The 271,564-nt window shown below is 33.6% G+C and overlaps 1 protein-coding gene across 1 annotated transcript; it reads left to right on the top strand.

The window, feature by feature from the left end:
* Positions 1-30,641: 30,641 nt before the first annotated feature.
* LOC129218954 (galactose-3-O-sulfotransferase 4-like) lies at positions 30,642-157,294 on the top strand. The gene is made up of 3 exons (XM_054853273.1): positions 30,642-30,803; positions 144,032-144,413; positions 156,452-157,294. The coding sequence occupies exons 1-3, from the start codon at positions 30,679-30,681 to the stop codon at positions 157,292-157,294; spliced, it is 1,350 nt and encodes a 449-aa protein (XP_054709248.1). The 5' UTR covers positions 30,642-30,678.
* The last annotated feature ends 114,270 nt before the right edge of the window (positions 157,295-271,564 follow it).

Raw genomic sequence — 271,564 nt, 5'->3', positions numbered from 1 at the left:
TGAAAATTTTCAAAATTTCAAATTTTATTTACGAGGCTGTATGCATCCAAGGATTATAATAAAATATGTTATGAAACTATCATATAAGGGCTTTAGACTGCCATCTCTGTTTAGTAAAAAAAAACATTTTTTTCATGGAGAAAAAAATCATAAAATCGGTAAAAATGGCGTTTTTTCGCGGCAAAAATGAATTTTTTTTCTTTATCAAAAAACCTAACTAAACTTTCAAAAACGATGTCTAGAGGATATATGGGTCCTTATTTATTTTTAGAAAAAAGAATAGTTCAAGTAGGTTAAATACTTTTGAAATAGTGTCCATTTCAAATGGAGTGTTTTGCCGTTTTTTTCCAAAATGGCGGATTTTGTGCAGAATTTTAATAGGCTGTAACTGAAAAAAAAAATCTTGCAAAATCCTTTTGGGATATTTCATGTGTCCCTTAGTTGTAACTACTGTAATTTTTTTCAAAAAAAAATCGGTGATGGTCATGTTACAGACCCTTTCTGATCTGAAATGGAATGGCTCATACATAAATCTATATACAATACAGAGCGTGTCGCCAATGCACACATCTCCGGAGTTCGTTCCGATCTGCTCTGTTCAGAGATTGTTTTTCCCAGTGACGTCAGTGGCTTCTGACGTCACTACGATTATGATAGCGGAGTTTGATTAGTTCAATACACCACATATAGGGTTGAGTGAAACATAATATGCTCAACGTTTAAAACCAAAATTAAATCATAATGAAAACAAGAAGCTCCATCCAGAACTAAACGAGCCTACTTTCCAGTATACCAATATCGACTTTCTAGTTTCTGAAATAGCTGTTTTTCCCCTGTTGCCAAAAAATAATTAAAAAAAGAGTAAATGTACTTTTAACAGCAAATAAAAACCAATAAAATGTCAACTTAAAGAAATAATTTTCATTATAAAAAAAAAAAAAGTCTACGCATATCTTTATGTAGTAAAGGACTCCGAATTTCTCCGCCAAAAACTGAATGCATAAATTAAAACTTTAGACTGAAAATAAAAATAAATCATTCATATCCACAATAATTATTTCACAGTAAAGACTAGCAGTAGGAGTCGGAGTCAATCTCATTTTTGGGTTAAGGAGTCAGAGCCGGGAGTCGAAGATTTTTAATTCAAAGACGGGTCAGAATCAGTCATTTTCCTTTAAGGTCCGTAACTCTGCCAATGTTTGTGGAGTCGGAGTCGATCTTATTTCGGGAAAAAGGAGTCGGAGTCAGAGCCGATGACTTAACATTTACAAGAGTCGGAGCCCGTCATTTTCCATCCTTGTGAAAGTTTTTGCCAAAGCTACGGAGCCAAACTCATAGTCGGGGAGTCAGAGTCTGACTAATCTTCGTGTACAAAAGTTGGAGTCGGAGTCGACGGCCCTAAAATTCTAGGAGTCGAAGTCGGGAGTTGGTCATCAAGAGCTATTTTCAACAAAAAATTTTGGAAGCAAATCCGCCTTTAAGTTCGGGATCTATATTGACTTTTAGTTTTCTCGTAGGTGCTAATATTAAAAGATTTGAACTGTTCAAAATTGAACGGAAATTGTTCGAATCAAGGAGTAAAATATGGGAATGAGGTGTCCTCGCCGAGATCTTTTGAACAAAAAAAAAGTTTGTCCGAATCGGACTATTCATTCTTGGGACAGACAGACAGACATTTTCCCCCATCTCAATGCCCTAATTTCTAATTTTTAATTTTTCGATATTTATTTAATTATTTTATTTATTTTTGACTTTTTTTCCGCGTTTTTTTTTTTTTTTTAAATGATGCATTAAGCTTTCTTCCATGCGTTTTCCCTTTTCCTTCTTCTTCTTACTTTTACTTGGAAAGTACGGCTAAAAAGATTCAAGTTTCATCGTACATCTAAATAAAACTTTAATTTTCAAACCGCAAAAAAATTGGTTTTGCTTTGCATTATTTCTTTTCGTAGGAACTGATATTAACAACTTAATATTTTTATTCGGAACGGATGCAACATCTGGTACACATGATCAAGTAAAAACAATCCAAATGGTTTTACTTTTGCCCGAAAAAAAATGTACAAGTCGCCATCCTTATCAGTTACCATTTAAGTTTTAAGAGCATAAAAGTAGTTCTGTTGATGGCAAATTCTATCAGAAGAAAGTCTCCTTCAAGTATCTCACGATTTAGCTCTTCAAACCTAGAAGGTAGATTTTAGCACATGTCAGTATGGTCTGATAAAATATCAGATCCCACATTTAATTTTTCTACCTCATCAGTGGTCTCAAATAAGCCTGCATTTTTTTCATTTTGACTTTTATTTTTCTTTTCTCTAGTTTTTGTGGTTTCTTCTTCTAAAATTTGTTTTCTATGAGTATCACTTGCAATGATACTTTTACCCATTTGATGCTCTTTCTTCAGTACTCAACCTTTTCTCTCTTCAGTTTTTGAATATCCTCTGACACTCTAAGAACCGAAGAAAACATTCACTGCTTACACTAGAGCAAGTGGGCTCTTTTGTATCAGTTATATCAAAATTTACAGATTATTATGATCTACTTTTTCTGAAAGGCTACTTGGAATTAAAAGGTTAGTTACAAATGAATTTCTCATGGAATCGTCAGAAAATGCCCCTGCTTTCTCTTTACGTGGTTTAATTCAAGTTTTCTTGCCTGTAAAGTAAAAAACCAGCAACTTGAAAACCCTTAAATCATAAAATAAATTTTAAAAAAAACCATCCATTTCGAATCAAAATTCAGGATGGGGCACAGTGAGACAGTCTCACCCTGCCCCATCTACGACTGTCTCACTGCCTTTTTCTTTTAATTCAACATTTTAAGAAGTATTTTAAGGAGTAAGTTTTATTTATAAAAGAAAATGCTATAAATCGATCCATGTGAGAGAACAAAAAAAAAAAAAAACATTGCTTGCCCAAAACCAAAAAAACAGCGATCATTTGATTGCAAACACAAGCAACAGCTTCATATCCCAGAAGCCATCCGGCCAATTGCTGCAGATTCATGGGTACCTAGCAGGGTCATTCCATACTGACTAACGTAACATTCGCAGCTGCTTTTCTTACTTTTTACTTATACCGGGAGAAAAATAAAAATTTTTTTGGTTTAGTATGCATACTTTAAAATGTACAAGGTGACTATCTACCAAGAATTTGAAGCAAAATAAGCGCTGGCAGGTATTTTTTCACCAAAAAAGGCATTGTGACTAACGTAACATTTTTGCAACCCTGAGAAACTATGCTTATGTTACGAAGCAAATTTTTCTGAAAGTTACGCAGTCATTTAAAATTGACCGATACATTTGTAAGAGGTAAACTGTCTATTTAAAAAAATATATGCTACAGATTTATTACAGATGAATCTTTTTTATCCCTTAATGGTACTTTTACGAAAAACTGTGTGACTAACGTAACTATCGAATAACAAGCAATGAATGCACATAAAAAACTTCTTGTAGTTAATCTCTTGCTCTTAATTACAATTCTTTATTACTTATTACTTTTACACTTTTTAGGAACCTTTTTTAAATAGCATTTTGATTCTTTCTTTACTTTTTTTCTATATTAGTGTAAGAAATTGAATGTAAGGATTCAGTTCAATTAACTCAATTTGAATGTGCGAAAAAAAAACACATAAAAAACTGTTTTTACTAACTGACTAACATCATTTTTGGGCTAATTAAATCCTAAATATCTCTCTTTTAAAAAGTTAACTTTATACAATTTGATAGTTTCACCAAATTCTAGTATTCTACCGATATACTAGTTATCGTCATAAGAAACTCCGTAGTACTTTTCAAAGGCATATTATTTTTTAAGGTTTACTGATTCATCGAACGAATAGTGTAGTGCATCTTGAATTAAAATGTAATATTGAAAAAAAAATATTCGAACATTTTTTCAGAATACATTTTAATTCCAGATATCACCGCAAATGTTTAAATTTCTAAATGATCATTTATGCATTTTTGGAAATATGCGGCAGCAGCGCTTATTGTCACTGTATCATGTAACATCTTCAAATGTCTTATAACGAGCAGCTATTACTTCATTTTAATAATAGGTGGAGATGTATTTTCTAAAAAATAGAGACGTTCTCCTTTGTTAAGACTGTCTTTCTATTTTCTTAATTTTTTAGCTTGGATTCTTGTGTTGAATGCGCATTCAGCAAAGTACTCATTTTGCTTTACTCTTTTTTTTTTTTTTTATTAATAATAAATCTTTAAAGTGGAAGTATCTTTTTAAAGGCCTTTAAAAAAGTATTTTTCTAAGTAGGTAGAAGGTCAACAATGTAATATTACTGTTGTTTTTCACCCTAAATATTTTTAATCAATACAGAACGCCTACTTATTCAAAATTGTTCATGAAAATGTACATTACATTAAATAAGTTTTAAGTATCAGCAGTCATGTTTTGAATGTTACGTTAGTCACAGCTCAAGTGTTACGTTAGTCACACTAATTATTTTATCTCTACTGGTACTAAAATAAATATTTTGCACTTTTTAAGTAGATATGACACAGATGGAAGAAACTAACAGCCTTATTCACAATAACGGTTTGGCTGCGGAATAATTCACAGATTGATCTATGGTATGCTCTGGATCAAGCTTATTCACCAAACTCGAATAGATGAAGCGAGCGATTATTCTGACACAGATGTAAAAGCTTCTCTAATTGGCTGCGTTTGGTCACGTGACGTTGTTTACATTCCCACTATTCCCAGTCGCCTTCCCCCCCCCCTCGATGTTCACGTGTTTCGCATAAACGAAAAAATATGGCAGCTACGTTAGAAACAAAATCAAACTTTTCTGTACTTGTGCAGGAATTATTAATGACCTTAGTTGATAAATACAAGGGCATTTTTGAATGCAAAAAGGCAAATGCTGTGGCGAATAAGCAGAAAGATGACACATGAGAGAAAGTGGCACAAGAATATAATCAGTGGCGGATGGGACAGCATGAACCGCCCCTGGCATTTAGAGACCAGCCGGGTCCTTAAGAATTGCTACATAAAGAGGAGAGAGACCCCACTCTACTTCTTTCAAATTAATGTAAAAGAGAGAGCGAATCCAGTTTCTAGTTTCAGGAGAGAGTCGTCACTAAAGTTTGAGGACTCAAGTTAGGAGAATTTGCGTTTACAAATTTGGAGAAAAAGTATAAATAATACAAAGAGCAGTCAAAAGTGTAATATTCGTACATAATATGGAGGGTCCGGGGGCTCTCCCCCGGAAAATTTTCGAAATTATAGCTCCAAAAACTCATTGTTAGACTATTGTTACAAATTCTGTAAATAGTAATTATTGTAGTAACGTAACCTGTAAATAGTTTCCCGTAATGAATATACAACCCCTATACATTCGGCTAAAGTATTCGACCCCCCTATTTCTTTTTTTGTTCATTGATAAAATTTGATAACGGTCTACTATTTTCGAGAAGCGTTTGGAATCTTGTGGAATATTTGAGAGATTTCTTTCGATGTTTATAAAAGCGTCCCGCGTGATAAAAAGTTAGTTTCGATTGAGAATTTGTGCTGAGAGTGTATTAGCTCTGTTTATTGCGAGGCATTTCGCTGTGTCGTTTTTCGTATTTGGAAGTAAATACGTGTGTAACCGTTGAGTTTACGGTTTGTGTGATATTTGCTTAATTGCTGATGATTAATTTAGCAGTTGTTGACGATCTTCCCTGTACATAGTGTAAATACTTTTCCTGTATTCTTAATCAAGAACTGTGTCGTCCTTTCAAGAAAGTTGGAAGTCTTACCGGATCCGTTACAATTGGCGCCCAACGTGGGGCTTCTTCTGGACTTTCTTGGAGTAAGTGTGACTTTGGACATTTTTTTCATAAAGACTGTTTGAATTTATAGACTTTGTTTTTATGCTGATTACTCGCGCAATGGATGACCAATTAAAACAACTTCTGAAAGCAATTAATGCTGTAAAAAGTGACTTGACTGAACGTTTTACTGCAAATCAAGAACAATTGAAAAATGAATTAGCGACTAACCAAGAACTGTTAAATAGTGATTTAACTGCTAAAATTACTACAAGTCAAGATGAAATGAAACGTGACCTTACATCGATGAAAACCATGATGGAGAATCAACTAACCGCCATGGGAGATAAAGTCGATGCTCTCGAAGAAAAATTTGATACTGTGGAAGAGCGCATCGCCAATGTGGAAAATAAGTTGGAAGAAGAAGACAAGAAATTGACTTCATTTAAGGAAGAAATAATTAAGGACATGGAAAGGAGATTGGCGACCGCGGAAAGCAGCTCTGTACAGTTTGGCGCTCCCACATCGGTTGCTCGACCGTCCATTAAACTTGCCACATTTGATGGGAAAACTTCTTGGCAGGTTTACAAAACTCAATTCATGATAGTGGCGGAAGCGAACGGATGGGACTCTGCTACCAAGGCCTGTCATCTTGCAGCATCCCTGAGAGGTGACGCAGCGGACATTCTCCAGACCCTTCCAGACAGCCAGCGCCTGGATTTCGCCGCCCTCACATCTGCGTTGGAGCTTCGCTTCGGTGAGAAGTGCCGGAAAGATTTCAGCCGACTCCAGTTGAAGTCCCGTTTCCAGAAAACCGGGGAAACCCTGCAAGAGCTTGCGGCGGACATCGAGAGACTGCCTCATCTTGCTTTTTGTGACTGCCCTGCGGATGTTCGAGACAACTGGCACTCAACTACTACATCGACGGGGTTCGAGATCCGGAAATCCAGAAAGCTCTACGGATGGCAGATGTCAAAGACCTGAATTCTGCTGTTGTGTATGCGATGAAGTTGGAGGCCGCCCAGCAAGCAACCCGTGTGGATCGCCATCCCATCCGAACTCTGGAAGCTGATGAGTCTGTTTCCAGGTCGTCTCACCTAGAGTCCCTATATGAAAACGTAGTTTTCAGAGTTGCGACAACAGCTACGCTCGGAAAACGCAACCGGTTACAGTGGGAAGATAGGGTTGCCGCCGAGCTGCAAGATTGGCTCCTTGTTCGCTTTCGAGTTTCGTTACAAAAAATAGTCACAAGCGGGAGCGGGAAGAGTGGCTTAAACGGGTTCTAAAGGATGTAAAAGCACGCGGATTCGAAAATGCATGCAGTCAATAAATGAAACGCTCGATTTTGATTCAAACATTAAAAAAAGACAAAATGGCCCTGTGTTAGCAAAATTAAGAGCAGATTTTTTTTCTTAAACCTTATTCTCTTAATACGATCAATTTTAAATTAATCAAAAGATTCCGAGACAACGAAAATTATATTATAATTTTAATTGATTCAAAATGAATGAAAGAATAAAAACTGATTAAGAAAATTAAAATAAATAAGTAAGCAACAAATAACGAACATAAAAAATTGCTTGTTTTTGCTACATTAAATTAAGCTTTATAAAGATTTTTGAACATAGAAATATTTCTTGTATTGATATCAAAAGCATTACTTATTTTTTTTTTCGATAAAAGGAAAAATATACACTTTTCTGATTTAAATGGAACAAAGTTTAGCATTAGCTTAAAAATTCCGAAAGGAAATATATGCCTAGGATGCCCACCTATGGGGGGGGGGGGGCGGTGGGTGCTGTTAGGGATGTGGCACCCATGTATATGCAAAGGAAAGTTTGAAAGAGTAATAAAAGAAATATGTAGAAGCTTAAAACAAGGTATCCTATCCAGGCCAGGATCTATATATTTTAGGCCTCCCTGCAACAAAATCTGTATAGCCCCTCCCCAGAGGCCATCAGTGTATATTTGTAACGTTAAATAAGTCTTAGTGCTAGGTTTTTTCAATTTTTTTCTTTAATTTTAGAGGCCGTTGGACCCTTTAAGACGTGGGGCACCCCACACTGCAGGGATCCTATCTCTCCCCAACCCACTCGAAAAAAAAAAAAAAAAGAGATTAAGAACCTCTGAATATTTTAATGGTTTAGTGGGCACACCTAGTTAATAGAATAATTTGTAGGGTCTGGTGGGGTAAAGTGGTCATAAAATCGTAGGTTTCCAACTTAGGTGGATAATAAATGCAACAAATTCTTTAAACACTTCAACTTTTTTTGTTGTTATTTTACATTGCATTATTAAAGAACACGGTACATTGAATTTTAGGAAGAAAAGTATTGATTTTAGTAGTTTTATAGAACTTTCTTTTTCCTATGTTTTTATGACCACTTTACCCCATGGGGTGGGGGAAAGTGGTCATAGCATGGGGTAAAGTGGTCATAGTTAAAAATAGATGCAAAACCTTTATAAAGAACCCTAATACTTGTATATTTCAGTTGTTTTTATAGTTACAAGTATATTCACGAGTACATGCGTGTATACACGAATATATACGTGTCGTGTAACGAGTAACACGAGTAAACACATTCCTATATGAGTAGATACATGTATACATCGGATACATGCATGCACGTGCCTACTCAAGTATATACGTGTATATACGAGTATATAAGCATGTATACGTGATTACCTACAGGAGTGTATACGTGTCTACATGAGTACATACGTGTCACATGTATATACGTGTTACGTATATGTACGTGTCATGTGTTTATACGAGTATATACGCGTATAAACGAACATCATATGCGCGTCTGCACTTGTATCTCGAGAAAATACGTGCATACTTGAGTATATATGTGTATAGTAGACGTACATACGCATATATAAGTGTACATACGTACATATACGAGTATACACGAGTTAATTCGTGGATACATCCAGTGCGTCTTTGTACGTGTCTACTCACGTATATATAATATGGAAGCACGAGTACATACGCACGTACACGTGTAAACACGATTATATACCTGTATAGACGTATAGACGTACATTTACGTGTATACACCAGTACATGTATGTATACACGAGAATATACGCTTATATACATGTTGGCCTGCAGAGTGAATCGAAGCTCTTGGGCAAAATCAAACGGGTGTGAGAGGGGAGGATAAGAAGCAAAGAATCATTAGGACGTTATAATCACTGACGCGCTACATGCACACGAAGCCAGAAACTGATGGATGCAAAGCAGGGCACAAATTTGTTGCACAAAGATGATTTCACCTAACATTTTAGTTTTTAAGAAATATTTAAAGCAGTTGTTGAAAGTTACGGTCTGTAGTAGCTTTAATACACGTATCGCAACAAAGGCGCAGCGGCTGATGAAAGTTTTTCAAAAGTCTCGTTATTGCAACAGAGAGGGATCTGTGAATGCGACGCTTGTATTACAGCCGAAGGTCGCAAATTTCATCAATCGCTTTAAAACTTTCTTAAGTAATAAAATGTTGTGTAAAATTGTATTTGTGTTATATATATATATATATATATATATATATATATATATATATATATATATATATATATATATATATATATATATATATATATATATATATATATATATATATATATATATGTGACTTTTTTTGCATCCATCAATTTCTCACTTTGCGTGCATGTAGCGCGTCAGCATTGTGTTTGTGACCATATTTCCTTATTGATTCTTGCTTTTTATTCTCTCCTCTAACACCTTTTAATAATTTGCTCAAGAATATAAACTCACCCTGTACATCTTTATATTATATTGTATGTGTCTACTCGAGTACGTACGCGTATATGCGTGTCTACCTGAGTATATAAAAGTTCTTATATATACGAGTATAAGCGAGCATACACGTGTATAGTAGAATGTATAGCTATATGGATTAAAAATACTTACAGATACCTAAATACGTATTTATTGGCGCATTTATGTGAATACGTCTATGTACATGTCTACACGAGTATATATGCGTATATATACGCATATACTCGTATATTTAACCCCGTTTACTGTAAAAAAATACATATTAAGTAAAATTAATATGTATCTTCCTTATACCTAAAGATTAAGTGACATTAGAAGAACAATATTCGTTAAGCCTAATATTATGACCACTTTACCCCATCTTACTTAAATTGTTCTAAAAAATTATGTAAAATAGATTCAGCTAACTGCTAATGAGTAAGAGTTCTTGAGACATGTAGGAAGCTTCCTGTATAGTCAATCTGTTCCAAATTCTAACAAACAAAATTTCCCAAGAATGTTAAAATAGGTGTTTAGATTTTAAAATTTTTCATATTCACGCAAAATATTTTTTTTTACCGAATTAAATTTTGCCAGTTGTAAAATTTCGTATTCAAAATGTAGTTTCTAACTACCTTACTCTAAAGTAAAATTTTTACATTCATTCGAACATTTCTTTCCAAGCTATAGCCATTTATTTGACGTATGACCACTTTACCCCATTGACCACTTTCCCCCACCAGACCCTATAAAGTTGAAAACTGAAATTATATTAATCAGAGGTCATTTTTATTTGAAACTAGATGCAGATAGAAATATTCAGAAATAAATTGGGAAGTTGAGGAGGAGGGGGGAGGGGTGTATTTTGACATATTTTTTCAACATTCTTATATGCATAAGAAACAGATGTCTCCATTATTTTATACTTATTTCTTGAAAGTACACTATCTATTATTTAAAATTTTCAACAACATTTTTATACCAAAACAATACTAGAATGAAAGGTAGTTAGACAGTAGACATTTTTTTAATGAAACAAAATTAAAACAATTCAGAGCACCAAAAAAGGACTTGTACTTATTTTGAATTTTTATGACAAAGCAAAAACTAAAAATTGAAAACAATTTAGCATGAGGAAAACTCATTTATTTCATGCAAGTTTTCAGATCAATAGCATGATCTTATTGTTGTAATCTTGTTGTTGTTGTAAACAACATAGATCTCTGTTGTTCAATTTACTTTTTGGTGTTATTGTATCTATAAACTTTATTTAAAACACAAAATTTTCAGCATTTTCATTCGAAAAAGAAAACATTAGTTTAATTAAAAACTTCAGTCACTAATGGGCTAATTTTCAAAAAGTGCAAGTTTGCTGTCACATGCCTTTTAAAGTTAAAACAAAGGAATAATTTATTATTTTTTAATTTCAGCAAAAATATATCCATTTAAATCTGCCGACAGTTTTTTTTTTTGTAATAATTTTTATTTATTTATTTTTTTTTTTTTTGGTTCGCAGCATGTGAATTCTCACCTCTATGTGTTAGAATTTAATTGATTCGAAATAAATAAAGAGATAAAAAAAGGTAAGAAAATGAAAATAAATAAATGAACGACAGATAATGCACATTAGAAATTGCTTGTTTTTGTTTCGGAAAGGCAAACGTAGTAAAGAGTTTTAAACCTAAAAATATTTCCTGTAACCATCTAAAAAGCAATATCACTAATTAAAATGGTTTGCTATTAAAAAATGCTAATTAAAATTGCATGTTTAAGTTTACGCTGTACAATTTTCTGATTTAAATGTGATTAAGTTAAACATTAAATTAAAAATTTGAAAGAAAAATATGCAAAGGAAAATTTGAAAGTTCAATACTAGAAATAGGTAGATGGTCAAAACGAGGTAACAGCTCCCCCCCCCCCCCAAAATAAAGAAAGAATACCAAGAACCTCTAAATATTTTAGTGGTTCAGTAGGCACTCTTGGTTAAAATATTAATTTGAATAAAGTTGAAAATTATTACTTTAATTTGATGTAGATAGAAATATTCAGAAATAAATTGAGGAGTTAAGGGGTGTAATTTGAAACATGACTTATTTTCAACTCATATGAATAAGAAACAAATGTATCTATTGTTATTTATTTATTTCTCTGCATCACATCATGCATCTATTACTTACATTTTGAACAATATTTTCAAATCAAAACAATATTATAAAGAAAAGAAAGTAGACAGTTTCTTAATGAAACAAAGAAAAAAATCATTCCCAGCACCAGTAGAGGACTTGTACTGATTTTCAATGTTTGTGGAAAAGCAATGTTTACATTTAATTTTGACAGAGATTTTAAATACAACTTAGCATGAAGAAAACTCATTCATTCCATACTAACAGTTCAGGTCATTACCACATAAAGATTACAGCAAAAGTCTCTAATGTTCAGTTTATTTTTTGATGTGGTTACATCTGTAAACTTTATTACAAATATAGAATTTCTAACATTTTTACACACACACACACAAAAAAAAAGAGAAAACAAAGACATTTTTCTCAATGAGGCAATTAAAATCAAATTCAGGGTACCAAAACAGAATTTGTAGTTTTTATAGATTTTGGGGCAAACTATTATTGTCAATAACTGCTTAAGTAACAAAATAAGCAAAGATTAATCTTTGTGTTTTCTGAAATGCAACGTAACTTTAAAATATTCACATGTTCAAAATGTGGTTATTATTATCAAATTTTTAAAAATTCTTTACTCCAAAGTATCATTTCCTAAAACTAATAACTATGGACAAAACACAAGTTTAACCAAAAATTTCAGTCGTTTATAAGCATAGAAAAATAAAGAAAATAAAGTTTGTTATAGGCTTTACTCCCATCTACTCAATTAGGGAGTTTCGATTAGACAGGGCAAACTATACTGATGCTTGTAATTTATTTTCTTTTATACTATTTGTGAAGTGAATGTTTGTGAAAAAAAAACCCTTGATTGAAATAAATTGAATTTTTGTTCAGATTTTTTCATATAGATTGCAATTCCATTCATTACCCTGTATCATGGATGGATGAATATGACCTATATTCCAACATGCTGAAAAATGCTTCCAGAATTTAGTCAGAAACAGAGAAGGTGCATTGACAGTCGGAAGTGGACTAAGATAACAGTTGCTACCTATCCTTTCCAAAATTGGAGTTATTTGCAATTATTCAAATCCTGTCCTGTAGTTTAAGCGGGGAGAAAAATCTCTTCTTGAGGGGGGGGGGATTTCTGGATAACTACACAAAGAGAATAAGCATCAATGAACTGTTCATTTAATGCTGAAATAAACAAACCTAAATATATCTTTCATAATTTTATGTATACCTGGATTTTTTAGCCTTGCATTGAATACCGAAAAATTTATTAAAAATCTAAATTGAAAACAATATTTTTATATGACAAACAAGCATAAACCTTAACGCATTTGTTTTACAAAACAAATTCAAAACTCTAAATTTAGAGAATCAAAACAGAATTCCAGCTATTTCTCAATTTCTGTTGCAAAATTATTGTTTGTTTTACCTCTTTACATTTCAATATTATTATACAAATGAATGATAATAAATATGATAATAAGCGTGACAAATCAGAAATACAGCACTGTTTGTATGAAGAAGATCAACATTTCATTTAATTACACTATTTAGCATTTAAACACAGAATTTTTGTTGGTTTGCATGTCATTGCTGAAAGTCCAAAGACCATTTTAGCAACAAATTTCCTGAAGTCATCAGCATAATAAGAAGCATGACAAACATAAATATCATATTACGTATGGAAGTTTATTATTTTTTTTAAACAACTTCATTAGTTTTGATAAAGCTGTCATGCTAAGAAAACTTGGAAAATGATTTCTGGACATACTTGTAAACTAAATATTGGAGATCATTCTATTATACATGGGCGGATTTATGGGGGGTCAGAGGGGGGCAATGCCCCCCCCCCCCCCCCAGTTTTTGAGGACTTTATGTAGTAACAACACATCTTCCAAAAATTTAAAAAAAAATCATTATTTTTTCGTTTTTGAATAGTTTAGAAGAGCATGGGTGAATTTATCGGGCCGGGGGGGGGGGGGGCAAAGGGGACAATGCTCCCCAGTTTCGGGAGGAGTTTATATAGTAACAACTTATCTTCCAAAATCTTATAACAAAAAAAAAATCATGATTTTTTTCTTTTTTGAATAGGAAATTAAAGTTTATTTTTTCTTTTAAACTTAAAATAGCGGTTTCTTACAAAGTTTGAACAATACTGTACAAGTGTATAATCTATTACTCAATTTCAGAAGCTGGAAAGTGCAAATTATTGATAGGTTCTAAAATCCCTGAAAAGAATTGGCGCAGTATAACCTACAAGGGCTCTTGAACCAAAAACACAATCTAACCAACCAAACCTTGAAAATAATTAGACAAGTTTTTGAAAGCAAAGTGTGCTTCAATTTTATTTCTTATCAAGTGTATAAATTAAGAATTGTTCAAATGGGTAGTATGTTACTCTCTTGATACCTATTCTCTAAATTTGTGCACCATTTCTTTTAAAGTATTAACTTGCATCACAAAGCACTTTTAAAGCATAAAACTTAAAAAAAAAAAAATATTTGCCTATTATTTCCAATTAACCCTTATAAGACTTCAAAATGCAGAATTTTATATCCATTTTATATAATTTCCTCCGTGGGAGTAACCCCCTGGCCCCCTAAAACTGGTGATATTCTATATCCCACTTAAAAGGGAGCACTGCGTTACTCTCTTAATACCAGCCCCCTCTCCTTTGAGGTCAATTTAAAAAGGACAGCATGATTACACTCAGTAATGAAAACGACACATAAAAAAGTAAAAAATGGCCTTACGCATCACAGAAAACAGACAAAAATATGGGAGGGGGGGATGGCAATTAAAAATGTTGCTCCAAAAAAAAAAAAAAAAATCCTGCCCCCCCCCCCCCCCCCCCAGGAACTCAGTCCTAAATCCGCCTATGCTATTATACAATTCTTTAAGCGAACAGTACAATACTATCATGAGTTTTCTAGAACATCTGCATCAGGGCTATAGTTCAGCTAGTAGTTGAGCTTTCTTCAAGTTGCAGAATATCTGGAAGAAACTTAAAAAACATTAAGGGCAAATAAATTTAAAAGCAGAAGTAAAACTCTTCAAATGTGCTAAATCATCAATACAGCTGAACACAAATTGGCAGGAATGCTTTTTTAAACTAGTTCATAAAATTATAACTGGAAAATAAATAAATACACTTTAATTGAAATAGAGCTGTATTTCAACTACTTTGCATTAAGTGTGTTGTAAAATTTAATTTCAAATAACAGGGTGTGTTTTAAAAACACTTGAAAAAGAAAACACATATTACAGGGGAATATTTTACATAATTCATCAGTCTCTTTTGACTATCATAGATTGTTTTTCATTTAATTATGTATATAAAATTATGTACATATTTGTTACTGTGCATCATCTTTGCCTTTAAGAAGAGAAATCATCAGTTGATGATGACTAAAATAAGTAATGAACGTTCGTGATTCTAAATTTTTTAGGAAACGTGAGAAAACTTGCTTGTTTTTTCTGCACCTCACTTAGGAATATTCACAACAAAATTGTAGAGGGAGGTGGGGCACGTTGGACAAAGGGACATGTTGTACGGGTTCCAATTATTTGAATAATATTAATATTTTTTATTTTATTTTTTGATCAACAAATAGCTATGGTCCTACAAATCCTATAATGAAATCACATGGTACAGTTATATTGAACAAATTTTATTCCAGAAAGTGTTATTTCAGCAGTCCTGAGTACTTTTCAGAAAACTATGAATTAATTTTTTTAATGGTTTTAGTCAAGATTGCAGGAAAAAAAAATTGAACTCCTGGTCATAAACTTTTACTTGAATGCCACTACCTCATCAAAGCGCTTACTTGTGATTGTGATTGAAAAAATGTGAGTGCATACTAAAGAAACTAATTATAAACTGTTTTTGTTTGTTTTTAATATATAAATTTAAGTGAAGTAAAAATATAGAGAATGCAATATACTGATGCTTGAATTTAAATTCTTTAAAATAAAGCCACATTTTTTAGTAAATTCATTTATCTATACCTGATATTTCAGCTGGCCACATGAATCAGTTTTGAAAGTCACCACTGTTTTAAAGCATTTGAATTCCCCTTTATTTCAATGTTCTATTTCCTGACAAAAGTATTGATTTTCTAAAGACTTCAACAAATTAAGATAAGATATGATAAATTGAATATTTATTTATTTATATATTTATTTTTATGAGTGGTTGAAATGAACTCGGATGCAATTGAATTACTTTTTGAGTGGGTGAGGCAAAATAATGAACATGTAATAAATGAATATAAATAATGAAAGAAAAATTACTTTTAAAGTTGATGCATTATAATAATAATATAAGAAAATAAATAACTCTGATTTAAGGAAGCAGTTACTAAACACTTTATTTTGCATTGGTTAAAAACATCGGATAAATATCAAAATATCCAATATACAGTCGACTCCCGCTACAAAGCGATCCGACTTACGCGGAATGGCTATAACACGATTTTTTCAACAGTAAAGAATTTTTGAGCTAGCGCGAATTCCTCGCCCGCAACATGAAAATTTTTGGAAAGGAACGGCGGTGAGTAAGTTCTTTTCGTGAACGGACCTTCATTCCTTTAGAATCACTGAGAGCAGAAGTACCCACACTGTACCAGTCTTTTATCGCTTATATAAATAACTACTTCTCATTTTCCTTTTTTTTTTTCATCCTAAATGCGAAATTTAACGAAATATAACGACACCTAAGAGCGCTGCTTTATCTTAAGCTGGTGAAAATAGAAAGAAAAGAGAACGTTTCTGACAATTAAAGAAAAGGTAAAGCTTCTTGAAAAGCTGTAGCTGAACCAAAGAATGCTTCGAAGGGTAGCACAACAATTAGGTATGACGGTATGAGTGAATCTTCCATACGTACAATTAAAGGTCAAGAAAAGGAAATCCATAAAAGTTCACCGAGTAATAGTATCCAAGCAAAATGCAAAAATTATGAAAATGGAAGCTGTTTTTTATTGTAATTTAAAGAAACCAGGAAGAGGGGTAATGCCATAAATGGAAACTTTATAAAAGAACCAATGAAGCAACTGTATTTAAAAATATATTAGAATAATTGCAGCATAAATCATCATTTTCACTTTTTTTAAGTCACAAATATCATTACTGAATCAACTGTACGGTACAACAATAGGGCATTTGTTCTCCTTACTACATGCCATACGTACAGTACTGGTTTACTTTATGTCTTTCTTTCCCATTGATCATTGTTTTTGTGCATCATAGCAGTATTTTATGTTGAATAAAACGGCTTTTTTTTAAATACAAATAAAAATTTAGTTCTTTATGTAAGAAACAGTAAGGTATGGTTAAGTAAAGGTTTTTAACTGTTTAAGGTTGTGTTTACACGTGTCTAAAATGATTGGTTATATTTATAAAAGTTTTTACACATACCTTTTTCCACAGCGCGAAATTTCGACTTACGCGAGGGGTCTTGGAACGCATCCCTCGCGTAAGTCGGGACTCGACTGTATGTCAAAATATCGGATATTTTCGAACCCTGATCTTTACAGATAATCTCAAAACCCCACGATGAGTCTTTATTTTAAAATGCAATTATACACTAATTAAAATTTAACTCCACATTAATCGAGATAGGATTATTTAAAAATCATTTTCCCACCAAATATCGAAATTTTTACGAACTTGATGTGGGGTGAGAGCTTCATGTACTTTATTTTTCTGCCGATCTAGAAGAGTAGAATTCTTCTAAAGTTTGATTCCAGGAAACAGGTTGTGTCATAATGACACACGATAGACGTGAAACATTTTAACTATTCGTCAAACACTTTTGAACAGATTGTGTTTTTTAATCATATTTTTACATAAAATGATATACATGTGTCCACTGATAATGATCATCTTCTTCCTTCTTAAGAAGAGAAATGATCTGTTTACGATAACTAAAGTAAATAATTACAAATGTACATATTGATCTCCGCGCTGCCTGAACGCAGTACATGCAACCATACAAAATGAGAAAGGAAGCGAGAAGAGTGTAATGCCTCACTTTTCTCCAATACCTGAAGGCAAGCAAGCCACTGCTTTCCTTCTAACCGACATTGCTTATCCCCACCACTTTTCGTCACACAAAAAGGTCTGATCATAACTTCAAAGCCCTTGCATAAAAAGTTTCACTTAAAAAGTCTTTGATTCAGCATTTTATCATAAAAGTATTGATATTTCAACCCGCAAAACTTTAAATGTACCTAATTTCTGACTAACAAGAGCTGTGGCTGGGAGGACTTTTACAATCTCAAAAACCCATGATAACGGTCCTGATCTCAAAGGTAATTCAACACTTGTTAAAACTTAATTATGTATCAATCATGGCCATAATTTTTTTAAAATCATTTTCTCAATAAAAATAGAAATTTTTACTAACCTGAAGCGGGGTGATAGCATGCACTTTATTCTTCAGGTGATAAAGAAAGAGTAGCATGTAAAGGAAATAACTAGGCAACCTAAAACTTAGTAAACCCTAATTAGAGCATAATAAAAAGTACCAACACACTACTTGAAACGAACTTAGAACATCTCAGTTTTCTGTTTATGATGGAACAATAAAATGCTTGTTGAATAAAAAAGAGTAAATTTCCAAAATAACCAAAACTGCCTACAATTCATTAAATTTTTAATAAAATATTACATTTTAAATTGGCTTGCTCAACCTAAAAAATCGATAAAAACTGCCGTGTGCCAAGCAAGTGTTCTACTTCATATCCACCTCAAACGCTTTGGCAATTTCATGTGGTGACATTAATTTCATAACCGAATTGACATTTTTTTTTACAATTTTTAAGTAATAAATATTTGGCAGAAAATCATAATAACAAATCGTTTTTCCTTAAATCTAAATGTTATTAAAAGATACTGCCAGCTAGCATTGAAAGTTCTATAATTTATAAGCATTTTATTTCCTCTGCATCTCCTTTCAAAAAACAAAAATTTGACACTGTAAATACTTACGTTGCATAAAGAGAAGATTTAACTTGGAGTTTTATAGCTTGAAGGAATATTAAAAACGATACATAAGTCAATTTTTGTCAATGATCAGGAAAAATAAAAGCCCTAACATTAAAACATAAGTTAAAATGGGTTTTAATATCAAGTCACATTTATTTAAAAAAAAAATTTCTGCAACATACAGCATTTATAATACAAATCACAAGTTAAGAGTTAAAACATCCTCACGTACATCACAAGTTTATGTTTTGTTTACTTCCACTCGTCGCCAAGCACGAAATTGATCGCGCCAAACTGAATACAGAGATCTATCATTAAAAAAATTTAATTTACACAATTTAAACTTTTGCCTTGTCTTAAAGTGTTGTTTTTCAATAACTTTGTGATTGGAATAATCGATTTAACAGGAAAACTAACTATAAAAGACCCAAATTAAGTGTCAGAAGGGAATTTTAGCACACCAGAACACATGTTCTTGATATAATTACGCGATACTTAAAGAAATAGGAATGGACTTACTCAAGTAAAGCTACACACGTATAATTTGAACATTGTAGAACAGTAATATGAGCCTTAAAATCTTGGACTCACCTTTAATTTTCTAGATTCTGGGTTTTTCCACAGCACTGTCATACACTCCATGTTAATCCTACGGGAGAAGAAGAAACACTGCCTCAGGCGGTCTTCGACCAATAGGAAAATGATGCCGCGTTGTCGCAACTCTGAAAACTACGTTTTCATATAGGGACTCTAGTCCCACCTCGCTGAACTTGAGAGACAACTCGGTGACTTGGCAAGACATCTGAACAGCATAACAGCCCAAAAGAAACAAGAGCAGAAGTGCTGGAAATGCGGTAGTGAAGGGCACCTGCGAAGGAGTTGTCCGGCTCGCCAAGCTACGCGAGGAAAGGAAATCACCTCCACCAGAGCTCTGCAGATTTCCTCTACTAGTAGTGGCAGTGATGGACTCTTCATTTACGCACATGTAAATGGGAATCCTTGCAAACTGATTGTCGACACTGGAGCCAATGTGACAATCGTTACGACAGATGTGGCTCGTGAATTTGGATTGAAACTGTTGTGGACATCGCCACGCCTAAGTCTCCAGACTGTGACAGGTGACAAAATTGAGATTGAGGGTAAAGTGGACTTGGAAATAGTGTTTGGGAATGCCACCTACCATCATACGGCATTCGTTGCTGATATCACGGACCCCTTCAGTCTCGGATTGGACTTTTTAAAGAAATACGACTTCACCCTTGACTTCAAGACTAATGAACTGCACTCGATGAGAGAATACATAGCCATCTTCAACGCTGAAAATGATGTAAAATCCGCTCATCAAATGATAGCCCAAACAGATTTATCGACTCCCTCAAGGTCAGAATCATTAATACTTGACTCCATTGAAGAAAGCAATAGTTTTCGATTTGGACTCATTGAATACCCTAACCTAAGCAATAGCCTGAAAGGAGTGCTGGTAGCATTTACGCTGGTGGACCTTTCTAAGGATGTAATTCCTGTGAGAGTCGCCAACGTGAGTGAAAGGCCAAGGAATATCCGGAAAGGTGAAGTGTTAGCATCTTGTACTCCAGTAAACTGCATCATTAGAAGAATCAATTCCCCCGAGACTGTGTCTTCTGAGTCCTTGACATCGAAGTTAATGGGAGTGCTCCATTATCGAAAGATCAAAGAACTGCTGCGGAACAATTGGTGGACGACTTCAAGCATCTGTTTTCATCTACATCGGAGGATGTTGGCCGTACGAATTTAACGCAGCATAGGATTTACACTGGAGAACACACCCCTATTAAACAGCATCCAAGACGACTACCGTTCGCCAAGAAGGAAGAGGTTGAGACCCTCCTGAAAGAGATGAAGGAGAATGATGTAATCGAACCTTCATCCAGTCCTTGGGTCTCTCCCATCGTCTTGGTCCGAAAGAAAGATGGCTCCACCAGATTTTGTGTCGATTACCGACTGCTGAATGAAATCACCAAGAAAGACAGTTACCCTCTTCCACGGATGTACGACACCTTGGACACTCTTTCCGGACACAAGTGGTTTTCGACCCTGGACTTGAAGAGCGGCTACTGGCAGGTTGAGATACACCCTGATGACCGAGAGAAGACAGCGTTTACAACTGGACAAGGCTTATGGCAGTTTAAAATTATGCCCTTCGGCCTCTGCAATGCACCAGCTACGTTCGAGCGTCTTATGGAGACAGTGTTAAGAGGACTTTCCTACGAATCCTGTCTGATCTATTTAGACGATATCATTATCGTGGGACGCAGTTTCGAAGAACATCTGGCAAATCTTAAGAAAGGTGCTGCAAAAGCTTAAGGAAGCCAATCTGAAGTTAAGCCCGTCCAAATGTAATTTGTTCCGCCGGGAAGTGAACTACCTTGGTCACATCATCTCTTCTGAAGATGTACAAACCGATCCAGAAAAGGTATCTGCGATCAAGAGTTGGAGTCGTCCGGAAAACATCCATCAGCTGCGAAGTTTCCTGTGGCTCTGCACGTACTACAGGAAGTTTGTGAAGGGTTTTTCCAACATTGCACGACCTTTGCATAAGCTGACGGAGAGCAAGCAAAAGTTTGAATGGTCCAAAGAATGCGAAGATGCATTTCTACTACTGAAGGAGGCTTTAACATCAACGCCTATCCTCGATTATCCTCAGCCTGAAAAATCCTTCATCCTGGAATTTCATCTCTGCTGTGTTTAAAGGCCTATGTCAAATTTTCTGAATTGAGAAAACTAGGACAACACCATTTCACCCACAATCGGACGGCATGGTGGAGAGATTTAACCGCACAATCCTGAATAATCTCTCGCTTATGGTATCCAGAAATCAACAGGATTGGGGCAAGAAGCTACCTTTGTTCCTGCTGGGCTACCGCAGTGCTGTCCACGAGACTACCGGTTTTGCCCCATCTCAGATGCTCTTCGGACGAGAGCTTCGGCTACCTTGTGATCTCGTCTTCGGTCGTCCTCCGGATGCGCCTTCATCGCCTGAGGAGTACATCCAGGATCTCCAGGCCCGGTTGGAAGACGTTCATAACTTCGCACGAGAGCGAATCAACATCGCGGCGGAGAAGATGAAGACCCGATACGACACAAGGTCTTCTGGACATGAATTCAACGAAGGCGACAAGGTTTGGTTATGGAATCCCATCCGACGGAAAGGTCTTTCACCCAAATTGCAGTCGCATTGGGATGGACCCTATAAAGTCCTTAACCGACTGAATGACGTCGTAGTGAGGATCCAAAAATCACCTAATGCAAAACCTAGGGTTGTACATTATGATCGGTTAGCCCCATACTATGGCCATAGTTCATGAGTATTACGTAAACAACCATGTTTGATAACATAAAAGTTGTAGATAATTTTTGCTTTTAATGTTTAGTAATATTTCTTGTTATTATTGTGTTTTCTGTATCTATTAGTTATTAATTAATGTGTATATCTGTAAACTTGTGATAGAAGTTTGGCACCCTTTCTGGGGATTGTACTGCCCGGGACGTGCAGTCCTTGGGAAGGGGGCAATGTTACAAATTCTGTAAATAGTAATTATTGTAGTAACGTAACCTGTAAATAGTTTCCCGTAATGAATATACAACCCCTATACATTCGGCTAATGTATACGATCCCCCTATTTCTTTTTTTGTTCATTGATAAAATTTGATAACGGTCTACTATTTTCGAGAAGCGTTTGGAATCTTGTGGAATATTTGAGAGATTTCTTTCGATGTTTATAAAAGCGTCCCGCGTGATAAAAAGTTAGTTTCGATTGAGAATATGTGCTGAGAGTGTATTAGCTCTGTTTATTGCGAGGCATTTCGCTGTGTCGTTTTTCGTATTTGGAAGTAAATACGTGTGTAACCGTTGAGTTTACGGTTTGTGTGATATTTGCTTAATTGCTGATGATTAATTAAGCAATTGTTGACGATCTTCTCTGTACATAGTGTAAATAAATTTCCTGTATTCTTAATCAAGAACTGTGTCGTCCTTTCAAGAAAGTTGGAAGTCTTACCGGATCCGTTACACTATTTTAAGATCTTCTACGATATTTGCGGGAGGGGGGATTTGAAGAATTTCCCAAAAAATTTTCATTACTAGAGTCTTAAATGCACCTTTGTAAGCTAAATTTAGAAACACTAGAAGAAGGGATGGTTAAGTGTTATAGGGAGAAGAGGTTTGGGGGCTCTCCCTGAGAAGTTTTGCGAAGTTGTAGGACCAAAACCGCAGCTTTAAAAGGTTTTTGGTGGTGGTAAGGAAAGGAGAGATTCAAAGTCTTTACATAAGTTAAGGGTGAATTGGGGGGGGGGGGAGGGGGGTCAGCCATTTTTCGAAATTGATACTTTAGAAGCGCTATTGTTAGATCACTAATCTCTAAAAACAATCTCTAAAATCAAACGATCACTAATCTCTGAAAACTAGTCTATTTTCGACAATGTTAATGAGAGCAAAAATCCGATGCCCCCCCTCCCTAGGGAGATTTTTAATTTGTTGTCTTAAAAATGCATTCTAGATGACCTTCGGTATTGTTAAAGAGTGAAAAGGTTCAGGGTTGCTCCCCATGACATTTTTCGAAATTGAAATCTAAAAATAGGATTGTTTTCCTTGATAACGTCAAAAAGACCGACAATTTTTCAAAACTGAAGTTTAAAAACCTTTATTTTAGTCGACTTTCAATGACGTGAAGTGGAGGAGTTTCCGGGAGATCTCCTCAGAAATTTTTTCGAAATTGAAACCCATAAAACAAAATTTTAAACAACCTTTGATGATGCTGGCGAGCATGTTGGGGACGCTCCAACGAAAATTCTTCAAATTTAGCTTTTAAAATGCAGTTTTCAAGCAATCTTTGGTAATGTTTAATAGTGCTTTGGTTTTTCCATAGTGGAATTTTCAATTTCCAGCCTAATGTTTGTACTTATTTGAATTTCAAGCGCTTTTGGATTCATTAAAATAATCTTTCAACATTTTGGACTGATTTGGTACTTTTCAGTGACAACGTAGGTCTTCTTTTCCCAACTTTATTTTACTTTAAATATCATTCTTGCAGAATCTCTGGATAAAGTTTTGGTTTACTTTCGTTTTGTACACTCAAAAACTTAGAACTACTGTTGTAATACATACTACATGCAATGGTATAGCAGGCAGCCTGGTGATCACGTTCAGAGACTGCATTTCCGTTCTTGTTAGAACTCATCAGCCTGGAATAGTGAATACCCGAGTAGGAGGCAGACGTCGTTTCATTAAAGCAGAGAGCCCCAACTAACTGATAGATAAGGTAAATTTATCTCACTAGCGAGTGTCCGCAGCATGTTGTGGTACAACTCGCAAATTGAAGCCAAAGCTTGTAAATGAAGGTTAGTTCAGTTATTCACCATTCCAGACTGGTGTGTTCTAACGAGAGCAAACAGCAGTCTCCGGATGTGATAACCGAGCTGTCTGGTACACTTCATTTTGTTTTGGCCTTAGATCTGGTTTAAGGTCGGTAATTTACTGCTAAACTGGTGTGACTATTCATTATAATACTTTAAATCTCCCTTACTGCATTTAAACTTTTTCCTATTTAAAACATTCTTCAGCGGCCCCTACGAATCTGATTATTATCTGCGATTATTTATCTATTCATTTCTTATTGTATTCAGCTGAAGTTTGTCATGGGTTTTTACTATGTACTGAATACTTATTTTCGTTAAAAAAAAATAGTTCGAATATGCATTTCACGGTCCTTCAGTTAAGTAAATTATAATAAAGCATGGTAGATGTTCCTAACTGATATTCAAAGGTTTAATTGCTTAGTATTCAACCGTCGCATTTTCTTCTAAAATAAAAAAATACTTTTGTCACTGAAACTCCACGCGAGTTATTTTTTAATACCGAGAACTCCCCCCCCCCCCACTTTGTTTATCACTAAATTAAAATTGGCAACCCCGGTTCGGCAGCCTCCCAGGCGACGAACCAATCTTGACGTGTTCATTGTCCCCTACGAACGAAAGGCAGCTGTTCCTTAGAAGGTCCTGGGCAGTTATGCGACAAAATTATCTTATGGGCCGATGAATTTACCGACATGCAGAAAAGTATCTTATTGCTCACAATATGAGTCTATAGAGTTTTTTTTTTCCCCCCAATTTGTAGCCATTAGTTTTCTTGCAGCGATTTTCTTGTAAGTCGTTGAGAAATGTACCGGAATATTATGATATTGCCATAGATATATAAATATTAAAAAAAAAAAAGAAGAAGAAAGAAAAGAAAAAAAAAGGAAGAAAGGTTTTTTTGTGATATTTAGTTGAAAAGTTCAATGCGGCCCAAACAGGAGCGGCCCACCGGGCAAATGCCCGGCCGCCCGCCGGTCCCATCCGCCCCTGAATATAATGCTGTTGGGCCTGTGCCGCACAGAAATGCAAAACAATTAAAAAACAAATTCAATAATTTGAAAGCTGTGGTCACGAAGCGGAAAGCCGAAGATAGTATGTAATCCTTTAAAACTGGGGGAGGACCAAAAAAAAAAAAAAAAAACGTGCACCGCGCCGATAGACGAGCGGGTGTAGCGATGATTTTGCGACATCATCAGCATTATTCTCAATCGCGAATAATTCTTCAATGTTGCCACTGTTGAAGATAAACCGAGGATTCGCACGAAATCGTTATTCACAATCGCAAATGGAAGATAATTCGAGCCTATCAGGCGCGGATTCTTTGTTATAGCCTCGAATCTGAGCCGCCAATTTGGCGACTTAATTCCGGGATTATACTCTCCACCGCACGTTTAAATGTAGGTAAATGTAAACAATATGGCGGATATGATGTCGCAAAATTATCCCTGCACCCGCTCGTCTATCGGCGTGGTGCACGCTTTTTTTTTGGTCCTCCCCCAGTTTTAAAGGATCCCATCCTATCTTCGGGTTTCCGCTTCGTGACCACAGCTTGCAAAGTCTTGAATTTGTTTTTTAATTGTTTTGCAGTTCTGTGCGGCACAGACCCAACAGCATTATAGTCTTGTGCCACTTTCTCCCATGTGTCATCTTTCTGCTTATTCGCCACAGCATTTGTCTTTTTGCATTCTAAAATGCCCTTGTATTTATCAACTAAGGGCATTAATAATTCATGCTCGAGAACAGAAAAGTTTGATTTTGTTTCTAACGTAGCTGCCATATTTTTTCGTTTCCGCGAAACACGTGAACATCAAGGGAGAAAAATGGCGACTGGGAATGGTGGGAATGTAAACAACGTCACGTGACTAAACGTAGCCAATTAGAGAAGCTTTTACATTTGTGTCAGAATAAATCGCTCGCTTTATCTATTCGAGGTTGGTAAATAAGAACAGCGGCTTGATCCGGAACAGACGATACATCAATCTCTGGCTTATTCCGCAGCCAAGCCGTGATCGTGAATAAGGTTGCATATCCCCCATATTGTTTATATTTACCTACATTTAAAGGTGCGGTGGAGAGTATAATCGCGGAATTAAGCCGCAAAATCGGCGGCTCAGATTCGAGGCTATATATAATCCGCACCTGGTAGGCTCGTATTCCATTTGCGAGTGTGAATAACGATTTCGTGCGAATCCTCGGATTATCTTCAACAGTGGCAACATTGAAGGATTATTCGCGATTGGGAACAAGGCTGTAAAAGTTTTGTTTGGTTCAATCATCTGGTTTAGTTTTTAAGCGGAAAATTGTACGTTTTCGTGACTAACGTAACGTGAATATTTTCAGTGAAATAACCAAATTAAAATACTTATATCTTATAAGGATGCATGTCAATTTTATTGGTCCAACGTCAAATTTTTTAGAATAAACATAGCTCTTTTAAAAATTTGAAAAAATGTTTACATTACACAAGAAAACTTAGACGCATGTTTTTTGCGTATGCTAAGCGTTTTCTACAACCTCGCACGCTTAGAGCCAGAAGAAAAACACCGAATGAAATTTTTGCCAACTGTTACTGGATTTATGTACTAGAAAGAATGCTGAATGAAATGATAGGTCAAAATTAGGGTTTTGTGCAAAAAAATTTTCCTGAGGTTGAGGTTGACATTTGTATGGAATGACCCAACATCAATTACCAAAAAAGTCCAAAATATAGCCTTGGCTCACTGTACCCCACGTCTCACTGTGCCGCACTCTCCCCTAATGCTAGGAGAAAGGTAGAAAGAAAAAAAAAACTTTCTTTATCTTTCCCTCATCTCGACTCGGGGCATAACGGCAATGTGTTCGTTCAAAACGAGATGGTCCTGTGTTCGAGTCCCGGCGTTGCAATCGTTGTTTGTAGAAGCGAGAAGGTGAAATGACAATTGAGGTGCATTGAAAAAACCGTCATCGAGTTCTGTCCGACCGCGTACTAATGACCTTTGTCATTCATTTGAGAAAACGAGTCCATTCCTTAAAATAGGTAGAGGGTCATTCCATAGAAATGTCAACCTCAACCTCAGAAATTTTTTTTCAGCAAAGCCCTAATTGTGACTTATCATTTCATTCAGCATACTTTCTAGCACATTAATCCAGTAACAGTTTGCAAAAATTTCATTCGGTATTTTTCTTCTGGCTCTAAACGTGCGAGGTTGTAGAAAAGGCTTAAAATACGCTAAAAACATGCGTCTAAGTTTTCTTGTGTAACGTAAAAGTTTTTGCAAATTTTTAAAAGAACTATTTTTATTCTAAAAGATTAGATGTTGGCCCAATAAAATTGACTGTTCTTTTTGCATACATTATAAGATAAGTATTTTAATTAGTTTGGCTATTTTACTGAAAATATTTACGTTACGTTAGTCACGAAAATGAACTTTTTTCTGCATAAAAACTAAACCAGATGATTAAACCAAACATCACTTTTTATTTTCTTACATCTATGTTATATCTACTTAAAAAGTGCAAAATATTTATTTTTGTATCAGTAGATATAAAATAATTAGTGTGACTAACGTAACATTTGAGATGTGACTAACGTAACATTTGAGATGTGACTAACGTAACAGTTTGCATGTGACTAACATAACATTTTAAAAATGACTGCTAATATTTAAAACTTATTTAATTTAATGTACATTTTCATGAACAATTTTGAATAAGAAGCCATTCTATATTGATAAAACATATAAAGGGTGAAAAATACCAGTAATATTACATTGTAGACCTTCTGTCTATTTAAAAAAATATTTTTTTAAAGGTCTTTAAAAATATACTTTCAATTTAAAGAATTATTATTAAAAAAAAAAGGGTGAGTAAAGCAAAATGAGTACTCTGCTGAATGTGCGTGCATTCAACGCAAGAATCCAAGCTAAATAATTAAGAAAATAGAAAGACAGTTTTAACAAAGAAGAACGTCTATTTTTAGAAAATACATCTCCACCTATTATTAAAATGAAGTAATGGCAGTTCATTGGAAAACATTTGAAGATGTTACATGATACAGTGAGAATAAGCACTGCTGCCATATATTTCAGAAAATGCAAGAATGATCATTTAGAAATTCAAACATTTGCGGTGATATCCAGAAATAAAATTCATTCTGCAAAAATGTTTGAATATTTTTTTTTCAATGTTACATTTTGATTCAGGATGCACAACACTATTCGTTCGATGAATTAGTAAACCTTGAAAAATAATATGCCATTGAAAAGTACTAGGAGTTTCTTATGACGATAATTAGTATATCTGCAGAACATTAGAATTCGGCGAAACTATCAACTTGAATAAAGTTATTTTTTTAAAAGAGAGATATATATATATAATATTTAATTAGCCCAAAATAATATTATTCAGTTTGTAAAAGCAGATTTTATTTATTTATTTATTTATTTTTCGCACATTCAAATTGAGTTAATTGAACTGAATCCTTCCATTTAATTTTTTACACTAATGTAGAAAAAAAGTAAAGAAAGAACCACAATGCAACGCAAAGGAAGTTCCTAAAAAGTGTAAAAGTAATATAAGAGCAAAAGATTAATTACAAAAAGTTTTTTATATGCATTCATTGCTTGTTATCCGATGGTTACGTTAGTCACGTTACGTTAGTCACACACAGTTTTTCGTAAACGCACCATTAAGGGCCAAAAAAGATTTATGTGTAATGAATCTGTAGTATATTTTTAAAAATAGACTGTTTGCCTCTTACAAATATATAGGCCAATGTTAAATGCCTGCGTAACTTTCAGAAAAATTTTCCTCGTAACATAAGCATTGTTTCTCAGGGTTGCAAAAATGTTACGTTAGTCACGATGCCTTTTTTGGCAAAAAAATACCTGCCAGCGCTTATTTTGCTTCAAATTCTTGGTAGAAATGAAAAATAGTCACTTTGTATATTTTAAATCTTCATATTAAAGCAAAAAACATTTATTTTTACTCCCGGTGTAGGTAAAAAGAGTAAGAAAATCAGCTGCGAATGTTACGTTAGTCACTATGGAATGACCCTAGAGAAGAAATAAAGGACGTTTGCCATATTTTGGAGTTTAGCAACATTTTGGCGACATGAAAAAAAAAATGTACTCATAGTATATTTTCGTTATGTAATTATTTTGACCTGAAAGGTTTAAGTTGCAGCAATAACTGCATTGATTTGGCGAAAAAGTAAAATTGACAAGCTTTGCATTCTTTATTGCAACCCTACTCCCGTCAATTTTCAATTGAAGTTATTTGTAGTAGGAGTTGTTATTTCTGACCAATGGCTAATGAAAGAAGTAAAATTAAGGCCCACTCACTTACGTAGGATGTGACCTGTCCAATGAGACATCTGCCTTGACCGCACAAAATTAAAATGTTCGATCTCTTTGGCAAATTTCTAAAATTCCAAGGTGACGTATTCAAGCTGTAGAACCAATGACGCACCTGCAAATTCCGTTCCAACTTTCCTCTCTTTTTCGCCCCTTCACGAAAATGGACATTTCTGAAACAATACGGAGCCAAGGGCCAACTTTTCGCGGTCAGACTCTAGCAAGACTGATTCCTCCCCCCTCCACCATTCCTTCGCTAATACTGGCTAAACGTTCCCTGGAGTTCCCCATTAACTGCGTCAGAGCCCGACAAAAAGTTCGGAAGCGGATATGGCAGTGGCGTAGCAAAAAGTTCCTCAAAGGGAGTGATCAGACTAAAAATAGCCATCCCTGATTTTTTAAAATGTAAATAAACAGTTATAAATTTACTTTGATTTTTCACAGACCTTGACATACATAAAATACACACATAAAAGCATAATTCGTTTACATACATAAAATTCATTGGGTGCTGAAAAACGTATTTTTAACAGAAGAAAATGACTTGAACTTTCATTATCGGAATTTAATTTTGAACTTCAAGGAAGGGGTCCAGACTCGGGTACCACCTCTTCTCCTACGCAACTAGTATATGGTTAAATTTGAATGGAATGGGTGATATCAGCCCTTTTCTATGGTCAAAAATGGAAAATTTCTGAGTTTTGGGAGGATGTACCCCCAAATCCCCCACTAGATACGCCCCTGCTATTCACAATAAACTTACTAAGGCGATGTCCAAAGTACATAACCCCATGCTGATCAAAAAAGCGTCTTCTAGGAAGGGGGGAGGGGAGAAATTTGAACTTTCAGGCAGTAGAGAGGCGTTTATTCGGGGACAAGCTCTAACAAGCGACAAACTTTTTCTTCTTTTTTTCATTACTAAAGAACTATTTTCAAAGAAAAAAGACCTCTGTGTGATTGTTCCATCACAAAAATTTTGATTGACCGCAGAGATGGCATATCTTCTAATTTTACCCTTATTAATTGTATTACTTTTTGTCATCAAAATTAATAGAGGAAGCGGGAATCCACATATCTATAACGTAGCAATAAATCTGTTTCTTACTTTCGTAGAGAAAAAAAAACGGTCTGAAATTCTATCTCCTCCCTAAATGATCCCACGCCCTCTAGTGGAGAGCGCAACTGGGTGAAATAAGCAGACGACAGATAGAAAGAGAAGCTAGCTGCTTGGATGCACGAAATTTGAAGTCGGAAACTACTGCCCAAGATGGTTACGCAAATATGGGTTTCTTGCCGAGTCAAATAGCACACAGAAATCTAATTATTGTGTATATAGTCTTGATTTGTTTTGTTGTGATATACATGTTTGGAATTCCGCCGAAGCGACAACTGATTGGAGTGATAGGGTAAGTTTTGTGTTTTTTTTTATTAATGTTATTAAACATAATGTTTAAACTCACAAAAAAATATTTTTCAAAATTTTTTTTTTTTTTTGTCTAAGCTCTATATGACCTAGAAAATTAACTGCACGAAACCCAAATACATGCAAAACCAATCACTGTGATAAAATATGACATTATCAGTATAAAAATGTATGGAAGCCATATCCATATTTCGGTTTAAGGGGGGGGGGACCCACTTCCCCCAACCGACCCTAAATATTGACATGAGAAACAATTTTGAAGTACCTTTTCACTTCTATTTAAAGTTATTTTTAATTTTTGTGGTACTAGCACATTTTGGTTCAGCTATCGAAAGATTAAGTTTTTGTCAATTATGTTCACACATTAAATATAATATCTTATAACAAATTTTCAAAAGATAACATGCTACGTTTTTAAGGGTGCTTTTTAAGAGCTTATGTCCACGTATGTTATTTTCTAAATCTTGTGAATTTACTTCGCCAATTGAATATTTTAAATAAAAAAACTAGTAGATTTTTTTTTTTAATTTAAAGCATTGAATATTTAAGCCATCAGTTTCCGAATCTAATCTTTGATTATTGTTTATGCTGCGATACGTTTTTAGATGCACAAACAGATGTGCAAAGAGTTGTTTCTCAATATCGCTTCATTAAGAATAAGTGAAATTAAATTGTTTTTGCTTTCGAAATGATTTAAGCAACCTATTCAAATCTTCATGAAAAAAAGTTGCAAAGTGCAGCATTTTACTTGAATCAATTTTTAAAAAGCTCCTGCAATGAATCGCCCATTTCTTTCACTTCATTTCTGTATGCTTTTCTTAATACATTATCCCATGCATAACTATGGTCTATTCTTACTTTGCTTGGATATAACGTTATCATTATTGTAAATTACTTATTTTGATTTAATATTCTACTTCTACAAATGTAATTTGTTCGTTAATAGCTTCATTTTTTATTGCTTTCTAATCCAAATTTCGTATTCTTTTGGCTTTTAGTAAGAAGCCGATATTGTAGCGTTACATTGGTATGAGTTATTTTATCATGCACTAGCGGCCCGCCCCGACATTGTTCGGGTTAAAAAAGAAAACTATCTTAAATAAATGTTACGCAGGTACTTTTCAGTTTAAAATTTAATAATAAGCAACATTTTTATTTTATGAGTTTTGAAACAAACTCATTTACCTCATTTCCTGATCAAGAGATACCAATATATAATACCCAGTAAACAATACAATCTTCCCGTATGTAACGTTGTACCACGTATCGAATAGTTATACGTTTAGCTTCAGATTTCATGATGGTGATGGCATAAGGAATTTTCATTGGAAATTAAGATCACTTAAATTGGAAAATTAATTATGCAGGGATGCAAGGAAAATGAGCAAAGTGATATGCTGTTGGTGATGTAAGAACAGTAATCTCAATCATATTAATCCGTAGTTATTTTAATCGGGGTCCAATTCCATTGCACATAGATTATGCAAATTAAAGTTGCGCCAGAAAAGCTCCAAACCTTTTTTACAATCATGGCTAAAGCAATGACAAAATTGAAAGCGAGTACCATGAATCTTATAATGATCTCAATTATTCTGGACTGACTGTAGTCGTACTGATTCCGATACACTTATTAAATACGTTCAATTAACCTTTATACTGGTAGCTCAAAATATTTTCACAACATTGTGAAGTATGCATTGGTACAACTTGTAAAAATTCAGGAAGCTTTTTGTTAAAGTCACTTGATTTTTCTCAGAAAGAGTATAAAATCCTGTGAAATCCCGAAACGTTCCAAGGAAAAAAATCAATAACGCTTCGGAATTTTTTTTTTCAGTGTGTCATTTCACATTGAACGACAATCATAGTATTTCTGCTGACGTTCTCCTTGCAATATGTCGTCACAGAGATATTTATGAAATGTTTGCCATACAGCAATAGGATTCAAAAGTTGACATAGTTATAAACAATTCTCTGAGTTTAGGAGCGAAGTACGAAAGTTACATGTATCAAATAAGGTTAGTTTCCGAGGTTTGTCATCCTCGATAAGACCGAGTTCTATACTTGCTGCTTGATAGGCTGGCAGGAGCTTTAAGTGTCAAAAAAGTTTGAAAATTTGTTGGACCAAGAAAATGATCCAAATGAATTCTTACTTGACAAAATTCCGATTGCCTAATAGGAGAAATATTGTAATTCGACTGAGAGTCTCAATCCCGGGATGCCTTTCAACCTCTTGTACTGGTTTTCTTCAGAAAACTTGCTTTCTTCACATGCCGCTACTTTTTTTTTCTTTTGGAATTTCTTCGGATATTATATTTGTGAGCAATATTCTTTAATAATATCGTTTTAAATGCCTAAATACGATCATGATGAATATTTCTCCAAATAATTTTATTTAATTTTCCTCTTCGTCAATTCATTTCCTATTGGATGTTTTTTGTTCTTCATCACTTGACTTTGAAAGTAGGGTAATTATGGGCACTTACTCTTTAAGGAATTTGCTAAACTACATGTACTTAAGTGAACTCATTAGCAGATGTTTTTTATTTCGATTTTTGTAGGAATAAAAAACCTTAAAGGATAGCCTGAAACGCGTGCGAAATTACAACCTTTATAAGTACGGATTAATATCGTCTGCCTGCACTACTTGAATTCAAAAACTAATTTGCTCGAAGCGAAACCCAGTTATAATTCGTTTGGATGAATTTTGAGGCATTAACATTCTGGGACTCTAATTGGTTTGCAACGTTCAAAGCTAAAAGTTTGCTATATACCTTATCGTCTGCAGCCTCAAATATATGTAAAGGTTTTTTGGTTCTCATAACAGGCGTCGCGATATTTAATTCTTTCATGTCTTCTCAAACCTCAGCATTCGGTTTGAAGAGAACCGTCAACCATTCTGCCATTACAGGTGCGGATTAATCGGAGTTGGTTTTTACGTATAATAAGAACAAAACAGTTGGAAACAAAAACTGGTAGCGAAGACAAACTATTGATTTAAAAAAATAGTATGAATGCATATATGCATAAATTATAGCCTATGTCACTCAGTAACAATGCTCCTTTTATGTAGTAAAAGAATTCGTTCAAATAGTTGAAGTGGTTCCGGAGAGTACCTCGAACATATAAACACACAGAAATCCGCTCTCTTTATAATATTAGTATAGATAATTAAAAAGTGTCAAAATCATAAAAGTGCGTTGCAATTTAATTATTTCGATCTTTACTGCTAAACCACTCAAAGTGATAGTTCATTACGATTTGAAAATGTTGCATCACCAACATCAGCAGTAAAAAGAAATACGTATCAGTCAGGCCCGTGTCTAGGATTTCAAAAAGGGAGGGGTTCAAACTTGTTTTGCTTAAAACTTAGATCTTCAAAGGAAAGTAATTAAGGATGTTGAATAAACCATTTTAGTTTGATAACCAGAACCCCCCCCCCTTTTTTTTTACCTTTTGTGTTTTTTAATAAAATCTTTTTTTTTTTTTTTTTACAGTTTAACAACCTGCGAAAGTGGAAAAAACAGCACACATAGTTTGGTGGCATAGTCTTTTATGCCACCAAATCCTAGTTACTTTCTTTTCTTTTTCCTTAAATAATATTAACAGAAATTTAATGAAAATATAAATTTGATACCAAACAACTGCTGTTTCGCATAGAAGCATTCTTCTGATATGTGAAACGACAAATTCATCCAGCAAAAACTAAAGGCGTATCCAAAGGGAAATATTTGAGGATATATCCTTCTCCGAAACCCAATAAGCTTTCCCTTTTTGACCATAAAAAAACCTAATAGTAAGCAAAGTAACCATTTCCCCTGCCCCTCTTTTTTTTTTTTTTTCTCTTCTTTTGGCTACATCATTGTCTGATACTCTCTTTAAATAAGTTTCCCCTGCATGCTCAGCATTGCCGGACTTTTCAGCCATTCCTTCATCGTTATTTTTTCAAATATTTAGCAATGAAGGTGCTTGGGAATCCTACAATTCAGGAAAATGTTTATTGTTAAAGATGAGTAAATATTAAAGAGGTTGAGCACTGTATCAGAGTATTAACTCTAAAATTGATTAAAACTAAAATACATTTTGAAAAATTATTTCATGATTCATTGTTTTGTTTTTCCTTATGGGAGGGGTTTAACCCCTAAAACCCTCCCCTTGGACACGGCTCTGGTATCAGTTATGGTTAAGCAGTATAATGCATATAAAAGTACTCGTTTTTACGGTCGCCTGTAATACAATCCGCCCTCGAATGTCACAGAGCATCCGCCCCAAATGAGATTAAAGACCCTACACAATGAATCCCTCCCCCCCTAAAAATTTCAACATGGTAGTCTGGGCCAGTTCTGTTGCGGTGGGAAGATAAAGCACAGTATCTGCAAGTTTTTCATTTTTATTTTCCTTTTTTTTCAATCTATTGTGCTTTGGTTTTATTGCAGAAGCATGCTTATTTGGTTTCCGCTGAAAATAAAGCACGAAATAACCCGTCAAATTGCAACATTTCACTATTGTTAATATGGAATCCGAAACGTGGTTCTTCAAATTTCTCAAACTTATTTCTGCAGATAGTGTGCTTTACCTTCCTGGGCTGTTTAGTTAATGTGAAATGAAAATAAGTTAAAAAATTATATATTGCTATTAAAATGGCTTTTAATTCAAACACATTTCACATGGACACACATCACGCTCTTTTGTCCCATTTATATAAGCATAAAGTACTAATTCTTTTAATTCCTTACAGGTAATGTATGAGCTTCAGAAAACTTATTACATGGAATATTTTCTTCATATGTGCCGACACATGTAAAAAAAAAAAAGAAAAAAAAAACACTGCTCATATCATTTTTAAAACTTTGCACGGAATTATAAAATAAAATTAGGGGCAGCTCATTGACGGATTTTCTAGTTCCTCAGAGAATTTCTAAAAACTAGTAGAATATATTTAGTAGTACATCGATAATATGTACTCCTAAAATTCACCACTTCTGCTAGGATGGTTCGATACACCTGTGTGAAACAATATAAAAAGAATATTGTCATAGTGTGACTCTGACAATGTTTACCTCTTCTAAGGGTAATAGGGAAGGGAGGGGGATAAAGAGAATAGGGAAAAGGCTGAGTTCAGTTACTTTACTAGCAGTTTTGCAAATTATTCTAACTAATCCACGCCAATAACACGTCTCTTTTTCATTGAACTCGTCAAACAGAAATAAACAGTGTCAAGGTCGTACCTCAACTTACCAGATAAAGCTTGACCGCGAAGAGAATGCGGCTGACCTTGAAGCAAACACATCATTTGTGTCGTTTGTAATAGGTTGATTGTTATTATTTTGTGATAGATAGGATCAGTAAGAACGACTCTCACTTTTAGGTGCTTTCTGGTTGATTCCACCTGTTACAAATGATACAAAATGAGGTTTCGCTTCAAGGTCACCCGTCTTCTCTTCGTGGTCAAGCTATATCTTTCTACCGAATTGTGATCAATATTGAGACTCTACACAATAGTTTTTTAGGTCTCCAGGAAATATAATAACGATGATTAGGAAAAGTGCCGAAACTGCAGAAATAAGTTTTTGAGATATTTGAAAGAACTGGGGGTGGGGGGGGGGATTCTATGTAACAATAGGGAAATGTTGGAATTTGACATTTTTACATGCTCTATTTTCAGCGGAAATCTAACCAAATAATCAAGCTTGTATAATATAGCTAAAGTACAATAAATGATTTTTTTAAAAGAAAGAAAAATTGTAAATACTGCCCTTTACCTTCCCGCGACAGTATAGGTGATGTAAACGTCATCAGAGAACTTGGTTTGCGTCGGATTATGATGCGAGGTCAAGGAATTCGACTCGACTACAAAAATTTACCATTCCAAATTTCAGTTTCTAAGTTTAGAAACTACCATAAGTTCATTGATTGGCGGAAGGAGGAGAAATCTGAGCCTCCACTTACAAAAGGAATTATAAAGCTTTGAAAAAAAATGGAGCTTGATGTCGAATCTACTGAATTGTCGAATTTCCAAAACTTCCAATGCAATGTACTCAAGAGGTGAAACGATGCGTAAAATTTAGCTAGATGAAAACGCTACGATTTGTGGTGCAACCGTGTTACTTAATTTTGACGCGATATTGGTCAACTCAAAAGGCATAAGTGGGAATTTAAAACTAGTATTAAAGTGATCGTGTACGGTGTGTAATCTACACAAAAAGCCTACTTTTATGTGATTTTGCAATTACATTTTGATTTTTGAGGAATTTCATATAACTTTTTCCAGTTTTGATGCAATAATGCGCAATTTCAAGGCGTGGACGGGACTTCAAGGTATTATTCGTTATTAAAATTCTTAGGCGCTACTGTACCAAACTTAGTTTGATTTTTGCTCGAAAGATACTGATCTCATACAAATACAATTTGAGGTTGATATTGAAATGATTGAAAACAACAGGATTATATACATTGCTTGAAATTAAATTTTGAAAGATAATCTTGTTTACAAAAAAAAAAAAAAATGCTTACTGAAAAATAATGATAATTCTGCAAGTTATGTCACTTTTCGCAACAAAATGATCTATTCATTAATGTGTAAACATTTATTTAATTCTGCTATTGGTTTAATATCCTTGGGATTTTTCATAAATTCTGTTAAAATTCGAATAAAAAAAGCTATGAATGAAATCAACACCTATATTTTGATTAATTTTTTACCTTTTTAATGTATTTTATTCCGCCTTATATATATATTTCTTTAATTTGTCAGATTTTATGTTTCTGATATAAATCAGTGAATGTAATCCTAACAAATACTTACACTTCAAATTTTTCGCTCTTTCAAAGTAATATGTTTTCCTCAGAAAAGAGTTTATCGACAAGAAAATGTAGAAAGAGGAGTAAATTTCTATAGTATTCATTTCGATTGCTTTTATGTCAAACAACAGCTGAACTAAACCTGACATGACAACTTAAGTAGATTTTTCGCTTCGTCTCTCTATGAAATAAGTGTTTCCAACTGCATCTGCACTACTTACCAGATGTGAAGACATTTATTTTATATAATTATTTGTTCTTACTTAATCCATTTGGTCGGATGTGACCTTTTCGCATTTAATTCCGGGGCTACTTTGGGATTTAATTTATACGCATTTGAATACAAGGAACAATTATGTATCATTATATAAAGTATCAACATTCTAAAAAAAATTGTATGTGAGAAAATGATTAGTGTATGTTACGGACGTGCCTATACAATCACACCCGTAACAAGCAAAAATCATTACTTTATAAGTACAATCAAGTGTTTTAGAAATTTAAAATTTTTATTATGATATCACATGGTGGCTACTAGCGCAGCCAGATCTTCTGATTTTTTATTTTTATTTTTTGATGAAAACAGTCTTTACTGTGAATTAACTTTTGTATTAGGATTAGAAATAATGTTAAAACCAAAACCTCAGGGGGGGGGGCAAGTTTTTATCTACCCCTTTTCGCTGCGCCACTGTCATAGATAATGGTTAATTATTACGAAATGTATAGAACCTAAAGTTTATAGTTCCAGAAATTAAGTGCAAATGTACAAGTAAAAATGTAACACCTGTGCAAATGGATTGAGCATTCAGTGTAAATATTTCAAATAGGCAGGGGAGTAGTGAGAGGGAGGGATCAACTTCCCTAAACACCTTGGTTTTTGCCAGGGGCGAATGCAGTCTAACGGAGGGGGGGGGGATCATGCTTAAGCATATGGTCTTAAGAATTTTCGGGAATGTTGCAGAAGTCAATAAAAAGTCTCCCGAATCAGCCAGAAATAAGATTTTCAGTAAAGTGTAAACGTATTTAACTAATTTAATTAATTAATTTCAAAAATTCGGTAATTTGAAAAATGTTTTTCGTTTAATTTTAAACATTTACTTTACAGAATAATTTTAAACACTTTAATCTTTTACATTTTATTCATTAAGTATTTGAACATACTGTATTAGTGTAGAGCCCTACCCACGAGAGGGGACTGCTGCGCAGACTGCTGCATTAAAATTTTTAAGGGGATTGTTTCAAGAGGTTCTAATCTTATTTTGAGGGTATCGTTCATGTTCCGTACATTTTCAGGGCGGTGCGCAATCGCTCTAGAAGGCAATGAGCATCCCTGATACGAGTTAATAAAACCCAAATTGAAAATGGTTGGATGTTCCATCAATCCGATTGGCTGTAGGAGGGTCTTCTTGTTTTTTGCAGTGAATTGAAAAATTTATAAATCTATACCTTTAGTGAAGGATTAAATAAGCATAAAACTCAGGATTAAACACCAACTAACTGAAGCAACAGTAAAAAAATAAACATTTTATGATGTATTTGCACTTAGTATTAGATTTCTCTAACTATAAATAAGAGAATACTTTGCAAAATATTCGGTATGTGAGCGTTTGTATATATATATATATAATACATACATACAGAGAGAGAGAAGGGGGGCAGACAATTCCCTAGAAAGGTGAAATTTCTTGTCCCAGTCTCATAGCAACCATAGAAACCGTTTTCCATTTTCTTTTTATTTTCACCATCTAAAGAACAAAATAACAGGCATTTAACAGTGTTAAACAATACGTATACATGTGTAGGATTAATGGTATATCGAAAATGTCATTATCATCCACTGTTCCTAGTCAGAAGTTGTCTTAAATTGTATGCTAAGACAGCATAAAAAAAAAGTTTTTAAAAAATATTTTTATAATGCTTCAAGTATCTTGATTTGAAATCAAGTGTCTTGTTTGCTTAATTGTATACAATAATGTGATAAACACCGTCATTCTTATGAAAAGAAAGCGAAAGTTTTATTAAGTGATGATAACATTCCGGTTTCCGTTACTGAGTCAAGGTTAAACTGCTAATAAACAAACCGATTGATTATTCATTACACGATATTTTCTTTTTTTAATATTTTGTCAAAATCAATTTTAATCAAAGGTTTTTTGATTTCGTTCAATTAAATGATTCTTCAGAGACTGAAAATTCTGTCGTTTATTCGTAATGAGATAGTGTTAAGAATTTTTTTTTTTCTCGATCCTCTAGAACGTAAGGATAAATAAACCTAAGAAAGAGAACAAGCAAAGCAAACGATTGAAAAGAAGACAGAAGCAGTTCGAACCTGAGCTGTGGATATAATATTTATATAGGTCATTCATGATCTATTCCGTCATTATCATGAACGAATGGTAATAGAGTCGAACTCGCTTATAACGAGAGCAAAGGGACCGCGATATTTGCTCGTTATACCCGAGTGCTCGTAAAAAACTTGTTCGTGAAAAAGTTCATCACAGTTGATTTCTTTCTCTTTTTAATCACTGTTCAGTCCCAAGTAAGTTGGTTACTTTGCTTTGAACTGTCTGAATGTCTCTTTCTTACGTCATTGTTTTTGAGGAATACACATATGCACACATATACAGGGTGTTCCATTTTAACCTGCAAGACCATTATTTTCGCATCCGTTAGTCCTAGATGTATGCTTCCAATTGCAAAAATGATCAAAATCATATGCAGAGTTAAAATATTGAAAGTTTGAAGCGAAAATAAAATTGAGTCAAAAAATACAAAATTTAACTTTTTATACGGGCCCCAGGTCCCTTAACCATTCTTTAGAGAAATAATCTCCATTGAAAACTATTAGTTATACAAAAAACTTGACATTTAGGCGACCCAAACTCAAGGAGATATTCCAGTTCAAAGTTTTAAGGGACCATACAAGACAGGGGTGCCCACAGGGGGGGATTATGGCGCAAGTTGCGCCATCAAAATTTTTGGGGGGGATTTTTTTTCCAGAACTTTTTTTTTCTTTAGGACATGAAATTTTTGAATTTTGGAAAGAAAAAATATTTAAACTTATTCAACAAGAAATAAATACATTAATAATACTTTTTTCACGTACTCTTCAGGGCCGTCGCCAAAAAGGGGGGGTGCTACACCCCTTAGTTTTTCAGAAGTGGGGCAGCCAATTCATTTTAGCGTTGAAAACGAACGAAGAGAAAGTGAAATTCTTTGTTGTTTTAAAAAATTAAAATAGTAATTATAAATGAACAATTGAAATAATAGAGACAAAAAGTATTTTTTTCTGTAAAATTTGAATAGAAAATGTAATCTTAAAATACAATTTGGGAACACCTATGATTCTCTTTTATTAAGAGTCGCGGAAATGTACGCTTCAAACATTTTTATTAACCAAAAGAAAGTATTCAGTACAGTACACTCTTCACTAGACCGCAGAATGGGTATGTCTGCCTAGTCGGAAACTATGGGCTCGGCTCAAATTAAAGTATTGTGCATAGAGTAAAATTAGCATAATGGAAGGAGGAAAGGCGACAAAACTAACATGGTGCACGCCTTGTCTCTCTGCGGCCCTGGTTATACAAAACTATGGTTCATGGTTCTTCAGTAAAAAAAAAAAAAAAAAAAAAAAAAAAAAACATAAATAAATAGGACAACTTCATTAGAACAGCTCATAGGATAAGATTCGCCGAAACATTCCTATATGTTTTTTTTTTTTTTTGATGAAAAATATTATCCTGGAAATCATTGCTAAGTGGAGAAAAATGTATGGGTCGCCGAACTAAATTTGAAATAGAGAGAAGAAAAAAATAACAGTCAAATGCAAAGAGAGATTCAATGTATTGTAATGAATACTCACACCAAAAGTTCTAAATTTTTGAATGTCAAAATCGTAAGTAAATCATAGCTTAATCAAGAGATGCAGGTGGCATATTTAAAATAAAATGAAGTGGAATAGAGACCTAAGGTATCGCAGAAACTTACAACATCTTTTCAAAATGTTAAAAATCCTTTTTCCAAGGCCGCAAACGTTTGTATTGCAAGAAAGCAAAAACATTAGGGGGGAAATTGAAAGTTTTATTATGGAAAATCCAAGCTAATAATCGTGTTTGGCGAAGGAAAATTGGAAGAAAATATTACCACAATATGTTTATGAGTAATTAAAATTGACAATGAAGATAGGAGGGACGTAGCCGAACTGAAAGGAAGAGTGGGGAACTTCAGACCCTTCTTTTTACGTCCCTAAAGCTGCCTGGAAGTGAGTTTTTAAAATTTAGGTTTTGAAAAAATCCCGAAGAAATGTTCTCATACCCCATCCTTTAGCCTAACGTCATTAAAGATGGCCTACACCTGAGTAGGAGCGCAATTTCGAAAAACCATGAGTGCTCCCAACGTAACCTCCGAGAAACGACCTCTCAATTAGTCATTCATCCTCATTCAAAGTCGAATAAATTTCGTCTTTTGGACTTTAATTTAAAAAAAGCTTCCTGAGTTGTCCCGAAACTGTCGTCTTCCAAATATTACCGAACATCCTCAAAAATTTCATTGTTAAGGCTACAATTTAGAAAATTTTTCGGGGGAGAGATCACCAAAACCCTCTACCCTCCTAACAGTATTAATAAATCGTCCACGATTGCTTTAATTGAATTTCAATTTTGAAAATTTGCCAAGGGAGGACCCCGAATCTCTCCACCCATTAACATTAACAAAAATCTTCTAAAGCTGCGGTATCTACGGATCGAGATGTTTTTCGAGAGAATGCCTCTCTCTCTCTCTCTCTCTCTCGCCAACATCATCGAAAAATGTCTTAAATCTCGCTTTTACTGCTTCAATTACAAAACATTTCTGGTCGCGAGCCCTTTCAAAACTCTTCCCCCCTCCTTTCATCGAAGATTGGCTTAAATTACGTTTTCGAAGCTCTGATTTCAAGAAACTGGCGGTGCACTAAATTTTAACAAAAAAGTCTACAATCGCGTTTTTAAGACTTCAAAATTTCAAAAAATTTCGATGGGGGGGGGGTCGCATCTCTCCTCCCCTTAATATCACCATAGATCGTCTAAAACTGCATTTTTCAATCTACAATTTTCAAAATTTTCCCGGGGGAGAGCCAACGGACCCCCCCCCCCCTCTTACGTGTCATAATCAGAAATAATTCACAATTACGTGCTTGAAGTTTGCATTAAAAAAAAATTGTAGAATGATGACCCCGAGTCTCTACCTTCCTTAACATTACCATAGATCGTCTAAAGCTGTGTTTTTCAAATAAAAAGTCTTGAAAATTCCCGAGGGAGAGCCCCTGAACCCCCTCTTCTGAACATAATTAAACATAACGTACGATTGTGTTGTTAACTTAAATTTGGAAAAATTATCGGGAGAGGCTATCCTGGAACTCCTCTCCCCTTCCTCCCAAACTTGAAATATAGTTTCAAACTGCGTTTTTAAGTCTTCAAATTGCGAAATAATGCAAGAAGGTAGCCCTTCAACACCCCCTAATTCTGATTAAATATTATCCTTATGATTATTTATATTACTAGTACTAAAGTCTAGTAATATGACTATCCCTGCTAAACCAGGTGCCAAATCTTCTCTCTCTCTCTGCACATTCGAACATTCATTTGAAAAAATTAAGGGGCTGCCAAAAGCGTCCTCCCCCCCCCCCGCCAGTTATTTGAAATAGCGACGGCCCTGGTACTCTTTCCAAAATTTAATGACCGTGTCTCTTTTTCAATGAAAGGAGCATCACAGACGGCATGGAGTTGGTGTCCATTTCAAAGCTGGATCAGAAGATTTGATTTCTTTTCAATATCTTATAAATTTTCTGGAAGTAGCACAATTCTGCATAATGAATACGTGTGACAGTGATGAGAGGGAGGGAAGTCAAAAATGTTTTATTGTTTGTAATAATTCTGACCAGAATGCTCTAGTCTTTCATTGATTCATTTGCACCTTGAGAATCGTTAAGAACTAGTTTTGAAGTCCCTCCAATCAACAATTAATCTTATTTTTCGCTGATGGAAGTAGAACAGTCTGTTTTTAAGGTGTCTAAATTATTTTTCGTAAATCATATTTACTTTCTTCCATATCTGATATGTATAGGAGGATAATTGATTCTTAAAAATTCTCGAGTTATGATTTTCGATGTGCGCAGAATAGCTGAACCCATTTTTGAGGATTTCCGAAAAATATTTGTCATGGTGTGTGAGATCCATCTTTTTTGGCTATGCGACTTCAATTTTAGAAAACTTCCAGTAGAGCGCCCCCACTGAAACGCCAGAATTACACCCTCTCTATCATCAAGAGTCATCTAAAACTGCGTTTCTAGTGATGCAATTTTGAAAAATTTATAGAAGAGAGTCCCTGATTCCCCCTCTTTCCTTAACACAATCAAAGACAAGCCTAGAATTGCGTTTTTGGAATATCAATTTCAAAAAAATGCAGGGGGAATGGCACCAAAATTCACCTTCCACTAACATTATCAAGATATATTACAACTGCTACAAGTTCGGAAATTTAAGTGAAGCACCCGTCTCCTTCCTCCCCACTCTCGCCAACATTATTAAAAAGACGTCTTAAATTTGGTTTTTAGGGCTTCAATATTGAGAAAATTCCGGGAGATTTTCCGAAAACTCTTTTTCTTAACGTCACAAAGGTCGGCTACAATTGAGATTTTAGAACTTCAATTTCAGAAAACTGCTTGTCCCCCAACCATAGATAACGTTTTTAGGACTTTAATTTTGAAAATTTTCCAGGGGCGAGCCCTAGGATCTCTTCTTTCCTTAACATTACCACAGATAGTCTAAAACTGCGTTTTTAGAACTATCATTTTAAAAACAAAGGAAAGCTCTCCTTAACACAATGGTAGACTATTTACAATTGCGCTTTTTAAGTTTCAATACTGAAAAATTACCGGGAAGGGGCCACCAAACCTTTTATTCTCCTAACAGCACCAGAGATCGTGTAGAACTGTGGTTTTAAAATTACAATTTCGAAAATTTTTCGGGGAAGAAACTCCCCGGACCCCCTATCTAATTGACAATAAATTTCCGTTTCACGATTCATGTTACATACACCTAGTAATGACTCCATGCCAAGCCAGAAAGTTGTCCCTGTAATTATTCATACGTTTGAAATATATATATATATATATATATATAAAAGGTGTAGCAAAATTCAGGGGTAGCAAAAATTGTTTACTCAAGGTCCACGATTTAAAATTACGGAAGGCAGGGCGGGTCAACAATCCAACAACATTTCAGTTCAAATGGTATTTGTTAGCGCTACCCCCCCCCCCCCTTTCCCGTGAATTTGACTGGAAATTACACACTCTAAAAACTTATGTTTAACGCAATTCGAAAGCGGAAAAATTTTTGGGGGGGAATTTGCGCCATTGAGCTTGGGGGGGATGGGCACCCCTGATACAAGAAGATGAGATTGGAACTTATCGCCCTTTCAGAAGAATGACAGGTCGTCAGAGTAAGGAAAACAAAGTATTTATATTTTTCATTGCTATTCAAAAGTAAAGGCAAATGTTATGCCGTGAATTTGAATAGCACATTCAGACACAACAAGGCAATAATTTTTCCTTATACGAGTAGATAGGCAGCAAGGAGGATTGCTTGTTTTAATGAGCAGTATAATTTCACCGCTACTTTTATGGAAAAATGAAAAGTTCAATCCCCCCTCATTTGGAGTATTTTTGATTGGTGAGCCCGGCGCCTTTTTGACCCTAGCGCCGTCGTGCTCAGCACGACCTTGCACATAGGGACGGTGCGGCCCTGAACGTAACATATATTAATGCAAGAACAAATAATTCTGTGTCAGAAATAGAAACATTTAAAAAGCACAATACTTAGTAAAAACTAATTCACTTTGTGGTTTATCATTTTGAGTGTTTAGTGCAATGGCATTTATTTATTTCTTGCATAAGATTATGGTTATTAAATTAAGCAATTTTACATCAAATGTTTTTGAATCACTCAATTTTGAGCAACACCGTATCATGTTTGAGAAAGCAAATTAAATTTAAGTTTGTCTGAAAATTAGTTACATAATATAAAGCATATTTCAAAATATTCAACTAATATGAATTGCATCAATAAATAAAATATTTTCCTGCAAAAAAAAGAAAAAGTTGAAGTTTAGGTAAATTAAGGCAAAATTATTTAGTAACTGAAAAATGAAGAAATAATTGGTGGTTTCCTGGAATACTTTAAAAATGTTTCCGGCTTACCTGATGTCGACCAAAAAATATTTGAAAGAAAAAAATATTCCGGTAAAACATTTCTCTGCTCATTTTTTTTTTCACTCAGTTTTAAGGATGGCAATGAGAAGTGAGAATTATAAGCAGGATTATGCACATTTTTGGAAATTACGGTAAGGGTTATTTTGGCTCTAAGTAAGGTTCTGTTTTGGCTCAAGGAATATCTATGGAAATTATGGTAAGGGTTTTATGTTATCATTATAAAAAAAATAGAGGAAAATTTTGAAAATGAACTGTGATAATACAAATAAAGAGAGAGAGAGAGACAGAAAAATATCTATTATTTTTTTCATTTATTTATTTGTTTTTAATTTTACTTATTTAATTTATTTACAAAAATATTGCGATTAAAATCGACTAGACATTTTTGAAAGTTAACAAATAAATATTTAAGAAAAGTCAAGGAAGCAGACGAAGAGCTATGATCGAGAAATAAAGTGTACCGTTGAAAAACATTTGAATAGCTTGTGTGTTATAAAAATGTTTAGTTTGAAGCTTATTTTGCACTTTGTAAGGTTCTATTTGATGTTATTCACGCGTATGTGATATTGTTCACTGATACGATCCTCTAACAAAGACACTATTTCCGGCTTAAACTCTCGAAAGTATTGAATAGCGATTCTTGCGTTTTATTTAGAAACAGCGAAGTGTTAAGTTCTATTCATTTATTCAGAAGCTAAATCTGATATCTGGAGTTGACAGTGACCACCTTTTTAATACAGCTTTCTATAAACTTCATTTTTATTCTGTTTTTTCGATTGCAAGCTGTCATGCATGCAATCGGATTCATGACAGCATGAAATTTTGAGATTATTTCATCTGTTAAAATGTTGATTTTTTTTTTTTTTGAAAGGGTTAAGAGATGTTTAGTCGTCCCTCCAGAGAAGTTTACAATATAAATCCTTCATTAAGAGCGTTGTGGAGCAGCTGCTCGAACAAATTCTGCTTATTGTAAAAAAGCAGTCAAAAACATTATACTATGGAATAAGTAAAACGACACAACGTGTATAAAGTACAAATAAAGTATTAAAATGGAGTTGCTGTTCGGGGCTATCAAATGCAAGCCTCTTCATCAGTACATAAAAGAACGAAAAGCCCACCAATGTAGACCACACAACGAATGAACGAAAAATGGAAGGAAGTTTAAGTAGAACAGCAACGACACCTATAGTGCGGAAAAACGTTACAAACAGAAAAAAGTTTTTAAAGATAAGATTTCCAAACACCAGGGAAAGAGGGCGTACTCGACAAATCATTAACTACTGAAGCAAAATTTTTCCAGATGTAATAGTCTAAGATCCGGCTGCAGAATTCTGCACTCATCGAATATGAAGTCAAAATAAATTTTTTATATTACATTATTAAAGGGGCAATGTGTTTTGGCTAGGTTGCCTAGCAAGAAGTGCCCGCAAGTATTTTTTATCAAATTAATATTGTTTGATATTTTGGGGTAAAAATGACGCATTTGTTATTGAAATAAACTATACTCAACTTCAAAGAAATATACCTAAAGAACTTGAAAAGCTGTGGTTGCCGTTGCGCAACTGGCCACTACCTATTCGCAGCCACATGTAAACGGGTACTATTGGGGCACATTTATGCACTCATAAAGTATAGTGATCATTTATACATCAAATTAAAGCTTAATTTTTTTCTGAACGTGATAAACTAAGGTTTCCTATGAAAAAATGGCCGCAAGTGGTGGTTGCCAGCTGTTAAAGATTGTTTAGAATGAAAGAGTTAGCGCTTTACAATATTCGTCCGACAGGGATGGCGATAGCCAGCTCTACGCATGGGCGTATCCAGAGAGGGTCAAGGTTGGACAGCTCCCCCCCCCCCCAACTTCAAAAATAAAAAATATTTAGAATTTAAAAAAATTAATTGACGGTTGTTTCAATTTCTAAATTTATCAAAGAGTTCAGATGTAGTAACTTGTTCCTGAGTTTGAAAGTGTATACATCTTCTTTGGGAGCTCATTGAAAAGGGAAAGTAATGGTGTTTAGTTAGGTTAATACCGCAGTCATTTTAGAATTTCATTGTTTCTAAAGTCTTGGAATAAAAAGGGTGGGGGGGGGAGGTGCTAAAAACCAGTCTCCTAACTGTCCAAATGATGGGCCTTTTCAAGTGCGCCCCGAACTTCAAATTGTATCAGGGTGGAAACGCTCAATGGCCCGAATAGAATTCCAAATTTCCCCGAATGATCACAATTCCCCTAATGGCACTCCAAATTTTGCCGAATGATATTTTTATCATATCGTGAAACAAACCTCTCCGAGTGGTGATATGTTTGCCATATCGGGAAACAAAATTTGCCAAATTCGCCCATCAGGTCTTCCCTACGGCTGCCTCCCCCCCCTCTCCTTTCATGGATGAACTGGATACGCCCTTGGTTGTACGAGTTTTTAAAGTAATAGCGCATGCGTCAATAGTTAGTGTTCTCAACCAACGGTGTAAACAGTAGTAGAAACAAATTTCAAATGCTCCAAAAGAAATAAAACTAATAAATTTTTGTTGGTTACATTTAAAATCCCTTATACATACAACATGTGTTCCTCAATATATATAAAAGGTAAAATGTCTTTCATTTATAAAATTAGAATAAAAGATTAATATTTATGAAAGAATATGACCCCAGTTATTTATGAAAAGACAATTATATTGTACAGAAATTATTTAAATATTTTTACAATACAAATTAATTTTACCTTTTATTGTGGAATACATGTTATATGTACATGGCATTTTAAATGTAACCACACAAAAATTTATTAATTTTATTTCTTTGGAGCATTTAAAATTTGTTTGTACTACTGTTTGCACCATTGGTTGAGATTACTAACAATTGACGAATGCGCGGTGCCTTTACTAAACTCGTACAACCAAGGAGGTATACAGCTCAACCATGAAAGGAGAGGGGGAGGGGGCAGCCGTAGGGAAGTACTGATGGGAGGTCACTGTGACCTCCCAAAAATTTTCTTATTCGGCAAATTTTGTTTGACGATATGGCAAAAATATCGTCATTCGGAAAGTTTTGTTTGGCGATATGATAAAAATATCATTCGGCTAAATTTGGAGAGTTCCATTAGGCGAATTATCATCATTCGAAGACATTTGGAGTTCCATTCGGTCCATTGAGAGTTCCCACCCTGATAAAATTTGAAGTTCGGGCGCACCTGAAAAGGCCCATCATTTGGTAAGTTAGAAGACTGGTTTTTAGCCCCCCCCCCACCTTTTTTATTTCAAGATTTTGGAAGCAATTAAATTCTGAAATGAGTGCGGTATTAACCCAACTAAACACCAATTACTTTCCCTTTTCAATGAGCTCCCAAAGAAGATGTATACACTTTCAAACTCAGGAACAAGTTACTACATCTGAACTCTTTGATAAATTTAGAAATTGAAACAACCGTCAATTAATTTTTTTTAAATTCTAAATATTTTTTATTTTTGAAGTTGGGAGGTGTGGGGGAGCTGCTCAACTTTGAACCCCTCTGGATACGTCCATGCGTAGAGCTGGCTATCGCCATCCTTGTCGGACGAATGCTGTGAAGCGCTAACTCTTTCATTCTAAACAATCTTTAACAGCTGGCAACCCCCCACTTGCGGCCATTTTTGCATAAGAAACCTTAGTTCATCACGTTCCGAAAAAAACTAGCTTTAATTTGATATATGAATGATGACTGTCCTTTATAAGTGCAAAAATGAGCACAAATAGTACCCGTTTACATGTGGCTGCGAATAGGTAGCGGCGGTTAGCTGCGCAACGGCACCCATAACTTTTCAAGTTCTTTAGGTATATTTCTTTGAAGTAGAATACAGTTTATTTTAATAACAAATGCGTCATTTTTTCCCCAAAATGTCAAACAATATTAATTTGATTAAAAAAAATACTTGTGGGCACTTCTTGCAAGTCAACCTAGCCAAAACACATTGCCCCTTTCATAATGTAATCTAAAAATTTGCTTTTGACTTCATACTCGATGAGTTCAGAATTCTGCAGCCAGATCTCGTACTATAATAGGATTCCCAAAAATCTAAATCATAAATCGAAGAACGCCCATGAATAACCTTGGCAGAAGAAAAATCGAAAATATGATTGAAAGACCAACAGTGTTGTGCAATAGAGGAACGTTTTAAATCTTGTTTCTTGACATTATTTTCATGTTCTTTAATACGGAATTTAAGAGAACGTCGGGTCTGTCCTATGTATGTCATTTGACATTGACAACAAATACTATAAATGCCCCATCTGTCAAGTTCCTGAACCGGGTGTTTTAGTTGTGGAAATTTAAGTTTGTTGATAGGGGAAAATGCAACCGAAAAATTAAACTTTTTAAAATCTTTGCGATTTGAAGACTGGTTCTTGGAAAAAAAAAGGGTAAAACACAACCAAATTAGTAGAATTCATCTGAGCAGCCAGTGCTTGATTTTTTTTAGTTGAAGTGATAAGCTTCCTGTGCATGGTGTCAATGATATCACTTGTAAACCCCCGATCCAATGCAACACTTTTTTAATAATTCAATTCTGAAACAAGTAAATTGGAATTAGAACACTGTTAAAACCCGGAAAACAAAAGTTCTGAATGCCGCTTTTTTTTTTTTTGAGGGGATGAACAGATAATATATGTAGGGGGAAGAGTGACCGCAAAGGGTTTATGAAAAACAGTAGTGATAAAAGTATTGTCTGAACGAGTGATGGAAACATCCAAGAAAGAGAGATGATTTTTAGATTCCATTTCAAGGGTGAATTAAATATGTTTATCAATATAGTTTAAAACCGACAAAAAACGATGATGGTCACGGAAAGACGAGTCCAAAAGAACAAAAATATCATCAAAGTACCTGACATAAAATTGAAACTAAAATTTTAAATAAATTCTGCTTAGTTCAGTGGTGTGAGAAATGAAATTATTTTTTTTATGTACCCTGTTTTTCCCCCGAGAAGAAAAAGTGATTCAACTAAGTTGCCTCGTGTGAACACAACGAAAAACGTCAATCAACTAGTTAACAGGCAACTTTTTCGAAAAGTTGATTTAGCTAACTACCTCGCGTACGTAAGACCTAAAAAATAACAAATAGAATTTATTAAACATGATGACAAACAATAGGAATGAATGAATTGATACGATTTTATTATGTACTCATCTGTTTTATCTTCAATTAAGTCGTACATTACTAAAGGTGTTTTAACTCTCTAAAAGATACATTTGAATTAATTTGGTATAGAAGAAACATTATATTTTGATACTCCCACAATCCTCTCCCTCTCAGTAATGATTTTCTTAGTATCTCACTGAGCTTCGTCGGGTCTTTTTAATAAGTAGATTTGTAAAAAAGTGGTTCAGTCTTTATTTTTTTTTTTTTTTCATTTGGAACATCTGTGCTTGAAGCAAAGGTAACTTTGACAGTATAGATCAGGGGTTCTCAAACTTTTCGATTCGCGGCGCCCTTTTGAAGAATTACAATTTTCTCACTGCACCCCAGCCTATCTCTATTGTTTATATGCATTGATATCTTGAACAGTTCGCGGCACCCCTCACCTTTCCCTGCGGCACGCAGTTTGAGAACTCCTGGTATATATAATTACAGTAAAATCCTAAAAACTGGACCTAAATCAAAAAGTGGCTAAGTTTGAAAATTATCGTGAATGCGCGTGCAACAGGTTCTTCGCACGGGATTTTTTCGCTCTACCAGGATGCGGCCGAAGCTTTAAGACTCTACAATACTAGAAACTGGAAGTACGTTTCCTTCATTTGGAAAGTTGTCCTGTTATTGAAGATTTCATACATTAAACAGATTCTCCTTGTCAGATCTTCAGATAATTGCTTGCGGTTAGATCATCCCTGAGTTATTACCCCTTAACTGGTGATTTATTTATTTCTTTATTTTTTTGTAACGTAAGAAGTGAGGTGGGGGGAGGGGGGGTATACATTATATTCTTCGGGGCATTGAAAGAGAATTATTTCCGATGATAATTGTATCATTAATTTATGGAAGCACAACTATAACAATACTAAGTCCACATTTACATAACATAAAAATATATATAAGACATATGCATAAAAGTCATAAACATTACAATCTGGATCGATCTGGTTTGATCTGGGAGTGTAAGACACATCATAAGTAAGTAGAGAGTTAAACCAACAGGATGTCGCACCGTGAAAGTCAAGATAATTTGTGGGGGTGTTTTTAAAGGCATCAAATAAGCAATAGAAAAATAAGTTTTAAGAGATAATTGTAAAGTAAATTGACAGTGGAAAAGTTTAAGACAAATAAAAAAAAAGTTTAGAGCTTCGTAATGCGAAATAGATTCTGTCTTTTGACTATACTGATGCATATTCAAGCATACGTGAGTACACGTGTTCAAAAGTAATTGAAATCCTTCCTAATCTACGTGATTCTGACGTTAAGTTTCAGCAGTATTTTGAGCTAAAAAGCAATGCTTTCCCTTCTTCACACTGACGAGTCTGAATTCAGTTAAAAAAGAATTTCTGTAGAAGGGGGGGGGGGCATGTGTGTGAGCTAATAACGTAAAAGAACTTATTTTCACGAGCCGTAGTTTTCGTGAAAATGAAAATATTGGTGATTTCGCTGGCTGAAAATTTCGTGAATTTTATGCAAAGTTGAAAAACTTTACGTGGCTTAAACTTTTGCAATTACGACGCGTTCTCGAAAATTAAAGCCTCCCGAAAATAAGTGCTTTTGCAGTATCCCATACGGGTAAATTTATTATAAAAGAGAGGGGAAATTGATTGTATTTGGAAGAAATTTACTGCAAGGTGCCCAGGGAGAGATGAGGGGTGCCGCGAAGTGTCCATAGCGTACCGATGTATCTAATAGAGATAAGGCTCATATTCAAAGGAGGGGGGATGTCAATTATGACCTGATTAATCTAAAGCGATTAAATATAGCGTAAAACGGCATTTTTTTCAACTTTTATTTCGAAAAAAATCTCCTTAGATCTTCCATTTACGCACGAAGATTTCACGTTGCCACCCCCCTCCCTCTTCCATCCTCTTCCATAAATGACCCCCTCTAGTATCTGAAACTGGATTCACCCTTGGATAGGCTAGGGTGCCATGGAAAATTTTCAAATCTTCAAAGGGTGCCGCCAGGGGCGGCATTTCAGCATTTCATTTGGGGGGTCGAGATTTTTAAACATGAATTTTCTCAATATGAAATAAAATACCAGTACATTTTTTTTAAGTAAGGTCATTAAAGAAATTCAAATTTTAATTTCCACGCTTTTAATTGATTTAATAATAAACTGTAACAGAAAAGATCTTGATACTGCCGTTTCTAAAGTAAATTTTTAATGTTCGATTTTTGGAATCCAGAAAAAAAGGAAATCTTGGTACTATATTCCGTCAATGTCCAGTGGCATGCTCTTGGCAGTATAGCTGAAGATGAAAGTCTTGCTTGTCCCTCATGCACCAAAAAAAAAAAAAAAAAAAAAAATCTCTAACCTGAGACACGAAAATGATCTTTCACAGTTGATTAGAATCGGCGAAAAATAATTGAAGCTACAAAGTTATGTTAGAAAATGCATCTTTAAAAATTTTCTCTTTAAAAAAACCACGCAAGTTTAAAATTTGTGCTCTAGTCTTCATTTTTCATCATTGAAGTACACTGGCTCTTCACAAAACAATTCTTTTTGCTTCGTTCAACAACTTTTACATGTAACGGAAATATTTTATTTATCTTGTTCAATAACCTGCACATATAATATTGCACTTAGATTTATCACTAAATCTTGTGTTAATTTCATTAGAAACTGAATGAATCTATTATTTGATACAAAATATTGAGCCAAACATAGGACTTTGCATCATCATGTGAATTTTTGTCACTTTTTTAAATATGTTTTTAAATGGGTCTAATAATTCCAAATTAACAAGAAACTCTTAATAGGAGCTCAATCAAGAGTTCTAGCTTTAACTTTTGAATACCATTTTGTACCTCTCAGTTAAAGAAATACAAAAGTAAACCCAACAAAAGTATTTGTTGATGCACGAATTTTTTTCAAAAATAGCGTGTCTTTTGTAAGAAGTTTCCATGAAAGTATACAATGTATTGAATTGCTCAAATATGCCTCTTAACAGAAGGAATCAATGTTCACTCACTAACTGAACGTACATTTAAAATATAAGCGCAACAATGAACTCAAAATACCACGGAACTTCTCGTAAAAATCGGGCCAGTCACACCTGTGCACTGCCCTTTCACATTAGAAGCAGAAGCATCATCTTAACTCTGAACTTAAAAGTATGAGGCATTTAACCCATATGAGGAAATTTCTTCTTCAGTTGAAACAAACTTATTCTCCATCTGTTTTTTATTCTGGAAGTTCTGAAAATGATTCAGGAATTTCTAAGTTATTACCCTAATAGCGAAAAACAGTTGCTTTTGTCTGGACAGGTCTCGAATTTCATCAACTTTTACTAAAGATTGTCTGCAGATTTTTTTTTTTTTTTAATTATTGCATATGATCACTGATTCGCGCGTTATGTGAATTGAATTTCCCGATTTCTTAATATTTTGCGCAAAATATTTGGGGGTGCAACCGCCCCCTCTTGCTCCCATTATTTGCCGCCCCTGGGTGTCGCTAATCCGAAAAGTTTGGGAACCCCTGATTTAGAGTGATTATGTTCGTATGAAAGTATATCATGAATCAAAATTGTTTCGATTCGAGTTGCTCAGGTGCCTGCTTTGTCCCGCAGACCAACTCATTTCTGGAGCAATTGCAAAACTGAAACTGCACTTGTTTATTTGAAGAATAATCATTTATTTGAAAAATATATACGTACTTGTCTAAGAGTATTTAGGCACAAAAAATGTTTGACTACGTGCAATGATCTTATGAATGTGTGTGTCTCTTAACATTAAAAGAGGGGAGTGAAATCGCTTTATCAAACCATGGGAAGGTAGACGGCAGTATCTTCAGAAATGAGTTATCGAGATATTTAAAGAAACGGGTTTTGGATTCAATACTTACAATAGGGAAATGTTGAAATGAGATGTTTTTTTTCGATCTTTTTTTAAGCGGAAACCAAATAAGCTGGCTTGTACAACAAAGCTAACGTACAACAGATGACAAAAATGCAAAAAAAAAAAAAGTTACCTCCCACGGCAGTATTGTTACTCGTACTTAAACAACATAGTAACAAGAAGATAAAACGATCTAATATGTTACCTCTATAACAGTATGTTTCACGACGAGCTCCATTTGAAAGGAGTTAAAAATCTGAAATCAACTGTAAACACACCTAAAATATTAAATAACAATAAAAAAATAAATGAGAATCCTGAAGCGGAGTCTATTTTTTCGTTCACAAATTTCTGCACATTTTAACGTAAATTTAAATCAGTCACAAAAAAAGGTAAAAATTTTAACAATATTTAAACATGAACTGGATAAAGTTTACTATTCACGCGAAATACGTTTGGCAATTAACTTCATTGAATTAATTGGTAATAATAGTAAAATAATTATTTCAAGTATTGTCTGATTAAGAGCAAAAGTTTTTAAAAAATATTTGTCCTGGGAAAGAGACTCAAGTTTTTCATTATTTGATTACATAATCAGTTCAGAAAGTAATGTAGAATACAAATATGAGTCATGTAGAAACAAAATATTCAGTAAGAAAATTTCTCTCAACCCATTTTTGCAGAAAAATCATAGTTCAACTGCTAATGCCGAAAAGGCTAACATTTTTGAAAAAAGAAATTTCCATCAAAAATCTGGACATTTATTTGTAAGGAAATATTTATTTTTATTTTGGATCATATCTGTTTCGCACATTCTTCATTTACCATTTGATCGATTTTTTTTTCGGGCATTTATTTAAGTTCAGAAACAGTAAACGAAAATTCTTTAATTTTGATCGACTAAACTAGAGTTGAAAATGTTTAGCCAAGAAAAAAAAAGAGAGAGAGAAACACGACTAAAACAAAAATAAAGCATTTTTGAAAGAATCCAGCGATTTCAAGGAAATATAAAGCGCTTTTTATCATAGTTGAAAAGAAAGTAAATAAGAAGAAAAAGAAAACGCGTGCGGGTGTGAAACCGAGTAATAAGATTTGGAACAAAAAAGAAGGGGATTGCGTCATCGCCGAAGTGTGGGAAAACCACAATTTTTTGTTTCACATAGAAAACCCAAAGATATAATATTAAAATAAGAAGAGACTTTTGCAGATTACTAATTATTCAGTCAGGCTGTGGGCAAGAGCCAGTTCTTCAAAAGCAAGATTTCAGGAATGCAAGAAAAGTTTGCTCTTATGAAGTTACTGCACATGACAGTGTCATAACTGTACATTCCGGATGACTGAAAATGAGGAACAGTTAAGTTAATTGCATTCTTCCGTAGTGTCATATGGAATGGGAAAAAAAGTATTCAGTAACTGAATGAATAGAGTAGCTCTGAACACGGGATGGAGACTATTATTATTATTATTTTTTCATAATTATATGTCGCTGCTGTTGACAGTATGCACCTTTTTGAAGAGCAGAATGTTGTTTATTTTTTCTAACTTAAGTAGCTACATCTAGAGAAAATATATTATATCTTTTTAGATCTGTCATTTAAGAAAATTAAATAAATGATTCAAATATTATAATAGCTTATCTCGACCAATTACTTATGTATTTAAACGAGTTTTCTTAATAGACGTTGTTATGTCTTTAAAACGTTGAAATCTTGATTATTTTTCTTTTTTTCCATTAACTTATTCCTAAATAACTGCGTCGCCCGGCGTTGCACGGGCTAACTCAAAAATGAAATAGAGGTCAAGAAGTGGCGCATGTTTAGAACACAGGCCTGTATAAAAGAGGAAGAATTTAGTGTACAATATGACATCAGGATATCGACACGCCCGTATTTTCCATGGGGATACTTCGAATATTTCGTCATTTGGGAGGGGGCAGTAGAGGATTTTAGAGGGGGCCCGTGCCCCCCCAAAGAGATGAACTAATTTAACTATTTTTAAAATTACTTTTTAATTTACTTCTCTATAGAATTTATTTTACAGTTATTCAAAAAGAACACAAAACACACACAGTATATTTTTAATAAAAGTATTTTTGTTTGCTAAAGCAGTAACACTGGAGTCAAAGGTCAGAGTAACAGAATACATTTAACTCGCTGGTTTCGAATTCAAGGGAACGTAATATCGCGATTCGTCCATTAATTCTTCAATGATGGAACCAATATAATTAACATTTTTATTAAAAATATTAATTATTGGTCAACTATGATTTTCTTTATCATATAATATTAAAATGTAAATTAATTAAAAAAAACTCAAATGAGGTATGGGATTATTTAATAACCTTGCCCTCGTGCTATAATCATAATGACAATGTTCCTAATTAAAACCGTTCATTGTATAGCATCCCGATAACATTATCAAGGGTTTAGTTTTTTATTGACTTGAAATGTTTAAGATGTTTTACGTCTACTTAAGAAAGTATATTCATTGGCCTGAAGGGATCCAAAAAAAAAAAATAAATAAATAAATAAAAAAATATAAATAAAGTCATGAAAATGTTCTTATGAAACATCGTACGTGGGAGGGGGCTATTCAGTTTCCCGGGCCCCCTCCAAAAGATTTTTCTGGATCCGTCCCTGGGGGGGGGGGGAGCTCATGCTACGGGTGACAAATGCTCACCACTCATACCAAAATAAAAGAGAAAATATTTGGAATAATGACAGCAATCCTTGAAAAACCCTGTCCGGCTTTGCACGGGCTAGGGAAAAAAAATGAATAAGGTCTTAAAAAATAAACATTCCTTTTAAAATCCAGATCAGATTGCAGCCCGCGCTGTAAGGGATATCTCGATTGTTGCATCGCTCCCTGGCGGTGAAAAGAACACAGATGGCACTATTGTTCCTCCTAAATAGAAATTCAGCTAAAGATGTCATTAAGGGCAACTGTTCCAAAAAAAGTACAACAATCCTTGAAAATTCCAATTATAATTACATTATTTGCCCTCCCCCCCCCCAAAAAAGCCTCATTTGTGTGAGGACAACAGTTCATAATGCTTTTCATCGTAAGGAGGACATATTTCCTAAAAAAAAGTTAACAGTCCCTTAATAATTCCCACTTGAATAAGAACGATAGTGCTCGAAATTGTATATAAGAAAAAATTAAAATTTTTCCTAAAATTCCACATTAGAATGAGGACATCGGCTTCTGAGAAGTCCCTAAAAATTATCATTAGAATGAGGAGAATACTCCCGAACCATCACTATTTAAAAGTTCGGAAATCCTATCCCCCCTTCGAATAAGGACATCAGTCCTTAAAAAAAAACTCCGTTAGAATTCGAGAAATATCTTCCAAATAACTTCATTGGTTCCTTTGAAAATATCCATCAAAAAAGAAAATAGTCCCGAAAAAACTTTTTTATTCAAGGAAAGCTTCCAAAATGACGTCAACAAATCCTCTAAAAACCGAGTAGAATAAGCTCCAGAAAATCCCCATTTGAATTAGCACAATGTTCCCGAAAAATCCCTATTCGCATAAGCATCAAGTTCTCCAAAAAAAATTCTATTATAATGAAAACAGCAGTCCGTTAGGAGTCTCACTATAACGCTAACAGTCTTTCTAAAAATCGAAATGAATCAATGGACCACGATCAGAGTAAAAGCAACCATTAAAAATAAAATGATCGCATATGCCTGCTGCGGAAAAAATATTAATTGAAGAAAAAAAGAACGAATGAAAAGAAAAAATGAAATAAATATCTTCGAGTAACATATTACAACGACACTTTTGAATTGTCTGCAAAATGAGATTCCAGATAATACGCAAAAAGAATTATATGTTATTAAAATCATTCGTATTTCTAGACTTCACGAAACAAAAAAAGGGTTAATTTTTTCTTTAAAGAATGAAAAGAATTTCCGAAATAAAATTAACAGATCCTCTAAAAAATAGCATCAGGATAGGGACTTTTGCTAACTATCGCATTTAGAGTACGGACATCTGTCTCTAAAAACTCCGGTAGAAAAAAAAATGTAGAAGTTTCAAACAAAGTCAACGGTCACTTTAAAATTCATCAAGATGCGGAAAATAGTCCCGAAAAAGGTTTTTTAGGAAAAAAAAAAACAAGTAAAAGAATGCCAGAACCTTTTGGAAATCATATCAGAATTAAAATCCCGTTTAAGTGAGGAAAATATTCCCTAAAAATCTTAATTCTTTGTAAGAAACGTTAAATAAAACCAGATATTTTTTCCAAAAAATGTCATTTTAAATAAAAGTAGCTGTCCCTAAAAAAAAAAAAATAATAATAATAACGATAGAATAAGAAGAATAATTTTCGAATCAAGTCACCGACCTCTTTAAAACTTCCGATTACGATCCGGAAAATAGTCCATAAAACCTTTTTCAGATTAGAAGGAGTTTTCAAATAACTTCAAAAGAACCTCTAAAAAATGCATCAGAATAAGGACGTTATCCCTTAAAAACATCTTCATTTCATTAAGAAAATTACTCTGCAAAATTCTTTATTTAAATAATAAAATCTCTTCTCAAAAAATCCTTTAACAGTAAAATTTGTAATAAATTCTAAATAAAATCCTTCTTTTATTGATCGTCTGCTTGCTACAGATAAAGGAAAGAAGAACCCAAAGTTTTGTTTTAAAATCGTGTAATACCGGCAAAGCCTATGAATATGAACAAAAAACAATGAATAGGTTTATATTTATTGGAAACAGATAATGATCCCGAAAATTGTTTTTAGGATTCAAAACAATTTTTGAAATAACGTCAAGAGAACGTTTGAAATTGTATCAGAACAGGGACAATATAGAACCGGAAGAATCCCATTTGTGTAAAGGGAAGAGTTCGCAAAAATTCTCTATCTTCATAATCAAACGAGGGCCGTGGTAACCCGATCGGTAGAGTGTCGGATTCGGGGCCGGAGGGTCCTGAGTTCGAACCTTGATGGTCGAAGATCCACCGTCGTCATTAAGGCTGTTCCGGTAGAAAAACATGCTAAACTTGACTCTTTGGGAACAGCGACAAAAAAATCTAATCGCCGGATTGCAATGAAACCTTTTACTATATCAGATGAATGTAAAAAACAACGTGCATGACGTAAATTGCTGCTGAGTTACCTACATTTATCACAAAATGATATCAAAAAGTACTTTTTGTCAAATATGAAATATTTCTCTTAAACACATTCATGAAAAATCATCTAAACACAGAGATTTCGAGATTTTTTTCTCTGAACCATAGAAACAATGTAGACGCATTGCAATTGAAATATTTTGTAAATATCATTAAAAAATTTTTCAATGCTCACGTGTTCTGAAACTTACTCGATTCTGTCCACTAATCTTATAGTTGCCTAAAGTGCCAATAGATGGCGTCAAAAACTCGAATAAGTAAGGATACGTGAAATTAAGGTCTATTTTATTAATAGTTCGGCTTTTTTCTCATTTTTATGCTAATAAATGATTCCATATGGACCATAAACTTTCTGTAACAAGTTTCATTCCTTCATATTCTTCATAAATCAGTCTAGATTTTTTTTTCTCTAAAACCAATTGTTCGTGATCGCGTGGGGATCCCGCCGGACAAATATCGCCATCAGTGAGTTTTGCAGATGAACTAGATTTTTGCGAAAAAGTGAGGCTTTCCATGCGTGTGCCTGAAGTGATGGCCAGTGGTATCGGATGTCAGTGCTTGTAGCTAAAGCCCTCGATCCGTCTCTTAAGTGGCGACACGCTCCAGCGTCCGCCATTTTGTGTCGTTCGGCAACTTACTCCCTATCTCAACAGTAGAAAAATGCAGAGTTTCGCTCGTTGAAAAGTATCTTTTTATCAACGAATGTTTACAGATTTTTAATCGTAACTTATGTAACTGATAATATACATACAAAAATGTTGAATTATACCTTAGTAAAACATTTTTTTATTATTAAACCGAATATTAGTAAAAAGGTGTTTTGAAGAAATTTTCGACTATGTTTAAGAGTAATTTCTTTTTTTCGCCATTGACCTTCTGACTTAAAAACTGCTTGAAGTGTTTTAAATATGCGTCTTATTATTAGAAAGTTGGTGTAGTAGAACCAGGGGCGGATACAGAAAAATCTCTCGGAGGGGACCCGGGAAATTGAATTCCTCTTTCCCCCTGCCACATACGGTGTTTCATAACAAAGTTTTCATTACTTTATTTTAAAATGTCTTTTTTTACATTTTTTTTAGGATCCCTTAAGCTAATATCCACTTCTAAGAACATATATATTATGTACCAATATACTTTGAATGTGGACGTAAAACATTTTTAACGTTTCAAGCCAATTAAATACTAAACCATAATAATGTTACCGAAATGCTATACAATTAGCGGTTTTAATTTTAGGAACAATGTCGTAATGATTATAACATGAGGGCGAGGTTATTCAATAAAAAAATATACTCATACCTCATTTGAGGTTTTAATATTATTTTATAGTATTTTACCTATAAAATATTATTTAATTAAGAAAATCATAGTTATTAAACATATAAGTTTTTCTGAAAAATTCAGGACAATTTCTGTGTGGATTTCGAAGCAGTTGCTGATTGTTCTTGAAGCCATGATACAGTTGAGATAACATATTCATATTACATACCGCCTCCATTAATATCATGGTTTTCTCAAGAAACTACGATATGATTTCTTTCATTATGCATTTTTTATAAGCTGAAAAAGAAAAAGCTATTATTTCGCAAATAGCTTCCTGGATCAAAATAATTCTTTTAGGCACGCCTGCACATTTTTTGAAGAATGTTAGATATAGATTCCATCAAAGAAAAATTAATGGACGAATCGCGATACTACGTTCCCTTGAATTCAAAACCACCGAGTTAAATGTATAAATGTATTCTGCCACTCTAGGACTTCAACATAACTTCTTTAGCAAATAAAAATGCTATTATTCAAAATATGCTCTATGTGTGTTTTGTGTTCTGCTTAATTAACTATATAAAAAAAATGCTATGGAGCAATCAATTAAAAAATAGTGAATAAAATAGTTAAACAAATTCATCCTTTTGGGGGGGCACGGGCCTCCTGCCCCCCCCCTTAAATCCACTACTGAGTAGAACAATAGTGAGCTAAATTAATTATGTAATAAATTATTTGTGGGAAACAGTTTGAACTTATTCATGGCAAGCAGTATCATTTATATTACTAATGTGTGTAGTTTTCTTATGAAAAATTATTCACTTCTAAAAAATTGCAAAATTTCTTTTTGTTTTAACTAATAAGGTTTTATTTTCAGCAGGACTCTTCCATGTTTTTTTATCAAAGTAAAAATTAAACGAAAACAGGTTTTTCCGGGGGAAAAAAAATCTTTACGTAATTATATAACTTGGCTTGAGTTACGTGTTACTATAATCTCAAAGAAGCTTAATTTTTTAATGAATAATTTCATACTTTTAATATCTTAATTTTTATGCGCAAAATAGATAAATAATTAACTTGGCAACACACTGAAACTCATGGCTATGACACAATTAAAAGCAAAACGACGTGTTCTTAAAGTACTTTTGTTACAGTTATTGAGACATTTTGAAACTAACTAAATAATAGAAAATTTACATTAAAAATAAATAAAATAATTAGTATATTTAAATTTTGACGGTTTTGTTATCTTAAACTCAGAAAAATCAGTTTTGAAAACAGGGCAAATATTTTACTACTGCTAGCAATTTATTAGGTGCCGTTACATAGTTGAGCTTTGCAATATTTGAAGGAACTATTTATGATGATTTTAGTGAATGTCCTTATTATCCCATGAAAATTAACAAACCATCAGACAGTTTCATGAAAAGTAAAAAATATTACAATTTCAACAAGAGTTTCATAAAGTACCTGAAATTGCGCAGTAGTATTGATGAAAACATTTAAAATACATAAATAATCTTTCAATGTACTTCGATATAATAATTTTGAACTGTTAGAACATCTTGATGCACTACACCAAGGCATCTTCACATTAAAGATAGCGTTTGATGAAAAATACGAATAGCAAAGAGAAAATATCTAGTATTCCGCACAATGAAATAACACAGGCAACGACACAAAATGGCGGACTGAACCCACGTGACTGCCCGCCTCCAATCGCAGTCGAAAGCGGCGCGCAGTGCATGGATCAAAGTGTGTCGCCACTTAAGAGAAGAATCCAGGGCTTTACTTGTAGCTTGTGCTCGAGGCGGCAGTGATTGTATTCGAGGAAAGAGAAAGGGGGGAGGGAGGACGTCCCCGTGTGTATTTTCCGTGTTGTTAGAAACAGGTGGGTGAACAAGGCCACAGAATCTTTCCTAATCCGCAATGAATATCTTTCTAAATTGACGCAACAGAGATCATTAAAATTTCGCGATATTTTATTTCAACAACGATTTTAACTATTTTTGAAGAAGTAATTAATATTTTCTAATGTTAACGAAGGACAAAGATGATCTGAAAATAGTTCTTATTTAATAAAAAAACCTTGCTCAATCCATTTGCGCAGGTGTGACATCTTTGTGCATATATTTGCCCTTTATAACAAAGAGCAAAGTATTATGTATGATAATATATGAACTTTCAAAAAAAAAAAAAGAAAAAAAAAATTGAACTTAACTTAATGAAGTAAAGATTGTGAAAAGTAAAGATTTTTACATATTGTGTGCGTACGCGTAATAGGCTCAAATCATTACCTTGTAGACACGAAACTTTTTTAGAAAGTAGGTACTTCGTATATTATGTAACGTTTAATGGTTTTTATATTTGAATGTATCAAAATTTTAAGACAAAGCTTAAAATTCTGGGAATAAATTGCAAATACAAGCATAAAAATGTCAAATTTGTGCAAATGGATTAAGTAAATCTTCATCTCAATTTTATACTTTAAAGTTTTAGACTTGGAAAAGTAACAGATTAAGTAAACATTATATTGATAAGCGTTTATTTAAATTGCACAGGAAGTATTATAGTGTGATCCGCGAGTTACTGACCATCAGCCAGTAAGTTGAACTAACTTGTAACAAAGGTTTTGATTTGACCATTATGAAGGTTACGTACGATATACTTACAGAGACATCTAGAAGTTTTCAAGGAAGTCACTTTTCTTACTGGTGCAAATTGTTATCAGATAAAATGTTGAATCACCTTTTTCTAGGTTAAATTTAATTTTACAGGTTCATTTACTGAGATATGCTGATCAATGCTTATTCTCAGTGAAGGAAAAAAAATGCATTTAATAACTATCCATTTATGCTGTTTGTTATTGAAGGTTGGTCGATTACATGCATTGATCTAAAATGCCTTCAACGCCAGTAATTGACAAACACGATCTACCTGTAGTAATGACATAGTTAAATGCTAGTTTTAAAGCTTTTTTCTTTATACCAAAGTAATTACAAACATTTTTATGCTAAAGATATGAATGTGTATAGTACAACTTTTATTGAGAAAAAAAATATTTTAACCATTAATTGACTAGCTTGGTTAATTACTAATGCTCCAGATCAGCGGTTCCAAACCAGCATGTTGTGACTTCCAAGGGAGTCGCGAAGAATTTCTTATAAGAGAACACATTCAAAAACATATCATTAAACAGTTTAAAAACTAAAATATGTAGAGGAAAAAAATCATTTTAGAGAAGCATCAATACTTGAGCGTAGTGGCGAATTTAAAGAGCCTGATGATCCCTCAGCATTATTACATTTTGGTTTACGGACTTGCATCCCTACAAATTGCCGCGAAAGAGTCGAAAAAAACCTCCCTATAACATTATCTAAAATTGTCTGAAAGTTCGTTTTTGGAACTTCAATATCGAATTTTTTTGTGAGACAGTTTCTTAACCCCAACCCTCATCCTGAAAGATGTCATGTAATTGCGTTTTCAGGACTTAATTTTGGAAATATTTCGAGAAGTTCCTAGAACCCTATCCCATTCCCTAAAAATAGCAAAGAAATGGATTTTTAAGCTTTCAATTTCGGAAAAATTTCACAGGAGTGCCTTCTATTCCTTTTGCATAATTAAAGACCGTACAAACATTCCTTTTCAGGATTTAAATTTAAAAAAAAATTCCGGGTGAGGGTCTCCGATCGTTTCGCCTTGCCATCAAAGATAATCTACTATTCTATTTCTGAAACTTAAATTTCCAAAGTTTCCTTCATATCACCCCCAATCATTTCTCCCCCCCCCCAATCACTAAAACTTGATTAAAATACGTTTTGGAGACTTCAATTCCGGAAAAATTCCGGAGGAGAGGCTACCTATCCAAACATTTGCCTAATATTTAAAGGAACAAACAAAAAATACGAACAAAAAGACTATTTTTTTAAAAAATATTTCTAAAATCCAGGGGGTTCCAATGGCCCCTCCTCACCCTGATTTCCCAAATGACGGACCTGAAATAAACTTTGAAACGAAATCCAGGAAGGATAGATCGTTTTATTGATTTTTAAAATATTTTTGGGGGAATACTCCATTGGATCTCCCTTTTTGCTACATATTTTCCTGGTTTTCACCTCTCTAGCCCTTCCGAAGAATGCTCGTAGTCATAGTATATATTTTATTCTCCTCCAAATAAAAATGATGACAATCAAATGACTACTCATCATCGAAGGGGGGGGGGGGAGTTCATTAATCTTGCTAACACAAAAGGAAAAAAAAACAGTATTTAGTTAAAATTTCATTACGTTTGGGAAGCAGAGAAGTGCTTGAACTAAATCCAATAAGTAACTTTTCTAACTTGGTTGTCCGTTTTCTGCTCAAGTCATTGTGGCAAAACAAGACGCATGTTTTATTCTGATCAACGTTTTGAATACAACCAACTTTAAACTATAATACTCAAAAATATACTGTCGTGAAATGTATGATAAATTTACATTTTCCCCAATCAAAATTGAACATTTATATCTCTCATATACAGTCGGCTTCCGCGCCAAAGCGATTCAACTTACGCCAAATGCCTATAACGCGAGTTTTTCTCGAGTAACGAATGTTAGAGCTAATGCTAATTTCTCACCCACAACACGAAAACTTTTGGAAAGGAATCGTGGCGCAAAATGACGGCTTCGCTATTTACTACTAAATATTAGTTTCGTGAATATACTTTCATCCTTTTAGCATCACTAACTGCTCTAGTTCCCACCCAGCGCTAGTCAAAACATCGCTTTGTTAGTGTGTATAAATAACAACTCCACAATTTTCTTTTAATATTTTAAATTCTAAATATGAAAGGTGATGAAATATTCTGCACCAAAGCACGCTGTTTCATGCTATGTTTGTGAAGATAGAAGGAAAAAGTGAAAATTTGTGACAAGATAACGAATTCTTGAACGCTTGAAACTCTAAAAAATGGTTCGAAGGCAGTGGCGGATTTACCAGGGGGGTGGTGGAGACGACCGCCCCCTCCGTAACTGTCATTTTCGAAAACCAATAATATAGAATTAAAGGAATTACTAGCTTTCGCTATTAATTTCAATCAAGTACATTCCACAAATTTGCTTTAAATTAAGTTGAGACAGTGTAGTCGAAGATGGACAGCATTACCCACTTTTTGATTTGAAACCGAAGCTCGCCCCTCCCCTCTTTTTTGAACATTAATAATTTTTATATTTCTATATGTATCTTCCAACCTTTTTCTTCCAAGGACTACACTATACTGGTATGATGATACATTTTGCTATGATTTAGAACAGTGGTTTCTAACCCTGGGGGTGATAGCCCCCAAAAGGGAGATTTAACTCTTGAGGGGGGCGATAAGTTTGTGAGGGGCGATAGGGGGTGATTAAAATTTAAAATACAGGCTAAAAGGGGGCAATTGATTCCCTCCCCCCTACATAGTGGGTTGAGGGGAGGAATATGGCTTTCACGTTTTTCAACCGCCACCCCCTTGAAAAGAATGTAAATCCGCCACTGATCGAAGATAGCACAGCAATACTGTATAGTACTATTACAGTGTAGTGCTTTATTATTACTGCATACTGTATATGTACCGTACTGTTTTTTTTTTTTTTTTTTTTTTTTCATGTCTCTCTCTCCCATTGATAATTGATATTGTGCATCGTTTGAATACTGCTGTTTTTTTAAAAATACGGTAAAAATTCAGCTGTTTATGCAAGAAACGGTAATATATTGTTAAGAAATGGTCTGGAACAGTTTAAAGGGTGTTTAAAAATGTCTTAAATAATTGGATAAGTTAATACAAAATTCGTATATTGTACACGTATATTTGTATATAACACACACACAAAATCAACTCCTTCAAAGTTTCAGTAAAGATACTAAAGTTAGTTGAAATCTATGATCTAATAAACTTTAATTTTAAAAGCACCAGCTTTAATACGGTGCTCCAAAACTTGAATTTGTTTATATATATATATATATGTATGTTTTTTTTTTTTAATTATAAAATGAGAAAAAGCTTACTGATGATCAATTGGGTGACGGAGAATTAAAAACAGCAACAATAGTGATAATAATAATGAACAGAAATATAAATTAACTTTAAATTTCTTTCTATTAGAATTATGTTGTCTGAAAATTAATTTTTTTTCTCTCTTTTTTCTTCAAGTCCTTATTCTATTATGCCCTTCTCAAATAGTTTCAATTATGCGTGCTCAGTCATTTAAAACGAGGGGCATCATGACCGGATAATTGGACAGTTCGGGCAATTAGAGTTTGGATAACTGGAATCCTACTTTGATATAACACAAATGTAATGTATCTTCAAATTCAGAAACCTGTAATTCTGTTATGGGGGAAAAATTCACTTCAGAGAACTCATAATTTAAAAATATTGATTTTATTTTTAAAAAACCATTTTTTGTGAAGTTATTTCTGAAATTAGATTTTTTTGGAGTTTTAAATAATAAAAAATGTAATAAACATCCATGGAATGACACAACCAATAATTAAAAAAATTATAATAACGAAAATTTAAAAAGAATCGCCGTACTTGGTTCTGGACCAAAAATGGCCGCCAGGGGGGGGGGGATTTTGGAATGCCTCCCCTTTGTAAAATTTTTGTTTATACAATGTCTACAAGCATGCCGAGTTTCATAATTTTATCACAATTTGCAGTTTCTTCCCCCGTAGCCCCCCGACTATTTCCAAGTTAGGCGAAAACTAAGATCGATCTCGGGGGGGGGGAGCTGTTCCTCCCCCTCTTTGCACGACTGGGCCCTGTTAAATGCCGTAAAAAACTATGTTTTCTTCTTCAAAATTTTAAAAGATTCGTACCACCAAGTTTTCTCTGTAATTCCATGGTAATTTTTGTGGACCTTTGTCATGAACAAAAGGTAAAATTCCTCGTAAAGATTAAAAAAATGTGACCTTTCAAAGACAATTTTCTTTTAAACTGTCCAAGTCTGATTTAACAAACTTTCCAGTCTTTTCTATTACTATTTAGCAATTTCTATAAATGCAGCATGAAGGAAACAAAGCTTCTAAAGATTAATATTTAAAAAAAAAAAAAAAACTACATTAGATTGACAACTTTTATTAGTAGATTTAATAGCCAAAAAGAAGACATTTCTAAAATATGTTGCGATAAATTTACCGAAGTTTCCGCGGTTAAAAAGATGAACCCTTGGTATAACGAAATCATTTCTGATCTAAACTTCAAATCGAAGTAAAAATGCTCTCATCTCATTTCTCTGCAGCGGTTTTGTTTGCTTTTCCGATTCCTTCGCGCTGTCAATGCCTGAAGGCACTTGAGGGGTGTGTTTCGAACAATGAAAGACATTCCTCACTGACTCCTCTGAAGAACAATATCTCCTCCACACAAATTCCGGTTTGTCCCCTTTTCTGGATGTCGCGTAAATCCTGTCAGTTGTAAAACTAGTTTGCGGCTAAAACGTACAACGAGCATGATGCTTTCGTCACAACCAGGGTGCAACATTTTGCGCCATCTATTGGGTAAAGGAAGTTTTTTTCATAAAATGGGACACTCTTAAAGGGGACTGGGCGACGTTAAATATGCTCGTGGTCTCAATGTCCTCCAAGTGAAACGATACCTCTGGGGGTGCTAGCACCAGGTAGCTATTAGCTCCTGGTCTAGTTCTAAGTTCTCATTAACTGTTCGATCCGGTGATGGTGCTGCCATCTATCGGTATAAAAAAATAATGGAGGCAAGGCACTTAGTATGCAGTCCTCGACATAAATACAGTTTTAGTCAGTTGTGACTCGGAATCGAATCGAATAATCTAATGAACTTTCTAAAAATCCCATAACAGTAAAATGTACAATAAAATTCTAAACAAGAATTTACTTTAGGCTTTGGATAGCAGCCAAAAAAAATCTCCACTAAATCAGTTTAAGGATTTCATCTAACACATTTTTTAAAAATGGCAACGGAAAGGAATAAAAATCATTGATTCACCTCACCATTTAATGGTAAAATCTAAAACTAGTGAAAAAATATTCCTAATATCTGAATTCACATCAAAAAAGGATTTAAATTGTATAAAATACCTGCTCGGACATTGAAAATGCAACACCAAGAAGGAGTGTTCAGAAATTTATGCAAATTTTAGAGTAGACGTACATAACTGTGTTATGTAAATGATGTGAAATGGCCAGCTCTCCAACGCACGTGAAGTAAGATATAAGGGAAGAAACTTGCAGAATGGGCAATATTCGTGTCGTTATTTCTGACTGGAGAATAATCGAAGAAATTTTGTTTTTTGTCTTGGAGGATACGTTTAACACGAGAGAATGCCAGGCCGCCATCAACGAAGGCACTTCCAGCAGATAGATGATTTTACGAGGGGTATGGTGATCGGACTGAGAAGGGGAGGTTGATCCGTACGTCAAATCGCAGCTGATACCCACATGGATGCGAGCACTGTGCATCGACTGTGCCGAAGATGGTTGGAACAACGAAATGTGGTAAGATTGAGGGGTGTAGAGGCAGCCAGAGTGACGTCAGAACGCGTGGATCGACGCATCTACCGATAAGTTGTAGCAGACCCACAAGTCACTTGTTCCTCGATTCTTCAGCAGGTGCAACATACCCTGAATGTTCCCGTGTCAACCGGAACCATTACCCGTCGTTTGGTCGTACGTGGAGCGCAAGCACGGCGTCCGCTAAGAAGACTGCCATTGACCCCACAACATAAATAGCCACGTGTAGTATGGTGCCGGATTAGAGCGACGTGGATGACAGAATGGCGAAATGTTGTGTTCTCAGATGAATCCCGCTTCTGTTTATCCAGTGATAGTCACCGAATACGTGTGTGGCGTCGACGTGGATACAGATATAATCCGGCAGTAACTGTGGAACGTCCCACCGCACGACAACGTGGCATAATGGTTTGGAGCGGAATTGCGTACAATTCCATATCACCTTTAATTCGTATTCAGTTCACTATGACGGCCCAACGATACTTGGATAATGTGCGGCAGCCGGTGGCAATTCCTTACCTTCAAGGGCTACCTAATGCAATTTTTCAGTAGGATAACGCCCGACCACACAGTGCTCGCATCTGCCAACATGCTCTCCAAGGCATACAGATGCCTCCCTGGCCACCATACTCTCCTGATCTGTCACCAATCGAACATGTGTGTGATGTGATTGGACGCCGTTTGCAGACTCTGTCCCTACCTCGTTCAGAAGACGAACTGTGGCAAATGGTTGAAAGGGAATGGAGAGCCATCCCTCTGGACGCCATCCTCACCCTTATTGACTCTATGCCTAGACGTGTTTCTTCGTGTATCGCTGTCCGCGGTGGTTCTACATCTTACTGAGACGGCGCCGTTCTCGCTATGTATTCTGCCTATCATTTTGAAAGTAAGATCATTTATTATTCCTTGCTGTCTCTGTCTTTTTTCCCAATTTCATCACTTTCTGACCACTCCTTCTTGGTGTTGCATTTTCATTGTCGAGCAGTGTATTTACTTTTTGATTTTTTTTTATAAGTGTTTGACAAAAATTGAGATTTTACCTTATACTAGGGGGACCGGAAAGTAATGTTTTTCAAACAAATATGTTTTTAACTTTTTCACTTCTCATCGACGATGTAATTACTCGCGTAATCAACAACCTTTTGCCGTATAATGCACAACTTTTCATTCCCGGATTTATAGAAATCAATTAGTTGTTGAGCAAAATATTTGGAGATGACATTTTGAACATCGGTCACATTTTCTTTTTTTTTTCCACACATAGGAAGAGAAATCATGTGGTGCAATGTCAGGAGAGTATGGTGGGTGAAGCAGACCATCGCAGCTCATTAATTGTTTTATGGGTTTGCCTTGAGCAGGCGTCTTGCATTATGTTTTATGATCCCTCCCTCTCTGCTGATAATAGTGGAAATACTATCGACACAAATTGCACCATATGATTTCTCTTTCTTCCGAACGTTTAAGCACGTCCATGCGACAAAAACTTGAAAATTTTGCTTGTATCTAAGATATCATCTCCAAACATTTTACTCAAAAATAAATTGATTTTTATCTATACGGGATTGAAATTTTAGTACTAGATGGATGTTGATAACGAGGGTAGTTATATCGTTGATTAAAAATAAAAACTTTTGGAAAATTTATTTGTTTGAAAAAAATAACATGACTTTCCAGTCCCCTAATATTTACAGATACACTACAATTAGTTCATCATGAATGTTGCTGTTCAGTAGTATATCAGTAACAGACGTATTATTTATAAAATAAGTGACACCCTCCGTAGTGAATTGCGTGTTAAAGTTACATATAATAATTAGTGATTGCAATACCGGGATACCGGTATGCCGAATACCGGTATTTCGAGCTATTTTACAGTTTCGTAATACCGGTATTTGTTGAGGTAAAATACCGGTATTTTCGGCATCAGCTGAAAATAATAAATAGCTTTTAATTGGCGAGTTTTTAACTCTTTTTTTAAAGCTACGCGCAATGCAAAATAAAAACAAACACACACGCACACACAAAGAATTTCTCCAAAGCCAACATGCCGAATTATTTAAAGATGAAAGATTTCGACGCAATTAGAGGAGGTGTATCGGGCACTATTAATGTTACCACCCACCTGCGTGAATTCAGATGTAGGATCTTCAACTGTAAGAAATTTGTTGCTAAAATAAGTTGCAGGCTTATTAGTGACAATTCAATAGATCTATTATGTTTCTTACTATTGCTGCTTTTTTTATGACATGTCTTCCTTTATTAATAATCGTTTTCGCTCACAATAAGTTTTCATAAATTATACACTTTTTGTACAAAAATAAGAAATATGGCATCGAAACAATAAGTTTTTAATAGGGTTTTGATACCGGTATTAATACCGGTAGTCCGGTATCACGTTTTAAAAATACCGAATACTGGTATTGCATTTTTGGTCCGGTATTGCAATCCCTAATAATGATAAACTGACAACAGACATGTTCCGGAAATCTTTTAACGACATTGTGAAACAATTTCCCCTAATGAAAATGACGAAGGTATTCATTAACATAAACGTCCGGAAACAGCATCAATTTATGCTGAGTTATTGATTTTTATGTGATAAATTGTAGTTGAAATTACAGCAACGTTTCTAAGATTTCTAAAACGGACACTAAATATTGTCGACTTGTTATTTTGTCAGAGGGAAAAACATATACAATTATTTGCACATAAGCGTGATGGAAAGTAGAATTAAAAATTTGGCTTTTTAATATAACGTTTATAAAAAATACGAAAAATAAATCGGCATTGATAAAGCTGAAATTATGATATAATTTTAAAAAAGTGTATTCTTAATCAAGGGGCCCCAAACTTACATTTTTAGGAATGCGGAAATTATCAATTTGCCGAATGGAACTCGAAATTTGGCGAATGATAAATTACAAACATGTGCAGGAACATTCGGATATTTAAAAATTGAAATTTTGAAATTATGCATCCAAATTTGAAGAATCATCAGTAGGGGGTGGAGTGAAAAAAATGAACTTGAGAAATATATAAAGCCTGTATGCGGAAAAGTTGCCTCTTACCAAGTCTATTTATCGTACAAAATTTCAGTTAAATCAAATAATATCTTTAGCTGCCTTGACTTTGAATTTTAAGAAATCAGACTGATTTTTCACCAAACTGGCGAAAATGGAATTACAAATATAATTACCTCTTGTTTGAAACTTTGAATGCTTGAAATGAAACTCTTGAAAAATTAATACTTTTTACATGTACAACTGAATTCCAGTCAGTTAAAGTCAAACAGTTGTCTGCATTGAAATTTACTGTAGGAATCTTGACTTCTTAAACATAGTTATTGAGTTTTGCTATTTTTTCCTTTTAACGCTGTTAAAGGCTCAGCTTCCTCCCACGTTTTATATTGTTGGTCAGCAATGACAATAGAATGTTTTCTTGGCATGACTGCATTATTTTATTATACTGTACGTTAGGGTGGCCCTTATTTTTCAACTTTCGAAAAAGTTAGCTCCCAACCCCCTATTTTGTTCCAATGGACAAAAAAATGATGTGTTCAAAATATTAGCTCAATCGGAAAAGTTTAAGGGGTGCCGCAACAAGCATGAAATTATCAAATTTTCTCCAAAAAAGGAATTTTTCAAATCTTTTCAAGTTAAAAAAAAAGCATCTCGCATATTTACATTTTTGACGTACCTATATCTTCTTACAGGTGTTATTTTGCTCTAACTGGTTTTTCAGAGACTTTCTATGTCTTTCCCCCTTTTTCCTCTGACGTCTTTTGTGGTATCAAAGCTTTTTGACCAAGACACCATTCACTACTCATGACGCGTTCTTGCTACTGCAATTGTTTCTACATCAATCTTATGAAAATTTCCCTGTCAACTTTTTAATTGAGTTATTTTTGTAGTCACACTTAATTTTATGAGTAATTTTTAAACTAATTAAAAATATAATTTGAGTATTATCATATATATCAGGATTAGGACCATGATAGTAAATATAATGTTTGTATTATTAATCAAATCCTATTTTTTTCCCAAATGATTGGATAAACTTAAATTAACTCTATTTTTATTATGTGCTTCGTTTGATTATTTTCTAACTAAGTATAACCTTGTCTTTGTTCATTACCATCATTACCATTCCATCGTTTATTATTCCAATACATGAAACAAATCAATTGTCGAGCCGAGAACATGTTTCATTTTTACGGTAGTTTGCTGCTTTGATATGATAAAGACTGCGGCTTTTTAATCCCAAGTTTTAAATAGAGTCACAATACATATGATCTACATCTATTTAGAAGAAAATTTGATGAATTGTACAAAATAAGAGTTCCAATTGAAACATCTTTTAGGCGAACATCCCCCTTCCGAAGAAGACCCCACATTTGGTCAGAGGTCAAAAGTCAAACGGGGGTGAGAGACGACCTTGGGTGAGCGTGGGAGCAGCTACCCACAATAGAGCCCCTAGGGGCCTTAGCCCCCAAGAGTGCTGCTGGTAACTTGCGCCTGACTTTCGTGTCATTATCAACTCTGACTTGCAAAATGGCATCAACGTCTTCCGGTAGCTCATTAAACAAGTTGAGAAAAGATTTCTACATTGATCTTGTTCGCAACATTTCTAATCAAATTGTTGGAGCAAAGCTACCATCGAATAGACAAGTCTTGAGCGTCTTTTTTTACAATATAAAAGTTGTAAATATGACAAAAAAAAGTGCAACATTAGTGATTCAAGAAGTATCTGTTTTTTGGCAAAAGGCAAGAATTCCCACTAAAAGAACGGATCACTTTCTTGACAAGTTAGTCAAACTCCATGATGAATGGAAACATTTGCAGAAAAGTTTTTCGAGAACTTCAGGGAAAGCAAAAATGAGAAGAGATTCTTTTGAAGAAATTATGGACGATCTCTTCGATATTGCTCATGCAAATGCTTTAGAAGACATCAAAATTGAAGAAGATAGGAAATTTCTAATTCTTCAGCGCCAAAAAGGAAGACCGGGCTCCATGGTTGGTGTTGACCTAAAATTAACACAAAAAGAAGAAAGGAAATCAAAGAAAAACAGAACAGAAGTTGCCCGAAAGAAACGAACTTATGAAGAAATGGAACGACAATTAGTCGACACATCTTATGATATAGTTTCAAGCAACCCAAGCAGTGACGGTTTTGACGACAGTAGCAGCCCTTCTTCTGTCATTGATAAACAATTACCAGAAACTGATATAGACACACTTGAGAGTACGGACAGTACGACTTACGCAGAAACTAGAGGTACATTGCATTTTTTTACTCCTCGTCTATCTGAAGTTTTTGATAGATGTAAAATCACAGATAGAAATGGAATTTACATACTGGTAGCTGCTGCAGAAGCATTTGGACTTGATACTAAAGACCTGATCATTAATCGAACTTCTCTTCAACGCCTCCGAAAGAAATTTAGAGAAGAAAGACATGCGGAAATTCAGAAAAAATTTAATTTAAATGATTGCCAAGAGCTTGTCTTACACTGGGATGGAAAATTGCTCCCAACACTTGCAGGAGTCGAAAAAACTGACAGACTGGCAATAATAGTAACTTTCCAAGGCAAGGAGCAAATGTTGGGAGTTCCTGAAATCCCATCCTCATCAGGAGAAGAACAAGCCATGGCTATTTATGAAGCAGTTGAAAAGTGGGGATTAAACGATAAAATTCAAGCACTTTGCTGTGATACAACAGCCAGCAACACAGGCCGAATAAATGGTGCCTTTATTAATCTAGAAAAATTGTTTGATCGTGATCTGCTGTACCTTCCTTGTCGTCATCACATTTTTGAGTTAGTTTTAAAGGGATGTTTTGACTCTCTAATGAGTGCAACTTCTGGTCCAGACATGCCACTTTTCAAAAGATTTAAAGAAACTTGGACAAAACTCGACAAAAAAAATTATACCACTGGTAGCAATGAAGTACCTCATGATATTCGTGCAACCATGCTCGAATTTCTTGATCAACACCTTTCAGCTCGGAAACAACAGCGCGATGATTACCGAGAACTGTTGGAATTAAGTATGATATTTCTTGGTGGGATTCCAAAGTGTGGAATATCATTTCGTAAGCCAGGAGCTGTAAGTCATGCTAGGTGGATGTCAAAGTCCATTTATGCACTCAAGATTTACTTATTTCAGGATCAGTTTCCCTTATCTGAAAGGGAGAAGAACTCTTTAAGAAGAATATGTATTTTTCTTGCTCGAGTCTACGTTCGATCTTGGTTTCTCTCCCCGGAAGCAGTTAAAGCTCCATATCACGATTTCCTATTTATGCGTCAACTGATCGATTACCAGGATATTGATACAGAAATCAGTATTGTTGCTCTCAAAAAATTTTCAAAACATCTCTGGTACTTAGCTCCTGAAACTATGGCTCTATCCTTATTTGATGATAATGTTCCAACCTCGGTTAAGAGAAACATGGCACAAATTATGTTGGAAGCAGATAAAGATGAAGAATCGCAAGAAGCAGAAAACCAACAAAAGAGATACATTCCACATCAAAACAATTTTTCTAAGTTTATTAACAACGAATTTTCATCTTTTGTGACACCTGTTACAAAACATTTCCTCACCCGATTTTCTGTAAGTTCTGATTTTCTCAACAAAGACCCTTCAACTTGGAAAGATGACCCTGGTTACACAAGTGGAAAGGAAAAACTTGATAAAATAATTGTTGTGAATGATGCTGCAGAAAGAGGGGTCAAACTAATTCAGGAATACAACAATATTCTTACAAAAGATGAAAATGAAAAACAATTTGTTTTACAAATTGTTGCTGAAGATCGCAAAAGATACCCTACTGCTACTAAATCCTCACTTAGGAAAAAATAATGTTGAACATTCGCTTGTTCCTGCTGTGTTTTGGTTCTGTAGAAATTGTTTGTCATAATAAAATGTATTTATCCTCTAAAAGCTGTTGTGTTAGTAAAGAAAAATTAAATATTGTTAAAAAAGCACGAGATTTCTAGGATTTGCTGAACTTCAAGTCGTTTGCGGCACCCCTAGAAATTGTCCAAATGAAGAGAAATTTTACACAGCCTGCTTTATTATTCATTGGAACAAGATAAGAGGTTGGGAGCAATAAAATTTTAACTTTCGAAAAATACCCTAAGGGCCACCCTACTGTACATTGTAAAAGTATTTACTTCCAATCCGACGTGATAATTTAGATTTAATATTATAGAACTCTAACAACATACTCTGTTAAAACTTTCACGTTTTCTGACGGACGTCTTCTCAAAATATGTAACCGAAAAGTTCTTCTGCATTGACTGTATTCTTTCGTAACAAGCAAAATGAAATATTTTCGTCTGAAATTACATTCCATATTTTGTAGACATACCATTGATCATTGATCCGTACTAAGTTTATCAGGCGCTACCTCTGCCGAAGATACATATACTTTTTAAAAGTTAACTACAGTTATATTTTCACAGGACTGTAGTTTCAAAACAGTATCCTTTTGGCCCACGGTTATGCAGTTATTTCCATTCAAATGTTTCAGTAGATGGGGTAATTGCAATTCAGTTGTATAAAATTCATAATAAACCATTGTGAAGAATGTCCAATAGAAATCTCAATTTTCCTTATGACTCCACTATCAAAACCATTGAGAAGGAATAGATGGAGAGAGTGCAACCCTACTATCCCGATACGGCAACAGTACCATGTGACCTGGGGAGCAATTTCGAGTTGACCGTAACCGCTGAAGAAGTTTTCATTAGCTGAAGCCATGCATGATAACAACCTTTAACTGTGGAAGGGAAAAAAATTAGATTTATAGTAATAGTGCAGTATTCTATCATTGTAAACTGTGAGGAAAAAGCCACACCAGGAGGTCCATTCACTTTTCCCTAGCATGTACGAATGTTTTTTACTTCTAAATAAAGAAAAAATAACATTTATATGCATTCAACGAGTACATATTCCACAGTTGAATATAATTTTTAAATTTTTGTACTTATTTTACCTATAAAAGTTATAAAACACTGTATATCTTGAGTGCAAATAACAGTTTAGTTCCATAAAAACACTTTTTACTTTACTAGTAATGATTTTAACGGCTCTTAATCATTTTGTGTACATTTGCTTTGTTGACGAGTATCTTCTCGCCAAGCTCCTGTGAACAGCAGATGCGCAAGAATAAAGATTTGCTATTTTCATGCTTCAATTTAAATACTAGTATGCGCCTGCGTATGAAATCATTTCAAAACATTGATTACAATACATATGAATCCATAAATTTTCAGTCAATAACAGAACACTTTAAACCATTTGTACATGCCCGTCATTTCAGGGAATAAACGTCAAAATACATGAAAAATGCAATTACATTATATTTTAAAATCCGGAAAGAAGTGGGGAGAGGGAGTTTGAATGATAGGCCTGTCTTTGTATCCGTTATTTATTTATTTATCTATTATTATGCGGTAAAGGAGTTGGAGCCAGAGTTGCTCTGATTTGTAGCCCCGACTTCATAATAAGCGCCGTCGCGTCGTCTGAAAAATATTTAATGCCAAAAGAGCGATTGCGTGCCAAAACGGCGACAACTTCCCAGCCAAACAAGTCACCTGACCTGGGAAACATTGGGTCCCAAGCTATTTCACTGAGACATTTGCTATGGCTCCCTCCATTAGTATTCCTTTTCAGTGATCAAAACCTGTATTGATCACTGTTTGCACGTAACCTACAGCGCTTAACTTAAAAACGTCACAATTTTTCTTTCAAAAAGTTAATATACTTATTTTAATATTGTGAGAGCTACCAGACATGGGAATGATAAGGATATCATTTTTGATTTATGTTCTGAGAGTAAAACAACTTGGTCTTCTGTTGTCTTTCTAGCTTTATTTTTTCGTTCATTAATTTGAATCAAAATATTGCTCCTTCGACTGTCAAAGTACAGCATATTCTTATGAAAAGTGTTGTTCCTCTTTTTTTTTTTTTTAAGGTCAATAAATATTTTTCTTTCTATCATTATGATTTTGCAACGATCAACTTCTTTGGGGCAATCTTCTTTAGGCAATTATTAAAATACAAATACGAATGTGACGACCAGAGGACTCTGGGCGCACCTAGACTGCTCCTGGGTCAGTTTATTAGGCTCCCAGGGAGCCATGGCACGCCAAAGAAGTACAGGGAGATATCCCGTATCTCATGGCGAGCAAGGCTCACACATTAAGGGGTAAACTCCCAGCTGGGCTGACGCCCAGCACGGGGACCCTCCCCGGCGCAATAAGCACCAAGACCGCCCGTGGCTTAGACGACTATCGACCGTAGGGTTAGACCATCTCCCGAAACAGGTTGTGGGGGGATGAAATTGGTGACGTAGCTCTGGAAGCACTCGCGGAGCACTTTAAGACGATTTCAATAGGAAATGGCATTGCTTCGCTCCTATTTTTGGACGTAAAAGCATAATTCGGAAAAAAAAATTAAGTCTTCGTGTCTTAATTTACCTTCTTTGATACTAGTGTCCTCACCCATATTTTACGAGAATTATTTTGAATTCGAATAAAATGGAGGAACAAAACTTGACCATGAGTGATGTCAAACGATAATTATTATGAAACTAAACCAAGTTTGAATACAACTTAAAATAATTTTATTTGAAGAAAATGGTAATCTATGAGAGTCATTAAATTCGTAAACTGCTACAAAAAATCTTTTCCTGATTTGGAAGAGAAATTACTGTTATTCATTTACTTTAAAGTTTATCTTCAAAAAATTGTAGAAGAGAGAAAGAAATCATTATTAATATTAATAATATAATAAATTAATATTAATTCTAAGAAGTAAAAAACGAATTTTTCAATGAATAATGATTGAATTTAATAATATATAGCAACTATATTAGTTCAAAATAGCTATATATTTACATTTATAAAATATATACAACAACATAGAGGGAAAAAATACAAATACTCACAAACTGATTACCACATGGTAATACTTCATTTATACGTCTTTTATGAAAGAAATTAAATACCTCATGAAGCATTTTTAAAGCAATTACTGTTATTACAAGCAGATATTTCCCAAGTACTGTTACTCGTGTATAATAAAAAGATTTTGTAACTACTATGTTGATTCAAAATGCAAATAGCTGTGTACATAAATGACTACAATAAATACATATATTAAATGTACGGAATATCAGAAGCTGGTTGGTACATAACGTTTCTTTAATAACCCCCCAAAAAAATTATCCTATGAAATATTTTTTAAGATCAAACCTTTACTTTAAACTGATATTTCCAAGAAACTATTGGCTGTGACTTTTCAAATGGGATACCACTGATGAACATTGAAAGTATGATCAACTATGTAATTACTGATGTTTATGATTCAAATAAATGAAATAAGCTATAATAAATACATATTACTGCAAAAAAATTTGCATTTGTAGAATATATGCGCAACTCTAGATGGAAAAATATGCGTTATACGAAACTGACACAACAGGTTGGCACATAACGTTTTATTAATAACCCCACAAAGGAATATTATTCAATTGAAACATTTTTTAAAACAACTACCTTTACTTTAAACAGATATTTCCAAGAACTATTGTTGTGACTTTTTAACTGGTTATCAATGATAAAAATTCAAATTATAATCAGCTACGTAATTACTGATGATTATGGAACAAATAAATGAAATAAACTATAATGAATACATGTACTGAAATGTTTGCATTTGTAGAATATATGTACAGCTCTAGATGATAAAAATATGTATTCTCCGAAAATGACACCACATAACGATTCGTTGAAGTTCATCATCCAATGATTTTTTGTTCGTTCGTTTGTTTTTTAACAGTTTAAGATGTTGCTAGAAATTAATCCATGAAATATTTAAATTTGCAAAATAGATTAAAACAACTAAAAATGGAAAAATATTGATTCTTTGACATTTAAAACGACTCATTGTTTCCAATATTTAACTGCTGTATTAAGAGATTTATTATCCTATTGAAACATTTTTGAGGAACTCATACTATATTTCAAAGAGATATTCAAACAGCACACTCCGAATTATTGAATGAATATCAATGATAAACAATTCAAAACATACGCTCAAAAAAATATGAAATAACTATAACGGGTACAGATAACGAAATGCCCTGCATTTGTAGATTTTATGAATATATGTACAACTAGAGAGGAAAAAACTATATATATTCTCCGAAATTGAAATATTAATAACCCTATTTTTATTAATAACCCTACTATTTCAGAAATTTTTTTACGCAATGAAACAATTTTTCATTCTTTTAAACAATTCATTAAAAAAAAAACATTATTCAAATACCATTGCTCGTAATTAAATCATGAAATATTACATTTACAAAATATATTAAACAACTATAGAATTAAAAATATTGATTCTTCCCAACAGATACCACATAGTGTTTCAATAATGATCTCACTATTGCCGAGATTTATTATCCTATAAAGCATTCTTGAAAACCAATGACTGTAATTTAAAACTGATATTCATGTTAAATGCTGCTCGTGAATTTTCGAATGAATATCAGAAATAGTTATTCAAAACACAAGCAACTGTATAAATAAATGAAATAACTATAATATGTACAGATAATGAAATATTTGCATTTTGTACAATATATGAATACATGTTAAGCTACAGAGGAAAAAATACGTACTCTCCGAAATTGACACAATATGACGTTCTAATAATTACCCCAATATTTCGTAAATTTATTATAATTTGAACAAATTTTCTTTCTTTTAAACAATTCATGAAAAAACTGACTACTATAGATAATTATAATACTATGAAACATTTTTGCAAACAATTACTGTAACTTCAAACAGATATTTCTGAAAACTATTGCTCAAGAATAGAATGAATATCAATGATAACATTCAAAATATCAGTCACTATACAAAAATAATGAAATAAATAAGTACAGATAATGGAATATTCACATATACGAATTCATGGTACAACTATAGAGAAAAAAAATACTGATTCGCCAAAAACTTACAACTAATTGCTGTTCATTAACTAACACATTCAATACTTACAGACACAGTTTTCACTTTTTAAAACATTTTTTTTTAAAAAATCCAATACTTTTATTTTAAGGTTTACTCGAAAGTATTAGTTTTAAAAGACTAAAATATGGAAAAAATGAAGCATTTTTTTTTCAAACTTTTACTAATTTTAATTTTGTATTCCAAATATTAATTAAACATACCGTTATCGTTTTTTGAGAATCAATCCATTTCTGCATTTTCTTTTCTGATTTTTTTCGATCTCTTTCAAATTTAGAATTTAGTCGCCGAATTCTTATGAATGTGCGAGCCCGGGAATAAATCTTAATGGCATCTTTACTTGTATCCGGAAACTTCTCCTCCAATATTTGAGCAAGGTCTTTTGTCACATTTTTTGAAGTCAAAATATTATTTTTCCATGAATTGCAATGAATATTTTTTCAAATTCGGTCACTTTTTCTAGCCAATTGTCATGTGGAACAGTTAAGCCTCCATGAGATAATGCGCTAATCCAAGGTGCTTTTTGAGGATTTTCTTCGTTTATGGAGAAAACGTCCTAATGTTGGGTCTTTATTACGCACTTTGAATGCGATGTATCCGGCAATATATTTCAATCCTTCATGCTCGGAATAAGTCATCAAACAATCCGATGTATTCTCTTCTGCTTTCCAAGACATGGGTATTTCATCTCGAAATAAGAGTGAGCAAACTTCATCTTGATTTAGAATGCTTTCAGGGGAGGGGATTGTGGATATTGCGTTTAATTCCTCAGAGTCAAATGCATTTTCAATGATGTCAGCTGTCAAGTAACAAGATATTTGTGATTTTTCCTCTTCGTGCTCATCGAGAATATTAGCTTTTGAAGAAATAGCGGGAAGTTTATTCGCCAAAAGTAATTTTTTCAACCTATAGGTCACTTCAATTGGTGATGGATGGTCATAAAAGTTTCCCGCTCCTCTAATTTGGCTGAATAAGCTCTCCAGCGCATCTTGGGTAAGACGAGACGTCAAAATGTATTTGAAATTTTTTTCTTTCAATGTTTGCCATAGTTCGAGAAGTGAAGCGATTGAGATAATAATCCCTTTCTGAAATGGCAGAAGGCTTTTTTTCCCGCAAACTCTCATACCAGTTATTGTTTTCTTCATTTCTTCTAACGTAGTTTTTTGAGCCTTAAAATAATTTTCTAAACCAAATGCTGCTTGCAATGGCTTGTTACTTTTGGGCTTGGTTTGTCTGCTGTTAAATATATCGAAAAATCTATCAACAAGTTCGAAAAATTCCGACGTTTTTTTATTTCCTGTTAATATCATTACAGCTTTCGCTGTAGTCTCGGAAAAAACAGCTTTAGCAGGAGCAACTTTTTGGCGCTCATTTCCTTTGACGGTCAGATGATGGGGTTTTAATTTAAAACACATCTTTATTTCTCCTCTATCTTTATTCAAAACTTCTTCCAAGACCTTTTTGTTTATCTCCGATCCATCCTCAAGCTTTAAACCACTATCCAAAAAATGGTTTCTGAGCAATTTCAAAAAATGTGGAGGGTCAGCAAATACACATATTCTTTCGTTTTTTAACGGGTGTTTAAAAGAATTTTTTGTCCACGCTAATTTGCAATTGGTTCCAAAGTGTATTTGATCCTCCTAAATCAGAAACAATTGCTTTTACTAGCATTCCACAATTTTCAGCTTTCGCAATTATATCAAACAACAAATCTTTAGTCATTGGGGTGTTGAAATTGTAGAAGATAGGTTGTTTCCACGGGGCTAATATGCCGCGTGCCATCACAAATTGCACTTTGGAAAATGATCCTAAAACCTGATCTTCGCTGCAATCATAACAGTATTTGCTGTCGATGTGCATCTCATCAAAACTTAAGATGCACATTCTCTCCCCTTCATTCATTGATTCAAATTTTTTTTCATAATGAAAAGAACTGCATTCAAAATGCCTGGCTTACAGTTAAATTTAGAGCACCATCTCTTCAGAGTGCTAGAGCTAGGTAGAGGGATTCCGACTTTATTTCTCAAATAATCGTAAGATTTTCCAGACAGAGCTCTAAGCACTAAACTTCTTGAAATGTCCTCTGCAGTCCAGTTTACATATTTCCTTTTCGTTACCAAAGCATTAAACTGCGTATTAGTAAGAACTTTCATCATTGATTTTTTAATATTGGACAAGTTCTTTACTTTATTCTCCAGTTGTTTTTTTTCAGCGACTAGTCGTTTTTTATGTTGTCGCACACCAGTAATCACTTTTTGCAAAATTTGATTCGATTTTAGGGCCTCGTCTCTTTCTTCTGACACCTTTTTCAGTTCTTGCTCTAAAAAAACTATCTTTCTCCTTAAATGTTCATTAGTTTCACTATTTTTGTCATAGTCGTTCATCGGTACAGAGCCGTCTTCCTCCAAAATCGTTTCAATAGCAGTCTCTGCTTCACATATTTTATTCATACTCGAAAAAGCCTCTTTCAAATAATTTCTTTTCTTGCATCTTTCCAAACGGTTACCCTTGTTAACGCTTTTGCTTGAATCTTCCTCGTTAAAGGCTAATCTGCAGCTTGGAACAGCATTTTCTTTGAGAATTTTTTTTTTTCTGGCAAGCCAAGTAGTCTATTTTTCAAATCCACAATGTAATCACTTGCTACAAAATGTTCACTGCAGATTCGAGCATTCTTGGGATTGACTTTGTCGTTCCTTTTACATTTAACCAACCAAATTTTCGCAATGGCCTCATTTTTAGGAAATTGATGATACGTGACGGAGCTTCCTTTTGTTTTTCGATTATAATTTTTGCAAGTCGCTACTGCACAATTGGGCATCTTGATTTATTGCATATTTAAAAATGAATGAAAAATAAGCTTTTAATGAAACAGTCTAACAGAATAGTGCTGAAAATCTGCAAACACCAAATTTTTTGAACGAACGCGATTTGAGAAAAAATGAGACTCTAAGCACTTGATGCAAATCGTACGGCAGAAATATTCCAATGAACTTCTTGAAAAAGTGGACACACACCTGGACAAAGTCAATAAGTCACCTGTTATCAGCGATGTCAGACAGGTTTTTTTCCACCCCTTTTTCCCACGCTTCTGAAAAGTCGAAACATCAAAGAGACGCACCGTCAACCCTTTCATGTTTTGGACTTGATGCTCAATTGAAGAAATTTCGAACTTATGTTAAGCAATTTTTGTTAAATGTTTTGCTTCTTGTGTACAGGTAAGTATGTTTCATAAAAAGATTTAAAATTCGAAAAAAATAAAGAATAACCACTCAGGTACACAACTATAAAACGGAAATAATTATGAAGCGATACGAATTAATACGAATTGAAATGAAAAGATGCACAAGTCATCAAATATATACATATTTTTTATTAATCTCCAATTAATTTACATTCTTAAATAATTTCATTCAATAAACATCATTGATTATGAAATAACAAAAAAGTGCCTATTATTTCGAATTCAAAGGTAATTTTTAAAAAACCACTCTGAAATCCATAACTATTCAGGGGCGGACAGGATTCCCCAAGATAGAACCAACCTTGACTCCCAAAGGTTTCAAAAAAAAAAAAAAGAAAAAAAAAAAACCCTCGAAAGTCCACAGGTTTAAGGGGGAGGGGGAACACCCCTAAAGCGCACAGGTTTTAGTCCGTAAAAAATTAAGTAAAATAAAATAAATAAACCGAAGGTACACAGGTTCAAGGGATGAAAGAAAAACTGAGTTTAGGTTTGAGGAAGCAAGGAAAAAAAAAAAAGAGGCTCAGGATTGAAGGGGTGCAAAAAATAAAAAAAAAAGAATGAATGAAAAAAAAAACGAAATCACACAAATTTGAGGGTGCAAAAAAGAAAATAATAATAACCAAGGTACACTGAGGGCGCATCGGCCGGCGGGCCCGTCCGCCCCTATCACTGTCTGACCCCTTTTTTTCCAATTATAAAAAAACCTATGTTGCAGCCAGGGTCTTTAGAAGAGGAGACTAGGGTTAGATCATCTCCCGAAACAGGTTGTGGGGGGATGAAATTGGTGACGTAGCTCTGGAAGCACTCGCGGAGCACTTTAAGACGATTTCAACGCGGACCCCCCGGACGGTGGAACCTAAGGCTTACAGCTAAGTGGTGGGGTGCGGTGGGGTGTGTGCGGAGAAAAGTTTATTAGGCTTCAATAAAGATCAAAGACCCTCTTAAAGCTATCTACCCCCTTACTCATTACAGCCGCTTCCGGTCAGCTGTTACAAGTGACCACAACTCTACTAAAGTAATAATTTTCCCTAATTTCCAGATTAGTCTGAGATCTGAATAGCTTAAAACAATGACTCCTTGTCCTGCTCTCTATACAAAAATTTAACCCATTAACATCTTTCACATTGATAAATTTAAGCAACTGAATCATGTCCCATTTGACTCTCCTTTGCAGCCTAGAAGTCTTTCTTTGAGCTCTTTACAATGAAGAAATAACTTTCTTCGGATAAGGAGACAAATTGAATAGCATACTAAAGATGAGGTCTTACTAAACTCGTTTATCTTACAAAGCATTATTGATAAGAATTGACGTTGATCTATTGGAGTCCATTCTATGCTTCATCTGGAATTTTAATTCTTATTTACGATATCGAAGAAAAACCTTAACTTATAATTGTTTATTTTTCCTTTCAAGTTGTTTATATGTAAAAACAGCGTCTTCCTTTACATTTGGAGTAATAATTTAATGCTTTGAAATAATTCAAACTAAATGAACTAATTTAAAAGAAAGGGACAACCAACTAGAACAAAAAACGCAGGTGATAGCAGTGATTGCAAAGAAAGTGCGCTGACAGAGCATTTGCGATTAGCTCGCTTAATGCACGTTTGAGAGCGATTTCGCCATATCCTAAGTCATTCAATTAACTATATATTAAGTATTTATTTATCAAAAGAGTTTAATTACAAAATTCAAAGTTTCAAATGAAACGTAATTATATTTTATCATTCCATTTTCGCCTGTTTGATGAAAAATCAGGCAAACTACTTAAAATTCAAAGTCAAATGGGCAGATATTATTTGATTTAGCTGAAATTTTGTATGATAAATAGACTTAGCAAGAGGCAATTTTTCCGCATACAGGCTTTACATATTTCTCAATTTCATTTTTTTCACTCCACCCTAATCATCAGGCAGAATTTGCCGAATAAATAAATTTTTTGGAGGTCTCAGTGACCTCTTGGTGCGTCTCTCTTCTTAAAAAATAAGCAATTACTTATATCACAAGTACATTAAATGCACATAGGTAAAAGTGATTAAATAAGAGGCATCACGTTTTGAAAAAATAAATAAATAAATAAATAAATAAAGGCTATTTTTACCTTTCCTCGAATGGAGGTAACCCTGTCAATTTCCTGCTTTGTTACAAATTAATTTTTAAATTGGAGAAGTTAAAAAAAAAAAAATATTTTTGAACCTTTTCCCTAAATTTCTTAGCGAATCCACTGTAATAAATTGACACTCTAGAATAGTAAGGATTTCTAAACTTTTGCTGGATTTTAAAATGCCAGTTAGGCATTTAAGAGCCATTATTTTGGTTTTTAAGTTCAGACAAGGTGTGGCAGTGACCATTTTTTATTTTTCTAATTTTTTTATATGTCAAAGTAGGTCATGAGAAGTGAACGTTCTGAAATTTTTAGCCTTCCAAAAAATTTTTTCGCTCGTTAAAAATTTCCTAAGTTTGAGGTTTTGCAGCGCTTTTTTAGAAAAATTCTGAAAGTCGCATTTCAGTGCGCTTTAGCTCTTTACAGAAACACCACCCCACGGTTATGTTTATAATTATTGGTTGTACTGTATCTAGTGATGATGGCTTCATAGTTATTTTGGTTGGGGGTTGTTGCTTTCTTCAGATTAGGGGTCGCAAAGTATGGATTTTATCCGTTTTCGCGCAAGTTTAACCTGCGTTATTTCCCCCCAAAAAGCCACCCCCCGAAAAAAATGTGTCATATACTGAAAGATTATACTATGAAGAGAGTAAATAGCACAAAATTTGTTTGAGGTTTAATATTTTTTAGGAGAAAAATGCCCTGATATTTTTCAAATTTTCAAAAATTGTGCTTTTTTGATCGCAATTAACTCAGAACAGCATCACTAGTAAAAAAAACCTTTTATATATTATGGTACCCTGGCTATGTGTAAAACATCATGAAAAAGAAAACAGCATAGGATCTTTTCTTGTTTTCTAGAAAATAATTTTTTTTTGTAGCTCATTTTATGCGTTTTCTCGTGCGTAAAACGTGTGTCCAGTATATATATATATATATATATATATATATATATATATATATATATATATATATATATATATATATATATATATATATATATATATATATATTATTGATTTATCGTATCAATCCCAAAATAATTCTTTTTTATTTATGCCCATAGCAGTGGAAGAAATTTCATGAATAATATCTGCTTCACTTTCCTCTAAATGTCTATTTTCTATGTCATCTTCAAATATCTGCTCAGAGTTCTGTTGCTTATGGTCTTGGTCAGGCATATACCAGTCAACAAGGAGAAAACAAAGAAGAAAACATTTCGTCAATCTCATGTGAGGGGTGGGCTCTCCCAGCTCGTAAAAGTAAAGCCCTGGATTCTTCTCTTAAGTGGCGACACACTTTGATCCATGCACTGCGCGCCGCTTTCGACTGCGATTGGAGGCGGGCAGTCACGTGGGTTCAGTCCGCCATTTTGTGTCGTTGCCTGTGTTATTTCATTGTGCGGAATACTAGATATTTTCTCTTTGCTATTCGTATTTTTCATCAAACGCTATCTTTAATGTGAAGATGCCTTGGTGTAGTGCATCAAGATGTTCTAACAGTTCAAAATTATTATATCGAAGTACATTGAAAGATTATTTATGTATTTTAAATGTTTTCATCAATACTACTGCGCAATTTCAGGTACTTTATGAAACTCTTGTTGAAATTGTAATATTTTTTACTTTTCATGAAACTGTCTGATGGTTTGTTAATTTTCATGGGATAATAAGGACATTCACTAAAATCATCATAAATAGTTCCTTCAAATATTGCAAAGCTCAACTATGTAACGGCACCTAATAAATTGCTAGCAGTAGTAAAATATTTGCCCTGTTTTCAAAACTGATTTTTCTGAGTTTAAGATAACAAAACCGTCAAAATTTAAATATACTAATTATTTTATTTATTTTTAATGTAAATTTTCTATTATTTAGTTAGTTTCAAAATGTCTCAATAACTGTAACAAAAGTACTTTAAGAACACGTCGTTTAGCTTTTAATTGTGTCATAGCCATGAGTTTCAGTGTGTTGCCAAGTTAATTATTTATCTATTTTGCGCATAAAAATTAAGATATTAAAAGTATGAAATTATTCATTAAAAAAATTAAGCTTCTTTGAGATTATAGTAACACGTAACTCAAGCCAAGTTATATAATTACGTAAAGATTTTTTTTTCCCCCGGAAAAATCTGTTTTCGTTTAATTTTTATTTTGATAAAAAAACATGGAAGAGTCCTGCTGAAAATAAAACCTTATTAGTTAAAACAAAAAGAAATTTTGCAATTTTTTAGAAGTGAATAATTTTTCATAAGAAAACTACACACATTAGTAATATAAATGATACTGCTTGCCATGAATAAGTTCAAACTGTTTCCCACAAATAATTTATTACATAATTAATTTAGCTCACTATTGTTCTACTCAGTAGTGGATTTAAGGGGGGGGGGCAGGAGGCCCGTGCCCCCCCCCAAAAGGATGAATTTGTTTAACTATTTTATTCACTATTTTTTAATTGACTGCTCCATAGCATTTTTTTATATAGTTAATTAAGCAGAACACAAAACACACATAGAGCATATTTTGAATAATAGCATTTTTATTTGCTAAAGAAGTTATGTTGAAGTCCTAGAGTGGCAGAATACATTTATACATTTAACTCGGTGGTTTTGAATTCAAGGGAACGTAGTATCGCGATTCGTCCATTAATTTTTCTTTGATGGAATCTATATCTAACATTCTTCAAAAAATGTGCAGGCGTGCCTAAAAGAATTATTTTGATCCAGGAAGCTATTTGCGAAATAATAGCTTTTTCTTTTTCAGCTTATAAAAAATGCATAATGAAAGAAATCATATCGTAGTTTCTTGAGAAAACCATGATATTAATGGAGGCGGTATGTAATATGAATATGTTATCTCAACTGTATCATGGCTTCAAGAACAATCAGCAACTGCTTCGAAATCCACACAGAAATTGTCCTGAATTTTTCAGAAAAACTTATATGTTTAATAACTATGATTTTCTTAATTAAATAATATTTTATAGGTAAAATACTATAAAATAATATTAAAACCTCAAATGAGGTATGAGTATATTTTTTTATTGAATAACCTCGCCCTCATGTTATAATCATTACGACATTGTTCCTAAAATTAAAACCGCTAATTGTATGGCATTTCGGTAACATTATTATGGTTTAGTATTTAATTGGCTTGAAACGTTAAAAATGTTTTACGTCCACATTCAAAGTATATTGGTACATAATATATATGTTCTTAGAAGTGGATATTAGCTTAAGGGATCCTAAAAAAATGTAAAAAAAGACATTTTAAAATAAAGTAATGAAAACTTTGTTATGAAACACCGTATGTGGCAGGGGGAAAGAGGAATTCAATTTCCCGGGTCCCCTCCGAGAGATTTTTCTGTATCCGCCCCTGGTTCTACTACACCAACTTTCTAATAATAAGACGCATATTTAAAACACTTCAAGTAGTTTTTAAGTCAGAAGGTCAATGGGGGAAAAAAGAAATTACTCTTAAACATAGTCGAAAATTTCTTCAAAACACCTTTTTACTAATATTCGGTTTAATAATAAAAAAATGTTTTACTAAGGTATAATTCAACATTTTTGTATGTATATTATCAGTTACATAAGTTACGATTAAAAATCTGTAAACATTCGTTGATAAAAAGATACTTTTCAACGAGCGAAACTCTGCATTTTTCTACTGTTGAGATAGGGAGTAAGTTGCCGAACGACACAAAATGGCGGACGCTGGAGCGTGTCGCCACTTAAGAGACGGATCGAGGGCTTTACGTAAAAGTACACGATTTTCAATGAAACAAAGAGAGTTTCTTTAAGAAAAGTTCCTTTATGGTGAGAAAACCGGGAGAAATCAGACGTCCGACCAAGTAGAACATGCAATGAGAACAGAGATGATTGAAGGCATAAAAATATTCCAACCGAACAATATCTCACAAAAGGTCAAATTCAAGCTGCTTTTAGCCGAAATACAAAGCAAAAAAAAAAAAAAGCAAATAATACTGATTTATCAAGAAACGACAGCCTTTGAAGATAACATAAAAAATAGACTTTTAGAGGAAAGGGAAGCAGATATTGTTCATGAAATTTCTTCCATTGCTATAAATCAATATATATATATATATATATATATATATATATATATATATATATATATTGATTTATCGTATCAATTCCAAAATAATTCTTTCTATATATATATAAAGAAACACTATCATATACTGTATTTATAATCTATTTATAATCTGGACAAGTCAACCAAAATGAACTTCACTACTCAGTTCAATAGGCGCCATAGGCTGCTCTATGATACTGGTAGACCCCTTGGGGATAGATAGTATCATAGAATCCCCCAAGGGTAGATGATACCCTTGGGGAGTACCCCATGATGAGGTTCAGGGTATTTTGTTCATTTTCATTTTTTCGTTCTTTTAAAAGAATTTCTCTTTCTTGTTCAATCCTTATATTGCTATCAAATATATATATATATATATATGATATCGATTTATCGTTTTCTGATTTACCTGCAATTAAAATACCATCAATTTGTAAAAATCAGAAAAATAAAGTAGTGCTAGTCTTTTTCTCTTTCTTTATACATACATATATACATTCTTACTACATCCTTTAAGTTTTAGCACATTTAATCTGCATACTGGACACACGTTTTATGCACGAGAAAACGCATAAAATGAGCTACAAAAAAAATTATTTTCTAGAAAACAAGAAGAGATCCCATGCTGTTTTCTTTTTCATGATGTTTTACACATAGCCAGGTACCATAATATATAAAATGTTTTTTTTCCTAGTGATGCTGTTTTGAGTTAATTGCGATCAAAAAAGCATAATTTTTGAAAATTTGAAAAACATCAGGGCATTTTTCTCCTAAAAAAAAAAAAAAAAAAATTAAACCTAAAACAAATTTTGTGCTATTTACTCTCTTCATAGTATAAACTTTCAGTATATGTCACATTTTTTTCGGGGGGTGGCTTTTTGGGGGGAAATAACGCAGGTTAAACTTGCACGAAAACGGATAAAATCCATACTTTGCGACCCCTTATCTGAAGAAAGCAACAATTCCCAACCAAAACAACTATTAAGTCATCATCACTAGATACAGTACAACCAATAAATATAAACATAACCGTAAGGTGGTGTTTCTGTAAAGAGCTATAGCGCACTGAAATGCGACTTATAGAATTTTTCTAAAAAAGCGCTGCAAAACCTCAAACTTTGGGAATTTTTAACGAGTGAAAGAAAATTTTTGGATGGCTAAAATTTTCAGAATGTTCACTTCTTATGACCTACTTTAACATATAAAAAACTTAGGAAAATCAAAAGTGGTCACTGCCAAAATTTCCGTTTTTTGTCTGAATTTCAAAATAATGGCTCTTAACTTATTTACGTTGCATATGAATCAATACTATTAAAATCTGTACGCGTCCGTCTGTCTGTCCGTCCATATGAATTTGGTGTTCTCTAGAATCGCTGCAAGTCGAGAGTCGAACGGCGTAACGATCAATTTGATATTTCGCGAGGAAAACATTAAGACTAATATCGTAATTCTACGACTTTAATTAGCGGAGATATTCATTGAAACATTTATAACATTACCTTACTCAGGAATTTTTATTTCTTTTCTGTTGCAATTTTGCATATGCTGGGTTAGCAAATAAAATTCTAATAGTTGTTTTAAGGGGAGTTTTTTGACTGCTATCCAAATCTTAAAACAACCTTAACGTCAATAATTTCATTTTAAATTTCTCCATTTCTCTTTTATTCTGATATATAATCCTAAAACTGCTTTTTGAAGCAATTTTTTTTATTTAGAATTGTATTTTAAACTAGTTTCGTTTCTCTCTTATTCTAAGCAGTCATTTTTATTTATTTCTATTACCATTTTACATATGTATTAACAGTAACATTTTAAACCGGATTAACCAGTTGTTCTATTTGAACATAACCTTTATTTATTTTCCGCCTTTTTTATTTTTTATAGCCAACGTTCTTAAATCTTTTCAGCATAGGAAAGTTAGTTTTTTAATTAAGTTTATTTTAAAAAGTGTTTTTTTCTGAATCTTTTTCGTCTGCATTATTTTTTACTTTATTGCCTGCGTTTATACATATTGGATATCAAAGTTATTCTTTTTCGTTCTGTTGCAAATAGTAAATTGAGGAGTTTACTTTTAAAACGGATTATATCCAGTTTTATATTTTTTTGGCAAAACGAAAAAAAGCGTTTTACGCATAAACACTAACTGTTGGAATTTCGAATTTTTTACTAGCTTTTGGTAGCATAACAAGTGACTATTTGCCTAAGTCTAGGAATGTTTCCTCAATTTTATCAGACCTAAATTGCCAATTTTATTTTGGATATAATACCGTTTGGTGTAAAACAGTGGATATCATCTCTTTTGCAAAAAACACTCATTTTCTAGATTACTTTCAAAACTGATTAGATCTAGTTTTATATTTTTTCGGCAAAACGAAAAACAAAACGTTTTACGCACAAACACTTGCTGTTAGAATTTCGAATTTTTCACAATGTTTGGTAGAACAACAAGTGACTATTGGCATAAGTCTAGGAATTTTTCCACAATTTTATCAGACCTAAATTGCCAATTAATTTTTTTTATATATTCCTTTTTGGTATAATACAGTGGAAATCATCACTTTTGCAAAAAAAAAAAAAAAAAAAAAAAAAAAACACGCATTTGCTTCAGAAATAAACTTTAAAAATTGAAACAAAGTATTCAAATTTTTTTTTTACTCTACTTTATTCCTTCGTACTTAATTCTTTTCACTGAACATTTCAAAAAAAAAAAAAAAAAAAGGGACCTTCGATCCAATTAAATATAAACATTGAAACCACCCAAGCTGATTCAAATAACAACGTTGCATATATAGGTATTAATAGATCACAATTTTTATCACAATTTTTCAATTAATCACAATTTAATCATTAATTACTCAGAATTTAATAGTAATACGATTGTTTGATATTAATTTAGTAAACACAGTTTGAGGTCGCGCTTGCCTAACTGATAACAGACTTGCACAAGGCGCAAGGTGCTGCGATCTCTTAATACGGACGGGTATCATGCTTGATTGGAAATGCTCAGCCAGAGCCTCGCTCCACACTATTTTATTTGTGAACTACTTTTGAATTAGAAGTGACCAATTCAAATTTGGATATGTGCCCTTTTGATATGAAAGTGGATGAGTGGGATACCAGCAAATAAGGAATAAGTTCAATTTTGCTGTAAAAGACCTGGCAAGAAATAAGGGGATAGATATACACCGTTTAGGTGGTAAAACCAATGTTTACGCATTTTTTGACAGTAGATATAAACCACTTCGAGAAGAAAGAAATTCCTTGGTCGATTAGGGCTCATACTAGAAAGTCTGAAAACGAAAAAAAAAGTTTTTTTTTTTTTTTTGAAAAGTGGATGTAATTTGTTTTGAAAGTAAACTCTTCAATTGCTAACCATTGTACGAATCTGCATTTTTTGAAAAAACTATATTTTTACGTTAAAAGCCTGTTGGTATTTAATAGGTCTTGATGCTTTAATTTCACGTAATCAACCAAGCAATATGTGTCATTTTATGTAAAAAGTAGATTTTTATTGTGCATAAATATTTTGGATATAAGTAATCTATAAAATGTAATTCAGTTTAACGTGAGTACAGATTATAGTTGATAATGCGTATATTTTGATTTTTTGTGCTAATTGAAAATACCCTTTAATTTTTTATCATTGACAGCTATTATTAACGCTATTGAGGTTTTTGACAAAAATATGTTTTACCGGTGTTTTGCAAACCTTGCATTACACACATTTGATTAATCCATAATGCGTTAGAAACTGAGGTCAGACTATTACAAAAAACATTAGCGAAAAACAACATTTTTTTTCCGTAGATATTTCATATCCTTGTCTGTGTAACTTCGATTGTTCAAAGTTTCAATTGGGTGAAAAAGGAAAACGACAAGGCTTAATTTGCACTGAAGCTCTAGGGCACTCAGCTTCTGTACTTCTTTTCAATTTTTACGCATTTATGGATTCGAACGAATCTCAGAATATTTACTTAGGAATAAACATTCTGAAGAATTGAGGCTTCCTTTAGTTGTAAGAATTTATGCCCTCGACAACGAGCTTTGGAGACAAGACAGACACTTATTTTACAGAAACCGTTAGTTCTGAAAGTTATTCAAATACTCGTTCGTAATATTGAAAACTTATTAATTTTTTAACTTGTTTTAATGATTTAAATATTATTGTTTCTTATTGTTTTCACAACAATTAATGCTTTAGTTTTAATATGAATTTTATAGACATTGAAAAGAATGGGGGGGGGGCATAATTCAGATGCATAGGAAAAAAACCTTTTTTATCTGGAGATAAGACAGCAACTGGAGTGTCTCCTAAAACTCAGTTACAGTTCTAACGCGATTAGCAGTTGCTGTCCTACAACAGTTTTTTTATGTCTTATGGGAAAAATAGAAGTTAATAGCTTAAAAATCAGATGTAAATATTTTATAAGCACAATATTCAACTACTAAAATATATTTTCCACTTCCTAAAATGAAGAAGATACGGAGAAAACGCTTTTTATTTTTATTTTTTGTGAGTTCTGCAAAAGAGTAGAACAAAAATGCCGCTTTTTAAGAAAATATGCCTCTTTTATATCTCTTTCTCCTACATATAAGGCAGCAAACAAAACGTGATCATTGTAGTTTGATGATGGAGGACAAATGAAAAAGAATTCAATGAATATTTAAGTGTATACTATGTTGCAATACAAAGACGTGGAATAAGTTATTTGTTGCTAAGTTTGATTGTTTGTAAGTAAGACTGTTGCTATTATTTGAAACTGTGTATTACAAACTTACAGGTATGAGTTTTAATGGTTGCAAAGCAATCGTCTTTAAATGCGTGCTTCATTGCTATGAAACAATTATAAATGTTTTTCCAATGACAATGAAAGTTTTTCAGGAGAAAAATTCTCGTTTGTGATTATTTTTTTACTGTAATACATCGCAGCAACAGATGCGTGACATTGGAATAAAGTGAGTTTTTTTGTTCCGCCGAAAACTGTTTCACTGTAGGTTTCGTGATAACATGACACGTAGTTGTTTTATTTTATACTCATTTGATTCTTCCGAAAATAGTAAAAGACGAGATTAAGCAGACTTCTGCAGTGCCTTAAAATTTGTTGCTTACTATGAAATATTGGATTTCACAAGTCTCATTTTCGTCACATATTTTAGTAATTCTCTAATACATATTTTATTAAGTTAATGCAAAAACTTTGAGGAAGTTTTTTCGTTTCGGCATTTACTATGCATGCCCTGTCAAAGACAGACGCCTTTGTGACTTTGACTTAATTCAAAAGATCAAGGAACCACGTGGCGGTCGCTTCTGAACTGTTTTAGAAATTCTCGCGGCACAATAGATCGCTCCATTCGCATTATCAGCAGAACAGGCGCTGCTACAGGCGTCCTACGACTTCTTAATTGTCAGGGGTGCCCACCCCCTAAGAGCAAGGTCGCACTCCCCCCCCTAAATATCGCGAAGAGCCCTCCAAAAGCAAGAGCCACTCCCCCCCCCCAGAAAAGAGAAAAATACCCCTCAGAACCCTCCTCCCTAAAAACTTCAATGGCGCAGTCTGCGCCATGACACCCCGCCCCCAGGTGGGTACCTCTGCCATCGTTGAAAACGAGTTGTACACAGTGCTAGTGACTATAATGAAGATTTAAAAATTAGTGGCATGTATCACTTGTGTGTTATTAAGTAGTTGCCACAATTCAATTACCAACACTATAAAAAATATACTGATTTAACCCTAATATTTATTAAATAGCTCACAAAAGAAAGCCGAAAATGGAAATCTTGATTGTAGTTGTGTAAAAAAGTTGCAAAGAGGGAAGATATTTTTTTTTTTTTTGTACTGAATAGTTTTTTACTCAAGGGTTTCTCAACGGAGGTCACATGGACCCCTTGAGGGCTAAAGAGCAAATCTGGGTGTCACAGGAGACAACATGATACAGGGAAGCCTTGAGAACAGAGGCACAGTTGAATTACTCCAAACTGAATTTTTTTTTAAACAAGTAAAATATTCCATTAGTGTTGGTCAAAATTATTACTTGTATAAATGACGAAAAAAAAAACTCATCTTACAAATTCGTTAATAAATAAAAATTAACACGAAGCACAAGACTTGCAAACGTGTTTTTCTCAAAGAGCATTTTTTAAACACATTTGGAAATAACAATGGCAAGTTGTCAAAATTATTTTATAATCACGATATAAATTTGTGGAGTAGACTCAAATTCGTCTACGCATATACAGTGCTGACATTTTTTTTAAATTGCAGTTAAATTCGGTTTAGGGTTAGTCCACGGTGACTGACGTTACAATTTGACTTTATTTTTAACTTATAAATTCAACACTGTCTTGAAATTAAATTTTGTTTGTTCTGAAATTGATCTAAAATATGATTATATGGTACATCACTGCCCCCACATCTGCTTTCAGATATGAAAAAAAAATATTGTTTGAAATTAAGGGGAATTAAAAAACGTGTGACTGATGTTACGCTGAAGAGACATTGAGAGAAAAGTGACTTACATAATATTTCTCTTCAAACTAATGACATGAAATCTAAAAAAAATTTCTTCCTCTTAAAATAGAGATTTTAGCCTTGATGAAAACACTTTGTTTTATTGAAAAAACTTAAAAACTGAAAGTATAGAAATCATTTAATACACGTGACTGACGTAACAAAGATTTTGTGACTCATGTTACATACGATAAAGTGCTGCAATTATAAACTTTTTCTTTAAAAATAAAATTAAGCATATGTTTTGTTTAAAATTGCAAAAATCTATGTAAATTACAAGAAAAGTACATTTATAAAGTTTTAAAAATTACATTTTTAATATACTTCATGAAATAAAAAGGCCTCTTGCATTTACTACATTAAGTGCGCTAAGTTTTTTATTACTTTATCATGTGAATAATCAATTTCATCCACATTGTCAGGCTATTTCCAATGTTTTCCTGCTTGAACCTTGACACTCAATAAATGCTCTTAGTTTTCAACGCCTCTTACTTCTCGTGATAGAATTGTTTGTCATTTTCTACAAGAACCCCTTCTCCAGTTGCAGCATTAATTTTGGAATATGTTATGCTGGAAGTGGGGGGATTCCCTCCTTTACGGTAAAAAGTGTTACTGCCAAACACCTACTACATCTTCTGAATTAGAAAAAAAATTTAGCTCTTTATAGCACAACTGCAAATCGGAATGGTGATAGCTCTAAAATTTGCATGAAGTTGTGACATTTTGGAAATATTTCTGTATCAATTTTTATTCATATGTAAAGCCTTGGTTTCCTAGGAGCGAAATGCCGATCTTCGACGTCGCTCCTCACCGTAACGCTGAAATCAAAGTCAAGTGGATTCCGGCGTGGCCATTCGCGACGTCGATTTAGCTCGGGCGCGCATGAGCAGAAGAATCAAGTTTTCGCCTCGGCGAGGAGCGACGCCGACGCTAGGCGTGTTAAGCATTGGTTTCCTACAAGCGAACACGCTTAGCATCGGCGTCTTCCTCGCCGAGGCGAAAACTTGATTCTTCTGCTCATGCGCGCCTGAGCCAATTCGGCGTTCTGAGTGGTCACGTCGGAATCCACTTGACTTTGATTTCAGCGTTACGTCGATGAGCGACGTCGAAGATCGGCGATTCGCTTCTAGGAAACCAAGGCTTTAGCTCCTAGGAAACCAAGTCTTAATGCATTGAGAACTAGGAGTATATGTTTGACTAATTTCATGTTGAAAGTTTTTTTTTTTTTTACAACTGCTGTTTTCTTTTGTGAATATATGAGAAGGAGCGCTTTGAATGACTAAAAGATTTTACCAAGGTGCCATTATTTAAAGGAGGGTTAATGCAGCTGCTAATTGAAACCTGGGACTTCAATGCTTTAAATTTTTCTACTCTTATTCTACTTATTCACCTAATTTCTGTTTTTAACTTTATTATGAACTAACTTTGGTAATTATGACACTTTTTTTAAACTATTTTTTATTTTTTATTTTATGCTCTTTTTTGTTTCTACTTTTTTTTTCCTTTTTGTAATCTTCATATTTTCCTTTTTGTTTTAATTTATCTCGCCTCCTTTTTTGCCTTTCCGCAGCAGTCAATGACATTTGTGCATTTTGTTTAAGGTATAACTATTAACGAAAAGAGAAATGTGACTGATGTTACATGTTTTAAATAAGTTTTAAGTGCTTAAATTCAACTGATCTAAATATTTAAAGGATGACTATATTAAAGTTATCATCATAAATGAAGAGAATATGGCTTTATATAAACTTGGGTTTCTTAAGCAATACAAACTTTTATACAATTTTGTGACTGATGTTACATTAATATGAGGCCTAGTTAAAAAGAAAAAAAAAACATGTTTACAAGACAATTATAACAGATTAAAATTTCTTTGTTGATCTCTTCCTAGATAAACCACATTTCAATAAAAAATTAGATTGTAGACATAGCAATTAAGTTCCTAAAGGAAAATAAAGGTTACCTTTTAGAATCCCTAATACAACAACGCATGGGCACTAAGTACTGTTGTCAAAATTTGCCTATAAAACTTACAAAAATTTTGTTTCTAACTTTTTTAGCATAATTTTATAAAAATACAGTCTTTTTTACCTCATATGAAAAAAAAATAAAAAATACTGATGCAATGAAGTTTTTTTTTTTTTTCTGTGATGTCGCTAGTTTCATGGAATTGCCCTTTAGCGACAAATATTCAGGCTTTTTCCTTACATCTTTACACATCTGCTGATCTGGTCAACATGCATAACATCGCAAAGAAGAAAGGTTGAACATTTTGTGACACATTGGCGTCAAGCTCTTTGCAAAAGCTGCTTGAATCAATACAGCCGCGATACTCAAGTGTACGTAGCATTACTACATATGTCACTTAAGTAAATTAAATCCAAGAGCCTGTGATAATTTTCTACATGTTTGATGTCGTTGGTGACCACTTTATGGCCCAGATTATGGCATCAGAATTATTTTCTAAGGAGAATTTAGTTTAAAAGATGACAAAGCAATGTGTCAATTGTGTCAATTGCAAACTTGCTTTCTCTCTCTCTCTCTTTTCCTTATATTCAAAAAAAAAAAAAAAAAAAAAAAAAAAAAAAACAAAACTTGTAATGATAGTGACAATCAATAACACAAGGCAACAAAGAAAACTTCTGGTGCAGTTTTAAAACTGATTTTTGCTAAATTTAGGGTGCTGAATAGAAATATGAAATTAGTTTTTATGTATCAACTCAACGTTTTTAGATGTGCTGCTGCGATACCCCTAATTTGCAGTTTTAACTCCACGTTGAGCTTTGTGCACTTTTAAAGCAAGTATAGAGCTTTTAAATCAATGCTTCCGGAATATGTGTCCTTTTGTCAGTTTGAAGTCTAGTTACCTCCAGAAAATTTCACTTCATGGAGAAAACATTCAGTAACTTATTGCTCATCGTCCAAGAAGTTACTTATTAAGTCAGCGTTTAAAAACTCGTTCAACCAGAGGTGAAGAAAATCTTTAAATAAATTACTCAGTGAAATGTAAAAAAAGTATGCTTTGGTAAGCTAAATACAAAACATATTTTTCACGATTTTTCGATGGCTAAATTGTACTTTTGAAAACTGAAATTTCGGAGGTAATGCAGTTGCCATAATCTTTGTAAAAATTAAATTCAATTTCTTGTAACATAAGTAGTGAAGTGTCATACTCTCCAAGCAGTTGTATTTACTTATGGGGATATTAACAATGCATACATCTGGATTATTTTTTGGACTAAAATCGTAAGGAATTTGATTTGTCGTTTCATTTTACAAAAGGTTAATATCATAGCTTCTCATTGCCGAAATAAATGCAGAACTGTCTAATGCTTTAGTGGCTTGGAGAGTACCAGGTTCGATGTCAGCCGGTCAAAGATCTTTCATGTTCAATGATGATGACGGCAAATAATATTTAACATAGTCAGATTTCAATCGTACTGGCATATTTATTTGCCAGTGTAGTTTAGCGCTTATGTATTGTTGCATTTCAGCTTGCATGTAAGTGGTTTTTTACCTTTTTTGCCTTCTTATAGTTAGCACATAACTCGGCATAGAATCAGTCTGTAACCGGTATCTGACGTTTCAATACTGCCATGTGCTCATTCATAAATTACCGTCAAATGCATAGTTTGACGGTCATATTCTCTGCGTATTTAACTATAAAATGATAATGATTGGCGTGATCCTTCTGCTAGTAACTATACTAGACATCAGTCGAAACAAACATATTAAATGATCGTTTGGAAAATGCTAAATATATATATATATATATTTTAACGTTTACACTGCGATGAAAAGGTAGGAAAAGTCTTGTATAAAAATTCAAGAATTAAAAAAAAAGTTGCCTATTTATTACAGAATAAACTGATTAAGTTATTACAAATCAATGTGTTTTATTCAAAAATCTTGCTACACAAATTTGATTGGATGAAAATCATAATTCAAGCTCATATAGAAAGATTATACTTGTGATCAGCGATATAACCCCTTCATGTGTTTTGTAAAACTATCGCACTGCTCTATGATAGACATCGGTGACTGTACTTCTACTGAACCAGAACAATAAAAAATGTTTTCATTGATAATGAAATAAATAAATGAGCAATACGCAGTATCCAACCATTTTATAAAAAAACTTAACTTGCTCAACTTTTAACCTCCTCAGACCAAAGATCAACATTAAATGATAAATTCAAAGAAAAAAAATCCATTAGTTGGTTTTAATTTCATAGAAAAGGAGAGAAAAAAGTTTTAAAGTATTTTCTTAACTTTTATTTTCAGAAAATTAGTGTCTCCTGGAGGAGAGGTGCTAAAACTCTCAATCAGAAGAAAGAAGGTTTGAGTGGAAACTATAATAATTTTACATTAAAAAACACAATTTAAGGAATTCAACGTCATGTTTAATAGTTGTGGCCATTTTTGAAACTAAAGTAACTAACTGAAACTAAGGTAAAACTAAGAAACTTGAGTTACTTTTGAAACTAAGGTATGGATAAGGTTTTGAAACTCGCGAGGTAAGACTAAGTAACATATAAGAGAGATTCTGAGAGTTCAAATTTTTTCCATGTCATCATTGTTTAAAAATGACACTAAAAAAGTTGTTTTTTAAAGTTAAGTAATCTTACTCTTTCCTTGGAGGTTATGAACAACAAGCACTGACGAAAATGTTTGACAGAAATTATGAGCTCCTAGCTTATTTTGAGTGTTCCTTGGAATGTCAGAGACATTAAACATTCCAAAGAGTATTGTTCAAGAGATTGGGATGAATGATCTGTAGGTGTGAAAAGTGCGCTAAGGTGGTCACCACTCCCTTGGGCGATATTCAAATGTGTTAACAATTCTCCAACATCTTTACAGTTCGAGTATGGCTCCCCTCAACTTATGCATGTTCACTTCCTTTTAAACTAACATGAAAGAACACCGTTCAAATCTTTTTGAGACACTTGATAAAGTTATAGCGATTTGCATCAAGGCTCTGATGGACACTTCGGAAAAGTCTAACTGACAACTCAGGAGGAGTCTATTTTGAATCTTTTATACATTGTAACCTCGCGCGGAACAATAAGTGTGTTTGGGAAGATTCACTCTCATTTTCTTCTGAATAGACCATGTATTATGTATCTATTCCACCTTTTGGAGAATATTGCTTTTCAAATAAAACGTACATCAAGAGCAAATTGATTGATCTTTTCTGTTTAAATAAAAAATGAAGACGGGAGAAAAATTGTATTTGTTTTTTGCGAGATTGCTGTAGACGAATTTCTCTATTTTCCTTCTTTCAATTTTTAATGCAGACTTAGTAGCGTTTACGCAATTGTAAGTAAAAGTATTCTCTAATATTATCAATTGAAGTAGTTATTTTATGAACAATATCTGAAGCAATGAAACAGAAACAACATTTCAGGCCAAATGTATAAAATATGCAGAAAATGTCTGCATAAAGCAAAAGTATGAAACAAAAAGAAAAACCCTCAACTACAATTTCAAATTAAGTTTATCGACTTTAATTTTTAATGCGTGTTCTAGTCAACAATTGTATGATAGCATAAAATCATTTACTTACTGTTGTATGCATTTTTTTTCAAAATGTAGCTAAATGACTTATTTTTTCTGATTATTAACATCAAACATTTCAGAGAAGATAAGGCAAAGCAATTATGGTAATACTATAGAAATCAAGCAATCAAATACAAGCTCATTACTCTAAATGACTTGACGAAACATTTCCGATATTTGTAAGATGCTTCATTCAGTTATTGATAATGCATGATCCATTTGAACTAATAGCCCCCAAGAATGTCAACTGATCAAATCGCAGCATTTTTTGCGTGAAAGATGCTCCAGTCACCTATCAATAATGCATAATACATTTAAACTAATAACCCATAAGAGAATACCTGATAAGTGTACAGCGCTTCAGATGGAAACGGTACCAAATGAAGTGGGGGTATGAAATATATAATTTTGCTAATATTTCATTTTGACCATTATCGGAGAAAAAGAGCGATTAGAGGAAACAGAAGAAAAGAAAAAAAAACTTTATGAGACTGAGTGCAATAATGGTTTGATGTGCATTTTTATTCTTAGATTTGCGGCACATGATTTTTTTTTAAATTCAATATCGACCGGAAGAAAAATTATTGATGAATTACATTTTTTTCATCACATCATCACATGAATGTAGTTGAAATAATCATGAATCGGTCGTTTGCAAAATATGTTTCGTTCCCTTATTTTGAGAGAATAATTATTTTACTTCTACTTGAATTTCTAGAATTCAGCAATGATAAATACAATGTATAAATTTTAAAGAGTAAACGATCAACTTAACACGTAGAAGTGTTTTGGAAATCAAAGCATTAAATTGAAAATGTAAAGTTTTAGGCGACAAAGCGGTTTGAGGTATCAATTTCAATTGCTCATATGTTAGGCTTTTCAGAAATTATATCTGTAAGGGTTTTGGTTTAAATACTCATTCCTGCGTTTCTTAGATGAAACTGTAAGAAAGGTGACATCAAGTGTGTTTTGTAATAGGGTAGACCGAAAATGGTAAGCCATAACAGTCGTATTAATTGTAGAAAAGTTTCGAACTGTTGAGACTACCAAGTCAGCTTTAAGTGCTGTGTGTTGTAGCCAGAGCTACGGAATCGGAAGGAAAATGACAGACTCCGGGAATTTTAGAGACTCAGACTCATTTTCCCTAAATCAGTCTGACTCTTATTCCACAGCAATGGCAGATTGCGGGCTCGGAAGGAAAATGACCGACTCCGACTCTTAACATTTTAATACCTTCGACTCCGGCTCCTTTACCCCAAAGTCAGTACGACTCAAACTCTACGACTCAGACTTTGCATCCTTGGTTGTAGCGTTTTTTATTCCTTTTACATACTTACCATTGAAGAAGCAGAGCTCATTTTAACAGCCAGAAGGAGTTTTGCTATAGTGAGTGAATTTCAACATTCTTAAATAATCGTTTTTTAGTCATAAGGTAGGCAAACACCCTAATTTTCAGAAATAATCGATTTTGAGATTTTGAGAAATTTAGAGAGCTTTAAGAGCTCTTCTTTCTAAATCCGCAATTATTTTTTAAATCGGTGAATTATTGAGAAAACTAGAATAAATTTACTAAACTCAAATGCAAAGCTTATAACTGAAATTTACTTTGTCTTTCTTGATTTTCTCATAACCACGTTTTCAAGTTTTTATTTACGCCAACAGCTCTCAAAAAATATTAACTCTAAAGATTTGAAACTTTGCAAACATGGTTATGGAACACATTGCTGTGATATAAACCTCTAAAAGTTCATGTACATGCAATAAGTGGTTTTGAAATAATTATTAATTAAACTTAGGGGGCAAAAAGTACATTTTTCGGGGGAAATTTTCAAACATTATCCCGAAAAACCTGTTTTTAGTTAATTATTTCAAAAATGAGAGTCATATCACTCTCTGGTGTCTAACGAAGAGATAGACATAAAAAGTTTTAAAAATTATGAAAAAGTGAATGCACTGGAAGTGTTAAGGAAATCGTAGTTTTTTTTTTTTTTTTTTCTAAAAATATAGCTTTTTTATTTGAAAAAAAAAAACTATCAAAATATTTTTTTCAACAAATAACTGGTCAAAATGTGTTATTTATGTCATATTTAATGGTCATATAAAGTTTTAGAAATGTGCAATGAATATTGAAGAAAAAATATTCAGGGTGTTCGCCTACCTAAAAAAATTATGTTTGACATTTAATTCTCAAGATACATTTCACTGATCCTGATTTGAATGCGCTGAATATCTATGGTCCTCGATTTAACGAATTTAACGATATCCTTGATTTAACGAAAACTTTTTCTAGTCCCTTGACAGTCGTTAAATCGAGGTTAGACTAATCAATATTTTCAAATTTTACAGCGAAATCTCTTCTTCCTGGAAGTAATCTTATACTGCCATGGGTAGGTAAAGGACAGTAACTACAAATTTTTCATTTTTTCATGTTTTTGTATTTTTGTTATCTATAGTATGTTAGTTTTATTGAACAAGCTTGCTTATCGGATTTCCGCTGGAAAAAAAAAAAAAAAAAAGCACGAAAAAACGTCTAAATCCACAATTTCTCTATCGTTAGTATTGAATCAAAAACGCGTTTCTTCAAATATCTCGAAACCTCATTTCTGCAGTTACTGCCATTTACCTGCCCACGGCAGTATAGTGTTAGCTGAAGAGAATATTTTAAATATTTTTAAAATCGAAGAGAAGAAAACAAACGGGCTTAACTAGCCCCATTCTGTCGTATAAGACTTATCAGTGATTTTAAGTAAGAAATTCTGCGCTTAGTAAATTTCATTATAATCTCTGCATACACTATATTCACGATTATTTGTATGCAGATAATCTGGTTAGTAGATGATCCGTTCAGAAGCTAAACCCTCCCCATAATTTATAGTAAAATCATCATTGGTAAACTAGATGTGTCACTTAATCGAATACATATTGAAAATCAAATTAGGTTCTATTTCAGATGTTCGCACTTTAAATTTATCGTTAGCGTTATATATATAACAGATAATACAATATTAAACCTCAAAATTAAAAAAAAAAGTCGCAAAAAAAAAAAAAATGCAGAGGAAAACTTCTGCTGATACGGTTTACGTAGAAACGATATTATTTTAGTGGGAAGACGTAGAAAAACTGGAGCAAACTGAAGAAGAAACCATTAGTGTTTATTAATTGTATTTTATTTTTTGTGTAAACACTATTTCGTTAAAGATAACAACGTGTGACAAAATTTAATTTTTGCTTCATTACAATGAATTATATAGCTGATTTATGTTAAATTGGGCATGTTAAACCAAACATATAAATCTAACATGTACCATTTATATGTTATGATAAATTTTACTTTTTGTAGATTTACAGAAATGCCTTCTTTTATTTTAGCATCAATTATTTTAAAACAAAAATGCTAAGCAGCAGACTTGTTAAGCAGCTGTATCGTTCTATAATTTGTTACAACTGAATAAATAATGCATTACACGTAACGTTGTTTGTGTGAGAAAAATTGTCACACACCGTGTGTGTTTCATATGGCTTTATTTCGGAATTCAATCCAGTCAAATGAGAGTCACAACACTACAAATGAACAAAATTATTTTAAAAAAAACTGTAAAACTAGAAGAGCAACATTTTATCAAATCAACATTATTATAATAAGTGAGAAGGAAGCTTTATCACAAGGAGTTCATGATTAGCTCCTGCATCGCAATACAGTTTGCTAATGTCTCTGTTGTTCTGTCAAGTTCGTTGCAAGACAAGAGATATTTCGAATTCATAGAGTCAGTCCTGCAAATTGGGCATATGTTGGAAGACATTACATATTTGGAACACACATTGTAACTCATTCGCTGTTGTTGATTAACTACAAAAATAAAATGAGAGAAAAATACATAACTTTTAAAATAGTTTGCAGCAAAAATATTCAAAACTATTATTACTGTAATTGCTTTAGTTTGAAACACATTTCTATAAATGGTTGATCTAATTCACATGAAAAGATTTTTCTCTATTGGTCAAAGAGTGCTTATGGATTGCTTTTCTCTAACTACTTCCAACATTTTGTTGTTTATTCAAAATTTTGTAATAGATTGCGCAAATTGATGCCATTCTTGTCCGATTTTTCTCCTTTCTTCATTTGTGATGTAGAAAAATTACTTTTGAATGCTTTGGAGTTTTTTTTTTTTTTTTAAACCAAAAACGAGTCTATGTAGCTTATGTGTAAACTATCCTCTCTGTTTCAAACAATAGCGGATATAGCGTTAGATCTTCTTACGAAACAAGCACATGTTAGCTCAATTTACCATATCTCTTAAGATATAGAAACGTAGATCAATTATTACATTCTTTCCTAGTAATACGCTGCCTACCTTCCGTGCTGTAATTGCTGTGAAGACAATGTGTTTAGCAAGAGGGGGAGATTTTGATCTTACCCAGCAATAATAGTAATTATAAACCGTGTCAACTGAAGGGGTAGTTCAGTATAACAAAGAGTATTCCCAATAATTATGCTGTTACTTAAATGGAAACGATGCTTATGTTTTTCGTCACTGTTTAAAATTCAATAGTAAAATGGAAAAAGAAATTTTACTGCTAATTGTAACAATTATGAATGTAAATGCTTTTGTAATGTTATTATAAACACTGTTAGTGATGTTCGTTGGCAAATGAATTGTGTTTTTAGTTTCAAACTGAAGTATAAGAATCGCCTTAAAGACGCAGTTATTCTTATGTAATGATTTTCATAGTTCAGTTTCTGTCATTGTCTCTGAGCCAGCTACATTCGCCGACGCTTTTGGTATTAAGTTTTTTCAAGAGCTTTTCGTTGCTGTAACATTCTGTCACAACTTTGCAACCGTGTCGTGTGTAGGAGCGTTTTCACTAATGAACAGACTCTACTTTGACTATGAAATATCTTTTTATTGTTCATATTTTGACGTTTTGAGATTTGTATGTGTCAGTTACATCAATGATTTATTTTATTCCTACTTTAGCTCAAAAGTGTTTTGCTATCAATATAATCAAACCAAACAGAAGTGATTTTTTTTTTTCAAAGTTAGGTGAAATCAGCGCTGCGGAATCGAAAGGATAATCATCGGCTGAGACTCCAACTCAGGAAATTTTAGAACCTTTGACTCTGACTCCTTTACCCCAGATTCCGCAAGCACTGACAGAGTTGCTGAATTTGAGGAAAAATGACCGACTCCTGCTCTGAAAACTTAAAACCTTCGACTCTCGACTCTGACTCCTTTACCTCAAAATTAGTCCTATTCCGATCCTTCGATTCCGACTTCGACTCTGCAGCCCTGGGTAAAACTAGCATATGAAAATTAAAATTTTGTTTCTTAAAAATTCCAAAAAACGAGCTGACGTGTGCATCACATGACTTCCGTTTACTCCAATTCAATGTCATTTCCCCATTATTGGCAATTTTAATGTGATTCAATTGTATACTCTCTAAATATCACCAACAGTGATCAAATTGAAACCAATTTTTTTTAAAAAAAGAAAAAAAAATCGCCAAATTTGTCGCCAAGTTGGCGACCAAAATACTGGCGATATATCGCCATGTGTCCGACAAATTATAACACAACTTGAGTTTACATCAAAATTAACAGAAATTTCCCCACAAAAAGGGGGCAAAAGACCCCCTTAGAAGCATCCGAATACAACCAAAAAGGAAGGTGCACAACTAGACCCCACTAAGAGTCTACGTACCAAATTTCAACTTTCTAGGACATACCATTTTTGAGTTATGCGAGATACATACATACGCACATACATACGTACATACGGACGTCAGGAGAAAATTCTTTGTAATTAACTCGGATGTCGTCAAAATGGATATTTCGGGTGTCTGTATATTTCTAGGCATATGTCCACGTGTGATCGGGTCGAAAAAAAAAAAAAACTCAACATTCATTCGGGGGTGAGAAAAATGGAAAATAAGGCTGATTTTTGAGTGATTTTTTTTTTTCGTGAATACAATACTTCATTTTTTGTAAAAGGAAGTAAAAATATTGTTGAAAAATATTTTTTATGCTTTTTTTTAAAAAATATTTTAAAAGTCGGGTTTCATGTACTTTAAGAATGTCTTCTTATTACGTACGAGGCACTTGCCACTTGCTATATCCTTGTTACGAAAGAAGTTTTCAAGATCTGATTACTCACAATGTATGCTATTTTATCGGATGAAAATAAACTAAATGTGTTCAAAAGAAATTGCAATTTTTCTCCACTTCAAAACAACTAATGTAAGCAAGAAAATAGTTTGCAGCAATTTTTTGAAACGTTTTTCTTCTTGACATTCATTTTAAAATTAACCTTAATATTTTCAGACACGAAACACTATTTCATTTTACCGCCTAGCAGAACTTTTGTTTTCTTTTTATCACAGAACTTTTTTTGTACCGTTCAGCACGATTTAACTCGCATTCAGAATTTTATGAGCTCAAAGTAAATAATGGTTTCTCTGTCTAGGTTGCTATTTTCATGATTGGTAATATGTATTTTCAGTTATTCATGGTCGTTAGAGAGATTTTTTTTCGCACATCATTTTGAAAATTTCTCTGCCCAAAAAAATAGGTATGTTCGTTCTGGATTCTAACTGTTTAATGGGAACTTGATTTGCTGTTATTTTACTAGTGGCTTGATTTTTGGAGTTTGAGTAATGAAATAGTTCAGCTAAACTGTATGACGTTTTTTCCATTTGCGACTTCATGAATTATTCAACGTTGATCAAAATATCCGCATTAACTATTGATAATACCCTTTAAGTATACAATAATGCAATCCGATGTTACTGAATTCATATTAAGCCTCTTTCACGACTTTTGCAGAGAACCATTTGTTTTCTATTCGCATTATAAGACAGATGGAAATCACGTGATTTTTTTAAGGAAAAAAAAACATTTTCCTTTCGAATAAAATATGTTGTTTAATTTCCGCATTAACTTTCATTTTAACACTGAGCATTCATTAATGGTTTTTATTTTTTCACGTATTACTTGATCACTTGTTGACAGTTCTCTAAAGGTTTCTAGTAAAAACCGAAAATTAAAAATAATATTTCTTTTATAGAAAGGTGGTCTTCGACCTATATTTATCTTTAGCTTAAAAAGGCGTTTTTATCTACAGTAAAATATCCTACTAAAACTGAAGAAGTTTTACTAGGTCGACCAAAATTCATGACCTGATAAAAAAAATTAATTTCAAAATAACCGTTTAATACATTAATTAATGTAACTTTTGCATCACTGGATCGATTAATTTTAGTAGTTAAGTAACAAGTAAGATTTATTTCGAAAAATTGCATTTTTCTTCAAACTTAAATTTAGATTTAAAAAATAAAAATAATAAATTCGGGAAACGACACAATGCAATTTATTTTATATTTTTGTTTCGGGAATACTAGATCAATTATGAGTAACTCGATTCTTTTCACCAGAAAAATGTAGATGCAATATTTTGTTTCCTAGTTAACTCGGGAAACAAAAAATATTTTTTCCGAAACCTTTCCAACATACATGAACTACGCCTCTGCTTTAAGCATACTCCCGCCGCTTGCATTAACTAGATTAATATTTTTACTGGTCACGCACAGGTGTCTTGAAAATTAGACTTTTACTTTATGTGCAAACTGGGAGATTTTTTGTTCGTGCACGAAATAGAGGAAAGATGTTTTTATACTATTTGCTTTTGTTCCAAATGTTTTGAGCGTTTCTCACTTTTTATTGCAGTGAAGTTTCTCTTTTATGGCTGGTTTCTTGACGAAGTATGTTATCTTTAACAGTAACAAGTAACTTTTGCTCCAATAACAAGTGTTGTGGAGATTTTCGAAAAGAAATTAGTAGTATTTCAACCCTTAACTGGTGAGGTGCGGCCAGGCCCGTGCTGGCCCACCGGGACACCGGGACGAATTCCGGTGCGCCCCCTTTTACGACGCCCTTTTTCTCAAAGCCTGTAAACTTCTATCGAAACTAGTACGAAAGAAAATACTTCAAGAAAAATTATAAATCTGTCGAGTGAAAACTCAGCCATAGCGACAAACTAATTATTAAAATCTTGCACCATTCAAGTAGACAATAGCCAAAGGGGGAAAGCGATATCTTCCGTAAAGTGCCCGCATAAAGATAACGTACTAGTTTTCCAGTTTCAATAAGATATACAATAGTTGCAATAAAAGAGCTCCCCAATCCATACAAAAAAGGGGAGGGGGCGGTTCGGCAACTTCTGAACAGTAAATCACCCTCTGCCATTCATCACTGTTTACACCTGATGACCCCATCATTCCTTTCTGGACAAAGTTAAATTATTCCCTGGGGTAACCAGATGGCTTCTATTTAAATGTTCCTTTAGAGTTAATATGAAGCAGTGTATGAAGTCAGGGAGGGAAAAAAGTAAGGGTTCCTCAGTTTGAAACGTTTTTTTAGTAGCGGTGCAATTGCCATAAAATAATGGCGCCTTCAGACTAGGACCATTCAGACTTTACGGCGCCCTGGTGCCACCGGCCGTCCGAAAGGGGGGCGAAAGGGGCAATTGCACCACGCGCAGAGATCTAAGAGGGCGCCATAAACTAAACTTTTTCTGCATAATAATTAATTATTAATTTTTAAATTTTAGTCTAAGTATTGTTTTTAGAATACAAATACATTAGATTTAATTCTTGTCTTAATGGCGCACATAGATTACATTTTGATGATAGGTTACATTTTCAATTATGTAATAATTAGTATAAAACTGTTCGATATTTTTTTTTTTATCATTCTGTGTGAAAAAAGAGAGAGAGGAGCGGACCCAGACTGGCCAAATCGGCTAGTCGGCGATCGCCGAGAGTCCCCATGCTAGGAGGAGCCCCCAAATGAAGCGGAAAAAAAAAATTGTAGCAAAAAATGATTTTAAAATTCTTTGATTTCCTTGTAACTATTTCAATATGTTTCCTTATACGTTTTGCCACGATCAGGGCTTGGTTACTGAATAGACCAACTAGACTGTGGCCTAGGGCCCTTGCTTTTTAGGGGCCCCATAATGGCTAAAGTTGTTTTTGCTAATGACTAAAAGTAAGATTTGACTGCATAGTGATTCCAAAAAATCTTTCCTTAGAACCTGCCTATATCTAAATCAGGCCCTGTCCGGGATGCTTTTGATCACTCTTTCAAGTTTTATACAAATAGCACACTGGGGTGCCTAATTAAAGCCAGGTAGGGCCCCGGGGCAAATATTAATTTTAGGTTAGGGTCCCCTTGGGATTTAATTTCTCTGAATTTGTCCCGTTAACAGGGCCGGATTACCAAATAGGCAATTTAGGGATCGCCTACGGGCCCTAACAGAAATGCTCGACCTCCTTGCAAAAAATCATCCCGGCCCATAACCGCCCACTGATAACCGCCACCATTTTCGGTTCATTTTTAAACGCTTTGAATCCATTTTTTGAATTTCATTTTATTCCTCTATTAACCGGGATGTTTAGAGGTGTTGTCTGCCTTTTATATAAGTTGAGATACAAAACATTAACATCAATCTCTTGATCAAGTTAAATTTTTGCTTTCACCCTTTTAGAACTGATAAAACTATCATTAAGAGATTCAGGAGTGCCAAACCCCCCTAAGAGCAAGGGCGCACCTCCCTAAATATCACGAAGACCCCCCCAAAGCAAGAACCCCCCTCAGAAAAGTAAAAAGTACCCCTCAAAACACCCCCTAAAACCTTCAATGGCGCAGTCTGCGCCATGACCCCCCCTGGTGGGCACCCCTGAAGAGAGATTTTAAAACTTTGCGGATTTTTCATGCTTTTCGTACGTATATTTTTTTGTCTATTTAAAAATGTGTTTAAACGACACAGTTGCACAGTTTAGCTGCTCCTGGGTTAATATGAGTTCAGTTTCGTTTTTTCTTCAAATATTTGCTAAAACATATTTTTAACTTTTAAAATTTCAGCAAAGATATTAGGGGCCCCATTAAGGTATCGAGGGGTCGTAAGCCAATAATTTTTATGGGGGGCCCAGTATTCAAACTCTACCCATAGGCTAAAACAATTTTAGCCGCAAACTAAAGTAGTTTCAGTTATTTCAGGGCCCCTAAATATCGGGGGTCCTAGGCCACGCGGCCTAGTTGACCTATTCAGTAATCAGATCCTGGAGGTGATTAGGTGTTCGTTTTTTTTTTATTTTAAATTCTTTGGTTTCTCGGGCCGTAGGCCCATTAGTGGTGTGCCCCTCCCCCCCTCCTCCTCGCATTGCGGAGTCTGCGAGTACGCAGATCTCCAGAGTAATCCTAAAGTTGAAAAAAGTTATCTTTTGCGAATTCCAACAAATAAAATTTTAACCAACAACTTTTCTTTCCTTCCCTCTTTCTCCAAGTTTACTACCGACTGACGCCTCCAGGGGTGACGGCGGTACTAAACGCATGGTTATAAGTTACTCCTGTGACAGGAGTAAACTAGGACCCCTCGGAGAGTGATGTCAGCCTTTCTGATACAAGCCGCTAATAATACTACAAGTTCTTGTAGAATCAATGAGATAAGACAAGAACTGTGAAATTTGGGTATGGATGATGGCCGTGTGAAAAAAAACTCGAACAAAAGAGAAGTGCAGGTGTAATAAAAATAGGAGTACATAAAAACTTCATGACTTGTTCAAGACTCAATGGATTCATGTAGATTGCTTTAGTGCACCAAATCCTTTTGCTTTTAAACCAGTAAATAAATGGGAAAATTGAATGCACATGGAAATCTTTCCGATAGGGTCTTTATCACCGGATATTGGCCATAAAACTATTCCACGTGGGGTTTTTACTTCTGCAATCTGCATTATAGTAGGATAGTTGAAGGTCTGTATTTTACTTGCGTGCAAGCCAACTATAATTTCTATTATGGAAATTAAAAAATAGATACATTGGGGGAAGATAATGACAAGATGAAGCAAAAAAGGTACGAGAATTATTCTACTATTAATTCATCGCTTTAAGCTTAAAAGTTGTAAAAAAATCTCAGTCCCTTCCAACAGTGGCTCACTCATGGAGAGGATAAGGGGCTCCCTTTTAGAGACTAAGCTCCGCCCCCCCCCCATTAGGCCTAAAAATGCAGAATTTTATATCTGATTTTCAAAATTTTCCCCGGGGGAGAACCCCTCGGACCACCTAAAATTGGGAATATTCTATTGGGTCGACCAAAGCACTTTTCAGCGGAATTTTTTCAATGAATTTTCTATATTCTATGTTTCAACTTAGGAAATTTCAGTCATTGCGGTTTAAGGAAGCATTTAATGGAGTCAAGATTAGTTGTTGCTCAATTTGTTTTTAACCGTTAAAAAATTATTTTTAAGTCCAAGTCGGTTGCGTAAACTTACCCCGGACACGGGACACGTTTACGCATATTTATTTTGACACCTAACGTGGTTCTGTTAAAGTGTTTTGAACATAATGTCTTACCATCGTTAACATAAAGCAAATTTGTTACAGACTGAATAGTGTATAAAGTAAAAACTAAAGTAAAAACTGAACGGGCATGAAGACAGAGCTACATGATTGTAAGCTATAAGATACGAATTTGTAACTCAATTAAAAATTAAAATAGTGATTTTAAAAACTAAAGTGCTTGGTGATGCTAAAAAAAACTGAGACAGTTTGGAGCGAAAAAAGCGTCAGTGCACGTTTAGAAGTAAGCCACAGTATAAGAACGTGCGTAAAGGTGCTCAGACGTCAAAGCGCAAACTTGCCCCTTCGCCAAGCTTGGATTTATTTTTAACGTCCAAAAAAAGTTAATAACATTTCCGTTCCTACAAATACAATTCTCAAAAAAAAAGGATAAAATTTTAACAATTTTAATATATTTATATTTGTTCTGACTAAATATTATTTATTCACAGTAAGCTTCAAAACGTTCAACTCAAAATTTACTCGACTTGGTAGAAAACCGATAATTCTTTCTGCACGCCAGACTGAAGCTCAACTGATGCTCAAAACCTTGTGAGGATATTTGCTATTATAGGGAGCAGCATCAATCTGTTATGACTGTTGGCCCTCCAGTTATAATTCGTTTTGAAAAAAGGGCACTACCTAAACGTGGCCCGGTCTACCATACTCCACTGAAAGAGGGGGCTCTACACAGGGTTGGCTTTTCCCCGTCAAAAACTTGTTTTTTTCATACCGCTGGGAAATACTGGGAAGAAATGGTAAATACCGGGAAAAGTGGTAAATACCGGGAAACACTTCTAAATAACAATATGTGAGAAATGTTTTGGTTATCTGAGTCTGATGTGTAGAATGAAGGTTAGAAACAAATAGTTATTACAAATTCCCCTTGGGTTTTAAATTATTGTGTAGGAAAGGAATATAAATAAATAAGAATTATTGCATATAAAACATAAAATTTGCTCACAATGTTTTATATCAATAATTAATTTTCTAAATAAATATTTTTGATCACAATAAAATAAAATTTTTAAACTTAAAAATACCAGGGTCATCAAGAGAAGCAAATAATTTGTGTTAAATTTAAATAAAATTTAAATAAAATTTGCAAAAAGTCTCTAATTAGTGTTTTGTTATCTGATGCTAAGATCCAATGTGGAAGTAGAAGACGAAGAATATAAACACGATTATGATTTGTAATTTGTGTATTGTCTTTCAAGCTAGTATTATTTACTTAGAACTCATTTGATATTTTAAAAGATTGTTTTGAATTTATATTTTTAATAATCAATTTTTCCCGTGTGGGAAAAACATAGTATTTCCCAGGACGGTTAAATACCGGTGGTGGGAAAAACTTTTCCAAGCCTGTCCCTGCATCACAATCCTTCTCCACACCCTCTCCGCTTACAAGGTAAATGAAACTATTTAAAAAAGTAAAGAAAAAAAAAAAGAAAAAAAATTCAATTCAGAAACAAAGATAAATAAAATAACGCACCTTTAATAGATTTTATAAAAATGGTATGAAATTTCGTTCTGCTAAAGGGTAAGTCAAGTAAAACTTCAAACGCGTGTTTTTTTTATACATTAATTTAACTTCAGTTTTATTATTAAACATGTCCAAAAAGAAAAAGCAATTTTTGAAACAATAACTTTCTCACATTTTCGCGGGGAGGACCCCCGGAACCCCCATACCAGGGCCAGGGGGGCCCTTTCCAGTACCTAGCCGATCACCCCAGAAGGAGCGAGTCCGGGCCGGGGGGGGGGGGTGCCTCCGCACCAGAAAAAATTCGCCTTGGACACCGGCCTTCTTGGCCATCCTAAGAGGAGCGATAACCATGGGCGCCAACGTATGAGAAAGAGAGGGCGCTATAAACTAAGCTTTCGCTGCATTACAATTTATTATTATTATTATTATTATTATTATTATTTCATTTTCTTCTTATAGAACACGTGTACGGACTTCATGTGAACGGAAAATGTGATCTTATAGAACACGGGGGGGGGGGGGGGGGGGGGGGGGGGGGGGGGGGGGGGCAGAACGACAGACAGACAGACAGATTTAAATGTCTGTCTGTCTGCAAGCACCTAAACGGATGGACCGATTTTGAAAAAAAAATTTTTTTTTTGTGCGAAAGGAGAGTTGATCGAGAGTGTTCTTAGCTTAGTTCGAATTCATTGTTGGCCCACAAAGAAATTAAAAGCATTGAATTAAAATTTTTATCTGTTGCCAGTTTCTATTTGTTAACAAATAAAATACTTGACATTGATTTTAAATAATATGAAGCTTTTAAAAGGATTTTCAATTTTCCCTCTTGATACTACAGTTGCGACTCAGTCGGGGTTTTTTACAATTTTTAATTTTATCGTTGCTTGTAAATGGTATACCTATGTAGTTGTATAGTCCAGATTCGAAGTCTTAGTATTTAAAAAGTTATTTTTCAAATACGTTAACAATTTGCGGTCACTTATTACATGGTGGTTATGTGGCATACACATCATGCTTATAAAAATGCTCTGTCGTCAGTACTGTTATAACTAAGAACCAAGGCCGAATTTACCTATTAGCTAAACAGGCTATAGTTAAGAGATCCTGTTTTGTAGGGGGTTTCCAACTCCTGAAAAATTGCATGATTCGTTACTAAAAAATGAAAAGTAGAAAAGATAAATTTCATTTTAAAATGCTTGAAAACCTTGAAAATTTTTAAAAGTTTGGCTACAAACCTTAAATTTTAAAATTTCTATCAAATGGGTGCGGGGAGGGGGGGGGGATGGGTGAGAGAAATATTTTGTGACACGTGTTTCATATCTTGCTATTTATTTCATCCCTAATAAGCGAATGCAGTACTTTAGAAATTCTTTTTAACCCCCGACACACAAAGGAAGGGGGTTATAAATTTAACGTATCTGTGTGTGGCACTCTAGCGGCTAAACGGGTGGACCGATTTTGGAGAAAAAAAATTTTGTTCGAAAGGAGAGTTGATCGAGGGTGTTCTTAGCTAGGTTGCGTTTTCGGATGACATTAATTAACAAAGATATTAATTTAAAATCTAAAAGGTTTTTCGCGATTTTTGCAGTGAAAACATATTAAAAAATTTAAATGTTTTGTACCAAAATAAAGAGGTTTTTTTTTCTTTTCTGCGTCTGATAGAATGTATTTGGAACTTCCATGTTACATATAACTCGAATTATAACGCTTTATAAAGCTGATTTTAAATACGGCTAAGCCTTTATTTACGCGATCGGTAACCGAATTCATTATTGGCCAACATGGAAAAAAAATTTGAAATTTTTATCCGTTGCCAGTTTCTATTTGTTCACAAATAAAATACTTGTAATTGATTTTTAACAGTACAAGGCTTTTTAAAGGATTTTCAATTTTCCTTCTTGAATCTACATTTGCCGGGGTAATCGGGGATTTTAAAACAAATTAATTTTTGTCCCACTTGTGTATTGCTTGCTTTTATATAACTTCTGCACGTTGTCAATCTGTTCAGTTAGCTAGGAAAAAAAATACACAATCTCTATTTCTTTTAGTTTTCTAGCCTGCACTACTTGTAATTAAAAAAAAAAAAGTTGTTGCAATGCGAAATCTATAGTTTATTCTTTATTTAATTTAAAAAGAGCTGTTTCTTACAAAGTTTTTAAAGCTTAACCTATGCAACCAAGTACTAAAATATCAGAGACTGAAAAGTGCAAGTGAAGTCCTTAACATATTTTTAATTGCTCTAGAGTCCATAAAAATAATTAGACAAGTCTTTCGAGCTCTAAAGCAAAGTGTTCCAATTTATTTCTCATGAAGTGCTTAAATTATGAATTGTCCAAATGGACAGTATCATTATGATACTATATAGTTATCTATTTTCTAAATCTGTGCACCATTTATTTTAAAGCAATTTTTTACTATTGACCATTTTACATTTAATTTATTGTAGTATTTGTCGGTGAGTTGGAGTTGGAGGGGTGATCAAAAACGAGTTGCCCCGAAAGTAATAATGCATAAATAAACTTTTCTCCTCCCTCGCTCTTTCTTTCTATCGGCTGCTGACATGATTTGTCGAACCAAAACAACTTTTAATTTGTATTATCTTAATTTGCAAAGGAGTATATAACTTTAAAGAAATTTTGTTTGCCTATTTTCCCCCCATATTTTTGTAGTTCCAATTACCCCTTATATGGCTTCAAAATGCAGAATTTTATGTCTATTTATTAAATTTTTCTCTTGGGGAGAAACCCCCGGACCCCCCAAATTTGGGGATATTCTGTACCCCAACTACAGGAGAGCCCTTTACTACTCTCATGATACCATTGCCCCTCTTAAGGTCAAACCCAAAAGCTTGAAGTACAACTCTAGCAGAACAAAATGCATTTGAGACAGGTAAACAAAATTGCATTTGGGGGAGTTGAATAAAAAAAAAGTAAAAGAACTTTCCCAGAAAGCGATTTCTTTCTTCCGGAAAAAAATTGTCCACCCCCCCCCCAAATATATATATATATATATATATATATATATATATATATATGTGAACATGCACCTAAAAATATAGGCGCCCCCAACTAGTCTTTCCACCGCCCTTTTCGGAGACCCAGCACGGGCCTGGGTGCGGCGTCTCTAGTTCAGAAGAATAGGACTTTTGCATCCAAACGTTTTGTAATCTTTATATTTATACTGCCGTGGACAGGTAAACGGCAGTATCAGCAGAAATGAGTTTTCGAGATATTTGAAGAAATGTGTGTTGAATTCAATACTAACAATAGGAAAATGTTGGAACTCTACATATTTTTTTTTGCTCATTTTATTCAGCGGAAACTAAATAAGCAAGCTTGTACAATAAAGCTAAAGTACAATATATGACAAAAATGCAAAAAACTGCAAAATTTGCAGTTTCTGCCCTTTACCTGCCCACGGCAGTATATGTGAGGAGAGTGTTGTACGTTGGACGTTTGTACCTTGGGACACTGCTAATTTCTAAGAATATTTTTAGCAGCCATGTTTTTATTATCTGTAATAGTAACCTTTACCACTAAATGGTACCATAGTAAAAATCAGCATCAAATGAGTAAAATTGACAATTTTGTGAGAGAAAGAAAATTTTACGACTCAAAAGTAAATATTTTCTTCATTTTTATTCATTTTCTTTGTTTGTCTTTCTAAATTTAATCAACTGAATTTTATTTTGTTATAAAAGAGAAGTACTTTAAATAATTTGCTTATGAGAAAATAATGATAGTGTATCTAGATTGACCATCATTTTGGTTTTTCTAAAACCAGCTGGTGATTGTACATTGGGACAGCCAAAGATTTCGTACCTTAGGACACGTTCCAAGGTACAACATATACATGGTTCTAATAATTAAGACATGTTTAGGAACATGGAACAATGTTCTAGTCTTTTTTAAACACATTTAATGTTAGATTATAATTCATAATTCATTATTCATAATTCATTATTCATAATTCATTATTCATAATTCATTATTCATAATTCATTATTCATAATTCATAGTTAATTATTCATGATTTAATTCAGTACCATGAAAAAAAAATTTTTTTGAGCAATCGCATTGCTTATTGTTCTTACTTGACTGTCCTTGGCGTTACGCTGATTTTATATTCCCCCCGCCTCCCTCTACAGCACCTCCGTCGACCGGCTCCTCACGATGCTGCTCCTCTAGTGAAAACCGTCTCCAGGTTGCGTCCATATCCTACACACACACGCATGCAAACATACACCATATCCTACACACACACCTACACACACACATAGACAGTCAAACACACACGCCTACGTATACGCACATACACACACCCACACACTCATGCCTGTACACAGACACAAACACACACGCCTACATATACACACTCGTGATTGCGAAAAACATAATTTGAATTCAAAATTCAAATTAATTTTTTCCTTTTTTGTTTTCTGCTGCAAAATTGGCTCAAGTATACGGCTGTTTCCTTAATCATGAAGACTTTCCCATAGTACAATAGGATGTGTTCCAAGGTACAATAAGGTGTTGTACCTTGGGACAGTTTTGAACTTTTACTTTAAATGGCTTGCAACATTTCATTTTCAAACTGTCTGAATTTTAAAAAATATATTGCGTATAAGTATGTTGGGGTATTTTAATGTGAATTTTAGATTATAAATTTGATTCAAGTAATTGACGTTAAAAACTAAAATACGAAAAGTGTCTCAAGGTACAACACTCTCCCCTATACACAGTGTGCTCTAAAACTAACCGAACGTTTTGATGATAGAATTAAATAAGCGCAGTAATGTGTTTTAAAGTATATATATATGTAAAAAAAAAGGATCCACATTTGACTCAATACAACGTTTTGAATAGTCGACCAATTTATCCACAGACTTTTTTAGTTCGGTATTAGGAATGTTCTTTAGTGCCTGTGTCATGGCAGCTTGAACATAACTTGTAAAAAGCTCCTTTCATTGCAGTTTTCAGTTTCGGGAACGAGAAATAGTCACACCGCGATAGACCAGGTGAATACGGAGGGTGATCGAGGACACTAATTTATTTTCTGTTCCCAAAACTGAAAACTGCGATGAAAGGTGCTTTTAACGATGACATCCCAGCCATTCAAGCAGCGTGACGCAGGTGCAAAAGATCATTCCAAACTCTGAATCTAAAAAGACTATACATAAATTGATTGACCGTTCTAAACGTTGTGTCGCGAACACGGAAGATATTTCATCGGGTGGGCATCACTCCGGGACCTTCCAGTCATGGGTCCAACGCCTTACCGACAGAGATGGGCAGATTTGTATTCGTAAATTCGAATCCGAATTCGATTCACAGCTTCTTAACGTGTCAATCCAAATACGAATACATTCGTTTGCACAAGTGTGAATTCGAATAGATTCATATTTGCAAGTGTGAATATGAAATTTGAATTCACACCTATGAATCTAAATTATTTCGAATTCACATCTATGAAAACGAATCCATTTGGATTCACATCTGGATTCACTGAAAAATTCAATTCAAAAAGCCAGTATAAATAAATAAATGTCTGTCTGTATCTCGCTACAGGTCGAGTTTTGATGGGTTTGGGAATTTTTGGATGCATAATTTACTGGCGTCAAATTAAGTAATTGGCCTGAATATGAATTTCCTACTATTTGGAGCCCTAAGTCAAATGCGACTGGACCCAGGTTTTAGGAGTCCATAAATAGTTAAAAATCGTGATTTTGCGGTCATAAACGCTAAAAATATCTAATTTTTTGTAACAAATTTGTATTATAAACAAGGTTATCAACCTTTCAACCAAGTTAGCGTTTTTATTATTTACTAGTGAGATTACTGACCAAATGTCTTACGAAAAACAGAAAATGCGGAAAAGAAAGCTAGATCACAACATTTTGCGTTGCCACGGGACGGGAAGATGCTGTTATATGGTGTGTTTTCATTTCATCAAGGGCAGACTGTGTTTTCATAAGATTCCCACAAACACAATTGTGTCAACATCACATTGAAACACCACATGAATAAGAGTGAGGATTTATACGGTAGTATTTATAAGCTTTTGTAATTCAGCGAACGTTCAAAGTTTGGAAGTTGAATAAGATGGTCATTTAATTTAATATAGAGGCTTTGTAGCAATACGATTTGTAACTTTTTTAAACAAAAAAAAAAAAAAAAAAACAAAATCTGGACACAGATAGATAGAGATCATTTATTGTAGATACCATAGAATGATAATTCAAAGTCAATTTTATGTACAGGATAATTTATCATTCACACTAAACAGCTACAACGTATTATACAAATTAAATGTTAAACTGTCACAATGTATAATATAAATCCTATTACAATTGTTTATTATTGTTAATTGTTATTACAATATAATATAAATCAATTATAAGTAATTTAAAACTCATAGGACATTTAGGTCCGCTTCTATAAACTCATCAAAGCTATGGAAAGCCTTACTTGTTAGGAAATTACAAAGTTTGTGTTTGAAATGTTTGAATGGTAAATCTTTTACACTGTCGGAAAGTTTTTTGAAGAATATAATGCACCAGTAGTTCAGACATTTTTTATTAGCTTTTAGACGATTATACTTGGTTGCTAATAAAAGGCGTGATCTTGTTTTATAATTATGATTTTAATTTTTTCTAAGAAATTTATCTCTATTTTTTTAACATAAACCAAACATTGGAGAAAATACAAAGAAGGTAAAGTTAATATTTTTAGTTATTTTGATATAAGATGGTTTTACAGTTTTCCTTGTATCCAATATTCTCGATCACCCTTATTTCTCGTCCTTGGATAGCAAATATTTTTTTCAGTGAAATGGACACTTTCTTGTGCTCCAAAAACGCTGGTCTTCAAACTCATCCTTTCTTAAGTGATTCTCGATTTTTTGCCGAAAGAACCAATTTTAACATGCAATATTTTTTGCCACCATCATCCACCCAAAAATGTCATCAAAAATGGCACACGAAAGCATTACGAAAAAGTGTTCTGATCATTTTCACTTACAACCAACCGGTTGCCAAGGTATAATAACTTCGTCAGTTTTCAATTTTCATTGCACAAAAATCGTAATTCATTCGATGGAAAACTCTCAAATTATACAGTATTTTTTTTTTTTGTAGTTACGTATTTATTTATATAAAATCAACTCATTGCAAAGCAGGTATAATTTCATAGCTACCTGTATTTCGTTACTGGATAAGAATCGTCCACTTATTGACGTCAACGGACGGTGAGTTACAAATACATTCCTAAATTATGTACGAAAACCGCTGCCAGACGTAAGAAAGTAATTTACGTCAGTATAATAAGATACATAGTCTTCCCAAGAACGTCATCTGTGCAATAAAATAAAAACAATTAAGTCTTTGTGGTTAAATGCTTTAATGGATTGCGGGATGAAAAAATGTTCCTTAAGCTTTCATATAAATATCTACACATGAAAAAATGTTAAACTTCGGGTTTTGCTTCAGAATGTTCTGGAACGGATTTCGGCATAAAAGTTTTTGAAAAATTCCTCTTCTAAAAATTTTGGATCCATCGCAATACCGTCATTTTTCTTCAGAAATTCGCAAACATCCAAAACTCGACTTGTAGCAAGGTATAGACAGACATTTATTTACTTATATTGGGCCTTTTGAGTTGAATTTTTCACTGAATACAAGTGTGAATCCAAATGGATTTGTATTCATAGGTGTGAACCCGGATAGATTCGGATTCATAGGTGTGAATCCAAATTTCGCATTCGGATTCACACTTGCGAATATGAATCTATTTGAATTCACACTTATGAATACGAATGTATTCGTATTCGATTGACACGTTAAAGTGCTGTGAATCAAATTCGGATTTGAATTTACGAATACGAATCTGCCCATCTCTGCTTACCGATCAGTTCACAACGGCCCAACCACATCTAGCAGCGGTGCCCTTAAAGCATATTTGCAATCATCTGGACACTCCCAAGGCACAAAATAGCACGAATGTTTAATAGCAAATGTGAATGAATATTCTACATAGAAATTGTAACGCTTAACTTTCAACTCCAATTCAAGAATTTTCATAAACACAGTAAGAAAAGTCTTTATAGTAAAACTCGAGAAAAAGGTTAGTCGACGAAGAGAGTTTCTGCTAATTCTGTTTTTGTATACACATGAGACTTTTCGTTCTTAATAAGTGAGGTTATTTTTTTGTAACGCAAGTCGTGAGGCGAGGAGTATGTAACCCCAATACTATACTTCTTACCAGGAAATTTAGCCAATAAAAGTAGGTTTTTTTTCCTAAGATTTTTGCGTTATTTATTTGCATAAATACAAGTGAAATAGCAACGTAAGTGACATACGTACACAGTGTGACCTAAACATAACTGAACACTAGAGATAGGATGAAATAAGCGTGAGGTAATATGTTTTAATGTAATATTTGTTCAAAATAGGATTCATTAGCACAAGATTACAATATAAGTGCTAAAACATATTGACAGCCAAGTGTACTTTAAACTTCCAAAATTTAAGGCTTAAAGCGCGATGAAATTTTCTACAACATTAGCCTAAACAGGACAAATCGTCTTACAAAGCTGATCCGCCATTATGGGGCACTTTTTTCGGGGGGGGGGGGGAGATTCTAGAAAGAATTTCTCCAACTTTGTTCATTGCGTTTTCTTTTAAATAAACTTTTAGCTTTTGTAGCAATGGTATACGTATACATTATTTGTATCACATTCGCTGAAAATGTGTTACAATTTACCACGATTTTCAAGAATCAAGTTATAATGCAGTTGCAGTACTTCAACTATATGTGAAATATTTCTACCTTCTGCGAATTCATTTAAGAAAATTTTTTTAAACCTTATTTTTTTAAAACAAACTCGAGGTGTTCATTCACTAGGGATGTTGACTCACTCGTCAGTCTATCCTATTTATATATAAGTCGATCAATATGACTAATTACCATTAGAAAATGGTTTCCCGTGAACAGTTATTTTTCAGACGCTTAACCAAAAGACCCCCCCCCCCCCCTCATCAGTAATATGTCAAGAAAATCCGTCATTCTTTTTAACGTATTTCTTTACAAATCATTCATTTTTCTAAGCATTCCTACGCATTACATTTTATAAAATATTTTATAGAAAAAATATGCAAATCTGCAAACTCATTACCCGAAAACTTTTTTATACTTCTATTTTCCTCGTTACACGAATTATTTTCAATAGATTTTATACTTTCTTAAAAATACTTAATTTCAGTTTCCTCTCTAATACCTTATGTGTTTCTTAGAAAATCATAAATTCAGAACAGGGGAAAAAATGCATTATTATCTCCAAAGTTTCAGGTTTTAGCGGAATAAAAAGAAGAAAATAAAAATATTCCATAATTACAAAAGCGAACTGTCAGTTAATTCAAAATTAATTACTTCTTATCGAAAAAATTTTAATCTCAAATTAAAGTAAATATTGCTTCTCTAATTTTAATTTTCAGTTCAACAACAAACTATTAATACACGTTTCTCCAAAAAATGAAAGAAAATATTTCGCAGTATTTTGTAATTACAGCAAATTTAGGATTTAACAGAAGAGAATAGAACGTGCATTTAAACTGGGCTTTTTAATTTTATCTGTGTGTGAATTTTTTCCTCTGAAAAGAATTTGTCTTTTGCTTACGCTTTTAGACTCGAGGTCAAAGTTCAAGAAAGCCTAAACTGATAAGCCTTACTTCAAATGGATCTAAAATTGTCAGGCGAAAAAAAAAAAAAATAGCGATGTCAGCCATGACCGTGTTTCCTACTGGAATAGGTCAAGGAAACATTTGAAAATGTTAGTTTCCGACTGATATCAAATGTCAGATGAATAAACGATATAGTCTAACTCAGTTTCTCTCTCGAAGTTAAAGATCTCCACTTACAGTTTTTTTACATCAGATATTTTATGCGTATTCAAAGATCGCTGCTTGTAATCGTTTATATCATACTTTTTATGCTATATTTTAAATTAGAAAAGCAATTGACTCATAGACTCATTAACAAAACAAAAACCTTCAAAAGGGTTTAAAAAAATAAATAATTAAATTTAAAAAACGCGATATTTAGGGAAGATGTCTATGTTGAAATATATTGGATAGCAGAAATAAATAATTGAGCTCAAAAATTTGCGAAATAAAATTACACTAAAATATTGCCCATCTTTAAAAGCTTAACACTTTATAAGGGCCCTTTTTATCAAACACATCTGTATATTTTTCGGGGAGGGGGATAGAGATTGGTTTAAGAAAAATTCGTTTGGGTCGTTAAATTGATAACATTGGGGAACAGTGATTTGGTTGTCCTTTGATCTGTGACTTATGTTTGACTAACTTATGGCCTCTGACTCCAACAATGATCGTAATTTTTGTGTACCACTTAAGTTTTCAAACTAAGTAAGACATTTACGCAGGACCGCAAAATATAGGACATTTAAAAAATAATAGGCCAGAAGAAATTTTTTTAAGTAAGCAGCAATTAGATCATTGCATAGACATTACAAAATAAAAATTTCTTTTTGTATTACTGATGAACACAAAATTATTTTGCATTCTCAACTGAAAATTTATCTTTTTTTCCGTGACAGTAAAATTAGTAAAAATTTGTCACAAACTAGTTGACCCGTGCGGAACTCCGCACTGTGCTTCAAATCGTTTCATAAGGCATTTCGTTCTTTCAAAATTTCAAAAGAAGAACATTATGAAGAAGAACCGAAAAAAAGTACACGGAAAAAGTAAGCGCACAAGAAAAGGTATGTAATTTGAAGATATCAGTAACAAAACCTCGTTAAATACAACGTTGAGATAATTTGATCATCGCTCACCTTTTGGTTGTACGTAATTTCAATGCAAACATAAATATCATTAAAAGTGTGGCTGAGTAGTGACTTGTGAAAAAGCAGTAATTGTGCATGTGAAAAAACAGGTTGTGGCAAATACAGTCCTGCCCATGTGAGCATCTGACGGGAAAAAAAGAAACATTAAAGAGATATTTATTGGCACGGATTCGAATTGGCGCCATTCTGATTAACAGCACGACACTCCAACAAACCTAGCAATTGCGTATTCCTTTTCGAATGCTATTCATTGAAGGAATGCGTAGTAAAAACAGCAAAAAAGCTTTTTGCCGAAAAAAAGTAATCAGATTATGCGTCTGTTTTTTGTCATTAGCCAGCATTATACGATTTAAAATTATTTGTATAACATGGGATTTGATTAAAGAATGACGAATATCTGACGTAGCAATTAAAACAAACATTCTAGAGAAGTAATAAATTAGATTGAAAATAAGTGTTTTTATTTTTGAATATTGAACTATTTCCCATAGCAGGCTGCTTTAACCGTTACGGCTTAAATTCCCGCACATGTTTCTCTTTTAATCGAACACTTAAAATTCAAAACCAAAACCAGTTAACCTGAATCCGTTTTTTAAAAGTAATTTTTCGAACGTAGACAAAATGTATTTTTTTTTTCAGCAGAAAGCAGAGGAGAGTAGTGTAAAAAGGCCGGTTTCCCTGCAGCAGGCGCAGCCGCGCAGCCGGCTGCGCCTGTGACCTCGCCTGGTTGCTCCTCCCCACCCCCTCCACCGCCTGCCAATCTTCCTCCCACCCCCTCCCACTCCCCCTCTCGACCTTGGGTTGATCTTCCTCCTGATAGCCGCCTCCCAGGGCCGCCGCGAGGACTCCTAGAAGGTTACGGGGGTTTTTCCCGCGTTTTTGAATATTTTCGCGCCTTTTTTTGGACTTTGTCGTTTTTCTAGTCATAGAAGACTAGGAGGTTTTTCATTTTTTGAATGGCAACGTCAAAGTTTTTGGTTGTTATGACAACCAGAGTTTTTTAGTTTTCAGTTGGCAACACTTGTTGCTATGCTTTAACTTTTGGATGGCAACTTTTAAGAACGTTCGTGGCGCCATCTATTGAGAGGTTGATTTTTTATTTCCGGACTTTTGAATATTTCTGCGAATTTAATTATTTTTATTTTTACAGAATGTCGCGGCCGGGAATCGAACACCCAAAACTTTGAGTTAGCAAAAACGTATGCTAACCACTATGCTATATTTTTCATTACTCTTTCAGTCTTAATGTGAATCTGTACCATGACAACGAATATTACAATTAAATTAATTTTAAAACCATCAGTTAATTTACTCTTTAGTACTAATCATGGCATATCATTAACTGAATTTCAGCTCATAATTGAAACTATCATCATTATTATTATTTTTCATAATAACAAAGTTTTCACTTAAGTAAAGATTTATTTAAATACAACCCATTCGAGATTTTAGATTTATTTCAATGCTTTGTGGACTTGAAATATATTTTAAACTTTGATTTTCTTTTTCATGCATTTCAAACTTTATCATTTTTATTTTTTCTAACTCGTTAAATTTTCTTAACTAATTTCTTTTTTCTTTGTCAAATTTACAAATAATTTTTCTAACTTGTAAAAATTTCGAAGAAATAATTTTCTTAACTAATTTTTTTTTTTTACTTTCATACAACAAAATATTTTTTCTTATTTGTTAAATTTTCTAAGAAATAATTAACTTAAATATTCTTTCATACATTTTGAACTTTAACGTTTTTTCCTGTCATTTAGCACTTTGATTTTTTTTTTTTTTCACTATTTTAGCGTTTTTCAATTATTTTCAGTCTTTAACTATTTTCTTAGCTTTTTAGTCTTTAACTAATTTCAAGCATTTCAGACTTAAATTATTTTTTCGTGATTTCGATTTTTTTTTTTTTTAGTATATTTTAGAGTTTGATCATTTTCTCGCTTGTTTTTACTTTATCGTTTTTTTTCCGATACTTTTAAACTTAGAAATTTTTCGCAATTAGTGACTGGAATTGAAACCTCAAATTTTTCGAAACATTATCAGGTCTACAATTTTCATCCAACTAATTTAATTTAAAAACTTGCAATCAATTTACTCTTAGTAGTAATTAACACTTATCATTAACAAATTTTTACGGATTTTAAAAAATCAACTTAATTAATTTTTTCCAGTAAGCAAATTTCGCACTCAAGTTACATTCCAACACTGCATATACGTTTCAAGAGTTTCATTGAATTTATCACATACCATTTAATTAACTCTAATAATTACTTTTTCATTAATACTTAACTTAATCATTTTATCATACATTTATTCCAGTTACAAAATTATGCTTAAAAGTTATTTATTTTTCTTAGCACAAGAGATTTTAACATGTTCCTACTAAAATGCTTTTCACTCTAGTTTGAGTTTACTAAAATAGCAACTCATTTACGATTTAGATTCATTTAATCGTCTTTGATTCTTTTTCATTATTATTATTTTACATTATCACATACGTTATTATTTTTATACATTTATCCATTTAATTTTAAAAAATCTACAATCAATTTACTCTTCGTATTAATTAACACTTATCACTATCAAATATTTTCATGAATTTTAAAAATTATCTTCTTAAATAATTTTTTACTGTAACCAAATTTCCCACTCAAGTTATATTTTATCACTACATATGCTTTTCATGAGTTTCATTTAATTTATCGCATTTCATTTAATTAACTCTAATAATTATTTTTTATCATCGATATTTAAGTTAATCATATTTTCCTTTATTTTTTTTTCATGCAAACACTCTTGATGGAATAAAACAAAATTTTCAACTTTCATGAATTAAATCCCCTCTGACTATTTTATTTTACTTTACCATACTTTACTATTTTACTTACTGCGTTTTACTATTTATCATTCATTACAGCTTTTCCAAAATATTACTTTACAACCAACTAATTTCATTAACAGAATTTTCATTACAATTCATAAATTTCACTTTTATTTAATTATTTTTACCTACGGTAAAATAAAACACATCACATAAAAAAGTTAAACATCAATGAAGAACCCAAGAAATGTTAAAATTATAAGTCGATGATCAAAACTTCATGTCACCAAATTTTAAAAATAGACTTACCGAAAAATAACTTCTACTGAAATTCATTTCAAAACTTGGAATCAATTTACTCTTAGCATTAATAAACACTTATCATTAAGAAATTTTCATGGATTTTAAAAAATCAACTTATATAATTTTTTTTCCAGTAAGCAAACTTCGCACTCAAGTTACATTTTATCACTACATATGCTTTTCAAGAGTTTTATTGAATTTATCACATTTTATTTAATTATTTTTTGATTAGTATTAAACTTAGTCATTTTATCGCTTAGTATTTAACTTAATCATTTTCTTGCTTGTTTTTACTCTATCGTTTTTTTTTCCCGTTATTTTTAAACTTAGAAATTTTTCACAATTAGTAACAGGAATCGAACCCACAAATTTTTCGAAACATTATCAGGTCTACAATTTTCATCCAACTAATTTAATTTAAAAACTTGCAATCAATTTACTCTTAGTAGTAATTAACACTTATCATTAACAAATTTTCACGATTTTAAAAAAATCAACTTATTTAATTTTTTTCCAGTAAGCAAATTTCGCACTCAAGTTACATTTCATCACTTTATATGATTTTCAAGAGTTTCATTTAATTTATCACATTTTATTTAATCAACTCTATTAATTATTTTTTGATTAGTATTTAACTTAGTCATTTTATCGCATAGTGTTTTACTTTATTATTATTTTTTTTTTCATACAAGCACTCTTGTTAGAATAAAACAAAATTTTCAACCTTCATGAATTAGAATCACTTTGACTATTTCATTTTCCCAATAATATTTTACTTTAACAACTAATTTCTTTAACAAAATCGATATCATTTATTTTAGTCTTTATCCTTTTCGAACGATACATTCAAATGGGCAGCTATACGTTAAATTAAGAAACTTAATCTAAAATTTGACAAATTAAGTTATAGCTAAATACTGACTAAAATTAAGTACAAAAGACTAACCTTTTTGGGGTGAAATCCCTCAAGTACCAGCTATCGCGAAGTTATTTAAAAACAGTAAATGAAATTGTAAAAAGTGGATTGTTAATTATAACTCAATCTCACAAATTACAACTACACGCATGTTTTATTTGAAATCGCTGCATACGGCTGTTTGCCCATCGTCGATTTGCAGAAGGCATGCCGTGAAATCGCAAATCAACTCGGCTGTTGAAAAAAACTACCGTAATCCTACAGCACTTCGGATCGTCCATACACACCGATGCGAATTGAGTAAATGACTTTATCAATATTTCTATCTACCCTTTACCGATAACAGATAACAAACCCCACGTGCGAGTATGATTCACCCCTTAGCAAGCACGTCTTGTATGTGATGTCACTGTTTCTGACCAATTAAAATTAGTTCACGTTTCTCAAATATCAAGCACATAGATCGACAATAGCCTAATGTCAGGTTTTCCAAACAAAATTTTAGATTTTAATTCGTAGTTTCGAATTAATTTCTTTTTCATTTCAAACTTATAAAAAAAAATTTCCAGCTTGTAAGAATATTTCTTTCAAAAACAGATTTTTGATTCAAAACAGTATTTTTTCAAACTTGTAATATTTTTCTACTTAGAAAATGAAATCAAAAATTTTTGTTTTCTTTAATCATATAAAATGTTTTTAAAAAATAATTTCTCAAACTTGTAATATTTTTCCACTAATTAAAAAAAAATCAATTTTTTTTTTCAATCATATAAAAATAAAATTTTAATCTTACAACAATAAATTTTTCCGCAAAAATATTTTTTTCAAATCAAAATAATAATAATAATAATATTTTTGTAACATATTATTTTTTTTCTTTTCAATCTTTTTTTTTTTTTGCAAAACTATTTTTCAAACATTTTCAAAAATTTTCAAACTTACAAAATAAAATTTTTTCAACTGAATCTTTAAACGAAATGATTTAATTAAATTTAAAACTCAATATCACTTTACTCTTAGTATTAATAACCAATAGCACTTAACCATTTACTCTTCGCACTCTAAGTATTAATTAACACACATGCATTATAAATAATAATAATGTTTAAGATGCTTACAAATCATCCACTCAAGCTTTCAAATATCCATCTAGCATGTTATTGTTCATTCGTGTGAGGGAACTTGTAATAAAACTTTACTCATCAACCGAAATTATAAGCGAAAATATCACATTTTTAGCACTTAATATAATCCTACAATTAACAAATTGGTTTTAACTTTGAATTTAAGAAAAATAAAAACTATTACACACTTAGTAACATATCTATCGATGTATATTATTTCATGACAAATCACAAATAGGTGAGGATCTTTTATCGATCATGTGACCAACTAAGTTAAGAAAGAGCGTCCTTATCTCATATGAGAATTTATAAGTCTTTAATATTTCTCTTTAATGTAAGTGTATTCATACGTACGAGTTTGTGTATGTGAATATAACTGTGTATTGTTTTTAAACCATTGACATGTTTAAGCTTTACGGTTCTAATTTTGATTTTCCACTTAGCATGTATTAAACTATAGAAATATCACAAAAATTATATTTTCATTCAGTCTTAATTACAAAACCATACAATAACATGAAGACAACACCGATAGTATAAAGATTACTTACAATAAAGTGCATATAAAAAATATATGTAAGAGTGATTTCAAAGTATAATCCATCAACCATATTCAACATCTCAATAAAAACACAAGTCTCTTTTAAAATGATAAACACAATTTATTCATACACACAGTAAAAGACAATTAAAAAAACTTACATCTTTAAGTAAAACTCTTCAAAACTTTCAAGCGTATTTTTAACATCGATTGCATCAAATAAATCAGACACATGACATTTTAAACATGGACTATCAACATTCAAAGTAACGAAGTCACGAGTCAAGTTTTCCCAATTAACATTAAAAAGAGCCTGTTCGAAAAAAGTGTCGAACTTTCGACCCCTTGTTAATGATTCACATTCATGCACTCTCATGTAAAAAATGAATCCATTTTTACAATCCACACATTCTTTTTTAGAAAGGTAGTTTATGTTGCATATGAGCTCATCAAATAGTCACTTACGTAGAGAATCAGCCAGTTTACCAACTTCTTGTGATGTATATGTGCTGATTTCATCACATCGACAATCACAGGGATATTTTTTCTCAATTTCCGAAAGGATGTACTCTTTTAGAGTATAAGTCATAAGTTTGTCTTTGACACTACGTGAGATACAAGGGGACGCGTAGCACAATTTGTCAATCTGGCTTTCCAAAAGTAGAACTCTATCAGGCATCAACTGGAACACTTCTCGTTTCAGTTTGAACAATCTTTGCACACTAACACAGATGTTACCATTCGCACTCGACTCTCCTTTTTTATAACAAAAGCGAAATCACGGTCTTCGATTAATTTTTGATTTATATTTTTACGTAGGCTTGAAATAAGTGATCTCCACACATCTGGTTCTAAGGAAACACCATCCTTAGTTGGTCGAAGAATACCATCTTTCCCACATGTATATCTTCTAATATGCACGCGTGTACGTTTCCGAAAAGTATTCACCTAAAGTGAAAATACAATCACCCAAGTGTATCATATCATCAGGCTGTGGAGAAGCCTCAGTGTTCATTTTCATGACATGGTCAATCACGTGTAATTGATCATGTCAATTTGCATGAGATGCGAAAACGTCATCGGCATTCGGTGTGATGTGAAAACCTGCTACCATCTTAAAATTACTCGTAGTAGGTCAGGATGAAGTTGGAAGTCAAAGTGTTGGCATTTTCTAAAAATCTGAATACTGTGGAAAACAACTCAATTCTGCTCAAAAGTTCGTGTGATATTCTATGACGTCAGTAGCAAGAGATTTATTTACACTTCTCATTGGTTAAAGTGAATATTCATTGGTTTATAGTGGATGTTTGGAGAATCATTTTCAGAGTGATTCTGAGCTTTGAAAGACGTCGTGAAATTTCATTCTATGTACTTAGGATTTTTCTTCACCCGCTAGTGTTAAAACCTAGTTTGATTTATTTTTTAAGTTCACAGGAAGTTGTTTTAGTATTGTGACTCTTAATCCTATGAGAGTTAAGAATGACTAACGCTGGTGAAAATCATTCTGAAACTTTGAAGCCTGAAGATGAACAGATGGGATGCAACGAACACTAAGAGTTGATGCCTGATAGAGTTCTACTTTTGGAAAGCCAGATTGACAAATTGTGCTACGCGTCCCCTTGTATCTCACGTAGTGTCAATGACAAACTTATGACTTATACTCTAAAAGAGTACATCCTTTCGGAAATTGAGAAAAAATATCCCTGTGATTGTCGATGTGATGAAATCAGCACATATACATCACAAGAAGTTGGTAAACTGGCTGATTCTCTACGTAAGTGACTATTTGATGAGCTCATATGCAACATAAACTACCTTTCTAAAAAAGAATGTGTGGATTGTAAAAATGGATTCATTTTTTACATGAGAGTGCATGAATGTGAATCATTAACAAGGGGTCGAAAGTTCGACACTTTTTTCGAACAGGCTCTTTTTAATGTTAATTGGGAAAACTTGACTCGTGACTTCGTTACTTTGAATGTTGATAGTCCATGTTTAAAATGTCATGTGTCTGATTTATTTGATGCAATCGATGTTAAAAATACGCTTGAAAGTTTTGAAGAGTTTTACTTAAAGATGTAAGTTTTTTTAATTGTCTTTTACTGTGTGTATGAATAAATTGTGTTTATCATTTTAAAAGAGACTTTTGTTTTTATTGAGATGTTGAATATGGTTGATGGATTATACTTTGAAATCACTCTTACATATATTTTTTATATGCACTTTATTGTAAGTAATCTTTATACTATCGGTGTTGTCTTCATGTTATTGTATGGTTTTGTAATTAAGACTGAATGAAAATATAATTTTTGTGATATTTCTATAGTTTAATACATGCTAAGTGGAAAGTCAAAATTAGAACCGTAAAGCTTAAACATGTCAATGGTTTAAAAACAATACACAGTTATATTCACATACACAAACTCGTACGTATGAATACACTTACATTAAAGAGAAATATTAAAGACTTATAAATTCTCATATGAGATAAGGACGCTCTTTCTTAACTTAGTTGGTCACATGATCGATAAAAGATCCTCACCTATTTGTGATTTGTCATGAAATAATATACATCGATAGATATGTTACTAAGTGTGTAATAGTTTTTATTTTTCTTAAATTCAAAGTTAAAACCAATTTGTTAATTGTAGGATTATATTAAGTGCTAAAAATGTGATATTTTCGCTTATAATTTCGGTTGATGAGTAAAGTTTTATTACAAGTTCCCTCACACGAATGAACAATAACATGCTAGATGGATATTTGAAAGCTTGAGTGGATGATTTGTAAGCATCTTAAACATTATTATTATTTATAATGCATGTGTGTTAATTAATACTTAGAGTGCGAAGAGTAAATGGTTAAGTGCTATTGGTTATTAATACTAAGAGTAAAGTGATATTGAGTTTTAAATTTAATTAAATCATTTCGTTTAAAGATTCAGTTGAAAAATTTTTATTTTGTAAGTTTGAAAATTTTTGAAAATTTTTGAAAAATAGTTTTGCAAAAAAAAAAAAAAAAAAAGATTGAAAAGAAAAAAAAATAATATGTTACAAAAATATTATTATTATTATTATTTTGATTTGAAAAAAATATTTTTGCGGAAAAATTTATTGTTGTAAGATTAAAAATTTATTTTTATATGATTGAAAAAAAAATTGATTTTTTTTTAATTAGTGGAAAAATATTACAAGTTTGAGAAATTATTTTTTAAAAACATTTTATATGATTAAAGAAAACAAAAATTTTTGATTTCATTTTCTAAGTAGAAAATATTACAAGTTTGAAAAAATACTGTTTTGAATCAAAAATCTGTTTTTGAAAGAAATATTCTTACAAGCTGGAAATTTTTTTTATAAGTTTGAAATGAAAAAGAAATTAATTCGAAACTACGAATTAAAATCTAAAATTTTGTTTGGAAAACCTGACATTAGGCTATTGTCGATCTATGTGCTTGATATTTGAGAAACGTGAACTAATTTTAATTGGTCAGAAACAGTGACATCACTTACAAGACGTGCTTGCTAAGGGGTGAATCATACTCGCACGTGGGGTTTGTTATCTGTTATCGGTAAAGGGTAGATAGAAATATTGTTAAAGTCATTTACTCAATTCGCATCGGTGTGTATGGACGATCCGAAGTGCTGTAGGATTACGGTAGTTTTTTTCAACAGCCGAGTTGATTTGCGGTTTCACGGCATGCCTTCTGCAAATCGACGATGGGCAAACAGCCGTATGCAGCGATTTCAAATAAAACATGCGTGTAGTTGTAATTTGTGAGATTGAGTTATAATTAACAATCCACTTTTTACAATTTCATTCACTGTTTTTAAATAACTTCGCGATAGCTGGTACTTGAGGGATTTCACCCCAAAAAGGTTAGTCTTTTGTACTTAATTTTAGTCAGTATTTAGCTATAACTTAATTTGTCAAATTTTAGATTAAGTGTCTTAATTTAACGTATAGCTTCCCATTTGAATGTATCGTTCGAAAAGGATAAAGACTAAAATAAATGATATCGATTTTGTTAAAGAAATTAGTTGTTAAAGTAAAATATTATTGGGAAAATGAAATAGTCAAAGTGATTCTAATTCATGAAGGTTGAAAATTTTGTTTTATTCTAACAAGAGTGCTTGTATGAAAAAAAAAATAATAATAAAGTAAAACACTATGCGATAAAATGACTAAGTTAAATACTAATCAAAAAATAATTAATACAGTTGATTAAATAAAATGTGATAAATTAAATGAAACTCTTGAAAAGCATATAAAGTGATGAAATGTAACTTGAGTGCGAAATTTGCTTACTGGAAAAAAATTAAATAAGATGATTTTTTTAAAATCGTGAAAATTTGTTAATGATAAGTGTTAATTACTACTAAGAGTAAATTGATTGCAAGTTTTTAAATTAAATTAGTTGGATGAAAATTGTAGACCTGATAATGTTTCGAAAAATTTGTGGGTTCGATTCCTGTTACTAATTGTGAAAAATTTCTAAGTTTAAAAATAACGGGAAAAAAAAACGATAGAGTAAAAACAAGCAAGAAAATGATTAAGTTAAATACTAAGCGATAAAATGACTAAGTTTAATACTAATCAAAAAATAATTATTACAGTTGATTAAATAAAATGTGATAAATTCAATAAAACTCTTGAAAAGCATATGTAGTGATAAAATGTAACTTGAGTGCGAAATTTGCTTACTGGAAAAAAAATTATATAAGTTGATTTTTTAAAATCCATGAAAATTTCTTAATGATAAGTGTTTATTAATGCTAAGAGTAAATTGATTCCAAGTTTTGAAATGAATTTCAGTAGAAGTTATTTTTCGGTAAGTCTATTTTTAAAATTTGGTGACATGAAGTTTTGATACTCGACTTATAATTTTAACATTTCTTGGGTTCTTCATTGATGTTTAACTTTTTTATGTGATGTGTTTTATTTTACCGTAGGTAAAAATAATTAAATAAAAGTGAAATTTATGAATTGTAATGAAAATTCTGTTAATGAAATTAGTTGGTTGTAAAGTAATATTTTGGAAAAGCTGTAATGAATGATAAATAGTAAAACGCAGTAAGTAAAATAGTAAAGTATGGTAAAGTAAAATAAAATAGTCAGAGGGGATTTAATTCATGAAAGTTGAAAATTTTGTTTTATTCCATCAAGAGTGTTTGCATGAAAAAAAAATAAAGGAAAATATGATTAACTTAAATATCGATGATAAAAAATAATTATTAGAGTTAATTAAATGAAATGCGATAAATTAAATGAAACTCATGAAAAGCATATGTAGTGATAAAATATAACTTGAGTGGGAAATTTGGTTACAGTAAAAAATTATTTAAGAAGATAATTTTTAAAATTCATGAAAATATTTGATAGTGATAAGTGTTAATTAATACGAAGAGTAAATTGATTGTAGATTTTTTAAAATTAAATGGATAAATGTATAAAAATAATAACGTATGTGATAATGTAAAATAATAATAATGAAAAAGAATCAAAGACGATTAAATGAATCTAAATCGTAAATGAGTTGCTATTTTAGTAAACTCAAACTAGAGTGAAAAGCATTTTAGTAGGAACATGTTAAAATCTCTTGTGCTAAGAAAAATAAATAACTTTTAAGCATAATTTTGTAACTGGAATAAATGTATGATAAAATGATTAAGTTAAGTATTAATGAAAAAGTAATTATTAGAGTTAATTAAATGGTATGTGATAAATTCAATGAAACTCTTGAAACGTATATGCAGTGTTGGAATGTAACTTGAGTGCGAAATTTGCTTACTGGAAAAAATTAATTAAGTTGATTTTTTAAAATCCGTAAAAATTTGTTAATGATAAGTGTTAATTACTACTAAGAGTAAATTGATTGCAAGTTTTTAAATTAAATTAGTTGGATGAAAATTGTAGACCTGATAATGTTTCGAAAAATTTGAGGTTTCAATTCCAGTCACTAATTGCGAAAAATTTCTAAGTTTAAAAGTATCGGAAAAAAAACGATAAAGTAAAAACAAGCGAGAAAATGATCAAACTCTAAAATATACTAAAAAAAAAAAAATCGAAATCACGAAAAAATAATTTAAGTCTGAAATGCTTGAAATTAGTTAAAGACAAAAAAGCTAAGAAAATAGTTAAAGACTGAAAATAATTGAAAAACGCTAAAATAGTGAAAAAAAAAAATCAAAGTGCTAAATGACAGGAAAAAACGTTAAAGTTCAAAATGTATGAAAGAATATTTAAGTTAATTATTTCTTAGAAAATTTAACAAATAAGAAAAAATATTTTGTTGTATGAAAGTAAAAAAAAAAATTAGTTAAGAAAATTATTTCTTCGAAATTTTTACAAGTTAGAAAAATTATTTGTAAATTTGACAAAGAAAAAAGAAATTAGTTAAGAAAATTTAACAAGTTAGAAAAAATAAAAATGATAAAGTTTGAAATGCATGAAAAAGAAAATCAATGTTTAAAATATATTTCAAGTCCACAAAGCATTGAAATAAATCTAAAATCTCGAATGGGTTGTATTTAAATAAATCTTTACTTAAGTGAAAACTTTGTTATTATGAAAAATAATAATAATGATGATAGTTTCAATTATGAGCTGAAATTCAGTTAATGATATGCCATGATTAGTACTAAAGAGTAAATTAACTGATGGTTTTAAAATTAATTCAATTGTAATATTCGTTGTCATGGTACAGATTCACATTAAGACTGAAAGAGTAATGAAAAATATAGCATAGTGGTTAGCATACGTTTTTGCTAACTCAAAGTTTGGGTGTTCGATTCCCGGCCGCGACATTCTGTAAAAATAAAAATAATTAAATTCGCAGAAATATTCAAAAGTCCGGAAATAAAAAATCAACCTCTCAATAGATGGCGCCACGAACGTTCTTAAAAGTTGCCATCCAAAAGTTAAAGCATAGCAACAAGTGTTGCCAACTGAAAACTAAAAAACCCTGGTTGTCATAACAACCAAAAACTTTGACGTTGCCATTCAAAAAATGAAAAACCTCCTAGTCTTCTATGACTAGAAAAACGACAAAGTCCAAAAAAAGGCGCGAAAATATTCGAAAACGCGGGAAAAAACCCCGTAACCTTCCAGGAGTCCTCGCGGCGGCCCTGGGAGGCGGCTATCAGGAGGAAGATCAACCCAAGGTCGAGAGGGGGAGTGGGAGGGGGTGGGAGGAAGATTGGCAGGCGGTGGAGGGGGTGGGGAGGAGCAACCAGGCGAGGTCACAGGCGCAGCCCGCTGCGCGGCTGCGCCTGTTGCAGGGAAACCGGCCTTTTTACACTACTGAGGAGTAGAAAATGATTTCTTACGAATGACGTTGATAATAATTTTAATGTTTTATATCGCAGTCGCACAAATAAAAAATTAAAGGTTTACTGAGTGAGTCAAAGATTTAAAAAAAGGAAGAACACCCTTCGATTAACAGTCAACTTATCCGAATGATAACTGTAGCCTGCATAAAGTAGTCGAAACACCAAGTAACATTCCCACTGCATTTATTTTATTACGTTTGTATGTTATGAGTACATGTAATGCGTAATACTAATATAAATTTGATATTATGTCGGACAGCCCAAACTTGCCCGAAGTTCATATAGTTTATAGCCGAACGCTCTACCGAAAAAAACTTATCAATTTAACCGAACAGCTAAGTCCAGTGCTTTTAAGCTTTATTAAAATATAAACACACACACAGGCTTTTTTTTTTTTTTTTTGCCGAAAGCGACGTAAAAAAATGGAAAACTGCATTAGAACTTTGCTTTAAAAAAAATGCATAAGAACTACAGGCTGCATCAAGGTTTTGAAACAGCAAGGGGCGTTTTCGCAAACTTGATTTTTCGAACGTAAGTCTATTTTTCGTCATTAGCCAGCCTGATAAGTTTTAAAATGTGAGGGGAATAATATATATTTATAAGATATTGAAGAAAAATATTTTTATTTTTGAAAATTTTTACAATTTGTAACCGCAGGCTGCTTGAACCGTTATAACTTAGATGGCAGCACGTGTTCATCTTTTAACAGCACGGTTAAAATACAAAATAAATTGAATTATGCTCTTTTTTAAGCGTAGCTTTTCGAATGTAGTAAAAATGTGATAAGCTATTTGTTTTTTTTTTTTTTTTTTGCTAAAAGAAGAAAAAATATATATTTTACTCTTCAAATTGAGGCAGTAATTTTTTTATTTGTACAAAGAGTGAAAAACTCATTAGTAGAATATATATTTCAATATACGATTTATTATTTTTTTCCAAACAAAAAACGATTCTATTTTAGTCTAAAATCTTAAACCTGTTACTTATATTTTCGCTTACATTATGCTTTAATTTTCTAACCAGAGCCAAAGCTTAAAAAAAAAAAAAAAAAAAAAAAGAAAACGTACATTTCAGAAGTAATTTAGCACAAAGTCACATCAAGTTTTCATAAGAGCAAGGAGCGTTACCTTCTCATTTATTCTATTTCCTCATATTTGTTATTCACTTAATTAAGTGTTAATGTTATGCACGATAGTTCTCTAATTTTTTGATGCAGATTGTCCGGACGTGGGCCCGAACACGCATTCTCCTGGTTACGAGGAGAACGCTCTGCCGATCAGGCTATTCAGCTCTGTCGGTCATAGTGCAAGTTAAAGTTATAATTGCTTTGTTACAATTTAAAAAGGTTTAATGTCGGCTACTAGATACTACTGCGGGGCTTTCTGTATTACGCGCTACACCGCGGAAAGTGGTCACATTCACTTAAGGTGAAAGAAAACGACTACCTGGTAGAAGAAAAATAATTACTGGTTTGAAATCAGCATGCTTATTTTTCAGCTCTAAAACAGCTCAAACATTTAACTCAGCAAAAACTGTTAAAAATTGTTCCCCTGAGTGAATTAATTTTGTATCTCCATTCTTCTGATGGGGTATGCTTTTCTCACTTAAAAATGAGTGTATTGAATGATTTATCAGTATATTTCTCTTAGACCTGAAGCAGCAACAGCTAATTCAAAGGTGGTAAAACATTTTACTACAGACACTTTAGTTTCCTGAATTTAGTGAAAAGTCATTTCCTATTGCCGTATAAAGGGTTGAATAAACTCGATTCTTATCGATTAAGTAAATTATGCTTTACAATATGGACTAAAACTGTCAAACTGTTTTTATTTGATCAATAACTGATTTATTAAATATAAAATAATAAACAACAAGTAAAATAAAAAACATTATTTTTTTTTCACAAAAAAAGCAAAGGAAAGGCATGCTCTATGTAATAAAATTTAATTACTAAACTAAAAAAGAAACAATATTTCAAAATATAACTGTCGCGGTTTAAAATAAAAATCATAGCGTTCTGTAAGTTATTTAAGGGACTTCGCGCGAGCGCATTCATTCTTTTTTTAAATGAAAATGAATTTTAGTTCATTCTACTCACAACTAAGGTAACATTTTTTTTTTTTACTTGAAATGATCAACTAGCGCGAAAGTTTTTTTTTCCCTCAAGATGTTTGATTTTTCTGAGTAATATAGATTTATTGAAATTACTTTTTCTGTTTTGGTTGATTACTCTTATCTTTTGAAACACATATGTTTCTGAAATGATTACTAAAACGAGATGGCCTAGACTTGGTATATTAAAGTCAGGCAGGAGATTAAGTTTGAATACCTGTACGCGTGCAACGGTTCTTGATTTTTTTTTTTTCCTCAAGTTACTAGCACCGATATTTCAAAAAATAAAAATTATTTATAAACTTAGATCGTACTCAGTGAAACTGAATAAGATGAGTTAGGTTAAGTACTTTTTTCAAGTTTTATTTATTTATTAAACTTCAGTATAATATGAATCTACAAATAAAACGTGGTGGAAATTTGAAAGTCTATTTAAAAGCGATGAAATTATTGGGAACTCAAGTGCCAAATGAATGTCAACAAAAAAATGTAAATATTTAACATATTACACCCCCATTAAAAAAGTACTTAAGAAAAATTATGTAACTAGCTCTCCCGTGCGAAGTATTCGCGCTCAATAGTGGCAATTCAAAAACACGATTTGTATTCCAAAGAACAGCCAAAATGTGAATTGTTTGTTTGACTTTCGCCGATGGCGTTAAAAAAAAATAAATAAAAAATAAAAATAAATAAAAAAAAAAACCTTCAAAGCGATGCCTTACGTTTATAGTTTTATGATGCATTAAGGAAACACCCACAGAACAAAACAAATAAATTTTGAATTTTGTGACATTGAATCAAAATATATTTTTCGCAATCACGAATTCTATAGGGCCCTACTCATTGGGTCTCGTATTTGTACTAATGGCTTTTATCGCAACCATTATTTGAATTCAAGATGTCAAAATTCAAATGAAGTACAGGGGCTGGATATTATGTGCTGGATGCTGGATGTTGTGTACTGGATACTGTTTCCGCGGAAAAAGGATTGTGTAAAGCCGAGAAGACGTGCATTATAAACATAGAAAAATAAAACTCAAAGGACGCGGACGTCATTCAACGGTCAAGTGAAATCAATAAGCAATTCGCAATTGATCAAAAAAGTTACGAATTAAATTTATGGTACTGGTTTTCATGCAGCAACGCAACTGTGGTTCAGAATCCCGCAACGGAGCTTAAATTATATATTTTTGGAAATTTGTGTCAGAATTCACCCGAGGAAAAAAAGTTATTCAAAAAAGGCATTTTCTGGCCCATGGGGGATATAATCCACGATATTCGCGCTATTTACACGACGCTCAAACCGAGTTATTAAGGCCTTTCTTTCAGAATGCTATACCTTGAAAATATGATTAACCTTAATTAAAGCAGTCACAAAGCATTTTTTTTTCTTTTTTTTTTCGCTAAAAGCGGTGAAAAAAACTTTTAAGATTAATAATTTAATACTTATCAATCCTCATAATTTAATCCTTATTTATGAGGTTTTATGAGTTATTGAGGAAGTTACAACTTTCTCACAAAAAAAAGAAAAAAAAAACAATATTGAGAACACAATACGTACTACACGATAACTATAAATAATTTAATACTGAAATAAATATGCCTCAAATGCTATTAGTTGCTGCAATATTATTATTTTTAAATTTCGCTATTAGGTCTTATTTATCGTTTTTCATTTAAAAAAAAAACTTAGAAAAATATTTAAACGTGCCGGTTTTTGAGTGCTCAAACCAAGTAACAAAAAGTGGTTATTTTTTGTGACTTTATACTGATTTGATTCTAAACAATATGATTTTATTCTTCCAGATGGACGGATGCAACAGAAGAAACTTCTTCCATAAGAACAATACCTTGTTCACCAAGAGACAATGTTGTGTTTTTAAAAATGCATAAATGTGCAAGTACAAGTGTTCAAAATATTTTGATGCGTTATGCTCACCAAAGAAACTTAACTGTTGTGGTTCCTGTGCTTCCAAAAAATCACGCTTTCTCTCTACTATTGCCTTTTCAAGCTGAAGTGGTTCATGGTGCTCCATGGCAAAATCTTGGATATAACATAATATGCCATCACATGGTGTTCAATAAGGCTGCTATTGAGAAGATAATGCCAAAAGATTCAGTTTATATTACCATACTCAGAGAACCAGTGAGCATGTTCGAATCTTTGTACGAATATGGTGAATTAGAGGTAAAATACACAAAATTTCTGTCTCTACTCTCATTCTCCTTCAATATACACTATAAGATGACAAAAGTCATGGGATAGATACTAATATCGTATCATACTTCGTTTTGCCAGGCGAAGTGCAGATATTTGATGTGGCAAGAACTCAAAATTATCTGTGGAGGTCCCCTGCAGAAACATGCCCATGCTGCTTCTATACTGCCGTGTGCAGGTGAACGGCAGTATCTGCAGAAATGAGTTTTCGAGATATTTGAAGAAACGCGTTTTGGATTCAACTAACAATAGGGGAACGTTGGAATTAGACGTCTTTTTCGCACCTTTTTTTCAGCGGAAACCAAATAAGCCAGCTTGTACAGTAAAGATAACGTACAATAGATGACGAAAATGCAAAAAAAAAAAAAAAAAAGAAAAATGAAAAACTTGCAGTTACTGCCCTTTACCTGCACACGGCAATATAGATGTCCATAGTTGAAAAACGTTGCCGGTGTGGGATTTTGTGCACTCTCTCAATTAAGTCCGATAAATATTGGATAGGATTTATATCTGGCGATTCGCTGCAATGATTCAGAATGTTTCTCTAGTTAATCGCTAACAGTTGTGCCCCGGTGACATGGCCTAATTTCATCGCCATTTGGATACATGAAGCTCATGAATGGCTGGATGGGGTTTCTAATTAGCTGAAAAAATCAGTGATCGATGTATTTGAACCAGAGGACTCAGTTTGTGCCAAGCAAAAGCAGCTCACACCATTATGGGGTCAACATCAACTTGCGCTGCGCTTTTTGACGACTTAAGTACGTGGTTTTTTGGGTACTGTGCCACAATCTAGCGCTACCACCAGCAGCTCTAACAACACTGTTAAAAAAATTTCCTGAAAATAACGGATAAAGTACCGGCAGCAAAGTTGCCGTAAATATTACGTTTCCGTTAAATTATTTTCCGTGACTTAACAGAAGTTCCATTTCTCATTTCTCCGTTTAGTTCTGTTCATCCATTTATAAATTTTCCGTGATTTAACGAAAATTCCATTTCTCTTCTTCCCGTTGATCTATTTTTCCGTTTTTAAATTTTCCGTTCATCTCTTTTTCCGTTTTTAAATTTTCTGTGTCTTTACAGAATTTTCGGTTCTTGATTTTTCGTTGCACTATTTTTTCGTTTTTCATTTTCACATATTTTACTGAAATTTCATTCTCGTTTTTTTATTCTATCTTTAAAATGATATATGTATAATAGAAAAATAGATAACCGTTCAAAAACTATTATTTTTTAATTTGTATTTATTACTAAAATATATTTTAAGTGAAAATTTTGCTTGAAAACTTACCTACCATACACCTTCAGATGAATCAAATTAATCAAATAGTACAAGCAGAAAAATTGATGGATTTGATTATGACACCAATTGTCCCTGCTGATACTGTTCGATATTCTCTTCATCGTACATTGTCTGGGGTGGCATGGAAAAGCATATATGAAAAATAGAATATTTTTATTTGAAGAATGAGTCAAATAAAATACCACTAAAAACCTGTTGACTTTATCATGGAATAATATACCTGATTGGAGAGTATACCAATTTACTGTGTTTAAAAGCAGAATAATTGACATACACGTGAAGAATTTTTGACTCAGATGATGTATACCCCCCCCCCCGGTGATTTCCGCATTTTTCACTCATTGGAATAGCAACATAGATTTTTAGTGCATAATCATTATACTTAGGCTAAACATATCAATCAATTCGTTTTACCCGAAATGTTTTTACAAGAAACTTGCAATAATCTCAAATAAGTTGTTGGATGAGATCCTAATAAAATAAATTAAGTAATTTATATTTATTATTAGAAATGAAATCCCGAAAGGAGTAATGAATATTTCCAGATTTCTAAGTAGTCAAGAAAACTTATTCTTGTCAAAATTTTAATCGTATTTTCAAAGATTGACAATCTACTATGCCTTTTCGCAAAAAATATAACAATAAGAAATACTTTTATTTAGAGATTTAAAATGTTTACTTTCAATCAGCCAAAAAAAAAAAAACTGAGTGATTTTTTTCTGTCTTGCTCGTAACCACGATAATCTCCGGTTGATACGAAATGTTGGCATTTAATGTTTTAATGACTTTCAAAAGAATACAATGCGTTAGAGCAAAAACAATAACGTTATAATAGTTCTATAAATTCTAAATCAGCTACCATCCAAATTCTATCAAATGCATATTAACAAGAAAAATACATTTGTATATTAACATATACAAAGATATTCAACAATACTTACATGTGACCAGCGGTGCTAAATTTAAGTATCTCCATTGCATCTAGATACAAGTAGTCCAATAAATAGCCTTTATTTTAAATGGATAACACGAGATCCTAAAACTATTCTCTCCGCTAGAACACACAATATGACTAACGAATAGAATTGTTCGAAGTATTGAGCAAAATAATACACCGCAATAATATTCTGATACTGACTCAGTAAAATCCACAACAAATCACCGGGGGGATCAAAACACATCTGCCTGTCTGAAAATGGCGCGATCATTTTTTCCAAACCTACAAAGCCTAAAGGAGTAAAAACAATTTCGACATACGAGTATATTACTCTCCAGACATGAAATAGCAAGCTATCTATTTTGTCTACAACATCTGAGATGTTATCTAAATAAGCTTTTAATTAACAACATGTAACAGTGCGATTTAATAAGCACAATCAAAAAGTGACGTTTATCATAACTTGAAGGCTAATCAGAATACTAACAAAGTACAGCACAGCGGCAACCCTAAAAATGGAAAATTTCCATTTTCGTTATTTTCTTTCGTGATATTTCTGTTTTTGTAAGGAAAAAATACGTTTTGAAGCTATTACGGAAATATTCTGTTAAAATCTGTTAGAAGACTACCTGAATTTTCAGGGTTTTTTTAACAGTGTAATTGAAATCATGACTCATCTCAGCGAGTCAAAGTTTTCTAGTCGTCTAGGGTCCAACCGATATTTTCAGGAGCCCAAGAGAAGCGCTTCAGGTGATGTCACGCTGTTAGTAAAGGCACTCGAGTTCAGGGTCTTTGGAAGGAGACTAGGGTTGGACTATCTCCCGAAACAGGTTGTGGGGGAATGAAATTGGTGACGTAGCTCCGGAAGCACTCGCGGAGCACTTTAAGACGATTTCAATAGGAAATGGCATTGCTTCGCTCCTATTTTTGGACATAAAAGCATAATTCGAAAAAAAAAATTATGTCTTCGTGTCTTAATTTACCTTCTTTGATACTAGTGTCTCACCCATATTTTACGAGAATTATTTTGAATTCGAATAAAATGGAAGAACAAAATTTGATCATGAGTGATTTCAAGCGATAATTATTATGAAACTAAACCAAGTTTGACTACAACTTAAAATAATTTTATTAGAAGAAAATGGTAATCTATTTGAGTCATTAAATTCGTAAACTACTACAAAAAATCTTTTCCTGATTTGGAAGAGAAATTACTGTTATTCATTTACTTTAAAGTTTATCTTCAAAAAATTGTAGAAGAGAGAAAGAATCATTATTAATATTAATTATATAATAAATTAATATTAATTCTAAGAAGTAAAAAACGAATTTTTCAATGAATAATGATTGAATTTAATAATATATAGCAACTATATTAGTTCAAAATAGTTATATATTTACATTTATAAAATATATACAACAACATAGAGGGAAAAATACAAACACTCAGAAACTGATTACCACATGGTAATACTTCATTTATACGTCTTTTATGAAAGAAATTAAATATCTCATGAAGCATTTTTAAAGCAATTACTGTTATTACAAGCAGATATTTCCCAAGTACTGTTACTCTTGTATAATGGAAAGATTTTGTAACTACTATGTTGATTCAAAATGCAAATAGCTGTGTACATAAATGACTACAATAAATACATATATTAAAATATTTTTGCAGAATATTAAAATAACTATAGAGGAATAAGTACGGAATATCAGAAGCTGGTTGGTACATAACGTTTCTTTAATAACCCCCCAAAAAAATTATCCTATGAAATATTTTTAAGATCAAACCTTTACTTTAAACTGATATTTCCAAGAACTATTGGCTATGACTTTTCAAATGGATATCACTGATGAACATTCAAAGTATGATCAACCATGTAGTTACTGATGTTTATGATTCAAATAAATGAAATAAGCTATAATAAATACATATACTAAAATAATTGCATTTGTAGAATATATGCGTAACTGTAGATGGAAAAATATGCGTTATACGAAACTGAACATCAAAGAGATGCACAGCCAACCCTTTCATGTTTTCGACTTGATGCTCAATTGAAGAAATTTCGAACTTATGTTAAGCAATTTTTGTTAAATGTTTTGCTTCTTGTGTACAGGTAAGTATGTTTCATAATAAGATTTTAAACTCGAAAAAAAATAAAGAATAACCACTCAGGTACACAACTATAAAACGGAAATAATTATGAAGCGATACGAATTGAAATGAAAAGATGCACAAGTCATCAAATATATGCATATTTTTTATTAATCTCCAATTAATTTACATTCTTAAATAATTTCATTCAATAAACATCATAGATTATGAAATAACAAAAAAGTGCATAACATTTCGAATTCATAGGTAATTTTTAAAAAACCACTCTGAAATCCATAACTATTCAGGGGCGGACAGGATTCCCCAAGATAGAACCAACCTTGACTCCCAAAGGTTTAAAAAAAAAAAAAACCTCGAAAGCCCACAGGTTTAAAGGGGGGGGGGGACACCCCTAAAGCGAACAGGTTTTAGTCCGTAAAAAATTAAATAAAATAAATAAACTGAAGGTACACAGGTTCAAAGGATGAAATAAAAACTGAGCTTAGGTTTGAGGAAGGAAGAAAAAAAAAGAGAAGAGGCTCAGGATTAAAGGGGTGCAAAAAAAAAAAAAAAAAAAAAGAAAGAAAGAATGAATGAAAAAAAAAACAAAAAAAAAAAACGAAGTCACACAAATTTGAGGGTGCAAAAAAGAAAATAATAACGAAGGTGCACTGAGGGCGCATCGGCCGGCGGGCCCGTCCGCTCCTATCACTGTTTGTCTCCTTTTTTTCCAATTATACCAAAACCTATGTTGCAGCTGCTCTTAATTTCCGTCATTAGTTATTTTATTTTTGCTTCTGTATTTTAAATTCATTATAAACACCCCCCCCCCCTCACCGAACGAAAAAGGGAAAACTATATAGGAAGGAATACTAAGAATTAAAGAATTTATTTCAAAGCACTGGGATAGTTTTTGAAAAATAATTTAAATGAAGTATGAAAAATTCTCCTGTTTCTTGGAAATGTCATGCCCAGGGCACGGGCAAGGGGAGCCCGTGCGATAAACAGTGCGAGCAGAAAAATTAAAATTGAAGATGCAAACCAGTATTGAGCTATGGAAATACGCAAGTCAGTGCTTCCAGGATGACGTCAGAGACGGCCGTTTTCCCCCTCCTTTAAGCCCTGGTTTCCTAGAAGCGAAATCACCGAGCTTTGACGTTGCTGCTCGGCGTGACGCTGAAATCAAAGTCAAGTGATTCCGGCGTACCACTCACAACGCCGATTTTGCTCGGGCGCGCATGCGCAGGAGAATCAAGTTTTCCTCTCTGCGAGAAGCGACGCCGAAGGTCGGCGATTCCCTCCTAGGAAACCAATGCTTAAGCCATGAAGCGGCGAAACTAGAAGATCAAACACACGGTCCCATCCTCCTTTTCCAACACCCTGACTCGAGTTGGTCTTTTGCTGCCGTAGCTCATTGAAAACTTGATCACCCTTTCCTAATGGACATGTCCATTGTACATCCCGCATTGATACCTGTTATTTCACGCAATGCTGATCGGCAATTAGTACTGACATTCTAATCACACGTTGCTGATCTCTGTCAATTAGTGCTGGTATTCAACAACCGCGTAGTCAATGTTGAGAGGTAATGTCTGAAATCGTGTTCTCAGCCCATTCTTGACACTGAATCTCGGAACGTTGAATTCCCTAACGATTCCCAAGATGGAATGTCCCATTCGTCTTGCTCCAATTATTCGTCTTGCTCCATTCCGTGTCCCGTCAGACTTTGAAGACTGGACGTACTTTGAAGGTTATACTACTGCCATCTGTGTATTTACATATTGCTATCCCATGATTATTGTCACCTCAGGGTAATTTGCAAATAACAGTTGCGGTCTTCTTCAGTAATGTCGTTATGCTTTTCTATTTTACTTTAAAATTAACCTTATATAATGGATTCTTATACATAACTGTATGTCCAATTTGTCTTCCTATTATGAATAAGCTTAATTTTTCATTATGCCATCTTTTGATGTTTTCAAATACGTAATGTTTATCACTATATGCTCATTTCAACCAAGGAAGAAGTGTACGTTCAAATTATATGTAGGATAGACCGACTAGTGAATGAACACCTCGTGTTTTCTTTTCTTTTAATTAAGGTTTTAAAATTTTTTTATTACATGAATTGGTACTAGTCACTTTCTTTTACACATTTCCAGAAAAAAAAAAAAACGACTGGAAAATACCGTGTTTGTCCGCAGGTTGGGGTGCTCAATCACTGGGTCAAAGCACTTTTTTTTTCCATTTCAAACCTCCAAAAACGCGATTCAGAACTACAAAAGTTCTTGAAATTTTTAAAAAAATAATTACATATATCAGCTAAAGTGTTTTTGCTGTCATGTGGAAAATACTACAATTTTTAACGATGATATGAGTTTTGTAAAAATGAAATTTCGCTTAGGTATTCATTCACTGGTCGGTCTATTCTAAAAGCCCTGGATCCTTCTCTTAAGTGGCGACACACTTTGATCCATGCACTGCGCGCTGCTTTCGACTGCGATTGGAGGCGGGCAGTCACGTGGGTTCAGTCCGCCATTTTGTGTCGTTGCCTGTGTGATTTCACTGTGCGGAATACTGATATTTTCTCTTTGGTATTCGTATTTTTCATTAAACGCTATCTTTAATGTGAAGATGCCTTGGTGTAGTGCATTGAGATGTTCTAATAGTTCAAAATTACTATATCGAAATACATTGAAAGATTATTTATGTATTTTAAATGTTTTTATCAATACTGCTGTGCAATTTCAGATACGTTTTGAAACTCTTGTTGAAATTGTAATATTTTTTACTTTTCATGAAACTGTCTGATGGTTTGTTAATTTTCATGGGATAATAAGGATATTCACTAAAATCATCATAACTAGTTCCTTCAAATATTGTAAAGCTCAACTATATAATGGCACCTAATAAATTACTAGCAGTAGTAAAATATTTGCCCTGTTTTTAAAACTGATTTTTCTGAGTTTAAGATAACAAAGTCTTCAAAATTTAAATATGCTAATTATTTTACTTATTTTTAATGTAAATTTTCTATTATTTAGTTAGTTTCAAAATGCCTCAACAACTGTAGCAAAATTATTTTAAGAACACGTCGTTTTGCTTTTAATTGTGTCATAGCCATGAGTTTCAGTGTGTTGCCAAGTTAATTATTTATCTATTTTGCGCATAAAAATTACGATATTAAAAGTATGAAATTATTCATTAAGAAAATCGAGCTTCTTTGAGATTATAGTAACATGGAACTCTTTTTTTTCGTTTCATTTTTACTTTGATGTGAAAACCTTTTTAATAAATTCATTATTGCTATTTATAACAGTTCGTCACAGATGTAAGCTGAAATCTTTTATTTGAATTCCTATTGGTATCAAATAATTCAATTATTGTTATTTTTTTATATTAATTTAAAACTGGTTAAAACATTTTATTATCAGTTTATTGAATTTTTAAGAACTAGTAGTATCTTTAAAAATCTGGTTTAAATGAAAGGCATTTTTTAATGTAAAATCGTCATGAGAAAAAAGAAAGTGTTAGTAAAAAAAAAATGGAAGAGTCCTGCTGAAAATAAAACCTTATTAGTTAAGACAAAAGAAATTTTGCAATTTTTTAGAAGTGAATAATTTTTCATAAGAAAACTACACACATTAGTAATATAAATGATACTGCTTTGCATGAATAAGTTCAAACTGTTGCCCAAGTTACAAAGAATTTATGACATAGTTAATTTAGCTCACTACTGTTCTACTCAGTAGTGGATTTAAAGGGGGGGGGGGGCAGGAGGCCGTGCCCCCTCCCCCAAAGGATAAATTTATTTAACTATTTTATTCACTATTTTTTAATTGCCTTCTGCATAGCATTTTTTATATATAGTTAATTAAACAGAACACACATAGAGCATATTTTGAATAATAGCATTTTTATTTGCTAAAGAAGTCATACTGGAGTCTTAGAGTGGCAGAAATACATTTATACATTTAACTCGCTGGTTTTGAATTCAAGGGAACGTAATATCGCGATTCGTCCATTATTTTTTCTTCGATGGAATCAATAACTAACAATCTTCAAAAAATGTGTAGGCGTGCCTAAAAAAATATTTTTGATCCAGGAAGCTATTTGCGAAATAATAGCTTTTTCTTTTTCAGCTTATAAAAAGTGCAAAATGAAAGAAATCATATCATAGTTTATTGAAAAACCATGATATTAATAGATGCGGCATGTAATATGAATATGTTATCTCAACTGCATCATGGCTTCAAGAACAATTAGCAATTGCAAATCCACACAGAAATTGTTCTGAATTTTTCAATAAAACTTATATGTTTAATAACTATGGTTTCTTAATTACATAATATTTTGCAGTTAAAATACTATACTATAAAATAATTTTAAAAACTCAAATCAGGTATGGGTATATTTTTTTATTGAATAACCTTACCCTCGTGTTATAATGATTACGACATTGTTCCTAAAATTAAAACCGCTCATTGTATAGCATTTCGGCAACATTATATTTGGTTTAGTATTCAAAGTATATTAGTACATAATGTATATGCACTTAGAAGTGGGTCATTAGTTTATGGGATCCTAAAAAATTTTAAAAAAAAAAGACATTTTAAAATAAAGTAATGAAAACTTTGATATGAAACATCGTATGTGGCAGGGTGGAGGAGGAGTTGCTATTCAATTTCCCGGGCCCCCTTCGAGTGATTTTTCTGTATCCGCCCCTGGTTCTACTACACCAACTTTTTAATAATAAAACGCATATTTAAAACACTTCAAGTAATTTGTAACTCAGAAGGTCTATATGAAAAGAAAAAAAAAAAAAAGAAATTACTCTTAAAAATGGTCGAAAATTTCTTCAAAACACCTTTTACTAATATTCGGTTTAATAATAAAAAAATATTTTACTACGGTAAAATTGAACATTTTTGTATGTATATTGTCAGTCACATAAGTTACGATTAAAAACCGGTAAACATTCTTTGATAAAAAGATACTTTTCAATGAGCGAAACTCTGTATTTTTCTACTATTGAGATAGGGAGAAAGTTAAAGAACGACACAAAATGGCGGACGCTGGAGCGTGACGCCACTTAAGAGACGGATCGAGGGCTTTACTCTAAACATCCCAACCAACTTAAATTACTTATAAACGTAATTAAATTGCATAAATATAGTTATTTGCAAATATGTAATAAGTTATGTGCATATAACTCTATAGCTGCTATGAATTAACTGCAAAGAAAAATGTTTAGAAACGAAATGTTACATACGTGAGGACAAGAATGAGATAAGAAAGCGATTTTTTAATGAAAACAAAATGATCCTTTATTTAGTACCCAGTTGGACCACCTCTAGCATGACTGCACAAAGTTGGAGGCTTAAAAGTAGTGTGCAATGTCCAACATCATTTGGTTTTTCATTTACAGTAAAGGCGCAACTAAGCTAATCTAACTTAGTAGGCCGTTCAATTTAAAGTCCAATGTGATTCAAAATATGCTCAATATGTAACAAATGAGAGGCTCAAGCAGGTCAGAGAAGATTATAATGTGAAAGAGGACTTCCTCTAGCATCCTTGATTTGTGTGACTGAACATTTTCTTGTTAAAAATGGCTCCTGGAACTCCCACCAGGAATGCCAAAACATCGGTTAGAAGCAGGTCAGAAACGTACTGTTAGGATGTCATGGTGAAGTAGAAAAATATTAAGAAAGACTGTTTTCTTTCTAATGTGATAGCAACCCATAACATCACCCCAGCTGAGGGTGCTGCGCGCAGCTGAAAGGCAAATGTAGTATTAGGGGGTCAACCAACAACGAGGTCTCCACTAGCGTAAACGATTGCCTTCATTGTTCAAATTGAATCTGGATTCTTCGCCGAAGGTGATTTGGATCTATCCGGTAGCAGCTAATCCTGTCGAACGTGACATTCCTCTAAGTGGAGGTAAAAGTTTCAAAGCCATAATCCTACCTTTATTTTCAGCTGCATGCTGCACCTGCTGCTGCGATCATACTGTCGGGTGCGATGGCATATGATACATGGTCACTCTAATATTAACCCACAACACCATGACATCTTAACGGCACGTTTGTGGGTGCCTCAATCACATGTTATGGCACTGATCGCAGAGCTCCCAGGAGCCATTTTTTACGGGACAATGATCTGTCTGACAGCAAGGGAGTCGGGGGACTTCATTTCCACATATCCCTTTCCTTGGCCCACTCGATCCCAAGAATAGTCACAGATAGAGCACATGTGAGATTGTTTGGGACGGTAAGTTGGACAGCCAACGAGTGTGATTGAATCAGTGGGTCGTTTGCAGAAATTGTGGTACGAGATGACGTGGAATATCATATGAGACAGTTATGTCTCAATCGCCTGTAACGCCTCGTACATTTAAGCTAAACGTGGCTCAACAGGGTGCTAAAACTTTCATTCACTTGGGATTTTCCCATTAATAAATGATCATTTTGCTCTCATTTTGAAATCTTTTTCCTATAAAAATCTTGTACTAACTTGTAAAATTTCGTTTGATTCGAAAAATTCCTTATAGGTGGGTCGATTTTTTTTAAATTACATTTTTATTAGTGTATTTTCTTTACGTTCAAAAAAGACGAGACAGTTGAATGGTTATGGAAATTAAATGAAATTGCCTCAACCTATTTAAGAGCATTCATCATATTCACTTGAAGTTATATAGCAAAACATGACTAAGTTCAGAAGCTTTTTTAGTTATTCGATAGTTATTCATACGTTTTGGTCAGAAACAATCGAATTGCAATAAAATACTGTACAGTTTGACGTGACAGCAGTTAATAGGCAGTGACAGCCAAAAAGGCTAAATTGAGTTTGAATATCCGCGTTTCGAGTTACTCTTGTGTATTTTCCTAATTTGTATCAAGAAAGACCGGGTAAGATGAGATGCAATAAAGGTACCAAAACCTCTTTTCATAAGTACATTGGAGTACAAAAAGGAATATTTTACCGGCAATCATGTACAGTTGAAGTCGATTAATAGTTCGTAAAATTAAAAGCGCTGCTTTAAAGCTGGAATTCTCAACGGAGTTAGATTTTTAAGAAAAAAAGAGATTTTCAAAACTATACGGTATATTACTTAATTATCTTCCTAAAATTTTATTTTTGAGAAAATTAGTAATCAAACAAGAAATATTTATTAGAATAGCTTAAGTCACAAATTTCTTCGTCCTGAATTTTTATGTTTATTCTTCAGATTTTCGAATTCTTTTAAATCTAAGGCAAATGTAGCAGGTATTTCATAGGGACCACATACCCTTCTTTGTTTCCCATTCTCTTGAGCTTACTGAGTCTTAATGCATGAACCTCAAAGTAACATGAACTATAAAAAAATTTAGTGGTTATCATGTTATAGGGTTTATAAATCTAACTCCCAAGTTGAAAACACGATAAACTGATGAGCGACGATACTATATTCAAATAAGCAATCCTTAATGCGATGAACTGATGTATCACAACAAGCATTAAAACATCATATAATTTTTAAAAGGCAGCATGTGTTGTGAATAATACAAAGAATATAAAGCTATATCTTTGTAGAGTTTGTAATACACCTGATGAACATAAAGCTTACATTTCAAAATTAAATAACCGGATATTGTATTTTACGAAATATTTTGTCTTTTTTTTTTCAGGAATTTTATCAAATGGATATAGAGGAATATGCAAAAGGAATTAAAAACTCGACAGTTGTTAGAAAATTAAGAGTTCGTTCAAATGGCATCGGAAGAAATCAAATGTTATATTCCTTAGGAGTGCAGCCCTCATATTTTAATAACAGATTGAAAGTACTTAAAGCTATAGATAATATAGATACATATTTTGATTTTGTTATGATAGCAAAATATTTTGATGAGTCTATGATACTTCTTCGACATTTACTATGCTGGGAAATGGATGATGTGGTAAGCTTTACGTTAAATGCAAGGATGGAAAATTACAAAAAGAATTTAACAGTAGAAGCAATAAAAAATCTGAAAGAATGGAACTGGGGCGATCAACTTCTCTATGATCACTTTTTACAGAAGTTTGAAAAGGCTGTAAAAGAATTTGGAAAGGAAAAGATGGAGCTAGAAGTTCAAGAACTTCGAAAGAGAAGAAACGATTGGTTCGACTTTTGTGTTCAAGAAAGAGTAGAAGCAAAAAATTTAACTTCATACAGTATTTGGAGCAACAAAGTTAGTGGATACGTTTTGAAATCTGATGTTAACAACATAACTTGTGAGGATTTGGTAAAGCCCGAAAATTACTTCACAAGTGAAATTAGACAACATCAACTTATTCAAAGCATAAAGAAAGGTGCTAAAATGTTGACATATGGACCATTATCTTTTAGACATCTTGTAAATCTAAATGTTTTAAAAGGACAAGAACAAGAATTTGCTAGAAATTTGTTGCTAAACCAATACAAATACAGGAGGCGAAATTTTTCACAAATGAGGAGCGATAAAGAGCGAAATCATCAACACAGAGCGTAGTACTGCACATCATTTTATCAGCTATTTTAGAAAAACATTGTTTTTTTATGCACTCTGCCCAAATTGAAGGTAAAAGTTTAAATCAGAAAGGTATCCCTAATTTTGAAAAGTGTATTACATGATATGCGTATTTTGTTACAATGATTGCAAAAATAATAAGTTATATTTTTAAAGCTAAGAACTACTTTTTTGGCGTATAACTATTCGACATACAATTTAGAAGACAATGGTTTAGACATTAAGCAAATACGTTGTGCGTTGTGTAATTCTATGCAATGCTAAGTTTTCAAAAAATTTTACATTGTTGATGATGCAGAAACGTATACAACAATAATGTCTCTTATAGAGTTAGAAACATCAAAATATCGTCTAGGAGTTACTTTTAATTGCACGTCAATAAACGTAAAGAAAAATTCACAACCAACTCTATTGCGCTAATCCAATTGATTATTATTTAGGTGGATAAAGTAATACTGAGTTCAATAAAGGTGGATAGTGGAATGAGAGGCGGCTAGTGGATTATTTAACAGGGAGCTCCACAAGAAATTTTTAAAATTAAGTATGCAGATGAAGTTTTTTCCAAAGGTAAAAAAGTGACATTTTATTTCATACCATGGAGTGTGACAAAACCATTGCTTAAAATATTATATCTTTAAACGTTAATTACAAAATAATCAAGTACAATTTTAGTAAAATCAATGAGGTTCTCTTTTTTTTAAAAATATATTTTAAGTATCTGGTTTCCATCCTAGATGATGAAGGAAATCGCCGCCTGTGCTATAGCTATTCTTACAAAACTAAAAATAGGTAATAGGTAGGTAATAGATATCTCAGATAAGAATACGAGCGCTGTGCAAACGGTTTTTAGAATAACATAAAATGTAACACACCAACAGAATATAAATTCCTAATCGGTAAAATATACTGCGTATCTGCGTTTAACCTGAACGAATTTTATTTAGGTAATCGCCAGGCTAGACGTATACTTCCAAAATCAAAAATTTGATCAAAATCAGATGGAGAGTTAAATTAAAAAGTTTGACGCAAAATTCAATTTTAATGAAATCATATAAAATCTAATTGTTATACGATGCCCATGTCCCTAGGCTCCTCTGTGCTCATGACTCCCAGAAATTAGCGGCCATAGGCCAGTGGGTAATTCAGTAATCAGGCCCTGATCAGTAGAAGAACAAATCAAGGCATGTTGTAGAAGTAAAAAAAAAGTTTATATTCATTACTTTCATTGCTATGAAAAATAAATGCAAACAAAACTAAAATACAACTTACTGCTAATAACACTCCACAAAAGCTCATACAGTTTTGAAAAAAAAAAAAATCTTTTTTCTTTTTTTGAGCAATCACGATTGCTTATTGCTTTCATTTCACCGTCCTTTGCGTTTGGTTCCTTTTTCAGTTTGGACCAGGGACACCAGCACCACCGGCCTCTGCAGGCGCGGCTCCGAGCACTGGCTCCAGGAATCCGTTTCTCCTGGTCGATGGCGTCCATGTCCTACACACACGCGCGCTCAAACACACACACACGCTCATACACACAAGCCTTTACACACATACACACACGTCTACGTGCATACACCAGGGCCGTCACCAAGTGCATTCGTTGGGGGGGGGGGGGTGTTGAAACTGATTTTGCCGACTGACTCCTGACATTTGCCGACAGATACATACGCACACAAGTAATAAATATAATATATATATATATATATATATATATATATATATAGAGAGAGAGAGAGAGAGAGAGAGAGAGAGAGAGAGACGTTCACCGCGTTTCGAAGCTACAGAGAAGTTTACCGCGTATTGAAGCCAGTTTTAAACGGCTTCAGAACGCGGTGAACTTCTCTGGTTTTTTTTTATATACAACGACGTATACCGCGTTTCGAAGCCAGTTTTAAACGACCGCGCTGTATAAAGCGTTTACAAACTAAATGCGTGAAATAATTCTGAACTATTGTTTTATAGTCAGGAGGAAATATATCGTTACATTTACGCTGTTAATTTTGCTAAATTTACTCACTGCGGAATCAAAACATTACAAACGATTACATTAACCGATGCGCCTCTGTATACTTATAAAGTTATACAGAGGCGCATCGGTTAATGTAATCGTTTTAATAAAAAGATACATCGTTTATACGACCAACAGAATGGATCATACGTTGGCTTTTGATTTTTTAGTTGAGGAGGAATAGAATAAGTCCGAAAAACGAGGAGACGTGAAATATTTGATGGGGTTACAGTGAAATAAAATCCCGTCATAAATTGATACGAACCATCCTTTAATGAAATCGCTTTAACATAAAATCAAATCGTTTATACGACACCTCAGAAGAGTATTTAGTAAAAATCGTGGCCAAAAATATTTTCGCGCGTTTTAAGCTTGAATCTTTTTTTTTTTTTTTTTGAGTTTTAGCTCGCTTTACATTCCTTATCACTCTTGATTTACTATATCAGTAAATAAATCAGTATATTTTTTATCTATACTCATTATACAAAAGTTATTTTTCGTATTAGTGAATGCAAGAAAAAGATAGGTGATGTAAGTAAGATTGCGTGCAAATGTAAAATTTGGACGAAGTATTTTTGAGTTACTTTTTGAGGACCTGAGTCAGGTGAAGAGAGGGGAACACTTTACTTGTTACCTATCAACAAAAAAACATTGTACTGTAAAAATCTCTTCTCTGTCTTCGGTGCCGAAATCCGTGCGTTCTTAAACTAATGTTGAAAATGTTTTAGTGAAGTGTTGAGTAAGTTTCCCTCAGCAACCGGACACTTGGTTATACTAGCAACTTAAATCTCCATAACTTCAAGCTTTTATCGATTGAATATTCCAGCACTTCGTACAATTTTAATCTCATGAATTCTTCCTCCATTTTAACGAATACTGCGATAGATCCGTTTGTTTCGAGCAGCTCTCTTTTCTGAGAGAACTGCGTCTGAATGAATTTTTCCCCCGATCCTCGATGTTTGACCTGTTGTACTAATTTATTAGGGATGTGATAAAAAAAGTTTTTTTAAACGTTGACATGCACATTTAGGATGCGATGTATTTGCACCCGAAAAATTCATTTCTAGTATTATTTTTGAAAAATGTTAAGGTTTAGGTAACAGTGGAACGAGCTTAAAAGTTTGAAAAGAAGGTAAAAAATGCCAATTTCCAAAAAAATTTTCATATTACAAATGTTTGAAACTCTTGTTTTAAAACCATTTAAATGCTTCATTTTAACTCTTTTCAGATGTCTTTATGATTAACTACTCCTTTACAGTTTTAAGTGCGCGAATAAACCATATCTTTTCTTGAAATTAACCAAAAAATTGGGGCGAATCCAGACAGAATTCTATGAGGGGGCCATTTGGAAAAATACGATGCTTTGGAAAAATTTTGAATTTTACAAGTATCAATGTAGCCCACCTTTACCAACTAGAGCATTTTTTCTGGAATTTTCACTAAGTGTCGCGAGTTTAACATAGAGGTTGCAATCCGTTCCCAATACTTTTCCTCTTTTCTTAACAAACGTGTGCATTTATCGTCTCCTCAAAGTGGTATTCCTGTTATGAGTACTGCGTTCTGGGACTTTCTGATTTACGAGGAAACAGATATGAACCAACCGTAAGTACAATAATAACTCCGAAGTCAAGGGGGCCCGGGGGTTTCTCCTCCGAAAATTTTTCAAATTTGTAGTTTTAAAAACGCATTTTAGACGATCTTTGGTAATGTTAGGAGAGATGAGGTTCGGTGGCGCTCCCTTGTTTATTTTTCGAAATACGCAGTAGCTCTAAGAATGCAGTTTTAGACGATCTTTGATGATGTTAAGGGGAGTTAAAAGATTTGAGAGCCCATCTAAATACATTTTTCTTATTTGTAATCTTAGAAATGACTTTTGACTGTCTTTCGTAATATTAAGGGTTCGGGTGCGAACCCCCCCCCCCCCCCCCGCGCATTTTTCGGAATTGTAGCTCTAAAAAAGGCTGTTTTAGACGATTTTTTGGTGATGTAAAGGGAAGGAGAGATTAAAAGGCTCACCCCAGGAAATTTTACTAATTTATAGATTTAAAAACGCATTCTAGATAATCTTTGGTAAGGTTAAGAGTTAAAGAGATTCTGAGGTCCACTCCCAAAATTTTTTCAAAATTTAACTCTTTAAATTGCAAATGTAGCAATTCATGATTCGTGAGTAACTTTTAGAGGACCAGGAATTTTTCGAAATTGAAGCTCCAGAAACGTAATTCTTGAAGACTTTCAATGAAGTTAGTGCTAGAGGATTTCTCCCCCCCCCGGAAAAATTTTGGAACTTAAGCGCTTAAAACAAAATTTAGGCCAATCTTGAACGACGTTGGCGAAAAAAAGAGGTGGGGGAGACTTCCATGGAAACGTTTACAAATTATTTTTTAAAACGTGGTTAGTAGACGATCTTTGGAAATATTAACAAGAGAAAGAGGCGTGGTTTGGAGGGTCCCATATTAAAAAGGGAATAAAGAATAATTACATAGCACTGCATAAAGCCAGTGGCGGATTGGTTGAAAAAATCAGCCCTGGCATTAGGAGATATAGCGGCCCCATAGCTCTTATAGATATTAAAATTTACCTAACGATTGGGATATCACTTAAATATGAGGAAATGATGCTTAAGACCGGACTCACGATGCTGCTCCTCTTGCGAAAACCGTCTCCAGGTTGCGTCCATATCCTACACACACATGCATGCAAACACACGCTTACACACTCATGCCTGCGCACAGACACAAACACACACTCCTACACACACACACACACATACACACACTCATGCCTGCACACAGACACAAACACATATGCCTACATACACACACACGAACGCCTACACACACACGCGCGCGCACATACACAGCACTGCATACACAACACTCACACACATGCATACATACACACATATACACGCACCCACATACATGCGCCTACACAAACACACACGCGCATTCATACACACACACGCTCGTGATTGCGAAAAACATAATTTGAATTCCAGATGCCAAAAATTCAAATTAATATATTTTTTTTCAATTTAAGCTAGTAAAGAGGTTTAAAATCTATACTTTAAACTTCATCAGTGTGGTTTTATGGCTCCTCGGCGTTGTTTTTATATTCTTGTTAAACTTCGAGGAATAATAAGGATTTTTTTTATATTTAGCTCTAAAAAAGGTTTTTAACTATCTTCGAAACTTTTTCAGTGTGACCATGGCCCCTCTCATTGTTTTCCTTATTGTTAGACTTTGTATGTATTATAAGGGAAATGTTTTGCATTTTTGCTCAAAAAAGGGTATTTTAACTACTTTGGGAATTTTCTCGGTAGTGGCCATGGCCCCTATGGCCCCCTTCCTGGATCCGTCCATGCATCCACCCAACGAAGAAGGATAGTCATTACAGGACTTAAATTTACCCTTATTATGCGATTTCAAACTAATTTCAATTTTTGGACAAGGGTTTGAAGTTAGACTTATGATTCAAATTAGTTATTATAATCGTAAGAATAAAGTACTACATGAAATACACCGCCAGCTCAGTCATTCCATCCGAGGACTGCAGTTTCTTGCTTATTAGCACTTCCTATGCCGGGCTGATGAGTGCTAATAAACACGAAACTGCAGTCCTCGAATGGAATGACTGAGTGGCGGTGTATTTCATGTATTTCTGCCATATCTCTGGTTATTGGGCGGTAACTTACTGAATAATAAAGTACTAGTTCTTAAAAATCGATCTTTTGTGCCTTTTGCCTCTAATGCCTTTCTCTAAATTAACTCCTTTATATTTTGACTGTCATAGGGTTTGTCATACAGATGCATGTACATTTTCGACTCGGAACGTCCATTTTCCTATGTATTTACCCATTTTGAGTTGATAGGTGCAAAAAAAAAAAAAAAAAAAGTTTTCGGAATGCAATTTCAGCTACTGTGAAAACGTAATTTACATATAATTCTGGGTGTTTTTTTATACACAAATACATAAAATACAAATACTTAAATTTTTTATTCTAATACCACTCAAATGCTTCCTTATTAAATTCTATTCGCATGTCATGATTATTAACATTCCATTGCAGTTTTTAGTTCGCTCGTAACTCGTAAAGTTTCGTAAAATTATCCAAAAATGGCTTTTTTTAGCTTTTTCTGCACATTGCAATATTTTTTTATGGTCCAGTTATGATTTTTTCGCAATAAATGTCTGTTATGCAGCTCGTTGTTGAAAATATTTATATTACAAGTGCATTAACAACCCCGAAATCCCAACAAGGAGGTGGCTGCATTTCGTGTTCTATATCCTGCTCTTCCCATCCAACCAGCCAAGTTATTTACATATTTACAATTACTGTATGACTTGAAACACGCTTCTACTTTTGAATACAGGTTTGAAGTTGGACTTAAGTCAGATTTAGCATTGATGATCAAGAGTATAATGTTTTTTTATAAATCCACTTGTGTTTTCTCGAGTTCTACAACGAAACTTTTCCAGAGAGAGCCCCTGGACTTTCCCCATCCCCTTAATGTCATCACAAATAGCATAAAATTTCCTTTTTTTTTCAACTTTTATTTGTGCAAATTTCTGGAGGAGCATTCGATTCTTAAATATCGCTTGAAATTGATTACAGTTTTAAACGACTCAGGAAGGAACCTCAACCCCACATCACCAAACGCTACCCCCAAAACGTTTCGAAAATTGCGTTTTTGGCAACAATTTTGCAAGTTTCTACGGGAGGGTCCTGACCCCCTCACCATTATCCGAATGTATTTTTACCTACCAATGTCATAATCTACTCAGCTTTATATTAGGTTCTTTGCCTCAGTATGGTTTTGGCTACTCTAGACTGATGAGCACAAAGTTTTAGCGCAGTCTGCAATCTCTGGATACTGTAACTGAGCTTTTCGGTGTTTGCTTGCAGTTCCGCATTAGCTCCAGCTATGGGGTGGTAATTTGTAGCTTTATATCTATTATCTATTCGGGGTGCTTATGGCCATTCCACCACGTGCGGTACACTCCAACTCAATAAGTCCACTAACATTTTGTTATAGATTTTAATATTTTAATTAAACAGGAGTAAGCACATTTTTTTAATCTTTACATGTGATATAAAGATACCCCTTACACGGTACTATTTTTATTAAATGACTTTGTTGCTTAAATTTTAGTTTATTTACATGCGTCACGTGCGGGACATCCAAAGTCAACCTCTTGTATTATGGTATGTGTATTTCTTAACTTTTTGAGCTATTAATACTAGAAAGTCGCCCGTCAAGGTACGACGGGTGAAAATTGCGTCTACTCTTCTACATTTGAACAAAGCAATTGCCTGTTTGGTAATATTTTGATAGTTGAAATTTTAACCCTAACTCCAGTGGATTAACCCTAAACTCCAGTGGATAGCGGTAATTTTCAACCACTTTTTTAATTCTTCATTCCCTTAAAATGACTACCTTACCAGTAAAACAGTTAAGTTACCGGATCGAATTCAGCCTTGTCGCAATGAAGCCTTTCCATACATGTTAAACATTAGGAAAACCTATTATCAAATTATCATGCCGTACTAGTTTCATTGTTGAAACTTGCGGGTTACTCGATCATTGGCTATTATTTATATGAGGATATCAATGGCAAAAAAAAAAATGTAGGTTTCGAAAGTTAAGGTTCTAATGTTAAGGAAACATACCTCATTTGTTGAGAAATAATAATTTTAACCGTAGAAAAAAAAAATGTATATGGCTTGGCCATTCCACTGAAAATTCAATCTGTCCCGCTTGGGATAATTCCTATATTTCTTTTTAAAAAATAATTTCACAGTGTAATGACAAAATTTTTTGCTGAAGAAGTCACACGTTTGTGATTCCTTGAGCAACAAAATTTTGTTCATTTTCCTTTTAAATTATTATTTTTAATGAAATGTATGAAGCGTGACGTGCAGGAAAAAATTGCCGTTTTTCCGTGGAATGGCCCTTATAGTGTTTTCAGACCTTTAAATTTTATTTGCGAAAAAGTATTTATATTCTTCAGCATACTACATTAGTTTTCTTCATAAGTAAAAAACCTAATACGCATTTAAAATCTTAAATTCTTTAGGAAAGGATGAGGGACCCTTTGCAGAGAAACTTTCATATTGTTTAAAAATGTGTGTCTACCCCTTTCAGAGTGATACCTCCCCCCCCCCTTTTCTTCAAAAATCGAGAATGCCCGCAAAAACGAAGAAAAAGATGCTCTAAAACTGTAGCACCCCTTTTGGACCAAGGTTACCCCTCCCCCTTACTGGAATTCTAGATCCGACACTGCATGCATGATATCCCAATTGCTATTTTCAGCGACTTTTGCAAAATCCTTTCAACAGATTACAAAATATATTAATTGTGTTTCTAATTTACGCCTCCAATAATGAAAGCCCTACACAGATACGATAGACTGAACTCGCAAAGTAGGAGCTGCAGTCTCTGGCTGAAGGCAGCTGAAAAGGTAAAATCTACACCAGTGGTGTCCAACTTTTTTTTTTTCAAATCCGCGTGCGATACCTCACATTAGTGGGAAGTTGCGGGCCAGAACAGTATAAAATTTCTAGATAGCATCGTAAAACAAGGGAAATTAAGGACAATAACCAACAAAAGTTTCTGTCATCGTTGCTACATGCTTAGTTTATTGATACGAACTTTGCATCTGTATTTTAGAAAACAATATATGACTACTTGGCTTAAAACATAGGTTTCGTAACACCGAAAGAAAACAATTAGTTCTTTTTTTTTTTTGGAACGTCCCAGAAAATATTTTTCGTTTTGTAACACTAAACACAACGACGGGGACACATGGATTCAGCTTCCACATTGGACGCGGACCGTAGGTTGGGTCCCACTGCTTGACAAATCCACTAGCGTAAGATATGATCTGTCCAATGAAACATCTGTCTTGACTGAGCAAAATTTAATTCTTTTACCTCACCTCTTTGGCTACTTTCTTAACTCACCGCAAGGTGACGCTATCAAGCTGTAGAACAAATAGTATGATCCTTCGGAAATATTATATCAAAGTATGAAAGATATTTTGACTCATATTTTCATCTTCAAAATTTTCATCTTTTTCCATTTGTCTGTATGAGAAAGACCGAATATTTAAGTAAATCATCGGTGAAATTCGACACTCTCCAATTTTGTTTTTTTTTTACGGTATTAAATATCTACAAGTAATACTTATTTATATCTTTCTTTGTTTACTGCATTCTGGTTCAGATGAATAAAGGCAAGAAGTTTCTTAGTGCTAGCTGCTCCTTTTTGTAGGGCTAATTGTTCTTCGGAACAACTTGACCCCACAAGAAAAACAACTAGACCCACACGCACATGTTCTCAAAAAGTCAAAATTTTAGGATAGATAACGAAACGTAAATCGTTTCAACGAAGTATATTAGGATGCACAATCTATGCTTTCATAAAAACACCTATTTAAGAACTAAATACTATCGATTAAAATTCGTAAGAAAGACCAAAAAGTTAAAAAACGAAAATATTTACAAAAGTAGATCAGGGGTCACGTACTCAGCTTTTAATATGCTGGACGCCACTAGCCGGGACTAATATGGCCGCCATCGGTGCGCTGCAGCATCGCGTTTCACCAGGTATTGACTAAATATAGTTATCTTTTTTCTTCATTGAGCTTTTTCAAAGGGGACAATTTACCCACAGAACGTTTAGCCCCGCTTTCCCCTACTTGGTTTGGTTTATTGACAACATAACATTTCGAGTTCGTGTACTCGGTCACACAGGACCCGTTTATGAACTCACGTCCAAATATAACAGAAAGCACAATACAGGGACATAGTTTAGAACAGAATTAACAGCACAGAGAAGGAACAACCAGGGCAACGGGCGGGAATCGAACCCACCACCTCGGGATTACAACAATGACGTGCCAACCAACTGCGCTACCGAGGCCCCTTCCCCTACTTATTGGATCTAGTTCAGCCTTGTCAAAACCAAGCACTTCTCTGCTTCTCAAACGTTGCCAAAAATTGTTATCAAATTAATAAATAAAGTTACAGAATTTTAAGTGCTCAAACAATGAATAATGCCGTCTCGCATGCCATGGGGCGAGTCTCATTCTCTGTTACGTCAGAGTAATAACCCGAATATTGATTTTGATAGAGCCCCTATCTTTATCTTTACTAATAATAAAGCTGAAAGTCTCTCTGTCCGGATCTCTGTCTGTCCGGATCTCTGTCTGTCAGGATCTCTCTCTGTCCGGATCTCTGTCTGTCAGGATCTCTGTGACGCGCATAGCGCCGAGACCGCTCGGCCGATTTTCATGAAATTTGGCACAAAGTTAGTTTGTAGCATGGGGGTGTGCACCTCGAAGCGATTTTTCAAAAATTCGATGTGGCTCTTTTTCTATTCCAATTTCAAAAACAAAATTATCATAAGATGGACGAGTAAATTACGAAATTATCATAACGTGGAACCGTAACATGGGCAAAAGCCAATTGCCGAGAAAAATTCACCATACATTATTTGTAAATACGCAGGCGAATCAAAAGACCTTTTAATTTTCTATTACGGGCAAAGCCGTGCGGGGTACCACTAGTATATATATAATATATATATATATATATATATATATATATATATTGGCCTTAGTCTATATAGTGGCCTCAGAATTTGGTTGTTATATATTTACTAGAAAGTCGTCCGTCAAGGTATGATGGATGAAAATTGCTTCTACATTTGAACGAATGCATTGTCTGTTTGCTGATATTTTGATAGTTGAAATTTTAACCCTAACTCCACTGGATTAACCCCTCAGCTCCAGTAGGGTAGCGTTCATTGGTTGACCCTTTTTTCGTTTCTTCATTCAACTGAAATGAGACCAGTAAAACAGTTAAGTTAGCGGGATCGAGCTCAGCCTTGCCACAATAAAGCCTTTCCCTGCATGTTAAACATTACCAAAACATATTATCAAATTATCATGCCGTGGCGCGAGTTTCATTGTTGAAACACGCGGGTTACTCGATCATTGGCTATTATTTATTATGAGGATGATAATTCTTTCGGTTCCAGGGCTCAATACGCAATAGGGTGGGCGGAAAAAATCGAAATTCTGCAGAGCACTTTGGCCCTAGTGCGGAAAATTTGAGACTCCCTAACGCTAATTACTGTGAAAAAAATTCGTGACTCTAAGTTAATGCATTCTGCTCTGGTCAGAGGCTTAAATTTTTGAGATTTTTAGAAAAAAAATTTAAATAAAGAGAAAATTTACAAAATATTTTAAACTCCGCAGAACTTTAAACTTATTGTGCGGGAATTTAGTAACTTCCTAACACAAACTACTACGTAAAATTTCAAGCTTGTGAGTTTAATTATCTCTGCTCTGGCAAAAGGCCTGAATTTTTAGATTAAAAAAAAAATCCTAAAATGCGAGTTACACATTACAAAGTAGTTTGTACCTAATACGCTATAATACTTCAAATTTTAAATCAGAAAATAATTAGCCAAAGACATTTATTATTTACCAATCTCGTCGAAAAAACGTTACTTCAAGATTTGACTTGAGAAAAGGCTTGAACAATCACACAAACACATAGAGTAAAGAAAATTGCATAGGAGAGGCCTCGATTCACTAAGAAATTGAAGTCACCAGTGTTGCACAGCTGTATCCCAAGATCCTTAGCTTCTTGCTAAATATCTTAAGATGCATATTTATTCAAAACATTCCATTACTGAATCTCATCTTTTTTTTTCTTGAAATTGCATTAAAATATTAATTGAAATGCAAAACCAATCCGGCAGTTACTTTATTTGGTCCCTATGCGAGGTTGGGGAAAACCATTCTTGCAAAGCGACCATGTTATCATAACCTCGCTCATCATTGCACCGCTGTATCCCGAAATTCCGACTTCAGTTTAATCAGCTTTTTACCATAGACGGCCTCTCTGTGTAAATTTCATTACTCTATGCACAAAAAGAAGAAATGATACGCAATTGTAGCTATAGACAAGTTAAAATGATGCACTAAATACCTAGCTGGGTTGATTAAAGCCTTCGAACAGGGAATTAAAAATTTATTACTAGTGTTTTATTCAACTTGGAAACTTTGAACCAATTCCATCTTCAGCAGAAAAATCAGCACTTTCGATGGAGATATAATGTTAATATGTGCAAGTATTTCTTCATCCCCATATTAAGGAATTTATGCGAAAATTGTGTCTTAACCCCCTCTAAGGGGCGTTTTGCCCCCATAGCGGGGCGAAAACTACCCTATTTAAATTTCTGAGCTCCAAAGGACCTCTGTGCAAAATTTGGAAAAAATCCGACGTAAACTGTTGATTTGTATAAGTATAAGAAGCATGCAAACACACACAAATAAATCTCCATTTTTATACTCGTAAATAGATAGATTACGCATCCAATATACTACGCTGAAAACATTTACGCTTCGTTACCTAACCTCTACAATTTTCCTTTTACAAGACATGTGCTTTTGAGACTAGTTGTTTCCCTTTTCTCTAGGGTCAGTTGTTCCGAGGAACAAATTTCCCCAGAAAAAAGGAGCAATTTGTCCCATTATAGCGCGAATCATTAACAATAAACATCGAACATAAAAAGTACCAGTGACAGAAAATTTAAATTGATATCGCACAAAGGGTGAGGTCTATTGATTTATTAGCGTTATATTAGAGCTATTAATTCAACGACAAACATGCAAGCAGGGGCGTGCACAGAAATTTTGGGGGGCCGTCACAAATGACTTTTCCGGACCCTCTGCATATTGTTTAGCCCTATATTTCATTCCTAGTTTTAATAATACTGGACCCACCTCAAGCTCGGGCCCGGACCAACATGTGTCCCCTATCCCCCCCCCCTGCTGTGCACGTCCCTGCATGCTTGGGTGTATCTCTGGAAACATATGGTAGATTCTACCCATTACAACAGCTTTAAATGTTGGACTTTTTGCCCTCGGTATACAGTCTATGTAGGGGAGAAATGGATACAGTGAGACAACAGCAATATATTTTATGTTTGGATATTTTTAGTCAGGTAAAACTTTTGAAAAGTCAGGTCGACGTGCTGTGAACAATAATAGCCCAGTTTTCCCATCCAAAGACTGTGCTATCATTGTTGTTTGGACTCATTGGTCTGGAATAGGCAGTAACCAAACTGGAGACAGATATTATCTCATCAAAGCTGAGAGTAACAAACAAATTGGTAGATAAAGTAAATCTCACTAGCGACATGGTGCTTAAACTGAAGGAAAAGCTTTGCAGTAGACAGTAGCATAACTAGGGGCTGGCAGCAGTGGCTCTCGCCAGGGGCGCAGCAGCTAGGGGGGCGGCATTTTGACTGATTAAAAAAATTATTTAAAAAATTGATCATATGAGCAGATAAATGCTTTTATAAATAAAAATAAAAGTAGAAAAAAGCCTCCCCATGAAAAAGAGGGAAAAAATAAAACAATCCTTAATTCCGAAAAAAAAAAGAAAAGAAAAAAAAGCGGGGGGGGGGGGGGGGGGGGTACCCGTGGTGTGAAATTCTATTCCGATTCATTAAGTTAGTCAAACACTAATACACACAATTTGTACACCAGGGAGCGGTGGTGGAGAGCGTTTTATGCATTTTTTTCGGGGAGAGGGCGATATTGTGTCGGGTATCGTTTGAAATGCATAGTTTTTCTTTGGCCAAGTATTTAATCTCATTATAATAAATAATAAAAGGTCTTAGTTCAACAAAATATTGGGAGGCCTTAATTAGCGAATATATAGTACTTTTATTTTGCCTGTATGTAAACGGTCGTGTTTTTAAGTCAATTTCAGATTAGCAATGTTTTTTGTATTTTCTTTGCGTTCCTAATTATAATATGATTGTTTAAATGCTTTGATTTTTATTTTTAAAAAAATTAAGGTTTCTTTCTTCCTTTTAGTAAGTGTGTAAATTATATTTATTGTACATTTTCCTAACGGTTTAAAACAAATTCTATTAAAAGTTTAAAAGCGAGTTTTTATAAGAACCGGGCAGAAATGGAGTGTTCGAATATACACCATTTTTGATTTTGCTTAAATTTTTATGGTGGATTCTTTTAAAGATTTTAGAAGACACGTATTTTTTCTTTTCCTCCAAAAATTTTTTTGGGAACCTGTACAAATTCGTAAAGTGGACCCCGACGTTGAGGTTTTTCCAAATCAGCGTTTTTTAAAACGCGGTTATTTCTGTGTATCAAGCATCAATCAAAAAAAAATTTGTGTTGACAATATGATATTTAGTACCTAAATTGAAATATGTCGTAAATTTTGCAGCTGACTTTCAGTGCAGCCATTCAGGGGTCGCCAAACTTTGTCGAAATATATGAAAAAGTGCTTTGTTTGAGGCCCAATGGTTCCCTGCATTCATTCTCAACCGTGATTTTTGTACGTAGTTTGTGTAAAAAATATATATAAATTATTTTATATCCTCATTAGTTGCATAGTTCTCTCTCTGCGCTGCCAAAAAAGTGGCAGTTTTTGTATCGAAAAATGCGAAAAAGTGCAGTTTTCATGGGCCTTTATCTCAATGCACCGAGGGTCAGTGTAGAACTGGATACCTGCATTTCAAACTAGAGTATGTGTATTTTCACAAACAAGTGTCAGAACTATGGGCAAATTCTTTTCAAGAACACGTATTTCAAAAGAGTAAAATGAACTATTCAGTTTTTAATTTAATCAACATATCCGGGTTTAACTTTCCTCCAGGGACTTCCAGATACTGTTTAAAAAACTAGTATGATCAAAAACTAACCATAAAAGAGTTATAAACTTACAAATAGACTGATTATGCTATTCGCATACTTCATAATATGATAACTAGAAGCAAAGTGAAAGAAAAACATCAAAAGATGATAAAAAATGTACTTTTTAGGGGGTCTGTATCTCAGTGCACTGAGGGTTAATATAGAACTTGGTGCCTACATTTCAAACTAGAGTGTACAGCTTTTAACAAAGAAGTGGCATATCTATGGGCAATGGTTCTGCAAGCTCGTAAAATGCCCTTCAATATGAGGAAATTGCATAGGAGTAATGACGCATCTAGTTAGTTGTACTCAAGCTACAATTCTTTGTCTTGTAATTTTTTATTGTCCCACTAGTCAGTTAGGCAACTATACCCTTGTTTTATAATGTTATAGTACTGCTTTTATCATAAGTAATAAAATATGACTTAGTAGTTGTTTGCTATCATTGTAGTTTAGTGCAGAGAAAATATTTTTTTTCACTATAATGTACAGCCTCAACGAATGTCAACGAATTATAATGTACAGTATAAACTAAATAAAGTTACCTTAATTAAAATAATTAAAAATATACCTAAAACACATTCAAAAAAGTGTTACAAATAACTTCCGTTTTTACCGCAATTTAATTTATTTCGAAGCTAAACAGCTTCACATACATAGAGGACTGCGTGCCAAGTGCCTTGCCTCCTGACATACACGGGAAAGATGTACAATACAACAGAAGGAAATAACACCCGGGGCATCGGTGGGAATCGAACCCACAACCTCCGGCTTAGAAGACGAAGCTTCTACCACAGAGCCCCTTTTTACCGCAATAATAACCTTTTTTTTACTTTGCTTCCAGTTATCATATTATAAAGTTAACTCTTATGCAATTTCCTCATCTTGAAGTGCATTTTACGAGCCTGCAGAACCATTGCCCATAGTTATGTCACTTGTTTGTGAAAGGACATACACTCTAGTTTGAAATGTAGGCATTAAGTTCGATACTAACCCTCAGTGCTATAAGATACAGGCCATTAAAAAGTAAATTTTTTCTCACATTTTGATCTTTTTCTTTCATTTTGCTTCTAGTTACCATATTATAAAGTATGCGAATAAGCATTATCAGTCTATTTGCAAGTTTATAACTCTTTTATGGTAAGTTTTTGATCATACTGGTTTTTTAAGCAGTACCTGGAAGTCCCTTGGGGAAAGTTTAAACCCGGATATGTTGACTAAATTGAAAACTGAATAGTTCATTTTACTTTTGTGAAATACGTATTGTGTTCTTGAAAAGAATTTGCCCATAGTTCTGTCACTTGTTTGTGAAAATACACATACTCTAGTTTGAAATGTAGGTATCCAGTTCTACATTGACCCTCGGTGCACTGAGATAAAGGCCCATGAAAACTGCACTTTTTCACATTTTTCGATACAAAAACTGCCATTTTTTGGCAGCAATGAGCATTAACCACGCATTTAATGAGCCTATTTAATAATTTATATACATCACTACACAAATTGCTCGCAAAAACTATGGTTGAACCTTAGTGCATGGAACCAGGATGCCTCAAACATGACATATTTTCACTTTCTTCGGCACAGTTTAGCCACCCCTGCCAGGGTCCACTGAAGGTCAGCCATAAAATTTACGATACATTTCATTTGAGGCACTAAATATCGCGTTGTAATCACAAAGATTACATTTGCTGTTGCTCAACGCGCAGAGATAATTGAATATTAAAAAATGTCGATTTGAGAAAAACCCTAAGTTGGGACCAACTTTCGGAATTTTTGTGGGTCACAAAAAATGTTTTGGAAGAAAAGAAGAAATATGTATCTTCTAAAATGATTCAAAGAAACCGTTGTAAAATATTTTAGCGAAATCAAAAATGGCATATATCTAACCTACCTGACTCTTATAAGAACTGACTCTTAAGTTGCTTAAAAATAATAATAATAAGTACATTGGTATAAACGGAACTGAATTTTTTTTGCACATTATTTTTATTTATTAACGAGTTAAAAATATTGCTGGTTTAATTAAATTTATGCGAAATGGTTGGGGATGACTAAAATTTTTGGGAAGGGGAGAATTCTGAATATGTCGAAAGAAATCCCAATTTTACCGAATGATAAAACTCGATTATGCACACATATACATACATAACATCTACTGCGAAGAAAAATTGGGCATCATTGAAAATAATTTAAAAATAGAAAATAATAATATTAAAATTCAATATTGTCTCCTAATTTGTCAAATCAATTAGTTAAATGTCCTCCCCGTCCAAAAAAAAATTTGGAATACTGACTTCCGGTGACTTTCCATTGGGACAACGCTGGGGGGGGGGGGGGCGAATTTTCTGAAGTTCACCAGGGGCGCCAGACCCCCTAGTTACGCTACTGCCAGTAGAAGGAACTGAAGGAAAAGCTTGTTCAGCAGTACACGTTAGTCCCTAAAACGGGGCAAAGGGGAAACTAAATGGAATATACCGACAGGCCATTTGTCACATCCTGAGATTGCACTTTTGTCCTTCTTTGGACTCATCATTCAGAAATAGGCAATAACTGAGTTAGAGGCAGATGTCCTCTAATTGAAGCTCAGATTACCAATAAAGTAAGATGGTAGATGAAGTAAATTAATTTCATTAGCGAGAGTCCGTAGACCTGGCGCGTAAACTGAAGGTAAAGCTTGAGTTTTTAGCATATTATAAACTACAACTAAACATAACTTCAGAGACAATATTTTCTACATTAATAAGGAAACATTGTCTTTGCAGTTATGCTCAGTTGTAGTTTATAATAAAACAAAGTGTATTGTTTGTTTAATTAATTTTTCTTTTTGTAGAACTCCCTCCTGAAACGTACCTGCCTCGTTTCCATTTCCTCCTAGAACGATAAAAAGTTCTTTATCACCCCCCTCTGCAAACCATGAAATGTTCTCTTTTAGAGAAAAATGTTTTCCTTCCAGCAATGTTCTCTTACTCCCCTTTTCATATTGTCACAACTCCTCAATTGAATACTATCTGATTATAAAAATTTAACTGAATGAAAAAAAAAAATGCTTCACTATTATTTTCATATGTGATTAATTCAAAAAATGTAAAACAGTGCGACAGTTTCAAATGTTGCTCCGGAATTCCAGCGCTCTTCCTCTCGTGTATGTAAAGCACCCATTTTTATGATTTCATTACTTTTTTTTTTTAATTTCACGGTTTATTCGCATGTATGCATGGAAATGTACCTATGCAATCCTGTGTAAAGAAGAAGCATCTGCAGGGCCAATCCTAGCAGGTGTGCAGCTCGTGCTCCGATATCGAGCGACCGAAAGTAAGGGGTGGCCACACAGGCCGCATTTAGTTCCATTAATGAAGCAAAATTCCTGGAGAATTTTTACTACATAACTTATTTTAAGTCGAATAAACATGCTAAATTTTAAACGTTTATTCAAAAATCAGAGTAAGTCCCGATTTTTCCATAGCATAGCACACTTTAAGAATAATAGAACGTTAGTGCACAGCATGTTGGTCTATTGTCTATTAATATCTATTCTTTATATACATGCTTCATTTGATTGCAAAATTTGCGACAGATTCGGCAATGAGGCATGGATACCGAGGAGAAACAGTGAGGGCAATGGATCTCTCCTGAAGCATTAAAGGGTGCCTTGTAAAAGGAGCGCCTTGGGCGGCCACTAATGCTTCCCCCCTAAGCTCCTACAGACCCTAAACTATGAACACATATTGTAGTAAAAAAAAAGAACTATACTGATAAAATACGTTCGCAAAGCGGATACAGGGGGGACAATAGACAATTGCGCCTTTCTTGAGAGTCAAGTTTTGTATATGAATAACGAACTAACATTTTGTAGTTTCCCCTCTTAACAGCAGTTTTTTTCTGGAGAAAATTGAAATAACTAATGAGCTGTCCGATTACAGATCAGGTAAGAGGGAAATTCCCGTATCTCAGGTAGCAAATTCAAGTTTGACAGATCCAAAAGAAGGCCATGATCTCCTTGACGAGACTAAAGAAAGCTTAAAATTGCGTTTTTAAAACTTAATCTCGGAAAATATCTCTCGTTGAACCACCGATCTTAAGTCTCTTACAAACCCTTTCTGCCTTAACTTGAACAAATATGGCCTAAAATAGATTTTTTTTTTTTTGCGATTTCTAGCAGTTTACAGTCCCCCATGTCTCAAGTCCCTAAAGATGGCTTCTAAGTGTATTCTGTCCTCAAACCCTGACCCTTCTCCTTGTGATATTAAAGATGGTTTAAAGGAATTTTTAGGACTTAAATTTCAAAAATTTTGTGGAGGAGGGCCCTAAAACCCATTTTCTATTACCATAAGTAATAAAGATAATCTGAACTAGAGTCATTAGAGAGGTCCTATATCATTTCCTCTCACCTAACATCTTCCAAAACAGAATAAAATTGCGTTTCTCAAACATCAGTTTCAAAGAACTTTCGGGAAAGTGTGCCCGGATGCCCCCTTTCTATCAACGTAATCACAGAAAGCTTAAATTTTCGTTTTCAGACGGACAGAACCTCCCGCGTTATCAAATAATACCTAAAAATCGCTTTTGGGACTTCAATTTCTAAAAATTTTAGGAGAAGAACCGACTGGCATATGTAACTTTAATCGACTTTAGGGCATCCCCCTAACGTCGCCAAATAATATGTTTCTAAAACTACTGCTTTACTACAGCGCCGAGGAATTTCCGGAGGAAAGCCGCTAGTTCTCCTACCGTTGCCAAAGACATACTAAATTTGCATCTTAGACTTTAATTTGGACAACTTTTGATAAAAGATGAGCTTATCTCCTTCTCTCTCGTAACGTCAACAAAGATATCCAAAAATTGCCTGTTTAAAACTTCAGTTTCGGAAAAATTTTGAGGAGAACTGCGATACTTCCAAAGCTAAGGTCCCGAAAAATAGCCTCAAATTGACTTCAACTTTAATAGAATTTCATAATGGAGAACCCCAACGTTACTTTCCCCTAAAAGTTTCAAAAAAGTTCCTACAACCGCAGTTTTTTAAGTCAAGTGAAGTTTGAACATTTCTCCTTGGACCTTGAGTAACCTCGACTCTCTTCTCCTCGCAACCTAACACAACCAAACATTAATTACTTTTTTCCCTACGATAATTTCGAAAATTTTCTGGAGTTACCCAGCCCCTCCCCCCCCCCCAACTCCCCCGATGACAGACTAAAATACGTTCTTACGACTAGTAATTCTTGGTATCTATAACTTTTTTCAAAGATATAAAGTGTACCCAAAGACTAATATTTTCTATAAAACGCTTTTACTTTTTATAAATTCATTCTTCTGTTTTTTTTTAAATTAGAACTTGATACAAAAATAAGAAGGAAGATGGTCAGACGTTGAGTATTAGTCAAAACGCTCTAGAGGGGGCGGCTTTGCACACGGGCAACCAACATCCTAGGATCGGCCCTGAGCGTCGGAAAAAAATAGCAATCAAATGAAGTTTTTAATGCTAGGAAAAATTGAAAAGTTTTGCAACGAATTTAGAAATAACCATCCTAAAAAGGAAAAATAATGAATGCAATAATTATTTTAACAATTGATAACATGTAATTCCATAATCGCGCTTTTTAAATCAGCAATAGTAGGATAGTTTTTACACTTTTTTTTTTCAAAGTGCTGCTTTGATTCTAAACTAATACCAGTAAAATTAGAACTATAAGCAGCGTAATTTTGTTTTTCCATTAAGTTTTTGTTTTTTGACAAACTGCTCTTTTTAAGCTATCTACGACCTAGCGAAATTTCGAGAAATCTAAATTTTTCGATTCCGCAACATAGTGGATATATGATTAAACCGAAATTTAATAGTTCAGATGGAACGAGAATGTGATTAGAAAAAAATATTAGTATTGTCGTACAAATTTAATTAATAAAAGTATTTTTTCAAAGAATCTTCTTTTAAAATGTTTCTCATTTTATTTATTCTGAAATAAACAGGAAAATATAAAACAAAAATCTATTTGAAAACCATTTTATTTATATATTTTTTTTCAAAACTTTACTGTAAAGTTTACTTTCACTAGCAATTTCTTCATAATAGATGTGGTTAACTACACAACATTTTCTCTTTCATTGAAATCCTAAGTTAAAATATTCCAAAGAATTTTTCTTTGTGATATTTTCTGCACAAGAATTTTAGTCATATTTTAGAAAAATTTATAAAACATTGGCAAGAAAAACTGAAATGCTAAACTTAGTTTCAAAAATATACATCAATTTAAAACGTCACAAAATAAATTTAATAGATCATAAAACAAAACATCTTTCATTGAATCTTGTTTTAAGGATATTGGGCTTAAAACGCTACAACTTTCACTATGGCTTCAAAGCGCGGTGTATACCTCTAAAAAACTTTCCTTTTGAAGCCACGATAAATGGCTCCAAAACGCGGTGAGTGGTTAGAGACCGCTTTTTGAAGCCAGTGGCTTCGAAACGCGGCGAACTTCTCTAGTGGCTTCATTAAGCGGTGAACGTCTCTAAAATACCGACGTATTGAAGCCAACGTTATGAAGCCAAAAATTGGCTTCGAAACGCGGTGAGCCATTAGAAGTTGGCTTCAAAACGCGGTGAACTCAATTGTATATATATATATATATATATATATATATATATATATATATATATATAATATATATATATATATATATATATATATATATATATATATATATATATATATATGCCTTTGACCGGTATTTGTTACATATTGAAGTCTGGAACACGCATTGTAGACTAGCATTAGTAATGCTAAGGGAATGCATTAATTTCGATAAAAGTCAATATATACTGCTCTCCTTCGAAGAATTTCCGGAATTGGCATCCTAAAAAAGTGACTTTAGGGTTTGTTGTATATTTTAAGAAAGAAAGAGCGCAGGTTCAATTCCCATTATCTTTTTCGCTGGGGTCAATTTTGGACTTCATTATGGAAAGGATTGTTTTGGACACTTTTCTGTAAAGATTTCTTGAGATCGGGGGCCTTCCCCCGAAAGGTTTTCGAAACTAAAGTTTTAAAACTGCAGTTTTAATCTATTTATGGAGACTGTAGGTGAGAGGATAGGTACTGACAGATCACCAGTGGACAGTGGCAGATTAGCTAGAAAAAAGAGAATGGCATAAACAAACAGTCATGACCCTCGATTTTAAAAGATTTGATTGTTTAGGAAGTTTACGAGGAATTAACTTTTAGAGGAGATATAATTACGAAATTTGAAAAAAAAAAAAACCATATTTTAACCATCCAAAATTTAAGTTTAATCCATAAGAATATTTTCTACTTACACAAAAAGTGTTCATACTATATGGTGAATTAATTGTATTACATAAGCAAAGCATGTTTTTGGGAGAAAAAAAAATCTCATGGTAATCATCCGTTTAGGTATCTTTAAATACCTTGTTTGATTGAATATTTCCATAGCGCACTAATAAGGTTAAAAGTATACAAATCATGAGAATTGCATTGTATGCCGAGAAATAGAGTATATAATATGATATAGAGAATATAATATGAGTCATACCATGATAATAATGGAAGGTTAGAAATAACGGGGTTCGGGAGGTTCTCCCCCTGAGAATTAAAAAAATTGTTATTCTGAAAACGAAATTTTAGACAACCTTTGATGATGTTAGGGTGAGAGCAGGCTCGGAAAATTTTTGGAAACTGAAGTCTTAAGAATGCGATTTTAAGCTATCTTTGGATCCTTTAGGGGAAAGGATGGGACCCAGGGACGTTCCCTTTGCAATTTTGTGAAATTAGAGTTCCATAGGCAATCATAGACCACTATTAATCATATTAAGGAAAGAAGAGGTGAATGACATCTTTTTAGTTTGGGGGGGGGGGGGGGAAACAGTGGGGTTTTAAACGACTCATCCGCGAAAATTTATGAGACTGAAGTTCGCAAAACGTATTTTTACACGATCTGTGATGATGTTTAGAGGCTGTCCCTCGAAAAACATTAACATTTCTTTTCTGTCTCCGGGGTTTTCGAGTCTTAAATTTGAAACTATTTTTTAAAGACTTTCTCCTCCTCTACCTCATCTAACGTAACGAAACATAGTTTGCTTATGTTTTTAGCAGGGACACAGCTCCCGGACACTTTATTCCTTCTCCGAACATCACCAAAGACCACGAAACCCTATCTCTTCCTTTGAGGTCACGAAACATTAATTTAAAAGTCCCTTGCAGATAAGAGGCCATGTCTACCTAGTCGGAAACTAGGGGTCTGACCAGTAGGCCCGGCTCGAAATCAGACTAGTATAAATTTCATCAGGTAGGAAAGGGTGCAAGTTTGGTGATGTGTTCAAGACGGAAAATATTTTCAGCTCCCCCCCCCCCCATCCCGCATGCGGGCTTAAGGAAAATTTTGTATGTATAAATGTTGCAGATTTTAACAATGCCAGTTTTGGAATCTGTTTGATTTAAATTTTAAGCCTTAAAATTGTAATATTTAAGTGTTTTGACATCATAATTCCAAAAAATCTAAAATCCGGCAATAAAGGGGGGGGTCTGGGGGCTCTCCCCCAGAAAATTTTTCAAATTGAAGTCCAAAAAACGCTGTGGTAGGCCATTTTGGTAAAGTTCAGGGAAAGGAGGGGTTCAGGGACTCTTACATCAATTATTTCAAACTGATAGTCCCAAAATCACAATATTGGGCAACCTTCAAAAAATATTAAAGAAAGAGGGGGGGGGGAGGAGACGCTATGGGCTTTTCCGAAATCGAAGATTTGAAAACGAAATTGTAATTTAAATTTCATAACGTTTATACGCTTTTTGAATGCACTATTGGAGGGATGGATTTCAGGAACCCTTCTTCGGCAATATTTCGAAATTGAAGTTTCAAAAACGCAATTTTAGACGATGTTGGATAATGTAAGGGGTAAAAGCGTTTGCAGCACCCCACCATTAGTTTTTTGCCGATCCTAAACATTTTTGTTGTAGCAATAAAATCGCTTAGGACATAAGATTTTCACTTTTGCAACATAAATCAGTTCTGATTCGAAAGTCTACCCAAGGTAGCGCCAACAAACTAGAAAAGAAGGAAAGGTGGGGGAAGGGTAAGGTCGACTAATGATAATGAACTGTCACCATTCCCCCACAGTCTTCATTTGAAAAAGAATTATTTTATAAGATAGCAGGTGGTGAAATTAGTAATAAAAAATCGCTTCAGTGAAGTAGATATATTTTTTAAATAAGGTACCCTTTCCAACATTCATTAATTAAAAAAAGAAATAGGGGAACTGAATCCTAACTCCAGGCAGGGTTCCCGAATCGCATCCCTCTTAAGGCACTCAAATATAGCCTAAAGTGGCGCTTTAAATATTTCAGCATCAAAGAATTTTCGGAAGAGAAACTCCCGAACCCCTTCCTCTGAGTTCACCACAATGTCCTAAATTTCAATTTTTAAGGTTTCACTTTCTAAATTATTTTGTAGGAATAGCACCCCTCTTACCTATAAACATGACTTATGACCGCCTAAAAATTTTAATACTTTAATTTTGGAAACTTTTTGAAAAAATCTTCCTACACCCTTCCCCCTTAAGTCATCCAAAGATAGCCCAAAACAAAGCTCTTAAAATTTCAGAAACTAAAATGTTTCGGGCTGGGGGTGCGGAATACCCCCCCCCCCCCTCTCATTGTGTTTACTAAACGCAGTGTAAGTTTTTGTTTAAGATTTATTTTTCTATTGAGAGAGCAGCTCCCTTCCAAACATCGCCAAAGACAACCCAAAGTTTTAAGACTTCAATTTCGAAAATGTTTCGAGAAAGACCTCTGAATTCCCTAACTCTTAACTCACTCAAAATAGCCAAAATAGCATTTCAATACTTCAGGGAGAGAGGACCCCCCCCCCGAACTCTTTCCTCTAAGTTCATTAAATTTTACTAAAATTTGCGGTTTCCCCTTTTTATCACCGAAGATTTAAGAATTTAAATTCTGAAACGTATTGAGAGAAAGCCTTCGAATTCCCTCTTCTTAAGTCTTCCAAAGATTACCTAAAGCTGAGTTCTGAATACTTCAGCTTTGAATATTTTTTGGGAAATTAGAACCCCAAGACGGTCAGGGGCGGACTGGCATTAAAATTTTTATGTGGAAAAATATTTTTGCCGGCCCTACCCAAAAAATCTTGGTTGTATTTTTCCAAACCCAAAAAGTTTCTGGTTGGGTTTTTCATTAAGAACAAGTGTTTTCGAAGACAAAATGTCTTTTAACCCCGCACCTCACCCCCCCCCCCCCCGTCTTGTAGTATGGACAACTTTTCTCTGGCTGGTAAAAGAGGCCACATATTAGTTTGTTTAAAGTCATGCTTTATTCCTTTGTTCGTTTTCAATGTGTGTTGCCCCTGGGTATAGAATATCCCCAATTTTCGGGGGTTCGGGGGTTTCTCCCCCGGATTAAATTTTGAAAAAAGGTGTAAAATTTTGCATTTTGAAGCCTTATAAGGGGTAATTGGAACGAAAAAAGATCAGGAAAAAAGAGGAGAGCAAAACTTTTTTTATGATTATTTCACTAATTAAGATAATGAAACTTGCTTTTTGTTCGACAAATCAATAACAGCAGTCGACAGTCAGAAAGAGTAAGGGAGGAGAAAAGATAATGCACTGTTACTTGCTCCAATGGGTTGCGGTACAATAAGTGTTTGGTCACCCCTCAAATCCACCAACAAATACAACAATGAATTAAATACGAACCAATCAATAGTGAAAAATGCTTTAAAAGAAATGGTGTACTGTACAGATTTAAAAAATGGGGAACGAGAGAGTTACATATTACCCATTTTTACTATTCATAATTCAAACACTTGATGAGAAATAAAACGAAGCACACTTTGCTTAGGAGCTTCAACACACGCACATATAAATATGAGGATGTTTTATAAGGGGGCCACGGCCGCTGAGAGTCGATGCGGAATTCGTAAAATGTATACTGCTTGGACCGACAAGAGGCCATGTCAACCAACCTACATGTAGTTTTAAACTAGGCACCCGGCACTTGAAAGGGCCTGGATCGGAATTGGAGTAGCATAAGTTTGATAAGTTTTCTGTGAGAGTGGGCCCGGTGACCAGTCTGACAAGGAGCCCGCCTTGGCACTCGGCGGCCCTGTTTCCGACTAGGCTAACATGGCCTCGCGTCAGCACTGACCCCGGCCCCCATGAAAAGTTCTTCGGTACACCACAATACTTTAAAACCTTTCCCTGAGCTATCGGTATCCCTTTGGAGCCGTAGTCCGAAAATTTCTCTCCTGCTGCTCTGATATCTTTTCGGGGAACCGACCCGTCTGGCATTTGCCCTAATGCCTACATAGCCAGTCCACCCCTGCACTCCACAAATTCATTGTTTCCTCCCTTCGTAACAAGATACGGCAATAATTCGGCAAGAAAAGAGTGACCACTGGATGAGGAAAACCATCTATCAACATCCTCTTCCCCCAATTACAGTTATAACTGACTCTAGAAACTCGAGAACGGCCTAGGATCTTAGAACGGCCGGCCCAGCTATTTTTTTTTTTTTTTTTTTATCAAAGAAAAATTGAGGAAAACGATACGCACACGTTGAAAAAAAGAAAACGGCCCAAGTTAGGTGCGGCCCATGTGGAATTTTCCACATCTCCCACATGGCCAGTCCGCCCCTGAAGACGGTTCAAAGTTGCGCTTTTAAGACTCCAGTTTCGGAATTTCGCCCTAAAGAGAGCCCCCTCCCTCCCTCTTGACATTGCCAAAGACAGCCTAAAAGATTTAAGACTTCAATTACAAACAGTTTTCGGGAGAGGGTCGCAAATGCCCTTTAACTTAAGTCATTTAAGTATAGCCTCAAATAGTTTTTAATACATCAGCTACAAAACATTTTCATGTTAGAACACCAAAACCATCTCTCATAAATTCACCAAAGATTGCCTAAATTAGTGTTTTTAAGACTCCAGTCTTCGATTCTTTTTTAAAACCCACTTTTATATCATTAGAGACAGCCTAAAACTTTTTGACTTTTAAATTTTTAAGAGTTTGCACTGGAGAAATATCGAACCACTCCTAGCTTCAAAAACATTTTCAATTCAGTTTTTCGATATTTTTTACTGTAACCCGTGAGTAACCCCACACCCCCTAGATTGTCCAAGATATCAACGTTTTAAGACCTTAGTATCGTGGGTTAATTTGCGGACAGATTACCCTCTTTGCAAGAGCAGCAATTTTTCGCAAACTCGTGCTGCCGTTATTTTTCTCCTTTCCTTTCTCTCCTTCCCCCCACCCATATTTCCATTCTAGCGAGTGTTCGAATCGATGACATTAGAATTTAATGATTCCTCAAGTCATTGTCAAAAATGCAGGAACGGTTTGCCCATCGGTGTTTCCAACCAGCTAGAAATCCCCCCCCCCTCGATTATTTCCAAAATTCCCATTTTCATTAAAATCTTCAAAATCTTGATAAGTTTCTGTTTTACATGGTATGTGGACGCCCTTTACTGTGGCGAAAATATTTCATCTTGTCAGCAATCACTCTCAATCAGTGATGCAGATTCAACTCTTAAGACATTTTAAGAGCGTACATAATTTTCATTTATGCGTGTCAAGTTTGCAAAAAAAAAAAAAAAACCACAAATGAAAAAAACGAAAGGATGATCCAAAATAGCATGAGAAAAGGCTAAATTTTCAATTACAGCCGATTGCTTCGAAAAATTAGGGAGAATAGCGAGCAACTCCTCGGTCTGCAATGCAGCGAGTTAGAAATAAAGCTATACCTAAAAAAAGTCAAACGGCGCGAGCCGAAAAGTCACTCCTCCAAAAGCACGTTGCAAACAAAACAAGCACATGGCGGAAAAACAGAGAGAATGTCGATGTAAATTCGTGGTTATGGAACGGTCCAGTAATATTAAAGCATATTTTTCAAACACTCAATTTTTCTTTTTTCATTCAAAATTAAAAGAAAGTCATTGAATTTCTTTCCGTCCCGACCTCCGTCTCGGAAATTTTGTCAAGACGGAAATCCGTCCTGAGACGGAAGGTCTTGCACCCAAGGGGCCCAGAAAGCAAACCAACAACCAACAAGGGACCCGCCTTGGCTCTCGGTGGCCCTGCTTTCAGGCCTCCAATTTCGAACAATTCCCTCATCCCCTTTCATCTCTACACATAACCTAAAACTTCGCTTTTGAAACTTCAAAATGAAAGATTTTCTTGAGACATCCTCTAAGACCTATATTTTCCCAAACGTCATCAAAATTAGGCTCAAACGCGTTTTAGGATTTCAATTTAAAAAAAAAAATCCAGTTGAGGGTTCCCGAGCCGCACGCTTTCCCAAACATCAAAGATAGCCTGAAATTGCTCACAATTTTGCCGAGATGAATTCTGAAACACCCCCTCTCACCTAATGTCTGCAAAGATTGTCTAAAATTGCGTTTTGAAAACTTCCAGATCCGAAAAATTTCCGGGACTAACTCTTGATCCCCTAATATCAGCAAAGATAGTCCTAAAACTGACTTCAATTTTACAAAGATTCCGAGAGGTACTCCAAATCCTCTTTCCACATTACCAAATGTAGCCTAAAATTACGATTTTTACATCGATTTCCCAAATAATCGCATTCTGCTCTTTTTACAAGCCCCCTAGCATCTATGGCAGCAACTGAAAGTACAATTTGGACATTTAACGAGTGAGGATCAATTTAAAGAACAGTATTGATGATCAAGAGCGTCAAAAAGGTCTAACTCTGATGTCAGTACACAGTGAAATCAAAATCTGATTTATAAATAACTAAAAAAAAAACAAAGAAAGAAAGAAAAATGAGAGCTATTTCAATTTTTAATGTTTAAAAATATTTTCTGAGCATGTTTAAGTGAATTATTAACATTATTGTAGGTGAAAACATTTCAGTATTTCTGTCTCTTAGTTAAGTTTTAATCATATTACTCATGCATAGATTTTGCGGCTATTTATATCTTTTTTAAAATACCCAGATTCACAAATACGAGTGTATAAGAATTTTAAATTATTAATTAATAATTAAAAGCTACCAATAATTAGCATAATTTGTAATGAAGCCTATTTAGCGATTCAATGAAAAATAATCCTCATATAAATAATAGCTATGATCGAGTAACCCTTGTGTTTCAGCAATGAAACTCTCGCGATGGCATGATAATTTGATAATATATTTTGGTAATGTTTAACATGCAGGGAAAGGCTTTATCGTGACAAGGCTGAACTGGATCCGGTAACTTAACTGATTTACAGTCAGTTCAAGGGAATGAAGAAACGAAAAAGTGGTTAACTATGAACGCAATCTACTGGAGTTTAGGGTTAATCCACTGGAGTTAGGGTTAAAATTTCAACCATCAAAATATCACCAAACAGGTAATTTCTTCGTTAAAATGTAAAAGAAGAGAAGCAATTTTCACCCGTCATACCTTGGCGGGCGACTTTTTAGTTATTGTGGTAATCTCTTAAAGGTAAGAATCTGGGCCCCCTCCAATACAGAACCTTGGCTACGCCAGTGGGTTTGAGAAAGGGGGATCGAAATTTTTCCCCAGAAATTTTTCGAATTATAGTTCTAAACATATTGTTTTAAACGTCAAACGATCATAAGTGCTCCTGAAAAAGCTGCATGGCTTCATGAGGCAGCCATTCGCAACTATCCCCGCTAGCCCGCGGGGAAGATTTACGAATTCTTACAAGCATGTGCCTAAAAGGTGAAAATACGGGGGTCGTCTCTGCGCTACATTTGTCGTAAAACACATTTTACATTAAAAAAAGGGGGACCCTAATACTTAAATTTTGTTTTTCCATCATGTCAGTGTGTGTGTGGAAGGGGGGTGGGGCCTATACAGACTCATTCCAGTGGTTGGAAAAACTACATTTTTTTTGTAGCGAACTACAACTACAACTACTTTAGCACAAATGTAGTTAACTACAACTACAACTACTTTTTTCAAAATGTAGCAACTACAAACTACTTTTGAAATGTAGTCGCTACTTCACTACTTTTTAAAAATTAAATAAATAAATAACATACACATACACACCGTTTGAGATTGAAGGAAAAAATTAACAAAATTTTCAGATTGATATATTAGCTCATTTGAACATGGAATATTGCTATAAATTATTTATTCTTTCTTCCTTTACTGAAACGATTCGTCAATCGAAACATTTTTTACCAATTGCACGAATATTCCCTGCAAGAAAGGATTTAAAAGTGGAAGGAGTTCAACCTTCAAATTTTTAATCCTTTCCTGACAGTAAATAGTATTTCATTCAAGAAGAGCAACTCGGCTACTTGAAATTGAGATAAATCCAATCGTAATTTAATTATAAATTTTACATAGACTAGACATACATATACATAAAATTGATTTAGATGATGAAGTGCATCAACAAAAGAGAAAAACTTAAATTTTCATTATATGAGTTAATTTTAAAGGAACTTATATTTCATAGTTAGGGATTCATAGGATAACATTAGTTATTTCATAGGAATTGATTGCTTTTGAGCTTGAAGCTAGGGTTCCAGACCTGGACACCATCTCTTTTCTTACGCCCCTGATAAAATGAAATAACAGCATTTTTCTATTTTGCCAATAACCTCAAAAACTCACAACATTTAATAATTGACTTTTAATATGTTAATATATCAACACTCAATCAGTAAAAAAGACAAAATAAAGAAAAATGAAAAATATCCCAATCGGTACTACTAATTATCCAAAACATGAAACATAACTAAAAATGATTACTTTACTTCAATGTGCAATTTTTAACAACAGTGGACTAGGGCTACAACGCAATTCGACTAACGCGAAATGTCTATATAGAGCGAGTTTTACTCGAGGAACGAATTTTGCAGCTGACACGAATTCCTCACCCGCTACACGAAAATTTTCTTAACGGAAGCGCAGGGCTTATATCACCTTCTTTCTTGGGTACTAAATATTAGTTCGACTGCATGTGCAAATGGCATTAATACCGAAAGCTTTTTGCTTAACGGGCAAAGTTTGCAGGAAACGGGAAAAAAATCGTTTCTTTCTTTTTAAGCCATGCTCTATTCAAGGCGAATATTGGGAAAATGTGAAAGTTTCTATGCCAAACAAAGTAATGGCGTCAAACAGATACAACACATGACGTCAAAATTATATGTTAGAGGTCAGCTCGAATTTTTCAGTCTTACGAATCTGATTGGTGCAACTTTTACTCGCGTAAGAGTTGCACCAGTCAGATTCGTTTGAAAATGCGTTTTTTTAAAACTTGATTCAAAAGTAGTTTCCAGAAATCGCTACAAACTACTTTTTTTTGTAGCTAACTACTCGCTACTCTACTTTTTTAAAAAAGTAGTGCGCTACACTACAAACTACTAAAAAATGTAGCTACTACAGTAGCGTCGCTACTTGTAGCGCGCTACTTCCAACCACTGACTCATTCTATATTAAAAACTCGTTTTTTGCTGGTGATTGCATCACATATCACACAAACACAAATAAATTCATTAAAATTAGTTGAGACAAAGGAAAAACTTTAAAATCCGGACGTTTTGTACAAGCCTGCTCAGAAAACTGGACGTTATGTCCTAGCTGTCCAAAAATGTGGACGTTCTGTCCTTGGACCTTTTGTCCGTCGGACATTGTGTCCGTTGGACGTTATGTCCGTTGGACGTTATGTCCGTCGGACGTTTTGTCCCTCGGATGTTTTATCCGTTTTACGTTTTGGTCATGGATGTTATGTCCGTGGACGTTATGGATCTGGACGTTATATCCGGTTCCCCTTAAGAATGGTATGGTTGGCCATCTTTGGTTAACGAGGTTCAGAATCAGAGACTCTCTCCCGAACACTTTTTAAATTGAATACCAAAAATCGAAGTTTCAGACGACGTATTTCGCAGTGATAGCTTAGATAACTTTTTGCCCTTAAAAATCAGGAATCCTCAAATGCCTGTATCCATCGATAACTTTTATTTAACTTTACTTTTTTACCGTTAGAGCAACTGGTGTGACTTTTCATTACTAAATTTTTAATATTTTTCTCTGTTTGAAACATATTTTGGCGATCTTTACTTTTCTCCACTTTACTCTGATTTTCGTGATGATATCGTGATTTATAAAAAAGTAGAAGTATAGATGTGAGGGTTGCCTCTCAGAAACTGTCTTATTTGTTTATTTATCCACTTTTTTAAACTGAAGCTTGTCATGCGTTTCAATACCACACTCACTACTTTTTTTCCCCCTACTTTATTGGTTAAAAAGTGTTTGAAACCTATTTCAGCTGCCTTTAGTTTGGTAATTTTAATGATGTACATTTTTGAATGTTCCTAAATAAAATTTTAAAATTGCATTTTCTTAAATTTTGCAGTGAAAAAAAAGAAAACATTCATTTGTTTTCTTTTTATTTCTTTCTTTAATTTTCTTTCTTTTCTTTTTTTTTTTTTTAAACTTTCAACACTGCGAATGTGTAACAGGGGCCAACAGACATCCATTTTTCCATCCCGACCAGCATCCAATTTACAGCTTTTATTTTTCAATACTTTAATGGAAGATATATAAAAAAGATAAGCGCAAAATAAAGCTTTGAAAAATTACATTAAAATAATCATACCTCTTCTGCTGTATTTCAATAAGTTTTTTTTCCTCAAACTAAGATCAAATGCTTTCAGATTTTTCCTTGCTTGCCACAAGAAGAATTATTGCTCGTTTATTTGCAAAGTGAAGTTCAAAATTTCAACTAAACTCTTTTGTGCAGTGCTAAATAAACAAAATAACTCTATGTAGGATAGTCATTCAAGTCGTCTGCTCAACTCCTTGATGCAGTCAGCAATGAAAAAATCAAACTCAATGCAACTTTTGTCATCAAGGCTCCACAGCGCTAATAACCATTTTCTTCTTTTGGCGGGAAGGTCACACAGCAGGGCTCCGGACAGACCGTTCAAAACTAAACGCACACAAGAGCACAGTTGATCCAGGAGTTCCCTAATTTTCCCTCGAGCTCCTAATTCCAGAAAAACGTTTTCAGGGGAAAAGGCCCCTAGGTCCGACATTTCTGTGTTTCTAGTGTCAAACGGGTCTTTCTTATGTACCCCCCACAGGATTACGCCGTCTCGGCGGCGACATTTCTGAGTACTACAATTGACGGACAAATGCCCTGACACTTGTGTCTTGTGTGGTCGACAAATTACCCCAGCTAGTAAAATACTATTTCGATTTTTACTCGTTAGGCATAGAAAAAGTGGAAATGGAGCTCAATGTGCGTTCAGAAGTTTGTTTCAAAAACAAACAGTAATGGATAAAAATGTGACTTTGTATTGCAGTATTTTCACTATCTTTCTCTTTATTTTGCTTTAGTTTCGGCGTCCCATGTATTTTTTTTCACTTTGATATGGTTTTTATTGATGATACAATTTCATAAATGTGTCGACGGCCAGAAGCTATTGTATTTTTAAACTGAGCATTTCCATGGATTTTTCAAGTAATGTTCTAAATAATTATTTTAAAAAAATGTTTGAAACGTATTTTTTGACTGCTCATAGTTTGGTAATCTTAATATGCAATACAGATTCCCTGGTAATTTCTGAATAATAAATTAAGGTTTCTTTTTCTTTTCAGATTTTACAGAATAAACAACTCGATTATAATTTACGAATGTCGGACTTAACGTTCAAATCCAAAACGTCCATGACATTCAGAATTAACTCTAAAAATAAAAATTGCCGATTGTAGCTGAACCTGCCGACTGACCCTGTGGCTTAAGCAAAATATTCTTATTCGGCAAAACTTGTTTGATGATTCGGCAAGTTTTTTGACATTATTGCTTTTTTTTTTAATTCCTGAATTTTCCTTCTCATGTGTGCATTGCATACCCATATTTTATTCTTCGGCAAATTGATAACTTCTCCCAAATTGAGAATTTTCCAAAAATTTAAGTTCGGGACGTCCCTGGATCAGTGTCGGCAAAATCAAATTTTGTTCATATGAATGTCGGTAAATTGGGAATACGGTGCAATTGTTGGTGAGTTGATTATGTCTTTCAGAAGAACAGTCGTCAGTATAATCACAGGATACACTAGACATGCCTATACAAACTATACTAGTATATACATGCTTTTGATTTTTCTTTCATTATTAAAACACATTACTTTGTACTCAAATATTTTGAATCTAGAATCAATTGAAAAAGCAAAAACGCCGACTCTATAGATGAACTTTCTGAGGGGATCGATGCTTTATTGTGTCGGCAAAATGAGCTGTCGCAAAGTAAGCAATCGGCATAGTAAGCAGATGAAAAAAAAGTTCGTGTCTGCGATATGAATTCATCAGAATGAACATGAAGCGCAGTCAAACACGGCATACATCCCCGCACAAACTCTTCATGTCTTCTTTCATCCCGTAAATGCTTATTCTTAATTATAACTCTGTGTATATGTGTATTATATATATTTAAAAAAACCAAACACTTCGTGTCGTGAATGCTGAAAGTAATGAGTCAAAAATGCCGACTCTGGCGAATTTGATGATTAGGCACTGGGCAGTGCCGTATTTACGCACTCGGTAAAAAAAGCGCCCTGAAGATGCACGCTCAAGGGAACAGTCGGCGAAAGAATGCTGAATGATCGTGTTTGCTGTACGTAGTGTGAGCAAAATGAAAATGAGTGTAAATAAAGCTCCTACTCATTATTTTCTCTTGCGCAAAGTACCCAAAAGGTTAGATTGGTAACTTTGAAATATAAAAATATTACCTTTTTTTAAAAAAAATTCAATCAATAAAATCTTTGAAAATCCGAAACATTGAAAATCAAAATTGCCGAATTAAACTGATTTTGCCGACTGGATGAAATCTCTGGGAGGGTGAGACACCCCTTCACCCCCCCCCCTATGGCAACGGTCCTGATACACACAGGTCTACGCACACACACAAGCCTGCACATGCACGCACGCTCGCCTACACATACACATACGCTTGCATACACATACACCTATACACACGTAACCGCCCAGGAGGAGGGGTAGGCTTGTGGGGGACAGGAGCTGTTTCTAGAAACAATAGCCCCCAATGAGTAGGGCCCTGTCGCAACTCGTGATTGCAAAAAACATAATTTGAATTCAAAATTTCAGAATTAAAGTTTTTTTTTTTTTTTTTGCGTCCTTTTGCATTCAAAAGATTTTTCAACAAAAATTATTACACAATATCCATGCTGTAAGTTTTTAGTTATTTTTCCTCAAAACAGCTAAAAGTATAATTTTCACAGCTTCCATCAGTGCAACTGTTGCCTATACAGCATGTCCACGTTTAGTCTGTAAAACCTCTATTTTCACAACCATTAGCCTCATATGCATACTTTCTGTTGCGAAAATTGTCAAAACGAGATGCAGACACAAGATATTAAGATCCAAAAAATGTAAAGAAAAAAAAATCTAAATTTTTTATACAGCCTATGTCCCTACATTCATATTTAAGGAAATCACAAGCGTATAAAAAAATCTGAACCCAAAACACTTGACATTAGTACCACCAATAATCACCGATACATGAAACGTAGCATTTTATACCAATTTATGCTCGTGGTCATTTTAATTTTCAGGGGTCATATCGCGGCTTAAAAGAACATACATTTTGTTTCATTTTGTAATTACTGGTAAAAATAAGATTTTTGGATTTAGTCACAGTTAATTTTATTTTTTCAACTTGTTACTTTCATGTGAAAATGCAAGATGTAAATAATTGTGCAGTATGAAATAGACCAATAGTTTACTGTGAACGAAATGACCTGTTTCGGAAAATTTATGTAATTGATATGAAATCTTAAAGAAATTTTTTAATAAAATATCTTTTATGCATAATATATTCTTTTTATATACACCATAGAAGTTGAAAGACAAAATTGTAGACGAATATGGTTGGAAAACTGAGATACGAAGCCTTGTGTTACACACTTACGGTTTTTAAAAAAATCTCTATTATGAAAACATACGAATGCAGAACAAGAAATTGGTATAGTATTCAATCTATCTCTTCTAAACTAAAGTGCGGAGCAAAAGTTTAAGTACAACCGAAATCTTTTGATAAAAAGAAAAGTATACACCGAATAGCTTTGAAATTTTTACTGTATTAAACAATCAGCTTACAGATTCATGTATCGAATGTGGAAACAATATTTCTAGAAATTAAAATAAGATTTCATTTAAAAAAAAATCAAAATCTTGCTATCGCAAAAGTTTAGTCACAAAAACGAAATATTTGCATTTAAGAAAGCATAAAAGTCTTTTAATAGTCTATGGTGTTACCATTGCATCTGATGAGCTCGAATACGCGATTTTCCCTTGATAGAACGAGATATTGGAATGTTTCGGGAGTGAGTCTGTACCAGGCTTCCTCGATGATTTGAGTTCTTGTACAGAAGATTACCGCTTCCCATTCTGGTATACGTCACGTGAGAGAAGTCCCCAGATGTTTTCTATGGGTTTGAGATCTGGGTTGAGTGCTGGTCAGTTAATTACACTAATATTTTGAGACGCAAGCCATTCTTTTGTACTACGGGAAGTGTGTATTGATGCATTGTCTTGCTGGAAAATCCAAGTAGTACCCCCTAGGATTTCAACAAACGGCAATAAATGCTTGCTTAGAGTATTTTGATACGCTTCTGAGTTTTGTCTGCCGTTTAGAAAGCCAAGGGAAGTTTGTCCGTTGAAGTAAAAAGCGCCCCATATCATGAGCGAGTCACCACCTTGTTGCCTACTGAATGTACTTCGGATCTTTCCTCAAGTTACGCCAATAGAACCCATCTGGTTCGTTTAAATTCCATTTTTTTTTCATCTGTAAATATAACACTAATACATTTATCACTATAATGTTTTTTGATACATCCTGATTCGGTTATTCGATTGCGTATGGTGTCCCATGATATTTTTGATCCAAGTCGAGTTTTTATCTGATTAAGAGACAAATTTCCAGTTAGGCCATTCTTTTAATTCTTCTACCCTCATGAAAAGTAGTTTTCCTCGGCCTTCCAGAGTGATACGCAGGTTTGAATTGTTTTCCACGTCTCATACAACGTTTAGACTGATTTAAAATCACTGAAATTTCCATAACGGATTTACCTTCAGCTTTCAGCTTCCAGAGTTTCGCAACTTCTTCAGGCGAGAACTGCAGAGACTTCGGCAACTTGATAACACGCTAAGCCCATTGCTATACTTTATAATTCGTTGAAAAGAACCGCACTGGTCCTTCACGCATCACATTTCAAGAGATATTTGCAGAAAATGTGATTTGTGCATAAACTTTTGCGATAGTCAAAAAAAAAAAAAATGTCATTTGTACTTTCTGATTTTCGTTACGGTTATATTTTTCAAAATTTCAGACACATGTCTATGATCATACTAGTCACCTACAGTAGAGATTTGAACGCATTCCGTTGAATAGTTTTCTTTTTATTCAAAAATTTGCATTGTGCTTAAACTTTTGCTCCGCACCAGTGGCGCACACAAGGGAGGAGTCCAGGGGGTCCGGACCCCTCCCATAGGTCTTGCTTTTTTCCCCGATTGATTATGATTCTATGTATTTTGTGCCTAAAATAATTTCAAACAAAAGGTAACAATAATTTCAGTTCTAATAAGTAAAAAAATAAAATCCTCATACTAAAAGATTTTTAAAAATATTGGGCACTTTTCCTTTAACAAATTGCCTATAACAAGCAGAATGGTGATTATAAATGAATACACTATAATAACCATGTTTCCAGTTTTGTAATAACAGATCACATCAAGTGACATTTTATGAACTTCTTTAATCATATGGTGCTTCTGCAACGATGAATTTGCTTTCCTGAATCCATTTTTTTAATTATGAGAAAAGTTAATGCGTATATTATTTTGCTTTCTGGTATTTAAGTACTAGTGGTACACGCACGGCTTTGCCCGTAATAGAAAAATTAAAAGGTCTTTTGGTTCGCCTGTATATTTACAAATAATGTATGGTGAATTTTCTCGCCAATTGGCTTGTACTCATGTTATGGTTCCACGTTATGATAATTTCGTATCTCGCCAAATGGCTTGTGCCCATGTTACGGTTCCACGTTATGATAATTTCGTAATTTACTCGTCCATCTCATGGTAATTTTGTTTTTAAAATTGGAATGGAAAAAGAACCACACAGAATTTTCGAAAAATCGCTTTGGGGTGCACACCCCCATGCCACAAACTAACTTTGTGCCAAACTTCACGAAAATCGGCCGAACGGTCTAGGCGCTGTGCGCGTCACAGAGATCCAGACATCCTCCGGACATCCAGACAGAGAGACTTTTAGCTTTATTATTAGTATTAGTGGTACCCTCACAGCTCTGCCCGTAGTAAAATTTAAAAAGTCTTTTGGTTCGCCTGTATATTTACAAATAATGTATGGTGAATTTCTCGCCAATTGGCTTGCCCATGTTACGGGTCCACGTTTTGATAACTTGGTAATTTACTCGTCCGTGTTATGATAATTTTACTCGGGAAAATGATCTTAAAATTGGAATAGAAAAAGAACATAAACGAATTTTCGAAAAATCACTTCGAGGTGCACACTTTCATGCTACAAACTAACTTTGTGCCAAGTTTCATGAAAATCGGCCGAACGGTCTAGGCACTAAGCGCGTCACAGAGATCCAGACATCCAGACATCCTCCAGACAGAGAGACTTTCAGCTTTATTATTTAGTATAGATAATATAATAAAGAAGGTAGTTCATTAATTAATGCTAATTATTTATTCAATTGTTTATTGTTAACTGTTTTTCGTTCTCGAGAAACGATAAAATCAATTCAATATGTTTGACGGCGTATTGGGGTATCTTATGAGAATGAGGCTTTCGATTTTGGACCCTCCCCTTGCAAAATTCCTGTGTGCGCCACTGCTCCGCACTGTAGTATTTTTGTTATTATTTGCCATATAGTAAAGAAAATTTATTTGCACATATAAAAGCTGATTTTTTTTTTTCATTCGTCATATACAAATGGTTAGTCATTCCATATAAATTCAACAAATTATAGTGCCGCACCATTTTTGTTTTTAACCAAAATTGATAGGTATTATGTATCGATATTCTGAATTCCCAAACTATCATTTTTTTTCTTGAAAAATTGTATTCTTGAGACATTGTTGGTTTTTCGTTCTGCGGATGAGTAAAATTTGGCTTTTTTATCCTTGTTCTAAGAGCTCAAGTAAATTTATTTAAACTAGTAGGAAGATCAAATTTGGCTTATTGTAAAGCTGAAAGAATATCTTTTTATCTGTGAATAAAAAGAAATGATTTAGGTGAAGCTCTCTAATCAGAATTTTTTCATGGTCAAATCACGGTTTAAAAAGTGCGGTTTTCTTCATTTTGTGCCAAAAAAACTGATGAATTCACAGTAGAAAGTTAATGTTTTTCTTGCTGCAGTTATGTATATGCATGCTATAAGCACAAAAAAAGTAGGCTGATACAAGTAATCCTTCCTGACGAAAAAAATGTTTAAACTTATGAAAAAATGAAAAATGGGGGTTTTAATGGGTTATTATTCATGGCGTAAAAGAGATATAATACACAAAACGTAATACAACAATAACTTTTAAATACTACTTAAAAGAGGCTAAGTAGACTGGATAAATAAATAAAAAACACCATCTGACCAAACTTCGTTAAAATATATAATATATTTACAAAATATAATTTTACACAACAAATAGCTTTCAATTTATATTAACTATATTTACAAAACATAATTTTTTTACCAAAAATACAAGTTTTCTTCAAAATCTTGTATCTCTTCCACGTCTTAGAAAAACAAGACAATTTTGCTTCGTTTTAAAGAGCAACGTGGCAGCTTCTTACCCTAGCATTTTCAAATTTTTATCACCTAACCAACAGTTTGTTTTAGGGGACTGAAAAGTCCCATTTTTCTTTCTTTCCTAAGTTCAAGCAATTTTTTCATTATGAAGGACCACTAGTATCAGCTTACTGTTTTTTTTTTTTTTTTTTTTTTTTGTGCTTCGAGAACGCATAACTGTATCAAAAAAAAAAAAAGAGCAACCTACTATAAATCCCTTATCGCTACCAGTAGTATCAGCTTATTTTTTTTCTGTGCTTCTAAAACGCATAACTAACAAGAAAAAAAAAAAAAAAGCAGCCTACTGTAAGTTCCTTATCGCTTTCTTTCGGCTCGAGATAATGAAAATTGCAATTTTTGAACCATGATTTGACCCCGGAAGATTCCTAATTAGGCTTAACTTAAATCATTTCTTTTATACACAAATAAAAGTTCATTCTTTCAGCTTTACAATACGCCGTGTTTGATCATCCTAGTAGTTTTAAACAACTTTATTAAAGCTTTTAGAAAAAGAATCAGAAACGCAAAAGGTTTACTCATCCGCGGAGCAAGAAAATAACTGTATCTCAGGAATCAAATTTTTCACAGGAAAAAATAAAACATTTTGAAAGTACAGAATATTGGTAATTATTACTTACAAAATTTCATTAAAATCAAAAATAGAACGGCACGGCCCATTTGTTGATTTAATATGGAATGACCCTATAATGAATATGGAATTGTTACTATAAAATTACTTTTTGAAGTGCAACCTAAAACTTACTGTACGATCTTTTAAAGATCGTATAGTAAGAAAAATCCTTGGAAGCTTCGTTCGCGCTGTTAACACTGAAGACGATCGCCGCAGATGCGGTCGAAACGTTTGGAGTTGCTGCACTCAGACCACGGCGCAACAGCCCGGAATATTTAAATATTATTGACACCGGTCGGGAAAGCCTTCACTCTCACAAGATGTTTGTTTCACACTTTGGCATTTTTATTTTATCTTATTCTATTTATTTATTTATTATTTTTATTATTATTTTGTACATTGCTGCGATTATCACGTTAGACTATTCTCATCTGTTAAAAATTAAAACTTTATAAGTTATTAACTTCTGTGTTAACGTTAATTACGTGCATGTTCAGTTTTTATTTGATTTTCAGCAAAATTAATGCACCTGATTAAGAATAAAAATCAGTTTGAAGAAGCACGCAATATCGAGCAAAATATGAGATGAAGCAAGTTTCTTTCTCTTAAGAAAAGGAAGAATGGGTAAGTAAAAGTGAAGTTGAAAATGATATTGTGTGTGTTGCGCAGAGTTCTTTACAAATGATCAGGGGGTGAACAGTGAGTTCGGGGTCAAAAACGCCACAAATCAGCTCATATTAACTGCGTTGGTAATCGAAAAATAATATTTGTTTGAAGGGCAAATAAATGATATATGAAATGCAAAGGTTGTTTTCAAAGGTTATTTTTGAGGAATCTCATAATACGAGACATGTTGAGCATACAAAAATAATTATTAAATAAAAACTTAAAAACCCGACTGCGTAAAAACCAAAAAAAAAAAAAACTAAAAAGAAAAAAATATAAGCCCAGTAGTTTAGAATTTTATTAAGTATTACTGAACAACTACTTCCTTGAAATAGTTTTATAATCGATACACACATAAGAGACATCATAAATTAAAAAGCAGAATAGAAGGATCAACAGTCGGGGCCCATTTCTTTTTGACCAGTCAAGGAACCCCGTAAAATTTGAATAGGACCCGACTGTTGATCCTTCTATTCTGCTTTTGAATTTATGATTTGTCTTATGTGTGTATATCGATTATAAAACTATTTCAATGGAGTAGTTATTCACTAATACTTAATAAAATTCTAAACTACTGGGCTTATATTTTTTTCTTTATAGTTTTTTTGGTTTTGAAAAGTCGTCAGTCAAATCTTTCTCCCAAAACTTAAAAAGCCCGTCAAGAGAGTATATGTCACTAAACTCAGTCCTCTGAATCACTACAAAAACAAATGCAACATGTTAGAGGTGAAAATCGAATTAATAGACTTAGTAAACAAAAAATTCAGACAGTGAAAACGCTACCTGCATTTGTACACGCTTTAGAGGGGTGATAGAAGGTGCAATGGCTTCCCCTGGATGTCCTGTATCCAACGTTACCGGTATTGACCTGGTAGACATTCACAGTACAGAAGAGATAGCGTTACAGACACACACACAGAGAGACAGATTGTTTCACACAGGTTTATAAGTATAGATTACAATTTTCAGGTATAATTTTTGATTTAAACCTTTTAGCTCAATGGGTCCTAATCTCAGAATCCTGAACTTCATTTTACGCTCAATTTTTTTTTTTTTTTTCGTATTCATGTTAATTGCAAGTGATTGAAACAAAAGTTACTCGATACCCGGTGCTTTTGCCCTAAATACATTTATATACATTGCAACACGTGATGATTTTCTGGATCACAAAATCATAAAATGGTAAAATATTTTCCTGCCAATTTTTATATAGCTATGAAAGTACAGCGTTTTCCACTAGATATTGGCACCGAGGAGGAAATATATCGATGCCACTCCCAGAATTACGTGTAAATATTGGTGAAGTTTTCATTGTTTTTGGCCAAAGAAAAAGTAAGTTGGTACATTTAACATTAAAAAAAATTTTAAAAAAAGAAAAATTAATTTGAACTTTGACATCTTGAATTCAAATTATGTTTTTCGCAATCACGAATGTGTGTATGTAGGCGTGTGCGTTTGTGTGTGTGGGGGGGATGTGTGTTTGTGTGTAGGGGTATGTTTATGTATGTGTAGGCATGTGTGTTTCTGTCTAGGCATAAATGTGTGGGTACTTGTGTGCGTTAGTGTTTGTGTGCGTGGGGGCGGGGTATTTGTATGTGTGTGTAGGCATATGTGTCTGTGTGCAGGCATGAATGTGTGGGTAATGTGTATGTGTGTATGTGTAGGTGTCTGTATGTATGCGTGTGTGTATGTATGCGCATGTGTCTAGGATATGAATGAAACCTGGAGACTTCTTTCGCTATAGGAGCAGCATGGTGAGCAACCGGACGATGGTGATGCTGCAGCGGGTGCTGGTGAGAAAATAAAATGATAGCACATCAAAACTGTCAAATGAGAACAATAAGCAATCGTGATTGCTCAAAAAAAAACCTCAGTGTCGCAAACCAGGTTTGACGCAGTGACAGACTTCTATCGATTCATGTTAAAGAAATATTCGTTCTTCAATATTTGAGTGTTTAACGTTCAGAAGAATATTTGATGTTTAGTAATTCACTTTGTCACTAATAATGAAATACCTTAAAGAACTTTTCACTCAGAACATTGTTGCACAAACTAATAATAATACTTTTTTTCCTGGGTTACATCATTTTTCTTCAGCTGTGTTATATTGACTTAGATGCAGCTGCCAATAAAAAATTTAGTGTTTTTTTTATTCATGTCAAGCACGAAACTTCAAATGTTAGGAAATTTTTTTATAAAAGCTTTTTTCAGGAATGAAATGAAAATACGTACGATGTGTTTTTGAAGAAAGTGATGTTAGATTTGAAATTAAAAAAATGGGAACTTAAGAATTATTTTGAATCATACCTAATTAATTACATGATAACTTCGATTTAACGATTCCCTCGATTTAATGATGCATTTCACTGTTCTGGATTTGGCTGCATTGAATGTCCATTGTCCATGCTCCTCGATTTAACGATAACTTTTTCCAGTCCCTTGACAATCGTTGAATCAGGGTTATACTGTACTTGAAATCATAATCATAACGTTTCAACAGTTTCTACTTAACTGTATTTAAGCATTTTTTTCGTAAGATATTTCAACATTCACATGTGATATGAGCAAAAAATTCATTTATTAAGATTATAATTAGGGTGGTTTGAAGCATTATTTTCAATTTTTGAGGATAGGTTGTCCTCAAAAATTGGCTAAAATTAAATTAACTGATTTAAAGCCTTCAAAAGTAGAGTTTCAAAAGTTTTAACAATCAAGACTTGCTTGAATTATGCTGACTTTTTATATTTTTTCAATTATTCGTTGTAATGACAGAAGCAAGTACTAGCCTACGGGAAATTAACTCGTTGTTATTATTGGAAATCATTTCACTTTGATGCAATAAGCATAAATAAATATTATACGTTAATCAAGTTGATAATCATGGTATAGATAGAACAAAATGTTGTTGATTTTGTTTTCAAAAAGAAATACACAAAAAATGTGTAAGAGGCAACACTGTGATGTGATTCTGTCCTGCATACATAAATTCAGTTTTAGTGAGAAAAGTAGAAATAATACTTGATGTTCAGAGACATTAAAATCTAACAACTTCCTGCATATACCAAAGTTGGTGTTTTCTTGTAGAATACTGAACATTAAAAAATATTTGGAGAAAAAATTCATTGTACTATAAGTATTGTAAATTTCTTATTGCAATATTTTATGTTAGAAAATTTCCATTTTTTTTGGAGGAAATAAACAACTTTGTGAAAAATTCACCCCCCCCCTTCCCAAACTTCCCGATTTTTTTCTTACCAATCCCATCTCTAAATGTACACACACATTAAATGGACTTTAAAAAAACATATAACTTAAACAATTCCACTAATTAATAGATTAATACTATTGACATAAATCAGTCCTGAATATAAATTTACAGCTTTTGTGACACAACTAGCAAATAATACTTGATGTACAGAGAAAGTAAACTATCTTAATGCTTTATCAAAATTAGTTGTTTTCAAGTGGAATAATTGAACATTAAAAAATTATTTAAAGGAAAAGAACATTAGAATGTATAGATTATAAATTAATGTACTTACATATTTTTGTCCTGGAAATTTTAAATTTTTCAATCTTTTTCGGATAGAAATAAACTTTTTTGGGGAATAAAACTTTTTTCCCCCAAAATTTCCGGATTTTTTCCGACCATTCCCATATCTACTAAAATGTCATTACCAACCACTGTCCCTATTCAGAATTTCTGTCTTTTTGTTGTCTGTTTAGACATCAAAAATAGGAACAATAAAATGTATCACTAAAATGGATGTTAAAATTTTTTTAGCTATCCTAATTTGAAATAAAGTTTCCTTTTTTGCTTAATGTCATACATTAGTATGTTTCTAGCATTGTTAAAACTTTTCCACAACATTTTCCATCATTACCATCCAGAAGATTTTACAAGCTTTCACAACCACTAGGTGCAACTGGCAGCTCATAAAACTTTCAGTATTAGTAGCAGCCATTATAACTTTAATGATAAAATAAGTTTTGTGCATGGAAATTTCTCAGCTTTCTGATTAGGTGTATTTAATATCAAAGTAAATAGGGGAAAAATATGTCTGTCATTACCATTTTTACTCAAAGTGTGTTACTTTTAATATTAGTGCTTTTTTTCTTTTTATACTAAAATTAAAACAATCTTTGTTAAAAGTATAAAATTTTAACGAAGGTAGCCATATTTCGTCTTGTTCGGTTAAAATGTCATTACCATCCACTGTGAGAGTTATACACATGTGATGGTAAAGATAGACTGAGAATAAAATGATGGTAAGTGCATCATCTCTAATGTTTTAGAGTCCTGATTTTTTTAAAGTTAATTTTTTAAACTATGAAAAGATGCTGTGTTCACAAGTGGCCCATCCTCTACCTTGGAACTATATCAAAAAAATAAAGAATTCTAAACTTAATAAAAATTTTTAAACACTGTTATAAATTTACTTGAATATAAATGGTTTGCAATAATTGAGTTTAGCTTATGAGTTAGTTTAAAATTTGTTTTTATGTGAAGAAGACAGTTTTAATATTATATACAACACCTGCTAAAACAAAACAACCACAGAAGCATAAAATGGCTCATTGGCTCTAAAACTTAGACTAAGAGGTAGGACTGGTACTGCCCAGAGTCAGACAAAAATATAAAGTATCTGCGCACACAACTCAAAAGTATCTGCAAGCTAATTATTGCGTATCGCGTAAAAAAAGAGGGAGGGGGGATTGTCCAAATTCCAAAAAAAAAAAAAAACATTTTTAATCATAAGAAATAAATACTTGCAGGTATATGCTTTGTGGTTACAAGGAACTAATTTTCATGCCAATTATATAAGCCTATGGATGCAAAGACCCAAGCTAAATTTTAAAACTAAGCTTCTTTTAGTAGATATCTTTGCATTCGTCAGTTCACATATTTTTGGGAATTATATCTCCACTGCAGATTATACATTGGTGGGACCTTTCTTTTCTTAAGCTGTCAAGTCAAGAAATCAATAGGATACCCAAATTTTTGAGAATGAAGGAAAAACTAGCAATTCGCTGCTTCTTGGAAATGGTCTGTTGAGAGAAGGGACAAAAACAGTTGCAATAAATCTAGTAGCAAAAGTGTTATTCATGAAGATGAGAGATAGGAGCAAGTCCCCCATCTGCCTTTGATCCCTTAATAGCCCAATGCACGCAAGGATTTCAAAACTATACCGTATTTTCGAACGTAAGCGCCGCAGCACTTACGAGGAAAAAAGTTTTATAAATTGCCAATGCTGTGGATGCAGCAGGTGCGGCGCATATGGTGTCTTTTTTTTTTTTTTTTAGTTTACAACATTTTACAGAAAATAAACTATTTTGAAAAGAAGGAAAATGAAATGTTTGGAACTTTCTTCGCCATGAATATATCCGCAAAGCAGCATATATTTTCTTACAGCAGCGAATGTATCTGAGTCCGTTTATATTATTTAGCTATGATTACTACGTTTTACATTAGCTATATTAATTTTAAACAAATTAGAAGTAAAGAAGGAGAACCTGAATGATTGTAGCGAGATGCGCGTGCTCGCAACGAATGTATCCGCACAGCAGCGACTATATTCGCCTTACGCGCTTGCGTATATATTATCTATTAATACTTTTAACAAAATAATTAAATAATATCAGTTTAAAACAAATTAGAAGTAAGCAGAATTTGAACGATTATCGCGAGATGCGTGTGCCCGCAGCGAGTGTATCCGCACAGTAGCAAATTCATCCACCGAACGAGCGGGTGTATATACTATCTTGCAATAATTTTTACAATCTACATAAATAATATTAATATCAATTTAAAACAAATTAGAAGTAAAGATATTATCTGTACTTCTTATTCGTTTCAAATTGATCTTCAACTGATGTAATCTTTTATTTAAGAACTTTTACGATTATCGGACGACGTGCAATTCTGCGGCGAATGTATCTACACGTCAGCGGATGTATCCGCGCAACAGCGTGCGTCTACATTATCTAGCTCTAGTACTGATATTACTTAGGAATTTTTCAAGATCTTTTGCTTAAAGTTACCTTTGTAAAACATACCACCTTTACATATGCCCTCCCTTTCCTATATTTTTTTTTTTTTTTTTTTTTTGAGTTTCGGTAAAACTATGTCGATAACTCAATGATTAATTATAAATTATCTAATTATATTTGATGAGACTATTTTTATTCTTTTGCAATTAACTTTTTCCTTAAACTAATAAGGGGTATGCATTGTCCTTCTAAACATAGTGCGATTAGCAACATAATGGGAAAAGCAGCTGATTTATCAGACTTCGATAAAGGTCAAACCATTATGGCTCGGCGACTGGGAACATCAATTTCAGAAATGGCGCGTATAGTGGCCTGTTCACGTGCAGTTGTTGTGAGCATGTATCAAAAATGGTGCAGGGATGGTGAAACTGCAAGTCGCCAGCCAACAGTGTGTCGTCCACGGCGCTTTGATTCCAGAGGAGAATGGAGATTGCTGCGCATTGTTCGCCGTGACCGAAGAGTTACAACAGCCGAAATCACCACCAGCTACAACAGAGGTGACCCAGACAGTGTATCTCAACACACTGTGCAGCGTACATTGCTGCATATGGGCTTACGCAGCTGGAGGCCGAAGCATGTTCCTGCACTGACGAAACGTCATCGCCAGATGCGGCTCCAATGGGCCAAGAAACATCGGAATCGGACACTAGAGGAATGGAAGAAGGTTGCATGGTCCGACGAATCACTTTTTTTGGTCCATCACCTCGACAGGCGTGTGAGAATATGCCGATTTCCAAAGGAATCCCTGGCTCCAGGATGCACAGTTGGACGGATACAAGCCGGTGACGGGGTATTATGGTGTGGGCAATGTTTTCATGGAGCACAGTAGGTCCCATAATCCCCGTAGAACAATCCTTGACGTCTGTGAGCTAATTGAACATAGTTGCAGACCAGGTTCACCCATTCATGGCAACAGTTCTTCCTGCGGGCGATGGTGTTTACCAACAGGATAATGCACCACCTCATAAGGGTCAAAGCGTCATGGATTGGTTCGAGGAACATTCCAGTGACTTTAAAGTCATGCCTTGGTCCCTAAACTCACCTGACATTAATCCAATAGAGCATCTATGTTCCTACTTGGAAAACCAAATTCGTGCTGCCCTGCTACCCCCTCCTAATGTGAGGGAATTGTAGGACCAGTTGGTGAGCGCTTGGAGCCAGATACCACAGACTACCAATCAGCACCTTTTAGAGTCAATGCCACGGCGGGTGCTAGCAGTTTTGAGGGCTAAAGATGGTCCTACGTGTTATTAGCAGGGTGGTCATAATGTAATGGCTCTTGAGTGTATGTTAATTGTCGCTAATGTTATAAGTCTATGTTATTTATTTTTTAAAATATACTGCTACTTTTATCCTGCAGTCTTGATCATTTTTATTCTACAGACAAGAACTTCTTGAATCAAAATGTTAAGATTTTTTTTATAGCCACATCATTTTAAAAATATAAAACAGTCAAAAAAACTTCCTTTAGAGTTTGAAATCAATATTTATATATAAAGCTAACGATCACTTGTTAAGGTAATTTTGTTGCTAATATCATAGTTTTAGACAGGTTTTGACATGATGGTAAAAGCTGTGGTTAAAGCTGAATAAAACCACCAACTGTCAACAACTGGCCAACCCTGGATACATGGTTCTAAATGATCACTAGAATGTATACAATGGCAAAGATCTTAAATTTCAAGTCATACAAAAAGTGCAGTTGACAAATTTCAAAGAAAAAATAAACAATTTCATCATACACATTGTGTGATTAAATTGTTTCTCTACTCGAACATTGAAATTAGTAGAGGCTATATTAAGGTATGAGATCTACACAGTTAGTGTGATCTGAGACCCTAGAAGTCTAGAGATGACTTTCTGATAGGTGAGGAACAGGTAAGCATCATGAATGTTCATCTGCAAAAATTACTTGAAGGGAAATCAAGACACATATCTCAACCTCTTCATTAAATGATGCATAGTCAAACATAATGGCGAAGGTCTAACTTTACCATTTTTCAATGATGGCAAAGTTATTGAATGATAGAAAAAAGGAATTTGCTAAGATCTAAGTAGGAGAAGTTTGCAATATTCAGACGAAATGCCTGACAGTACCGTTAGAAAAGGTGACACACATCAAAGAATGAAAGCTGTATTACAAAGTAGTCAAGGCATTGCCGCATATATACACAGGAGTGCCCATCTAGCGCAGACTGCACCATTGAAATTCTTAGGAAGGGGTGTTTTAATGGATAAGTGTTACTTTTGTATGGGTGGGGGGGGGGAGGTCTTCCAGAAATTTAGGGGATGTGTGCCCTTGCTCTTGGGAGGGGGGTACCCCTGATATATATAAGTGAAAATGCATTGTCTGTTTTAAATATCTCAAAAAGCCATTAAATTGTTTTTGCTATGCTGCAAATTTAGTTAGTTGTATTTATAACCTTAAACACTAAAACTAAATTATCAATTCTTTCCATCCATTTTATTTCATAACAAATATAAGTACTCTTTTAAGACATAGGAAAAAATACTTTATCCTATTTCACAACACAAAAGAATACACAAAAATATAAATACAAAAGAAAACAAACACACAAATATAAAATAATATGGCATGTTTTTTCTTTGGAACTGAAATTTCAAACCAGAGTTTTAGCACAAAAATTTAAAAGATCATAATTATCAGTGTGTTAACATACAATGTACCCTTTACCAATAGCCATTTCTAAACCTAAACAATGTTCTTCACAGTCCCAACCAAACGGACATAACAATTGAAATAACATTAACCAAAACCTCTGAACAATGACAGCACCGAACAGGGTTTAATGGTCACTGGGAAGTAGCACTGCCAAATACTGAACTGCTGCATTAGTAAAAGAAAATGCGAAGAATATCCATTTGCTTTGAATTCCAGTTAAACTTCCAGAATTATTTTCCCTTATGGGGTCTCATGCAGCTAAGGAAGGGGCAAACTATGGAAATGGAGAGGTTTTGTCCAGTGGGCATCACATAACTTTTTCACCTCAAAACCGTTTTTCTCTCTCTCTCTCTGACAACTAAATTCATATCTTAATACAATAACAAAATTAATACTTAAAATTCAAAATAAAAGGATACTCAGAAATATGTTTATACTGTAAAAAATTAAAACTAATAATTTGTTGCAAAGAAAACAACTCATGGGACACTATCCTTTTGGCGACTAACAAGGAGACCTTATGGTCTCGGAAGTTCAGATCAGGATGAAATTCAGCAGATTAGTAGTAACTCTTGAGAGTATTGACACAGTAAAGTAATAAAGCGCACTAGCCAGAACATTCTGAGAAAATAGCCTCTCAAGTTTCACACGCAGCTTATACATAATAGTAAAGATTTCTCGCCAACAGCAGCTTGGTGGCTATGTGGTCATCGTACTCTGCGCAGAGATCTAAACACTTAGGATACCACTACATGGATCCCTGGGAACTGCCTAAAATATTGGTTAGGCAACTGCTGAAATTTGTTTTGGATATTGGGCTCTACTAGTGGTCAAAGCGGGAACAGTGCAATAGACTAGCGGTCGTTTCAAGCGCCCCCTTTTTCACTTCATACTTCATGTGGTCAGTGTAGTGGATTACCCGTGCAATCCATCCCAAGTTTGATACCTCTCGAAGCGTTTTTTTTTTACACAAATTTATGAAGTGACTGTTACAGCTAATTGAAATTTGAAATGAAGAAAATACTTTATTTTTAAATATGTAATGTATTTTTAATAGAGAAAATAGAGATAAATTCAATCAATTATAAATTATAATTTGAATCCCCATGGCAACAAAATTCGGGTAGGACTTGTTAATTTATGTACAAAATTTAACAATATAGTTTTTATTTATCGATTATATATTTTATACATACTTTAGAATGATAACTATCATAAAAACATTGGAAAAAAAACTGTTTTGACATCTTGCACAATGTATAAAGGAAGATTGTTCACAGGAGCAAACTTTCTGCAAAAGATTCGTAGGAAAACATACTTTAATAATATTCATGAAAATTTCTCTTTTGTCCGAAAGTTTGGAAGCGTACCTTGAGTACCGAATGATTTTATTACAAATTGGTGATGAAAGTTGATGATGGACTATTGATTGTATTTTTATGCAGTCTTCACAGGTATTTATTTTTCTTATTTAGATTATTTACAATGAGATACGTACAATTTTGCATACGCTATATTAGACGTCGCAAGGTTGAACAAGTGATGTACATGTTGGTGAAAAAAATAATTATTCAAGAAGTATCCAACCCGGGATGGATTGCATGGGAATTTAGTACACTGACCACATAGCTACCGAGCTGCTGCTGGCTAAAGTCTCTACCAGTATATAAGCTGCGAGTAAAACTTTATAGGCTGTTTTTTCGAAATGTTCAGGCTAGTGGGCTTTATTACTTTACTGTGTGGATACTCTCAAGGGGTATTACTAATCTGCTGAATTTCATCCCGATCTGAAGTTCCAAGACCATAAGGTCTCTGTGTAAGTTATTAAATTAAAATGTTAGAATGAAGAAGAAATAAGGGAAAGAAAAAAAGTAGCGGGTTCAAATCCAATTGCAAAATGCTCATTTTAGGAAATTTTGCCTCAATATCTCGAAAGATATGAATGTAACATTTTTAATTTAGTGTATTTTTCTCTTTGCTTACTATTTACAACTTTTGCAATATTCATTAATTTTCCTCAAATATTAAAAGTGATGGGTGGTTTAAAAACTAGACACAGGAGTTGAAAATGTGAGGAATTTACTTTAGCATACTTCAAACACAAAATAATATTTGATAGTGTCTTTCATTACCAATAAAATGATTGCCAACCTGGTAACTTGGAATGACGTTTTAAAACTAGAACAAAATACAAATCTTCATTCTAGCAATAGTCAAATGATAAGTGCACATCTTCGTAAAGTAATAAAATGGATAAATAACTATCAAAAATCATCAAAATTTAAAAATTTTATTCATTTAATCATCATTTTTTATATTTTACAAACCTACCAAATTTTGAAACTCAAAATGAAGATGATCAAAGCTCTGAAAACTTAAGATTAGGTGGAAAAGTAGAGATTTTTCACAATGGATGCACATTTTGAACAGAGCTGTAACTTTAAGTAGATTAAAAACAAAAAAATAACTTTTACTTAGTTGAAAAATAACACCACATTGAAAAAGAAAGGACCAATACTTTTTTAGAATTAAATCTCATGTAAAAAGAGGTTGGGAAATTCCTTAAGAAAAAACAATAAGAAAGAAAAAAAAAGAAACGAGCTTTAAGGCATAAATCATTGTTGAATGAAAGTTAAAAACCATTTTTGAAGCCAAAATTTCTCGACATGCTTTCAAAAGGGCATCATATTCATGATTTGCATAGTTATAAAAATTCTACATATATATTCAATACATTATTTCCTATTTACATAATGATATTTCTCATTAAAAGATCAAATAATTAGGGGAAATTTTGTTTCCGTCTTCTAATTTTTTCTAAACCTCTCAACAATTCAATGTAATTTTTTAGCATATACTAAAGTTACCTGAGAGTTAATATTGAAAAAAAAATTTAAATCCTAAACAGATCGAAAGTTACTTTTTACTTAGTGAGTTAAAGAATTTTTTTTTGCAAATTACTTACTTCAACAACAAAATATTTTTAATATGAATGAATATAAACTATTAAAAATATTGATCAGCTCTTTGGAGACTATTGCTAAATGTTATGAGAGCTAAAACCTTGGTGATTTTCAATACATAGAAGAAGTAAATAAAATAGATTTAAAAAAAGTTATTTTATCCAATACCTTTTTTTTCTTCCAAATTCATGAAGTTATACCCTGAGCAATTTTAAAAGCAGGACAAACATAATGCGATTTCATTTTTTGTGGAAATAGTTTACACTTACTGGTATAGTATACAACCAGCTCCGTGTCCAAGGGGAGAGTTTTTAGGGGTTAAACCCCTCCCATTGGGGAAAATATAATAAAAAACCAAAAAAAAAGTACATATTTGACTTAAAACAACTTTAATGTTGAACTTTGTATACAGCATTAAAAAAATTTATCTTTGAAGTTTACCGACATTTTTTCTTTTTCTAGCTCGTCTGAAAAGAAGAAAGTCTTCAGAATTCTACTCCTCCGATCCCCCACCCCCCTCCCCTCCAAAAGCATTACTCACCATCAATTTTGTTTCCAGATCTTCAATTTCGCAAAATTTTCAGAAAAAGCCCCCGAATGTCTAACAAAATCGCTTAAAATTCCATTCGAAAAACGCGTCAAGTTGGATTTGGTTCAGTTTTGTTAGGGCCCTAATGTTACCAAATATGATCTTACAGTCACGTCTTTAAGACTAATTTCAGAAAAAAATCGGGCAAAAGCCCTCGAACCGTCTTCCTTTAGCATCATCAAAAATTAGGTTTTTTAAACACTTCCGAAAAATTTAAGTGGAATAGCCTCTGAACCCTTCTTTCTAATATCTTAGAACATTGCTTAAATTTTTAGCACTTAAATTTAGCACAGGGGACAGCACCAGAATCCCCTCCCCGTAAAAATCTTCAAAGTTTGTCTGCAATTGCGTTTTTCGAATTTCAATTCGGAAAATTTGAAAGGGAGAGGAGAAATTGATTTCTATCTTTTTTCAAGGGGAAAAAAAACAATCTGGGGAAGTTTCTGAGCTTACCCCTACGTCAATAAATATGGCCTATAATCGCGTTTTAAGGCGTAAATTCTACAAATTTCCGCGGGGCCAAGTACCATCTAAAATTCCGCTTTTAAAACAAAAAATTTCAAAAAATTTCCGGGGGAGGACTCCGGCCTCCCGTTATCAGATTAGAATTTTTTTTCAATGTGCACCCCTTAAAACTATTTTCTAGTTGCGCCGCTGTTTTGCACTCATAATTTTAAATTGTTATATAAGTACATATTTTTAACTACAAATTTGATCCGGATATACAGGGGCTGAACAAAAACTATGCTCTACTGCAAAAAACACAATAATAGAATTGATAATATTACTTAAAACGACGTCTGAAAATTTGGAACCCTCCCCCCCCTCGCCAACACAAACCGCTGTACCCCTCACTGTAACCATTTAACAGAAATGAAATGCAAGTAAGAACGAAGAAACATTGAAACCAAAACCCCTCCCTTTATGAATTTCTGGACACGGGCCTGTATACAACATTGGCAATTTTTGATTCTATCATAACCACTGAAAATTTTTTGGGGAAGGGAACAGTAAACAAATCAAAAGTCCAAGAAAAGAGTTTTTTTTAATGGCCAGAAGATCAGCGAAAAAATGAATGGGTTGGCCAAAGTGCATTTTGGACCTGAAATTACATACATTTTCTTATACGTTAGAAGTTTATCAGTGCAACCTTGTTTATATATATATCTCTAGAGTAACTGGGACCAAAGGCAATCTGAATAATATAGGTAGTATCGGGTAATTGGCAAAACAAATCTTTAAAAAAAAAGACTTACTAATAATTATAATAAAATGCTTATAATTGTTTAGAAGTTATTAAAAAATATGAAAAAAAAAAATTCACCTCATTTTTAAAAAAAGAATTGGTCCACTGTCTTATGTGTGGCTTTTGTATGGTCAAGCAAACAATTTATCGTTAATAGATCAAAATAAAAATGAATATTTACTGTACATAGTTACATTTTTGTTTATCATAAGTTAAAATTATCATGCAAACACCAAATTAAAAAAAAAAACTACAAATATTATCCAGATTATCCGAAGCTCCAGATCAATGAGGGACGGATAAAAGAGGTTAAATTGTACTGATATTTTTTGCCATTAATTTCATTTATTTTACAAATGGCAAATATTAGTACCTAAGCCATTAGTTCATGATCTCTAGTAAGTATTAACCATGTCCTCAAATTCAGACAGCACAATACAATTATTCAAATATTCAAAGGTCATCGGTTGATTAGAATCACATGAAAAACAGTCGGGGGAGTCCACCACTATGATTCTATAGAAATGGCCTCGCAAATAGTTATGTCCAGTAAGTCCTCTAAAAAGAGCCAGTGCTGTCTTTCTTGGAGAACTAGGAATCACCCTACTCTCTCCCACAGTTGCCACAAATGTATGTAGAATTAAACTAGTTTCTTGCAAAAGGCCAGCATCACTGAATAACAGCTGCACTTAACAGTGGTCATTTTATGGAGATTTCACTGTATTGAGAAATATGAAATGTTATATTTTAATGGAATTCCCTGTTGAGAAGGTAGAAGCAATTATTGCAAAGAAAAAGTTTTAACAAAAAACTAATTAAAAATTTCTACATTTTCTTTAAATTTCATTTCTTTTTTTCATGCTTTAGATGTACAAGCACATTGTGCTGTAAAAATGTTTAATACTAGACAAAGGCATTATAAAAAGAAGATTCATTCAAATATTTACAGGCTTGCATATAACTTGCAACATTTTAATTCATTCAAATATGCTGTGTGATAAGCAATAAAATTGCATATTTTACAATGATAATGCATATTTTATTAGAATATTTTTAAATGATGCCATTAAATGTAGTAATGCACATTTTAAATACAAATATGACATCTGAAGAATCAACCAGAAAAAAAATGTATTTTATAATACATGCTGAATAAAATATTTTTCCATTTTGCAGAACTTTAGAAATGCACGTAGAAGATTATACAAAGAAATAACTATAATTGAAGCATTTTTCTTATAGACTTTTTATTTAAAAAAAAATAGATCAATCAGAAAAAGAGAAATTAAAAACTGCATTGCTTATGTTATCATATTTGAAGAGAAAGTTAAATATAAAAAGTTATCCACAATACAGAAACGAAATTTAATTTTCACTTATGATAAGAGAATATTTTCAAAAATGTATCACAATCGTCTGAAAAACTTTGTTAGGAACTGAATGATGTGGTAATCTTTATATCAAATACACAGATGGAAAAATCACAAAAGGCATTAATCAGAAGAAGCAGTTAGAAATTTCAATTGATTTAGTTGAGATAATAAAATGCTTCATAATCTGTTTCATAAAAACTTTAGAAACAGTAATGGGGAAAAAAAATAAGGCAGGAATTTTGCAGAAAAGATGGGTTTCAATTTTGCATTTAAAAAATTGAGAGAAAGAATTCAATGTTATACAAGCATCTGGAGCAATATGGTGAGTAGTTATGGACAGGAACTGACAAATTCTTTTAGATTCAAGATTTAAAATAAAAATAAAAAATCTGTTTAAACTTCGAGAAACAATTTTGCTGGCACCTAAAAAATTTTCTGGAAGCCTAAAATTTAACAGGTTTTGTCTGATTTGGATTATAAATTAGAATCAGATGTTTAAATGATGATTTAGCAAATCATGAAAAATAATTGACATCCAACATTAGACAACAATTCATTTGAAGCCTAGAGACAGGTGATGAAATGCTCACAGATGGACAGCTTTATTTCAGAAAGCTATTGTAAAAATAAAGCAAATAAAAGACGAAATATAATTTTAAATAAAGAGGAGAAGTCAAGAAGGAACTTATGACCAGAATGTAAAACGTCACACAATCTTCTCAGCAATTTCAAAAAGATGCTGGTTTTAAATGCTTAGTAAAAAAATTAAAGTGAAAAATTTCAAATTGGAAGAAATATCACTCTTTTAGTAACACATTTTGTTAGATATATTTGAATACAGTAATTAATGTAATAATATGAGGCAGAATTTTACAGCTACAAGTTATATGTTTGGTTGTGAATTTTTAACATAGATTAAGAATTTAACAAATAATTTAGACATATATTAAGTTAATTAAAGTGTGTGATAATTCCGTTCAGTCCTAGCTTTGTAAAATTTAAAACTAACATATATAATCGCGAGTAAGCCTAATGCAAGTACAATGCCTCCAATAAAGCTGGGAGCATCAAAATGTCGTCCAGGCGCTACAGTTGATTTAGGTGACACGGTAGTAACAGTAGAAGAAATTTCAGTAGGAGTTTCTGTATCAGGAGACACAGTTGTATCTGGCGGTCTGGGTGTTGTTGCAGGTATTGGAGTGGCAGTAGAAGTAGTAGTATTGGGTTCAAGATGTGTAGTTATAGTGGTATCAGAAATATTTTCTGCACCTGGAAACAAATTGAAAAAATTAGACTGACAACAAAATTGAAATTTTAAGGAATTTATCCATGTTTATATAGTTGAAAGTAACTATAAAGTGAGATACATTTAATTCATCTTTAAATTCCACTTAAGACAGATTATTTGAAGATCAACTTATAGTTAATGAGGGGGGACAACTGAAGTGTTCTATCTTCAAAGTCAAGTAAAATGCGCTTTTCACTATAGTCAAAGCGAAAAATATTGTCATATATCCTTATGGGATGGGATATAGGGATGCACCGGAGGATACAAAATTTTAGATATCCGGTGTCTCTTTGTGTACCGGATAAGGATATCCTGCGGAAACCTGGCCCTACAGTTGCTTTCAGTAAGGCAGGTAACTTACGTATTCTATTTATTTTATGTTATGCTGCTTCAAAACAATAAATCAAACTTGTTTCACACTTCATTTCTTTAAAAACATACTAAATGCATTTAAAGACAATTTTTAAAACCTCTACATTTTAATGTATAGTGTACTGGAATAGTGCTACCGCTTATAAAAATAAAACAATAAAATGATGTTTTATTTGTACAGGTTTTTTTTTTTTTTTGATGGAAATAAACTTTAGGCAAAAAATAGTTTTCCATATATCCATAGTTAAACTTATACATTACAGTTAGCTTACATTTTGGAGCTTCTCTGTTTCAAGGATCATTCAAGTAAGTTTTAATGTGTGGAACACTTGCATAAAATATTTTATTAATATCATATACATGTTTAGTTGATTTTCGAAAAAAAAAACAAAACAAAAAAAAACACCCTAAGCTTAGTTAAATTGATTCTTTTTTAAAAAAATAATTACTATAATTCCAGTTTGTTTGCATTAAAAGGTTTTTGTTTTGCCCCGACCAGGATTTTTTTAAAAGGTTCTTTATTGTTTGGGGCTGTTCATATATAAAAATGATGTCACACTTTTTTCAAGAAATTTGCCCTGCAGTGCCTTACTATGGCACACGTCACTTTACCATCTCCTCTGTCCCATCACATTTTTACATAAGCATGTATCTACCCAGGGGCAAACTGGCCAACTTTGGCCCAGTTGACAAAATTACATTTTGGTCCACTTTTGTAGATAAAAAAATAATAATTGTCTACATAGACCCTACTCCTGCCACATTCCACAGCTAAAAGATTTATGACAAATTAGAGACACATGTAACAATAAGAACTCCAAACTAAAAAAAGAAAGAAAAAAAATATTTCACTTTTAAAATTGTTTAAATTTTTAATCTGCATCCAAATTATACAGATGGTATAATAGGGCCATTCTAAGGAAGAAAAGATCTTTTGATCTTTGTCCTACATGTGAAAGCTCATACATTTCATTAAAAATAATAATTTAAAAGGGTAATGAACAAAACATTGGTGCTTAAGAAATTACAAATGTATGTGTGATTTCTTAAGGAAAAAATAGTTCATTACCTTATGAAATTTTTACCTTTGAATGAAATAATATAAATTCACACGCAAGGGACAAAATGTTATTTTTTCTTAGAATAGCCCAATAAAGTTCAACTGTAAATTTTTTGGGAATTGAAATAAAGAGATTACTTTACACTCAAGCATTCAGAAACTGAGCTAGTTCTACTGAACAGGAGTCTATTCTATCACTCTATCATAGTCATAATTGAATGACGGTTCAAAACAAACCAGCATGTAGTCTTCAAGAAGATCTTATGAAAGGGTTGAAAGTACAGTTGGCACTCTATTTAATGACTTTCAAGGGACCACAAAAAAATCGTCCTTTAGTAGAATGCATCCTTAAATAAAATGCTTTTAAAACTACACTGGTGTGCAAAAATTAAGGAGGAGACGGTTTTTTCAATATAACTTTGTACAAAAGCTTTCCAAATCAACACATTTAATACCGTAAGATCCCCAATAGGTAAAGACATGTGTAATGTAAGCAACACTTACTAAAAGAGAAATCAGAGGGATAAAAAGAAGCTTTATTGAAAAAGTAGCATGGAGCGCAATGCGACTGAAGGTCGAAACATCGCTGTGATGGGTGTCCAGCAAGAAACATCCGGTCTTTAGTAGGCGATATGATCTCCCCCGACTGCTAGGCAGGTTTCAGCGTCTGCCCATGCTGAGAATGAGGGTGTCAATGAGTTGTTGAGGCATTGCTGCCCATTTGTCTTGCAGCGCCAATCGAAGCTCCTGAATCGTTACTGGTGGTAAGGTACGAGCTGCCATGCGTCTGCCTAGAAAATCCCATACATGCTCGATGGGATTGAGATCCGGAGATCGTGCCGGCCAATCCATATGTTCAATATCTTCACTCTCTAAGAGCTGTTTGGCAGCTTCTGTGCGATGACATGGTGCATTGTCGTCCATGAAAAGGAACTGCAGACCCATAGCGCCTCTAAAAAGACACACATATGGAAGAAGAATCTCGTTACAATAACGGGTCCCGTTGACTGAACCTGCGTCGAAGATGTGAAGGTCTGTACGACTACCAAGCATGATGCCTCCCCAAATGAGAACACCACGACCTCCATACCTGTCCCTTTCAATGATGTTCGAGGGATGATTGCGGCTTCCCCGCTCTCTCCAGATGAGTATGCGATGAGAATCGCTACTTAGATTGAATCTGCTCTCATCTGTAAGGAGTACTCGTCCCCATTCATTGTCTCTCCAATTCCGGTGTTCCCGGCACCACAGAGAACGCCTTCTCCAATGGGCAGGCATTAGAGGTACACACCGTATAGGGCGTTGTGCAAACAGACCACCACCATGCAGTCTTCTAGCCATGGTAAAACGCGATATTGGTCGTCTAGTCGCCAGTGTCGTGTGTCTAGCGATTTATCCCTCTGTCTGCCGCCTGTTTTTTCTGGCCTGTAAGACAATATACCAGTCATCTGCGGGTGTGGTTCCTCGTGGACGACCACTACTGAACCCCCCGGATAGCTGTTCCTGTAATTTGAAATTGTCTCCAAAGTCGTGAAACAATGCTGTGAGCAATTCTGAACTCTGCAGCTACACTTGTCACACTGCGGCCTTCCTCCAACTTCCCAATGATTCGACCTCGGGTAAAAGCATCCAGATGTCGCCTAACAGATTGATTATTCGCCATTTCTTGCTGAGGCAGCAACTCGGTGTGATTTTAACTGCTAAACGGCGTGCAATCTCTTTGCCAGAAATACTGATCTTACACCAACAACATGCTTTATACTACTCAGGCACTCCCCCATTATGTCTGCCTGCATATCTGCGCATGTGCTACCGTACATCACCTTACTTAATCTCCTGATTGATCTTTCTGTCCACTCTGCCTCTTCGTTCAGCTGATATGCTAATTTTTTGACTTCGTCCTTAATTTTTGCACACCAGTGTACAGTGAAGCAGCCGGGGCCGTGAAAAGTTGTCTTTAAATAGAGAAAGTTGTTAAATAGAAAGTTGTTAAACAAAGAGTCAACTGTTAGTTCTTTTATATTATTTTCAAGACTGAAAAATATCTTTCACATGATACTTGAGTGCATGAGAGGGTAAGGACATATTTATATGTCTAGTCAATGAATTAATATGTTTAAGTTGTACTGCTAAAAAATATTTATATACTACATATAAAGAAGGATACATGATCAATTGGTCCACAAACTTAAAGTGTGTGCAAAAGTTTAAAAGCGCAAATGATGCATCTTTATCACATTGCATTATCTTTTCATTGCATTCATAATTGCATTAACTGATATAATTCCTCTACAATGATTTCAAGTTGAACAATACTAAAAACTTCTTCACTGCAGATATGCTATGCAACATGCAATACTTCCATTTTTTTCTTTCTGCTACTGATGCATAAATTCCCTTCAATCAAAATAAAAAAATATATGTATTTTACAGAAATTTGAGGACAAGTTATTTTTTTACTGCTGACTACATTTCACATTGTTATCTATATTTGGGGTGTTGAATTAGCTTTTCCATGAAAAGTTCATCCATACATGGCTACACGTTAAAGATAATAGTTAGTTGTTTTCAATAGCAACAGATGATTCCTTAATTTAGTTATTAATAAAGAATAATTTTACAATTTTTTGGAGAAACATTTGTAAGTTTTGGTACTTATTTACATATTGCACTAAACGTTTAACAAAAGCATATAACATTTTTTTATGCAACATATCCCTTTTTTTTCCCAGTGCAGTGATTGGTAATGTGTGCATGTGTGTGAGATAATCTGTGAAACATAAATTTCCTGTCCTTTGTAGATTTTAAGAAAATTTTCAAAATGTTCTGAATTCTCCCTGTTTTTAGAATATTTTTTGATTCCCTGCACTTTCCCTGCTTTCCAGGTTCTTTATATGCTGTGACAACCCTATAAATTTCATTCTTAAAAAGATATGTCCTTCAAATTAAAATAATGCTAAGAAAATAAATGAAAAATATAAAAGAAGGGCAAAAAAAAAAAAGAGTATCAATACTTACATTTATCTTTAGACTCTATGGCATCTGGACAGTATGATGAGTTTAAGCAACACTGGTGTTCTGCACAAAATAAAAATTATTTTCAAAAAATACAGCAGACATTTATTGCATTTTTTTAATTTTTAACTTGTATAAATAGAATACATACAAGTATTCAGATACATGATTAAAATAAACATAAACAACAATCAAACACAACAAATCAACAACAACAAATTATACAACAAACAAAAGCTAATATATGCAGAGCAATATATCGTTGCCTCACAGCAACAGTAAGATATCTTAGTGTTATTTCTGGGATTAGATATCTTACTATTGCTCTGAGGCAATGATACAGAGTTTGAAAGGATATTCCAAACCCATTATGTTGTTTAAAAAATAAAGTAACAATTATAATATTTATCTCCTTAAACAAAAAACAAACAAAAAAAAAAAAAAATGCCATGAAAATAAATTTTCCATTAAAAAAAAAATCTCCACCCTGATAAATTCAAAGAATTTTTGACTTTTGTTTCTTCAGTTTCTGATCATGTGTTATTTGACCTGTTTCAATAGCAATCACCAAATTTGTCTGCTAACTTTTTGTAAGCTTTTTTTTTTATCTGTTTACATTACTCACTAACTTTCCCGTATTCTCCCCCAAGAAAAGTTGGAGATAGAAGAATCAAAAATCCATTCTTAAGTAGGTAAAAAAAAAAGGAAAAAAAAAAAGTACAAGTTCAAATGTATTACTCATGTTTGGTCAATTGCACATGAAAAATTTCCATTTGTTTGGCATGAAAAACTCTAAGTTTGACCTGAAGTGATTTTAGCAGTCAAATAAAGAGAGTTGTGACAGATATATTCAAACATTTGGTGCATAATGTAACAAGCAAATAATCATTGAATTATGAAGAAAACAAAAACATGTATTTCAAAAAATTGATTTTGAGTACCACACTTACTACTTGGCTAGGAGCAGGAGTTGTATGAAAAAATGAAAACGTGCAACACTTTTTTTCTACCTTGTACAAATAACAGAAACTGGGAAAAAAATGTGTGATTTAAATAAAATTTTTACAACAAGATTTTTCACGGTCTTTTAAAATGATAAAAATTATCTTTAAACACCTTTCAAAAAGTAATTATTAAGTATAAGAAACAAATGAATAATTCCATGAAAAGCAATTAAAAAAAAAAAGTAGAATGTATGAGTATGGTAGGATAGAAAACAAAATCATTTTGATGAAAAAAAAATTGAAATAGTTACCGACAGAGCTCACACTCAATTTTACAAATAAAAATAAAGACATTTTGATGGATAAAAATTAGATTTTGAAAGAACTACTTTTAAGATTATTATTAGGAATAGGAAATTTAACACTTTTTTTTAAATCACTTGATACATTCCATGAGTTTTCAACAGTTTAAATGATAGTTAGACGAACTGACTTTCACAGTTGAGAGTGGGGGGGGGGGGGGGGACAATAAATATACATGCATACATAGAAAACTTGGGAAAAAAGTTTATAATGTTATGGCTTCATACTATACATGGAGGGGAGAACAGCTTAACAGCTTAGCAAGCTGGGGATACTTTTGAGCATGAGCGGAATTAGACTCTCACCTTGGGGAGGGGGGGGGGGGCTGAGCTCCAAGGCTGTCATTTGGGGAATAGTTAATCCCCCCCCCCCATTGAATTTCCTAAACATAATGTATAATGTTAATTATATTTTACTGCCATCTTCCTACAATATTGTATCCTATGATAGCCTTTGCCCCCCCTCCCCAGGAAACTTCGAAATGACAAACAGCAGGTTACTAAGCTCCAATCTTCCAACCAAAGCCAAAAAACAGCACTAAAATTAAAGGATGAAAAGATTGTGTATGCCAGGCAAGTTTGATAGGAAGATTGGAACCAATGAAAATAGAAACTTCCACCTTTGCTCACCTTGCTTCAAGTTTTATATCAAGTTTTTTACAGAAAGTCCAAAGAGTATTTTATGTACAATTTATTGCTTTGAAGGATTGATACCTTTAACCATGTCAGAGGGAGGTCAGAAAAGTGAGGGATTGATCAATGCTCCTCTAAAACTTTTTCAAAATTTAAGTCTTAAAAATAGCTTTGAGTAAAAATTAAGGTATTTAGCTATTTTTCAAGTCATCTTTTTAAGTCCTTCTTCCTGTCAAAGGCTTGTGCCAGTAATATTTGAACACAATGATTTCCCTGCTGAGAAAGTAAGTACAAATAGAATGTACTGGCGACTTCAGAAAAAAAAAGAACTAAGAAAATCCAATAGAAACGTAAGTGGTTCTGATCAAACACTGTAGGTCTGCCTCATGAAAATCAGTGTAAGAATTTTGGCAATATTATCACCACCTCAGTGAGGATGTAGAAAGTGAGTATTTGTTTGATAGGAAAAATGAGAGAATTGATATGTCTTGAATGATTGCCAGAGTGGGAGAATAAACTAAAGAAGGAAGGGTTTGAAGGAGTTAGTAGGAACTGCCATAGGCGGATTTAGGACTGAGTTCTGTGGTGTCTGCTTTCGAGGATATCGGAGTTTCCCGATCTCTGATAGAACTGCGTTCGAGACTAGAACGGGGACTCGGGGTGAACGAGACTAGAGGAGTGCAGCAGAGCGTGGATGGATTTGTAAATAGAATGTGTTTTTTGCCTAGTGTACATAGTAAGAATAAATAGTGATGTATCCATAATGATATTGTTTGTTGAGCACCCTAACATGAACCCACAACCAAAGCATATACACTACAAGTTCCTGGGGGGGCAGGATTTTTTGTTTTTTAGCAACATTTTTATTGCCCATTCCCATGTTTTTGTCTGTTTCCTGTGATGCATAAGTCCATGCTTTACTTTTTTGTGTGTCGTTTTCATTAATGCGTGTTTTCATGCTGTGACGCAGGGCTTCCTTTTAAGTGGGAAATAGAATATCTCCAATTTTAGGGGGCTGGGGGTTTCTCCCCCGGAGGAAATTTTGTAAAATGGATATAAAATTCTGCATTTTGAAGCCTTATAAAGGTTAATTGGATAGACATAGAAATTGATAACTAGATTATTCAGTTGAACAGTATTGTTCAAACTTCGTAAGAAACCAGAGGCGGATCTAGAGGGGGGCCATGGGAGCCATGCCCCCCCCCAAACCTATAAGCTCATCTCAAAAATTCTGTCCGGGGAAAAAAAAGTTGTCAAAAAGGGAACAAAATTTATTTATCACATGTTTTTTACTTTTGAAGAAAGTCTTAATTGTTGTGCTACTTGCTGTTATCTATCTGCGTTGTTACATGTTGCAAAAATTGAGCGTCCAAAAATTCAACGTAAAATGCATCACATGCAGTTCTTTATAACAGCATCATCCTGCAAGCTCCAATGTCCTTCTTGACCTTCGCCCACGAGGGTCAACGGCGTAGAACGTTTTAGGAGGGAGGGGTTAGAGTATTTTTTAGAAATCTATTTTGTTTGGGATTCTCTAGGGGGGAGGGGATATTTCGTAGTATTTGAGGAGCGTGCGCCATCGCTCTCTAGGTGGGGGAATGTGCCATGTGCACCCCTGTGTAAGTAATTTGATTTCAAAAGGGTCGGAAGGACTTGGCTATCTGTTCTTTCACACTTATACAGTCGTCAAAATCGCAGGAAGAGAAAACGTGATTCTGTTGCTTATATCTCCAGTTGGGTTTTCGTTTACGAATAGTGACACGTTCATCTATTAACGGGGGACGGGCCTACTTCTACTCTGATGGTGTTGACCGATTGGAGAGGTTTAACAGTAATTAACAATGCATAGCAGTACACCGAAGGTAAGTTTTGATTTTGATTTGTAATTATTTGCACTTACGAATGTAGCGTAACAAGGGGTTGGCAGGAGTGTCTCTTGCCAGGGCGCAGCAGCTAGTGGGGCGATATTTCGACCGATGTAAAATAAATAAATAAATAAATGTATAAAAATTGACTATATGAGTAGAAAAATTCCTTTACGAATAAAAATTTAAAAAAAAGTCTCGCAAAAAGAGCTAGAGAGGAAAATAAAACAATCCTTAATTCTCAAAAGGGGGGGGGGGGGGGAGTTTTACCCGTGGTGTGAAAATTCTGTTCCGATTCATAGAGTTAGCTAAAGACTTATACACAAATGGTCGCGTTTTTTAGTCAATTTCAGATTAGCAATGTTTTTTGTATTTTTTTTGCTTTCCTAATAATTTTTTTAAATGCTTTGATTTTTATTTTAAAAAAATGTTTCTTTCTTTCTTTTAGTAAGTGTAAATTATGTTTAAGGTACATTTTCCCAATGGTTTGAAACAAATTCTATTAAAGCTGTTAAAAAAATAAGAACAATAAATACATTGCTATTAATGGAACTAAAAAATGTTTATTCTCATTTGGTTCAAGAACGTACATTATTCATATTTATTAACCAATTGCAAATATTATTGAATTTATGTGAAATGGTGGGGGGGAGAACTAAAATTTTCGGGAAGTGCAGAATTCTGAATACGCTAAATTACATCCCAATTTCACCGAATGATAAAATTCGAGTATGCACACATAAATACATACATAACATTTATTAAATTTTGAATCATTGAAAACAATTTAATGATAGAAAATAAGAATATTATAGTTACAATATTGTTTCCTAACATGTCGAGTCAATTAGTGAAATATTCCCGCCAAAAAAATGTTTGGGAGGTCACAGTGACCTCCGGGCACTTCCCATCGGGACGCCGCTATGTGTGTGTGGGGGGAGAGAGGGATTTCTTAAAAACACCAAAGGCACCAGATCCCCCCCCCCCCAGGGCCCGACTAACCTCTGAAATTAGGGGAAGCTCGGCCTCATTTTGGGGGCCCGTACTTTTTGCTTGTGGAAAATTTTCTTAACATTCTATGCAAATTGACTAATGCTAAGTGGCCCAGCAGATTTCAGAGTAAGTTTGTTCCATTTTACCGACTGACAGAAATTTTGTTTATTGCATATGTTGCACTTGAATTCTCAGCAAATTTGGGTAGTAACATTTTTTGAATCATATTCGACACTTCACAAAGGAAATTAAATGTCATAAAAGTACATTGTAACTGTAACAGAGTTGAATCAAATCTCACTTTTGAAAATCTAGCTTGTAGCTACATTTTATCAAATGTGTCCTCGCTTTTAATAATTTAATTCTTTCATACATTTTTGTTTAGCAAGTTCAAATGTTTGCTATCTTTTTAAGATGCGCAGTTAAAAGCAAAAACTGGCATTGTTATGCAGTTTTACAGTCGTAATTGGGCCCCCTAAAAATTCTGAGGGAAAGCTCAAGCTTCCCGAGCCTTTTTGGTGATCAGGCACTGGACCCTCCTAGGTACGCTACTGGCTCAATCCCCTCTCTCGTGCTGTATGGCAATCCTGGCGGCGCGGTAAATACTCTCGACATTGTATGTGTGGATAGCTAATAAAAAGCTAATGTAAGTAAATAGTTTTTCCACTTTTCTTTCCTCTTTTTCGTTCTTCTTTTTAAACTAGAAAATCGCCCGTCAAGGTATGACGGGAGAAAATTGCTTCTAACATTTGAACGAAACCATTACCTGCTTGGTGATACTTTGATAGTCGAAATTTTAACCCTAACTCTAGTGGATAACCTTGAACTTCAGTAGATAGCGTTAACTATTGACCCCTTTTCGTTTCTTTATTCCCCTGAAATGACAGTCGTACCAGTAAAACAGTTAAGTTACCGGATCCAGTTCAGCCTTGTCACGTAAAGCCCTTCCCTGCATTTTAAACATTACCAAAACATGTTATCAAATTATCATGCGTGGCGCGAGTTTCATTGTTGATGATTTCAGCGTTGCTCGATCATTGGCCATTACAAATATGAGCATTGTTCGTAGGATTTAATCTATTTGTATTACTAATCACAAAAAGAGCTAATGATCGTATTGCAGCCGTCAATGAAATCGTTGAACTGTTATGATGCAGAAAAGTTGAACTGAATTTCTTAATCGACGTTTAAAATTCCAAAGCTGAAAAAGATCAAATACTTGCCCCCCATCCCCTTAAGGGCAAGGGTGCGCCCCCAAAGTATCGTGAAGACCCCCCAAACCAAAAGTCCCCTAAAAAAGTAAAAGAGTAACACTGTAATGCAATTCTTTTGCATAACATTTTTTTCACTTACACAAATAATGGTGCGGAATGTTTTGATAAATGAGATTTTGGCAGAAACGCCAAGTTTTGGGTGAAAAAGAGTGGCGAGTTACGATTGCGAAGCAAGCCGAAGAACTGCTTGCAGATCAAGGGTGTTGGTGAGCGATAACAAGGAAAGGGCGGTCTGACAAAAACACTAAATTTTTTTAATTTTAAACAAATTACATTTATTTTCATTATATGGTATCTTTATTTCATGAACAAAAAACACTCATAAAAAGTTAAGTTATTAACTTTTTATGAGTGTTATTACACCATTAAAGTTTCATTTAAATTTTTATCTGGAATATAATTTAAGTTAAGCCCCTTAATCTGCATGGGTAATTTTCGTTGAGACGTAAAATCAATGAATAAAAAAAAACAGGAGAAAATACAGACACACATATATATATGTGTGTGTGTGTGTGTGTATTTTCTTCTGTTTTTTTTTACACACACATATATATATGTGTGTGTGTGTATTTTTAATAGACGAAGTTTTTTCAACTGAAAGAATTAAATATATAAATAGAAATGCTTAACAATTCCGCTTTTACTTTTTTTTATTTCAATTCAAACGTGTGATGCAAAACTTTTGCTATCCCCTCTCTTGCCCCTTATCACAAATTGTCACAATTCCACGAACCTGCTCCTCTTACTCTTCTTTCGAACATTATTTGTGGAGATCCCTTTTGCATCAAAATTTGTTTAGAGTTTTTTTACATGCTAAAGAATTTAACTTTGACTATTCTTGATGTGATGAGAAGACAAGATTTTCTTCGTTTCCTAATCCTGTAGGCAGTTTTAAAAAATATAAAAAAAAAATACTCATATTTTCTATTAGCAGAAGGAATATTTTTTTATATTTTTTTAGGCTTATTGTAAGCTTTATAGAAGGAAAAATCTCCTCGGATTATAAAACTAAATTCAGTGGCACAACAGCCTCTAGGGGCCAACGCCTACTCTGCCTATCTCAGTTTCCCTGACCGAGGGCTCCCCTCGGATTATAAATGCTTAAAATACCGAAAAAAAATGTATTTTTTTAAAAATATTCCTATGCATTAAAAACAAAATGATTTTTTAGAGGAAAAATTTACTAAGACGCTTTAAAATTCTATAGCATTGCGTATCCAATAAAGAGCAGTATCGATCAAAATCATTTAAACAACCGACGTATACAGATACATGTCAGCGTTACCAAATATCGGTCAAACCTGCTGTTCTACTAGGCGTAATATAATTATTTCGCTATCATTTAATGTTTTTCCTTCCTTTTTTCTAAATTTAGGGTAGCAATCTTCCCGTGCGTAATCCAAAAAGTATCGATGCCAAGTCTTCTACAGCAGGAATTTCGAAAATTGATACATTTTTCTCTAAAAGGCCAAAACTGTTTATCACTGAAGAGTCACAGTCAATAAACGATATTTTTAAATCATGCAATGTTGAGGATAACGTGAAGCAAACATCTACTGCAAACAATGAAGCCGTAGTAGACAAGCAAGTAGCTGACACGTTCAGCAATAAAAATCTTGATATTGGGAATTACATCGGAAAATGTCCTGACGATTTCACAAAACGTATGCTTCTTGAAAATCATTGGACACCACCAAAAAACTATACGTTTCCTCATTCTGTTCACACAAAATGCGGGAAGGAAATAAGAAGGTTCGTAGGACAGAAACATTTAGAAGATTATCATTGGTTAGTGTTGTCTGACAAAGATAAAGGACTCACTGTGTATACTGTGTATTATTCTCAGCAGGAGAGCATGGCGGCCGCCAAACTAATACGCCTTTGAATACTTTTGTAAGAAGTTCTCTGAAGTCCTTCGCAAAACTCACTGGCAAGGATGATCACCTCGAGACACATTCAAAAAATCATTATCATAAAGATGCCGTAGAAGCAGGGAAAAATTTTCTCCGAAACTATACTTTCAGAAACCCAAATGTAGCAGATTTAATCTGTACTCAACGCTCAAAACAAGCAAAAGAAAACAGGGATAAATTGAGAAGTATTTTGGAAACTATCATTATGTGTGGCCGTCAAAATATTTCGCTTAGAGGACATAGAGATGACGGCAGAATAGTTGATGATGACACAAATGCTATTTCTCACGAAAATGAAGGCAACTTCAGGGCCTTACTCAGATTTCGTATGTCAGCTGGGGATAAAATATTGGAAGAACATTTAAGAACAGCATCATCGAATGCCACGTACACAAGTAAGACAATACAAAATGAAATAATCAACTGCTGTATAGAAGAAATTCAAGAAACGTTAATTGATAGAATAGTCAAATCAGGAATGTTTAGCATCATTTTTGATGAGACCACTGATATGTCTCACGTGGAACAAGTTAGTCTTTCCTTTCGGTATTTACATGAGCAACAAATCACAGAAGAGTTTTTTTGTTTTGTAGATGCCTACGCATCCATTCGTAGTGAAGATATTGAAAACGAAAACGGAGAAGAGCGACTTACTGGTGCAGCTCTAGGTCTTGTTGTGGAAGATATTTTAAAATCTACCTCTTTAGATATATTGAAATGTGTCGGTATTGGAACAGATAATTGCTCTGTCATGACATCTGAGAATCCAGAAAAGCTTGGAGCTGTGGCAACGATTCAGCTCAAAGCCACAAATGCAATGCGATGTCCGTGCTTCAGCCATTCCTTGAACAATTCACTATAGAAAACTTGCAAAGTGGTACCATGCAGAAACGCTGTAGGAACGATGAAAAAATTTGTTTCATTTTCAAAAGCTTCAGCAAAAAGAACACGAATATTTGATAAATATCTAGATTCGGCATTCAAGGGGTTTTCCTGTACTAGATGGTATGAAAGGCATGATGGCACCTTGCAATTTCGGACCAAACTTACGAAAATTGTCTGAGCGCTAGAGCAAATATCAACCTGGGCAGATAAAAATACATCGTCGGAAGCTTTTTGCCTCAAAGTGGCTCTGCAAAATAGCGAGTTTATAGTCGCTGTTATCGCCCTCTGCGATATTTTAGGCACAACAAGGCAACTCAGCATTCTACTACAATCTGAATCCTTGGATTTAACTCGTGCTAATGAAGCTTTTTCGGATGTCACAGCAATTTTAAAATCACGCAGAGAAAACGCATCAGAGTACTTCAAAGACCTTTTCGCAGAAGCTAAATCGATTGCTGAACAGCAAGACATTGAAATTTCCATGCCGCGCACAACTCAAAGACAAACTCATCGCCTTAATGTTCCAGCAAGCACCACAGAACAGTACTTTTTGCGCACAATTTATATCCCCCTTCTGGATCATATAATTTTTGATTTGGAACAACGATTACCAAAAGAGACTATGGAATTGTTTGGACTTTCAGTATTTATTCCCAGTTGCATGAATGATGTTAAGGAAGATTTTAAAATCGCAGAATCTTTGGCAGCAAAATACAAAGAATTCCTTAATATCTTAAGCGGAACAGAATCTTTTCTAGTGAAAAAGGAGTACGAAGCTTGGCGACAAAAATGGGAAAGAGAGAAGAAGAAAGGAACCTCTTTGCCCAAAACCGCCCTCGAAGCTCTAACATACTGTGACCAAGACCAATATCCTCTAATCAGGAAATTATTACAGATATTGGTAACGCTCCCCTCAAGCGTAGCCACTGCTGAGCGTTCATTTTCGACGTTGAGAAGGCTGAAGACGTGGTTGAGGACCAATATGTGCGAAGATAGGCTCACTACTTTGGCTCTTCTCAATATTCATCAAGATGTAGTCATCAACGAGGAAAAAATCATGGAAAAATTTGCAAAACAAAAAGCAAGAAAGCTTAACTTCATCATACAAATAAAGGTATCAGAAATATATTTTTCATTTATATTACAAAACATACTTAATTCTTGAATATAAATTGAAATAATTAAAAAACGAAATATTATTTATGAGGCATATTTTTATTTTTTTTCAGATTTTCACTCATTTTATTTAACAACATTCCTTAAAGATGGCACCGAGTGGTTTTAGTCACCTTCAAAGTCCTTAATTCTAGACTGGTGATAGAAAAATACAAAAAAAAAAAAAAAAAATGTTTTATTACAATATTATAATTTGAAATGCATTGTCAATCTTTAAAAAATAAAACAACACACGTTTATTCGTGTACCATTTTGAAGTGTATCATTTAGAGTGAATTTTTATATCTTGAATTAAATTTTATTCAAAATGCCCGTAATCTAGATTAATTAGACGAAGAATTGATTCCTTCCTCTAGTGGTAGAGGCTGTCTAGGGGAGCTGGGCTCGTTAGTTTTTTTTACAAGAACATTGACTTCAAATATTTTTAGTTTAATTTGTTTTCCAGCTCGAGATCCAATTAATAACTGAAAAACCTTCACTTTCCAAGTAAGTACAGGGGTGCCAACAAGAGGAGATTATGGCGCAAGTTGCACCATCATCAAAATTGAGCGGATGGGGTATTTCATTTATTTAGTTATTTAAAATTATTTGTTCCTAGTTATTAATTTAATTTATTTATTTGATTTTATTTTACTTTTGTGGTATTTATTTATTGATGCGTAGCATAGAACTTTTCTAATAAAATGATAATAATAATAATTAATAAAAATAAATTACTTAAAAATACTTAAAAAAATAGATTAAATAAAAAAGGACTTAAAATAAAAAACAAAGAAAGGCAAAAGGGTTGAGAAAATGGGGGAGGGGGGGGGAATTGCGCCACTAAACTTGGGGGCGGGGATGGGCACCTCTGAGTGAGTATACATAAGAAACTCAGAATGGCCCCTCCCAAAACGGTCGGCTGGATCCGCCACTGTAAGAAACAGCCATTTTAAGTTTGACAGAAAAAAAACCTCTTGATTTCTCATTACAACAACCTTTTTTTAATTATAAGTAGTGCAGAAAACGAAAAGGAATAGAGGTAGTGTATCATTTTTCCCCCTGGCTAAACAGATTAACAATATGCAGTAGAAGTAATTGGAGCCCACTTTGCTTAGAATTTTCAAAGACTTATCTAATTATTTTCAAGGACTCTTCTCATGACAACAACTTTTCTTCAGTTGCAATTGGGGCAGAAAATGAAAAGAAATAGAAGTACTGTGTATTTTTTTTCCGTGCTAAACAGATAGACAATATGCAGAAAAAGTAAGATAAAAGCAATCAATACAAAAGAATTTCCAAAACACTGCATTCAGGATTGAATAAATAGCAAGATATGAAACATGTGAGCCACAAAAATTTATTTCAAATAATATATTACAAACGTGAGAACCATGATTTTTACATTTTTAATACAGGATGTGGCAAGGAGCTGAATTTGACATATTTTGGCATTCTTCCCCCTCTAGCATTTGCTAAAAATTTTAAAATTTAAGGTTTGTAGCCACACGTTTCCAAATATTCAAGGTTTTCAAGCACTTAAAAATGAAATTAGTTTTTTCAAGCAATTTCCGTTTTTTAAGGAACGAATCATGATTTTTTTTTTGGGAGTTAAAGACCCACTTCAAAGCAGGGGTCTTAAGCAATAGCTTGTTTATCTTATAGGCAAATTTGGTCCTGTTTGTAATTCACTCTTACCTGCAACTTTTTGCTTGATTTTTTTGTAATTTTTACGAAAATTCGTCAGTTTTTACGGTTAAAGGATTTTTACAATTTTACCAATCTTTGTTAGGTTTTTAGACTTTTATAAAATTTTAGCAAAACTTTGCAAAACTTTTGATGACTCAATTATTTAGATTTCAATAATGACAAGGACTGACTCACTTAGACTTAGATGATTAAGGCAGAGAAGAGAGAAGGAAAAAAAACTATGTTTTTTAGAATTTCTCAAAAGACCAATTAATCTACTAAGAACATAAATATTATGCAAATATAATTGAAATGTGGACACAAATCATAACGAGTAGATCGTTCTGTTCGCGAATGGGGGGAGGGAGTTTTTCCTCTTTGCTTTAGGTTCTAATTTGTTAAAATAACCGTCAATTATTATAAGTGTTGCAGCTTAATGTATAGCTCGTTTAGCCTATATTTTCATTCATATACTTGCCCAAATGGTTTTCAGTCTAAAATAGTGAATTTAGACACATTTTCAGCACCCCAGTGACAGCTGTACTATTTGTATTTAATGTTCGTTTTTTTCCCCCTTTTCTTTTCTCCCACCAGAAAAGGACATTCGCTTTTCGCTTCATTTTCATTAAACTATCCAAAAAAGAAAAAGTCATAATTTTTTGTTTTAAGATTTTGGAAGATGTGTTGTTACTATATAAAGTCCTCCCAAAACTGGGGGGCATTGCCCCCTCCCCCTATAAATCCACCCATGCCCTTCTGAACTATTCAACAAAGAAAAAAAAGTAATATTTTTTTAAAAATTTTTGGAAGATATGTTGTTACTACATAAAGTCCTCCCAAACTGGGGAGACATTGCCCCCCTTTGCCCCCCATTAATCCGCCCATGGGAACTGCAGAAGTTTGAAGAGCCTTTCAGAAAAATTTAATCAATTATGAGGTATTGGATTAGTTTTGAAGGAGCACAAAATTCTTGATGGAGTCGCATGCAAATTTTCAGACACATCAAATTGGTCTGGTGCCTAAACAATATACCAGTTAACATTTTAAGTGGATTTGGTAAGAAAACCAAAATATTTTAAAGCAACATAAAAGAAAATTCTTCTTTGGGTAGGAATTCAGGTTTAGCTTCAATGATGCACTTCAACTCCATAGCTTTTAATTTGTTCTCATTATATGCTTCTTCCAAGACAAAACAAAGCATTTTAATATTTTACACAATTATGATGAAAAAAATTCACATTTTCTCCAAAGTTGACAGAAAAATAAACACTTCAAGTCTGCTGCCATACTTACCCTTTCCCACATTTTACCTGGTTGGCATCAGTAAACAAAATCTTTTGACGCTTTTTTTTTTTTTTTTTTTTTTGCTGCAAGAGTCAATGAAATTATTTTTTAAAGCAGATGATGTTAAAATTTGAATGAGCTAAATTTCAATTTGGTTTTTAAATTCTTCAGCATTGTAAATTTTAGTCTTCAACTTTTTTTTACATTAAATATTAGATTTTAGAATTTGTTTTGAATTAAGTTACATTCAGTATTATAGTAGAACATCATTTTTAAAATTTATAAATCCCAATCACACTTACCCAGTTGATCTAATTAATTTTTCTGATATGCTATGTTTGATGATTTTACTACCTAACATTTACAATATGCAAGACAACTCAGTGAACTGAAATTTGCAAAATTCTTAAATCTATGTGATTTGCTCGGTCTAAAGCTGTGGAGGTTTAAGACAGTTCACATTAAGATAATTAATAATTTTAGAGACACATTTAGTAGATAAATAGTTGTTCCAAAAAAAAAGAAAAAAAAATGTCTTGTAAGAGGCGAACATTTCAATTAAATTATAATGCATATTGAAAAATATTTACCAGCTACACAGTACACTGTAGAATTTCTGTCATTGAAACAACTTTCACAATTATCACTATCTTCACAATCAACTAAAATAGAAAGTACATAAAAATTAAAGATATTAAATTGAAATCTCCAGTATTTACTACATACAGACATACATCATGGGTGCAAGTTTGATGATCAAGGCGTAAAATATTTTGAACCCCCGTGCATGTATAAATAATGTTGATTTTAACATGCTAGTTTTAAAATTTGCTTAATTTGAATTTTAAGCTTTTGATTTTTGTAATAATAAGAACCTAGTCTTAAGTCTAGTATTCAAACCTTTTTTTTTTTAAATCTCCTCCGCACTTTATTATATTGTAGTTGAGAAAATATAAATTTAGATAACCACGAAAAAGGGGGGGGGGGGTGCTAAGCCTCTCCCCTGAAATTTTTCAAAAGGAAGTCCTAAAAACACAATGGTAGGCCTTTTTGCTAACATTTGGGGAAAGGATGGGGTTCAGGGACTCTCTTACAGCAATTTTTTCAGACTAGGAGTTCCAAGATTGTAATATTAGGTAATTTCCAAAAATATTAGAGTGAGGGGACTGAAAGTCTCCCCAAATATTTTTTGGATTTGAAAAAAATGAAATTGTATGCCATCTTTTATGATGTTTTTTGAATGCATTATAGAAGGGATGGAGTTCAAGAACTCCCCTTCAGCAATACTTCTAAATTAAAGTTCAAAAAATGAAATTTTAGACAATCGAGGATGATGTTAGGGGTAATTTGAGGGCTTTCCCACATTAGTTTTTTGCCAATAATAAACATTTTTATTACATCGACAACATAAACCTTCGGATACACGATTTTCATTGAAATCAGTTCTGACCCAAGGAAGTACGAACAAAGCACAAAAGAAGGAAAGGGGGAGGAAGGGTATGAGGGACTAATGAACTGGCACTGTATCCCCACCCGAACTTTGAAAAAGAATTCTTTCATAAGATAGGGGTAAAATTAGTAATAAAAAACTGCTTCAATAAAATAGATATATATATATACAACTTGGTACTTTCCAATATTCATTAATTTAAAAAAAAAATGGAGGAATGGAATCCTCATCCCGGGGAGGGCCCCCAAGTGGCATCCTTCTTAAGGAACTCAAACATAGCCTAAAGTATTGTAATTGTCAATAACTCGTATTACATAAAAACTTCCTTTTCAGGGTTTGAAATAGAGCATGTGATTGCGCGAAATGCGCAAAAAATCGGTAAATCCCGCACAATCCTAAGGTCCGAACGAGATCATCGCCTCCTCCCCGTAAATTCTTAAACTGTATAATGAACCCCAGATGGGGAAAGCAGAGAAGAGAATAATTTTCCTTTGTGCGATAGTATTGGCGAAGAGCTAACGATTTCCTCCCCCACCAGCACAATAGGCACAATCCGGATTTCCCAGTCTCATCAAAATTAGAGAGAAACCCTACCGGAAATGCCACGTCATCGATTTTTTCATACAAATAAAAAGGTAGGACATAGGTTACAATGTGTTTCTTTAAGCACTCGGCTTGTTTTTAAATGTATCAAATCCTTTTTGCCATTTTGTCTTTGCGAGTTTAAAAAATTTCAAACTCCATAGCTCTTTTTTCATTTTGGAAAGATTAATAAATTTTAATAAAGAGTACGTCAATTCAAAGCAATTCATGTTACATCCACAAATTCCGATTTGCCGGCATCAATGCATATCAATCCGCCGACATCAACGAATTCCGATCCGCAGGTCGAAATGCAATCCGAAAGCTGCTGGAAACGACAGTAAATTTCCATTAGGTATAGGCAATTTTTTACTTTAACTTTTTGATTGTCCGAAAAAAAGTCTGTGCAGTAGAAATATTATTCTAATCAATGAGGACCGAACCCATTCGGATAAATAGAACCAGAAAATGGTATATTTAAAAAAATAATTGAGTGTACGTGTATGTTACTTGTGAAATATTTTATTAAAACTGAAATAATAAAATATAATCGCAAAATTACTGAATAATTATTTAAAAATACGGTTGATATTACACTAAAAAAAATTATAATTTAAAAATGAATAGAGAAATAAAATAAAAATGAATTATTAAAAAATTCTAAGCAAATTTTCAAAACTTATAAAAATTCTCCCCTGAAGAAGGGGAGAAAATTCTCACTAGGGGGTTTGAATGTAGGACGAAATGCGGCAACCTCTCATGGGGCAACTTTCTCAGCAGTCCTCCCTTCTCGTGAGGAAGAAATAGATATCATGTGAAGTTCTGGATGGCTTGAACGTAGATTGACTGGAATCTGAAGTAAAGGGGGACATTCCCCCCATAGAAATTGAACCCTGTTTCGAACTCTAGTTTGCACAGTTATGAAGGAAAATTCACTACACAACTAAGACAACTAATTTCAGTTCTATTTATAACTCAAAGGAACGCTATTAAATGTGTAAAGGTGCGAAAAAAAAGGTTAATTTTTTAATGGTTTTTGCTTTTTGTTTATCATGATATTTCAACAAAAATTTTTTAATAAGCAAGTGATTCTATGATTTTGGGAGCAATTTTTAAATAACTTTTGTGACAGCCCAAGTTATTTCTTGCTTCTTTTTTAAAATTTAGTGTTGGTAACCTTTCTGATTTTTTTTTGCCTTAAAAACAAGGTTATACAATCGTTTATTTTTGTTAACTTCATTACGAATTAATTTAACAGATAACTGATTTTGAACTATTTTTTTTACATTCATACAGTTCTATTCTTAATGTTCTTATTTCTACATAATGAGCAGACATTGAATTTAATAAGGCATAGATGGACAATTGTATTAGATGAGACTAATCCTTCAAATGAAGGTAAAAACGAAGAAAAGTGAACGAAGCTAAGCAAACTTCAGAATACATAAAAAGTAGTCGAAAACTTTGTACTGCATAGTGAATAAAATATAACAACGTATATAAAGTACAAATTCAAAATGAAAAAAGGTTAAAAAACCAGCAAACAGCTGTTTCGGCACTCTAAAATACAAATGCCATCATCAGTGCAATTAAAAACGAAGACAGGTTCAACCCGACTAAAACACAGTGGAGGCGAACATTGGAATGAGAGACGAGTTGTAAAAGATATGAGAGCAGTACCGGAAACGATGACGTCAAGGATTACGTCAGAACTACAGAGGACAGTTGCACTCAGGAGAAAACGTCACGGACAAAAAATAAATCAAATAACAGACTTCCAAACATTAGGAAAAGGGGGAGTGCTAGACAAATCATTGACGATTAAATTAGCATTTTTCCATATGTAATATGACTCCCAAAAATCTAAATCATGAATGGACGAACACTCGTGAATAACCTTGGCGGAAGAAAAAATAAAATTATGGCCACAAGACCAACAATGTTGAGCAATAGAGGAGCGTTTGAGATCCTGTTTTTTGACGTAGTTTTCGTGTTCTTTTATCCGGAATTTGAGGGATCGTCGAGTCTGCCCAATGTAGGCCAATTTGCACTGGCAGGAAACACTATAAATGCCCCATTTGTCAAGGTTCTGAACAGGGTGTTTAAGCTGTGAAAATTTTAATTTATTAACAGGAGAAAAAGTGACGGAAAAATGAAACTTTTTTAAGATTTTGGCAATTTGTAGACTGATTTTAGGAAAAAAGGGTAAGACAACGGAACTCGAATAGTTCACAGGAGCAAGTGTTTGATTTTTGTTAGCTGAACTACATAGCTTCTTATAAATGGTATCAATAATATCTGATGTGAATCCCCGATCAACCGCAATACCTCGTAGGTAATTCAGTTCTGATGAAAGTAAATGTATTCACTAGCTTCAACGGGCTTTTGGTCGTAAGTTGATTCCATTTTTCCATTCCTTTCTTCTGTTTGTTTCTGTCCTTGATTTTAATCATGTCTGACATTAATAGGTTTTGTAACCTACGGGTTAAGAAATTTAAATTTTTAGATCATTTATCCTTTTTGTGTGAATGTAAAAGGAGACGAGTTATTCCTAATTTTATTTCACTTGAGTGCAATTTATCTCGGTCAACAAGAATTGATAAAACTTTGTTCAACTTTAAATTGGCTCTGTTAAGAGCTGTCATCCAAGATACGCGACACAAAGTTGCAATGATTGAGCAGGAGCTTTTTGATTTACATTTACGTGTTGCTAATTCCAGTCGTCATTTTGAATTTTTTGACAGGAGGTCTTGGCAGAGAGCTGCTTTTTATTCAAACAAACACAAATCAGTACTTAATAAAAAGTTAACCAGTTTATGTAACGTTTCTTCTAATCTTACAACTTATAACTTACCAAAAGTTAATGTTAATGCTGTCGTCAATCTTTCAGATGTTTCCTTAAATTCTGTTCAAGTTAATGCTTTAAAATTCAATAGTAATTTTGCGGCCCCATCTAAACCGTCGTTTCCTCTTTTAATTGCTCCGGTCGAAAAGGCCTTGAAATTTAGTGCTTTGACTTCCACACAGAAGGATTCAATCCGTCATCTCATTTCTAACAACATCAACTTCAATTCACAGTTCCATAACAACAAGCTATATAATGGAGATTTATGTGCTAACTCTGATTTAGTCATTACAAACGCTGATAAGGGGGGCCAAATTGTTGTTCTAAACAAAAAAGATTATATCAACAAATGCAATAACTTAATTTTAGACGGGCCATATGAAAAAATCAAACAAGATCCTTGTGGTAAAGAATTAAAAACTATCAGTAACGCCATTAAGTCATCTCCGTTGATTCCAGATTTTCACAAAAAACGCTTGATTCCTTCTGTTGCACAATGTTCCAGATTCTACGCTTTGCCTAAAGTGCATAAACCACTCATTCCTCTCCGTCCCATTGTTTCTAACATTGGTAGTGCTTCTTACAAATTGGCCAAATTTTTAGTTTCCGTTTTTTCACCTCTTTTTTCTAGCAATTGTTTTACTGTTCGGAACTCTCTTGACTTTGTTTGCAAACTTCGAATTTTTCAGCTAAATAACCATAGAATGGCCTCTTTTGATGTGAAATCACTCTTCACTAACGTGCCTGTTGAAGGTGCGTTAGACTGCCTTAAAATGAGATTAACTGAACATCACTTTTCCGATTTTGAGATCAATGAATTATGCAATTTAACACGTTCTTGCTTAAAACTAAACACGTTTGTTTTCGATGGTAATTTTTTCCGTGTGACTGAAGGTCTTGCTATGGGCAACCCTTTGAGTCCAATTCTAAGTGATTTGTACATTCACTATTTCGAAATTAAATTATTTAAAATTATACAATTTGATTTTTACGTCAGGTACGTTGACGACATTTTTGTGCTTTTGGACTCGTCTGTCAGTGAACTGATAACCTTTTATCCATCCTAAATACTATTGACCCACATATTCAATTTACTGTTGAATTGGAATCTGGAAATCATCTTTCTTTTCTTGATGTGTCCATCACTTGTCATAACAATATGTTTACAACTACTGTTTTCCGTAAACCCTTTGCTGTTTCTCTCCCCCCCCCACAAGTTATCCGTTCACCCTCCTAAACAAAAATTGGCTGCTTTTAGATCTTTTATTTACCGTGCTTTAGCCATTTGTTCAAATTCCAATTTACTTTCATCTAGTGATGTGGATCGGGTAAATACCCAGCGGGTAGGTAAATATTTTTTTGGGTATTTACCCGGGTATTTACCCAAGGCCTGGGTAAATACCCAAAAACTGGGTATTTTACAAAAAATGCAAAAAGTGAATGGGATTTTAAAAAAAAAATCTAAATATGAAATAATTGGTAAAACTGATATATACATATGTATTACACAGTTTATAATATTTTTTATTGAAAGACTTGATGAAATCATGAAAGAAACATGTCGTGAACCAAAGAATCTTTCTTTTCAATGTCATAATTGGAGAAGTATAAGCAATTCATTATGAACTTCAGGATTTCAAAATCACAATCTAGGTTAGTTATATCCAAAATGAAGAAAAAAAGGAGCATGATGGATGTTTGGAAGAATAAACTGAGAAGTTATTAAGACTATGGTGTTATTTATTTTATTGATATTTAAGTGATAACATGGAAAATATAGAAACAGTTTTCACATTAATAAGCAAAAAAAAAGCAAAATATTCTTTTCTGTTGCCTTGCTCATTTGCATTTGCTCCCCTGCATGGTGGGAAGGTAAATATTTTTTTGGGTATTTATCCGAAGGCAGAGTAAATCCCCTAGTAATTGCGCATTTTTCAAAAAAATTTTAGGTAGCATTAAAAGGTGACTATTTTTTATTTTAAACATTAATCCTAAAATTAAAGATTAAAAATTTTAAATGTTTACGTATATTATGTGTGTGTGTATATATATGTGTGTGTGATACAGAATACACCTGAACAATTGAACTAAGTTTGGAGGATATTTCTGCATAAGATATAGGTAAATAAATAGTAATAATAAATTGAGCGACATTTCGTTACATTTTCATGTCATGCAGGGATATATTACTGGGTTATAAAAGACTAGGAGCTTAAAAAATTGATGTTTACTTTTTTTTGAAACCAGTTAAGCTTTTTACTTTTTGTAGAATGGCTTTTTATATCTGAAATTTGGGTATCAACATTGATTAGGCATATCCAACACATTTGATGTGAATATCATACTAGATTGCTAAGCCGTTTCACACAATAATTCTTTAAATATGTGATCAAAATACAATTTTTGGCCAAAAATTTATTGTTTTATATATGGTTGGTTGTATATATGCATAATGGAATACATACAGAAAAGTATTTTAGTCGAATATACATTTTTGAAATAAATACCCGGGTATTTACCCATTTTGGGTATTTACCCGGGTATATACCCTGGGTATTTACCCCTAAAAATAAATACCCGGGTATTTTACATCACTACTCTCATCAGAACTGAATTACCTACGAGGTATTACGGTTGATCGGGGATTCACATCAGATATTATTGATACCATTTATAAGAAGCTATGTAGTTCAGCTAACAAAAATCAAACACTTGCTCCTGTGAACTATTCGAGTTCCGTTGTCTTACCCTTTTTTCCTAAAATCAGTCTACAAATTGCCAAAATCTTAAAAAAGTTTCATTTTTCCGTCACTTTTTCTCCTGTTAATAAATTAAAATTTTCACAGCTTAAACACCCTGTTCAGAACCTTGACAAATGGGGCATTTATAGTGTTTCCTGCCAGTGCAAATTGGCCTACATTGGGCAGACTCGACGATCCCTCAAATTCCGGATAAAAGAACACGAAAACTACGTCAAAAAACAGGATCTCAAACGCTCCTCTATTGCTCAACATTGTTGGTCTTGTGGCCATAATTTTATTTTTTCTTCCGCCAAGGTTATTCACGAGTGTTCGTCCATTCATGATTTAGATTTTTGGGAGTCATATTACATATGGAAAAATGCTAATTTAATCGTCAATGATTTGTCTAGCACTCCCCCCTTTTCCTAATGTTTGGAAGTCTGTTATTTGATTTATTTTTTGTCCGTGACGTTTTCTCCTGAGTGCAACTGTCCTCTGTAGTTCTGACGTAATCCTTGACGTCATCGTTTCCGGTACTGCTCTCATATCTTTTACAACTCGTCTCTCATTCCAATGTTCACCTCGACTGTGTTTTAGTGGGGTTGAACCTGTCTTCGTTTTTAATTGCACTGATGATGGCATTTGTATTTTAGAGTGCCGAAACAGCTGTTTGCTGGTTTTTTAACCTTTTTTCATTTTGAATTTGTACTTTATATACGTTGTTATATTTTATTCACAAACTTCAGAATGTTCTATTATTTTATTATGATTTGGTAGTAAAAACAGTAAAGCACTGTTTATACGTTTCTTTTTTTCATAAGTTTTTATCATTTATAGGTTTTTAAAAAATTGGTCCCTGCACGGTCCAATAAATATTAACATGTAGGTACTACCTGTTATACATTTTTCATTTGTATACTTTTTCATACAGTCCCTTGATAATCGTATAAACGATGCTTCCCTGCAGGTACAGTATAACTTTGATGTAACAATTTCCACAATTTAATGACACATTTAACTGGTCCGAATTTGACTGCATTGAATGTCTTATCCTCATTGATTTAACGATAACTTTTCCAGTCCCTTGACAATCATCAAATCAGGGTTATACTGTAGTTTAAACCACTTGAAGCATTTTGGACCGACCAGTTTTATTGTCAAGTAAGAAAAACAATGTTAAAAAAAGCACAAATTTGCCAATTACAGCAAATATGTGCTTTTTTTTCAACGTTGTTTTTCTTACTTTACTGTTCTGCACAAAGGAATTTATTTATCTCATCAGTTTTATTGGTTTGAAACCTCAATGGTTAAACCCATTCCAATCCTGGAATTCAGTTCTGTATAAAAATGGTTTCCTGCACTTCTCATGCTAGAAATTAAACTATAAATATTTGTGCATAGAAAACAGTTTTACTAGTTTTAGAAACTTCAATAGAGGCTCCTTCCAAAATACATAGTAATTAGGCTAAGTGAAAACTGAAAGTCCTCGGAATATGAGCACATTTGCACAAAATGAAATTCAAACCAAGTGTGAGAAAAAATAAGCCATAAGAAAACACTAGGATGGAGACTACTTTCGCATTTACATTGTGTATTAGCCTTAAATCTTAGTTTTCTTTTCTGAGTATGCAGTTCGATTCATATCATTCAGAACAAACATTAAGCTGCTACATTTAACAAGAAGAGTTACGACATCGTTCATAAAAAGAAAAAAACACCGAAAGCTTTGTAAATAGTACTGCTCTTAATATTAAAGCATATCACATTTGCAAATAAATAATTTTGCACTTAGAAAAACATTGCAGTTAGTGAATAATACTAATTATTTAATTTATTTTTTTATTATCACATGCAAGCCGGACGATCAAATAGTTTAAAACAGAGAAAGTTTGGAATATTAACACATACAAGTAATTTTTACCATTCATTACAAATTACACATGCTACAGGGAAAATGTTCAGGAAGAATCAAAACAAAAACACTTAGTACGTTCTTACCTTGAGTTGCGTCTTTCACAGAAGTGGAACTAAACGTTCTGATATTTCCAGATATAATAAGGATAATAAACGGATATATATACATGATTTGATGAAATGTTTCTAGGACGATTCAAGAATTGCTATGTGAAACTCATTATCAATCATATTATTTACAACAGATGTAATTCTTCATGTCCAAACGTCATACGACAGTTCGATGACGATTAAATTGTAAATTCACGAGTGCTACTTCTTCTTCGCTTTCTCTTCTCCTCCCCCCCCCCCCTTAAATCTTTGAAAGTGTTACCAAAAATGCTATTTTTACTATAGATAATATTTTTTCAACCTTTATACCTAGTATTGACTTGTTGAAAATAAAGCTAATGTGATTTTCTTACAAACGAAATATCGAGTGGGAGAGAAATCTGGATGAGATCGGAGGTATGTTCGGAAGCAAGGAACGGTTGCAAAACTCTTGTCGTGGTACCGGTGACGTCACCTGCTAGCGTTCAGAAGAGCTGCAGTCGCTCTCTGGCGGTCGATCCGGCAGGGCCGCCGAGAGCCAAGGCGGGCCCCTTGTCAGTTTCGTCACCGGACCCCCTCAACCGCTTAAATTTGTCAAATTTAAATTACTGATTCCGAAACTAGTGGTGTAGCGACACTTTTCTGCCCCCTGGGGCGGTTCCTCAATTTGCCGCCGTATTGATGGGAAATAGTTACTGCAATGTGTCAGTTCTCTCGCAACTTTCTGGTTGTGTGTTTCTTTTTGCGCTGACAAAGAGGTTCTATTGCAGCCTTGAAACAGCTATATGCTGTATGTATTTTCTTCAGAATTTGTGCTTTATTTACGTTGGTTTTTCACTTTAATCATAATACATTACAGAATCAAAAGTATTTTAATAAAGAGGAAATCTTTTTTTTTCTTCTTATTTTTCTTGCGGAAGGAAAAAAAAGGAATTCAGAGCCCCGCCGAAAAATTCCAAAAGTTAAGTCAACATTCGGAATTTTTAGTAACGCTTATAAAAAAAAAAAAAAAAGAGGCTTGGAGCTCCCTCCAGATTTTTTTTTTTTTTTCAAAATTAAAGTCAATGTTATGTTTCTTTGGTGACGTTAGGGGGTCGGGACTTCTCAAGGAAATTTTGCGGAATTGAAGTGTTAATTTAAGTTTAAAAAACCCAACTTTAAGCTATTTTTGGAGACATAGGATGAGATGGGGATTTTTAAGTTCGAAGTTGATGTCCTAATTACATATTTTAGACTATCTTTGATCACGTTACAGGAAGAGTCAAGGCTTGACCGCCCTCAGGAACTTGTTGATATTACGTTTCAAACACTCAATATTAGGTTAAAAGGGGGGTGGACGTTATCACTTGGAAATGTTTCGAGATTCAAGGCCTAAAACTGCACTTTTGGGCTGTTTGGTGACGTTAATGGATAGGAAGGTTCAGTTGCTCTTCCCGAAAATTGATTGTTAAACGCTCAATAAATCCCGAATTTATTGAGGGTTTATCAACGCAATTTTAAGCTATCTTCTGCGGGTCAAAATTCCCCGGCGCCAAAACACATTTTAAAGCTGGCTTTGGCAATGTTAGACAGCGAAAGGGGGGGGGGGGGTGAAAATGGAGTCCCCCAAAACGCTGTTTCAGGCTTTGTTTGGCCAAGTTAAAAGAGAAAGGGATGGTAAGTGGCTCTCCTCTGGAGCATTCTCAAAATTAAAGTCCTGAAAATGCATTTTAAGCTTTGTGACAGTCGGAAGGTGCGTGAAGGACGGGGAAATTTTTCTAGTTTAAACTATTAGAAAAGCAAATTTAGGGTCAATTTGGTTTATCAAAGGGAGTTATAACTCCCTTTTGGATCCGTGCTTGTGCGAATCACTTAGTGTTGACAAACTGAGAAGTTGCCACCCAATATACGAGCAAGTAGACTCATCCCCTTCCCTTCCCTAGATCCGGTACTGCGCTGTATTATCAAATTTAGATGATTCTCTTTTTCTGATAGAGGACGAAAAGATAAAGAGAACCTTTGCATATGATCAATCATACTGTGATTCATGAGATGAAAAAGTTGTGCATCAAAAATCATTATCTTTGATGTAAATGTGAAAACTTTGCTTAGAGATTAATTTACTGATTAAAAAACTTTCCTTAAAATGAATGACTAAATGTGAAACTCATTATTTAAAGGAATTTTTTGATATAAAATAGTAACACAAGCAATTATTATTCGAGTGTGAATAAGTGTTTTTATAAAATGAACATAAAATTAATTCTGTCCTAGTGAAAATCTTGTAATCAAGGACCAATCAAAGCAATCATTGAAACAGATAATGCTATCCTGAAAATGAGCAAGAAATCGCCCACTATTTCAGAAATCTCCTCGCTCCTTGTTGTCACTTTCCTTTGAAAAAAAAAAGTTCTTTTTTTCCCCCCCAATAAGGTTGTTTCCAAGGAACTTTCTTAAAATCAAGTGGTAGATATAACCAGGGACGTAACTAGGTCCTTTTCGAGCAGTGGCAAGACCTCGTTTCAGCGCCACTCCCCCCTCCCCATAAAATAAATATCAAAAAGTTATTATTTTGAATACATAAATTTAAATTAAGCAGTGATAAGGAGGCCGCATGTGTTGATAAGCTTATAAATGCGACTTTTACATAGTTATGTTTTTATACAGTTTTATCACTAGATTTCTTTTTTAAAATTTCGATAGTGGTTAAAAAGAATTAAATATTTCATTTATTATTTTCATACAAAGTTTTTCAAGGAAAACTATTTTGTATTTTCACAAGAGAATAATTAACAACTTGTTGTATTATTTTTTTTAATCAGGTGGCTCTGCTCCTGCTCGCTGACGCATACCAACCCCCGAAGATTACTTCGCAACCTTATTTGATTCGCGAAGATTTAAATCGTCTGTCAGAAAGAATCAGATTGAAACACACGTTACGAGTTCCGTTTCGAACAAAATGAAAATTCCCCTCTCCCTCCCATTGAAAATAGAGTTTAAGTGAAGAGCTAATTTTTTGAGCACAATCCCACTCCTACTCGAAAATATAAAGATAATTTGATTGAAATATGCATAAATGAGATGATATTTGACAAAAAAAAAAAAAAAATCGCTTTGAAGAGCATTTTCCCTCGTTCCAAACTAACTTGAACCAACTTCCACAGCTATAGGCGCTTGTACTAAAGGGGCTCCTGAGCATTGCAAAACGGCACTTTTGTACGTTTGAAAAACTGCTTTTAAGTTCGTGGTCTCTAATAATATATTTTGCTCTTTAGCTCCGGACTGAACAAAGGACTTTTCGTTAAAATAGAAACCCTTATACCTGCTGTTCTAATTTGTTGATAAAATTGTTACAAGCTTTATTTGATGCAGAAAAAATATTTTTGGAACAACATGAAATATTAAGGGATGTGAGAAATCTTTCATCCTTTGAAAGGCAATTTATGTGAAATTTTAGCTTAAAAAATTAATTACAAAAAAAAAAACTAATTAGAAATTTAAAGTAAACAACCCCAGGTTCAAATCCTTTGAGCTCGAAGTAATTTTGTACAAAATTTTAAGGCTAGGTGATCTGAGGTCTCCTGGACGCAGGCCCACCACAGGCATCTTTTCACAATTTCTTTGACGTTACTTTTTTTTTAATGTATCGAGATGCGAATTTGAAATTACCACTTTAAATGAAAACAATAAAACAAAAATGTTTTCATTTATTTATTTTTAAATATTTATATTATACTACTGTGAAGAAATTTGCAAGAAAAATAACAGTTTTCAACAATATATCGCAATAACGTGTGAAAAAATTTTTACTCCGATGAAAAATTTAGTGGGCTTTTTTGTTTTTGTTTCTCACGTGAAATTAATTGAATATTGCTACTACTTAGTATATAGCTTTTAATCCGACAATTTACAATAGCTCGAGTGGGGTTGTTTCCAAAATTTTAAAAGTATTTTTTTCTGAAAGAACATGCTTAAAAACATAGGATCTGACCATTTTTTGATACATTTGTTTACATTTAATATTTTAAAGAACTTGCTTAAATCGGAGCGCTTTTATTATTTACGGCATCTGCGGAGGACATCACAAATGAAGAAATGCTATTCAGTGTTGCCATTCACAGTGCAAAATATTTAATTTGCATCTTTACTCACGTGTATTGGCAACGGTATGTTTGATAGCAAGCGCAGAGCGCAATTTTAATTTGCTGCCTAATTATCATAATGTGGAAACGTAGTGGAAAGATGCGGCAAAGTGCATCATTTGTGACATCATCAAGACTACGCCTTGTTTGAAAAATCGCACATTTTAAAAAATTAATTAAAAAAAATCTGTTGGGGAAAATGAAAGTATTTTCTGGGTCCATGTTATTTTTTTGCTCATTCTATCCATTTCAGTGACTAAAAGTAGTACTTTTGACTGAAGGAAAACACCCCATTGAACAGATTGTCTTATTTAAACATTACCTTGAAAACTTTATATGCAACACATTTTAAATTGTCGCAATCTGTATAATTAAATATTAATTATTACAAGAGCTAATTTTTATAAAGGACGCATGTTCTCCACCTCTGGTATTTAGTTATAGATCTGAAAAACATTTTTTAGAAAAAGATACCTAATGTGCTTCATATCAAAACTCTATTAACCTTAAAAAAAAAAAAAAAAAAAAAAAACACACACACACACAAATTTTAAACATATTAACATTACATGTTTTCAGTGAGTTTCTTTTCTGGTTATTTCCATTAACAGTACAACCTTATTTATCTGGACTAACTTGGACTGAAGTCAATTTGAATAAACGAAAATCGGATAATAAGCAATAACTAATTCGCAAATAAGAAGACTTATCTTTTATTAGCAGGGAAAACCGATCTTTTGCAGCAAAAGTACATAGAATTGTTACTCGCAAATACTTGTTCATTGATAGTTCAGCTGGCAGTGGTGTCAGACTGACACTCCAAATACGTCACATAGTTCATTAGATGACCATAATTTGTTGCACAACCTATATATAGCAGTTGTGTATTTAATCAAAATAATCGAATATTTGGCACATTTATAGTTTCGTTCTTACTATCATTAATTTAGAATTATCATTTTAGTGAATATATTGTTTAACTCTACAAATTTGATCCGGATAAGCCGGACGTCTGGATAAACGGGAGCCAGATAAATGAGGTTCTACTGTAAATATAAATATGCATCAAAAGTACCGAAGCAAAATTTGAGAGGTGTAAAAAATAGTAAATTTCTAACACATTATATTAATTGAAGTAGATGATTTAAGCATATATAAAATATTGTCTTATTAAATATTGTCATATTTAAATATTGTATATTATTTGAAACTAAGTCTAAAATTTCTTGGGGTAGACAAGCTCTCGTCATTGTAAAGGAGAGGAAGACATCATGTTGGCAGTTTTATGACGTTTAACTGTATAAAAATGACATTTGAGCATTTCCGCTGTTTTGTACTTCTTGTAGCTTTGCTCCTATATTCCTCTTCCGAGAGGGAGGTTCTTTAAATAAGATATAACAAATACTAGTCACTCTAAGAAAATACTTTCATGCTATTTACTGCGCCATCCTCGCTCTCTTTCGGTCTATCTTTACCACTCTTTATCCCATTAAACCATTCAAGCTTTCTGCCTGCGCCCGCACTGAGAGTGTTTTCTTTTTTTTTTTTTTTTGGACTTCTAATAATTTGTTCTTTTTTTTACAAATATTAATTTGAGCATTTACTTTGTCAGTTTAGCGCCCCTAAAATCTGGCGCCCGGGGCACACGCCCCGTCTGCCCCCCTCTAGTTACGTCCCTGGATATAACTTTATATATAGCGAAAGATTATGAAATTTATTGTTTCCTCTGCAATAGTTAACTTAACAGTAAAAATAAAAAAAAAAACATATTCCCTTTTACACTACCACCTCCATCATTCTGTAGCTTCAGACGAAGGAAGAGAAAAAACAAACAATTGTGCTGAGATGTCTTCAAGAAAAATACATGTTTTGTATTAGAGTTATTTTATCATAACCAAAACCTTGCTATCCGAACCTTGTAATTGGAACAACCAAATACCGGCAGGGGTGCCCACAGGGGGGGATTATGGCGCAAGTTGCGCCATCAAAATTTTTGGGGGGGATTTTTTTTTTAAACTTTTTTTTCTTTAGAACATGAAATTTTTGAATTTTGGAAAGAAAAAATATTTAAACTTATTCAACAAGAAATAGATGCATTAATAATACTTTTTTCACATACTCTTCAGGGCCATCGCCAAAAGGGGCGGGGGTGCTACACCCCCCAGTTTTTCAGAGGTGGGGCCGCCAATTTCATTTTAGCGATGAAAACGAACGAAAAGAAAGGAAAACTCTTCGCTGTTTTAAAAAATTAAAATAGTAATTATAAATGAACAATTGAAATAATAGTGCCAAAAAGTATTTTTTCTGTAAAATTTGAATAGAAAATGTAATTTTAAAATACAATTTAGGAACATCCACGATTTTCTTTTATTAAGAGTCGCGGAAATGTACGCTTTAAACATTTTTATTAACGCAAAAAAAAAAAAAAGTATTCAGTAAAATACACTTTTCACTAGGTCGCAGAATGGGTATGCACGTCTTGTCACTCGGCGGCCTTGGTTATACAAAACTATGCTTCATGGTTCTTCAGTTTAAAAAAAACATAAATAAAATAGGACAGCTTCATTGGAACAGTCCATAGAACAGGGCTCGCAAAAAAATTCCCCACATGTAATTATTATTATTATTTTTTTTTTAATGAAAAATATTGTCCTGAAAATCATTGCTAAGTGGAGAAAAATGTATGGGTTGCCGAAATAAATTTGAAATAGAGAGGAAAAATAATAATAATAATAACAGTTAAATGCAAAGAGAGATTCAAAGTATTGAAATGAATAACTCACACCAAAAGTTCTTAATTTTTGAATGTAAAAATCGTATGTAAATCACAGCTTGATCAAGAGATGCAAGTGGCATATTTAAAATAAAATAAAGTGGAATAGATACCTAAGGTATCGCAAAAAATTACCACATCTGTTCAAAATATTAAAAGTTCTTTTTTTTTTAAGGCTGCAAACGCTTGTATTGCAAGAAAGCAAAAATATTAGGGGAGAAATTGAAAGTTTTGTTATGGAAAATCCAAGCAAATAATCGTGTTTGGCAAAGGAAAATTGGAAGAAAATATTACCACAATATGTTTATCAATAATTAAAATTGACAACGAATCTAAGAAGGACATAGCCAAACTGAAAGGAAGAGTGCGGAACTCCTAACCCTTCTTTTTACGTCCCCAAAGCTGGCTTAGAAATGAGTTTTTAAAATTTGAAAAAATCCCGGAAAAATGTTCTCAGAACCCATCTTTTAGCATAACGTCTAGTATTAATAAATCTTTTATGATAGCTTTAATTGAATTTCAATTTTGAAAATTTGCCAGGGGAGGACTGCGAATCTCTCCACTCATTAACATTACCAAAAATTGTCTAAAATTGCGGTTTCTACGGATCGAAATTTTTTTCGAGAGTGCTCGACAACATCATCGAAAAAATGTCTTAAATCTCGCTTTTAGTGCTTCAATTACGAAACATTTCTGGTCGCGAGCCCCGTCAAAACTCCCCCCCCCCTTTCGTCACAATCACAAATTATTCACAATTGGGAATGCGTGCTTACAGTTTGCATTTTGAAAAATTATAGGACGATGACCCCGAGTCTCTTCCTCCCTTAACATCGCCATAGATCGTCTAAAACTGTGTTTTTTCAGATAACAGTCTTGAAAATTCCCGAGGGAGAGCTCCCGGACCCCTCTTCCTGAACATAATTAAATATAACGTACGATTGTGTTGGGAACTTAAATTTGGAAAAATTATCGGGAGAGGCTATGCTGGAACTCTTCTCCCCCCCCCAAATTTAAAATATAGTTTAAAACTGCGTTTTTATGTCGTCAAATTGCGAAATAATGCAAGAAGGTAACCCTCCGACACCCTGATTCTGATTGAATATTATCCTTACGATCATTTATATTGCTAGTACTAAAGTCTAGTAGTATGACTATCCCTGCTAAACGAGAAGCCAAATTCTCTCTCTCTGCATATTTAAACATGAGTTTGAAAAAATTAAAGGGCCGCCAAAAGCGCACCCCCCCCCCCCCCCGAGTTTTTGAACTAGCGACGGCCCTGGTACTCTTTCCAAAATTTAATGACCGTTTCTCTTTTTCAATGAAAGGGAGCATCACAGACCGCATAAAGTTGGTGTCCGTTTCAAAGTTGGATCAGACGATTTGATTTCTTTTCAGTATCTGATAAATTTTCTGGAAGTAGCACTATTCTGCATGATGAATACGTGTGACATTGATGCGATTGAGGGAGGTCAAAAATGTTTTATTGATTGTTATAAGTCTGACCAGTATGCTCTAGTCTTTCATTGATTCAATCGTTAAGAACTAGTTTTGAAGTTTGCGAATTACACATTTTTATCCCTCCAATTGACAATTTATATATTTTCTTCATTAACTAGCTTAAGCTTATAAAGAATTTTCTCATTTCACTTTACTCCCATCTTCTCTACCATTTTTAAACTGATCATTTCAAATTATCATTAGATGATTTTTATTAAAACTTTCAGTGATGTTGGTTTTAAGGTGTTTAAATTATTTTTCGTAAATCATATTTACTTTCTCCCATAGCTGATATGTATAGAAGGATATTTGATTCGCTAAAATTCTTGAGTTCTGATTTTCGAAGTGTGCAGAATAGTTGAGCTGAATTCATTTTTGAGGATTTCCGAAAAATATCTGTCATGGTGTGTGTGATCCATCTTTTTTCGCTATGCGACTTCAATTTTGGAAAACTTCCAGGAGAGCGCCCCCACTGTAACGCCAGAATGACACCCTCTTTATCATCAAGAGTCATCTAAAACTGCGTTTCTAGTAATGCAATTTTGAAAAATTTATTGGAGAGAGCCCCTGATTTCCCCCCTCTTTCCTTAACACGATCAAAGACAAACCTAGAATTGCGTTTTTGGAGTATCAGTTTCAAAAAATTGCCGGGGGAATGGCACCGAAATTCGCCTTTCACTAACAATTATCAAGATATATCAAAACTGCGTTTCTAAAGCTACAAGTTCGGAAATTTAAGTGGAGTCCCTCTCCCTCTTCCCACTCTCGTCAACATTATTAAAAAGTTGTCTTAAATTTGGTTTTTAGAGGGCTTTAATGTCGAGAAAATTCCGGAAGAGCTTCCGAAAACTCTTTTTCTTAACGTCACAAAGGTCGGCTACAATTGCTATTTTAGAATTTCAATTTCAGAAAACTGCTTGTCCCCCAACCATAGATAGCGTTGATAAGACTTTAATTTTGAAAATTTCCCAGGGACGAGCCCTATGATCTCTTCTTTCCTTACCACAGATAGTCTAAAACTGCGGTTTTAGAACTACAATTTTGAAAACAAAGGAAAGTCCTCCTTAACACAACGGTAGACTATTTACAGTTGCACTTTTAAAGTTTCAATATCGAAAAATTACCGGGAAGGGACCACCAAACCTTTTATTCCCCTAACATCACCAGAGATCGTGTAAAACTGGTTTTAAAATTAAAATTTCGAAAATTTTTCGGGGGAGAAACTACCCGCACCCCCTATTTAAGGGACAATAAATTTCCGTTTCACGGTTCATATTGTATATGCATCTAGTAATGGCACCATCCCAAGCCAGAAAGTTGTGTCTGTAATTATTAATACGTTTGACAAAATAATAATAAGGTGTAGCTAAATTCAGGGGTACCCGAAACTTGTTTAGTCAAGGTCCACGTTTTAAAATTAGGGAAGGCAAGGCAGGTCAGCAATCCAACAACCTTCCAATTCAAATGGTATTTGTTTGCGCTACCCCCCCCCCCCCCCCCGTGAATTTGACTGGAAATTATACACTCTAAAAACTGTTATGTTTAACCCAATTCGAAAGCGAGAAAATTTTTTTTGGGGGGGGGGGGGGGAATTTGCGCCATTGAGCTTGGGGTGGATGGGCACCCCTGCAAATACCAAAATCTTGTAATTGGAACACCTTTTTTTTCCCTCCAGTAACAGATAAAAAGCATAATTTCTTTATTGAGAAAAAGCGTTAAATTTTTTTGAATAAACATTGTGAAATTCCCGCCCCCCAAAAAGTTTAGCCCGGTTCGAATCGCCCCCTCCGCCCCTCCCTAGCTACACCACTGATTTTTACAAAAAAAAAAAAAACTGAATGATAAGAAATTAACCAACGCCCCTTCTGATAAAAAGTAAAAGTAAATTTAACAACGTAAAATTAGAAAAAATTGCTCACAGATGTTCAAGAAACCCTTTTTCAATACAAAAAATGTGTGCGCTTGCTTGTGAAACGATGTCAAGTCATCCGTGTCGGATGTTAAAAACATCCTGCACTTCGTCGGATGATTTTACAATGAAAAGCTCATATCCTTTTTCATTGAAAGGGGTGTGTGCATTTTTTTTTTTTCTTTTCATAAATTCGCGCTGTCTTACGTTGATGATTTTATTTTATTTTACAGTTTAATTTTAAAAATCAAATCATTTTTACTCATTCATCCCTTCAAGTTCAAGAGAAAAAAAAAAGACAGTCTTTTTATTGTACGCATGAATTTTTTCGCCTCCCTTTCGAATATTTTGAAAAGTTCTCTCCCCTGTCATTCGTTAAAAATTTTAGAAAATCAAGTTTGAATTGCGCTCAAAGAAATTCTCTTCATTGAGAAGAAATAGGTTCTCTTCTCATTGTGCTGCCATCTGCTGAGACGAATGTATGTAACTGGAAAACAAAGTATTCTTTGGGCCCTTTCAAGGTTTTTCTCCTGCCGAAAGAGAGAAACCCACCATGATATCGTGGCACTATGGCCAGGAAACGTTTCTACAAATAGGCAAAACTAGCAAAAATGGCAAAACCTAAGTTCAAAACATTTTGGAGGTGGCCAAAAATTATGGATGTAATGTTCACATAATATAATTCTTCAGAAGCAACCCAGTCGTTTAGTGGGGTCAAGAACAAGGGCGTCTATAATGGAGGGGCTGAGGGAGCCCGGGCCCCCTCTAAAATCTGGAATTTTGTTTTACTAAAGGTAGTTATTTTGATTGTAGTTGCTCACAAATAATTTCCAAACTTTTAGCTACAAAAAAAAAAAAAAAAAAAAAAAAAATATAATAATAATAAATAAATATGATAGTGATAAATAATAATTATAATACGTTAAATCAGAAATTTCCGAACTGGGCGCCGCAAGAAGATGTGAGAGGTACCGCGAAGTAAACCATGGTAACAGCTATATATATATATATATATATATATAACCATACTAGGATGCTGTGAAAAATTTTAATTCTTCAAAGGGTGCAACGAATCACTGAAGTTTGGGAACCCTGCGTTAGATGGCACTAGGCAATGGTGTTCAGAAGATGTCAGGAGATCCGTACCCCTTACTCAAGAAAAGAGCGTGTCTTGGGAAAGCGAAGTTATTAGAACAACCCATAGCAAAATATCTTGCCTTCGTATTGCATAAAGGTTGACATGCAAGAAAAATCATCTTGCATTAATGCTGCCTCAGTATTGTTATGTTACTCCATTTATGCTGTCAGCAGGGTGCCACAATATTGACTGACAAGGTGTATGCAGCATAATATCAGGAAAATATCAAGGAAGGCTGCTTTTGTAATGCTGCATACGTATTGATATGACAGGATAATATCAAGATGTTGTCATGACAGCATGAAATCAAGGTCTAGGCAAGATGATCTTGCTTTTGTAATCTTGCATACGTATTGATATGACAGGATAATATCAAGATGTTGTCATGACAGCATGAGTTCAAGGTCTAGGCAAGATGAACTTGCTTTTGTAATCTTGCATACGTGACAGGAAAATGTCAGGATACATTGACATGACAGTATGAAATCAGTACGTTTGCAAGGTGTTTTATCTGTTTATTTATTTGTGTTATGAAGCCTATTGAACTGAGTTGTGAAGCTTAATTTAATTTAATTTATCTGAATTTTCCAGGTTAAAAATACTGTTTATGCTAATGTTTCGTAGTATGTATGTATACAGCATGAGATACATTTCAAATACAAATTCCAATAAAAGTGAAAGAATAAACTCAAAAGTGTACTGCAATGTCAGCGCAAAGCTGGTAGAAGCAAAAACAGTGCCTATATTCAAGAAAAAACAAGCAATAAAAATGCAAAAGCAAGAATACAGAAACCACACCAAATAAGTCAAAAAAATGAAAAATGTGAACAAGGGAATGATACGTTATGAAGGGGAAGACCAATCCCTTTATTCACCAAGCCCCTTCTGTTTAGCACGATGAAAGGTCCCAAAAACATGCTACCCTTCCCCGAGAGCATTGAAGAATAAGTTGAACAAGAAAGCATTGAAGAATAAAATGAACCAAATGGAACAAAATAACTGACTTAAAAACATACAAACACTGGATTTGCAAAGCGGACCTGTAAAAGGAACACCAGCAACAATGCTGGCTATTAAAATGTAAAAAGACGAAACGGTTACATCATATGCACGTGACAGGCACGAGTACAGTTAGGACACGGCAGCAGCAAAAAAAAAAAAAAAAAGATGGAGATGTAAAATACTGGAGAGGAAATAAAAACTGGAGAGCGGCAATTTCCATGAAACTAGAGACATCACAGTAAAAAAAAACTTCATTGTATCAGTAAATTTTTTCTTTCATATGAGGAGAAAAAGACTATTTTTATAAACCCATGCAAAAAAAGTTATAAACACATTTTTTTCTTTCAACATTTTTTTAAACTAGGCCTCAAACTAATGTAACATCAGTCACAAAATTGTATAAAAGTTAGCATTGCTTAAACAAAAACAAACCCAAGTTAATAAAAAGTCATATTCTCTTCATTTATGATGATATCTTTAATATTAATCCCTTACATATTTAGAAATAGTTGAATTTAATTATTTAAAACTTATTTAAAATATGTAACATCAGTCACAGTAACATCAGTCACATTTCTCTTTTCGGTAATAAACCTCAAACAAATTGCGCAAATGCCATTGATTGCTGCAGAAATTTAAAAAAAGAGGCGAGATAATTAAGAAATAAAGGAAAACATGAAAATTACAAAAAAGTAAAACAAAATAGAAGCTAAAAAGAGCGGACGATAAAAAATAAATAAAATAATTTTAAAAAACCTAGCATAATTACCAAAGTTAGTTCAGAATGGAAATAAAAATAGAAATTAGATGATGAAGTAGAAAAAGAGTAGAACAAATTTAAAGTAATGAAGTCTCAGGTTTAAATTATAAGCTGCATTACCCCTCTTTAAAATAATGAAACCTTGGCAAAATCTGTTATTTATTAAAAGCGCTCTTTGTTATATCTTCACAAAAGAAAACTGTAGCCGTAAAAAAAAATTCCAACATGAAATTTGACAAACAGATACAACTTATTCTGAATGTAATACATATTAAAAAAGTGCTATATCATCGATACAGAAATATTTCTAAATGTCATAGCTTCATGTAAATTTCAGAGCTATCACCATCCGACTTGCAGCCATATTATAAAGAGTTATATTTGAGTAGTACTTTTTTTTAATTTATAAGCTGCAGCAGGTGTTTAGCAACAACTTTTTTTTTGCAGTAAAGGAGGGAATCACTTACAGCAGAACATGTTCCAAAATTGTTGGAACATGTTCTGCTGGAGAACGGGTTCTTGAAGAATATTACTAATAATTGTATCACGAGAAGTTAGATGCATTGAAATTAAAAACTAAGAGTGTTTAGTGACTATCAAGATTCAAGCAGAAAGACATTGGAAATAGCCTGTCAATGTGAATGAAATTTAATATTCACATGAGAAAGGAATAAAATATTTAGCGCACTAGATGTAATAAATGCAAGAGGATTTTTTATTTTATGAAATACGTCAAAAATATATCTTTTAAAACTTTATAAATATACGTTTCTTTTAATTTAAATACAATTTTGAACAAAACATGTGCTAATTTCATTTTTAAGGAGAAATAATATATAATTGCAGCAATTTATTGTAAATGTAACATCAGTCACAAAATATTTGTATCATCAGTCACGGGTGTTAAATAATTTTTATACTCTCCGTTTTTAAGTTTTTCCAAATAAAACAAAGTGTTTCCATCAAGTCTAAAATCTCTATTTAAGGGTGAAAAATCTGTTTACATTTTGCGTTATTAGTTTGAAGAGAACTTCAAATTATATATAAGTCAATTTTCTTAATGTCTCTTCTGCGTAACATCAGTCACGTTTTTTTATTCTCTTTAATTTCACACAAAAAAAAATTTCCTCAAGTCTGAAAACAAGTGTGGGGGCAGTGATGTACCATATCGTAATATTTTAGATCAATTTTAGAAGAAACAAAATTTAATTTCAAGATAGTGCTGAATTTGTGAATTAAAAATTGAGTCAAATTGTAACGTCAGTCACCGTGGACAGACCCAGAGCAATAATTACATTAGAAATTTTTGAGATGGATCCCAACAGACTTTCATAGCTTAGGTGTCCTTTCTGCAATAACACTGTTCGGAAGAAAAAAAAAAAAAAAAAACATTCACAATGCTTCTGACATTTTGTCGACTGATTCTTATGTAAAATGACCCCCTGAATCCGAATATGACCTCCATTTTCCCCCTATAAGTACCAATTTTTTTTAAAGGCCCCCCAAGTTTTTTTCGATTTTCCTTAGTTTAAGAGCTATTATTATTATTTTTTTTTTTTGAGGTGAAAGGAGCTTAATATTCACTGCTAACATAGTTTAGGCGGGCAAGAGAGGTTCAAGATCATGAGCACCGATAGCAAAAGGGGGAACTTGGGGGGAGCATACCCCCCCCCAAAAAAAATATTAGAAAAACCACGAAAAACGATTTTTTATACTGCGTTTTTAAAAAAGATGTTTAAAAAAAAGTCGGTGCAGAATCAGAGTATAAGACTCGCTTCTATGACTCCCATGTCCAAAAAAAATTTTTGCGATGTAAAAAAAAAAAACTGTTTTTGAATATCGTACGTTGCATATGTTTTGAATCGCAGGTCTTCATTCAAAAAGACATTCTTCCGGCTGATTCTTATGTAAAATGCCCCCCTGTTTCCAAATTCCAACACCTTTCCCCCCATCATGTCCCCTTTTTAGAACCTCCCCCCTCCTCCGATTCAGAGCCATTTTTTTTAATTTTCAGGAGGAAAAGAGCATTACAATAACCTTAAACATTAATCTGAATGACTAGAGATGTGCAAAGCTCAAAATCTTGTGCATATGTAGCAAAAAATAAAACTTGCCCCCTCTCCACATTAAAAAAATGGGGGGGGGGTAGCTTTTCTACAAAAATCGGTTCGTGTAGGAGGTAAACGGAGATCATATTCGGATTCAAGGGGTCAATTTGCAGAAGAATCAGCTGGAATAGCCTCAGAAACATTTGAGAGTTTTTTTTTTGTTGTTTGGTGGGGGGGGGGGGGTCCCCCCATGTTTTCCTTTTTGCTACATATGCACAAGATTTTGAGCTTTGCACATCTCTAGTCATTCAGAATAATGTTTACGGTTATTGCAATTCTCTTTTCCCCCTCCAAATAAAAAAAATGGGCTCTGAATCAGAGGAGGGGGGGGGGGGGGAAGGTTCTAAAAAGGGGGCGTAATGGGGGATAGGAGGTCGTATTTGGAAACAAGGGGACATTTTACATAAGAATCAGTCAGAAGAATGTCTTGTTGAATGAGGATCTGCGATTCAACTCGGATGCAACTTGCGACATTCACAAGACAGTTTTATTTTATTTTATTTTTTTATTTTTTTTTACATCGCAAAATTTTTTTTTTGGACATAGGAGTCCCAGAAGTGAGTCCTATACTCTCATTCTGCACTGAAATTTTTTTTACAAACATCTTTTTAAAAAAGCAGAATAAAAAGATCGTTTTTCGTGATTTTTCTAATATTTGGGGGGGGGGGGAGGGTACCCCCCCAAGAACCTCTTTTGGCGATCGGGGTCCATGATATTGAACTTTGAACCTCTCTTGCCCATCAAAACTATGTTAGCAGTTAATATAAAGCTCCTTTCACCTCAAAAAAAAAAAAAAAATAAATAAATAAAACTCTAAAACTACGGAAAATTGAAAAAAAAAAAAAAAAAAAAAAAAAATGGGAAGGGGGGTGGCTTAAAAAACAAAAATTGGTACGTATAGGGGGAAAACGGAGGTCATATTCGGTTTCAGAGGGTCATTTTTCATAAGAATCAGTCAACGAAATGTCAGAAACAGTTTGAAGGGTATTTTAGCCGCACAGACCTTTCTGCAAGACTTTTGCATAACTCCCGCTAAAAGAACTTGTAATTATCTGCAGTGTTTTTATAACGTTTAAAGAATGCATTACCTTTGTTTCTAGGACTTAAATTTTATGAAAGGTTTCTAATTATTTTCATTTTATTCGATTATAGAAAGGATAAACGTATTTTTTTTTAAAGTAATCATCGCGTCTAAGCTTTCATTGCAGGAGACCAATTTTCTGCCGTGCTAAGCACCAAAGTCGCATCTGCACTTTTTATCAAAATTGAGTTACGGTTTCCTAGTGATTCATTGTCACATATTTTACCTAAACACAATGTTTTATAGTTATTTGTGAACGGGAACTATTTTTTTATAAAATTCTGAAAAAGGTGCACCTGTATCAAATACATGGAGGCACACAACTTCAAACGGCAATTTCTCATTTTGAATTCAGATGCTGATACGACTTTTGCGCTTATCACGGCAGTATTGGTAACTTCCATTTTCATTTTCAATTTTCAGGAAAAATGGGAGCAAAACTAAACCTGCTTTTCAACCGACTTCCAAAAAGGAGATTACGTGACACATATTATTGTGAAATATAAAATAGTTAGGAAAATCATTGACATTTAAACGGCTCTAACTAGATTAACGCACAAATAAATACTGTAGAGGAACAAAGATCAGTTTTTAGTGCCAATCGTATAAAATGTTATGCGCATTAAGAATTTTTCTTTTTTTTAACCGACTTCAAAAGGGACGTTCTCAATTCGTCAGAATCTTTTTGTGTATGTCCCCTTTAAACTCAAACACGCATAGACCAATTTGGAAATTCTTTTTTTTCTCTTGTTTGAAAAGGTATATATTTCCCAGGTGATCCCATGGTCATCAAATCAGTATCTGAAGCTGGAATCCTTGAAAAATCAAGAAAACTTTTCAAATTCTATGGGCAAAGACAAAGTGATTTAGGTTGTTTTTTAACCGACTTCAAAAAGGAGGCGGTTATCAGTTCATACCGTATGTATGTTTTTTTTTTGTTTGTTTGTCCACTCATAGCGTCTCACCTAGTGAACCGATTTTGATGATTCTTTTTTTAATGGATAGGGGATGGCTCAACTTAGGTCCCATTACTTTGTTTGACCATATTTGTTCTACAAAAAAAAAGTTATGGGCAAAAAACAGTAAATTTCATGCAATATCCCTATCAAATGATTAAATATAAAACCTATTGTTACAAAAGTGTGGTGCCATACAACAATAATATTAATAGTATTTGAAGTGATAATTTTGAATGAAGGCTTCTCTGAAGCAAGCATCAAGTTTTTTCAGTGTCATTGCTCTATAGTGGGGGTAAATTTAACCTGGAAGCGAGATAATGCAGTGATTAGGATATATGCTTAGACTTCACAATGCTACCAGGTTAGGTTTGATTCAACTATATAGTAGTATTTTTATCGTTATCATCTATGCCAATAACAGATGATCTGGGCTAAGTAAGATGATACAGGATTACATCACAAGCAACTTTTATGCCGTGAAATGTAAATTAGTGAGGGAAAACGTAATATTTAAATGGTTATAGTTAAATTAACACAAATGAATTCCAGAGATGAACAAAGATAAATTTTTAGTGCCAATCGCTTAAAGTTTAAAGCGTGTTTATAGTTTTTTCTTTAGCATGGTGCATTTTTATGATAAAAATAAGGTGAAGTTTCGTGGTGGTAACTTCTTACTACATCTGAAATACATTTACACTAAAAAGAATGAAATAAAAAAAATTTAATAAAAAAATAGAACCGACTTCGAAATTTCTCTAAAAAGTGAAAAATAATTTTATTCTTCAAACACCATCGATAATACTTTTAAACAAAATTTTTGAAGTTGGCGCAAAAACGATCGATAAAATCATTCACAGCCATGACTCAACTACAACTATAAATTTAACCAGGGCCAGTTTCTTTACTACCACATACAATATGCATTGATGACAGCATATTTGAGTAACGAATAAATGTTTCGTTCCTGTCTTTGGATGACTTTCTGAAACAAATATGAACGAAGCATGGTTACACTGGATTTTACTTTTTGTTTTTGCGCCAACTTCAAAAATTATGTTTAAAAGTATTATCGACGGTGTTTGAAGAATAAAATTATTTTTCTCTTTTTAGAGCAATTTCGAAGTCGGTTCAATTTTTTTCTAAGTTTTTTTTTATTAGTGTGACTCGTGAATTGTTTTCGAAAAGCATACTTTAATAAAGTTAAACTGATGAAGACAATTTTCTTTGTAAATAATTGCGCATTTGAAAAAGTATTTCTTCAGTCTTCGGAAGTCTCCGAGACGCTGTGCTCTTTTTCTTTCTCTATTTTGTTCATCTTAGCTGTTTTCAGACTCCTGTGCTTTCTCACTCGAGATGTACGCAAAGAGTGAACCACATACTCTACCCTACGTACTTATTTTATATTTACACCACTAAAAAGCAAAAAATAAATTATTTTCAAATAAAAAAGGACCGACTTCAAAAAACAAAAGGAACTGAAAAGTAAAAAATAATGGATCATACTTACATACGATTTTTTACCCAAACGTATAAATCAAATTTATTTTACAATTCCTGTACAAAAATCAATTAAACTAAACAGCCAATTAACGATGAACTTTTCAAGAGAAAGAAAATGAAATTTTTTTTTCTGTTAGGACTATAACAAAATTCATCTCTCCAAACAAGGTCATACTCTGAATTAAATTGTGAGACATCGATATAATAATCATCTGACAACCTTTCATTCGTTTTTATTTTTAATTTAGAAGTACCTATACCTAAGAATGCATTCTATTAAAAGTCAAATTTGAAACTATCTGAGAAAAACATACGATATTAAGAATAAAGCCTAATAGTTTCTGAATGATAGAAACTCTAAATTAGAGCTTTAAGATACAATCGCTGTTGCTTCGCTTTACCGTCAAGAATAATTAGTTTCCTTTTTCTACAAGGATTATTTCAAGGAGATGAAAGAAGCACAAAAAATTCAACCCGTATCTTACCTTAATTAAACTTTAAGTTCCCAAAAAGTTTGATTAAACCTTCAAGGAAAAACAAATTTTAAGAAACTCTGTAAGTTGCTTTCAGCGATAGTAGGAGACTTGATGTATTGAATAGTTGAACCTTTTTACTGGATAATATATCAGAGATTATTCTAGTAGGAAGCAGCATTTTTAAGTGATTTTTTTCCCATCTGGTATAAATCAGGTTGAAAAATTCAAAGTTGTTTTTGGTAGACATTTTAGCATTCGGGTATTTCATTAATATATATATATATATATATATATATATATATATATATATATATATATATATATATATACACATAAACTCATTTTGTTAACAAGATAATTTAGAAATACATGTAATAGTTAGCAAGACTTAAAGTTACAAAACAAGAAAAAACAATTTATAACTAAAATAATGTCGTTTTAGAGTCGTATATTTTATTTTCTCTTAAAAACAAGTTATAGTGCACAGCATAACACTAGTGAAAGCACTCCATTTTACAATGCAATTTATGTGTTTGCTCTAAATATTTAATAAGTTTCTCTGTTTTACTCTATAGTTTCTATGTTTGCGTTTTAATAATTAATGAAGGATCTTACATATATTTTATGAGGAAACTTCCATCACATGACTTCCTTTTACTCCAATTTAATGTCATTTTCCCATTATTGGCAATTTTAATGAGATTCAATAGTTTACTCTCTAAATATCACCACCAGTGGCCAAATTGAAATCAGATTAAAAAAAAAAAAAAAAAAAAACCAGCCAAATTTGTCGCCAACTTAGCGACAAAACTTGGCGACCAAAAGACTGGCGATATATCGCCAAGTGTCCGACAAATTATAACACCATTTGAGTTTACATCGAAATTAACAATGATTTTCCCCCAAAAAGTAGCAAAAGACCCCGCTTAAGAACACTCGAATGTCACCAAAAGAGAAGGTGCCCAACTAGACCCCACTAGGAATCTACGTACCAAATTTCAACTTTCTAGAACATACCATTTTTGAGTTATGCGAGATACATACACACATACGCACATAGCACATACATACGTACATACGGACGTCACGAGAAAATTCGTTGTAATTAACTCGGGGGTCGTCAAAATGGATATTTCATCCGTCTGTACGTTTCTAGGCATATATCCACGTGCGGTCGGGTCGAAGAAAGAAACTCAACATTCATTCGGAGGTGAGAAAAATGGAAATTAAGGCCGATTTTTGAGTGAAAATTTTTTCGCGAATACAATAATTCCTTTTTTGTAAAAGGAAGTAAATTATGGAATCATTTTTTACTGAACAAAAGGTATCCCATGTTCACACCGGTACCCTTGATAACGAGTACACAAAATTTCATAGGATTCGGTTGAGTAATTACTGCGTGAAAACATTACGAACAAATAAATAAACAAAGAAACTCACTTTCGTATTTATTATATTAGTAAGGTTATGCCCTTATAATTGCATCAAATGAATCTTTTAATTAATTATTAGTTTAAAATGTTTTGTTTTTGAACCATTTTATTCACAAATAAGTTTAAAAAAGACAGAAGTATTGTATTATGGTAGATTTTTAAGGCACACTTTTTTTATTAAGAAGACATTAATAATTATCTTCATTTTCGGCCCTATAATGAATTGCCGAATTTGCCTTCTGACAACTTTCTGATGAACATATTGCTTGCCGACAGCGCTTTAAAAGTTTTTGAAAATGTAATACTTTTTGATTTTAAAGCTGAATTTCATGCCCATTTTTATCATAGTATGGACAAAGTTAATTTAACTGAACATTACTATTAAATATTATATAAATAATAATTAATAGTAGTAATATAGGCGGGCACCATGTCAGTTTTATTATCGAATCCCCTCCCATAAACGTAGTACCCTCTCAGAACTACACTATTCCTAGTCGGGTCACTAGCAGGACTCACCTCCCCCTCCCCAAATTTCCCTCTTCTTAAAATTGTTTCAAAAGATTCGCCATAGTTGGAAAAAGTTGATTATTACATTTTTTCAATGATGTGCATGTCGAATTCAATCATTCGGTAAGACACAGAGTTTTGTTCGGTAAGACTCAACGGTTCGGGTGCCATCTGCTCTTATGTGAGGGAGGAGTGTAACAAAAAGTTTACAATTAAAAAATATAAAACATATAATTTAAAAATAGGCAAATAAAATCCAGATTTTGTATTTTTCTGTTTTTTTTTTATGAGATTGTAATAGCTCAAAGAACATACTATTACATTTTTATATGACGCACCCTTGATTAGTCTAAGTTAGTGAAGTAAAACAAAGAGTGAAATCTGTCCAACCCTTCCCAAATCTCTCATATTTTTTAAGAATACTTTTGTACGTATCATTAAGATCTCAATATTATTGTGCTATTGAATATTGTAATTGTGGATAATATGATAATTGTGTCTGTTGAATAATATACCGTTTCGATGCGTGGAGTTTTATAATTTTTTATTTTATATTACATCTGTTGTCATAATAGCATAAAGTTTAAAAAATAAAAAATCAGTTTGGTATTGGTTAAATGCACAATAAGAGAGCAGTATATTTTGCCTTCTGCTTGAATGACTTATTCAATTTTCTTGCGTAAGCTCATGCAATACAAAATAAAAGTTTTGGCATCTCGGAAGCAGATTTGGCATTTTTAGTATTAAACTGTCCATCAACTAACTTAAAATCGCGCCTTTCAAGCCTGATAAATCGATCCTTTACTGGCTCTGAAGTTTTGACAAGAAAAAAAGTGAGAATCTAAAAGTGTTCCCATAAATTGGAGCAATCGCGTGTAGTTCTATACATCACAGAGTTTGTCTCCTTTGTCACATAAAATGCATTTCTTTTATGTTGCGAATCTTTCAAATGCGAGAAATAAAAGACACAAGAAAACATTTTCGCTCCTTTCTGACTGAAGAGAGCAAAGAAAATAAAGATCTAATGTAATCCTTCGGCCTTTCTCTTTCTATCTATCAAAAGCTAGACTTTAAACATAACTGTTGAAGCGTAGAGTTCTCAATTTTCGTGAAGGAAAATGCTGCAGAGTCAGTTCTGAACATATTTTTTTTATTTATTCCCAATGCTTTTATATTATAGTTCGGTCTCACGCCTGCTAGTTAGCTCTGAAAAAAAATCAAAAGATTGGCATTTTATACTTTGTTTGATAGCATCAATTGTTTCTTTCTTATCGTGATGTATTTTTTGCTTCGGGCTGTGGTGGCTCAAAAGATCATACCATTTCGAGTTTAGTTTTCGAGTTTCATTATCAATGTGCACTTTGACGAAACTAATTCCGTATTTTGTGCAGGCAGACGGTGTGTAGAGTTTAATTAATTTCTTATAATTATTGTTAAAATTTCTTCAAGCTGTTATGAAAGATTTTATTTTGCCGATTTTCTGTTTTTTTTCCCTAGAAGCGTTGAGTAATCAGAAATGAAAGTTGTTATTTTTCAATTAGCCCATGAAAGGACTTTTGGATTTATTAATTTCGTCTATATTTTGTTACATTCAGTTTTCCATTTTCGATGCATATAGAAAATTATGGGAATCAAAGCTGGTGTTTTCATGTGAATGCAATCTCAAACTAACTTCTTCTAATATATATATATATATATATATATATATATATATATATATATATATATATATATATATATATATATATATATATATATATATATATATATATATATATATATATATATATATATATATTAGGGTGGTCCTTATTTTTGAAGTTGTAGATATTTTACGCGACGCCCCCTCAATTTGTTCCATTGTACAAATAAATGATCCTTGCAAAATTTTAAGTCAATCCATGAACATTAACACGTGCCCCTAGGGCCCCCTTCTTTGAGTTTCGAAGAAAAAATTGCGGATTTTCTCATTTTTATGTAAAAATATTCTAACGTTTTATATTTAGAGTAATTTTGAACCTTAATAGGTGCTGCTGCTTCCAGACCGACCATTCTCTCACTTTCATTGTGTAAAATTTAACATGCTACAGAGAATAACATGTACACCAATGGCCTTGGGTCAAGCGTACCGCTCTTCTGCGCTTGTTTCAACCAAGCGCAGGGCAACGTTTCTTCCCATCAAGATGGACGCAAGAGATTCTATAGGCCATTAATGAATGGCCTAAGCCATTAATGAACGATCTTTGACAACAACAAATTGCCTCCTCCAGGTTTTGGGGGGTGTTGATTTACAAAATTCCCTGTGTATGTAATAGGTGTGTCAAATAGAGTCGCAAGGTTTCAATGCTATAAAAATAAGTAATTGCAATTATATTTCAATTCGGTGTTCTTTAGTTATAAACATACATAAAAATATACTGTATTTTGTATAGCTAAAATATAAATAAAAAAAAATATCCAAATCGGAACAATGTAGAAATCTATACTTTAAATTAATTTTCTTCTATTTCAGTACAAAGTCCTTTATTATCATCAAATTCTTGCGATTCACAAGATTTAGAAACCGAAATGGGTATCTATCCTAACCTGTTGAACTTTTGTTTTCTACAGCTGGTCTACCACAATGCAAAAAAGCTTGACAACTATTAATATCTGCTCGCCTTTCAATCACTGCACTGTAAAAACGGTTCAGAAACATTCCTGGAAAATAAAAGGCAGCTGATGTGTCCAATTTCTACCAGTAACATATCTCGTAACAACCAGGAACATTTTACGCTAAAATTCAGTAACGTTCCTGAACAATTTAGAGATCTTCTCGTTTAAAGCCAGTCGTGTCTCTGGAACATCAGAGTAATCTTAGGTAGAGCTAATATAACAGCTTAGTATCTTCCTGGTTTACCAAGACTGTTTCAAAAGCAGTCTTGCAACCATGGCAAAAGCAAAGCCATACTTGCAAGTACGTATCAAGCATCTCACTTGATTGCAATTCTTGCAAAGCTACGTAGTCCATGATTATTCGCTCCCTTTGAGAATTTAATCAGCATGGACAAGCCATAATCGAAATGAAGCCAATACACTTTACTAATACGTTCAGTTAATCTTCAAACAGGGAGTTAAAAACATCTTTTTCAACAGAGAAAAGTCTGCATTCGGACAACTTGAAGCAATTCAGGAAACTTTTTGACAATGATACTTGATAATTCCTGGAAGTGGATAAAAACCATTAAAATCCTGAAACGTTACATGGAAATACTCAGCAACATTTCGATTTTTTTTTACAGTGTGTTAGACAAATGCCATATTAGGGATAAAGATGTTGTTCATTTATTTACAGCCTATGTAGATGCAGTAAATTTAAATCCAAATGACCTAGTGATCAATCGTATATTTCTTAAGAGAGCAAAAGAAAATCTTAGAGAGGTAAAATTAAATTTCATGAATTTAAATTTAGATTACGTAGTTATTCACTAGGATACAAAGCTACATCCAGATGTAACTGGAAAAAGAACGCCAACAGGATTACCGTGATAGCTTCCAATTCTAATATTGAACAGCTACTCGGAATGCCTTAGATATTTCTTCAGTTGTATATGATACCTTAGATGATAGCTCTTTATTGCTAACTGTTCTAGCTGTAGTGTTTGATACAACGACTTGCAATACCAACCGTATAAATTGTGCATGCAATTTTTTAGAGCAAAAACTGAACGGTGCTGTATTACATTTGGATTGCCATCATCATGCACTTGAAATCGTACTGCAGAGTGTGTCCTTAAGGAAGTTCTCGCCTTTCTTAGTTCTAGATCAGATATTCAATTATTTAAGCGCTTCAAAATTTTGTGGAAAGATCTCCATCATTCAGAACTTATAACATTTCAATCAAGTACACATACCACTTAAATTCTAATAGACGAAGTTGATGACATATTATTGTTCGTAAAAAGCGGAATTGAGAAAGATTACAGAGAATTATCATAACTTGTAATAAAATTTCCTGTTGAATTTCCTCCTACAGGGATATGTTTTCGGCAACTTGGAGCTTATCCCTGAGCCACATGGGTGGCAAAAGGAATTTTTGTTTGAAAATTTTTATATTAAGGAAACAATTTAAATTGACCTTACATGAAAAGAAAACCCTTCAATGATGTTTTACAAAGCTGTTTACAATTAAATGCTGTATGAAGATATGGTTTTTTGCAGCAACCCAATCGAGGCTCCTTTGAATAATATAATATGTCTGAAAAACTAGCAGCGTACAAAATGACGACAAACATGCAGCAGAAGCAGTGATTGGAAAATTCATAAATCACTTATGGTATTTAGGGGATAAACTAGTAGCTTTGTCCGTATTGGATGAAGGAATTAACTTTGAAGATAGGAAAAGACTAGTCCAAAAAATGCTTGTGATAAGAAAGACGTGTCTGATGACTGTTTAACAAATTTCAGATAACAGTAGATGATTTGGAATACTTTCTTAGTAAAGATCTTCCTCTTTATAGAATCAATTACGAGTCAAGAAAACTGTTTGAAAAGTTACAAATACTAAAAGATTTTTTCCTATTTGATCCTGATTCACGGCAAAATGAAAGAAGCTATTTAAAGGGAAGAGAGATCGTTAAAATACTGGAAATTGTGAATGATACAACTGAAAGAGGAGCACAATATTAATCGAAGAATTTCACAACTAATTTACCAAATATGAGTCACAGAAACAATTGATTTTACAGACCGTCCAAGACTATCGGAAAAAAATACACACTATCGAGATACAATGAGAAAAGCGTACGATTAAGGAACGTTTCTAAAGCATTATTTCATTCTTATTCAACGTAAAATCTTTAGATGATATAAAATAAAAAAGATTAATTTTAGTGCCACCGCACTGTAAAAAATATTTTGCAAACCTAGGTGAAACGATGCACTGGGTCTGAAGTAAAAACTCGAAGATTTGGTGGAAAAATTATCAAAAGTGTTAAAGTTCAACGGCCTAGGGGCACGTGTTATTATTGACCGGTCGAGTTCAAATTTTGCACACGTTACTTTTTATTATAGTGTCACAAAACTAGGGGGCGTCACTTGTTGAATTCCGAAAAAAAATATTTTCCCATATAAATAAGGACCACCCTAATATATATATATATATATATATATATATATATATATATATATATATATATATATATATATATATATATATATATATATATATATATATATATATATATATATATATATATATATGTCAAAATATCGATAGTTTTAATTTATCAATATTAAAAAAAAGTATAAAAAGTTATTTTTTTTTTTTTGTGTTTAAAGCAAAAATTTTGATCAATAAACCTACCTTATTTTCAAAGTTTTCTTTTACTGTTAACTACATCAAATCAATTTTTTCCAGTTTAAAATGTAGCAATTTGATTAAGTAGCCATTTTGTAGCGCAGCTGAAAAATTTATGATACATTCAGAAAATTTTGATACTTTGTAGTACAAAATTGGTTTTTTCCTTATCATAATTTGGATTGATTATTGTTCCTATTGAAGCTATTTTAAAGATTCCGCAGCTCACTCCAGTAAACATAGATGTGAATTTCATTTATTTAGTTTATAACGTAGTAAGATCATGATTAATTCTTAATCGTCTTTGAGAGCAAATTATATTATGTTCTGCTTTTAAAATTCATTGCAAATTCATAGTTTATTGAAATAAATTTTTGTATTTAATGTAAATTATTGCCGTACTAAGCGTATTTTATTTTTATTACTAGTATTCAATGTTAATCATATTTAAATAATCATTGGTTTGGAAATAGTTAAAAGATAGAAACAGTTTTTTCTATAAAGTTTAAAATCAAAATAGTTATCATTAAGATCAAGATAAGTTTGTCACTTAGCCTAAGCAAAAATTTCCATTAAAAAAACTTGAATTTCTTCCTATCAGTTAATCTATTCGTATTTTGTACTTTTGTGACATTATTATTGTCAAGTTAATTAAATTTACTTACTCTTTTGTTTTCACTTTTTACATTTAAGATTTACCTTTTCCTAAGAATGTATGGACTAAATGACTAGTTATGAGCACCCAACCAGTAATGGGCAGGTTTGTCCTGTCAATATCAAGTTGGCTATCGATATTCCAGGAACACCATTAGGGGATTCTTGAAATAACATCTTCTTTTTTTCCAAAAATAAGTTTTATCTATGTTAGGCAAATATGTTCGAAAAGGAAAAAATGCAATTTTCTTAGTATTTAAGTTTTTCAAGAGTTTTTTCTTAAGAACCTGACATTGATGTTTCGTATCAGATCGTAGTTTTTTTGGTACCTCATTCATTTCCTTGATTAACTCATTCCTAAGCTTTTTTTGTTTTCATCATATAATCATATCTTTGCCTTTGATTAAGATACTTAAGATCCTTTTAAGCTGATGTGCCCATATCACGTCAAGTAAAATTAAGTGTTCCAGTTATGTGGACATGGCCATAATTGATTTTTTGGCCATTCGTACTAAATATTATTGTTTAGAATTGATAATAAGACGTAACCTAAATTTGGCAGACGATGAATAAAATATGCAGCAGTAGAATAGTTCTGTTTATTTTATTTATTTAGTTTGCTGCTTTTCAGACACAAGCGAGTTTTCAGTTAGCTATTTTTATAACTTATTATATTGTTAAAAAAATAATAAGTGTTTTAATGTGGTTAGGTACTTCTTTTGTGCATTTCCTGAAAATAATTGAATTCAGCTAGCGTAACCATTACTAGTTTATAGTATGCCTTTAACTAAGAGAGTGTGCAACTGATCAAGTCAGTGTATTTGAATTTATGTGATATATATGTAGGGGAGGGTGGCCCAAAGCGGATAAGTTTTCGAAGAGCGCTCGAAAATTGTAGTTTTGGATTTTAATAGCAACAATTTCGGTTTTATTTCCTAGCAGGGTTCTTGAACTTCAAAATAAAAAGTGATTTTTGTATTATTCCAAACCCAATATTTATTTATTATCAAACTTAACAAACATGTGAAAAACCCGATTTGCCCTACCATTGAGCCCAAAACGGGTAAGCTTAACTAATTGTGGTTTGGTACATTTTCCAATCAAATATTAAGTTATAAATAATTACAATAGTTGACTAGCTACCTGCCATTATATAAAAAAATGTTAAACATTTGTACTTATCCAATTTAAAGTCAGTACATTTGTTTATAAAACATAAAGAAATAACCGAGTTAATTAATAGACTAATTTATTGCCATCCTAAAAAATAACTTTTTAAAGTTATACTTATCCTATTGAAAGAGAAAATCTAAGTCAACACACGAGTCAAGAAATTTTATTAATAATTAAAAAAACGGAATGACCATCGTAGTTTATAGGTGGATAGAGCCAGAATAAGTTAATATTACTGACAATAAAAAAGATAAGCTGGTCTTCGACTAATCACAAGTTACAAAACTTCATTTTTTAAAAAAATGTATCATTTTTTTGAGCAATCACGATTGCTTATTGTTCTCCTTTGACTGTTTTGATGTTCCTATGATTTTATTTTCCCCCCGCCTCCCTCTCCAGCACCACCGTCGACCGGCCCCACGATGCTGCTCCTCCAGCGAAAACCGTCTCCAGGTTGCGTTCATATCCCACACAGACACGTCTACATACACACACTTATGCACACACACACATACCCACACACTCATGCCTCGACACAAACACACACGTCTACATACACACACACACACTCGAGATTGCGAAAAACATAATTTGAATTCAAAAAGCCATAATACAAATTAATTTATCTTGTCTTTTTTTGAAACCTGGTTGCTCCATGACGCTTTATTGCTGCTTTGCTGAGATTGATAATAACTCGGGGGGGGGGGGGGGGGGTTGAGTAAACACGACATACGTATCCATCGCCGCTAACACACCGGGGGGGGGGGAGTGTACGAAGGCCTACCCGCTTTGAGCCACCCTTCCCGATATCATGAGTGAAAATTAATGAAATTTTCACAGCTATAAAAGTGCAATTTCTAAGTTCTAATACCATGAGAACTAATTTGTTCCATGAACTAGAACTAAAATATCCTAGTTCAACAATATTCCAAATTTGAAAAAAAAAAAAAAAAAAAAAAAAAAAAAAAACTTAACCATGCCCATAACTAGGCACTTACTTTAAGTAACGAAGTGTTTCAAATTATTTTTCTCATTGACTGTCTTAAAAGTTTAATTTTGTTGAATTATGGCAAAGAAATGAATTTGACAGGGTCAGGTTGAGGAAAGTGAGTTTAAAATCAAGCCTTTGAAAGAGAAGACCTTAAAAACATACCAATAAATTCATATTAATGTAATTTGATGCATTTTACGCGTAGTGTAGTCATATAGATTAAACAAGGGCGTGCACAGAAATTTTGGGGCCTGTCAAAAATGACTTTTACGGGCCCCCTCCATATTGTTTACCCATACATTTCACCCTTCATTTAAAAAATATTGGGTCCCCTTCAGGCTCGGACCCGGGCCAACAGGTGTCCCTTCTCTCCCCCCCCCCCCCGTGAGTACGCCCATGAACTCACCACAGAGCAGAACTATTTAATTCTGTTGGATTTTGTCCTCTTTGTCTCCTTGCTTCTTCATTAAATATGAAATTACAGTTGTTTTTTATCAATCCTTTTAGCGACAAAATATTTGACGCATAGATCCAAATGCTTTTATTCAATGCATTCACTTGTGTTTTGATAATTATTTCGTAATACTAATTGTCTTACATTTTTTAATAATTGATGAAATTAATCACTTGAACCAAAAATAAATCCCTCCTTTTAGTAATTGAAAGCAACATCTATCGTTAATGAAATACTCGCT

The sequence above is a fragment of the Uloborus diversus genome, chromosome 3, assembly GCF_026930045.1.
Source record: "Uloborus diversus isolate 005 chromosome 3, Udiv.v.3.1, whole genome shotgun sequence".
Taxonomy (NCBI): domain Eukaryota; kingdom Metazoa; phylum Arthropoda; class Arachnida; order Araneae; family Uloboridae; genus Uloborus; species Uloborus diversus.
This window is presented reverse-complemented; position numbering and strand designations above follow the sequence as displayed.

Bases quoted from the DNA above. Each gene is read 5' to 3' on its own strand.
- LOC129218954 (XM_054853273.1), top strand. From the start codon at position 30,679: ATGGGTTTCTTGCCGAGTCAAATAGCACACAGAAATCTAATTATTGTG. The intron at 30,804-144,031 runs GTAAGTTTTGTG...TTATTCTTCCAG, and splicing joins CAACTGATTGGAGTGATAGG to ATGGACGGATGCAACAGAAG. The intron at 144,414-156,451 runs GTAAAATACACA...TTTTTTTTTCAG, and splicing joins ACGAATATGGTGAATTAGAG to GAATTTTATCAAATGGATAT.